The 284,836-nt window shown below is 47.3% G+C and overlaps 1 long non-coding RNA gene and 1 pseudogene across 1 annotated transcript; both read right to left on the bottom strand.

Moving 5' to 3' along the window:
* Window positions 1-40,158: 40,158 nt before the first annotated feature.
* On the bottom strand, window positions 40,159-79,794 carry LOC141918793 (kinesin-like protein KIF20B; annotated as a pseudogene).
* Window positions 79,795-127,663: 47,869 nt separating this feature from the next.
* LOC141918068 (uncharacterized) lies at window positions 127,664-260,519 on the bottom strand. Its single transcript, XR_012621561.1, has 3 exons — window positions 260,430-260,519; window positions 128,029-128,148; window positions 127,664-127,828 (listed from the first exon to the last, which is right to left on the bottom strand). It is a non-coding gene; the product is annotated as an uncharacterized LOC141918068 (long non-coding RNA).
* Between the last annotated feature and the right edge of the window lie 24,317 nt (window positions 260,520-284,836).

Below are 284,836 nucleotides of genomic sequence, written 5' to 3'. Positions count from 1 at the left end.
AAATTGGTTCATGTTATAGACTATCTTGCCAAAATGATGCAAGTTAGGACTAATTAAATTTAAATTATTTATTTTAGCAAGCGGCAATAAGCAAAACAGCGCTGGGCGGCCGGGGAGTCCCTGCTCCACCAACAGCGCGCACCCACTTCCCGAGGGTCCGTCTTTTTTATATCCTCCGCCTTCCGTTATCGGGTCTCTCTGAGAGGTGTATCCTGCGTCTGCGCACTTTGCAGTTAGGGGGTCGCTCCATCCGGGTCTTCCTCACGTCACCAGCTCCTCGTATTTCCTACTTTCCTGAGAGTGGCTCACAAAGTCTTTGTTTATATCTTACAGAATATAGACACTACCCCCTTTTTTTTCTTCTTCTTCTTCCCTTTGTTTTTCTCCCCTTTGTCCTTCTTCCCTTTCTCCCTCTTTTCAGTCTTTTGCCTAGTAGGAGTCCTTGCTTCAGCATTTCAACTTAGATAAGCACTTACAGTCAGTTAGTCGTTACACAGTGTAATAGTTAAGATTAAGCTTAGGTCAACATAGTTTATGGAATAACATGTCACGAGCTCCCAGTATCTTCAATGGAATTTGATGAACAAACAGTTTACTGTCTATCACAATCCCCCCTTTTTCTTTTTATCATTTTGTTCATCAAATCGTTGCAATTCTTGTTGACTTAACAGGAGAGTTTTTTTCAATTTAAAGTCATCATTTAATTGATTGTTTTTGGCTTTAATGAGTATTGGACGGGTGACAGACATCAGATATGTTACCCGTTGCATCATTCTCCAAGTTATGACATATAATATTATTGACAAAGTCAAACTGATTAATATTAATATCAAGAGAACCACAATGGGGTGACACAACTTGTTCAAGATGCCTGTAGCAGTAGGTGACCATCCAAAAAGGGTGTCCCACCAGTTATGTTCTGCATTCTTTTTTGCTCTTTTCAAGACTCGGTGTATTTCTTCCACATTGTGATGAACAGTTATTAGAGTTTTCTGTCCGTTTTCTTTAACTTTCTCTAAAATTCTAGCTAAGTCTTTGTGTTGAAGTAACTGCTTAACCAAAGTGAGGTTCATTCCAATGGGTGTAGGTTGTAGATTATGTATTAATGTATAATTGGATTGCAGGAGTTGGTAAGACGTGACCGGGGTTAAATAGGAAAAGTCACATCCGATTACCTTTGTGAAGTTGCAAACACAGAGATTTGAATAATTTTTTGTCTCTATTATGATCTTGTCTACGGTTAAGAATTCACAAACCGTCCTCAAACATACACAACCTTCGCCAATATATATAAGTACTGTTTTAGGATTTTCATTGGGATGGATCTCAAAGTGACAAATATTTTGTTCGGTATCTAAACAAATATCTTGTGTCTCAATTGCATTGTCTTCACAAATGAATCCTTGTTGTTCCCGTACAATGCAGGACTCTAGATCGACAGTTTGCCATTTTTCGTTTACCTTTCGGGCCCATACTCTATGCTCAGAAGGATAGAGTATGGTTCCGTTGTGATTCAGCCCTAATGCAATGATAGGATAAATTTGGTATATGGTGGTATTGTAAATAGTGAGTATAAAGGTAGTAGCTGTGTTTGTGATGGGGTCATAGGTAAAGTTTACCAGGTTCCACCAGGATTGGAGTTTCTTTTCAAAATTAGTAGCACTGTCCCAAATTATTCGAATTTCAGTAGGAAGAATACCTGCTTCACCTTCTCTTATAATTGAGGCAGCTATCGACTGCATCCATATTTGAGCCTGGATGCAGCTGAGAGCTAAAGAGAGGTTATTTTGGAGCACACTGAGTGCATCTGTAATCAATTCATGATCCTTTATATTTACCTTTTCCCCTTTTGGTAATATATTCGACAACAGTCATTGGTTAGCCCCCAAAGCCAATAAGGAAGATCGCAAAGGTCTTTGTATATTAGTTAAATCACTAATTGAGGTAGCCAATTTGTTCATTATCACCTCCGAATCAATACTATTTAAAACTCCCAATCCTGTTCCCAAAGCACCGGTTAAGTCTCTCTGCGTTCTTTTTGCGTGAGGAATTTGTTTTTGCAGCCAGGTTGTCCATCCTTCGTAAGAAGTCTTTAGGAAAGGTGAACAGGCTGGTTGAATATTTAAACATTATTTTGCATCAGCAATTTAACTTGTTTGAGAGACCACGCCGGGTTAAACAGCATTTGTTGTTGACCTGTATTTCTAATTGCATATGGTCCAATTTCAAAAATTCTTGGGCTAAGCACGACTGTTGGTTGTGTTGGAACAGTATGAGTAGTCTGAGTAGTCTCTTTGGAAGTGTGGGTTGTGGTTGTTGTAATTTTCTCCTGTATATTCAATGGAAATCGGAAAGATATAGCTTGATCTCTTGACCTGGTCCCTCCCAAACAAACTATGGACACCGGTTGGGTTGCAGTAAATGCATACCAACAGGCCTCTGACTCACAATGGGTTTGAGCTATTTTAGATTCCGTTTTGTCTCTGATAACGATTTGAGTAAAAGGGGGCTGGCGGACGGTTTGAATTAAAGGGTGCCGACTTATTATCACATTTACATTGAATACTCTGCAGCCTATCTGTATCTCATCTCCTTTTTTAGCTGTCCAGGTATGGGATGAATTCTCCCATTTATATGTTTGGAGTGTTAGGTTATTGCTTAGTATGGCAGTTGCTAACTCTGTCCCATACAAATCTGCATCCATACTTCCTGTATGTCCATAATAAGCATCTGTCCAAGGCCATATAATTTGGTTAGTTAGGGTATATTCAAAAGATTGGTGGGATTGGTTAGTCGTTCTAGCCCATCCTGGTAGTGTATTCATTGTAGCTAATACACCTAGCCAAACTATCCAATAGCTCCAATAGAAGACTGGCGGGATTCTATAGATTAGCATATTTTTTCTTAGTCTCTTTTGTATCAGGGTGTCTGGCACTCTCGTCTGACCCTTTTCCCTCAGAGGCCTTTTTTTCTTCAGAGTAGGGCAGTAAGTTTTTCCCCACTTTGGTACATCTCTGCCTCCTCTGCCTACTCTGTTGCTTAGAGCAGCAGGTGTTCTATCTTCTCGGCAGCAGCCGTATTCTTCAGGGGTACGTTTGCCTCTACTCCGGGACACATAGGTTTCCCAAGTTTTATCTTTGACCTCGGGTTCACGACAGGGGACCCAGGAGATCTGCTTTCTACAGATCACCCTTAGGTTCTGAGGGTGTTATTCAGTAGGCCAATTAGGGTGAGTGCACTCTCTTTCAAGATTTATCCCTTTAGTAAATATTTTCCATCAAATTTTAGAATCTTCAATTATTTTCCTGTTTTTACTCCAATTTTTAGGGCCTGATTAGTTAATCTCTGTTCTTGTTAATAACACTAATTACAACTAGACCGGAGATTTATTCCATGTGCATTATGAATCCCCCAGCCTTCTTTACATACATTACACTTTATGCATATAAAAGAAAAACAAATACAAGTTTCAACTGGACAAAATATTAGGGTCTCACTCATCGAGTCCTTCGTAGGTTCTTTTCTCACAATGTGTAGAGAGTTCTTTCAGGTTTTCCGAAGGGTGACTCGTAGATCCCCAGGAGGGCTGGTCACTTTCCAGGCTGGATCCTGTATAGGTCCCTTTACTCGGCTTGCGTGTGTCCACCCCTTCTCAGCAGTCCGAACAGCAGTTTCTGTAGTGATAAGAGCAACATAGGGTCCTTCCCAACGGGGGGTCAAAGAAGATTCTTTCCATGATTTGATTAGTACTTTATCTCCTGGTTGGATTTGATGCATGGCCACATCCAATGGAGGCCTTTGTACTACCATCCCCCAGGCCTGCAGTTGTTTTCTCCTTGCCATTAGCTGTATCAGGTAGGATTTTATCTTTAATTCTTCAAGTTGGGGGTGATCCGGTGGCATTTCTAAATCATAGGGCATCCCATATAGCATTTCAAAGGGAGAAATGCCTACATCAGTTCGGGGCTGAGTTCTGATATTTAACAAGGCTAAAGGGAGACACTTTACCCATGACATTTTAGTTTCTAACATTAGTTTGGTAAGTTGTTTTTTTATTTCTCCGTTCATACGTTCAACTTTCCCTGAGCTCTGCGGGTGCCACGGAGTGTGGTACTGCCACTGTGTACCCAGCGCAGCCAAAGTCTCTTTGGCTACTCTGGATACAAAGTGTGGACCCCTATCTGAGTCTATTGCTTCTATTGCTCCATACCAAGGTATAATTTCTTCAAGTAATATCCTTGTTACTGTGTGAGCTGTGGCTCGTACTGTGGGAAAGGCTTCTACGAATTGGGTTAAATGATCTATAATTACTAATAAATATTTATACCTCCCCACCTTTGGTAATTCAGTAAAGTCTATTTGTATTCTTGCAAAAGGTCTATGAGCCAATTCTCGCCCCCCACATATTCGTTTTCTTATTTGATGTTTATTTACTTTTTGACAAACGAGACATTCTCCTATCACTCGTTTGGCTATATCATATATCCCAATGCACATGTATTTAGTTGCAAATTGATCCACTAATGCCTGAGTTCCCCAATGAGTGTTTTTATGGAATTGTTGCATTATTTTGGTAGCTATGGGTTTTGGGAGAACTTCTCGGCCGTCCGGGAGTTCCCATTTTCCATTAGCTTTCTGTTTAATCCCCATTTGATTTAATTTTGCTTGTTCTTGAACAGTAAAACTTAAAAGTTCATAGGATTTTCCATGAAAAAAGCACCACTTAAACCCTGGTCTTTCACATACACATTCTATGCCATCTACTCCGTATTCTTTCCAGCAACCATAACAGGGGAGGTAATTATCTCCACAATTAACACACTGCTTTCTGTCCTCTATCGGATCATCCAAGTGCAGTGCTAATAGCGCTGCTCTCTTTGCCTCTTGATCAGCAAGGTTATTCCCCCGTACTAAAGGATTTAGCCCCCTCTGGTGTCCTTTTAAGTGTACTACCGCAATTTCACTGGGTCCTCGTATAGCTTGCAAAATTTGTGATATTAATTCCTGATGTACTAGGCCTTTCCCCCGAGAATTGATTAAGCCTCTTTCTTCCCATATTTTCCCAAAGGTATGTACTACTCCGAAGGCATATCTAGAATCAGTGTATATAGTTCCCACTTTTCCATTTAGTAATTGTAAAGCCTTTAATACTGCATATAATTCACATGCCTGTGTGACCAGCTGGGATTCAAGGGTCCTGATTCTATTACCTTAAAAGTTTTTCCATCAATTATGGCATACCCTGATTTTCTTTTTCCTTCTACCACTCAAGAGGATCCATCTACAAAAAATTTTTCTCCTTTCCCTAATTCCTCCTCTTCCAAATCTGGTCTTATCTTAGTCTGCTCCTCGATGTTACGGAGGCAATCATGAAAAAGATCTTGACTAGGTTCTCCATACAAAAATTGGGCTGGATTTTGTAACGATGTTGTTTCAAGGGTCAGGTAGGGGGATGTAATGAGGATTGCCTCATATTTTACCAGTCTAGCATCGGTTATCCATCTTTCTGCTTTTTGCTGTAACACACCTCTAATATTATGGGGTGATAGTACCCTTAATTCACTACCAAAAGTTATTTTATGCGCTTCCTCAACTAACAAAGCAGCTGCCACCACAACTTGTAGGCATGTAGGCCATCCCCGACTTACGGGGTCCAGTAATTTTGAGATATATGCTACTGGTTTCTTTTTTCCTGCCCATTCCTGGGCTAATACTCCAAATGCAGTTCCTTCCTCTGTGTTGACAAATAAGAAAAATGGTCTTTTTAGGTCGGGCAAGCTCAGAACAGGAGCATTTACCAATTCAGTTTTTAATTCTTTTAACCGTTGATCATCTTCCTGAGTCCATTTTAATAATCCATTTTTAGTTATTTTGGTGTATAAAAACTTCACCTTTCCACTATACCCTTCGATCCACTGCTTACAGTATCCAAATAGCCCTAATAACTGTCGGACTTGTTTTTTAGTTTTTGGACTTGGTAGGGAAAGTATCCCTTTAACTCTTTCTGGATCTAATTTCTTAGTTCCTTGACTTAATCGATGCCCTAAGTATTTAACTTCCTTTTCAACAAATTGCAATTTGGATTTTGACACCTTCAATCCCTTTAAGCTCAGGAAATTTAACAATTTGATACTTTCTTCCCGAACCCTTTCCTCATCCTCCCCTGCTATTAAAAGATCATCTACATACTGGACTAGGGTAAGGGTATCTCCTATCTGGTAATCCTGTAAAATTTGTTCTAAGGCTTGCCCAAACAGGTTTGGGGATTCAGTGAAACCTTGGGGTAGGACTGTCCACCGGAGTTGAGTTTTCCTGTGGGTATCTGGGTCCTCCCACTCAAAAGCAAAATAGTTTCTGCATTCCTCTTTTAAGGGACAGGCCCAGAAAGCGTCCTTCAATCTATTACACTGTACCACCGGTCATTCGGGCCTAACTGACTTAAGAGAGTGTGTGGGTTAGCTACTACAGGGAATCTAGTTACAGTCCTTTTGTTAATTTCCCTTAGGTCATGGACTAATCTATACCCCCCATCTGCCTTCTTGACAGGTAAAATGGGAGTATTAAAAGGGGACATGCAGGGTTCCAATAATCCCTGCTTTATTAATCTCTGAATTTCTGGTTTTAATCCTTGCCTTCCCTCCAGAGGTATGGGATATTGCTTAATCCTCACCGGTACCTCAGGATCCCGGATGGTTACCATAAAAGGTTCAACATTCAGTTTTCCCACCGTATCTGGAGTGTACCATACTTCAGGGTTGATTTTAGCCTCATCTTCAACCCGTAAGGGGCATAGTTTGATTTCAAGTTTGTGTTCTGTTACTTCCAAACTAATTCCTAATTCAATCATTAGATCTCTCCCCAGTAGGTTATAATCTGCCTCAGGTACTAACAATAAGGATCCCACCCCCACTTTAGAATCTGTTTCAAGGAGTACATCTTTAATTACCGGTACTCCGAATGGTTCTCCTTTTGCCCCGACTACTTGTACTTTTTCTGATGAAATCTTACACCCTTGGGGCAATGATTGAACGGTAGATCTCTCCGCTCCTGAATCTACTAAAAATTCTACCTCCTGTTGCTGAGGACCTACTTTTAACTTTATCAAGGGCTCAGTTCGTTCTCGGGTCCCCAGCAAATAGAGCCCCTGACACCCCTAATCTTCTTTAAACATTCTCTCATCCATCATCCTCCTTCTGTAGCTCTTCTTTGTGTGACCTTTTCTTCCGCAATAAAAGCAGACAATACTCCCTTTTTCTCTCTCTCTCCCCGGTTCCTTTGATCTATAGCCTGTTCTTTGACCTTCTTGTTTTCTCCCAGCACCGTTCACTCTCTGTCCTTCCCTTATCGCAGCTACCATCATTCTGGTATGTTTCTTTTGAGTCTCGTCCTCCCTTCGGACATAGACTTTCTGTGCTTCCCTCAGTAATTCATCCAGCCCCCGATCCTGCCAATCTTCTATTTTTTCTATCTTCTTTCTAATATCTATCCATGCTTTTGCCACAAATTGTGTCTTTAACAATGCCTGTCCCACTGGGGTATTAGGGTCCAGTCCTGAGTAAAGCTGAAGATTTTTCCTCAGTCTCTCTAACCACTCGGTAGGGGTTTCATCTTTTTTCTGATGTTCACTAAAAGCTTTGTTTATATTTTGTCCTCTAGGGACTGATTCTCTTATACCCTGGATTACAATCGTCCTCAGGTCTTGCATATGACCTCTATCGATTTAATTTTGATTATTCCAATTAGGTCGATTTAGAGGCCATTTTACATCTGCTGCCGGACCTTGCTGATGCTGTTGATCCCAAATTCTCATTCCTGCTCTCCTGATCATATCCCTTTCTTCAACAGTGAATAGTATAGCCATTATGGCTTGTATTTCATCCCAGGTATAGATGTTTGGTCCTAAAAATTGATCCACCCACTCTGCCACACCTAAAGGATCCTCCAATAGATTCCCCATCTCTTTTTTAAATTCTCTGACGTCCCCTGAATTAAGAGGGACAGTCACATATCCCATGCCAGGCTCGGGTCCTCCCATCGCAACCTCCCTTAGGGGGTACAAGCTACTGTCACCCCCCCCCATTCTAGTTTGACTACGGGTTATTCGTCTTGGTTCTTTCGGGGATTCAGGTGGGGAGTCTGAATTCTCTGGGTCCTCCGGCGCAGTCGGAGGAGGTGAAGGCGCCGGAGGTGGGGGTGGAGGTATGTAAGGAGGAGGAGAGGTGGGAGGTTCGTCCTCATCACGTACCTTCTTTTTCTTAACTTTTTCTTTTAGAGGATATAGATTTATTCGGGTATCTGATGCTATCCATACCTGTGCATATTCACTCTCCTCTAAATTAAAGGGTTCCCTTGAGTTGACATAAATGTTTAGGGCTTGGCAGACCCATTCTTCAAAGGACCCAAAAACAGGCCAATAGAGATGGTCGCCTCTGATTTGTTTCCCTCCCCAAACTTCCATACAATAATAAATCATTTTTGCTTTGTCCTTACCCCGCCTAGAGGGGTAATCTTCCCAGTGGCTTAACATCAAGCCTAAAGGGCTATCTGGTGGTATTTGGGGGTACCTCACCTCGGGTCCCAAATCACCCATGGGATCAGAAAGCTTGCTCTTCTTCTGTCCCATCTTCCGGAGCGCCTTCACACACTCACACAATTCGCTTCCCCCTTTTCGTGACCCAGTCCCTCGCGGGATATGGGAACTGCACTACTGAGGGGTCCGCACTCGCTTCGCCCTGCTGGGCGTCTCACACACCACGCTCCGGGAAACCCAACCCCAACCGAACGGTAACCGGCCTATACTCACGCAACCCTGCGTCTTCGTCCGGGGCTTCGTGCACAAAGATTACGGGGTTACCGGTATTCTTTTGCTTGTTGCCGAGTTTTGGAGTTCGTCAGTAGAGGGCGTGATGTGATAGCACTCAGCCGGGGCCGCTGAACTCAGCGGGGCGCGCCTCCCCGTATGGGGGCTTCCCACCAGATTGCCTCTATCCGAGTCACGGCACCAATTTTGTTATAGACTATCTTGCCAAAATGATGCAAGTTAGGACTAATTAAATTTAAATTGTTTATTTAGTAAGCGGCAATAAGCAAAACAGCGCTGGGCGGCCGGGGAGTCCCTGCTCCACCAACGGCACGCAATCACTCCCCGAGGGTCCGTCTTTTTTATATCCTCCGCCTTCCGGTATCGGGTCTCTCTGAGAGGTGTATCCTGCATCTGCGCACTTTGCAGCCAGGGGGTCGCTCCATCCGGGTCTTCCTCACGTCACCAGCTCCTCGTATTTCCTGCTTTCCTGAGAGTGGCTCACAAAGCTTTTGTTTATATCTTACAGAATATAGACACTACCCCCTCTTTTTTTTTTTTTTTTTTTTTCTTTTTTTTTTTTTTCTTCTTCTTCCCTTTGTCTTTCTCCCCTTTGTCCTTCTTCCCTTTCTCCCTCTTTTCAGTCTTTTGCCTAGTAGGAGTCCTCGCTTCAGCATTTCAACTTAGATAAGCACTTACAGTCTGTTAGTCGTTACACAGTGTAATAGTTAAGATTAAGCTTAGGCCTACATAGTTTATGGAATAACATGTCACGAGCTCCCAGTATCTTCTATGGAATTTGATGAACAAACAGTTTACTGTCTATCACATTTACTATAAAAAACATACATAAAAACTTTGTTTACTCTTGTTTTGCTCCCAGTATGCAGTATATATTAACCTGTCCAATTTCACATAGTAACCAATTGTGACTACTACAATCCATATAATTTATCAGATTTTTAAAAAAAATTAAATCCAAGCAACACCTTTCCATATGGCCAATTAGTGAAGTCATAAAATGCAGCAAATATATGATGCTGTATTGAACATCTGTGCTGGTTATCCTATGGGAATTTTTAATAAAGGAACAAACAGCATATTGATGTTAATTCTATGTTACCGGGACTTTAAATAAAAAACTAAAATAAATAGCATCCATTAAACTGATCATACTGTTGTAACTCAAATTGTGTTTATTATGCTAATGGAACATGAAATTAAGAAAAAGACCTTTATGCCAGTGGAATTAATTAATGAGCTTTATGAAGGCATTGGGATGTAATTTATTTCTAGATAAGTAAGTCTAATTTGCAGTTCCATGGGTCTCTGCAATGCTGATTGTAATAGTTATTCCTGCAGATGTGCTGCTCACAGCATGTCTTTCCATTAGAACTGAACACCTCATTATATAAACTGTACCTAATTAAACATAATACAGTGGTGACTTGTTAAACTAGCCTTTTTAAGTCAGCAGCTGCCTAAGCTAATAATGCCGTACACAAGATTTATATCATCCACCATATAATACTGATATTAAAATATACTGCCCAAGGGATTGACAACTAATTTACCAGTATGTAACAGGTACGCTTCAGATTCTGCAATGGAGATTAAAGACTACTAGTCTATAAAAATCAAATGAATTAAAAGTCTATTTGGAGTTCTAAACAATTATGGAAGTTTTTTAATAACTTTGTTCTTTTAACAGGTTATTTTAAAAACCATAATTAGAGAATAACACTTTTCCTATGTTCTTTCTTCATATCTGATGGGGTGTTTTTCTTATGTGGTCTGAACTATTACAATATTTGAACACAATTAGGTATGTGCAGACTCACTGTTTCAGGCAAAACAAAATGAGAAACCTCCAAGACAGATACAGCTATTTCTTTAACTTTGCAAGTTTCATTCTGTGACTATTCTGTGCATGTCCTTCTTTCCACCAAAATGTAGATATTTCTCATATTCAAATAAGACAGTCTGTCCCCATGAAGTCTGACTATTTTGGTCGGAAAATGAGAAGGTCAGAAAATACACCGAGAACAGACTGATTCTCTCATGAGATAAGACAGGAATATTTGAAAACTACACAAGAATATTTTGGATGAACAATGTTTGATCATGAAAACTTCACATTCTGTATACACCCTGCAGTTTAAGACTTGTTTTCTGTTTCTCTCTTCTTCAGAGGCTGAATCAACTGTCGCTTTATGTTCTAATGTAGAGTGGCATTACCTTTGTTCTTCCCATATTGCCAGTCTCTGTATGAAATAGGTATATTTTGCTCGCAGGTATATGAGTGGAGTGATATAGCTCCCTTTTCCCCTCAGAAGCCTGTGATTCTTCCTTTCCTCCGTGCTCAAGTATGCAAAACTGGCTCATCTTCCACTAGCTCTTGCTCTATCCCACAACTGAATCATCCGAAGACACATGAGCAGCCCTGCATATTGCTGCCACCTCTCCTCTGAATGAAGAAAATGAGGCTCAAATTCTAAACATCTTTTCACATATGCCATTCCAAGCAATAAATTTAAAAACATGCATAAATTTAGTCAAATACTTTTGTCCATTGAAGTCCAGTATCAAGACTCAATTTCGAAGTTCAGAAATGTCAGCGTGTTTACTCAGTAAGGACTTAAAGTTCCCGACAATATTCACTCTCTTGCACAACCTTTTCTTGCACAAAGAAGTTAGAAAACACACAAAAAAAGGCAATGTGGTCACATTACTTGAAGCCCATCACTTTGTTTGGATTCTCTTCAACTTTTGGAGGAAAAGATTCAGAATCAGATCAGACTTGCTCTGAGCCACTTTCCCTGTCTTACTGAACACATAACAAAAAGACAGTGTTCTTAAATCAACCATTGCTTTATCTTTGTTTTCAGTAAGCTGTGACAATCGAACCGCAATCCTCTTCTAAAGACTGCTGCTCTGATAGCAACCTCTGTCACTCTCATAAACCTTAATATCTGCAGCGTCATACTTTACTTTTAAGGTTTCTTAGTAAAGACAGTTTGACAGTCGTTCTCCTCTTCTTGCCACAATCCCTATATCATTCTGGACTGTAGTGTGAAATACATAAATCACTGCAAATTAAGGTAAAATTACAGTTTGTGCTAGAGTTACAGATTCAGAGAAAAGAGCTCTGTCCTGTCTTAAAGGATGCGCATCAAGTAACAAAAATATGTGCAATTTATCTTTATTGGCAGAAAATGAAGAGCGGGCTTCCAGACTGAAACAGCGTGTACACAACTAGCTTATCCTACTGAAAGAAAGGGGGCTCTTGGGGTAGAGCTGACAGCATGTTCAGAAGGAGCACAGCATTCCAGGATAAAGAATAAAATGGATATTTGCATGGGAACCTGTGATTAGAAGCAAAGCCTGTATGGGAAATAATTTCATATGTAGAAATTGTTCCATAATCACTCTGTCTTTACCAAGACGGCATTTTAATTTCCTGGATGTCACCATGTACTTCATGCTTTCAAAAGAGAGTTCTCTAACTATCTTCCAAAGTATTTAATTCTTGCTTGGGATCCTTATTGTGAAATCTTTTATTATAAAATCCCTGTACTAAAACAACTACCTTTAAAATAAAGGATACTGTTTCAATTCAAAAACAGAGCTCTTTTTTTTCATAGAAGTCCCATTTAAATTGCTTCCCTATCTCTCAGTAATCAAATATGAAATGTAACAGAACAGCAACATAATTTACTGTGAGAGTAAAATTTAGCAGAATCAATCAACAATAAGAAAATAGGAGCTCATGAGCACCATGGGTCCATTATAATTATTATTTTTAATTAACATATTCCAGACATTAATTTTCTTTGCTCACTATTTTTATTGTTTGACTTGCCTTGAAATGGGAACTATGAGCACTTTGAAAACTGGGTTGAAAAACTCCTGGTTCAAAACACATTGAGTAGTTACTTCTCCATCCTCTGCCAAAATGCATTTTAGTAGCGTATCACAGTTAACCTCCTCCATGACTCACCACAGTATCCTCTGCCTCTTAAAGCAACAGAAAACTAGGAAAATATTTTCTCTATACCTCCACTAATGAAAGCACAGAAATCTCACCAAAGGTTTAAAGAGATCTAAAGAACTGGCCATGTACTGGATCTTGAATTTGAAAAGCATTTCCAAAAGTAAGGTTATTTTAAAACCAACAATCTTTATCATTGTCTCCAAAAAGAAGAGAAAAATCCTGCCATTGTGCTCCCCAACTACATACTAAATTAAAAATTACTAATATTAAAAAAGTCTGATAAAATAAAATACAGACTTTTTAATGAGATCAATAGAAGGTATATGCACTTAATTCAAATTTCAACTATTGTATAGAAGCATTTTACAGTTTCTTACTCTGCCTGGGTCTGGTGAAAAAAAAAATTCTAAATACAACAAGAAGTAGGCTTCACAAGCTGACTGGTGTGACCAAGTTTTCCAAGGTCATTTACAGTTTCAGGAAATCAATGAAACTGAAAGAAATCTCTAGATAATTTGATGCTTTCATGAGCTGAGCTTCTAAAATCTTTCTGAGAAAGTGACTCACAACTGGCCTGATCTCATAGGTGCCTGAGAAGACTGCCTTGAAAGTTATACTGCCTATTTAACTTCTTTTTTTTTTACAGTTAAGTAGTACTATACACACAAGCAATTATTCTGGACGCATAAAAAAGATCTTAGACCATTACTTACAGCTGATCTTCTACCTCCTTGAGAGATGAAGGAGGGCAAACAACTGGGATCAACCAAAGTCTCTCAGGAACATTCCTCCCTAGAGGAAACTAAAAATATGCAATAATATGATGAGCAGGGAATAAAATATTCTGTACTAAAGACCTCACAAAAAGTTATTATTTCAGCCAATTGACACTACCATAGAGTCAAAAGACGATGTTGGATGAAAGAAAATGTTACAAAATTACCCATATTCTTCCTCTCAAACCAAATGCTTATTGTCCACTGCATTGCCAAAGACTTTATTCATAAATTCTCTAAGACTTTAACCCTCTTCCTGGAACTCTTCAATATATAAAGAAAGAACTTTAAAAAATCGTTAACATACCGTCAACTGAAAAATTGGTATCACATGGTGAATTGGGACAATTGCAGGAGACATGAACAGTACCTTCTTCCAAATAATTCTACAAAACCTGTGTCTGGGTGAAGCAAAACCTCCTAATCCACACTTGACACAATAGATAAACAGGAAAAAAGCTCCATTCACTAATGCCTCACACAATCATTTCTTCTTCAACAGGACAATAATTTTCTAAAACCCTGAAAAACAATGAAGTTTTATCTTTTCTAATGACTTGGAAGGCAAAGAGAAAGTATTTGCATGTTACTTTGAATTTATTGTGTTGCCAGAACTTGGATATTGTGACACTGGGAGGTTACACAGACACCTTGACAGAACAGAACTGACAGTTTTTTTAATTGTCAACAAAGTTTCAGCACTAATATCTTTTCAATTATAACAATATTTCCATGATTTGAGGGGTCAGTCTCCATTCCCCATGTGCATATTGTAAAGAACACTTATGAAATGTTGTGCACAGAATTCAGACAGTTGCTTCTGCTCCCATCAAGGACAGAAATCTCCACTGACTTCAATGTAAACCGAATCAGGCCCTTCATGTGGGTAATAAATAAAGCAGACCCTTCTGTCTCAATCTTTTCTGAATACATGCTTTTGATGCCACAAAGGAGATAAGACGATCTGATAAAAGTAACAGATGAAAGTATATTATTATCTATACTATCTCCATTATAAGATATAAAAAACTCTGTAGTGTCTGTATGTATTACCATTAGCTACTGTGAAAGTTGACCTGGTTTCTGAAGGACAGTTTTTTAAGTATGATGCTGCAGCAATTTTTGATTACATACTTTTCTACAACATTTCTCATGCCATTGAAGATTAGGTATGTCTACAAAATACAATATAAATACAGCACCACATTTTTATCTTGTCCCTTGGCCACTAGCTATGAAGTAAATGTTTCAATAATGTTTTCTATATAAATATGAATCAGTAAGACTTTTCCTCAGATTTTTTTTAAAAGATATACATTATTATTATTACTGTCACTGTCACTAACAACAATAGTTACTACTTTTTAATTGCACGTTCTCTTTCCTCCCTGTCAGAAGGCTCCAACACAGAATCCCTCTATGATATATTTTAAAAGCACTGGCATTTTTAGCTAGATTTCTCTAGCTTCAGAAGCAAATTCTCATAGCACCAGAGTGAAAAACAGTAAAAATCCACAGAAGGAAGCACAATCTCCCCAGTGAAGGAGTAGCCCTTTTCAGTAGGTCACAAATCTGCAGAGAGTGACAGAAGGTTGGGTTTTGCACACCCAGCAGGCCTTCGTGGAGAAGAGACGCAGGCTGTTCTCATTCAGATGGCGCCCCAGGAGACACACAGGGTAAGCACAATCAGGTGACATTGTTTTCAAGGCCCAGAACGCACTCTACTGGATGACAATTTAACACATTAGGACCTGCACTGGAGTAGTACTATAAGGCCTCACCTAGGCATGTGTGATATCCTCTGGAGAGTTTAAACTCCATAGGCATGGGCTCACATGACATGAGAAGGAAAGGAATGTTATTGATTCTACAAACAGGGAATCAAGTCAAAAAGGATTTTGGCAGAAAGCTACTGGATGATTACCCTGTGTGAAGGAATCCCGGGCCAACTGGATCCCAAAATAACACTTCTTGCCAAACACCTCCTAGTCTCCGACCTGCATCAATTACTGGAACACACACCGTAATACTCAACAGCGCTGGTGTCAGCAAAGTTATTTTTCCTGAAACTGAGACCATCACAAATTCCACACATAACTTAAGGGAAAGACAGTGAGAAAAGGTAAGAGAAAAAAAAATGCAAAGATGCCTTTGATTCCTCCTCTCTTTGCATAATGTACAACTGGTGTGTTTAACAGCAGAGCTAAGAACAAACCTGTAGACCCAGCCTTAGTACTTTGCAGATGCATACAAGCACATAATGTAGTTAAAGGTCATAGAGCTGCCCATATTTCTACCCTTTGCCCAACCATACCACTGCTTCATCTGCCCATGAGCTGAAGATTTGCTCCGGTCACCAAGTTAGTTGTCAGGCTCAATAACTGGAGTCTTTGTGCAAAAGCTCAGTTAAATCTAGAAGCGCACACACAAATTCTGACTGCTGGTGAGAAAAAAGAATGCATATTTGTGCCCCTTTTAGCTTTTACTGGTTTCCCACCAAATCTCTTAATACTTCTTCTGACTTACTCCAAATTTTCAACCTCTGAATAACTACATTTGCAGCTTTTCTAATTTTGCTGCTCTGGGAACACAGCAAAATCTGGCTGCCACAACTGTGGTTCTTTTGTGTTCAAAACTGCATCACTTATGTATTTAAAAATACATATGATATTTATAAAGCCTACTCAAAACATTACCAAATTGTCCCATTTTCAAGTTTTCATGAAAATTTATATGTTTTCCATATGGGCAAGTGCTGACAATATGATACAATTTTAACGGAACAAATTGCGGTTTCTCTTTATTGTCTTGGCATCAGAAATCTACAGTTGCATGAAAATAACTCTCTCCACTACTTTCCAGGGATGATTTTTCATTAATGCAGTATTAAGTGCTGCTCTCTCTCTCATTTTACTTAAAAATGCACCAGAAATTTTCACTGCTCACCTCACCACTGTATCTGAGAGCATTACATATCTATTGAAAAAAGCAGCTGATATTCAGAGAGTGCAGAATTATTCAGATGAGTTTTCTATAACCTACCGTGAGCTCCACAGAAGACTCAGGTTTGGCAGGGGAGGGGAAAGGTGCCTCACTCTTTCTATCCACAGGCAGACAGAATTCATCCCTTCTACACTGTCCTTCTACTCCTGTTTTCTCCCTCCAGCTTTCCAGAAGCAGGAAGAGTTAATGCCTTCAAGCATTAGGAGAAGAGACTGCGTGCTAAAAGACTAAGGCTGAAAAAGCTGACAGTAAATGATTTCCTTAAAAGTTCTCAAAGACTCCACAATGTGGCACTGAAAAGAGCTATTATTCCCATACTCCAACAGTATATGTACTTCAGCCATCTCCCATCTCCATCCAGTCTCTGCTGCCTCCCTCTCCCTACCTTACTGCAGAACTGTCCTTTCCTTCTACTTTTCTTCTCCTCCAATTACTGCAGTCCTAATGTAGAGAAAGCTTTCCCTGACCTCCTCGGTAGGCAGTCAGATGAGCTAGCTTTCTCTTCATTTAATCTAGCTCCTACACATGCTTCACAACATGACAGACATGTCAAATGAGCCATCCGCCAGGCCACTGACAGCAGCTTCTGGGGCATAAGAGAGGCAGCTGATGGAGAAGAGATTGTTGGAGGGAATCAGGAAGACAGGAAGCCATAGGTAATATCATGAGTGCCCTGCTGAAAACTGACAGCTTAATGGGTATGATACTGCTGGTTATTTTACATACCTCAAGTCTTGGTCTTGAATAATATAGTTACTACTGAGAAGTTAAAATGGAAAATAGATTTTGCCAGAGTTAATAACAAAGGCTAATGCTATGAAAGTTGTGGGTAGTAAGCACCACCTCAGTCAGAGTCTAAAACGTTTTACTTCCTAAGAGCTGAATGTTGATGAAAGTTACTGTGCTGATGGAAAAAACCAAGCTAATTCATCCACAGAAAAAGCAGCTGGTATCATACACAAACCTTCTCCTGGACAGCCTCTCTCTAGGATAGGCATCGGGCAATCTGTTTAAGAAGCAGGCTTAAAAGATAGCTGAGACAGACATTCTCTGAACAAGCTTCCTATTAACTAACTAGAGATATTCAGCCACCAATTGGCACTTCCTCCTACGAGGAGAAGAAAATGGCTCTTCCACCAACTGTTCTCTTTTGAGGTGACTCACCTCAGTGACACTACTGTCCCTAGACATGCATACACTTTCATTTGTAACTCCCACGTCTGATGGGAAAAAATCTGCAGTGAGCACTAGAAAAGTACATGGATTGTCACTTCCTTTTTTAGAAAGACTTATTTTTTATCAGTTATGTGGGAAATGCACTTCAGGACAGTCTTATTGCTTTCTGTACACCACATCATTGCATGCTCACAGCAAACTGACACTTCCATGAATGTAAATAGGAGTGCAGCTTCAGCAGAACTTTCCATTGTTGGCATTCTGCAACTTACTGTATTCTGCTTCTTCTGACTGATGTTTTCTTCACCCATTATCTTAATTTTCCTCATTTCATTACATTTCCTTTAAAAGAGCTTGTCGCTGATAGTTCAAGTAATAATTATTTTCATCTTTTTCTTTCGTAGGTTTTTTTAAGGGTAGCTCTCTCAACGGCATTTGTAAGATGAGCATTAACAGCAAACAAAGTGAGCTTCAGAGGAACAGAACCTAATAATGACTTCTCTTGTTTTACTTCTGGATTGTTTTCATATTAGGTACAGTATACATATATAGTTTAATTAGGACAAATTCTCTGCTTGCTTATGATCTCATCCTTTGTGAAACTACCACTCTAGTAGTGTTGAATAGGCTATAAATCAATCTGATGTTCATGCACAGTGTTGAATCCTTCTCACCAATTAAGCAGAGTTTTGGAAAAGCTCTGGATCCAAAAGTTCACGTGATGAAAATTTTGGCACAGAGCTGCATATTCTCTATTAAGATGCGCTACACAGAGTAGTAAGTTATATTCTGCAGTGGTTCATTTATCACCTAAGCATAGCCTTGATTAAACACCTGTCTGTTCCCCTTATGTGTCAATAGCTTGTATTTCAAGCAACTGATTGCTCAGTAAGAGGGAGAAAGTTTGCAGACAGGAAACTGCTGAGTCTATTCTGTGAAATATAATAGAATTACTGAAATTAGGTAAACTTCCTGGAAGCTGTACAGTGGAATTCACTGCAATCATCACCTATAGCCTTAAGTCTTAAAACTTAACAAAATTGCTCTTTTGTGCAAACAGCAAGTTATCATTGGGCTATGGATGATTCTTCCTTTTTCATGGAGCATCAAAATCTACATAGTTTGATTTTGAGTTTTCACTTTAGTTCTTCATGATCAAAGTGATTTAATAGTCACCAAAATCATAAATCAAATAATAATTTAAAAAACTGTGTTGCAATAAGATGAAATGGTACAGAATACTGACCATTGAGCAAACAATCTCCTAAGGAATTTTGGTCCCTGGATGGACAAACAGGATTTTTTCTTTATAAGGAAATTAACAAGTAGAAGAAATCTGTTCACAGGGAAAATGAAAATAGATATTTTTGCTATTTCTTCAGGCTGAATTATTAGTGCTAACACTCCCAGGGTAACCTGACCTATGAATTACAGTGAATGGAATTCCTCGCTTTTCACAAACCATTTGAAAATGAGTTTTTCCACATTATTAATCATACATTTAATCAATTTCAGTTGCATCATAAGCTTCAAATGTTCTTTTTCTTCTGGCACTTCTCTGCATTTCACCCTTAAAACTTGCATCCATGCCAAAAAGTACTGATATATATGGTCACCAACGTTGTGTGCCGTTTGCTAAACATTTTATAAAACAGAACCACAGCACATGTATTAAAAAACAGACAATATACATATTTTCAGGAATGATAATAGATTGCAGTCACATCACTTTAATGCTCACCAGAAATTCAATGGTTTTCTCTGCTGGACTGAAGGGCTTGGCCAGCCCTGTTAATGGAAAATAAGCCAGAAGAAAATGTCAGGTTTTAAAAATTCCCTACAGAAAGACTCCATGAGTCAAAGGACACACTATGTTTACTACATGATTTGTAATTTAAAACATTCCCTTCTGACTATTTTCTTTCAACAGATGTATTTGAGGTGTACAAACATGGAAAGTCTAGACACCTTTTTACATAAATTTGATTTTTCTACCTTAATTATTGTTTATATTGTACATCATTTAGGTGTGATTATGTTATATTTAAGTATTCCTAAATTAATTCACATTAATCTAGTTACCTAAATTACAGTTGAAAAATTATTTTAATGTGACATCCTGTTGATTTGTTCCTTTGGTACTTCAGCTCTGCATCCCTGGGGCAATACAATCTAACACAAGAGTTTCAAAACCTCCAATATAGTATACAAACTTAGGATCGAATTGCCATACGTGATCAGAGTCACAGGCCATTTAGTCTAACATCCTATCTCCCACAGGGAAGATGCTCCAGGGAAAAGTGGAAGAAACCCAGCAGTAGGCAATAACAGAATGTAACTTGTAATGCAGTCATTTGACACAAACAATGAACAGTGATTTTAAGGACAGCTACCATAAGAAGAGAGATGAATAAACAACAATAAGTGACCATTTTAAAGAACACCAGGATGTTTCTTTTATGTAAGTTTTCACTCCAGTGACTCTTGATAAACCTCTGATATTCCAGCAATGGGCTACAATTACTTTTCAGGACACAGCTATAGGCAAGGGAGAAAAATGAACATTTATTATATATAGTGCTGTTTAAAAAGTGCTCTCCAAGTGGCCCACAAATTTTTATTCAGGGGAAATACCTGCTTTTGCTTATGCTAGCTTAAATCAGTAGTAAATCTAATTGTAGTGCCTTTGGTTTAGAAGTGCATAATAGAAAGCAGAATTCAGACATTATGCACCTTAGGACATACCTACAGTAGCCATACAGAGGCTCATGATCTTTATCAACAACAGAATTACAGCAATCCCAGGGCCTGTGTACAGAGAAAGGCCTGACAAAATCACAGCTGCAGAAGTGCCACTTCTCTTACCCTATCTTATGTAGAGTATTCCACTAGGGCTGAAAGGCCTGATTCTTTTTCCCCTCTCTAGACAAGGCTTCAATCCACACAAAAACTGAGAAAAGAGACTTTGGTTCCCCTTCACCAAAACTTTCATAATAGCCCTCTTCCACATCTTCCATGAGAAGACCCTGCATAAAGGAAGCTACTTACTGAAGGTTTGAAATGAGCTTCCACAAAAAGCACAGATCTTTTGCAATAAAACCTCCATCAAATTTTACAGCAAAGGGGAAGATCTCCTTGAAGCACATGAAACCAAGCCTTCTAGCAGTGATAAGACAGTAACTCCACATAATGGAACTTTGCTTTTTAGTATTTTTTCTTTACATAGTAAAAGACATTCAACTTTGAGATTTTTCAGAAAACTATATTAGGAATGTCACATGACTCAGCCCAGAAACTCAGAATCCTTTTAGCTCTACACCTTTTGTGTATACTTGAAGTGCTAAGGCTTGGACAACAGGCCCAAGCCTGAGCTGACCTATAGATGAATCCTGTATATTTTATAACTGATAACCATTGTGCTAGTAGGTATTGTACTAAGTTATAACAACCCACTTATGCTGGTGTAAAAAGTGCTAAAGTATTGAAATACTGCAGCCTGAACAACAGGCCCCAAGCTGAAGCTGCTAACTTAGCATGTAGTCATTAGTAAAATATGTAAACTCACTAGTGAAAGACAAAATATAATCAGTAGAGAGGAGAGAATGTATCCGACTTTCCTTTCGCAGCCTTCTTCAAGGCTGAGAACCTAAGTATTTGGCCTTGTTAGAAACTCCCTTGGTCTCCCCCCCGAGCCCTGGCCAAGCTTTGGGTGGAATCCAACAGGAGAATGAAACCAGAAACTTTCCGCTCAAAACAAAGGTGCCAGCTATTCTGGCTTGTCGATCTCTGGTATATAAGGCTGGGCCCGTTCACAGCGACTTTGGAAGCCTCACCTATGGGTGGACGCACCGCGTAGGATTTCCCACTTGCCGGGACAGGCTCTCCAAATCCTCGCTGTAACCGGGGCTCCCCAGCGTCTGCGGATCTGGATGATGATGATTATATATGCAAGTGGTGATGTATTTCTCTTAATTACTATTCTGTCTCTTTCTCGTGTAGTAATGATTTGATGCATTACTCTGTTTGTTGCTTTAAGTGCACTATTCTGCTTATTCTTACTGCATGTTCTCTGTATTACGCTGTTACATTACTTGGTTATCACTAGTAAAGTACGCCTACTCTTTTCACTCTGGTGTCCGAGTTTAATTGGTATCCTTAATCAGCAAAACAATACTTTACAGTACAGTCTAATTACATAATCACTTACTTGTCAAGAGCATATTTTTTCTCCTACAAACTCAGAGACAGATGTAATATCATATAATATTTTTCATTGCCATAATGGCCCAGTATGTCTTTACTGACAGACTTTTATGTGATTAAATTCTCATCTCTCTTCAGTAAATATTTTATTATTTTAGTCAGCAGTCATATACTATAGACTTTTTTTAACCAGCAGCAATGCTGCCTTAAGTTCAATTTCGAGATGAGATTTTACTTTGAAGCTAACTTAGCCACATGCACAGGTATCTTGACAGATGCAAGTCACATCTCACAATGTTCTTAAGCTTGTCGATGTATCTGACAAGTAGCGAAACTATGCAACAACAGTGGCCAACCCATGATCAACAAATAACAGTGGCTTTTAGCTGAAAAAAAAATATTTCCAGAAAGTTTTCTCAATTCTTGGAAAACAAAAAATACGTCAAGAATAGAGCTTTGTTCTGTCCTAGAAAGTTAATGAAATATAAGTACCCAGCTCATCAGCCAGGCTTGAAATATGATCATACCTGCAATGTTGAATAAACCTGTGAAGTAAAGCAGCTGTGACTGACAGAATTATTCACTAGATAGCACTCAGATGTTGGTGGATCAGCAAATCCATGCTTTGTCTCTGACCACGAGAACAGAACACAGACCAGTGGTTAGAGATGGCAGTAGTCATGAATGCAGATTTGGGTCATGCACATTGAAAAGCTGAGACAGGTAATTGATTTGCCAGACTCTCGGGCATATACAAAGTATTCAGCAGCACCAAATGTAACATTATCTGAAGTGATATGATAATTGTACTTCAGAAATAGTAGCTGACAATGTAGTCAAGAGTTGCCTCTTAAAGGGATTTTGTAAGTGTGACATACGCCACATCTTACCTTTTGAATACTTAACCTTACTCTTGCTACATGCTTTTACCATCAGGACTGTGCAGAAAAAAATGAGGTAGAAAAGAGCAGCACTGAAAACAATACTGTCTAGTAAGAAATTAATTAAAGCTGTACAATATTGATCGTAAGAAATGTATTATTCTGCAATCTCCAGAAAATAAATTCAGAATATATAATAATAAATATAATATTCTCAGAGCAATATTTATAGTGTAGGTGGGTAAAGACTAACAAACCAGAGCTCTTCCATATTGGTAAAGGATAATTTAAGGAAGGTGATCTTTTTCTCCCCCTTACATCTTTCTTGTAGGAACAAACAACTGACTTCCCTTATGGGACAGTTTTCAGTTCTGCAGACCCCTTGTCAGAACTGTGCCACACCCCACTGAGAATCTGTTCTCAGGGGACAGTCATCCCAGCAAAGGCTCATTCGCTGTGTGCATAAAGTCTTTCCAAATGTCTGCACGAGGAAGACCAGGCTAAGAGGAACGCTTCTCAGGAGCTCAGTGTCACAGGCGAGGTGCACAATACATCACCCGGGGGTGATTTTACAAAGCAGTCTGCACGTTCACAGCGCAGCCCCTACTCACTTGATGTCAAGCTGACAGCGTGTGTCCCTTCTGCAACGTCTCGGGCTGAGTGGCCAGAGAGGAACAGGACCAGGGGAGAATGAACTAGAGGCTCTAAAGTACATCCAGAGGGACACCACGGCAAAGGCGCTGACAGAAGCCTTTCCACATCCCCTTCAACTGCCTTAGCTTTCAGGCTGCCCCTTCTTCTTCCTGCCCCTTACTAGACCTAAGATTAAAGCAAGTCTAGGGACAAACTTGCTTTCTGATACAGCTGATTCATTCTCAAAACACAGGCACGGGAGAAGTGTACTGATACAAGGAAATGATCACCTGCTTTGCACCTTATTTACTTATAGCAACATATAGCAACTTATAATGATTTCTGAATATTGCTTAATAATCCTGCTTGCCCTGTCTGTTCTGTGGAAATTTAGCAAGAACTACAATGTTGAGCAAAAATAAGAGACATGTCCTTGGAAAGCAGATGGGTTCTAACAAGTTTAGTCTTTCTAGTGGATAGATAGCCATGTATGGATGGTAGAAACTAATAGAATGGTGCTTTTAGATAAGATAGAGGTGGTAAACCAGCAGGAACCACTCTTGTAGCCCCCTCCCAAAAGACACATCCAAAGACACCCGGGCTAAAGGATTGTTCCTTCAAGTACAAGAGGTAATACAGTAAACCCTCTTGTTTTCTCCTGGATTTGGTCACCAGAGAGCTGCCCACCAGCCCCTGGACAGAAGAGCACACATCCTAATTAAAGGCAACATGTAAAAGCCCAAAGCAACAAAAGTAGAGATTCATTGGTGGCATCTGGCGAGTGACAAAGATAACAGCAGCTTTTGATAACAATTCTTTGAAGGGAAAGCCAGAGTTGATAGGCATCACCGCTGGAAGGCTCTTACAGAGGAGAGTGTTAAATAGCGTCAACTGGCAGGTTTAAGCATTGTCTGGGAAATATCAAACACTGTCAAGATACCACAAAGCTCTCTGCAGCCAAGACCCAGCGAGGGACTCCTGTGGGCTCATCTCTGAGAACACAGACTGATGGGCCACCAGACCTGCCGACAGAAAACACCTTATTAGCAGCTGGTGCAGAGAGTACAGCGCCCTCAAAACAACCAAACCAGCCAGGTCAGCCCACCCAGACATCCAGCATCTCCCCGCAGTACCTGCAGCCACAGCTGCAGCCCAGCCCTGCTGTCAGGAGTCCTCTCGGACTGGTCGGGTCAGCGCTCCCAGCCTTCCAAACCCCGCCCTTCTGGGAGCTGCACTCAGCCCAGTCCAGGGAAAAAAGATGAAGACACCCCTTAACTCGATTTGGAGACTTCCAGGAATTCTCCCACCTCAGGGAAAAGGAAATGGAACGAAAATTTTTGTTCAGTTTTTCCAAAGCAAAATAAAACCCAACCACTGCAGCAGCGAGACAGCTGTCACAGGAGTACAGATCTTCAAAGCTCTGAAATAAATAGTCTTGCCTCTGGCTTCCAGCTGCATGGGATTGCTTTATAGCACCTTACACAAAACCCACAATAAAATACCTCCTACAGGTTATCAAAGCAACAGCATTAAGGTTGTCCACGGGATTAGGCACTGGCTTCTAAACCCCCCATTCTTTGGTACCTTCAGCAAACCACCAGCTCTGATTCAGCCCTCGGTTGGTTTTCTGAAAGGGTGACAAAAGCAGCTTCAGCAAGATCAGAGTCAGACCACAAAATCTGCTTCCTTTAGAGATCAGGCCCTGCTGTCTCTGAGCAGCTCAGATCCCCCTACAGCCGCTGGGCCTGCAGGAACTGAACAACTCGGGTCTGACCAGGGGACGAGGCAAAGCCTGGGGAAGAAGGCCAGCTGTGAAACAGTTTGACAGAGAAGAGGGGAGAGAGAAAATGTGGGACAATGGAGCTTCCAAAGGAGATCAAAAGAATCAGGGCTTCATGAACCCAACCCATGAACTAGAGGTTCTGTATCTGTACAGATGTTACTGTACTTGGAGCGGCAGAACACTAAAATCCATTGCCCAGGGAGAGCAGAGAAGCTTTGGAGATGAGCACAGCGCACAGCACTGCCAACTCTTTAACAGCCAGCAGAGCACACCTCCTCCCAGGGGTGGCCAGCTCTAACTGCCACACTGCTGCTCAGTGAGGACAGGGAAGGAGAGTCAGGACAGCTGCAAAAAGTTCATGAGACTTCTCAAAGGGGAAAAAAAGGAAAGAGAAAATAACCAAGATCTTTTTACCAGGCTGTCTGTGACAAGAGCCATCAAAGCATGAGAGTCGGTGATAGACAGCCGGGGAGAACAGTCAAGATTTGACAAAACAGTTCAGGCTGCATGAAATCAGAATGAAAATGAACATTCATAAAAAAAAATCACATAGTATTTTGCTTTGCCCGAGAGGTACCTCTGTGTCACAAGGTAAATATCCCATTCCGCTGCCCAGATGCAGATTTATTCCAACAGAGAATTATTCCACTAACCAAGGGCTTTTCTACACAATAACCTCTGCAGCCTGGGGCAATGCAGCCGTGCATTCGAGTACATGCACACCCAGTGTGTGCAGGCTGGCAGCTGAAACCTTCCCATACTTCTCTCTTCATTGCTGCTGAAACATTTTGACTCCCCAACCCTACACTCTGGTTCTGCAATAATTCCCCACACAGTCAAACTACAGTTTCAGGCACATCCCATCGCCTGCCCAGGATGGAATCCCCAAAGTGCAACTGTTCCCAATTCCATTTTTCCCGTAGGAAACAATGGGATAGAGAGGAATGTGTGCAGGCGCCTCAGCAATGCACACAGCTGAACCACACAGGAACAGCTGGTGTGATGTGGAAGATGGTGAGACAGAAGCGAGACCTCTGGGGTTGTCAGCTGCCAATTCAACACCTGGTAATGACAGAAGTAATAGAGGAGATTCTAACTGCTTTTAGTATTCCAAGAAACAACTGCTACTTGCCTGAGCTTTAGAGTGGAAAATCCCTTTATAACACAAAATTAAACTTCATGATGTCCTGGTGACCCCGTGTGACCCATCTTCAAACAAATCACCATTCTGAAACCTCTCAGCTGCTTCTCCTGTGACATTGAACACCTGACAACTCTTTCACTGCCAGTGGTCCTGCTGCCTCTCCTGCTCCATCACATTTTCATCACCACCTTCAGATGCCTGCTACTCAGCAAGGTCAGTGAAGGATGAAGGAAAACAGGACCATGACAACAGTAACCAGAGCAGGGTATTAAACAACTGACAGCAGAACTCTGAAACAGAAGGGTCAGACAGCAAGGCATTACTGTGCACAAGCTTTCACAGTGCAGACGCAGTATAGACAGGGTAAGAATCTGCTCCCCAGCTCTGGAAAACCCAATCCCCTCAGCAGCAGCACTACTGACACCTGCAAGCTTCCTTCCTTAAGTTCTAAGGACAGAGGAGCATCACCTGGATCCAGATGCAGCCCACCTCTGACTACTGCCATTCTGAGGTGTTGCATTTTTCATACCGATCAGCAAGAACTTAGAAAGCAAGATTTCAGTTAACTGTCCTAAAACCTAAATCCCCAACAGGAATTGCCTCAAAAGGTCGATCAGAGACGAGCCGGCTCCATCTGCTGCATGGCCTCCCCTGACCACCACACACAAAGCTCAAGACCTCCCCAGCCTGTCCCAGCCAGCGCCCCAGAAAGGTGCTGTCAGACCTCTCCGCTCCCCTGACAGCCCCCCGGCCAGCTCCCCGGCACAGAGCACACGCCGGCTGCAGGCTGCCAGCCAGCCTTAGGGACAGGGAGTCACTCCAGGAAAACTCACGTTTTCCCCAAAGACCAGGTTCTGCTCCCAGCCCGAGCTACCGCCGCGAGCCCACAGCACCCTGCCTCTCCGCAGCACCCGAGGGGTGCAAACCCCGACCCGGAGCAGACACCAGCCCTGTCCCACCTGCTTCGCACGGCATCCCTGCAGCCACAGGCACCTCCTGAAAGGGGGGAACCTGCGAGAGCAGTTTTTAAATGTGTTTCCACGAAGACCAGGCAATTACAGAAAACAGATTTCACAGGGAGAAAACCAGAGAAAAGGAAGAGGAGGAAGTCGGTCTGCCTGGCTACATGAAATCGGGGTGAGAACAAGCAGAGATGCAGGGCAGAGCAGAACTGAACAGGAGCTTGAAAGCGACGGGAAGAAAAAACAGGCAAGATGAACTACACAGGTGTTCTGGACAGGAGCCTGGTTTTGTTTAAATCCTGATTAGTTCTTCCTTATCAGTTATTCTGATGATTAATTCTATTTCCACATGGGCATTTTGTCAACATTTAAGAAGATGCACAGGAGACCCCAGGAGGAGCCCCAACACTCACCTAGGAACGAGGTGACGATCTGCAAGACCGACAGCACATCAGGCGGGACAAGCTTGCAAAGAAACACGGTGGCAACCAGTTACATCACGTTTACAGCAATCCACAGCTATATGCAGTGAAAAGCGACTATTTTATGCAGAGCTGGTGCAGAGCAGAGAGCTGGAGATGAAGGAGCGGCTGACAGGGGAGGCTGAAGCAGTGCCACCCACGGCAGGAGCTCTGCCGGCTGTTTGCAGCCTGAGAGCAAGTGGTGCTGCCGGATTTCGCAACCAGAAGCACTCCCAGGATCCCAGCACACAGAAACTTGTCCTTTAATTACTTTTCAATTACTTCTTGTACCTTCATTGTGTGAGACTTCTGCTCTGCCTGCAGATGTCAAGAGATTCTTTTCTGAAAGCAGAGCAGGGTCGTTCCAACTTGAAACAAAACAGGATTTGTCTTTTGGGAAAGGTGCTGTGTAGAAACTGAAGTTTGTCCAGAAAGCCAGAGGAGCAGCAGGGCTCTGCAAAGGGGCTGGGCTCCAGCACACCCCCCTGCTCACACCCCACCCCACCCCCCCCCATCTCTCCCAGCACCTCCGAGCTGGGAAAAACTGTCCCACAGCCAGAAGGCAAGAGCCCGCCTGGGTCAGCTCTCGCCCTTGGGCTTAATGCCGGTTTCTGATCAGCACCTCTTGGCTCTGGTGACTTGCACCCTCTGAAGCACCACTCTGAGGTGTTTCATCAGATTGAACCCACCCAACCCAAATCACCACAGACAGCAGAAAATATTAAATGTGTCACTTCTTTCACACTTGAAGTAAAAATAAAGAGCTAAAATTCACTTTCCCTGGGGTAACCTGACAGATAAACCCCGCAGACACAACAGACCCTCACAGACAGCAAAGACCCACCAAGTTCAAGGTAAAAGGACAAGCACAGTCACACATCAGAACGTCTGAACAGCCCGAACTGTGACAACAAACCTTTTTTTAAAAAAAAAAATCAGAACCATGAAAAAGTTTGGGTTTTTAGAACAAAGCTTCCCCTTCCCCGGCGATCCCACCACCCCCTCCAGGGAAATCGGCCCCAGCCCCTGCACTCACCCACTGCTAGGCCGGAGCCACCACCACTGGTGCTGGTGCTGGTGCTGGTGCTGCTGGTGCTGCTGGTGCTGGTGCTGCTGGTGCTGGTGCTGGTGCCACCTTTGCAGGAGAAAAATTCATTCAGCCATCCAGAACAAAGCGAGTGTTTTAAAAGGAGGAATTCCCACTTGCTGGGTGAACCAAACTCTCTTCCTGGAACATCCCTCAGTGCAGACCACAGAGAGCTGGAGGACCTCCTGCCTAGGCCGCCTCACTGCAGACCATAGGCCCTCGCAGACTGTCAGCAGGAAGTAGGCCCTGTGGGGGCCAGGGGGACCCCCGGGGGGGCTGCAGCATGTTGTCCCCCCCCCAGCACCTGCCCACACTCCTGCCTGTGCTGTGAGTGGGGGATTTGGGACCCGGGGGATTCTTGGGGGGGTGTTATTGGGGTTCTGTGGGAGTTGTGGGAGTTATTGGTGTCCTGAGGGGGTTATTTGGGTCCTAGAGGGAGTGTAATGGAGTCGGGGGGTGGGGGGTGTCCTGGAGGGGTTTGGGAGGGTTCTTGGGGTCCTCGGGGGGGGTCTTGAGGGAGATATTGGTGTCCGAGGTGGGGGGATTGGGGACATCCTGGAGGGGGTTCTGGGGGAGGTACTGGGGTCCTGGGGGTGTTTTGAGGGAGGTATTGGTGGAGGGTCTTGGTGCTTGGGGGGTGTTATTGGGGTCATGGGGGAGTTCAAGGGGTTATTAGTGTCGGGGGGGGGGGCAGTGTCTAATGGCCTCCTGGGGGTGGTTTCTGGGGGAGATATTGGGGTCCTGGGGGACAGTAATGGGGTGCAAGAAGGGTCCAGTGGGGGCTGCTGGGGTACTGGGAGGGATCTTGTGGGGGATAAACACCCCCATAACATTTCAAAACACCTCTTATATCCCCCATATCCCCCCAAACCACCCCATATCCCACCAAATCACCCCCAAACCCCCCATATCTCCCCAAATCACCCCAAAACACCCCATATCCCCTAAATCAACCCCCAAACCTCCCCATAACCCCCCAAACCCCCATATCTCACCAAATCCACCCAGATCACCTCAAAAGTTTCCCATAGCACCCCAAAACCCCACATATCCTTCCAAAATAACCCTTATATCCCCCATATCCCCCAAACACCCCCATATCCCCCAGGTCTCCCCCATATATCCCATCCAAACCCCCCATATACCACCAAATCACCCCCAAAACCCCCCATATGCCCCCAAATCACCCCCATATACCCCCAACCCCACCATATACCCCCATATCACCACAACCCCTCCATATATCCCCAAATCACCCCTAAAATTCCCCATACACCCCCATATCCCCCATATCCCCCAAAACCCCCATAAACCCCAAATCACCCCCATATCCCCTCAACCACCCCCATAACACCCACAAACTTACTATACCCGCTAAACCTCCTCTATATCCCCAAATCAACCCACAACCCACCCATATCCCCTAAATCACCCCCCAAACCTACCCATATGCCCCCAAACCCCCCCATATCTCACCAAATCCCCCCTAAATGCCCCATATCTCCCCAAATACACCCAAATCACCTCAAAACCTTCCCATATCACCCCAAACCGTCCCATATCCTTCCAAAATACCACTTCTATCCCCCATATACCCCCAAACACCCCCATATCACCCCCAAATCACCACTCAATATCCCCCCAAACCTCCCCATATGCCACCAAATCACCTCCAAAACCACCCATATCCCCCCAAATCACCCGCCATATCCCGCAACCCCTCCCATATCCCCCATATCCCCCCAAACTCCCCATATATCCCAAATCAACCCCAAAACCTCCCCATATGGCCCCAAACCCACCCATATCCCTCCAACTCACCCCAAAAACCCCTTATATACCCTAAATCAACCCCAAAACCTCCCCATATGACCCCAAACCCACCCATATCCCCCAAATCACCCCAAAAACTTCCCATATCTCCCCAAATCACACCACAATATCCCCCCAACATCCCATATCCCCCCAAATCACCCCAAAACACCCCATATCCCCCCAAACCCCCCCAAAACTTCCCCATATCCCCCATTTTACCCCCAAACATCCTGTCTATCCCCAGATCACGCCAATACCTCCCCACATCCCCTAAATCACCACCAAAACTTCTCCATAAGCCCCCAAACCCCCCATATCCACCCAATCCCCCCCAAAACCCCCCATATCTCCCCATATCCCCACAAATCATCTCAAAACCTGCCATTACACCCAAAACCCCCATATCCTTCTAAAGTCCCCCCTATATCCCCCATATCCCCCCAAACCCCCAAATATCCCAGCAAATCACCCCCAAAAAACCCCATATCCCCCCAAACCACCCCCACATCCCCCAAAACCCCCATAACCCCCCAAATAAACCTAAAACAACCCCATATTCCCCCATATCCCCATATGACCCCAAAACCACCCGTATCTCAACAAATCACCCCAAAATTCCCCATATCCCCTAAATCACCCCCAAAACCTTCCCATACCCCCCAACCCCCCCAAATCCCCCATATCTCCCCATATCCCCACAAATCACCTCAAAACCTGCCCATATCCCTCCAAACCCCCATATATACCCCAAATCACCCCCCCATCCCCTCAAACCACCATACCCCCCAAATCACTCCCCAAACCCTCATATCCCCTCAAAACACCATATCCCCCAAAACCACCCCAAAAACCCCCATATACCCTAAATCACCCCCAAAACCTCCCCATATGCCCCCAAGCCCCCCATATCATCCCAAATCAGCCCATGTACCCCAAATCACCCCAAAACTTCCCCAAACACCCCCGTGGCCAACCTCCACTCCAGTGACCCCCCACACACCAGGGTACCCCCCGGACACCTGGGTTCCCTCAGAGTGGGGCTGGGGACTCCCCAGGTGCCTGGTTCCTCCCAAGACACCCCTCTCTGTCACTGTGTCTGTGTCTGTGTCTGTGTCTGTGTGTGTGTGTGCGTGCGTGCGTGCGTGCGTGCGTGCGTGTGTGTGTGTGTGTGTGTGTGTTTCCCAGGCACCATTATATTATTATTATAATTATTATAATATTATTGTATTATTATATTGGATGAGAAAAGGGGCTTCTGTGTTCATGGAGGTGCTGGGAATGCCGCAGCACGTCCTGGAAACATGAAGGAACGAAGGTCATTGGAACTAGGCGTCAGCATGGAGTCAGCAGGAGAAACCCTGCTGGCCCCACCTAATAACCTTCTGTGGTGAAATGACTGGCTGGGGAGACGAGAGGAGTGCGGTGGCCACTGTCCACCCAGACGTGAGGAAGGCTTTCCGCAGCGTCTGCCAGAATAGCCCCGTGGAGACGCTGAAGCAGCGTGAGCTGGCTGAGGAGAGGGGGAGGTGGGTAGAAAGTGGCTGACCAGCCAAGGCCAGAGGGTGGTGAGCAGCGGCACCAAGTGCAGCTGGAGCCCGGGAGCCAGCGGGGAAGCCCAAGGCAAGAGGCATTGCCAGCAGGTGGAGGGAGGAGGGGTCCTTCCCTCTGCTCCGTCCTGCGCTGGGCTCCCCAGGGCAAGAGAGGCGGGGCCATGCTAGAGAGGCGGGGCCATGCTGGAGAGAACGCCCAGCCTGTGGCCCCGCCCACTGTCCGTTGGGATCGGGCTGTCAATCAGTTGGAGCCAACAGCCCCCAGCGCCGGCAGCACGGAGCTGTGCTGGCACAGAGCGGCACTGGGAGGAGGCAGGGTCTGGCCGAGCAGCGCTGACCAGGCTCCGGCAACCCGCTTCCCATCCTCACTGTCACCGGCTGGGCCGCATCCTTGGTGCACAGCGAGGGTCCTCCTGTCCCGGGCAGGATGGGCCAGGCCAACGGCTGCTGCGGCTCCAGGTGGGCTCCCCCTGTGGCTCGGGGACAGGGGGGCACGGCCGGGCCCCGCAGCAGCGGCCTTTCTGATGCCTGCCGTGCTCTGCTCCGCAGGGACGCTCTCGCCGATGCAGAGCCGGTGCTGAGCACAGACGTGCAGCTGACCCAGGGCTGCAAGAGGAGCGAGAGGCGCCTTCTCCTCCTCCAGGAGGAACTGGTGGTCACCAAGCTGCGGTAAGACCCTCCGACCGAGCTGCCCTTGCCCCATCCCTGGCCCCGGCTCAAGGGCTGGGACACCCCGGCCCCCGGCCCCAGGACCTGTGTGCTGGATGCACCAATGCCCATCCCAAGGGCAGGAGGGGAGCAGGGCTCTGCCCGGGGGGGCACCCCAAGGAGGCCACCTCCAGCTCACTGCCTGCCTCTGCTCTCTGCAGAGGTGGCACCACCATGCGCCCACAGCTCCGCCTGGCCCTGGACCAGCTGTGGGTGCTGAGTGACGGGAAGGAGGCGGCGTGGGAGGAAGAGGTGGAGGGTGTCGGCAGCCGCGAGGAGAGGAGCTCCCTCATCTTCCTCTGGCCCAGGGGCTCCTGCACTGCCACTTTCGGGTGAGTCGTGGTGCCACGTCCCACGGCCGGGCAGGAGAGGTTCCTGTGAAGGGCCTCTGCCCTCCGTGCAGAGCCTGGGCAGGGAGCGGGCAGCACGCCGGCAGGGAGGGATGGGGGGCATTTCTGCGTCCTGCATCCCCTGGTCACCTTTTGATCCCCAGAAGGGAAGGGCCAAAGCAGGTGCTGTGGCAGGACAGAGGGAGCCAGGGCTTGGGCAGCAGCTCTGTCCCGCCCCATGGCGCTTCGTCCTGCCCCTGTGTCCTTCCCCAGGGGGCAGGGCTGTGCAGGCATCCGCCTCTGCCCACGGGCTGGGGGGCAGCGGGGCCTGACGCTGTTTCTCCTCTTGCTGCAGCTCCCAGGCGCTGAAGGAGCTGTGGGTGCATACATTGCTGGGGTAAGCTGGGGGGTGCTGCAGCCACAGCCAGATGGGGGAACACAGCTCCCCAGCTGGGGAGAGGTGCCCCCGCGGCTGTGGGCAGCTCTCGGGGAGAGCTGCCTGATGAGAGAGAAGAGGCGGCTTGGGGCTCACCCAGCTCTGTCCCTTCCCGGTGCACAGGATACCTGACGGAGCCAAGAAGCCCCAAGTGACCCTTGTCCCGTCACTCAAGCTCCTGGAGAAGCTGAGCCGCCGCCATGCCGTGAGTGTCTGTCTGGCCTGGGCGCTGTCCCCAGCACTGCTCCTCCAGCTGAGCAGCACAGGTATCACTGCTCACCTTCTGCCGCTGCTTCTCTCTTGCCAGTGGAGGCCGTTCAGCACCAGGAGCCTGGAGAGGCTGGTGGAGCACCAGTCAGAGGTGAGAACGGCTGCCTTTCCCCTCTGGCTGTGCTGGGGTGCAGGGATGGGCGTGCAGTGGGGTGAGCTTGCGAGGGAGGGAGGGAGAGAGGGTCCCCTGGTGCAATTCAGGGAGTGGGGAGGGTTGAGGAGCCACCAGGAATGCTGGCATATCCTTCCTGGTGGCACTGGGAGGAAACCTGCCACACGGGTCAGAGAGCCCAGGAGGGCAGAGGGTCCCCACTCCGCGGTGCTCAGGCTGCTGGTGCCGGGTTCTTGCAGGCTGATCTCAAGCAAGGGCCTCCAACAGTCCTGTCTAGCAGTGAAGGGGGAGTTTGCCGCTCACCAGGTGAGTTTGGGAAAGAAAGGACCCTCCTGCAAGCAGCTGGGCTGTGCTCACTTGTCCCTTGAGTGTCCCCATCCAGGTTGGGCAGCCCAAGGGAGGACGTCAGCCAGAGAAGGAAGGACAGCACTGGGCAGCGGCCGATGGACGTGGCTCTGCAGGGACACGCAGCCTCTGGTGCTGCCCACAGCCTGGAGGAGGACAGGGCCAGGACTGGGCCAGGCTGTCCCAGGCTCTCAGGAACCCCCGAGCCGGAGCTGTTGAGCTGGAGCCGTGGTTCCAGCTGCCGGCTCCCTGCCTGTCCTGCCTCACTGCTCAGCACTGTGCTGCAGGCAGGGCAGGGCAGGCTCCGGGAGCGCTGGCCTGGCGGCATCCACTGATGGGCTCTTGCTCTCTTTTCCTTTGCAGCAGGAGGGATCAACAGCAGAAGCAGCAGCAGCAGCAGCAGCAGGAGGTGGAGGGGGCTGCCCTGGCCCTTCGCTCTGCGGCGAAGCCCGGCCTCTGTCCCGGCGCCAGGGCAGGCGGGCTCCAGCTGCAGCAGGGCGCTCTTTGGGCAGCCCCTGGCAACCCTCTGCGAGGATGGCACACTGCCCCGGCCCATCCAGGTCAGCCAGCCTGTCCAGGGGGTCCCCAGCGCTCCCTCCGCAGGCTCCGGAGGGGCAGCAGGTGTCCCCAGGAGCTCTGAGGATGGGGCACTGGGCTCTTCACCCCCAGCACGGAGCCAGCTCTGGGGCAGTTCTCTGGCCACCGCCGCTGGAAGGCGGCTCCTCAGCGACGCAACTGTCCTCCTGCCTCTCCTGCAGGAGCTGCTGGCTGTGCTGAAGCAGGAAGGACCAGCGACCGAGGGGATATTCCGGAGAGCCGCCGGTGGGACAGAGCTTCGGGAGCTGCGGGAGGCCTTGGACTGCGGCGCAGACGTCGACCTGGGAAGCCAGCCCGCGCTGCTGCTGGCCGCCATCCTGAAGGTGAGCGCTTCTGCCCTGCGGCTGGAGGAGCTCCTGGCTGGCCCCGAGTGCTCAAATGCTCACTTGGAGCCCTGGGCCTTGCAGGACTTCCTCCGGAGCATCCCCTGCAAGCTCCTGGTGACTGACCTCTATGAGGACTGGATGGCGGCGATGCAGAAGGCCAGCAGGGAGGAGAAGATCAGGGAGCTGAGAGCGTAAGTGTGGGCAGCAGCCTGCCTGTTGAGCAGGAGCCCTGACCGCTGGCCCAGAGCACCTGAAAAGCTGTGCTGGCTCCCACCAGCCTCGGGCGAGTCTGGGGAACGCTGTGGGCAACATCTGCTTTATTAGCGCCGTGTTCCTGTTCCCCCAGGGTGGCCGAGAAGTTGCCTGCAGCCAACCTCCTCCTCCTGAAGCGGCTGCTGTCCCTCCTCCAGCACATCGGCCACCACGCAGCCACCAGCAGGATGGGCTGCAGCAACCTGGCTGTCTGCGTTGGGCCAAACCTGCTGAGCCCAGCCCACGCAGACCTGCTCCCACTGGAGGCCATGCTGGAGGTGACCCACAAGGTACACGTCCCCACCCGCCGGGGCAGCCTTCCCGGCCCACCAGCGCTTGGCTGCGCAGAGGGCTCTGCAGGCCTCCTCCCACCAGCAAATGCTGTCGGGGTGGCTGCCTGGAGGAGCAGCCCCACAGCCACAGCCTCTGGGCAGGAGCAGGGGGCAGGGGTGGGAAAGGCTGCTTGGTCCCTTGTCAGGCAGGGGGATTGAGACCCACGGTTTGATGTGTGCAGGTGAACGTGCTGGTGGAGTTTCTGGTGGAGAACTGCAGGGATCTCTTTGAGGAGGAAGCGGGCAGCCTTTCCAGCCCAGCAGACGAGGAGCTGCCAGTCCCCCTGGAGAGCTTCAGAGGTGAGAGGGGGGACTGAGGGTTGGCACCGGCTGGGCCTTGGGACACCAGAAACCTCCGTGTTGCTTCTGACAGGGCTGGGCATCGAGTGTTGTCCTCTCAGCCCCGCTTGTCCTGTGGCCTCTCTTGCCACTGCTCTCCAAACATGAACGTCTTCCTCTGCAGGATGAGCTGAAGCATGCAGACAGGGCATCGGAGGGCTGACCACAGAAGTGTAGGGCTTCGGGTGGGGGTTGCTTTAGCTCTGTTTGCTTCCAAGAAGTCACCATGTTGCACATGCTTTTGCTTTCTAGACCTGAGTTTGGAAGAGAAAAGTGTCCCTGCAGGCAAAGTGGACACCGAGCACCGAGCAGAAGCTTTGCCGCATGCACCCCCCTCTCTGCTCGGTGTCCTCACGGAAGATGGGGGAGATACGGCGGTGGAGTCTGAAGTGGGAGAGGTACGTCAGCTCCCCAAACACGGTGACAGCGTGTCTGGGGTAGGAGGGGAGTCGCTGCTGTGCCTCTGCCTGGCAGTAGAGCTGGTGTGGGTTTGGGTTATTCCTCCACCCCTTGGGATGATACATAGCAAGGGAAATTGGCAAGGTTGTGTCTCAAATGCACTCGGCAGGTGCTTAATCAAACCAAAGGCCCACAAAATGCCTACAAAGAGGCAGAGGGGAGCAGCTGTCAACTTCAGGGGGGTTTTGCTCAGGCCCTACTTCATCAGAGCTTCCTCAGGTCTATTTGGGGGTCAGCAGGGGGACTGTGTGAACTGTGGCTGATGCAAACCAGCCCAAGGCATCTCCTCTGGAGATCTCAGGTACCAATTTAGCAAAGAGTCGCTTACCACTCCAGGTCACCCCTTGCCACATGCCAACCGTGACATTTCTGGTTTAGGCACCGCCAGCTTTGCCTCGAGCCACCCCTGAGAGCATGGCAGACTCCCTGGGGCGCCCAGAACAACTGGCCAGGTTTCCAGAGGAAAGAAGGTAAAATGAGCTCGCTTTGGTTAAAATCAGAACTGACTCCAGTGGGTCGTGGCTTTCCCTATCTAATCCCACTGTGGGATGGAAAGATTTGCAGGCTCTGCCCACGACGAGGAGAAGAAGAGGAGCCGGAAGAGAAGAGAAGCCTGGGGAGAAGAGAGCGAAAGCTGCGTGGAAAAGAAGAGGAGGAAGAGAGAAGGTGCTTCTGGCGACGGACCAGCGAAAAGACGCAGGAAGGCGCAGCAGGTCGGGCAGCCCAGGTGCGTGCCGGGCTCTCTGCCCAACTTTCACACCTCTCCACACTCCTCTGCGTCAGCCCAACGCGCTGGCGAGGGACAGCGAGGGACGGTGCTGCGCGGGGTCTGGAAATAACTCCCTGGCAGGGCCCAGGGGCTCCCGGCCGAGCCCTGCGGCGTGGCACAGGGGCACTGCGCGTCTCTGCGCGCGCTCGGGGCTCGAAGGGCATTGCCCGGGGGACGAGGCGCCAGAGCCACCCCGTAGCCAGCGCCAGCAACAGCTCTCTGCTCTGGGCCGTCAGCAATTCCTCACACACGGTGTTCCCCAGAGAGGGCAGCACAACCCTGCCTCTTCCTGCCGCCAGGGACTCACCAGAGCTTTCTGACTCTCTCCTTGCAGGTGCCGATTCATTGTCACCGCCTGATCCGCTGACTTTGGGGCCCCCAGCGTTGCTGTTTGCAATAAAAAGTTGTTTTCTCTCTTGTGACCGAGTCTGCCACAAGACATTCTGGAGTGGGGGCTGTTGTTCTGTGATGGATCCTGGGGGAGGAGTTTGGGCTGGTCCCTTGTCCCAGCACCCTTCCCAGTGGGCGTCAGGGCTGAGTCGAGGTGCTGTAGGAGGGAAACCCAAGCCCAGAGTCACGCGGGAGGGTGGAGGTTGGACGGAGCCTGTCCAGGTCGTCTGGTCCAAGCTGGGCTCAAGCAGGCTCAGCTCGAGCAGGCTGCCCAGCACCATGTCCTGGGGAGTTTGGGGTTTCTCCCAGGAGCAGCGCTGTGAGCTCAGGGTGAGGGCGAGACGTAGGCAGGGCACAGTGGCCAGGAAGGGCTGAAGGTCCTCATGGGGCCACCGTCCCCGGCAGCTCGCTGTCCCCTGGGGCCCTCATCCCTGCACACGGATTGTCGGGCAGTTTCCTCAGAGCCCCCGAACTCATGGCAATGGTACAAACCAAACGTCCCCTCTGGGCAGTAGAAACCCTCCCCTCAAACGCTGCACCCACTCCTGGGTTGGAGTCCTGCAGCTGCGCCTGGGGGGTTTCCTCCAACACAATTTTCCTCTGCACAGGGAAATACTAAACGCTCCCAAAGTAAGGAGCCGGTCGGGGGTTTCTGGTGGGTGAAGGGGGCAGCCGTAGCGCTGGGTCTCCCCGCCAGCCCCAGGGGGTACAAATACCTTTTAGATGGCCCGCAGGCACGGTACTGAGCAAGACCTCAGCTTGCCTTTGATTTTTTAAATCAATAAACAAGTAAATAAACAAATAAAAAATGCTGTAAATAGCCTAAAACAAAGCTTCAGATGGAGAAGACAGCCGTGCTGGGGCACGCCGGGGCAGCCTGGTTTGCTGACAAGGCAGCTGGAGGCTCACAGCCCCCCCAGCCCCACTCCCCGATCCCCTGAAGGCTCACAGCCCCCCCCAAATATTTCTGTAGGACCTACACGCCCCCCCCCCATTGACACTGACTCCACCCCACACCTTCACTGCAAGGTTCTTTATTCCCTTAGGACACCCCCGCCCCCCCCCCGACAGAAAACCCCCCAAAATACACCAAAAATAAAAGGGGGGTGGGACTTCCACAAGCCACGCCCCCCCACACTCCTCCCCCCCGCCCGGCAGGTTTAAGGCACTTGTGGGGTGGGGGGAGAGCAACCCACTGGGCTTGGGGGGGGACGGGGAAGTGAGGGGCTGGCGGGGGTGACCGGCAGAGATGGGGGGGTCGCTGGGGGGGGGGGTGGTCACTTTGGGGGCCAGGGCGGGAGCAGTACACCACCACACACAGACGCTGCCCAAACTGCGTCAGGGCGGCTGCGGGAGAAGAGGAGGCAGAAAGGGGGGGGGCTGTGACCCCAAAGTGCACTACAGCTGCCCCCAAACCGTGCCCCCACAGTGCTCCCCACAGACCTTAGCACCCCCAAATCACCCCAGACAACCCCCATATCACCACAACCCCCCATATCCCCTCAAATCACCCCAAAATTTCCCTATAGCCCCCCATATCCCCATATTACCCCAAAACCTCCCATATCCCACCATATCACCCCAAAACATCCCATAACCCCCCAAATCACCCCAAAACACCCCCATATCCCCTCAAACCCCCCATATCACCCCCAAACCAACTATACCCCCAAACCTCCTCTATATCCTCCAAATCATCCCTAAACCCCCCATATCCCCTAAATCACTCCCCAAACCTCCCCATATCCCCCCAAACACCCCATATGCCCCCAAACCCTCCCAAACCCTTACATATCTCCCCAAATCCCCACAAATCACCTCAAAACCTCCCCATATCACCCCCAAAACCCCATATCCTTCCAAAATACCCCTTATATCCTCCATATCCCCCAAACACCCATATCCCACCAAATTACCCCAAACCCGTCATATTCCCCCAAATCTCCCCAAAACTTCCTCATATACGCCCATATCCCCCCAAATCCCCCCAACCCCCATATCTCCCCAAATCCCCACAAATCACCTCAAAACCTCCCCATATCACCCCCAAACTCCCATATCCTTCAAAAATACCCTTATACCCCCCATATCCCCCCAAAACCCCCCTGATCCCCCCAAATCACCCCCACATTTCCCCCCCAAACACCCCCATATTCCAGCAAATCACATTAAACCCCCCCATAGACCCCCAAATCACACCCCCATATCCCACAAAACCCCCCCATATCAGAGAGACCACAGAGAGCTGGAGCAATACCCAGATAACATGGAATAAGCCTTATTTATCCTGTACAAACCTTTAGAGCAAATAATAACAGGAGAACTTTGGAAAAAATCTCCAGTTTTTCGTAGTGTTCCATCTTTCTTTTTAGCTGACTTCTTACTTGAAGTAGATTCTTGCTTTCTTAAGGGGTATACGTTTCTAAACAACTTTGTAGAAGACATCTGTACAGAAATACAAGATCATTGTTTAAGTTGAAAAACTGACTTATCTTCAAGTTTAATTCCATTTTATTTGTCTTCAATGTTATTTTCAAGCTGACATTTTGAGCTTTGCTACTGATACCTCTGTTCATTATACTAATGATACTGCCACAGCAAGCAATGTAGACAACCTTATTTTATACCCAAAAGAAAAAAAAATTATCAGAGTTTCACAGAATACATTTAAGGGCATGAGTAAGATAGGAAACAAATAGTTTCTTTCACAAAAAAGTAGATTCAAAGTTTTAGAGTATTTCATTAGACCAGCTGTTCTAGTTATAAAACAGAAGGAAACTGATGGTGAAAATAAGTCCTCTGTCCACCCTTTGAGCCTGCCCAGGTTACTACTAAGGCCTAAAATCATATTTTTATAATTGTCATGCATACAGATGACACAAACCTTAGTTTTACCTCAAAAGGAATTGCCTATAACATGACATATGCTAAGAGTATGTTCAGACTAGTCTTCGTAGCTACTCAGCATGCAACATCCTTCCCTGTGAATCCCTGTACGCTGCAGCTAGTACACGTTCTTGGCAAATACAGACTGACTCTCTTTGGTTAGCTTAGAAAGTTTAGTAGGAAGACAACGTAAGTGTTTAAGAATCCTATCAAAATACATAGATAAGGATAAGATACTGCTGCATAAGAATGTTTGCTCCTTTCACGAGTCCACCTATACAGAAAAGGTGGACTCGTGAAAGGAGAACTAACTTCAAAATTGAACATAACCAAACTATTGTCTTGTTGCTTGTAGAAGGTGAATTAGTCATAGCAGGTTTTGCATTTTTCTTGTTCTCACTTTTCACAAAATCCTAAGAAAATAAATATGACAAATTTTAACTAGGATTCTTCTGGAAAGAACAATTATCTGTATTAGAGAAGCAGCCACTGTTTAAATGCTATGACTAACAGTAGGGAGGCATTGACTAATACTGGATAGAGGTAACTATTCAAATGTGAATGAAACGCTAAACAAACTTGTGGAAGGGAACTAGAAATGCCTGCAGTCAAACCATTCTGACATTTACTATTTTCTTCTCTCCATTATTTCCTATACTTTTGTCTTTAAGAGATTTGACAAGCCAACACACAAATTGAAATTAATAACTCTAAGTGTCAATTCAGATTTATGGTGACAAGTATGAAAGCCAGGTTGGTAGCACAGTGCCTGGTTAAGCTGTCTTGTAATGACATCTTCTATCTCGTGAAGTGGTGCCAAGAGAGTTCAGATAACCGACAGCCATACCAGCTGGTAACAGCATCAGAAAATGGAAAGAGGGTTTTGTTCTTTAATTAGAAGGGAGTCTCTGGAAAAGATTTGGTTTTGTTTGTTTCTAAAAAACCAAGGGGGTTTTGTTTTATTTTTTTAAAAAATTTGACACGAGCAGTATGTGGTTATTTTAGCACTACAGGTTTCCCCTCAGTCCTTAGTTTTAGTTTTAACAGTGTTTTTCAGTTTTAGGAAATTTAAAAACCAAATTGTGTCTTCAGTAGACTTGTAACAGTTAAAGTTACTGAATCACTTTATAATCTATCTCTGTTTGGCATATGTAACATGAAGATAAATATTTAAGAGTAACATTCAGGTGAATAAAACAGCAATAAGATACTTTTAAAATTAGTTCCACGTTATTGAAAAATTACTTAGCTAAATGTTATCCCATCGGGGTATGAACATCTACACTATGAGAGGATTTATAAACGGATCAGTAAAACAGTCTTCTCAAAACATGGGTGACTACGTTAGATGAAATATATCCATCTGTAGATAAGTGCAGTACTTTTTCAGTGCCTTCAGAAGGATGATTATTTTTACACTTACTTTTCCAGCAGCCTAAGAGAATACTACTCTCAAAGAAAATTGGTTCAAGACATAGGAAGTTTAAATCAACTCTGCACATTATTCCAGAATGAAGTGTTCAATTCCAGATGAATTAACTTACACAGCTTTTAACAGTTACTTTTGCAATCCAAATTTAACAAAGTGAGTTTATCGAAGTACTGTTGAACACTAATCACTGAAGTGGCCATTTCCCTTAACTATTTTACTAAGAGATTAAAAAAACACCACTTGAGAACGCTTGAAGGAGAATGCTAGAAAAGCATCAGACACTTCACTCCCCAGCTGAGACAAACTCACTCAAAGCGTCACTTACCACTTATGCAAATGATCCACAGGTCACCTCCCTTATACCCCCCTGTCAGCTGCAGAAGTCCTTACAAGTGCAGAGATTCATAAGCCCCACAAGTAAGATTACAGGTATGTAAGTACCACCACAATGAGGTGTCAGGGTTTCAGAGCCTCTGTAAGTGTTGTAGAGATAGCTGTGTTTGTGCTAGTGCTGATAAAAGGCAGAGGAAAGAAATGTGCAGTTCGAGTAGGAGCGGAGAAGATTTTTACCAGCCTGAACTGCTGTGAAGCCTTAGTCTCGCATGTAGACACCACAGCACTCTAGGAAGGCTGGTGCATGTAACCTAGCACAGCTGAAGGAATTAAAGAGGAATTAAGTTCTACAGAAAAGAGGGAGGTTCAGGTGCTCATGCAATTAGTTCTGTATATTCCCTCTAAGTACAAAAAGATCAAAGAAAACACAGACTGGACAAAAAGTCAAAGGAAGTGGTCTTGAAACTCTGAAATGCATTGATTAAGCCCAGGGGCTTAACTTGTAACTGCCTATTAGAAGAGATTATAATTGATACCAGTGGTTGCTTAAACCAAAAGAAGCAGTTCTATTGAACTGGTCTGTAATCCTGCAGATCACAGCTAGAGACAGAAGCAAACAGTAAGAGCAAGGAGAGAGAAATTAAAAGGTAAAGAGGAAGTACCGATCAGGGACAAGTGTCCAGAGTCTGGATAAATTGAAATCTATGACTTTATTCAACATAGGCCAGAGATCCACCACTTGGCAGGGGGCGGGGCATGGGGGGGAAGAGGTTTAAATATTCTCTCTATGTATCCTTAGGATCTCAGTGAGAATCAAAAGGATAGGATTTTAACAAATGATCGGAGTAATAAATTGAAAAACTGCACAACATATTTTGTCAGTTGGTCTAAGTCATACCTCATCCATCTCTTCACTCTTCCTTTTCTTTCTTGGCTTGAGCATTTTAACTGTAAGTGGTAAGGTGCTGCCCTGGTTCTTCACCTCCATCTTACTGGGTTGCAGAGCTGTGAACTGGATTTCCACCTCTGGTTTTGGGAACTGACTAGTATTTCCATTTTCTGTGGACACTTCTGAAGAGTGAAGGACAATTTCTGAATGGTCCTGCAAATACATGGAAATTTTAAGAACACAAGTTTTGAAATAACTGAGCTAAAAAACCCATAATACATATCTTTCCCCAATGGATTGCAAAGTAAGCATTCCATTTTCCAGCTGTTCACTTTCAGAACACTTCTAATTGAAGGAATCTACTTCAAGCATAGCAGAGTTTAACCCTTACTTTCTAAATCTTTGTTACATTTTAAAAAGTTAATGTTTCTATCCACAACCACAGAACTTGAACTCAGCCTGATACTTTGTTTCCAAGTCATTTTGCTCAAGGGCAGAGACAGTCACAGTTTTCACAAGTAGCAGGAGTAGAATTGATATGACTTTCACCCTAACTCTGCCGCTCCTGAGGAGCTAGGCAGTAACGGGAGCTTTTGAGAGAAAAGCATAACCTTTCTCTAGCCTATCTTTAAGGAACTCTCCCTTCCCCTTCTACACCAGGGAAGCTGTGCAAGTAACGAGGTCCAACCAGCAAGCTACAAGCCAAATTCAACCTATGAGAGACTTCTACATCACCACCTGTTCTCTGGAGGAAGAGCAGGCACTAAGGCAGCCCGCTGCCCACAAGCTGAAAACCTTGTCTTGTACCTGCTCACAGCCAAACCGCACGGACTGCACAGGGAGGGTGGGACGGAAAAGTCAGTTTGCACAATTTTTCTTCCTCATCAGCACTTACCTTCCACCATCCACCCAACCTGTTTTTCTTAGCAAAACCAGCAAATTAGAGCTGTGGTCTTCCCAGCTCCTGCATCTCTGTGGCAGCAGTTTAGCTGGGACTCTGAGTGGGAATACGAGCACCACTGCATTCCCAAAAATGCAGTTGGCTAATAAAAACATTTTTCTTTGTAACTGCTACTTCATGAGAGTTAGCAATCAAAAAGTTACGTAGGAATGGCTAGCGTCGTTAGCTAACAAAGTTACACACAAGAATCCTGCAGTGGAAGAAAGCAAATCCAATTTGCCCTGCTATTTCTCATCCATTTAAAAGGGTTTATTTATCTTTTTTTCAAGTGACTTATCTAATAATCAGCCACTTCATAAGCATTGGTGAGAGGCAGGATTTCAAGAGCATGCAGTTGAAGTCAGATATAGCTATTCACGTGATTATGTTACACATCTTTCATTTCTACCAAAAGCCACTAAATCAGGTGATCTGATCACCAAGAAAGGTATTTGCAGAAGAAAACTTTAGAATTGTTCAGACAGCAGGATACATTTTCTTCCCTATTCTGCATTTAGCAAAACCCATACAACTGCATAAAATTTTTAAATTTCAGTTTTGTACCTACCTCACTTAATGAAGAGGCACTGCTAAGACATTGAGATAATGAATAATTCCTTTTAACTTCATCATATCTAACTGGAATACTTTGTCCAAGTAAAGGATTAGTTCTGCTTTATTTTTCCATGAAGTGTAAATATTTAGAATGAGAAAAGATTATGCTAAACTGTAAACCTCAAAATATTTTGATTTTTCTAAAGCTACAATACAAAAGCTCAAGTGCAGACAGCTAATGAACACCTGGGCTGAAAGACAACACAAGTCGAAGGCAGTAACCTCGACTCACGATGCCATCATAAGACGTGCCCTGGTGGGTCTCACCAACAGTCTGTCTAGTTCAATATTCTGCCCCAAGAGTGGCAAAGGGAGATGCTATTTAAGGATAACGTGTGTGATCCTGGTCACCTTGTCATCTGTTCTCTCCATACTCTCCCAGCATTCTCAGCTGTTGCATTAGAATTGTCAGAGTCTACACCACTGCCTAACCCTCAGAGTATCCATGTAAAAATATATTTATGGATTTCTACTACAAAATTTTTCTAATCCCTGCTGACAGTACCTGTTGCCACCACCTCCAGAAGATTACTAGCTGCTTCATACAGGAATATGTTATTTTAACTGTCTTAAAATTATCTCCTATTAGTTTCATGAAGCGCTGCCCAGTTCTTGCAGGATTTTACCAAGGACAGTTGTGCCTTCTGTCTACCCATCGCAGCCATGATTTTGTAAACCTCAGCCCCACAACCCTCTGGTGGCCTTAACCTCTCCTAATCGGAGTGCCAGCTTCTTAGCCTCTCCTCACAAGGCAGGAGACACACATCGTCCTGATCACCTTAGATTTTCTTCTTTATCTCCACTATATCTTTCCTGAGAATTATTTGACTTCCCCCAAAAACTCTACCCCATTCACTTCACCACCATAACAGTTTCTCACATGATAATCCTGTCAGTAGCCTCTCCTTATTCATAACATCAAGTACTGCTGCTACTGGCTTGAGGTAAATACTTCAGCACCAACTGTTCACAACAATTCTTCTCTAGAACTAATTTTATAGCAAAAATAACTAATTTTATGGTGCTCTCTTAGCTGCCATTACAAAGCTATATAAAGCAATAACCATTCTGACAGCTACTCTCTACTCCCTCATACATCACAAGCTTTATCTATTCGGCACTAGCTGAACTGATGAAGTAGCAAGAAACTGGCCAGTCTTATTTGGCAGTAGACAGGAAAGAGATGAAGAGATGCATTTTATCATTCAGTCCAGTTCTGCCACAAGAGGAGAATCACATCTTCTAGCAGCCAGGGGAGGGTCTGCTAGGAAATCCATGTTCAGCTCTCTTCATTACTAGTTAGCAATGAAGTCACATAGCATTAATTCAGTTTAACAGGAAAACTACCTCACTGAATACTGCTCATGTAGCACACAGGGATTTGGTCAGAATCAGAAGGCTCAGTACAGGTGCAAGCCTTTTAATTTTTGTTCAGGAAATATGCAAAGTCGATCTTTTCTTTGTGTAAACTTCAAATATTGTTTTGTTTTTAAGTAAGATGAAAGATACTGTTCTGTTCTTGTGAACCCCATATGGACTGGCAGCTCTAATTACAGAACCATCTCTATTACCACACTATAGGTGATATCAGGAAAGTTGTTTGAGCTGAAATCCCCTTACCACTGACATAACCAAACAGAGGTGACATCACAAATATTATGTCTTCAGATCTCTAGAACCTGGATTAGTCAACTAGTTTTTCCCTCAGGTACAGAAGTTTTATAGTGTATAGAGAGGTGATGTTCTATTAACTAAAGTACTTCTTATTTCTGAGAGGGGACTTGAAAGAGGGAGAGGGAAGAATGAACAAGAACTCAGAACTAATGATACAGCTAAAGTACGAAGAACTACAGGAAGTAACTTTTGGGAGATTCCCCACATTGCTGAAATATATAGTGAGCAAACAACAAAACAACGAAGTTATTAACAACATATCATTAGTATATACTTTCTACAAATATAACAAACATACCTCTTTGTTTACAGACTGATCTATTTTATCTTGTCCTTCAGGTAAAGGTACTTCTGCCAAAGACTGAAGACTTTTATGGTTAACGCGTTGTTTCAATTCCTTTATAAAGTCATCTTTCTCAGCCACCTGTTTTCTTAGTTCTTCTGTATCAGTTTCCTTATCCTAATAAACATAGCAAAAATTGCCACAAATTGCAGGATTGGCAAAAGAAATTAACATGTGCATGAGCATCATTACAATTACTCAGCAGCATCAGTTTTAGAATTGCAGGCTCAAACAGCCAGCTGTCCAACAAAAAGCCAACAACTTCATGTATGAGTGGCCTCTATTTAAAGTCAAGAAAGGTCATATAACAGCCTGGGAAGATGTAACGCAAAATTTTTATTTTACTCTACTTATGTAGGGTTATAAAAGTTCACCTCCCATTTGCTCATGAAGTTCTTGGTTCTGTGAAAAAGGCAGCAGATGTGATAGTTGTTTCAGATTTCCAGTCCAATCAAATCGCAATCAAATGATCAAATGGACTTGAGTGTTTATTTGAACTAATAAGTTTTTTGAAACTTCAGTTACTGTTACAAATTCAGTTTCAGAAAAGCATGAAGCTTTTTTTATATTAGCTGCAAACAATTTCAATATGTTTGAAATAGAGCCAAAACTTCTACAAACCATCTGAACTGTTCTGACAGTTTAGTTTGGCATAGTTAGTACTATCTTATGGCCTTAGTAGACTTGAGATGTAGATCTTAAAAAGCTCACACAGAACTAGTTTCACTACAAATATACAAAAGCAAACCATGCTTCAAATTAGAAAAAAATGTGTCTATACTTATACTCTTTGTGAAGAGAATTTTTGTCAAGAACCACCACTCCTGCTTGCCCACTTTTTGATTTTATTACTGGAAAGTCTCAGGCAAGCAAAGTCACAGACAAAGTGAAAGTAGTCCTAAGCTCCTAACATCCTCCTGTACTGATTGCAGGTCCAGAAGGTCATTGCTAACTACTTCTAGATGCAAGTATAGCTTTAGATTGTACAGATTCGTATAATAATTTCATATGCTCAGGAAATTACAACCTTGATACAGTCCAGTGACCAGGCAAGGTATCCGCCTTGTTATTAACTATCAGTCACTCTACTTTGAAAGCGATATGGAAGCAAAACCACTAGCATTTTGACCAAGTATTTTTACTGGAAAGAAGCTTTTTTTGTCAACTACTGCCTGCTTCTTCTCTTCCTGCTAAAGCCTCATAGGTTTCTTCCTCCCCCCCCTCCCCCCCCGCCTCTTTTTTTCAGAAAAGCCAAGCAAGAAATCTTGTTTTTCAAGGTATGTTTTCTCAGCTTCATTAAGTAGCAATTCATTTAAGCATAGGTTACTTATTGGTGTTTTACACACAAGATGAAGTTTGAAGAATTCACAGCAAGGTGGTGGTGGTGATAGGACAGAAAGGAACAGGCACTTGCACTTCCATTAGGTATTATGCTTTTTCATTTTGTGACACTCCTGTTCTTCCCTTTTCACACGGAGAAGATCTCATGTAGGCTTTGCCATGTGATAAAGTGAGGGGACTTTGACAAAGGCCAGCTCCCCTCAAGCGCCCACACTGTTAACACTTGACACGAGATCTGCTCTGTACTAAAGACTTACGCTAGAGGACTCTGCTGAGACCTCCAGTCACTTACAATTTCTGCTTGTTGCTCTACCAACATTTTCCACAAATTTTCTCATTTCTCTGTTGCAATAGCTCTCAGCTTCTTTCACTTGACTTATGAGTCTCATTTTCTCCTCCGGCCAGTTCTTTCTATCAGTTTGATACTTTGCCTCATTCTCCTATTTTAGTGGAACCAGAAATAAAGCCATAGGCAGAGATTAAGCGACACAAAAAGAAGTCTTAAAATCCAAATTACCGTTAAACACATTAGTTTCAAAAAGATAACAGAAATACTAGCACAGTTTTACTCCAGCATATTCCCAAGTGCAAGTATTACATTCCCGTTTGTTTTTTTCCATTTAAAACAATTGTTTAGCAGTTTTCAGAATTTATTATTCAGACTGGCATGTCTTCAGGGAACAGACTATTTTTCCTCTAAAAATGCTCTGGGTAAGTCACAAACACTATTGAAGTTACACCAAAGGTAATGGCAAAAAGACTCTTTTTACTTACAAATTCCCAATCTTTTATACTGCCTTGCAGGTCATGTTAGGAAACCTACTTCAAGACTGAAAAGCAAAAAATGCAGCACAATTTGAATGGGAAACAGAGATAGTATGTAACCAGGAATGTCACTTCAATCCACAGCAACTTTGCCTCCTTCTCCACCACAATCAAACCTCTTGTCAGACATTCTCCCACACAAGAGAGAAGGCACCTGAAAAGCCGCCTGGGAAAAAAGGCTACTTTCTAATCTAAGGAGAATTAAGAGGTAAACCCTCAGCCTAACGGGAAGGGCTTACAGATCACACAGCAAGCACAAGATCTTTAAAGCGTCCAATTTATTTGCCCAAGCAACTGATGGGAAAAAGGTTTGAAACAATCCAGCTCCTGACATCTGTTCAGGACAGCTGTAAGAGGAGCCCAGCTAGAGAAGCACCGTCCATGGCAGCACACCACAGTGAAGGGTGCACTCCACTGTGGGGCATCAGTGATGCTGTGTATTACAAAGACACTCCATCCAGACTTTGCTGCACTGACGCACTGCAGTTTTTAGAGGAGGTTTCCTTCACCAGTGTAAGAACTTGCCACATCATGCCCTAGCTCTTGAAGATAGTGACACAAAAAAAATTTAGACTCCTAAATGAAAGTTATGGTTTTAAACCTAAGTATGAATTACATCACCATGTTTTACCTTCAGTTCTTTTTGCAGCTTTATTAATTCCTCATTTTCATCTATGCTTTTTTCCATGGTGTTGCTCGTCTTTTGCCGCCAGTCACTATTGCTCTGGTTATTCAGCTCTCTATATTTCTGCTTCCATGCTTCCAGTTCTAGTCAGTACACAAAATGAGGTTATATAACACACAGTTTTAAATGCATATTTGACCACATTCACATCCTTCTACTGAAGTTACTTGGATTTATCAGCTATGACCACAAAGGGACAACAGAAGCCTTTAACTGTTAGAAGTTTGTTATGTACTATATAAAATTAATGCCTAAATAACACTCAACAAATCAAAACAGAGATTTAAAGCAGCTATCACAATACATCCAAAACAATTTTGCCTCCTTGCTGCCGTTTTCAGGTTTTGGGTGAGGTTGGGTGCTGCTGGGGGCGGGGGGCGGTCGCTGCGCTCGGTAAGCCACTGCTGCATTTTACCCGCTTTTTGGACTCACTACTGTTACTGTTGTTTTCTTGTAATGTTTAGTAAATTCTTTCTTTTTATTCAACCTACGAATTTTCTTCTTTAAGTCCCTCCCCTATTTCACTGGGGAGGGGAGGGGGGAGGTGAACGGCTGCCACGTGGCGACTGGCTGCCGGCTGAGCTCAAACCTCAACACACACAGATCTGAAAATAAATTTACAAATGAGCCCCCATCCTAGTTCCCACCATTCTCTCCCAAAGTGCCTTCATCACAAGCAATTTCCCCCATTTCCTGAGATCTAAAGCTCTATTAGAAAGAAATAGAGTATCTCTACAGAACTTTCCAAATCCAGAATTCTGAAGTGATTCTCATCCACTTGATTTAGGTGAGCATTTCAGTGTTAACGTCAGGCTAAGGGTTGTATTATATGAAAAACTAACTATTGTTCAACTGCTGAGTGTTTATCAAACCTGCAGAAACTGTTATTGTGCTAGTTCATGTTTCAGTGTTTGATGTTGTTAACATGGCCAACTAAAGTGGCAAATAAATACCAATATCGAGTAAGTTAACACTGATATAGCAAATCCAGTCTTTCTTCAGGGCTTATGTTTCTTATTCTGAGGCTGTTTCTTTGCTTTCAAATATTCCTGCTAAAAATGATTCAATAAAAATTAGTTCCTGACTGTAACATTTTAATGCCCAGGTTGGATTTTCTCAGTATTTTAAAATATAAATATGCAAGACTCTCCAAATTAGATAACATCACAACTCATTATGTTGCCATTCCACACCCAAAAAATGGCACAGTAAGGGCTTTTTCTGACCTTTACACACTTTCTCATACTGTTTGGAGATTTCTTCCAGCTTCTCATTATTCGGCTGCTTCTAAATATCACATTGAAAGCGAATTAAAGAAAACATGTCAAAAACATATTGAAAGAAACAAATATACATGCTACATATTAGTAGCTTTTCATTCTGAGCCTCAGTAAGTATTAAATGAAGTATTTAAAGACAAACAGTCGAGAATAAGTAAGTTTTTCATGTAGTGAAAGGAGCATTCAAGCTGACTAAAAAAGTGTTTAGAAGACATTACTACTAACATATCTAAGCGTCACTAATCAGAATCAGGGTATCTGCAGGTATTAAGTATGTATTTACTAGGCAGATTACTCGATTTAAAACAATTTGCCAAGGTCCTGCAGTGAGAAGTTCTTTAAACATCTTTCATTCATCCATTAAGACTAATTTCATCTGGATACTCTTGTTTTTACCCCTATTTCTGTAAGCTTTCTCCTGTTGGTTGGAAAATTTGCCTCATTACTGGATTACTTAAAAAAATTAAAAGCAAGTAAAATTTAAAAAAATAGAATACCTTTTTAAATTGCAGGATTGTGCGCTGTTTGATCTCTAATTCTTTACTAAACTGGTTTTTAATTTTCTGAAGTTCATTAACTTTGTTCCTCAGGGATTTCTCCTCAGATTGCATTCTACACACCTGTAACAATGCATAAAGACAGCAAGCAAAGCTAACATTTAGCTATAAGCCTTTTACAATCTCTGCAGGTTATCTAAGTAAAAAAATACTTTCATCAAGAATCAAATTTTCGCAAGCATCTTTGCTAAATTTCAGGGGCTAGAAGTGCACTATGCTGTACATCCTGCCTAGGGAACAATTTTCACCATAGAATGGAGTATTAAGTTTGGCAGGAAAAAAACGAAAAACAACAAACCACACCACCAAAACCAAACCACCAGGAAATAGCCTAATCGAACTACAAATTCAGTTGTCCTTTAAAAAAAAAGTGTTTCCTGACATGCGATCCCATCCACTCCTTGCTACTTCCCAAAGGATTATACACTGCATGTTGAGTAGGGAAAAAGTCCTGAAATGTTACGCTGCTGGGGAAGACATTAATACTTTTTTTAAAGCTTAACTTTCAAGCCCAAACTCTTGCAATAGTCTTCTGGATTCTAAGTTCTTGCGATATCCCATGAGGTTCTAAGAAATTCTACTGCTTAATAACTAAATACTAACAATCAACATTAGTAAAAGTTATTCCATTTTTTCATTTATTTTCCCCGAAATAACAGAAAACATCTCAGATTTTAAAAAGTCTCTAGAATTTTGTGCTTTCCTTTTCCAATTAATCCATCTTTTCCTCCCAGAGATGAGCATTTTCCAAAAGTCTGAATTCTGAGGCTTTGAAGTCAGCACAAATAACAACAGAAGGCTACTGTTGTTATGATGATTACAAAGTCCTCCTCCATAACCAGGTTAACCTACTTTTGACAAGCCTTTTTCAAGTGTATTAATAAAATTTACTTCCCCCCTTCAATATCAGTACTAATCCATGTTTTGACACCTTATCTTTAGCTCACAGCTCAATGGCAATGTAACTTTAGAGTCACTCTTACTCTAAATGGATGGCTGAACACAGCCTTGTTATGAATCACTTTTAACAGCTGTAGCTTGGGACTTGTGAAAACAGGTTTTACTAACAGAACCCCAAACAAACTTGCAGAAGAAACATTTGCCCTAGGGTTACAAACCTGGTTTTGTACTTGCTGAATTTGTTTCTTGGCATCAGAAAGTTTCTCTTTCAAATCTGCATATTCTTCCTCTTTCCTCTGCAAATCCTTTTTCAAGCTCTGTACAAGGGCAGAGCTCTCAGAAAGATCTTTACGTAGCCTTGTGTTAGAAATTAAGAGACATAAATAACATTAGTGTTACACATCTCAAAGAAACAGCTTTTACACATTAACTCAGGCTCTTCGATGGCTGGTTTTATTCATGAATAGAATCCCAGATCTATCAGCTAAATGACAAGCATTACAATTTTGGATTTCAGCTACATATTATATGATCCTGAAGTAACAAACCGCTCAGATTCACTCTTGAACAGTGCAATTTTTTAAAATTCTTTTTTCTAAGCACAGTAGACTAACCATTTCTACCACTAGGTGTCCTTACACAGTAACAAAAGGGACAAGGTTAATATCGATTAAGTATAAACTTGATATTTACATCCCAGACCTTGTAAGGATCAAAATAAATAAAAATCAAAAGAAAGTAGAAAAAACAACAATATTGTAACAAGTCCTGTTGTTATTAAGTGCTATAAAGTCATTAAGAAGTTTAATGGGTTTATTTTTAAATGGTCATATTTATTTTAAAAAGCTTACAGTAAGTTACCTTGGATTTTTACTTCGCAATTACCTAATAGAAGATTTCTTAAATTCTATAATTAACAATGCAAAATAAGGTCTCACAAAAGGAAAACCTTTCAAAGTTCCCCAGACCTTCATGCTAAATTGTATTTCAGAGTACATGCACGTGCCCACAGATATCAGAACTAAAGAAACCCTAGTCAGAAGGGCTACACAGCATCTTAAAGCTATTTTTACATGATTGCAATTTCCTTGCCACATAGCAAATATAATCTCTCAGATACATTTAATCTCTTATTTCTTAAAGATTTAAAAACTAGAGGGGGCTGGGGAAGTTCTACTCTCCTACACCCATTATTCCTTCAAGTTCTTATAGTATACTGTGTTCACCTAGAATAGCTATTACCAAAACCGGCTGTTTACTGTTTAATTACCAGGCCTTTTTTTCCTTTCTTCTTTTCCTTTTTACCATTCAGTCCTTTCTAAAGAAAACATTGCCTGCTTTTATACGAGTTACAGCATATAACATTAAACTACGTCATTTCCTCCAAAAAGGGTATGTAACATAATACTGTTAGAAATCCCCAAATAATTCATCATTTCCTGTTTGCCCCTACAATAGTTCTGCATGATTTAGATCTATATTTCTGAAAGAATACAGAAACAGGTGAGGAAAACATAGCTAGCAAAATATGCAAATATAGAAATCAAGTAGTGCATTAAAAGTTCTTAAGCAGTTTGGTTAATAAAGTTGACAAACATGAAGATGTGTTATGTCAAAATAAATTGATGTTCACAGAGGGTAGTTTTAACTTGAGTCCATTCTCAAAGGGCTAGGAATTATCTCATTATTTACTTACAAGTCTATAGATTGTATTTGCTCATCCTCATTTTTCTCTTTTTCTTAAAGAGTGTGTTTCATGTTCTGCAAGCTGTTCATCAACTGCACAACTTCCTCCTTTAGATTTGCTTCCTGATCATTTAATTCTTTCAGTTTTTTGTCTGAATTGGCACATTCCTCTTGCAGAGCTACTGTATTACTTTCCAGATTTAAAATAATAGATTCTTTTTCTTTAAGTACTTCTTCTAACTTTGCTATGCTGTCATCTTTAGCTCTAAAAGCCTCCAAGAAGCATTCAAGCTCTCTTATTTTTCCCTTGGAGCTGGTAACTTCCTCTTCAAACTCTGCAATTACTCTGTGATCTTCTGCAGCCTGTTTTTCAAAATCCTGGGTTTTCTTCTGGATGTGCTCTTGTAACTGACTCATAAGATCTTTTTCCTTTGTGGACTGATGATCTTGATTTGCAGTCTCATTTAACTTTATTTTTAGTTGTTTATTGCAATTCTCAGCATCATCAAGTCCCTTCTTTAAGTCTTCACCTTGTCGAAGTAGTTCTTGAATCTGCTGACTTTTTTGTGAAGAAGCCTTAATAATGTTTTTGCATTCTTCCCAAATGCTTTCAACACTGCAATGAAAGGAGCTCTCCTGTCCCAGAGCTGCTGTAGAAGCAGTTTGGGACTCCATGCACACAGGACTCATTTGAGCTCTCTCCAGTTCATCTTTCTGAGAGTCTAAGGAATCCTTTAGATCAACTGAATCAATATCCATAGTGTAAGACTCTAACTGACATTTATACAACTCATCTACTTTGGACTGCATTGTTTTAATTAGTGGCACTTTATAAATTATATTTTGTTTAGCACCTTCTACTTCGTTATTTAGCTGAATAATCTTTTCTTCTTGTTCCCTATTGATAGTTTTCTGTTTGTCCAATTCAGAAACAATCTCCTGATGGTCAGCTCGACACTGCTGAAGTTCTTCACCTAAGCCAGAAGCCCTTTCTTCAGAAGCAGAGAGCTTGAGATTCAAGTTTTTTATTTGCCCACTGAACTCTTCTTTTTTGTTTTTTTTCTATTCTGCATTGTTCTTCAAGTGCAGCTAGCTGACCTTCCAAGGTTTCAGTTCTTTCCTTCAGTGCTAGTATTTCTGCATAGTTCTCAGTATTATTTGCTTTCACATATTCAGTTCTCTTTTGATCCAGAGAGTCATCTTCCCAACTCTCCTTCATACCTCCTAAAAAAAAAAAAAAAAAAACAAAAAAACAAACCAAACCCAAAACAACAGTTCAGGATGATTAAAATCAGTAGTACACGTCACTAGCACTGCCAAATAGCAATTACTATGTGGAAAATGGTCACCATCTGAAAGCCACACCCTTATATCACATGGCTTTTTGAAGTCTTGAAGTAAAGCCCCTCTGAACAGTTTAAAATGCAGTAGGTGCCTCTTAGGCTTATAGACGTGGTTTGCAGCAAGAGGTGTTCAGGAGCCTTAAAGAACATTTTGCCATGGCTCTGTTCCAGCCTTCTACTCTGCACCACTATAGAAAAATCTAGCTAGTTTTACTAATATGTAGTAATATCTATGAGCCAGATAATGGTCACAGTTATGTCTAGTTTCCACTTCCACTGGTTCAACAATCCTTTTAATACAGCCAATCACCCATTTTACACTTAGAAAAGCAATGGTATTGTATACTTTCCTGAGAATTTTCATTCATACTCAATATGCCCTTACTTTAAAAATTAAGCTAAAAATCCAGCACAAGTTTTTTGCTTAGTGTTTGGGACTTTCTTCTCTTTTTTCATTTTTTTCAGGAGAACTTATGCCCACACCTAATGTGTTGCATGTAAGGTTCTCCCAGAAAGATCTACAACATTCCATCACGATCCCAAATTTCCATAAACATTTTATTAGCTTAAGACTGTTTTTTCCCTGAAGTAAAATCATATGCATTTCACCACCTTCAAAATTGACTCCAGCTGTATTTTCCACTGTTTTAGAATCCAGCTGTGTCCATTTAGTAACATGCATGTATGTTTTAGTATTAAAATCAAGCCTGACTATCACTAAAGGTTTAGGTCATCACAGCTATGTACTCCAAAGTGATACTATAGATTTCTGTGAGTACTGCAACTACAGTAAGGTGGAGTTTGGCAGTCATCTCGCTTTGGGAGCATTAAGCACACGGGTACATGTGTACTGCATGGAAACATCCTCTGAACAGATCCAACAAGTTTTATAGAGTCACTAACAAAAAGTCATACCGAAGCATTAGCAATAGTGGTTTCCACCTCAATTCAGGTTTTGGTTTTTGATTATTTTTAGAGGGATCAAATTCGACAGGACACTTTTTTCCTCCTGCTTTTCTGTACCCTTTCTTTTCTGTTCTAATTAGATGTATCAAGTGTTCCTGCTAGGTCAGAGGAAACAGCAGCTTTACTTTGGCTTGTAAAGCCATGCTTCTAAATACTACAAGATGAAAAAATTGGAATTGGGAGATGGTTTTCTCTGAAAGCCTAGTTGTGTGGTCTCAAGAAAACATATCAGACAAAATACTACAAACTCCTCACACTGGACATGAATTTAACATACTTCACTAAAACGGAGAGGTGCTGAGATGTCTTAAGACATATTTTGCGATCTAAGGTGCCAAGATACAAAAAGTAGCAGAGTTTTGCCCAACAGCTATAGTGAGAAGAGTATGATCATTCATAAGAGGATTTAGAGGTGATCGAGATGCTTTGTACTGACAACCACAATCACGTAGCAAAGCAGGATAAATACTAGTGCAAGAAGATGCATGATATTCAGTGCAGAAGCTTCTTATGTAGGAAGTACTAAGAAAGGAAGAAATCCCATCCCAAAACATGGGAGGCAAGTCCTAGAGAAGACTACAAAAACCTGAACCTCAAGACAAGATAACCTATCTTCTCACAAAATAAGCTTTGGTCATAGGCCACTAGCATGTCTAAATTCTACAACAAAGCCATCACAATGTACCTGCGCTCATTTTTCTATTGTACCAAGTATGTTTAACAAGAACGGTTAAATGTAAGTATATATAAGTTTCATCATTACAGAGCATCTAGTAACTCAGTTTTTAAATTAGATGCCTTATATTCTCAACAGCCACATATCAAACATATTTAACATGACTGAAGAGCCTGCTCTTCCCAATAAAAAGAAAATCTCAGTGCTGTCATTAATTGGCACTGTTAACTAACTTCTTGTTTGAGAAGAGCTATCACTTCTCTGTTTTTTGCTTGTTTAAACAAGTTTCAGTCATGAGATAAGAAACCTACTACTATATAATATATCAAAGAGTCTACATCAGCTTCAGTTCTCACCCCCTTCCTGTAACATTTATATAGCTGGCACTATCAAATGGTCATGCTAGGATCCAGTATTCATCCCAGCCAAAAAAGGTAGAGACAAATCAGAAATGCATCTGGTACAGACAGAAGCTTTTCTTAAGACAGACTTCAAATGACACGTTTTTGAACAAGCTGCACAGACATCAGAAGTGCCCTACTGGATGACACACCATCAGTTGACCTAGCCTAATATTTTGCCTCCTTTTGCTGCTGTTGGCAGGCCCAGCCACTTTCCACAAACCTTTTCTGACATAGAACACCTGGGAATGTTGGAGGAACATGAGACAGTAAATCCCTGCTTAACCCTGTCAGTATCTATGTATGAACCTGTTGGTCGTTAGCTTGTCTAACCACTCCTGGAATCTGAGAATTATCTGTCTCTCTCACCTCCTAGGGCAACAAATACTAGAAGTTCACTACCCATGGCATGAAGTGCTGTGTTCCATAAACTTAAACTGATCTTCTAGATTGAGCATTCCCTTGTTCTTTCACTGCAGTGATGAATGACAGTCCAGCATTCAGTTTATTCACCATCTGTATCCTCAGTTTTCTGTGATCATGTGAACTTGACAAGTCTCCTTGTAACATATTTTATCCCTCTTTATGGAGATAGATATTTTCTGATCCCCATTTTTAACCTTATTCTCTTTTTCTATCCTATCCTCACCCAAACAATTGCCTGGAAGATCTTCTTACTTGCACCTATTCTGCAGGAAGAAGGCAAGAAAGTGAGGGATACAAAGGGAAGATCTTTCATTCTCCTCTGGCATATGCTTTCCATAGTTCTACGAGAAACTGGAGCCCAGCTCTGTCCTGAAGATCTTACAAATACCATTTTGCACAAGTCAGTCCCATAAAGCTCAATCTCACCAATTAATAGACTTTAATGAAATGGATAACGTAAGTAGTGGTGTCCTTTTAAGTTTCACCTTCATGCTTGAAGGTCTTCAACTGTAGCTGGTTTATTCACCTCATTCTAAAAAGACTGGTAAGCTCACAGATAAAGCAAGGAAAGCAAAACAGATTGGAAGTGCAAACGTGAGAGCTGCACAAAATATGTATCTGTGGACTTAAAATAATTTTACTTCCATTCAAGTGAAAAGCTTTTCTCCTTTGCCAGCACTGTCACCTTCAGCAAAGCTGGTGTGTTCACAGCACGCATACAGCATGAAACATCAAGTTTCACAGTCCGTGCTGTATGACTGAACAATCAGTAACTCGCTGACACCGTTGACGCTTGCGTAGGCAATTTTAAAAAAACTTGAGCAGGGGATGCTACTCTCCCAGAAGTCCAGCAGCAGCAAGTTTAGTCCAAAAACAATTGTTAAGAAATTAAGAACTACAGCTGAGTCTGCAAGTACATTAACAGATGAGAAAAAGCAGCAGAAAGGAGAGTCTAAAAACTAACGTTTATTTTAAGCATTTAGGAGTGAGCAGTATAGGACCTTCTGCAAAAGTGATATTTACATAACAGTTACTTTGATTTACAGTTTAACATAGTAGATTTTCTCCTCACAACATAACGTTTACACTTCACAATTTTTCGCTTCTGTTCTGGAATAGTAATCAAGTTTTTTTGGAAGGCCCCCTGTGAGTGATGGTAGAAATTTTACCTTTCTCTGCAGGTGGCTCTTTTTCCACAATAGGCTTACTTTCAGAGCAACGTTTTCTTCCCACTTCCAATACAGTCTCCTCACAATCCTTGAATTGGCTGCTTTCAATCACTTCCTTAGAGTTTTTTTCTGCGAGTTTTCTTTTTATGGTAGTTACAGTGTTGTCCTGTGTTAAAATAAGATCAATTACTTTGAAGTTTTACCAAGTGAGCACTTAAAAGCCTTAGTAATCCTTTAGATGCAAATATTTTTACAAATCTATCTGGGTAACCTGTATAGGGGTTGTCAGAAGAACAAGTCAGTTACAGATCAGTTACTCAAGCAAAAAGCAGGTACAGCTTCAGGCAGTAATAAGCACAATGTTTTGCACTGTACAGAAAGTAGAGCAAGAGACTAGGAAACTACAAAATGCAAAACGAGTTTACCACCTGAAGTATCCAGTGTCGAAAGAGCTGAGGAAATTCATGATTTGCTCAAAGGGCCAATGGTCAGCTCTACAAGTTCACCACTTTCTTGTCATGGTTGGTAGAGCTGGGAGTTTTAACCTCCTTCAGCAAAGCCACAGATCATTTTTATCATGACAGATCTGATGCAATTTGAAAGCCTAGTCAGTTCTGTCATATATACTTTAGACTATATATTTGACTAAGAATGAAGTTTCTTTACTCACAAGATGACACAAGTGGCAAGCCATGCTGGTTGCCAAGGACCAATCACTCATCTCAGTAATTCATTAAAAACAAATAATCTGTAGAACAGACTTGAGGTTTGTGGTCACGTTTTAAGTTTCATGCCACAGAGTCTCATAGAAACGCTGGACAGAGCTGGAGCCTTTCTCTTGGAAGGAGCAGTGATAGGAAGCAGTCATCACAACTGCCATCACCCTGAGCATTCCTGCTACTGAAAAGCTAAGGTGCTCGGAGGCAGAGAGGGAACAGAAGATTAAGTATGGTCAAAGCCTTAAGTTCACAGTGGAAGAGAAAAAGGGATCAGAGTGCTGCCTAAGTTTAATTTAAAATGTTCTCAGAACTACGTTTCAGGTTACTGGGCATCAGGCTCAAAAAACCACCTAACTGCATGTTTTGATTTTTTTCTAACCTGTATACATGTAGCCAAGCCAGTCTTTTGGCATTCAGCAGCTAGCAGCAGACTAGCCAGCTGCAAGTTTTATTGATCGCATCAAAAGCAGAGATACCCTGGCCATCCACTCTTAGTTCAAACTCTACTCAACACGTTCATATTATTGCTCTGCCTTAAAAAGTTCGTGTGCATGGTGGTAGTAGGGGGAACACACTGATTTTTGTTGGCAATTTACACAATCACTGTCCTTCTCACATTAACTTCTAACTTCAATTAAATCTGACCTTTTGCTGCAGCAAAACCTCCTTTCCTTCCTCTTCCATTCAGGCAAAAATAAAAAGACAGTGACATAATCCCTCTCCTCCCACTGCTAAAGTCCTCCCAGTTTGAGTGTTGGGGTTTTTTTTCTCTTTAGAGTGGCTCTTCATAGTCTCATCGACAGTCCTCCAATAATAACTCCAGATCACTGCTTCCAAAAGTCCTATTTTCCACACACACCTCCACACACATTCTGCTGTAACTTCAGTTTCAATGCCAACTTCACCTGCTGCCGTTTCAAGAAAGAAGCCATTACTTACAGAAAATTTCAATTTTCCAAAATAGTCAAGTCCATTATAAGCACAGATTTAGATTTTTTTTGTAAACAGAAAATTAAGATGTCTCAGACTTACATAGTCTTTCATGGTTTTTTCTAAACGGGATATCAAATCTTGCAGTCTCATGGGAACATCATCTTTTTGCTCCACAATGTCTATTAGTTCTTGAATCCTTTTATTCTGCGTATTCATTTTCTTAGAAAAGAAAGTAGTTCAGTCAATGTTAAATTCTTGAACTATACGATGCATTTAGAAGCAAGATCAGTTAAGCTAAACTTGATATAAAAAAAGCTAGAAACGTACTACAACAGCATTTTAAGCTACTGAAATTTTGTATTAAAGCAAGTAATTCTGCACAAGTTTTTTTTGAGAAAGTTACCTCAGTTGGTTCTTTAAGCTGCTCAGCAGACTCATCCGATTTAATCATCTGCATTTCAGAGTCTGTAACAGGAAAAGAACCCTTCATCAAATAACCAGCCATTACATATTTTACTCAGTAATCCATTTTTCCAGATCTCCTGGTCCTTTAGTAGCTTTTGAATAGACTCATTTTTTTTTGTGTTGGCTTCTACTTGCAGGACACATTTCAAAAGTTTAGGGTTTTTTGAATAGAATTGGGCCCTGCAACCCATATAAAATATAGATCACGTCAAGAGACTTCTGCTGAAATCATACTATGAGGTATTGCTACTTTTATCTATCAGTGTTCCACAGAATACCTGAAAACACTGCATCAGCAAAATGTAAAGTGCTGGGATCATAATATAACCATGAAATCACGAATAAATAATGTTGACGTGTTACCCCACAATTCAGAAGTCTTCAACTGACAGTTTTAAGTTTTGTCTTAAAAATGAAATAATCAAGGCCTGTGCAATTGTTCAACCTGAACATACACAAAACAATTATTATCACCTCTATACATATGATTTGGTTCCAAAATCCTGCTCAACTGGATTTTACAATGCTCAACTACTATTTTACAGTAGTCATTTCTTTTTTCTTTCACATCACACACACACAGAGCTCACCTTTGGTTTTCTGTGTCAACTCTTCTTCAATTTTGATTAGTTCATTGGTTTTCTTTGTCAGCTTTCCTTTGGTCTGAGTTAGTTCAGTGGTAGTTTTGCCCAGCTGTTTTGCAAGCCAACCTATAGCTTCCTGTGGGCCCTCCAGAGACACCACGTGTCTGTGTTTCTTCTGCCTGCTTTTTGATATCAATGACATCGTTCTGCAGAGAATCAGCAATGCCCTCAAGATCAGTGTAGGTGCCTGGCCCGATGCCATATTCTTCATTCTGAAAGATAATTTATATCCTTTTAGAAATAGAAATAATTACACAATATCCACTATTTCTACTGAAAATTTGGAAGACCATTATGTCCTCAAACATCTAAGTACAGTTAATTCTGACTTCAAAGCCATCTTGTGGGTTCATAGGCAATTGGATTGCCAGTTTCTGTCTACCTTCACACAGAAGTCTCCAGCATCAAGGAACAGATACTTCATTTTTAAAGCACTTAATGGCCCATCATCACATTCCCTTTTATATCACCACAAAAGCATCCCCTCCAAATTTAATATAAAAGCTAGCATTTTTACCCAATGAGAACACTGAATGAACACAGCAAGCAAACAGTTTTAAAATGAATACATCCGAAATTTTCAAATATCAGTAAAAGTTTGTGAGGTCAAATAAGTTTGTGGTAACTTATCAAATTAAGTTGTACTTAAAACATTGACTTTATATCTTTCCTCCTTGTTTTTTAAAAACAAAGGGTTCCAAACTCACAAGAACCAGCCTCAACTTAAGGGTTTAGTTATGCTTAAGTGTATATACAATTGTCATTGCTTCAGTTGTAGCTACAATAACCTAAAGAGGAAAAAAGTCTCTGGGACCACTCCAGTACAGTCCATATATGGGGCCTAAGAATTCAGCTTCAAATACCTTAAATATGCACTTAATGCAACAGTTTATAGCACAATTGCAGCTTTTCCCCCAGCTTCTTTGTACACAGTAATTTTCACTTTGTGTTGCAGAAATGCAGAAAACCCCAAAGATTCCTAAATGCATATCCGAGGCACAGCAACTACTCCTATTTAACATGATAAATATATCTTGCTGAGGATACAGTTACACAGCATGCAATTCCTTGAAACCATTCTTCTAATTCTTGAGACGTACCATCACCATAACAGGTAGTTAGTGAAAGGGATGTTATCAGGGGGATAAAAACACCAGAGGTCCAGCTTGTTCACTGCAAGGCTGATCCTTTAGTTTATTTTCTTCATCCATGTCTTCAAGATAACCATCTACAAGTTCCTTGAAGATTTCCAGGCGTGTGTCAGCATCTTCTTCAAGCTGTTCTCATTCGTAAGAAAGGCACTCACTATAGTAGGAAAAATAAGTCAGATAAAAGCTAGCTAGCATGAGCTGCTAAGAAGTTATTAGTACAGCTGCCTATAAACAAAGATGTTTTTTTCTTTATTTTGGCACAATAGAACAATACACAAAATGGTGTTCCTGCACCAAAACAGAAGTCTATTTCCTGCACACACACTCCCGAAGAATGAGGGGGAGACATATATACACAGATTATGGCTGACACCTAACTACAAGCATTGTTTCTAAGCTTCTTGAGCCAGAATACCCATTTGAAGTACCACTAAGACTGCAGTAACCAAAGAATGTGCAAGTGTCACTCTTTCTACAGACATCCTATCAAAGCTCTTCTGTTAGGGAAAGCTCTGCAGGAACACTGCTGACAGATTACACACACACCCCCTCCATCCCCCCCAGAATCAAAGCCTTTCCTACACAGTATTTTTCCTGAACTCATAGTCCAAACAGAAACTGATCTATTAACAGAGGCAGTAAGTCTAGCAGAAGAGTGTGGTCTCTTATAGCCAAGAGACAGATTTAAGAAATAAGTGAATTTAATTTCATTTTTTTTTTAATCATTAATTTAAAAAACCACTTAAAGCTAACTTACTTGAAATATATTTCCTGCTCAGCAAAATATCGGGCAAATTCCTGTGTCACCTCTTCACGAATTTGTAATTACAGCAGTAACTTATTCTTCTTTTCAGCAAGAAGTTTGTTCAACTCTTCTATGAGACTCAGCAGCATCTAGAATTACCATTGTTATTAAGTTTTTCATAAAGAAATGGTTTCCCAGAAGTGAGATTTTTCTCATTCCTCAAACACTACAACACCACTTTACTCTTGCACCTGAAAAAAGCTCTTCCAGTTCTTTTATTAGCTTATTCATAAACAGGAAGATTTATGAGTAGATCAAAATATCTCTTTGGTACTAACACAGCAATTTTTAAGTTTGCACAGAGCAGACATTTGTAAAGAACATCCATTTTATTACAAGAATTGTTGAAGTTGTCTTAAACAGGCTTAAGCTCCACAGAAACTGGATCTTGTTTTCCAGATGCTCATTTTTGGGGCAATATTAACGAAACCTCCATAAAATAGTTTCTAGTCCTCTGTTCCCTCCTCATCTTCCCTAGAAGTGACTAAATTTGCTTAAGGAACAGTTTTCAGCGTTTTCTTGTGCATAGAATACAGAGGAACAGTCTTGTATTGCTAAAAGCAGGTAATATTTGCTGTGCATTGACAGGAGGAGGAGAGAAAGCCAAATCTGCAATTCTTACTGCTTAGTCTATATTCAGACATATTATACAGTTTTCCCACAACAGGCACCACAGGATGAGTAATCCCACTTTTAGTTCTTAATGCTGGATTTAGATAGAATAAGGGTGATCAGAAAAAAAAAAAAAAAAAAAAAAAAAGGTGAGAGATTGGGAAAACCAGAATAATACCTTGCTTCAAGACTCCATGCTACGCTAATTCTTAACATAGCCCTGGCACATACCATACCCTCTGTTTTTCCCAATAAGAACTGTATTTTCTACAGATTTCTGCACTGCTTCTTCTCTTGACATATGCTGTTCCTCCCTGTCATTGTCATCTTTGATCACATCTTCGAAGCTCCTGTCCCATGGGGCAGTAACTCTTTTCCTTGAGATTGGCATTTTAGTGTGACTGAGTAGTGATGATGTTGCTGATTTCTGGCCAAACGACTGATCTTGGACAAGAACAGATGTGTCCACTAAAACCTACTCAGAAAACAAAGAATAAAGTCTTCAGTATTTTTTAATCCTCTACTGGCACTTCCAAAATACACCTGTTGCACTTCCCTATAGGTCTCCTGAGCACAGTACTCCCCCAGCCTATCCTCTGCTCAGAGTCACTGCTCAGACCAGTTTCCAGCTAGAGTACAAAGGAGGCACTTTAGAGTCTAACCCTTCTTTGGATTGCAGGAACACCAAGTTTCACTAGCTTGACAACCTACAAGAGGGCTGCCACCTCACGCACCAACAGATTTCTGTATTTCCTATACTTTGAGTTTCTAGTTGCATTACACGAATGCCATCCCACAAATTCTGTTTCTTGAGCAGTTCTATCACCCTTACAGTCTGCTCCTTTCAGTGTTGTACTTAACCTGCTTAGATGAGCCCACATTCTAAAGGCCTGGATCTCTTGTCCTTTGAACATATCTAACTCTCAACAGAAGTTTTCCATGGCTTCCATTAAGGCTGCAGCACTGATCCCCAATACTTTTGTCTTCCAACTCTGCCAGGGTTATATCACTGCACTTACTCCTACTCATTCTGCTTAACCTCCACCTTCCCACTGAAGCTCCTAAGGACATAAAGATGACTTTCAAATTCTGTTTGGTGCTCAACCTATATACTTCAGGTGAGCAATATTCCAAATTAAGATAGCAGTAGTATATGGGGCAGCTAGACTTGCTCCTAGGTGAGAGCATGTTATGACTACAGAAGAAAAATTCACCCAGATCTCAGGGAATTTCTTACAAATATAACAAGTGTCTTGTCAGGCTGGATATTTTATGGGAATTATGGATTTTTAATAGGACATGTTCCCACTCCCACAAAAAAAGAAATGTATGTCCCAACAAAGCCTTTTTAAAAGCTTTACAAGGAAATAAAGCCTGACTAGGAGCAATCAGAAAATATGATTGCAACATGAGACAGAAAAGTCCAGTAACTAAATTCATATTCTTAGAAGTGAGGGAACCTGCTCTTTAAAGGCGAATCAGAGGTATCAGAAATCAGATCAAGATAAACTGCAACACACTTACTTTTTGTGCAGTGGCCAAGACCTTTAACACATTGAGTGTGATATCATATGCTGAAGCACACTGGCTTATGTTTACCATCATGTATACCTTCCTCTTTCCACTGAAGAATCCTTGAAGGAAAAGAGTTAACTTCCTTCCCCAAAAGGGTATGTGCTGCTGCAACCTTTAAAGACAAAAGAACAGATGACCAGATGCTTAATAATGTCCAGCCAGTGTAAGAGCTATCCAGCATGAAGACTTAAAAATATTTATTAAAGCAGTAGTCGTTAAATCAATTAAAATTGTTTTGGACTAGATGCAGCTGCTTGTAGAGAGACTGTGTGCTGTTGGGACTGTGGCTTTAGCCATCATCTCAGGCAGGCTACAGCAATACAATCAGGGGGAGCACCTAAACTAAGGGAGTGTTCGACCTTTAGCCTTGGGCAGGTCACACAGCCTCCTGCTACACCAAACCATACCCCAACCTCTCTCTTCCTTTCACCATTAACGAAGAGAACATGTCTAGTTCTAGGCATGCAGTATCCAACATCATCAGAGATCTCTCTCACTCAGTATCCAGCCTCTGAGAACAGACAATAGCAAGTGCCTAGGCAAGAAAATGAGCATACACCAAACACATGGAGATACTTTTCAGAACTTTCTTCCTAATCTCCCAGCAGTTTGGCACTTGAATTTAACAGCTGGGGATGTAGTTTTTGATGCTTATAGGAAATTTTATGAGAATTCCTAAAACATGACTGAACGCACACTTGCCACCGAATAAGTTGGCTGCATTTTGGACACATAACAGCTATTCAGTTATATGAACAGTGCTACAGAACTCAGGAAGACAGTGACACTCCTACCAGAGTACATAGACAGCTCATAAGTAGCTTTGCTGCAGGACTGACAGTCCAAAATAATTTTAAGAAATGTACTGCTTCCTATTCAACTTGCAAGGGGTAGGTATTAACACTTTAAGAGATCATGCTTCAGAACATTTCTTCTACATTGTTAAAATCCCAAGTTATTAGGATCAGAAAAAGACATTCTGAATACATTAACAGCCCTCTAGGCAGCTGCTAGTTTTAATGCATCCTTCCTATCTGGAAAGAACAGGAAAATAAGACAGACTGTAACATCACAAAACATAATCAGGAACACACACTAGCAAAGCTCTTTCAGCTTAAGGTGTTACAGACTTTGAACAGGCTGTCAGGAACAGTGTGACAGGGTAAGTGAATTTGGCAAAGCACATCAATCAGTAGACTGAGTTTATTTAACTTCTGGGACAGAAATAGATCTGCAAATGAGAACATGTGGAGAAAGCAGTTCCTAGACAGTTATATCCAGCTGTGACTAGATATCGTACTGGTTTTTAGACAACTAACTTCTTGTATTATTGCACTCTTATTTAGATCCCCAAGCTAGGGCATAAATAGTAGGAAGGCTTTCTTTTGTCTGCATATGGTTAGCTGGATCAGGAGGAGAGTGTTAAAAGTTACGTCAGTATTTATTAAAGCCAGACAATTTTTGTCAAATGGTGCACAGTTATGATAGCACAGCAATGTTCTGCTGATGAAAAAATGTTACACTAGAAGTACGTAGACAGCTGAGTTAGTTCATAAGGAGTAATAAAAGGCTAAAAATTTGACTCTTACTATGACACTAGTGAAAAGGGGATTTTAAACTTATTCCAAAGTTTGTTTCTTTGATAAACCAAGCTCAGAGGAGTAAAGTTAAATTGCTAAAATATATGATAGCATGCTTAAAGGAGATTAGACCTGATGATTTAAAGAGCAAAACAAGGCAAGTTTAAGATAACTTTGGTAGATCGACAATTCTATACATTGTTTCTGCCAAAATCTTAGTGTTAGCATTGCATATTTTAAACAATAGCTTTTAAACATTGGAGGCAGTACCTAAAAGCCACAACCAGTTTGCAATTCGTAAAAGAACTTACTTTGACTGTTGACAATTCTTGAGTGTGTTAACACACTTGCCCAGCATCAGAAGAGAGGTGTTTACATTTCCACTCTCTTTCAATCTATGACCTTCATTGTGGGTCTTAGCATATCCTTCTGAACCAGCAAGATCACACAGTGACAGTCTGAAAGCAGATAAGGAAAATTCCCTTTATTTACCTTAGAACATGCACAAATTATTCACTTTTAAAAATGATCACTTTTTTTAGAGGAAGAATTTCTTGATCTTCATCTGCACAAACACTTCCATCCTCTTCAATGTTGTTTTCTCAATCAAATTTTACATTACTTCCTGACAAACCTTTTCCCAACACACCTCCTATTTCCCCTCCCTCCCGCCATCTCTTCCTTCTGAGGACTCAGAGGAGTTCAGGTGTACAGCAGGCTAACAGAACCTTGTGCTGCACAGAGGGGACAAGGCACAGAACAGCCCTGCAGCCTGATGGCTGGAGGTAGAGGGCCAAGAACTGTGTGATGGTAGGAAGTGGGGAAACCACCACACACGCATGAGTTTCTATCAGGAAGCACTGGGTGTATAGTGCAGTACCAGTACACCAACACAGACCATAACTGACAGTTCCCAGTACCAGTACACCAACACAGACCATAACTGACAGTTCCCAGTACCAGTACACCAACACAGACCATAACTGACAGTTCCCAGTACCAGCACACCAACACAGACCATAACTGACAGTTCCCAGTACCAGCACACCAACACAGATGATAACTGACAATTTCATCACAAAGAAGAGAGGGTCTCTGCTCTGAACTTACTCATTGACTCAGGTCACTCGCGGTGCTCCCGAATCTTCAGTTTTCAGTATCTTAACTGTGAATATGCTGTGACTAAAAGGAAAAGTTTAAATCAGCAGAGAAGTGATAGACAAATACATTCAAAATATTTTTAACCTCCACAACATCTGTTCAAAACTGTTGAATCTGTCAACTTCTCTAAGCATATACTCTATCAGATACAAACTTTTAAAGAGATGCTTATGTAGCCTTTATTTTGCTTTTTCCTCAGACATTTAGATGGAATAAAGCTAAGTGCTTTTGCTTGAAGGAGAGTATTTGATAAAACTGTTAGCTTTTGAACATGTTCATCTTACTGAAGGATTGAATCCTTTTGACTAAAAGCACTGGGTCACATAGTGCTAAAGGATGTCAAACCTAGATATCTAGACCCTGTTAAAGCCTCTTCCCCTCCTACAAGCCACAATCCATATTTTAGCTCCCCCCTCCTCCCAGAGACCATCCTATGCCCAATGTTATTCAAAAAGTTTCTCACCTTCTGCTGGAGCAAGTATTTAGTTTCTTGCTCACGATACTCTGGTGTTTCAACCCCAGTTTTAGAAGTCTAAAAGCTTCTTTAGAATCAGAAATCTGAACCCACTGCTGATCTTTAGGAAGAACAAACATGGTAATCTTGTAAATATCATTATCAAAAAGAAAGAAGGGATTAAGGGATAACATACGCACACCAAGAACGTTTACTTGAGACATAAAAACATTTTACTAAGCATGCTTCAGACAGAAATTATATGACGACAAAATCAAGATTCTTCCTTCCATGGGAAAGGAAGGGCAAATATATCTCATCATTTCATCCTATTAGCACACAGAAATATGCTCCATCCAAATTAAGTGAGCAACCTTAGCCCGCGCTCTGAAAAGCCAAAGCACAGGGTCTAATATGAGCATGAACGCCCTATGTTCATACTCATCAAGGCAGAATTCTACCTGGACAGCTTCTCTGGTTTAGCCTATGATCTTGAGGGCAGGGGGGGAAATCACCTAGACATCTTTCAGGGCCATCAAGTTAAAAAAAAAAATCAGTGAAGAATTCTGTCTGCAGTATGATGACTGTATGTCATCTTGGTATGGGCTCGAGTAAATACCTACAACTCTACTAATGGAACTTATAATATGAACATTATGGCCTCTGTTAAACTAGAAGTCACCAAAATTGTACTAGCAAAAATACCAGCTGTGACCAAGAAAAATAAGAAAATCAGTAGCTGGTTTTCCTCAGTAACATCAGGAACAGCCTTATACTTCCAAATGTTATAAAAAGAGATTATGCTGAAGCATAGCTCAGAGCAGACTATTTCCTACTTCACACATCTTCTAGTCTTTGAAGAAATGAAGGAGTTGGGTTTATCATCTGATTCAGCTTTCTGAATCTATAGTTTGGCATATGAAAGATAAAAGTAGCAGGCCAAATACCTACAAAAAAGCCTTTAATCTAGAATTGGGGTCTTGATTGTTCAAAGAACCTATAACAAATGAAACAGGATTTGAAAGCTGTTTTTCCCATGGCCAGAAACAAACACTGAACTGTTAGAGTTCTGCTAACTCCCTGCCTTGCCCAACCCACAACAAATTACATCACACACTTGATTAGAGTACTGTAAAATGTAATTTGCAGTCAGACTGAACTTTCTCACATATTCTCTGAAGTGTATCTCTACAGAAAATACTAAAAAATAGAACTGTTGAGCCAATTATAACTATAGGTAAGAATTTGGAGTCTTTTAAGAAAATGGAAAAAAACAAAACACTAAAAAATTTGTCAATTGTTCTCAATATTTCTCCCATTTCAGAGAAATATCAAGGCAGTGGAGTGCACGCAGGCTTTTAAGAGTTACAGTTAAGAATAGAGAGAAAACACTATTAAAGGCACAGATACTTCTGTGTATGCAGGTTGTTGCCTTTCATGCTCAAGGCAGACATTTCTAGTGCCACAGTGAATACAGTTAGGAGTTTTCTAACCTAGAAAGAAACATTATTACAGGAAGACTGACTTTTCAAATTACACCTTTGGCAGTTTGCAATGTATTCTAATCACCTTTTACATAAGAACATCCCTTGATGTCTTGAGCAAGGCGTAGTGTTTTTCTTTTCTTGTCATTTGATACAGGAATCAATAGATCATAAAAACATTCATTGTAAATCTCACAAAATGAAACCCAAAGAGAAAACGTCATGTGATTTTTCGCAGTTGTGCTAGATTGTTCTGAGCCTTTTAAGATTTCTTCCAAATCTGCCAAGTACAAAATATTACAAGTCATTATAGACCTTGTAAAATGAACTTCATTCAAAAAATTAATAAGAAAAAACTGGTATTACAGCAGCCTTCTAAAAAGCACTTACCCCAGACAAAAATCCCTTGGAATTTTTCTCCCCTTTCTTAAATATCTGGAAGTCACATGCGTACCCTATATATTTGCCAGACACCTAATCTACCACTTCCTTTCCCACTTACAAATTCTATCAAAAACATGCAGCTTTGTTAGAATTATTCAAGTCTCTTCAATGTCTTCAGAAGGTAGAGAATCAAACCGACAAGTACATGACATTCCAACATTTTAAAGCAAACCTAGTATTTAGGTAGTTTTTAAATGCCAGAATTAGGTTTATCTGATTACATAGAGGGTCAGGATACCACTAGAGACCATAGCATAAGTAGTACTACTTTTCCTTGCCATAGCCTCGTCTCATTTAACCCCTGTTCAGGTATACTTCTAACCATTTCATCCTTGTGTTTTCTGGCCAGATAACTTACTCACTATCCAATTCACTGGCATATAAAAATGTCAAGTAGCCATTTTATTATTAACATAGGCCAGAAGTCAGTTGTTGAACTTAAGAAAGCTTCTTTGCCTGCTTTAATTGCAATTCTTTAATATAAAACATACCCTTATAACCAACTGGTGCTCTGCTGTTAGTGCTCTCTCGATGGTCTACCTGCAAAAGAGAACAGAGACTTTAAGACACATCTCTGGCAGGACATCACCAGTTACTTGTGTAACAGCTCCACTGGACAGTAACACAGTGTCGTTGCAATATGCCAGTACAAAGATCCTGACTACACATCATGTCTAGTTCAATGCACCTGCACATTCCTATTGAAAGGATTGTTCTTACCTTAACACTTGTTCCTGACACCCCCCTCACCTCAGGCCCTATCACAGTAGAGAGCATTTCAGCTCGCTGAGCCAGAGGAAAACTCACCACGGAAAAATAGAGGGGTGGGACCCCGCAGAGAAGCAGGGTGATTTAACAGGATGATTTGCAGAAGTCCGGTTGTAGTTTACACATTATTCTTAACCTGGTGAATCTAGACAGTCTGGAAATTTTTATTATTGGTATTTTGCTAATTCAGAATTCCATATCTTACAGCTTCCTAGGTCAGCTCTCAGAAACAGAGGTAAACATAGAACACTTGTTCACTTAAGAAATTAAGTGAGCAACTTACAGCCTGTACCATGTAGTAGTATCACAGTTGAAATAAAGCCTAGGTTTTAGAAAGAGAAGGAAAGCTTCCTTCTGCTGAATCTTTAAAAAAAAAAAAAAAAAAAAAAAAGAAAGGTAAAACAAATCCCTACAGATAGAGGTTAATACACATACACTCCATTCCCACTCTTAGTTTTGGTTGTTTGGTTTTTTTAGGCAGAGAACTGCAAAGAAGTGCGACTTGTCTACCAAAACCAGTATGCTTAAGAGAAGAAACATGGATTAAAAAACAGGTGTGATTTGGGTTGGGTTTTTTTAATGTTTTGTCAAGAGCATACGTCATATAAAGCTGGGATTCCATAAAGCGATTCCTGAAATAGTTAAATACGTATGTAATCAAAACTTTCAGGTTTAAGCTTTACACACATAAAACACCCACCCAAACCTCTCTCTGTTGAAGTAGGTGTAAACTTTGAAAACTGTTGTTACAAGAACAATACTTCAGCTTATAAATTTAGTGGCAAAACTACAGGGGACACATACATGATCGTTTTTTCTGAAGCCCTTAAAGACTGCTAGACCTGGATAGAACATATGCCTGTGCTTTTGAAGTGAACTCTTGAAGAATTCTGCTGCCTCCTGCCTTCCACACTGGAGAATTCTAGTTAACTAACTCGGATAAAAATCAAGGTAACAGATATATTCCATCCCACAACAGTCACAACACTGTATTATAACCTAGCATACCACTAGGGAGATGCTTAATTCTTTTCACTAAATAAATGCACTGCAATCCCTTTCTAGTTCCAATTCCCAGCATATGCTCAGTTTTCTTACATTCTTGCATTCATTTCAGAATTAAAGACACCAGGAAGAAGGTACGCTTATACAAAATACAATCCCCGTAACTCTAATTGGACTAAACAGCTTTAGAATTCCAGGCACTGAAGTGTATTTCTGGACTACTCAACAGTGATCTGTTTAAGAATAAAGTCCAGCAGAAACCTGTTTGAATTCAAATCTTTAGAAGTCCAACAGCTTTATAGCTCTGCTGTTCCAAAAAAACTCTTCCTTCCTTTGAGGTTATTTGCACAGACTGGAAGAGGGGAACAACCCCAAAATCATTCATTTCTGTCAAGTATCCTGAAAGAGAGTAAATTGTTTAAAGGAGCAGACCTACTAGCATCCCCACAGATGGCGAGACTATTTGCATTCCGTCTTTATTAAGCACCAGTAACCCCAGAGGATAAATTATCAGATGCCCAAGCTATAGAAAAAAGCTCAGTGTTTACATTCTATCAAGTATTCAGCCACAAGGCAGAAATCCACAGAACAGGGTTCATCAGCAATATTGCTCACTTTGCTGCTAATCTGAAGAGCTACCTGACAGCAAAGACACATCCATACTTAAATAGAGAGTTGCTTCCCACTGAAAAATGAAGAGCACTGAGCTCTCTAAAGATGCATGTACTCATCAGTACAGAAAGAAGTGCTCCTCTACCTCTTTTGTTTGGCAAAGTATTGAATTTTTAATAGCGGTTTCTTCTCTCACTTGGTCTCTAGTCAGCCTTATATAATCTCTACACCGATGGGGTTTGAAGTCCATTGCTGTGTATAGCTTCCCTTGAATACTTTTAAACAACAGATCCAGAGTCCTTGGCAGAATATCGACGTCATCCTCTGTCCCTGAAAGCAACATACCAAAGAAAGACCTTAATTATTACTGTGAACAAGGTATACAAATAAACAAAGACAGAAAGATAAAAAATTCTAATCTCAAGGCATACATGAGGAATTTGGAGGCCACTTACAGCACGAAGCAGTGGGTTTCTGTATTCTCCAGGTAACAGAAATGTCATTAGAGTGTTTCGAAAGGTATTTGGCTTTCAGCAACAGCTCATGCTCTACCCCTTAGACAGTGAGGAGCAGAAACAGGTGGGGTGTTCTGCATAAACATAGCCTTAATGAAAAAAACAAATCCAAACCAACCACAACCAACACACGTTCAACAGAGATTTGCAGTTTTCCAGTTGCATTTCTTAGGCTGCCTTCACTCTCTCTCTCAAGGAAGTAATTTGGAAATACAACTGATGACTCCCCTCTCAGCTGCAGTCCTGGACTAATTCCACAGACCCTACCAAAAAAGTTCTAGAAGCCTTGTGAAGACTCACTCCTTTCCCTGTCCCAGACCCTTTCCTACCAAAGCATCCTACTTTTGCACCTGAAAGGCAAAAAGGAGTCAAATAAAAGCCTCAGTGCACACTTGATCTTTCTGAATCCAAATGCAAGTTTAAAAAGGGTTCACTTAACTTTGATTTCTAAACCAGAGAGGAGAGGGAATAGGGCAGAATGGAAGAGAAACAACGATCCTGTCTCAGACTGACAGCATTATCTTCCAGCCTCTGATAACTCCTACTGCTCCTGAGACAGACGGGCTTTCAGCAGTTACAGCGCTAGCTGCGCTGCCCAAGTCAGAACCTCTGTAAAACGTAGTTGCACTCAAACACTGAGCTAGGGACCGAATAACATATTAAGTTAAAGTACTGCTGGATTACATTTGTTTCTCCTCATCTACTCATAATTTTTTGTTTATTGTAATGCCACTTGTAATTCAACCTCACATGAACAAAGTAACAGTCACTGGCAAACAATGAACAGCCCTAAAAAACTGTTGCATCCTCCACTGAAGTCCCTTGCCATTGACTGAACACAGACTGCCATGTAATGCCAGAAAGGAAAGGCTGTATTGGCAATACTGGGAATAACAGAAGAGGAGATCACGGCACCCCGTAGGCAACAGTCTGCCCTGACAGTTCTTATCACAAGTCAATAGTTAAGTCCTAGAAAAATAGAATACCATGAAAAAGTCTCCAGAGTCTGAAAAGACACGAATGAAAAATTCTTGAAAACCCACACAATATAGCCCGAACTAGTCAAGCGTGGGGGACTCTACTTTAGGAATTTTGGGTTTTGTTACTTACCTATTCTTTATTAGGCCAGAGCATGCCATTATTGCCCCAGATTAATGATAACTGAAAATACTGGCAGTAGTCTTTAGTTATAATCTACCTAACAGAAGATCACTTAGAAGACAATGTCACTTCAATAAAGATCAACTTCGTATGGCACAAGACTCATTGTCCCTCTACTACTTCTGTGTATAAAATAAGCATTATAGCCTCTAGAACTGCCATTCCATTATAGGAGAAATTGTTTCCACGTATATCAAACCACCTTATTTGTTAAAATGCTTTGAAAAATAATTAAAGTGACATCTTCTGACCAGAAAGGATATTGAGCTTTAACAGTACAGACCAGTACATCAGGAGACAAGGTCTCCTAGGATATTATTGATAAACTCAGAAACTTGAGACAAGGCAGAAGTACTTGAAAGTACTCAAATATGTTTCGAATTATTTATGCTCTGCCTGTAATAACTGAAACAGACACAAATACTATTCCTTATCTGAAGACAATGCATATAAGATGTGTATGACCTTTACAATAATGATAAAAAAATAACAAAATATTAGTCTGAACTTACACACTTTTCACATTCTGATATACAGAACACATTTTCTTAACTCCCCCCTCCTCCCTCTAGGTACTTGGAGGAAAAAAAGAAGTCACACACACCTGGTTGAAATTATTACAGCCTTATAAAGCAATACACTGTATGTTTATGTAAACTCTGGCAGTGACTGTCAGTTGGCAGTTTAGTGATACTTGTTATGGAAGGAGACTTTCAAAGGTTATTTATTATTATTCAAGAGAAGCCAATGTATAGGGCCTACAATTTAAATAAAGGAAAGAGTTACAATATTTCTGCTAGAAGTAACCCTCTCAAAAAAAAAAAAAAACCAAAACAAAAAAAGGAACTTCATTCAAGGAGAACGCATTTCTACTTATACCTTGGGATGTGTAGGTTTTCCCAGCATTTCTAACGCCATACGTAAAAATAAGATGATTATATCCATCCAGCAAATCTTGCACTGGTTGCTTCATGGTACTTTCAAAGAATTCTTCTTGAGTTGTTTCAGGTCCAAACACCTGAGCATTACCAAGCAACATCTTTATTTTGTTTCAGCAATCACCAGAGACTTTTAAAGAATCCTTCAAATTCTGTATGTTTATAATCTTAAAGACTATCGACAGTTTAAAAATCTAGTTTGCTTGCTATTAAATAATGTAAGTTAAACAATTTTTCCAGGAAAAAATTAAAAACTTCTAAAGGCAATTCATTTACTTGTGAAAAAGAGAACTTACTCGTGAAAAAGTGAACTTCTGCATCATCTTTTCAGCAGTTTTTTCACTTAGCTGGCTCGAAGAATTTTTGGGAAGCTTCAGTACGATGCTTATTGAATCCTCAAGTGAAACACAGTTCTATTAAAAGGAAGCAGAAACAATGCAGGCATGAAAAGAGTATGAAAAGCTCAGTGGAAAAAAAACCCAAAACCCAACAAAAACCCCAAGCATACGTTTAAGGTATTTTTAAACTCTATAAATGTCACACCTGCAATTCATTTTCTCTTTCCGATGATGTAAATGGCCTAATACGCAGGCAAATTGTATGTGTTCCTTAGGCTCCAAACTGCTCCCCTTAAATTAAAAAAAAAAAGAAAATAAGGAAGTTAGAAATTTGACTAGATTCTTTACTGGATAGCTAGCATGTTAAGGCAGTTTTATTTTCACCAGGCTATTCTGAACAGATTTATTTGATGACGAGGGAAGCAAAAGTAATTCACTACATCAGTTTTCACAAGTGCTTAGGCCCCTGCAGACGTTCGCTGTGATAACTTAAGAGTTCATAATATGTATATAATATGTATATAGCATGTAATATAGCATGTGTATATATATACACACACACACACATATATACAACATTAAGGCAATTAGAGATCAAGAATGAAACCCACAAAAACATTCTATGATTAAGCTGCTCCAAGCTGGCAATTAGCCTCATTCACAGAAGACTGATGCACCCAGTGAAGTATCAATGCAGTGCCACACAACTTAGTCTAATCCTACGTATCTCCTCCAGATTAAAAACACACTAAAGACGCTTTTCATCTTCTCTGTAAAATTCTGATTATTCTTACTGATAAAAAGACTAAGCTTATTAAAAAATATCCAAACAATGCAAACATTAAAGCTTTCTTACCTGGCTTGTGTTTGAGCTTGAAGAAACCAAAGAGAGATCTGTTTTAAAATCTTCTACGCTTCCTGGTGCGGGTCTTTGAAACGGCTCAACACCAGCAATATAGGATGGTCCGAAAAAGTCCTCCTTACCCAAATTCTGTTCCATCCTGTGAGATAAAATAAAACCCTTTTTTTGCTTTCTGATCACATAACATAAAGCTTCTGAAGTCTCTTATATAAGACAAGTCAATCTGAAACTGATAGCTGCAGTTTCTTTAAGGAGAAAGCTTTCTTTATCCTGTTCAAAATTTACATAGCAAGTTTCTGATAGCTGGGGAGGGGGTCTGCAGTGGGGTTCAGATCATGATGAAACAAGACCAGCCATTCTTCTTCCAATGCAAAGCAACTGTTTACCAGGGAAAAGGCCTTATACATATACCACAACCTTGCTAAAACCCATGTCTGACAAGGAAGATATAATTAAAAAAAAAAACCAACCACAACCACCAAACAATCATATTGTTCAGCATCCATTTCTCCATCATCCCATTGTAGTGGCCATTTAGAATAAAAGTTCATTGCAAGAGTAACCCAAACTTCATGGTTATCTCTGCAGGACCTGATAAATAATTGGTATTATAAATATAACACAATGTAGCTTAATACATGACAGAGTTCAGAAAGATGAGCAGATAGTTTTAGCTATTAAGGGGACACTAGAAAATTAGAAGACCTCATGTCAGACTGCAAGTTAAAGAACTGCTTTTTAGTAATTTTTTCAGTCGTTTTACAGACCAGCAATTCATTTATTAATCCAAAATTTAATGATTTTTGTGCATCTCAGAATCTGGGCAGTGAAAATTTGCTATAGAAAATGAAAGTAAATTGATCCAGTGTTGATAGTAGACAGGTAGATTTCAAAATAATCTTTAAAAAGTGCATTTTATTTCAAAATATTAGTATATTTTGTCTGCACTTCACTCTCCAACTGTTCTTTCCTGTGATGTTACAGATGTGGCTTGGCAGCTTTTGTTCTGTATTAAGTTTAACTCCGTGGGCTCACAGACTATGACAGCAACTCCCTGGGCTCGTAGACTCACAGACTGTGGCAGCAAGCATTCCAGCAATTAGACACCTACCACGTGGCTCCTACAGTTTTGAAGCTTTGGACATGATGAGTCAATGTCTTCTAACACTACATTCCCATGTCTGTGCTACATCCATGCATATACGTTTTGTCTCTAAATACTAATGGAGAACACACAGTGTTCATTAAAACAGCAGACAGACCAGGGCTGGTTCAAAGACCTTTTGCTCAGAAAAAGTGTTGCCTATTAAGCAGGCGTAATATTTTTGTTCCCCCCAGCAAAAAACCTGAAAGATGCCAGCACTTTGGTGTCAGAACAGTTAACAGCTCAGCCCTCCTATCTACCTTGTAAAAGGCGGATACAGGACTTCATGAAGCCAGACAAACTTCACCAAGATGCAAATGAGGTAAAGCGATACATAAACTAAGCAGCAACGTTTAGTTTAATCTACAGTTCTTATTTTTGTCAGACAACTATATGAAAACCAGGAAAAACTTGGCCTGAAATACTGACAAAGCTTGAACAAACACTGAGCTGGGAATAAGCTACTACTGGAAAGAAACATACCTGTGCTGTCCCGATCCAGAAGTCTTATTCATCAGCTACACAAGTCACAGGGCAAAACTCTTGCCAGACCTTGACAGGAAACATATTTGTTAGGTAGCTGACAGCTTACATTTTGTTTTAAATACAAGCTTATTTTAAAGTGTGATTTGTCAAGATTATGCTCTCACTCGGTGCTTTTTTACCCAAGGGGCCAAAGGCAAACATGAAGCTCTGCGAGCCAAGCTGGAATTCAAAGCATTCCTGTGAGCCCAGCACTCAGAGAAGTCAGGTCCCACCACTAACAGCAGGTCAAAGACAAGATCGACTGTCCATCTGTCTGCACACTGTGTCAGTCACACAGCACTGTCATTACCTGAGATGTGCTGCGGGAAACGGGCACACTGCCTGGCTGGGGCCTCCAACGTACTTGTGTGCGGGGAGATGTCACTGTAGTTCTGCTTATGGTGTCAGCAGAGTTTGGAGCTGCAGACACCTCCCGAGGGGGATCCAGAATGGCACACAAAGCCAAACGTGCTCACAGCACACACACAGCCTGCAGCGCTGTCAGGCAGCACAAGGCCTGGAAAGGCTCCAAACCTCACAGCTGGCAGCTTATAAAACCATAACGCATCAGTACTTACACTTAAAGAGATTTAAACGAAGACTGTTCCCTCTGCAGATGCCCGTCTCTCAGCAAAAGGCTCCGCAGGTTTCCCGCTCTCACGGACACTGCCGCACGGCCTTGCCATGGCCCCGGCCGCTCCCCGCCACTTGCAGCCCCACAGCAGCCCCTAAAAGTTTTCACCCCCTCCGCCCCTCCACAGCCTTTCCCCCAACGTAACACCAGGAGTAACCGCGGCCGCAGTGGGGAGAGGCGGGGGGAAGAGGCCTGTCCTGGTTCTGGACCCCGGTGCCGCGCTACCCGCCCCAGCACCGGTCCCCGACGGACCTGCCCGCACCGGCACGGAACCCCGGTGGCGCGCTCCCCGCCCCGGAACCGGCCCCCGGTGTCTCCCAGCCGGCCCCGGGACCGGCCTCCGGTACCGCGCTGCCCGCCCCGGGACCGGACCCGGACGGCGCTGCCCGCCCCGGCACGGAAACCCGGTGCCGCGGTGCCCGCTCCGCGACCGGATCCCGACGGCGCTGCCCGCCCCGGGACCGCCCCCGGTGCCTCCCAGCCCTCCCCGGGACCGCCCCCGGTGCCTCCCAGCCCGTCCCAGGACCGACCCCCGTGCCTCCCAGCCCGCCGCGGGACCGGCCTCCGGTACCTCGCTGCCCGCCCCGGCACCGGACCCGGACGGCGCTGCCGGCCCCGGCACGGATCCCCGGTGCCGCGGTGCCCGCTCCGCGACCGGATCCCGACGGCGCTGCCCGCCCCGGGACCGCCCCCGGTGCCTCCCAGCCCTCCCCGGGACCGCCCCAGGACCGACCCCGGTATCTCCCACACCGCCGCGGGACCGGCCACCGGTACCTCGCTGCCCGCCCCAAGACCGGACCCGGACGGCGCTGCCGGCCCCGGCACGGAACCCCGGTTCCGCCGTGCCCGCTTCGAGACCGGATCCCAACGGCGCTGCCCGCCCCGGGACCGCCCCCGGTGCCTCCCAGCCCTCCCCGGGACCGCCCCCGGTGCCTCCCAGCCCGCCCCGGGACCGCCCCCGGTGCCTCCCAGACCGCCCCAGGACCGACCCCCGGTATCTCCCAGACCGCCTCGGGACCGGCCGCCGGTACCTCGCTGCCCGCCCCGGGACCGGCCGCCGGTGCCTCCCAGCCCGTCCCAGGACCGACCCCCGTGCCTCCCAGCCCGCCGCGGGACCGTCCGCCGGTACCTCGCTGCCCGCCCCAGGATCGACCCCCGGTATCTCCCAGACCCCCTCGGGACCGGCCGCCGGTACCTCGCTGCCTGCCCCGGGACCGGCCGCCGGTGCCTCCCAGCCCGCCCCGGGACCGCCCCCGGTGCCTCCCAGCCCGCCCCAGGACCGACCCCCGTGCCTCCCAGCCCGCCCCGGGACCGGCCGCCGGTACCTCGCTGCCCGCCCCGGCACCGGACCCGGACGGCGCTGCCCGCCCCGGCACGGAAACCCGGTGCCGCGCTGGCCGCTCCGGGACCGGATCCCGACGGCGCTGCCCGCACCGGGACCGCCCCCGGTGCCTCCCAGCCCTCCCCGGGACCGCCCCCGGTGCCTCCCAGCCCTTCCCGGGACCGCCCCCGGTGCCTCCCAGCCCGCCCCGGGACCGATCCCCGGTATCTCCCACACCGCCGCGGGACCGGCCGCCGGTACCTCATTGCCCGCCCCGGGACCGGACCCGGACGGCGCTGCCGGCCCCGGCACGGAACCCCGGTGCCGCGGTGCCCGCTCCGCGACCGGATCCCGACGGAGCTGCCCGCCTCGGGACCGCCTCCGGTGCCTCCCAGCCCGTCCCAGGACCGACCCCCGGTATCTCCCAGACCGCCGCGGGACCGGCCGCCGGTACCTCGCTGCCCGCTCCGGGACCGCCCCTGGTGCCTCCCAGCCCTCCCCGGGACCGCCCCCGGTGCCTCCCAGCCCGTCCCAGGACCGACCCCCGTGCCTCCCAGCCCGCCGCGGGACCGGCCGCCGGTACCTCGCTGCCCGCCCTGGGACCGGACCCGGACGGCGCTGCCGGCCCCGGCACGGATCCCCGGTGCCGCGCTGCCCGCGCCGGGACCGGCCTCCGATGCCGCGCTGCAGGGTCCGAACCTCGGCGGCGCTGCCCTCTCCGGGACCGCCCCCGGTGCCTCCCAGCCCTCCCCGGGACCGCCCCCGGTGCCTCCCAGACCGCCCCAGGACCGACCCCCGGTATCTCCCAGACCGCTTCGGGACCGGCCACCGGTACCTCGCTGCCCGCCCCAAGACCGACCCCCGGTATCTCCCACACTGCCGCGGGACCGGCCACAGGTACCTCGCTGCCCGCTCCGAGACCGGATCCCGACGGCGCTGCCCGCCCCGGGACCGCCCCCGGTGCCTCCCAGCCCGCCCCAGGACCGATCCCCGGTATCTCCCAGACCGCCTCGGGACCGGCCGCCGGTACCTCGCTGCCCGCCCCGGGACCGGCCGCCGGTGCCTCGCTGCCCGCCCCGGGACCGGACCCGGTGCCTCCCAGCCCTCCCCGGGACCGCCCCCGGTGCCTCCCAGCCCGTCCCAGGACCGACCCCCGTGCCTCCCAGCCCGCCGCGGGACCGTCCGCCGGTACCTCGCTGCCCGCCCCAGGACCGACCCCCGGTATCTCCCAGACCGCTTCGGGACCGGCCACCGGTACCTAGCTGCCCGCCCCGGGACCGCCCCCGGTGCCTCCCAGCCCGCCCCAGGACCGATCCCCGGTATCTCCCAGACCGCCTCGGGACGGGCCGCCGGTACCTCGCTGCCCGCCCCGGGACCGGACCCGGACGGCGCTGCCGGCCCCGGCACGGATCCCCGGTGCCGCGGTGCCCGCCCCGGGACCGGCCTCCGGTGCCGCGCTGCAGGGTCCGAACCTCGGCGGCGCTGCCCGTTCCGGGACCGCCCCCGGTGCCTCCCAGCCCTCCCCGGGACCGCCCCTGGTGCCTCCCAGCCCTCCCCGGGACCGCCCCCGGTGCCTCCCAGCCCGCCCCAGGACCGACCCCCGGTATCTCCCAGCCCGCCGCGGGACCGGCCGCCGGTACCTCGCTGCCCGCCCCGGGCCCGGACCCGGACGGCGCTGCCGGCCCCGGCACGGAACCCCGGTGCCGCGGTGCCCGATCCGGGACCGGATCCCGACGGCGCTGCCCGCCCCGGGACCGCCCCCGGTGCCTCCCAGCCCGCCCCAGGACCGACCCCGGTATCTCCCAGACCGCCGCGGGACCGGCCGCCGGTACCTCGCTGCCCGCTCCGGGACCGCCCCTGGTGCCTCCCAGCCCTCCCCGGGACCGCCCCTGGTGCCTCCCAGCCCTCTCCGGGACCGCCACCGGTGCCTCCCAGCCCGCCCCAGGACCGATCCCCGGTATCTCCCAGACCGCCGCGGGACCGGCCGCCGGTACCTCGCTGCCCGCCCCGGGACCGGACCCGGACGGCGCTGCCCGCCCCGGCACGGAACCCCGGTGCCGCGGTGCCCGCTCCGGGACCGGATCCCGACGGCGCTGCCCGCTCCGGGACCGCCCCTGGTGCCTCCCAGCCCTCCCCGGGACCGCCCCCGGTGCCTCCCAGCCCGCCCCAGGACCGACCCCCGTGCCTCCCAGACCGCCGCGGGACCGGCCGCCGGTACCTCGCTGCCCGCCCCGGGCCCGGACCCGGACGGCGCTGCCGGCCCCGGCACGGAAACCCGGTGCCGCGCTGCCCGCCCCGGGACCGGCCTCCGGTCCCGCGCTGCAGGTCCGAACCTCGGCGGCGCTGCCCGCTCCGGGACCGCCCCCGGTGCCTCCCAGCCCTCCCCGGGACCACCCCCGGTGCCTCCCAGCCCGCCCCAGGACCGACCCCGATATCTCCCAGCCCGCCGCGGGACCGGCCGCCGGTACCTCGCTGCCCGTCCCGGGACGGCCCCAGTGTCCGGTACGACTTGAAGGACTCAGACAGAACGGCCTGTACTGCTCTGTTGTTAGAGGGTGATGTACTGGAACTTGTAGGCTACAAACCTTGGGAGGCCTGATAAAGGGAAGAGAAAAACACTGGGAAAAGTGCTGATATGGTGAAGAATTGCTAACCTGTGAGTCATGCTTGATAAAGGGCCGAAGACGGTGCAGACAGCTGGGAATTTAGAGTTTTTTATAGGAGCGGCTTAGCTGCTATTAGTCCAATTGCTAAAGGTTAACTAGCTACCAATTAGCACGCGCTGGTAAGAATTCTGAAGCATAGCAACCAATCAGTTTAACCCACACATCTTCTGATTCTCTATAAAAATGAGTGTTACATGTAATAAAGTGGAGAACTTTGCTTGCATCAAGCCTGCCTCCCGTCTCTCAATCGCGGCAAATTGGTGACCCCGACGTGATCCGATTCCGGGACGCGGTGGGTCCAGGGACCGCCTATCTGCGCGGCAGGCTGCGAGTCCCACGGAACGTTGAATGAGCTGCTGAAAGGAAGCAGGAGCGGACCGGCCTGAAATCCCTCCGGAGTAGAGAGGTGAGCTGTGGGAAACATGGGGAATCAAGCGTCTTCCCCGGAGAGAGACGTATATGAGCTTATGAAAGCTCTTCTTCAAAAGCATGGGAAAGTTATCTCTGGGCACGACCTTAAAGCCATGCTTAAATGGGTACAAATGAAGATACCCGCTGTAACTGCTTCTAGTATTTTTACGCGGGAACTTCGGGATGATGTGGGGGTGAAGTTGTGGGATTCTGCCACATCGGGGAGTGTAGAAGCACAGCATATGCTCCCGTGGTGGAGGATCATTTTTGAAGCTTTAAAAGCTCAAGAGGAGAGTAACAATGGCGACGTAAAGACTAAAGGGAATACCCCCGCCGCCCCGACCGTTACCCCCACGGTCCCTTCTCCGCCTTCGGAAAGTCAAAGTTGCCGAGGACCCCCAGAGGTCGGCGCTGCAAATTATCCTCCGGGGGAGGACTCCTTTGATTCGGGGCCGGTAGATCCCGAGAAGGAGCCGGACTTATGTCCCCCTGACCCACGCGACGCATGGGCTAATATAAAACGCCAAGCCTTAAAGGAAGGGGACCTCGAGATTGCAAAAATGATAGTTGCTCCTGTGATTTATCAGGGCCGGGGGGCACAATGGGAAGCCTTAACTTTCTCTGTAATTAAGGAGTTGCGCCGTACCGTCACTGAGCACGGGCTTTCCTCTCCTTATTTCGCAAGCCTGTTAGCTTCGGTTTTTGATACCTATGTCATGACTCCTCATGATTTAAAATCCTTAGCACAATTACTGTTAACTCCGACTCAGTTTTCGTTGTGGGAGTCGCAGTGGAGGGGAGGGCTCCAAGTTCTTCTCCGTGCATTTGCGGGTCATGCTAATCAAGCTGTGGCTGCTTTAACTATAGAGCATCTTACCGGCACGGGTCAGCACACTGATCCGGTAGCCCAGGCTCGGGATATCCCTCAGGAGGCTCTAGAAGCGATCTGTGAGGAAGCAAAAAAGGCCTTTTTTAAGGTCCCAGACACACAGAAGCCACAGAAAGCTTTTACAACTATTACTCAAGAACCTCGAGAGCCCTATATGCAATTTATTGATAGATTAAAGCAGGCTCTGGAGCATCAGATAGATAATGTGGAAGCGCGGGACATTCTGTTGCTGAAACTGGCTGTTGAAAATGCTAATGTGGATTGTAAAAAGCTCCTGAAATCCCTTCCTAACCCGAATTAACTGGTTGAAATGGTGGAGGCTTGTAATAGAATTGGCACTGTGGATCATAAATTTGAGGCCATGACTGCTGCCCTTGCAGCCATGCGCGGTCCGTCAAGCTTGGGAAATTGCTATGGCTGTGGTAAATCGGGGCATTTTAAAAAGAATTGCCTGACTATGAATGTGGGGGCTAGGCACCAAGCCCCTGGGGTTTGCCCTAGATGCCGAAAAGGGCGTCATTATGCTAATCAATGTCGGTCTAAGTATGATTTTCAGGGCCAACTGATACAGGGAAACCGGTCATGGAGCGCGGGGCAGCGACGCGCGCAGACACAAATGCCGCAGCCGACATTCCAGCCCTCACAGAGGGAAGCAGCAGCGCCTCAAGTCTTCGTCCAGCAACAGCCGGGAGCGCAGGATTGGACCTGGCAACCGCCCACACAGTAACATTACTTGATTGCTCAGTTCACTTGCTGTCGACAGATATCTCGGGACCCTTACCCCCTAAAACACAGGCGCTGTTGTTAGGAAGATCATCTACTACATTGTCAGGGCTTTTTGTATTACCAGGGGTCATTGACTCTGACAGTACTGACAAAATTAAGATTACGGCATGGACTCCGTTTCCTCCCTGCACGATACCTAAGGGTAGTCGTGTAGCGCAATTAATATTGATTCCTGCGGGGACGAACTCCCCCGCTCCTGGTCAATCTTATCAAAGGCGGGGAGGATTTGGGTCTACAGGGAACCCACAAATTCTATGGGTGCAATCTATTTCTCAGAAGCGACCTGTATGTCAATGTACCCTTATTCGTGGAGAGCAGCAAGTAGTACTAAATGGAATTATTGATACTGGAGCTGATGTCACGATAATATCTCTGGCTAAGTGGCCTCCACAATGGCCTCTGGCTAATGTTTCCCACACGTTAGCTGGAATTGGAGGAACTGGTAACAGCCGTCAAAGTGTGGAATTAATTCAGATTCAAGGTCCAGAGGGGCATATAGCCTCTGTTAAACCTTTTGTGTTACCTGTCCCTCTGATCCTGTGGGGGCGTGATGTGCTGTCCCAGTGGGGAATGTCCATTCGGACCCATTTTTAGAGGGGGCCATTGAAGCGCGCGACACCCTTAAATTGACATGGAAGACCGATACCGCTATTTGGGTAGATCAATGGCCCCTACCACTGGAAAAGCTTCGCGCCCTCCAAGAATTAGTTACAGAGCAATTAACAAAAGGGCATATTGTGCCTTCTACCAGTCCTTGGAACTCGCCTATTTTTGTCATTAAAAAACAAATTGGCAGGTGGCGCTTGCTCCACGACCTCAGAAAAATTAACGACGCTATGGAAGACATGGGGGCCCTCCAACCAGGACTCCTGTCCCCTACTATGATTCCTCGAAATTGGTATTTGACTGTCATTGATCTTAAAGATTGCTTTTTCAATATCCCACTGCACCTTGATGATGCTCCTAAATTTGCCTTTTCAGTTCCAAGCGTCAACATGCCAGCCCCGTTGCAAAGGTACCAGTGGGTTGTGCTGCCACAAGGAATGAAGAATAGTCCTACAATTTCTCAGTGGTATGTAGCTAAAGTACTTAGTCCTGTTAGGGCCATGATGCCTAATGTTTTGTTATATCATTATATGGATGACATCTTGGTGGCCACACAACATCACGAGGTCATGGAGGAAGCCCTTGTCACGGCTGCTGTCAACTCGGCAGGCCTCTGTATTGCGCCGGAAAAAATTCAAAAAATATCACCATGGAAGTACTTAGGTTGGCGCATCAGGGCTCAGACTATAGTTCCTCAACCCTTACAGATACAGACAGACATTAGAAACTTGCATGAGGTACAGAAATTGCTGGGAACAATCAATTGGGTCCGACCGCTGTTGGGAATTTCTAATGCAGACTTAAGTCCTTTATTTGAACTGCTTAAAGGGGATACTGACTTGTGTTCCCCCCACAGTCTCAGCTCTGAGGCTGTTGCCTCTTTGCAAAAGGTTGCCACAGCGGTCGCCAACAGGCAAGTTCACCAGTGGGCTCCTGAATTATCTTTTCATCTCATTATTTTAAATCCTGCTCGACAGCCTCATGCACTGATTTTTCAATGGGACTCTCAGAAGCCAGACCCATTGTTAATTATTGAATGGATTTTTTTGCCAAATCAATCTACAAAAACTATTTCGACACAGCATGAGATGTTTGCTTCTTTAATAATTAAAGCCAGACAACACTTACTTACATTATCAGGGGTAGACTTTACTTGTATCTGCCTACCTGTGACAAGCATGTATCTACAATGGCTTTATCAGCAATCAGACGTTTTTAGTATGGCACTGGCAGACTATATGGGTCAACTCACATCCCACCCACCTTCGCACAAACTGCTTAATGCCAATATTCACTTGATATCCAGGCCGAAAAGAAGTGACCAGCCATTACAAGCCCTTACTGTATTTATGGATGGGTCTGGGAAATCGCACAAATCAGTCATCTTATGGTGGGACGACCAGCACGGACGATGGGACTCAGACATAGAGACCGTTCCTGGTTCTCCCCAGATCGTGGAACTGGCTGCAATTGTTCGAGTGTTTCGGAGGTGGTCTACACCACTTAACCTTATTACTGATTCAGCTTATGTTGCAGGGATTGCTGAGCGAGCTGAAGCATCTGTATTACGTGATATCTCACATTCTGAGCTGTTTGTTTTATTACAAGAGCTTATCTTTCTTTTGGATTCTCGCCCTCATCCCTATTTTGTTATGCATGTCAGATCGCATACTTCTTTACCTGGTTTTATTGCAGAAGGGAACTGACGAGCAGATATGCTGACATTACCAGTACAGGTATTGCCGGATCGCATAGCACAAGCTAAACTCAGCCATTCCTTTTTTCACCAGAATGCTGGAGGTCTCAAACGACAGTTTGGGCTTACCTCCCAACAAGCATCTAATATTATCGCTGTGTGTCCTGACTGCCAAAGGCATTCTTTCCCATCGATAGCAGGAGGGGTTAATCCTAGAGGTCTACAAAGTTTACAACTATGGCAAACAGACGTTACGCATTATCCAGAATTTGGTAAATTGAAATATGTTCATTCTTCCATTGACACCTTTTCAGGCGCTTTGTTTTCTTCTTGCCACACAGGAGAGAAGGCGCGTGACGTTCGTAAACATTTAATGCGTGCTTTTGCCACCTTGGGCATACCTTCTCAGATAAAAATGGACAATGGTCCTGCATATGTCTCAACTGCAACAAAAACCTTTCTTGACTCCTGGGGTGTAATTCACACTACTGGTATCCCTCATTCCCCTACAGGTCAATCTCTAATTGAACGCTCTCGCCAGTCTTTAAAGCGCTTACTACAACAACAAAAAGGGGGAGTAGGGGCTGCCACCCCTGAGGAACGACTACAGAAAGCTTTGTACGTTTTTAATTTTTTGAATTGTTCTTTGCTAGATAACAATCCTCCGATAGTTCGACATTTCAACGCGAATACTTCATTCGAGACACGAGTTAAAGCCCCAGTGTTGGTTCGCAACCTGGAAACAGGTAAAATAATGGGACCATATCCTCTTCACGTGGGGAAGCATCTCCCTTTGCCACTCTTGGGGCAGAATATTGAACTAGACAGACTGTTGGTGAGACCCACCAGGGCACGTCTTATGATGGCATCGTGAGTCGAGGTTACTGCCTTCGACTTGTGTTGTCTTTCAGCCCAGGTGTTCATTAGCTGTCTGCACTTGAGCTTTTGTATTGTAGCTTTAGAAAAATCAAAATATTTTGAGGTTTACAGTTTAGCATAATCTTTTCTCATTCTAAATATTTACACTTCATGGAAAAATAAAGCAGAACTAATCCTTTACTTGGACAAAGTATTCCAGTTAGATATGATGAAGTTAAAAGGAATTATTCATTATCTCAATGTCTTAGCAGTGCCTCTTCATTAAGTGAGGTAGGTACAAAACTGAAATTTAAAAATTTTATGCAGTTGTATGGGTTTTGCTAAATGCAGAATAGGGAAGAAAATGTATCCTGCTGTCTGAACAATTCTAAAGTTTTCTTCTGCAAATACCTTTCTTGGTGATCAGATCACCTGATTTAGTGGCTTTTGGTAGAAATGAAAGATGTGTAACATAATCACGTGAATAGCTATATCTGACTTCAACTGCATGCTCTTGAAATCCTGCCTCTCACCAATGCTTATGAAGTGGCTGATTATTAGATAAGTCACTTGAAAAAAAGATAAATAAACCCTTTTAAATGGATGAGAAACAGCAGGGCAAATTGGATTTGCTTTCTTCCACTGCAGGATTCTTGTGTGTAACTTTGTTAGCTAACGACGCTAGCCATTCCTACGTAACTTTTTGATTGCTAACTCTCATGAAGTAGCAGTTACAAAGAAAAATGTTTTTATTAGCCAACTGCATTTTTGGGAATGCAGTGGTGCTCGTATTCCCACTCGGAGTCCCAGCTAAACTGCTGCCACAGAGATGCAGGAGCTGGGAAGACCACAGCTCTAATTTGCTGGTTTTGCTAAGAAAAACAGGTTGGGTGGATGGTGGAAGGTAAGTGCTGATGAGGAAGAAAAATTGTGCAAACTGACTTTTCCGTCCCACCCTCCCTGTGCAGTCCGTGCGGTTTGGCTGTGAGCAGGTACAAGACAAGGTTTTCAGCTTGTGGGCAGCGGGCTGCCTTAGTGCCTGCTCTTCCTCCAGAGAACAGGTGGTGATGTAGAAGTCTCTCATAGGTTGAATTTGGCTTGTAGCTTGCTGGTTGGACCTCGTTACTTGCACAACTTCTCTGGTGTAGAAGGGGAAGGGAGAGTTCCTTAAAGATAGGCTAGAGAAAGGTTATACTTTTCTCTCAAAAGCTCCCGTTACTGCCTAGCTCCTAAGGAGCGGCAGAGTTAAGATGAAAGTCATATCAATTCTACTCCTGCTACTTGTGAAAACTGTGACTGTCTCTGCCCTTGAGCAAAATGACTTGGAAACAAAGTATCAGGCTGAGTTCAAGTTCTGTGGTTGTGGATAGAAACATTAACTTTTTAAAATGTAACAAAGATTTAGAAAGTAAGGGTTAAACTCTGCTATGCTTGAAGTAGATTCCTTCAATTAGAAGTGTTCTGAAAGTGAACATCTGGAAAATGGAATGCTTACTTTGCAATCCATTGGGGAAAGATATGTATTATGGGTTTTTTAGCTCAGTTATTTCAAAACTTGTGTTCTTAAAATTTCCATGTATTTGCAGGACCATTCAGAAATTGTCCTTCACTCTTCAGAAGTGTCCACAGAAAATGGAAATACTAGTCAGTTCCCAAAACCAGAGGTGGAAATCCAGTTCACAGCTCTGCAACCCAGTAAGATGGAGGTGAAGCACCAGGGCAGCACCTTACCACTTACAGTTAAAATGCTCAAGCCAAGAAAGAAAAGGAAGAGTGAAGAGGTGGATGAGGTATGACTTAGACCAACTGACAAAATATGTTGTGCAGTTTTTCAATTTATTACTCCGATCATTTGTTAAAATCCTATCCTTTTGATTCTCACTGAGATCCTAAGGATACATAGAGAGAATATTTAAACCTCTTCCCCCCCATGCCCCGCCCCCTGCCAAGTGGTGGATCTCTGGCCTATGTTGAATAAAGTCATAGATTTCAATTTATCCAGACTCTGGACACTTGTCCCTGATCGGTACTTCCTCTTTACCTTTTAATTTCTCTCTCCTTGCTCTTACTGTTTGCTTCTGTCTCTAGCTGTGATCTGCAGGATTACAGACCAGTTCAATAGAACTGCTTCTTTTGGTTTAAGCAACCACTGGTATCAATTATAATCTCTTCTAATAGGCAGTTACAAGTTAAGCCCCTGGGCTTAATCAATGCATTTCAGAGTTTCAAGACCACTTCCTTTGACTTTTTGTCCAGTCTGTGTTTTCTTTGATCTTTTTGTACTTAGAGGGAATATACAGAACTAATTGCATGAGCACCTGAACCTCCCTGTTTTCTGTAGAACTTAATTCCTCTTTAATTCCTTCAGCTGTGCTAGGTTACATGCACCAGCCTTCCTAGAGTGCTGTGGTGTCTACATGCGAGACTAAGGCTTCACAGCAGTTCAGGCTGGTAAAAATCTTCTCCGCTCCTACTCGAACTGCACATTTCTTTCCTCTGCCTTTTATCAGCACTAGCACAAACACAGCTATCTCTACAACACTTACAGAGGCTCTGAAACCCTGACACCTCATTGTGGTGGTACTTACATACCTGTAATCTTACTTGTGGGGCTTATGAATCTCTGCACTTGTAAGGACTTCTGCAGCTGACAGGGGGGTATAAGGGAGGTGACCTGTGGATCATTTGCATAAGTGGTAAGTGACGCTTTGAGTGAGTTTGTCTCAGCTGGGGAGTGAAGTGTCTGATGCTTTTCTAGCATTCTCCTTCAAGCGTTCTCAAGTGGTGTTTTTTTAATCTCTTAGTAAAATAGTTAAGGGAAATGGCCACTTCAGTGATTAGTGTTCAACAGTACTTCGATAAACTCACTTTGTTAAATTTGGATTGCAAAAGTAACTGTTAAAAGCTGTGTAAGTTAATTCATCTGGAATTGAACACTTCATTCTGGAATAATGTGCAGAGTTGATTTAAACTTCCTATGTCTTGAACCAATTTTCTTTGAGAGTAGTATTCTCTTAGGCTGCTGGAAAAGTAAGTGTAAAAATAATCATCCTTCTGAAGGCACTGAAAAAGTACTGCACTTATCTACAGATGGATATATTTCATCTAACGTAGTCACCCACGTTTTGAGAAGACTGTTTTACTGATCCGTTTATAAATCCTCTCATAGTGTAGATGTTCATACCCCGATGGGATAACATTTAGCTAAGTAATTTTTCAATAACGTGGAACTAATTTTAAAAGTATCTTATTGCTGTTTTATTCACCTGAATGTTACTCTTAAATATTTATCTTCATGTTACATATGCCAAACAGAGATAGATTATAAAGTGATTCAGTAACTTTAACTGTTACAAGTCTACTGAAGACACAATTTGGTTTTTAAATTTCCTAAAACTGAAAAACACTGTTAAAACTAAAACTAAGGACTGAGGGGAAACCTGTAGTGCTAAAATAACCACATACTGCTCGTGTCAAATTTTTTAAAAAAATAAAACAAAACCCCCTTGGTTTTTTAGAAACAAACAAAACCAAATCTTTTCCAGAGACTCCCTTCTAATTAAAGAACAAAACCCTCTTTCCATTTTCTGATGCTGTTACCAGCTGGTATGGCTGTCGGTTATCTGAACTCTCTTGGCACCACTTCACGAGATAGAAGATGTCATTACAAGACAGCTTAACCAGGCACTGTGCTACCAACCTGGCTTTCATACTTGTCACCATAAATCTGAATTGACACTTAGAGTTATTAATTTCAATTTGTGTGTTGGCTTGTCAAATCTCTTAAAGACAAAAGTATAGGAAATAATGGAGAGAAGAAAATAGTAAATGTCAGAATGGTTTGACTGCAGGCATTTCTAGTTCCCTTCCACAAGTTTGTTTAGCGTTTCATTCACATTTGAATAGTTACCTCTATCCAGTATTAGTCAATGCCTCCCTACTGTTAGTCATAGCATTTAAACAGTGGCTGCTTCTCTAATACAGATAATTGTTCTTTCCAGAAGAATCCTAGTTAAAATTTGTCATATTTATTTTCTTAGGATTTTGTGAAAAGTGAGAACAAGAAAAATGCAAAACCTGCTATGACTAATTCACCTTCTACAAGCAACAAGACAATAGTTTGGTTATGTTCAATTTTGAAGTTAGTTCTCCTTTCACGAGTCCACCTTTTCTGTATAGGTGGACTCGTGAAAGGAGCAAACATTCTTATGCAGCAGTATCTTATCCTTATCTATGTATTTTGATAGGATTCTTAAACACTTACGTTGTCTTCCTGCTAAACTTTCTAAGCTAACCAAAGAGAGTCAGTCTGTATTTGCCAAGAACGTGTACTAGCTGCAGCGTACAGGGATTCACAGGGAAGGATGTTGCATGCTGAGTAGTTACGAAGACTAGTCTGAACATACTCTTAGCATATGTCATGTTATAGGCAATTCCTTTTGAGGTAAAACTAAGGTTTGTGTCATCTGTATGCATGACAATTATAAAAATATGATTTTAGGCCTTAGTAGTAACCTGGGCAGGCTCAAAGGGTGGACAGAAGACTTATTTTCACCATCAGTTTCCTTCTGTTTTATAACTAGAACAGCTGGTCTAATGAAATACTCTAAAACTTTGAATCTACTTTTTTGTGAAAGAAACTATTTGTTTCCTATCTTACTCATGCCCTTAAATGTATCCTGTGAAACTCTGATAATTTTTTTTCTTTTGGGTATAAAATAAGGTTGTCTACATTGCTTGCTGTGGCAGTATCATTAGTATAATGAACAGAGGTATCAGTAGCAAAGCTCAAAATGTCAGCTTGAAAATAACATTGAAGACAAATAAAATGGAATTAAACTTGAAGATAAGTCAGTTTTTCAACTTAAACAATGATCTTGTATTTCTGTACAGATGTCTTCTACAAAGTTGTTTAGAAACGTATACCCCTTAAGAAAGCAAGAATCTACTTCAAGTAAGAAGTCAGCTAAAAAGAAAGATGGAACACTACGAAAAACTGGAGATTTTTTCCAAAGTTCTCCTGTTATTATTCGCTCTAAAGGTTTGTACAGGATAAATAAGGCTTATTCCATGTTATCTGGGTATTGCTCCAGCTCTCTGTGGTCTCTCTGATATGGGGGGGGGGGTTGTGGGATATGGGGGTGTGATTTGAGGGTCTATGGGGGGGTTTAATGTGATTTGCTGGAATATGGGGGTGTTTGGGGGGGAAATGTAGGGGTGATTTGGGGGGATCAGGGGGGTTTGGGGGGGATATGGGGGGTATAAGGGTATTTTTGAAGGATATGGGGGTTTGGGGGTGATATGGGGAGGTTTTGAGGTGATTTGTGGGGATTTGGGGAGATATGGGGGGTTGGGAGGATTTGGGGGGATATGGGCGTATATGAGGAAGTTTTGGGGAGATTTGGGGGAATATGACGGGTTTGGGGTAATTTGGTGGGATATGGGTGTTTGGGGGATATGGAGGATATAAGGGGTATTTTGGAAGGATATGGGGTTTTGGGGGTGATATGGGAAGGTTTTGAGGTGATTTGTGGGGATTTGGGGAGATATGTAAGGGTTTGGGAGGGTTTGGGGGCATATGGGGTGTTTGGGGGGATATGGGGAGGTTTGGGGAGTGATTTAGGGAATATGGGGGGTTTAGGGATGATTTGGAGGATATAGAGGAGGTTTGGGGGTATAGTTGGTTTGGGGGTGATATGGGGGGTTTGAGGGGATATGGGGGTGTTTTGGGGTGATTTGGGGGGTTATGGGCTGTTTTGGGGTGATATGGTGGGATATGGGAGGTTTTGGGGTAATATGGGGATATGGGGGGCTATAGGGAAATTTTGGGGTGATTTGAGGGGATATGGGGGGGTTGTGGTGATATGGGGGTTGTCTGGGGTGATTTGGGGGTGCTAAGGTCTGTGGGGAGCACTGTGGGGGCACGGTTTGGGGGCAGCTGTAGTGAACTTTGGGGTCACAGCCCCCCCCCTTTCTGCCTCCTCTTCTCCCGCAGCCGCCCTGACGCACTTTGGGCAGCGTCTGTGTGTGGTGGTGTACCGCTCCCGCCCTGGCCCCCAAAGTGACCACCCCCCCCCCCAGCGACCCCCCCATCTCTGCCGGTCACCCCCGCCAGCCCCTCACTTCCCCGTCCCCCCCCAAGCCCAGTGGGTTGCTCTCCCCCCACCCCACAAGTGCCTTAAACCTGCCGGGCGGGGGGGAGGAGTGTGGGGGGGCGTGGCTTGTGGAAGTCCCACCTGCCTTTTATTTTTGGTGTATTTTGGGGGGTTTTCTGTCGGGGGGGGGCGGGGGTGTCCTAAGGGAATAAAGAACCTTGCAGTGAAGGTGTGGGGTGGAGTCAGTGTCAATGGGGGGGGGGGTGGTGTAGGTCCTACAGAAATATTTGGGGGGGGCTGTGAGCCTTCAGGGGATCGGGGAGTGGGGCTGGGGGGGCTGTGAGCCTCCAGCTGCCTTGTCAGCAAACCAGGCTGCCCCGGCGTGCCCCAGCACGGCTGTCTTCTCCATCTGAAGCTTTGTTTTAGGCTATTTACAGCATTTTTTATTTGTTTATTTACTTGTTTATTGATTTAAAAAATCAAAGGCAAGCTGAGGTCTTGCTCAGTACCGTGCCTGCGGGCCATCTAAAAGGTATTTGTACCCCCTGGGGCTGGCGGGGAGACCCAGCGCTACGGCTGCCCCCTTCACCCACCAGAAACCCCCGACCGGCTCCTTACTTTGGGAGCGTTTAGTATTTCCCTGTGCAGAGGAAAATTGTGTTGGAGGAAACCCCCCAGGCGCAGCTGCAGGACTCCAACCCAGGAGTGGGTGCAGCGTTTGAGGGGAGGGTTTCTACCGCCCAGAGGGGACGTTTGGTTTGTACCATTGCCATGAGTTCGGGGGCTCTGAGGAAACTGCCCGACAATCCGTGTGCAGGGATGAGGGCCCCAGGGGACAGCGAGCTGCCGGGGACGGTGGCCCCATGAGGACCTTCAGCCCTTCCTGGCCACCGTGCCCTGCCTACGTCTTGCCCTCACCCTGAGCTCACGGCGCTGCTCCTGGGAGAAACCCAAAACTCCCCAGGACGTGCTGCTGGGCAGCCTGCTCGAGCTGAGCCTGCTTGAGCCCAGCTTGGACCAGACGACCTGGACAGGCTCCGTCCAACCTCCACCCTCCCGCGTGACTCTGGGCTTGGGTTTCCCTCCTACAGCACCTCGACTCAGCCCTGACGCCCACTGGGAAGGGTGCTGGGACAAGGGACCAGCCCAAACTCCTCCCCCAGGATCCATCACAGAACAACAGCCCCCACTCCAGAATGTCTTGTGGCAGACTCGGTCACAAGAGAGAAAACAACTTTTTATTGCAAACAGCAACGCTGGGGGCCCCAAAGTCAGCGGATCAGGCGGTGACAATGAATCGGCACCTGCAAGGAGAGAGTCAGAAAGCTCTGGTGAGTCCCTGGCGGCAGGAAGAGGCAGGGTTGTGCTGCCCTCTCTGGGGAACACCGTGTGTGAGGAATTGCTGACGGCCCAGAGCAGAGAGCTGTTGCTGGCGCTGGCTACGGGGTGGCTCTGGCGCCTCGTCCCCCGGGCAATGACCTTCGAGCCCCGAGCGCGCGCAGAGACGCGCAGTGCCCCTGTGCCACGCCGCAGGGCTCGGCCGGGAGCCCCTGGGCCCTGCCAGGGAGTTATTTCCAGACCCCGCGCAGCACCGTCCCTCGCTGTCCCTCGCCAGCGCGTTGGGCTGACGCAGAGGAGTGTGGAGAGGTGTGAAAGTTGGGCAGAGAGCCCGGCACGCACCTGGGCTGCCCGACCTGCTGCGCCTTCCTGCGTCTTTTCGCTGGTCCGTCGCCAGAAGCACCTTCTCTCTTCCTCCTCTTCTTTTCCACGCAGCTTTCGCTCTCTTCTCCCCAGGCTTCTCTTCTCTTCCGGCTCCTCTTCTTCTCCTCGTCGTGGGCAGAGCCTGCAAATCTTTCCATCCCACAGTGGGATTAGATAGGGAAAGCCACGACCCACTGGAGTCAGTTCTGATTTTAACCAAAGCGAGCTCATTTTACCTTCTTTCCTCTGGAAACCTGGCCAGTTGTTCTGGGCGCCCCAGGGAGTCTGCCATGCTCTCGGGGGTGGCTCGAGGCAAAGCTGGCGGTGCCTAAACCAGAAATGTCACGGTTGGCATGTGGCAAGGGGTGACCTGGAGTGGTAAGCGACTCTTTGCTAAATTGGTACCTGAGATCTCCAGAGGAGATGCCTTGGGCTGGTTTGCATCAGCCACAGTTCACACAGTCCCCCTGCTGACCCCCAAATAGACCAGAGGAAGCTCTGATGAAGTAGGGCCTGAGCAAAACCCCCCTGAAGTTGACAGCTGCTCCCCTCTGCCTCTTTGTAGGCATTTTGTGGGCCTTTGGTTTGATTAAGCACCTGCCGAGTGCATTTGAGACACAACCTTGCCAATTTCCCTTGCTATGTATCATCCCAAGGGGTGGAGGAATAACCCAAACCCACACCAGCTCTACTGCCAGGCAGAGGCACAGCAGCGACTCCCCTCCTACCCCAGACACGCTGTCACCGTGTTTGGGGAGCTGACGTACCTCTCCCACTTCAGACTCCACCGCCGTATCTCCCCCATCTTCCGTGAGGACACCGAGCAGAGAGGGGGGTGCATGCGGCAAAGCTTCTGCTCGGTGCTCGGTGTCCACTTTGCCTGCAGGGACACTTTTCTCTTCCAAACTCAGGTCTAGAAAGCAAAAGCATGTGCAACATGGTGACTTCTTGGAAGCAAACAGAGCTAAAGCAACCCCCACCCGAAGCCCTACACTTCTGTGGTCAGCCCTCCGATGCCCTGTCTGCATGCTTCAGCTCATCCTGCAGAGGAAGACGTTCATGTTTGGAGAGCAGTGGCAAGAGAGGCCACAGGACAAGCGGGGCTGAGAGGACAACACTCGATGCCCAGCCCTGTCAGAAGCAACACGGAGGTTTCTGGTGTCCCAAGGCCCAGCCGGTGCCAACCCTCAGTCCCCCCTCTCACCTCTGAATCTCTCCAGGGGGACTGGCAGCTCCTCGTCTGCTGGGCTGGAAAGGCTGCCCGCTTCCTCCTCAAAGAGATCCCTGCAGTTCTCCACCAGAAACTCCACCAGCACGTTCACCTGCACACATCAAACCGTGGGTCTCAATCCCCCTGCCTGACAAGGGACCAAGCAGCCTTTCCCACCCTTGCCCCCTGCTCCTGCCCAGAGGCTGTGGCTGTGGGGCTGCTCCTCCAGGCAGCCACCCCGACAGCATTTGCTGGTGGGAGGAGGCCTGCAGAGCCCTCTGCGCAGCCAAGCGCTGGTGGGCCGGGAAGGCTGCCCCGGCGGGTGGGGACGTGTACCTTGTGGGTCACCTCCAGCATGGCCTCCAGTGGGAGCAGGTCTGCGTGGGCTGGGCTCAGCAGGTTTGGCCCAACGCAGACAGCCAGGTTGCTGCAGCCCATCCTGCTGGTGGCTGCGTGGTGGCCGATGTGCTGGAGGAGGGACAGCAGCCGCTTCAGGAGGAGGAGGTTGGCTGCAGGCAACTTCTCGGCCACCCTGGGGGAACAGGAACACGGCGCTAATAAAGCAGATGTTGCCCACAGCGTTCCCCAGACTCGCCCGAGGCTGGTGGGAGCCAGCACAGCTTTTCAGGTGCTCTGGGCCAGCGGTCAGGGCTCCTGCTCAACAGGCAGGCTGTTGCCCACACTTACGCTCTCAGCTCCCTGATCTTCTCCTCCCTGCTGGCCTTCTGCATCGCCGCCATCCAGTCCTCATAGAGGTCAGTCACCAGGAGCTTGCAGGGGATGCTCCGGAGGAAGTCCTGCAAGGCCCAGGGCTCCAAGTGAGCATTTGAACACTCAGGGCCAGCCGGGAGCTCCTCCAGCCGCAGGGCAGAAGCGCTCACCTTCAGGATGGCGGCCAGCAGCAGCGCAGGCTGGCTTCCCAGGTCGACGTCTGCGCCGCAGTCCAAGGCCTCCCGCAGCTCCCGAAGCTCTGTCCCACCGGCGGCTCTCCGGAATATCCCCTCCGTCGACGGTCCTTCCTGCTTCAGCACAGCCAGCAGCTCCTGCAGGAGAGGCAGGAGGACAGTTGCGTGGCTGAGGAGCCGCCTTCCAGCAGCGGTGGCCAGAGCACTGCCCCAGAGCTGGCTCCGTGCTGGGGGTGAAGAGCCCAGTGCCCCATCCTCAGAGCTCCTGGGGACACCCGCTGCCCCTCCGGAGACTGCGGAGGGAGCGCTGGGGACCCCCTGGACAGGCTGGCTGACCTGGATGGGCCGGGGCAGTGTGCCATCCTCGCAGAGGGCTGCCAGGGGCTGCCCAAAGAGTGCCCTGCTGCAGCCGGAGCCCGCCTGCCCTGGCGCCGGGACAGAGGCCGGGCTCCGCCGCAGAGCGAAGGGCCAGGGCAGCCCCCTCCACCTCCTGCTGCTGCTGCTGCTGCTGCTTCTGCTGTTGATCCCTCCTGCTGCAAAGGAAAAGAGAGCAAGAGCCCATCAGTGGATGCCGCCAGGCCAGCGCTCCCGGAGCCTGCCCTGCCCTGCCTGCAGCACAGTGCTGAGCAGTGAGGCAGGACAGGCAGGGAGCCGGCAGCTGGAACCACGGCTCCAGCTCAACAGCTCTGGCTCGGGGGTTCCTGAGAGCCTGGGACAGCCTGGCCCAGTCCTGGCCCTGTCCTCCTCCAGGCTGTGGGCAGCACCAGAGGCTGCGTGTCCCTGCAGAGCCACATCCATCGGCCGCTGCCCAGCGCTGTCCTTCCTTCTCTGGCTGACGTCCTCCCTTGGGCTGCCCAACCTGCACAGGGACACTCAAGGGACAAGTGAGCACAGCCCAGCTGCTTGCAGGAGGGTCCTTTCTTTCCCAAACTCACCTGGTGAGCGGCAAACTCCCCCTTCACTGCTAGACAGGACTGTTGGAGGCCCTTGCTTGAGATCAGCCTGCAAGAACCCGGCACCAGCAGCCTGAGCACCGCGGAGTGGGGACCCTCTGCCCTCCTGGGCTCTCTGACCCGTGTGGCAGGTTTTCTCCCAGTGCCACCAGCAAGGATATGCCAGCATTCCTGGTGGCTCCTCAACCCTCCCCACTCCCTGAATTGCACCAGGGGACCCTCCCTCCCTCCCTCCCTCCCTCGCAAGCTCACCCCACTGCACGCCCATCCCTGCACCCCAGCACAGCCAGAGGGGAAAGGCAGCCGTTCTCACCTCTGACTGGTGCTCCACCAGCCTCTCCAGGCTCCTGGTGCTGAACGGCCTCCACTGGCAAGAGAGAAGCAGCGGCAGAAGGTGAGCAGTGATGCCTGTGCTGCTCGGCTGGAGGAGCAGTGCTGGGGACAGCGCCCAGGCCAGACAGACACTCACGGCATGGCGGCGGCTCAGCTTCTCCAGGAGCTTGAGTGACGGGACAAGGGTCACTCGGGGCTTCTTGGCTGCGTCGGGTATCCTGTGCACCGGGAAGGGACAGAGCTGGGTGTGCCCCAAGCTGCCTCTTCTCTCTCATCAGGAAGCTCTCCCCGAGAGCTGCCCACAGCCGCGGGGGCACCTCTCCCCAGCTGGGGAGCTGTGTTCCCCCATCTGGCTGTGCCTGCAGCACCCCCCAGCTTACCCCAGCAATGTCTGCACCCACAGCTCCTTCAGCGCCTGGGAGCTGCAGCAAGAGGAGAAACAGCGTCAGGCCCCGCTGCCCCCCAGCCCGTGGGCAGAGGCGGATGCCTGCACAGCCCTGCCCCCTGGGGAAGGACACAGGGGCAGGACGAAGCGCCATGGGGCGGGACAGAGCTGCTGCCCAAGCCCTGGCTCCCTCTGTCCTGCCACAGCACCTGCTTTGGCCCTTCCCTTCTGGGGATCAAAAGGTGACCAGGGGATGCAGGACGCAGAAATGCCCCCCATCCCTCCCTGCCGGCGTGCTGCCCGCTCCCTGCCCAGGCTCTGCACGGAGGGCAGAGGCCCTTCACAGGAACCTCTCCTGCCCGGCCGTGGGACGTGGCACCACGACTCACCCGAAAGTGGCAGTGCAGGAGCCCCTGGGCCAGAGGAAGATGAGGGAGCTCCTCTCCTCGCGGCTGCCGACACCCTCCACCTCTTCCTCCCACGCCGCCTCCTTCCCGTCACTCAGCACCCACAGCTGGTCCAGGGCCAGGCGGAGCTGTGGGCGCAGGGTGGTGCCACCTCTGCAGAGAGCAGAGGCAGGCAGTGAGCTGGAGGTGGCCTCCTTGGGGTGCCCCCCCGGGCAGAGCCCTGCTCCCCTCCTGCCCTTGGGATGGGCATTGGTGCATCCAGCACACAGGTCCTGGGGCCGGGGGCCAGGGTGTCCCAGCCCTTGAGCCGGGGCCAGGGATGGGGCAAGGGCAGCTCGGTCGGAGGGTCTTACCGCAGCTTGGTGACCACCAGTTCCTCCTGGAGGAGGAGAAGGCGCCTCTCGCTCCTCTTGCAGCCCCGGGTCAGCTGCACGTCTGCGCTCAGCACCGGCTCTGCATCGGCGAGAGCGTCCCTGCGGAGCAGAGCACGGCAGGCATCAGAAAGGCCGCTGCTGCGGGGCCCGGCCGTGCCCCCCTGTCCCCGAGCCACAGGGGGAGCCCACCTGGAGCCACAGCAGCTGTTGGCCTGGCCCATCCTGCCCGGGACAGGAGGACCCTCGCTGTGCACCAAGGATGCGGCCCAGCCGGTGACAGCGAGGATGGGAAGCGGGTTGCCGGAGCCTGGTCAGCGCTGCTCGGCCAGACCCTGCCTCCTCCCAGTGCCGCTCTGTGCCAGCACAGCTCCGTGCTGCCGGCGCTGGGGGCTGTTGGCTCCAACTGATTGACAGCCCGATCCCAACGGACAGTGGGCGGGGCCACAGGCTGGGCGTTCTCTCCAGCATGGCCCCGCCTCTCTAGCATGGCCCCGCCTCTCTTGCCCTGGGGAGCCCAGCGCAGGACGGAGCAGAGGGAAGGACCCCTCCTCCCTCCACCTGCTGGCAATGCCTCTTGCCTTGGGCTTCCCCGCTGGCTCCCAGGCTCCAGCTGCACTTGGTGCCGCTGCTCACCAACCTCTGGCCTTGGCTGGTCAGCCACTTTCTACCCACCTCCCCCTCTCCTCAGCCAGCCCACGCTGCTTCAGCGTCTCCACGGGGCTATTCTGGCAGACGCTGCGGAAAGCCTTCCTCACGTCTGGGTGGACAGTGGCCACCGCACTCCTCTCGTCTCCCCAGCCAGTCATTTCACCACAGAAGGTTATTAGGTGGGGCCAGCAGGGTTTCTCCTGCTGACTCCATGCTGACGCCTAGTTCCAATGACCTTCGTTCCTTCATGTTTCCAGGACGTGCTGCGGCATTCCCAGCACCTCCATGAACACAGAAGCCCCTTTTCTCATCCAATATAATAATACAATAATATTATAATAACTATAATAATAATATAATGGTGCCTGGGACACACACACACACACACACACACACACACACACACACACCCCACACACACACAGTGACAGAGAGGGGTGTCTTGGGAGGAACCAGGCACCTGGGGAGTCCCCAGCCCCACTCTGAGGGAACCCAGGTGTCCGGGGGGTACCCTGGTGTGTGTGGGGGTCACTGGAGTGGAGGTTGGCCACGGGGGTGTTTGGGGAAGTTCTGGGGTGATTTGGGGTACATGGGCTGATTTGGGATGATATGGGGGGCTTGGGGGCATATGGGGAGGTTTTGGGGGTGATTTAGGGTATATGGGGGTTTTTGGGGTGGTTTGGGGGGATATGGTGTTTTGAGGGGATATGAGGGTTTGGGGAGTGATTTAGGGGGTATGGTGGTTTGAGGGGATGGGGGGGTGATTTGGGGTATATATGGGGGTTTGGAGGGATATGGGCAGGTTTTGAGGTGATTTGTGGAGATATGGGGAGATATGGGGGATTTAGGAGGGATTTGGGGGGGTTGGGGGGTATGGGAAGGTTTTGGGGGTGATTTAGGGGATATGGGGAATTTTGGGGTGATTTGTTGAGATACGGGTGGTTTTGGGGTCATATGGGGGATATGGAGGACTATGGGGGTGTTTTAGGTTTATTTGGGGGGTTATGGGTGTTTTGGGGGATGTGGGGGTGGTTTGGGGGGATATGGGGTTTTTTGGGGGTGATTTGCTGGGATATTTGGGGATTTGGGGGGATATGGGGGATATAAGAGGTGTTTTGAAATGTTATGGGGGGGGTTTATCCCCCACAAGATCCCTCCCAGTACCCCAGCAGCCCCCACTGGACCCTTCTTGCACCCCATTACTGTCCCCCAGGACCCCAATATCTCCCCCAGAAACCACCCCCAGGAGAGGGTCATTAGACACTCCCCCCCCCCTCCCCACTCCCAGACACTAATAACCCCCTGAACTCCCCCATGACCCCAATAACACCCCCCAAGCACCAAGACCCTCCACCAATACCTCCCTCAAAACACCCCCAGGACCCCAGTACCTCCCCCAGAACCCCCTCCAGGATGTCCCCAATCCCCCCACCTCAGACACCAATATCTCCCTCAAGACCGCCCCCGAGGACCCCAATAACCCTCCCAAACCCCTCCAGGACACCCCCCACCCCCGACTCCATTACACTCCCTCTAGGACCCAAATAACCCCCTCAGGACACCAATAACTCCCACAACTCCCACAGAACCCCAATAACACCCCCCCAAGAATCCCCCCAGCTCCCAAATCCCCCACTCACGGCACAGGCAGGAGTGTGGGCAGGTGCTGGGGGGGGACAACGTGCTGGAGCCCCCCCGGGGGTCCCCTGGCCCCCACAGGGCCTACTTCCTGCTGACAGTCTGCGAGGGCCTATGGTCTGCAGTGAGGCGGCCTAGGCAGGAGGTCCTCCAGCTCTCTGTGGTCTGCACTGAGGGATGTTCCAGGAAGAGAGTTTGGTTCACCCAGCAAGTGGGAATTCCTCCTTTTAAAACACTCGCTTTGTTCTGGACGGCTGAATGAATAGTCTTCCTGCAAAGGTGGCACCAGCACCAGCACCAGCACCAGCACCAGCACCAGTGGTGGTGGCTCCGGCCTAGCAGTGGGTGAGTGCAGGGGCTGGGGCCGATTTCCCTGGAGGGGGTGGTGGGATCCCCGGGGAAGGGGAAGCTTTGGTCTAAAAATCCAAACTTTTTCATGGTTCTGATTTTTTTTAAAAAAAGTTTTGTTGTCACAGTTTGGGCTGTTCAGACGTTCTGATGTGTGACTGTGCTTGTCCTTTTACCTTGAACTTGGTGGGTCTTTGCTGTCTGTAAGGGTCTGTTGTGTCTGCGGGGTTTATCTGTCAGGTTACCCCAGGGAAAGTGAATTTTAGCTCTTTATTTTTACTTCAAGTGTGAGGAGGTGACGCATTTAATATTTTCTGCTGTCTGTGGTGATTTGGGTTGGGTGGGTTCAATCTGATGAACACCTCAGAGTGGTGCTTCAGAGGGTGCCAGTCACCAGAGCCAAGAGGTGCTGATCAGAAACCGGCATTAAGCCCGAGGGCGAGAGCTGGCCCAGGCGGGCTCTTGCCTTCTGGCTGTGGGACAGTTTTTCCCAGCTCGGGGGTGCTGGGAGCGATGTGGGGGGGTGAGCATGGGGGTGTGCTGGAGCCCAGCCCCTTTGCAGAGCCCTGCTGCTCCTCTGGCTTTCTGGACAAAGTTCCGTTTCTGTGCTGAGCTTCTAATTTGCACCTTTTCCAAAAGACAAATCCTGTTTGTTTCAAGTTGGAACGACCCTGCTCTGCTTTCAGAAAAGAATCTCTTGACATCTGCAGGCAGAGCAGAAGTCTCACACAATGAAGGTACAAGAAGTAATTGAAAAGTAATTAAAGGACAAGTTTCTGTGTGCTGGGATCCTGGAAGTGCTTCTGGTTGTGAAATCCGGCAGCACCACTTGCTCTGAGACTGCAAACAGCCGGCAGAGCTCCTGCCGTGGGTGGCACTGCTTCAGCCTCCCCTGTCAGCCGCTCCTTCATCTCCAGCTCTCTGCTCTGCACCAGCTCTGCATAAAATAGTCGCTTTTCACTGCATGTAGCTGTGGATTGCTGTAAACGTGATGTAACTGGTTGCCACCGTGTTTCTTTGCAAGCTTGTCCCGCCTGATGTGCTGTCGGTCTGCAGATTGTCACCTCGTTCCTAGGTGAGCGTTGGGGCTTCTCCTGGGGTCTCCTGTGCATCTTCTTAAATGTTGACAAAATGCCCATGTGGAAATAGAATTAATCATCAGAATAACTGATAAGGAAGAATTAATCAAGATTTAAACAAAACCAGGCTCCTGTCCAGAACACCTGTATAGTTCATCTTGCCTGTTTTTCCTTCCCGTCGCTTTCAAGCTCCTGTTCAGTTCTGCTCTGCCCTGCATCTCTGCTTGTTCTCACCCCGATTTCATGTAGCCAGGCAGACCGACTTCCTCCTCTTCCTTTTCTCTGGTTTTCTCCCTGTGAAATCTGTTTTCTGTAATTGCCTGGTCTTCGTGGAAACACATTTAAAAACTGCTCTCGCAGGTTCCCCCCTTTCAGGAGGTGCCTGTGGCTGCAGGGATGCCGTGCGAAGCAGGTGGGACAGGGCTGGTGTCTGCTCCGGGTCGGGGTTTGCACCCCTCGGGTGCTGCGGAGAGGCAGGGTGCTGTGGGCTCGCGGCGGTAGCTCGGGCTCGGAGCAGAACCTGGTCTTTGGGGAAAACGTGAGTTTTCCTGGAGTGACTCCCTGTTCCTAAGGCAGACTGGCAGCCTGCAGCCGGCGTGTGCCCTGTGCCGGGGAGCTGGCCGGGGGGCTGTCAGGGGAGCGGAGAGGTCTGACAGCACCTTCCTGGGGCGCTGGCTGGGACAGGCTGGGGAGGTCTTGAGCTTTGTGTGTGGTGGTCAGGGGAGACCATGCAGCAGGCGGAGCCGGCTCGTCTCTGATCGACCTTTTGAGGCAATTCCTGTTGGGGATTTAGGTTTTAGGACAGTTAACTGAAATCTTGCTTTCTAAGTTCTTGCTGATCGATATGAAAAATGCAACACCTCAGAATGGCAGTAGTCAGAGGTGGGCTGCATCTGGATCCAGGTGATGCTCCTCTGTCCTTAGAACTTAAGGAAGGAAGCTTGCAGGTGTCAGTAGTGCTGCTGCTGAGGGGATTGGGTTTTCCAGAGCTGGGGAGCAGATTCTTACCCTGTCTATACTGCGTCTGCACTGTGAAAGCTTGTGCACAGTAATGCCTTGCTGTCTGACCCTTGTGTTTCAGAGCTCTGCCGTCAGTTGTTTAATACCCTGCTCTGGTTACTGTTGTCATGGTCCTGTTTTCCTTCATCCTTCACTGACCGTGGTGAGCAGCAGGGATCTGAAGGTGGTGATGAAAATGTGATGGATCAGGAGAGGCAGCAGGACAACTGGCAGTGAAAGAGTTGTCAGGTGTTCAATGTCACAGGAGAAGCAGCTGAGAGGTTTCAGAATGGTGATTTGTTTGAAGATGGGTCACACGGGGTCACCAGGACATCATGAAGTTTAATTTTGTGTTATAAAGGGATTTTCCACTCTAAAGCTCAGGCAAGTAGCAGTTATTTCTTGGTATATTAAAAGCAGTTAGAATTTCCTCTACTACTTCTGTCATTACCAGGTGTTGAACTGGCAGCTGACAACCCCAGAGGTCTCGCTTCTGTCTCACCGTCTTCCACATCACACCAGCTGTTCCTGTGTGGTTCAGCTGTGTGCATTGCTGAGGCGCCTGCACACATTCCTCTCTATCCCATTGTTTCCTACGGGAAAAATGGAATTGGGAACAGTCGCACTCTGGGGATTCCATCCTGGGCAGGCGATGGGATGTGCCTGAAACTGTAGTTTGACTGTATGGGGGATTATTGCAGAACCAGAGTGTAGGGTTGGGGAGTCAAAACGTTTCAGCAGCAATGAAGAGAGAAGTATGGGAAGGTTTCAGCTGCCAGCCTGCACACACTGGGTGTGCATGTACTCGAATGCACGGCTGCATTGCCCCAGGCTGCAGAGGTTATTGTGTAGAAAAGCCCTTGTTTAGTGGAATAATTGTCTGTTGTTGAGGATTTCTGGAAAGTAAATGGCAGATGCGTTATGCTTCTGTCTGACTTGTTTATTCCATCACTACAGCCAGGATCTATCTGACTCTGTTTTAGTGTGTCCCTTTCTAGCCTTGGCCTTTTGTCTGAAGTTGGTCTGCTCAATTTTTGTGATCCTTAAGGATAAAGTAGTTCATGGCGAAAACTGAGTGTTCATCTGAGTTCATGCTGATAACACAGTTCATGATTATTCTGGGTCAGGGATTGTCTCTTTTATGCTACTACAGTGCTTGTGGCTGAGTCTGATACTTGGTCAGGGCAACCACAGCTCTGGAAATTGGTGACACCCTCTGCTGCTGACCCATCCGTGAGCCCCAGTGGGACATCCCGTACCCTAAACCTGACACCAGGTGTGTGTCTCCCCCCGCCCCCCCCGCCTTGTTTCTGTGTTTTTTACCAGTGTCTGTGGCAATTACTGCTCTGCCATCGCAGCGTTCGGGCTTTTGTTTGGGAAAATGTGCGTTCTGTAAAAGAGTCTCTTGTACCTTCGGTTTATTTACAGAACTCGTGGGGAAATGCACAGGTTCACGCATTCCTATTGTGATGAAGAGGGATAAATTGTTGGAATGCTTCTAGGATTTGATGGCTTTGTCAGTCTCCTTTGATGGGAATGTTTAAGGCTGTCGGCTTTATGCTTTGGCTTAATTCCCACATTGCTTTTGAGAGGTTTGAGTGCACTGACTAGAACCTTTTTGTAGGGATCAGTTGTATTATTCTGATATTTTGATTTTACAGATAAAGTTGCTGTTCAGTATGAGATGAAAACAAACATTTTGCCTTTAAAACTCCAGGCCTTATTTTCCTTGAAACTGGATTTTCAGATGTGGTGTTAGAAGGCATTGCAGAATTCTAATTGTTATTTCTGCATCTTGTTGCTGTTTAATGTTTGGTGGCCTGAAGAACAGTACTGTGTAAGATCTATAAGCAAAGTGGTTTTGTATTTTAGGAATACCTGCCAGCTGAATAGTTTATACCTTGGACTTAAACGCTAGAGGGTGATCTATGCAGGACAGCCATGTCATAGAGTAGCTGGTGCATGATTTCTACTTGTAGTCAGCTTCCTAATTTGTAGGCTTAATTTTGCACGGGTTGTGTGTTGAACTTTGCAGCAGTTTGTTTGCGTTACCATTTGCTTGAGGCCTGGGCAAAGATTTAAAGAGTTTGCAGACTTAAGGATAAGTATTTATTACTTTGTCATGCTGTGTTATTATTTGAAACCTCTTTTGAGTATTGGTGGTATTCAAGAAATTGCCAAGATTTAGAGGGTGACTCTATACCTTTATGTACTGAGCAGAAAAGTACAATGGATCTTTCTAGTTGCCGGGCAGCTTTCTTTGCTTCCTTTGGTCAATCTATCAAGATTATGCTGCAGTGTGGCTAATTTAGTTGGTAGTTGCAACAACTGTTGTCTTAATGGAGAGACTTAGGTCAGTTCTGTAATCAAAACTGGGCTCGCTGTCCCCGCTTCTGTGTTCGTACTCACTTTCTCTAACGCTGCCTCAGTGAGATTCCACTTGAGGGCCGAAGAATCACAAAGCTGGACCAGATTTTGCTAAATGGAAATAACGTAGCAGTGGTAAGTCATTGTTGTTAAAAGGCTGCAGGCATATATTTTCTGTACCTGTAAGCTGATCAGTAACTGAGTTCAGCTAGTTCAAGCTGCGCTTTCCAGACACTTCCATTACATGAGGTACTTTCAAGTAGCTTCCAGGGCATATGTGTGTATGAATGATGCTGGAAAAGTGATGTGGCTGCCTTACTTGGTACGTGTTACAGTTTAAAGAAAAATAAAACGAGAAGTGCGTGGCCTTAATTTTATTTTGGTGAGTGTTTTTCTGGTTTTCAGGTGTGCAAGGGAATCACTGCCTTTGTTACCCACTCTGTAGGCCAGCTCATACAGTGGCTTTTAAGTCATGAGTGCTTGCGTGCATAAGTATAGAGGTGGAATGCATCTACATTTCATCCATTACTGTACATATAAATGTGTTTGCAGCAGTTTGGATGCTTAGAAGCTCATCGAGTCATTTGGTGGTTGTGGTACCGAGCAATGCCCGGAGAGCTGTACCTTTACATGCTCAGGAGAGAAATCTGGAGGTCTGTTGGATTATACCAAATCAGAAGCACCGTGACTTTTAGTATAGTGTGTGCTGATGTCTGTAGATCAGTATGAAACAGTCATGAAATACTGTGATTAAGCATCCCTAAGCTGCCTTCTGCAACTTCCTGAATACCACAAAAGCAGACCCACGGTAGTTCTTTGCTTGTCTGCATGGATGGCTGCAAAGTCTGGCCTTCCTGCAGAAGGGTATTCCTAATTTTGTGGGAAGAGAGGAGGAGGACTGACTTGAGTCAAAGTTGGCTCTGTGTGAATGGGGAGTAATTTCCATTTTGCTGTCTTAGCTACCTTGCACCTCCTCGCTGTGTGTCTGAGCACGTGCCATCTTGACTTAACCAAAGCAGAAAAAGGGCTTAGAAATGACTGTGCTGCATCCTGAAAGGATAGTGCATGTTCTGACTTCTTGTATGGGGTGAAATTGCTACCGTCCAGTGAAGCTGCTGGTGTGTTCTCTTGAAGCAGGAGCTGGTGATTCTTAGCGTGCAAATTTCCAGCAAGACGTAGAGATGTTTCTGTATTCGAACTTGTGTCTCTTTTGGGGACACATCTTCCCACATCAGGAGGACTGTGCTTTAGACTTTTCCTCACTTTGGTGCCAAAAGCAGCAAAGCTCTTTGTCTTTAGAAGTGCTCAGCTAATTATTAAGAATATATCAGTAAAAGGAATGGTTATTCTCTTTTCCCTTATTGATGTTTTTCCTTTTGCATTCCCTTTTCTGTTGTTCAGTTCTTTACTTTCTTCACAGGAAAATGCTATGCTGACTTATTCCCTGCTGCCTGTAGAAGGGCTCAGGCTCGCTCGTAGTTTTTGGGCTCTGCTTAGCAATAGAAGTTGGAAAGAGGAGACCAACTTCCCAGTGTAGCGACAGTCTGGGGAAGAATTGGCAATTGGAGAAATTCTTCATGGAAGGGAGCATGTTCTTTGTCTTTCTAAAAACGAGCTGTAGTGTTTCTAGACAGACTCATCTCCTTGAAGTGAATAACAAAGACAAAAACCAGGATGTGTGTTATCTAGGCACCCCTTCATGTTTTGTTAAACATTCTTTGCGTTTTGGAGATTTTGGCTTTGGCCTGCACTTCTCTGGCGGTAACTGACTTCCTCTGTTGGGAGAGGAAGTTACTACTGAATCTAAAAATCACTTTTGTGATCTACCACAAAGTCTCCATCTGCTAAAAACTGTTGTAAAGCAAGACCTGTCAGGTGTGGGTTTGTGAGACTCAAATCTATGGCACTAACACCAGCTGGTTCCTGGAGGAGAGGGACCTGAAGTATAAATTGATGCAGCTGTCATCTATGAAGACATGTCGTATCTATATATCTATAACCTAAAGAGAGCTCTTGGGGTGTGGGTTGTTTGTTTATTTGTTTTGTTGACACACTCTTGCAGTTGGCAGTTGAAAAAGACAAGGATTTCCTCTTCAGGAAAGGTGCATTGCTAATGATAACGCTGACTTTGTTAAGTTGAAGTCGTTGAAATCACTTTCTTGTGAAGACACACTGATCTGTTCTGAACAGAAGGCCTTCTTTTTGTTAGTTCCTGTGTTCCGTTATGTCAGTGCACAAGCTAGATTTCTAACTGGTTGATGGGAAAGTAATAGTTCTGTTTCAGTTGCTGTCAGTCTTCAGTTTTTCTCCATCTGTTGCATTTGTTTATGGCCCAAGTCTATGTAAAATACAGGTCGTGAGGCAAGAGATTGCTGTTCTTCAGAGCAGGGGCAGGTGCTAAGCTGGATCATTTGTTTAAACACTGCTTCAGGCTGTGTCACCAGAAACCAGGGGGTAGAGTGCTGGAGAATTCGTAAAGCTCTTCAAAGTGGATGCAGCTGTTGGATGCTCGGCAGCCTTTGGTTCAGCTCCCTTTTGCTTGGTAGATAGACTTTCCTAGTTCATGTTCAAGGGATAAAACCAAAGCAAAGCAAAGCAAACCCTAAAGAAAGGCTGGTGTTAAAACTTCTCATTGGTGTCCGCGGTGACTCTGCTTTCACCACCAAGTGCTGCTGTGTACACTCAATGAAACTGGGAGCTGCCCGTGCCTGCTTGCGTAGATCTGAGTCCTCGTTTTAGGGTCAATGTTCTTTTGACTGCATCTGTTCTCGCGTGATATAAAAACGTGACAGATATTGGGAGCGACTCTTTAGGAGAATTACTATAAAGGAAGGAATTGCTGGTTTTATTTTGTCATGATGGACAAAAAAATAACTGATTCTAAGTCATGTCCGCTGCAGCTTATGCTTCCGCAATACACTGCTCAGCTGATTTCTGTGTGTAAATGGCTTTGGAGGGGAATCCCAAAGGAGGTGCGTGCTGTTGCTCTAGGGAGAAGCAGGCTGCAGCATGGGCTCAGAGGGCCAGGACGTGCTTTGCCTTCATGTCACCAGAAGAAGAACGAGGAGTTGAAGAAGGGGGCTCGGGAGCAAGAAACTGCAAGGAAGTTGCTGTACGAGATCCTTTTGCCTTGCTCTGTCTGACAGAAAAGCTGCCTTCTGCTCGCTGGGCCTTAGCCCGAAACACTGTGAGCACTCCTTGCTCGAGCCTGTGAGAGGGGAGAGGGTCCTTCCTCTGCCAGGGAGTGTGCTACTGTGGGCTGGCTTGTTCTGAATAGATGATTGGCAGTTGTCGTGTTGAGATTGCATGGTGACAATCTGTACTGTTGACCCCCTGAATGGTTTTTCATTTCTGTCCCCGTTTCCTTCTCCAGCTCTTTTTAATACATCGTTTAAAACCAAAAAGTTTTAAACCTACATTTGACTGGAACATCATCTGTCGGTTTTGGCTGTAAACATTTTATTTCCTAAAAATAAGTCGCCTTTTCATCAGAACACTTAAAAGATTTCTGGACAGTGTAGTACTACTGTATTGGGGTTTTTTGAATAAGTTTCTCTCCATGTTTCAGTGTGTGCACTTAATTTCTACTTCACTTAGTATTTTGAAAACAGTCTTAATCTGAACAGGGGTTTCATGCTTGGGAGAGAAGAAGAGCAGATCTTGACTCAAGAGCAGCTTTTCAAAGGGAAAGGTGAACTATTTTGTTTCATTTTGGATTTTTATTCTGATGGCACAAATATCTTGTTTTCTCAGGATTTTGTTACCTCGGGAAAAGAACTTGGTATTGCTTCGCTTCCTCCTTCTCTGGTTGGCTTGTTTGTTGTTGGTTTGTTGTTTGTGGGTTTTTTTTTCCCCATTCCCTCCAGAGGAAGTGCTCAGACTGTTACCTTTTAGGAAGACGTTTTAATTCGTGGCTCAGAGGTCTGCAGACGTCACTCTAAAAGCAGTTTCTGTGCATAATAGGAAAGGAAAGATTTTTAACCTTCAGCAGAGAATACAAAGTATTCCAGACGGGTCTGGTTTGCTTTGCCTTCGGTATTCCTGTCGCCTGTTGCTTTGGAAGTGCAGGTAATAAGCTTTTCAGTTGAGTAAACGAGTGCTGGTGTTTTTTTGTTTTTCTTCCCCTAGAAATCTAGTGCTTAATCATGCTGCGCTGTGCTGTTAGAAGTTGTGGACGCTGTGCTGTTCTCCAGAATGCCCCTTAGGCTGCCACTACAAGTAGGTCATTGAGAATAATTACCTTAGGCTTTAAAAATATGGAAAAGTTAACGCTGCATAAAGTTTAGAGCAGGGTAGCCGTCAGGTTAAAATCATGTCATGCTTATGACATGCACAGTGATGGTTCCCTTCAGGTTTTTGGGTTGGTTTGGGTTTTTTTTCCTTCTTTAAGATGGCACTGGTTGCAGAGATCTTAGTTTACTACGTGCCTAACTGTCTTAGTGTGGACGTGGATCCTTCCTGCCTGCTATTTCAGTTTACTGGCAGACATAGTTAAGAGAGCTGTTTGGCGTTGTGGAGTGTATGTATGTATGTGTATAACGATGTATGTAAATGTGTATGAAAATAAAAAGACCTACAGTGCCCTCCCCACATCCTTAGTTTTTCCTGACCTGTACTTCAGCGTTAGCAAGATTTTAAACTGACCCAAGTGTTGCTATTGCAAATGTTTCCATGTTTGTCTAACTATTTTGAAGAAATAAATTTAAAAAGTAATCAAAGCATTAAAGGTTTTGTGGCTTGCCCTAGAATTATAGAGGCTTTCCCTGTCTATTATCTATTCCTTTTTCCAGGATTCACTGTATTTTTTTACCATATGAAATAGAAAGAGATTTCTGTCTTACTGTTGGCTTTTGATAGGTATTTTTTCCTTGGGGAATTGCCCAGCAATTAAGCCCCAGGCTTTGGAATTCAGTTAATGGACAGTTTGCACGTCTGTGTCCAAATATAGATGCTAACAAGCCATCATACAGTTCATGTTCATAACTTTATGAAAAGCCTCCCTTTTTACCCGAGGAGCTGTCCTCTTCCTCCTCCTCCTCCTCAGATGATCCTATTCCAGAGGAGCTCTTATGTTTCATTTGCAAAGAAATCATGACCAGCGCAGTTGTTACTCCCTGCTGTGGAAACAGTTACTGTGACGAATGCAAGTGTTACTCCCGTGTTTGTTAATTCCAAACATCACACCTGATCTTCTGACAGCAGAAAGATCATAACATTCCTTTGTTACCAGCTCTGTTTAATACTTCAGTATACCCCGAATAGGAAAGGACTCTTCTTGTAGAAAGGAAAAAACAAAGGCAGAAGGCTTTTTTCCCTTTTTATGCATCTAGTTAAATCCTCTTTCCATGCGGAAGGATGAGTACGAGAAGAGTGCGTAATGCTGCAGCTGATTACAGTATTAGTTATCAAATGCATTGAGCTTGTGCACAGTCCTTTCTCTCATACAAAACTATAGAGCCAACGCTGGTGACTTACTGTGGTCTGCAGCAAATGGCTCGTTAGGCATTTAATCCACATTCTTCTCCACGGGAGAGTTAAAACCGTCAGAACTTGAACCTGCTAATGGTTTCTGGAGATGTGTCTTATTCATGAACCTTGAGGTTGGGGACTTCTCACTGTGCTAGACAGTGGAGAACTGACTAGTCAAAACATCAGGACACGGCCTACTCTGCATCTTCAAATGTTACAATAGTGAAATAACAAAACTGGGCAGCTCTTTCCTGCATACTAGAAATTTTTTGCACTGCTGAACATTTATAGCTTCATGCTCTCAGTTCAGGACCATATTCACCCATTAACCATCTACAGGATTTTATAACTGATTAGAACCCCAACAATGTCCTTAGTTTAGCTAAAACCTGTTTCGATGATTCTGATTATACCCAGGTATTAGAACAGTATTACTGGAACGTGAGGAACATACATGCCCAGCGTGTCATCAGGCAGGTGTTTCTCCTGATACTTTAGTTGCCAACAAGTGCCTACGCCAGGTAATGCAGTGACTTTTAGATAAACTGTTTGTAAGAAAAGTCTAGTCAGTCAATTAGCTGAAAGGGAAGAAAATATTAATTTACACCTCCTTAAACAAGGCTAAATGGAATAAGGCTAAATTTACTTTGCAAATATATTCCCTGTTGTTACAGAAGCTGGCAACCCTTGAGAGACAATCTGGCAAATTCAGGTCACACTTGTGTTTAACAGGATTGCCTCAGTTTCAAATTCAGTATTAACACTGGAGTGCTTTACATACAGATAGTCTGAGTTACCAGTCATTAACACCAGTGTTTAATGGGATGCGTTCATGTATCACAGAAGGGTTTGGCTTGGAAGGGAACGTAAAGCCCATCCAGTCCCACCCCCCTGCCCCGGGCAGGGACACCTTCCACTAGCCCAGGTTGCCCAAAGGCCCATCCAACCTGGCCTTGAACCCTTCCAGGGAGGGGGCAGCCACAGCTTCTCTGGGCAACCTGTGCCAGGGCCTCACCACCCTCACAGGGAAGAATTTCTTCCTTACATCTAAACTGAATATATCCGTATGTTGGTTTATTTTAGGATGGATAGTATATACGGGAATACACAAGTAATTTTACTCTGTGGAGGCTTTTGTTCCTAGAGCTACTGAAGGTTCATGTTACCTCTTTGTAAATGTTTTTCTGCCTCTAGGCTGTGAACAACTTCAAAAATGGAACTGGTTATGCACAGAGGATCCATATGCACAGGCAGCAGCAGCAGCAGCCACCAGCACCTCCACCAACACTCGTGGCTCTGAACCCTCCTGCTGCGCTGGTGGCTGCCACAGGACGTCCCCAATCTTCCCCCCTGTCAATCCGCGGTTTGTGGGAAGAGAAGGTAGGTTTTCTTCCACCATATGCAGTGATTCTCGTATTTTAGTAGAGCTTATTTTCCAACTGTTTGCACTGATTCACAAGGGCTATCAGGTTCCTGCACTAGACAGCCAGCATTGCCGAGTCTTCTGGGCTACCAAGGACAATCCATACCCACAACTGGTAAGTAACCGTAACTTACAAATTTCTCTTAAAAAATTCTCTTCAGGTAAACTGAAAGGGATTTTTTTTCTCTCCCCATGCCAAAAGGTCATCCAATGAGAGCTGGCAAAATTCGCTCGGCGAGTGGCAGACCAGACTGGGAAGTGTAAGTATGCTACAGAAATTCAATATATTGCTGCTTGTAACCTTGTTAACCATGTTAAACACATAACGGACACAACAGCTGATTTATAAGGGAATAAGTATGCACAGATCGTTGTGGAGAATACATGTGGTAATTAATTGTTAAATGGCTTAATTTGGATTGGCCTTCACAAAGGGGATCTGTGCTCTCAGGAAGATTATTTAAAATAAAACTCCAGTACATGATTGAAAAGAGGACTCTGAAGAATGAAGTCTTTGTGAGGAAATCATAATTACGTGTAAAAATGAAACATAATTAAAGGATCAGATGGAAAGGCACCCTCTTGGTTACTGGCTAAATAGGGCTGAAGAAATTGATTTCCCAATAGAAATCAGCCTCCAATATTCTTTTTTTAACAACTTAACTAATACTGATTGAGCAAACTACTGGAAAAGGCAACGCTGTTATTTTACTACTTAGTCATCTCAAATAGCCAAGCTGCTTTCTCTCGGTTGGAGAGAGAGGAGTCTCTTTTGGTTTATTGCAGCGTCAGGTTAGTCCTTCCTTCTGGTATCTGTGTGTTATAGAGAGATTGTAAGGGTGCACTGTGTGTATAAAATCTTAAAAATAAGTCAGAACAAAAACCAGGATCCATCCCACAGATTGTCTAAAACCTCAAGTTCAGTAAGCAAAAAATAAAAATTCAGGGCCAAGAACAGGCCAAAGATGTCACCATGAGGCAACAACCTAGGAAGCGTGTGCGGAAAATGTTAAAAGAAGTTTGAGAGAAGATGAGTTAATGTCTGTGCAGTGCTTTGAAGATCAGAACTGTGAAGTATTAAGGGTGTCAAGGTGTGTCAGAGGAGCGCTTGGCACGTGTCTCTTTTAGCACGGGCAGCCTCCAGCCACAGTTGCCAAACTGACTATAAGAAGGGGAGACTGAGGGATTTGCTGGGAGTGACGATGTGGAAGGCAAGTCTGAGGACCAAGAAATGAGCGTAGTCTCAAATGAACAAAAAGCGGGGAGAAAAATGCTTCAGTTGAGAACAAGAAGTGCTCGCCACCACGCTCCTCCTCCATTCACTTTCCACTTTAAAATCAGGGCAGAGTGTAACAAACAGTGACTCGTGTTTTGGGGTTTCTTTAGAAGCTCAAATCGAGGACATCCGCACAGTGAACATACCGAGAGGACTCAGGCCCCAACACTACCAGCATCAACACCGCTCTCTGTGCCTGTGCCTCCACCTCCCTTGTATCCTCCACCACCCCGCGCATGTCCTCTTCCCCCGGGGGTACCACCACAACCGTTTCCTCCTCAGTTTCCACCTGGGCAGCCTCCGTCTGCTGGGTGCACTCTCCCTTCTCCAGGATATCCCCCAGCTCCTGCAGACACGTCACCAGCTTGAGGATCAGCAGCAGTTCCAATGGCTCATTCACATGCCATCCCAATGACACAATCACCTCCCTTAGAGAGTCATAGAATCACTGAGGTTGGAAAAAACCTCTAAGATCATCGAGTCCAACCGTTAACCCAACACTGCCAAGTCCACCACTAAACCATGTCCCTAAGTGCCACATCTACCCGCGGATGGTGACTCAACCACCTCCTTGGGCAGCCTGTTCCAAAGCTGACAACCCTTTCAGTGGAGAGATGTTCCCCAATAGCTGATCTAAACCTCCCCTGGTGCAACTTGAGGCCGTTGCTTCTCCTCCTATCGCTTGTTACTTGGGAAAAGAGACCAACACCCGCCTTGCTACAACGTCCTTTCGGGTAGTTGTAGAGAGTGATGAGGTCTCCCCGCAGCCTCCTTCTCTCCAGGCTAAACACCCCCAGTTCCCTCAGCCGCTCCTCACAGGACTTGTTCTCTAGACCCTTCACCACCTTCGTTGCTCTTCTCTGGACGCGCTCCAGCCCCTCAGTGTCTGTCTTGTAGTGAGGGGCCCAAAACTGGACACGGTATTCGAGGAGCGGCCTCACCAGAGCCGCGGACAGGGGGACCGTCGCTCCCCTGGTCCTGCTGCGATTTCTGACACAAGCAGGATGCCTTTGGCCTCCCTTGTCTAGGGAGGAGTTTGACAGAGAACAACGAGACTTAAAGAAGAGTGGGGGCTTGACTCAATGAAGTTGGGCTGTTTTTCACGTTTGTGTTTCGATGGCCTGTCGGACGGCAGTTACACTCGAGTGCATCTGACATCAGCAAAAATGACAGAGTGTTTTCTCCAATAGACTTTCTGGGTGCAGATGGTAATCATGCAAAACTAAAACAAGACAAATGTCATCCTAAAACTGTCCCTAAGAAAGTTTTTGCTTAAATAGCACATCCACCTTTGCATCTGCAAGCAGTACATTTTCTCATACTGGCCATGTTTTGTTTCTTGGTGTCTTTTTGTGATAAAGGTCAAGCTGTAATTGTAATAAAGGTCAAACTTCTTTTAACAGGGAGAAGAAGAGGTCCAGACTTGATGAGTTACAGATGGTTCAGGAATAGATGGAATCTAAAAAGACTCCAAAGGAGCGCAGGCATTCGTTTTCCAGGTAACTGCTTTACATGTCTGTAACGGAGAAGAAGGCTGTCTAGAGTGAAGGCAAGTTGCTACAAGTATACTTGAAATTGCTAATGTACATGGACCTGTAAAGTAGAACATTTAGCTTTAATGTTAAGCATCACTTGTGTTTTACTAGCTTTTATTTTTCCCATATTTTACTGCAATGTATATAATTTCATTTATACTGTTTTCCTAACTACCCTCATTACCCACTTGTAAGATGTTTTGAAACCTTTAACTCCTTGCCTAGTGGAGATAAGTATTTTGCTGATTAAGGATATCAATTAAACTCAGACACCAGAGTGAAAAGAGCAGGCGTATTTACTAGAAATAACTAAATAATGTAACAGAATAATACAGAAAACATACAGTAAGAAAAGACAGAACAGTGCACTTAAACAAATAGGAAAATACAGGGTAATGCATCAAATCATTACTACCTGAGAGAGAGAATAGTGATTAAGAAAAATACATCACCACTTGCATACGTTACCATCATCCAGATCCGCAGTCGCTGGGCAGCCCCGGTTACAGCGAGGATTTGGAGAGCCTGTCCCGGCAAGTGGGAAATCCTACGCGGTGCGTCCACCCGTAGGTGAGGCTTCCAAAGTCGCTGTGAGCGGGTCCAGCCTTATATACCTAAAAATCAGTAAGCCAGAATAGCTGGCACCTTTGTTTTGAGCGGAAACATCTGGTTTTCATCTCACGTTAGGTTCCCCCCAGAGCCTGGCCAAGGCTTAAGGGAGAAGCTAAGGGAGTTTCCCTGCTGGTCTAATTAATTTATGAGCAAGGTCACAAGGCCAGACAACTGTTTCTGTGGCCTTGTTATCTTGCTCACACATAAAGAAATATAAGGATACATTCAACATAGACATGTTTTATGATGTTTAGCTATATCTTCTATGCATATTTCACTAATGACTACACACGGAGTTAGCAGTTTCAGTTCAGGGCCTGTTGCTCAGGCTTCAGTATTCCCACCCTTTACATCAGAATAGTTGGTTTGCTATAACTTAGTATAATACCTATTAGCACAATGGTTATCAGTTATAAAATGCACAGGATTCATCTATAGGTCAACTCTGGCTTGGGCTTATTGTCCAAGCCTTAGCACTTCAATAAGACAGACCTTGGACACTCTGAAAAACTCCCTGGGTACATCCCTGATAACAGGAACCTAAAAACAAGTGTCTAAGAAGACACCAGTGTTAAGTGACTGGAAGCTGATCTAAACTAACCTCCTTGGAACAAACAGGAGCCGAAGGACAGATGAGGTCACTCCGTGACGATGTATGGACACGGGAAACCTGAAGTTCAACTAGTGGACAGTGTGAGGAAGACGATGTGGACCACTAAGGCGGGGAGAAGACCCTCACTCTATTTTTACTACACACGCTCAGACTATGCAGCTCATCCTGAGTACCATCACACAACACATGCGGGACAACCAGATGATCAGGCCCAGTCAGCATGGGTTTATGAAAGGCAGGTCCTGCTTGACAAACCCGATCTCCTTCTACGACAGGGCGACCTGCTTATTGGATGAGGGAAAGGCTGTGGATGCTGTTTACCTTGACCTCAGAAAGGCCTTTGACACCATTTCCCACAGCATTCTCCTGGCAAAACTGGCTGCTTGCGGCTTGGATGGGCACACGCTTTGCTGGGTAAAAAACTGTCTGGATGGCCGGGCCCAAAGAGTTGTGGTGAACGGAGTTAAATCCAGTTGGCGGCCGGTCACGAGTGGTGTCCCCCAGGGATTGGTTTTGGGGCCACTCCTGTTTAACATCTTTATTGATGATCTAGACGAGGGGATCGAGTGCACCCTCAGTAAGTTTGCAGATGACACCAAGTTGGGTGGGAGTGTTGATCTGCTCGAGGGTAGGGAGGCTCTGCAGAGAGACCTGGACAGGCTGGAGCGATGGGCTAAGGCCAACTGGAGGAGTTTCAATAAGGCCAAATGCCGGGTGCTGCACTTGGGCCACAACAACCCCCAGCAGTGCTACAGGCTTGGGGAGCAGTGGCTGGAGAGCTGCCAGTCAGAGAGGGACCTGGGGGTGTTGATTGACAGCTGGCTGAACATGAGCCAGCAGTGTGCCCAGGTGGCCAAGAAGGCCAATGCCATCCTGGCTTGTATCAGCAATAGCATGGCCAGCAGGGACAGGGAAGTCATCTTGCCCCTGTACTCGGCACTGGTGAGGCCGCACCTTGATGACTGTGTTCAGTTTTGGGCCCCTCACTACAAAAAGGACATTGAATTACTCGAGCGTGTCCAGAGAAGGGCAACGAAGCTGGTGAAGGGTCTGGAACACAGGTCGTACGAGGAGCAGCTGAGGGAACTGGGGTTGTTTAGTCTGGAGAAGAGGAGGCTGAGGGGAGACCTCATTGCCCTCTACAGCTACCTGAAAGGAGGGTGCAGAGAGCTGGGGATTAGCCTCTTTAACCAAGTAACAAGCGATAGAACAAGAGGGAATGGCCTCAAGTTGTGCCAGGGAAGGTTTAGACTGGATATCAGGAAGCATTTCTTTACAGAACGGGTTGTTAGGCGTTGGAATGGGCTGCCCAGGGAGGTGGTGGCGTCCCCATCCCTGGAGGTGTTCAAGAGGCAGGTTGACATAGCGCTGAGGGATATGGTGTAGTTGGGATCTGTCAGTGCTAGGTTATCGGTTGGACTGGATGATCTTCAAGGTCCTTTCCAACCTAGATGATTCTGTGATTCTGTGATTCTATGTAAATGGATTCTGAGAACCCATTAGCATAAGACTGCCTTTTCTAAGAAATCTGATGCATATGTATGTTTTGGTGTATGTTAGTCAAGAATTTTGTTAGTAAGTGCGGCACTTGTGGTGGAGCGATCCCCAGTGCTGCCCAGCGCTGCGAATAAAGAATCCCTGCTGAACAGTTATACTGACTGTGGAGTGAAGCTCTTTGTTTCAAGAGGAATCAGGAGGATCTGCACTGCCCCTCTCCAGATGGATGGGGTGATTCCGGGGGTTAGCAGGGAGAGGAGTTCCGTATGTAGGTTACTAGCTCAGCTACGGCAGAGATTACAGTTGGCTGAGAGTTACAATTTGGCAGCAGTTGCTGAGGAGCAGGTGTCTCTCTCACTAAGGCTTCTCTGCAGTGACACCCTTCACCTCGGGATGCAGCGAGTAGATTCTCTCTCCATGTTTTAAGGTTTCTCAGTCCTTGAAATGAGACCTGAGAGGCCTCTGTGGGTTTTCTCCTCCTCCAGCTCCAAAGTGAGCTCTTTATCACTTTATCATGCTGTCGCTGCCACACAGCTTTGAACAATGAAGGATTAGGGGGAAACAGTGAATGAGGGTGCTTTTATTTTTGGGTGGGGGGGTGGGGGGTGGAGGGTTGGTGCTGAAGAGGAGAGCTTCTTTTTTCTTCTCTAGCAGTCTTGACCCCTTGGAACCACCAACACCCCCCCCCCCCCGAGCCCCCCAAAATTGCTGAGGACCCCCAGAAACCCCTTGAGGCCCCCCAAAATAGTGGGGATGCCCTCAAGCTCCCCCTAGGACCCCCAAAACCCCCTGAGGTGCCCCAAAATCAGGGGGTCCCCCCAACCTGGGACCCCTAGCCCCTCTGGGACCACCAAAACCTCCCCAGGACCCCCCAAAATTGGGAGGACCCCCCTTAACTCTCCCGAGACCCTCAGTTTCCCATTTGGAACCAACCCCCCATTCCTACTGTCTCCTGCAGGGGTCTGGGGAAGGTCCCAGGGATGTCAACCCCCTTGTGCATCCCCAGTTCCCCCACTGGGACCCCCAAACCCCTCCTCCACATCCCTACTGTCCCCTGCAGGAGCTCTGGGGGGTCCCAGCACTGTCACCCCCCCACACCCCCCAGTTACCCCACACACTGTGTCCTGCTGTCCCCACCACCCCCTGCAGGATTTTTGGGGGGGTCCCACCGATGCCACACCCCTATCCCTGCACCCCCAAACTCTTGAGGACACCCGGGAAGGGGGGGCTTCCCAATGCCCCCCACAACCACTTCCCTCAGATTGGGGAGCCTGTTGTCACCCGTGTGTGTCCCCCACCCCCCAGGAAGGGGACCACACCAGGTTGACGAGGAAAGTCACCAACAGCCTCCACTTGTACATCCACGGCATTGACCAGGATGGGGGACACAGGGGCACGCCGGAGGGGCCATGGGGACACCCCACACACACCACTCAGGGTCTCCTGGAGGTCCCCAAATTGTCACCCTGGGCATGGGAGGGGACATGGGGACATTCCCAAGGTGTCCCCCACGTTGATACCTTGAGGGACCCCAAGGTGACTCTTAGTGATGCTCCCGTCCTCGGGGTGTCCCCCACGTTGACACCCCATGACTTTGAGGGGACACAGGAGGCCCCAAGCTGGCTCTTGGGGACATCCCTCTCCCTGGGGTGCACCCCACTTTGATGGCCCACAACTGGGAGGGGACCAGGATGTCCCCAGGGTGTCTGTGGTGACGTCTCCAACCCTGGAGTGTCCCCAACATTGACAGCTGTCACATTAAAGGGTAATTTGAAAGAAAATAAACCCCCTTGTGTCCCAGTTCATCCTCAGGTGTCAGGGGGGCTGGGGGCAGCTACGTTTAGATTCTGAGTGATACCAACTTGTCACTGTTCTTGTCACTTGCTCCGTCCAACCTCCACCCTCCCGCGTGACTCTGGGCTTGGGTTTCCCTCCTACAGCACCTCGACTCAGCCCTGACGCCCACTGGGAAGGGTGCTGGGACAAGGGACCATCCCAAACTCCTCCCCCAGGATCCATCACAGAACAACAGACCCCACTCCAGAATGTCTTGTGGCAGACTCGGTCACAAGAGAGAAAACAACTTTTTATTGCAAACAGCAACGCTGGGGGCCCCAAAGTCAGCGGATCAGGCGGTGACAATGAATCGGCACCTGCAAGGAGAGAGTCAGAAAGCTCTGGTGAGTCCCTGGCGGCAGGAAGAGGCAGGGTTGTGCTGCCCTCTCTGGGGAACACCGTGTGTGAGGAATTGCTGACGGCCCAGAGCAGAGAGCTGTTGCTGGCGCTGGCTACGGGGTGGCTCTGGCGCCTCGTCCCCCGGGCAATGCCCTTCGAGCCCCGAGCGCGCGCAGAGACGCGCAGTGCCCCTGTGCCACGCCGCAGGGCTCGGCCGGGAGCCCCTGGGCCCTGCCAGGGAGTTATTTCCAGACCCCGCGCAGCACCGTCCCTCGCTGTCCCTCGCCAGCGCGTTGGGCTGACGCAGAGGAGTGTGGAGAGGTGTGAAAGTTGGGCAGAGAGCCCGGCACGCACCTGGGCTGCCCGACCTGCTGCGCCTTCCTGCGTCTTTTCGCTGGTCCGTCGCCAGAAGCACCTTCTCTCTTCCTCCTCTTCTTTTCCACGCAGCTTTCGCTCTCTTCTCCCCAGGCTTCTCTTCTCTTCCGGCTCCTCTTCTTCTCCTCGTCGTGGGCAGAGCCTGCAAATCTTTCCATCCCACAGCGGGATTAGATAGGGAAAGCCACGACCCACTGGAGTCAGTTCTGATTTTAACCAAAGCGAGCTCATTTTACCTTCTTTCCTCTGGAAACCTGGCCAGTTGTTCTGGGCGCCCCAGGGAGTCTGCCATGCTCTCAGGGGTGGCTCGAGGCAAAGCTGGCGGTGCCTAAACCAGAAATGTCACGGTTGGCATGTGGCAAGGGGTGACCTGGAGTGGTAAGCGACTCTTTGCTAAATTGGTACCTGAGATCTCCAGAGGAGATGCCTTGGGCTGGTTTGCATCAGCCACAGTTCACACAGTTCCCCTGCTGACCCCCAAATAGACCTGAGGAAGCTCTGATGAAGTAGGGCCTGAGCAAAACCCCCCTGAAGTTGACAGCTGCTCCCCTCTGCCTCTTTGTAGGCATTTTGTGGGCCTTTGGTTTGATTAAGCACCTGCCGAGTGCATTTGAGACACAACCTTGCCAATTTCCCTTGCTATGTATCATCCCAAGGGGTGGAGGAATAACCCAAACCCACACCAGCTCTACTGCCAGGCAGAGGCACAGCAGCGACTCCCCTCCTACCCCAGACACGCTGTCACCGTGTTTGGGGAGCTGACGTACCTCTCCCACTTCAGACTCCACCGCCGTATCTCCCCCATCTTCCGTGAGGACACCGAGCAGAGAGGGGGGTGCATGCGGCAAAGCTTCTGCTCGGTGCTCGGTGTCCACTTTGCCTGCAGGGACACTTTTCTCTTCCAAACTCAGGTCTAGAAAGCAAAAGCATGTGCAACATGGTGACTTCTTGGAAGCAAACAGAGCTAAAGCAACCCCCACCCGAAGCCCTACACTTCTGTGGTCAGCCCTCCGATGCCCTGTCTGCATGCTTCAGCTCATCCTGCAGAGGAAGACGTTCATGTTTGGAGAGCAGTGGCAAGAGAGGCCACAGGACAAGCGGGGCTGAGAGGACAACACTCGATGCCCAGCCCTGTCAGAAGCAACACGGAGGTTTCTGGTGTCCCAAGGCCCAGCCGGTGCCAACCCTCAGTCCCCCCTCTCACCTCTGAATCTCTCCAGGGGGACTGGCAGCTCCTCGTCTGCTGGGCTGGAAAGGCTGCCCGCTTCCTCCTCAAAGAGATCCCTGCAGTTCTCCACCAGAAACTCCACCAGCACGTTCACCTGCACACATCAAACCGTGGGTCTCAATCCCTCTGCCTGACAAGGGACCAAGCAGCCTTTCCCACCCTTGCCCCCTGCTCCTGCCCAGAGGCTGTGGCTGTGGGGCTGCTCCTCCAGGCAGCCACCCCGACAGCATTTGCTGGTGGGAGGAGGCCTGCAGAGCCCTCTGCGCAGCCAAGCGCTGGTGGGCCGGGAAGGCTGCCCCGGCGGGTGGGGACGTGTACCTTGTGGGTCACCTCCAGCATGGCCTCCAGTGGGAGCAGGTCTGCGTGGGCTGGGCTCAGCAGGTTTGGCCCAACGCAGACAGCCAGGTTGCTGCAGCCCATCCTGCTGGTGGCTGCGTGGTGGCCGATGTGCTGGAGGAGGGACAGCAGCCGCTTCAGGAGGAGGAGGTTGGCTGCAGGCAACTTCTCGGCCACCCTGGGGGAACAGGAACACGGCGCTAATAAAGCAGATGTTGCCCACAGCGTTCCCCAGACTCGCCCGAGGCTGGTGGGAGCCAGCACAGCTTTTCAGGTGCTCTGGGCCAGCGGTCAGGGCTCCTGCTCAACAGGCAGGCTGTTGCCCACACTTACGCTCTCAGCTCCCTGATCTTCTCCTCCCTGCTGGCCTTCTGCATCGCCGCCATCCAGTCCTCATAGAGGTCAGTCACCAGGAGCTTGCAGGGGATGCTCCGGAGGAAGTCCTGCAAGGCCCAGGGCTCCAAGTGAGCATTTGAACACTCAGGGCCAGCCGGGAGCTCCTCCAGCCGCAGGGCAGAAGCGCTCACCTTCAGGATGGCGGCCAGCAGCAGCGCGGGCTGGCTTCCCAGGTCGACGTCTGCGCCGCAGTCCAAGGCCTCCCGCAGCTCCCGAAGCTCTGTCCCACCGGCGGCTCTCCGGAATATCCCCTCGGTCGCTGGTCCTTCCTGCTTCAGCACAGCCAGCAGCTCCTGCAGGAGAGGCAGGAGGACAGTTGCGTGGCTGAGGAGCCGCCTTCCAGCAGCGGTGGCCAGAGCACTGCCCCAGAGCTGGCTCCGTGCTGGGGGTGAAGAGCCCAGTGCCCCATCCTCAGAGCTCCTGGGGACACCCGCTGCCCCTCCGGAGACTGCGGAGGGAGCGCTGGGGACCCCCTGGACAGGCTGGCTGACCTGGATGGGCCGGGGCAGTGTGCCATCCTCGCAGAGGGCTGCCAGGGGCTGCCCAAAGAGCGCCCTGCTGCAGCCGGAGCCCGCCTGCCCTGGCGCCGGGACAGAGGCCGGGCTCCGCCGCAGAGCGAAGGGCCAGGGCAGCCCCCTCCACCTCCTGCTGCTGCTGCTGCTGCTGCTTCTGCTGTTGATCCCTCCTGCTGCAAAGGAAAAGAGAGCAAGAGCCCATCAGTGGATGCCGCCAGGCCAGCGCTCCCGGAGCCTGCCCTGCCCTGCCTGCAGCACAGTGCTGAGCAGTGAGGCAGGACAGGCAGGGAGCCGGCAGCTGGAACCACGGCTCCAGCTCAACAGCTCCGGCTCGGGGGTTCCTGAGAGCCTGGGACAGCCTGGCCCAGTCCTGGCCCTGTCCTCCTCCAGGCTGTGGGCAGCACCAGAGGCTGCGTGTCCCTGCAGAGCCACGTCCATCGGCTGCTGCCCAGCGCTGTCCTTCCTTCTCTGGCTGACGTCCTCCCTTGGGCTGCCCAACCTGCACAGGGACACTCAAGGGACAAGTGAGCACAGCCCAGCTGCTTGCAGGAGGGTCCTTTCTTTCCCAAACTCACCTGGTGAGCGGCAAACTCCCCCTTCACTGCTAGACAGGACTGTTGGAGGCCCTTGCTTGAGATCAGCCTGCAAGAACCCGGCACCAGCAGCCTGAGCACCGCGGAGTGGGGACCCTCTGCCCTCCTGGGCTCTCTGACCCGTGTGGCAGGTTTCCTCCCAGTGCCACCAGCAAGGATATGCCAGCATTCCTGGTGGCTCCTCAACCCTCCCCACTCCCTGAATTGCACCAGGGGACCCTCCCTCCCTCCCTCCCTCCCTCCCTCGCAAGCTCACCCCACTGCATGCCCATCCCTGCACCCCAGCACAGCCAGAGGGGAAAGGCAGCCGTTCTCACCTCTGACTGGTGCTCCACCAGCCTCTCCAGGCTCCTGGTGCTGAACGGCCTCCACTGGCAAGAGAGAAGCAGCGGCAGAAGGTGAGCAGTGATGCCTGTGCTGCTCGGCTGGAGGAGCAGTGCTGGGGACAGCGCCCAGGCCAGACAGACACTCACGGCATGGCGGCGGCTCAGCTTCTCCAGGAGCTTGAGTGACGGGACAAGGGTCACTCGGGGCTTCTTGGCTGCGTCGGGTATCCTGTGCACCGGGAAGGGACAGAGCTGGGTGAGCCCCAAGCCGCCTCTTCTCTCTCATCAGGCAGCTCTCCCCGAGAGCTGCCCACAGCCGCGGGGGCACCTCTCCCCAGCTGGGGAGCTGTGTTCCCCCATCTGGCTGTGGCTGCAGCACCCCCCAGCTTACCCCAGCAATGTCTGCACCCACAGCTCCTTCAGCGCCTGGGAGCTGCAGCAAGAGGAGAAACAGCGTCAGGCCCCGCTGCCCCCCAGCCCGTGGGCAGAGGCGGATGCCTGCACAGCCCTGCCCCCTGGGGAAGGACACAGGGGCAGGACGAAGCGCCATGGGGCGGGACAGAGCTGCTGCCCAAGCCCTGGCTCCCTCTGTCCTGCCACAGCACCTGCTTTGGCCCTTCCCTTCTGGGGATCAAAAGGTGACCAGGGGATGCAGGACGCAGAAATGCCCCCCATCCCTCCCTGCCGGCGTGCTGCCCGCTCCCTGCCCAGGCTCTGCACGGAGGGCAGAGGCCCTTCACAGGAACCTCTCCTGCCCGGCCGTGGGATGTGGCACCACGACTCACCCGAAAGTGGCAGTGCAGGAGCCCCTGGGCCAGAGGAAGATGAGGGAGCTCCTCTCCTCGCGGCTGCCGACACCCTCCACCTCTTCCTCCCACGCCGCCTCCTTCCCGTCACTCAGCACCCACAGCTGGTCCAGGGCCAGGCGGAGCTGTGGGCGCAGGGTGGTGCCACCTCTGCAGAGAGCAGAGGCAGGCAGTGAGCTGGAGGTGGCCTCCTTGGGGTGCCCCCCCGGGCAGAGCCCTGCTCCCCTCCTGCCCTTGGGATGGGCATTGGTGCATCCAGCACACAGGTCCTGGGGCCGGGGGCCAGGGTGTCCCAGCCGTTGAGCCGGGGCCAGGGATGGGGCAAGGGCAGCTCGGTCGGAGGGTCTTACCGCAGCTTGGTGACCACCAGTTCCTCCTGGAGGAGGAGAAGGCGCCTCTCGCTCCTCTTGCAGCCCCGGGTCAGCTGCACGTCTGCGCTCAGCACCGGCTCTGCATCGGCGAGAGCGTCCCTGCGGAGCAGAGCACGGCAGGCATCAGAAAGGCCGCTGCTGCGGGGCCCGGCCGTGCCCCCCTGTCCCCAAGCCACGGGGGGAGCCCACCTGGAGCCACAGCAGCCGTTGGCCTGGCCCATCCTGCCCGGGACAGGAGGACCCTCGCTGTGCACCAAGGATGCGGCCCAGCCGGTGACAGCGAGGATGGGAAGCGGGTTGCCGGAGCCTGGTCAGCGCTGCTCGGCCAGACCCTGCCTCCTCCCAGTGCCGCTCTGTGCCAGCACAGCTCCGTGCTGCCGGCGCTGGGGGCTGTTGGCTCCAACTGATTGACAGCCCAGCCCCAACGGACAGTGGGAGGGGCCACGGGCTGGGCGTTCTCTCCAGCATGGCCCCGCCTCTCTAGCATGGCCCCGCCTCTCTTGCCCTGGGGAGCCCAGCGCAGGACGGAGCAGAGGGAAGGACCCCTCCTCCTTCCACCTGCTGGCAATGCCTCTTGCCTTGGGCTTCCCCGCTGGCTCCCGGGCTCCAGCTGCACTTGGTGCCGCTGCTCACCACCCTCTGGCCTTGGCTGGTCAGCCACTTTCTACCCACCTCCCCCTCTCCTCAGCCAGCCCACGCTGCTTCAGCGTCTCCACGGGGCTATTCTGGCAGACGCTGCGGAAAGCCTTCCTCACGTCTGGGTGGACAGTGGCCACCGCACTCCTCTCGTCTCCCCAGCCAGTCATTTCACCACAGAAGGTTATTAGGTGGGGCCAGCAGGGTTTCTCCTGCTGACTCCATGCTGACGCCTAGTTCCAATGACCTTCGTTCCTTCATGTTTCCAGGACGTGCTGCGGCATTCCCAGCACCTCCATGAACACAGAAGCCCCTTTTCTCATCCAATATAATAATACAATAATATTATAATAATTATAATAATAATATAATGGTGCCTGGGACACACACACACACACACACAGAGTGACAGAGAGGGGTGTCTTGGGAGGAACCAGGCACCTGGGGAGTCCCCAGCTCCACTCTGAGGGAACCCAGGTGTCCGGGGGGTACCCTGGTGTGTGGGGGGTCACTGGAGTGGAGGTTGGCCACGGGGGTGTTTGGGGAAGTTTTGGGGTGATTTGGGGTACATGGGCTGATTTGGGATGATATGGGGGGCTTGGGGGCATATGGGGAGGTTTTGGGGGTGATTTAGGGTATATGGGGGTTTTTGGGGTGGTTTTGGGGGATATGGTGTTTTGAGGGGATATGAGGGTTTGGGGAGTGATTTGGGGGGTATAGTGGTTTGAGGGGATGGGGGGGTGATTTGGGGTATATATGGGGGTTTGGAGGGATATGGGCAGGTTTTGAGGTGATTTGTGGGGATATGGGGAGATATGGGGGATTTAGGGGGGATTTGGGGGGGTTGGGGGGTATGGGAAGGTTTTGGGGGTGATTTAGGGGATATGGGGAATTTTGGGGTGATTTGTTGAGATACGGGTGGTTTTGGGGTCATATGGGGATATGGGGGAATATGGGGTTGTTTTAGGTTTATTTGGGGGGTTATGGGGGTTTTGGGGGATGTGGGGGTGGTTTGGGGGGATATGGGGTTTTTTGGGGGTGATTTGCTGGGATATTTGGGGGTTTGGGGGGATATGGGGGATATAAGGGGGACTTTAGAAGGATATGGGGGTTTTGGGTGTAATGGCAGGTTTTGAGATGATTTTTGGGGATATAGGGGAGATATGGGGGGTTTTGGGGGGGTTGGGTGGATATGGGGGGTTTGGGGGCTTATGGGGAGGTTTTGGTGGTGATTTAGGGGATGTGGGGAGGTATTGGCGTGATCTGGGGATATACAGGATGTTTGGGGGTAAAATGGGGGATATGGGGAAGTTTTGGGGGGGTTTGGGGGGATATGGGGGGTTTTGGGGTGATTTGGGGGGATATGGGATGTTGGGGGGATATTGTGGTGTGATTTGGGGAGATATGGGTAGTTTTTGGGGTGATTTGGGGGATATGGGTGGGTTTGGGGTCATATGGGGAGGTTTTGGGGTTGATTTGGGATATATGAGGAGTTTGGGGGGATATGGGGGATATGGGAGGGGTTGGCGGGATATGGGTGGTGATTTGGGGGGATATGGGTGGTTTTGGAGGTGATTTGGTAGCATATGGGGAGGTTTGGGGGGATATTGAGTGGTGATTTGTGGGTGATATGGGGGTGTTTGGGGGTATATGGGGGATAGAAGTGGTATTTTGGAAGGATATGGGATGGTTTGGGGTGATATGTGAAGGTTTTGAGGTGATTTGGGTGTATTTGGGGAGATATGGGGCATTTAGGGGGGATTTGGTGAGATATGGGGGGGGTTGGGGGCATATGGGTAGGTTTGGGGGATGATTTAGGGGATATGGGTGGGTTGTGGGTTGATTTGGGGATATAGAGGAGGTTTAGCGGGTATAGTAAGTTTGTGGGTGTTATGGGGGTGGTTGAGGGGATATGGGGTTGATTTGGGGTTTATGGGGGTTTTGGAGGATATGGGGGATATGGGGGTGTATGGGGAATTTTAGGGGTGATTTGGGGATATATGGAGGGGTTGTGGTGATATGGGGGTATATGGTGGGGTTGGGGGTATATGGGGGTGATTTGGGGGATATGGGGGATTTTGGGGGTGATTTGGTGGTATATGGGGGGTTTGGATGGAATATGTGGGGGAGACCTGGGGGATATGGGGGTGTTTGGGGGATATGGGTGATATAAGGGTTATTTTGGAAGGATATGTGGGGTTTTGGGGTGCTATGGGAAACTTTTGAGGTGATCTGGGTGGATTTGGAGAGATATGGGGGTTTGGGGGGTTATGGGGAGGTTTTGGGGTTGATTTAGGGGATATGGGGTGTTTTGGGGTGATTTGGGGAAATATGGGGGGTTTGGGGGTGATTTGGTGGGATATGGGGTGGTTTGGGGGGATATGGGGGATATAAGAGGTGTTTTGAAATGTTATGGGGGTGTTTATCCCCCACAAGATCCCTCCCAGTACCCCAGCAGCCCCCACTGGACCCTTCTTGCACCCCATTACTGTCCCCCAGGACCCCAATATCTCCCCCAGAAACCACCCCCAGGAGAGGGTCATTAGACACTCCCCCCCCCCTCCCCACCCCCAGACACTAATAACCCCCTGAACTCCCCCATGACCCCAATAACACCCCCCAAGCACCAAGACCCTCCACCAATACCTCCCTCAAAACACCCCCAGGACCCCAGTACCTCCCCCAGAACCCCCTCCAGGATGTCCCCAATCCCCCCACCTCAGACACCAATATCTCCCTCAAGACCCCCCCCGAGGACCCCAATAACCCTCCCAAACCCCTCCAGGACACCCCCCACCCCCGACTCCATTACACTCCCTCTAGGACCCAAATAACCCCCTCAGGACACCAATAACTCCCACAACTCCCACAGAACCCCAATAACACCCCCCCAAGAATCCCCCCAGCTCCCAAATCCCCCACTCACGGCACAGGCAGGAGTGTGGGCAGGTGCTGGGGGGGGACAACGTGCTGGAGCCCCCCCGGGGGTCCCCTGGCCCCCACAGGGCCTACTTCCTGCTGACAGTCTGCGAGGGCCTATGGTCTGCAGTGAGGCGGCCTAGGCAGGAGGTCCTCCAGCTCTCTGTGGTCTGCACTGAGGGATGTTCCAGGAAGAGAGTTTGGTTCACCCAGCAAGTGGGAATTCCTCCTTTTAAAACACTCGCTTTGTTCTGGACGGCTGAATGAATAGTCTTCCTGCAAAGGTGGCACCAGCACCAGCACCAGCACCAGCACCAGCACCAGCACCAGTGGTGGTGGCTCCGGCCTAGCAGTGGGTGAGTGCAGGGGCTGGGGCCGATTTCCCTGGAGGGGGTGGTGGGATCCCCGGGGAAGGGGAAGCTTTGTTCTAAAAACCCAAACTTTTTCATGGTTCTGATTTTTTTAAAAAAAAGTTTTGTTGTCACAGTTCGGGCTGTTCAGACTTCTGTCATTACCAGGTGTTGAATTGGCAGCTGACAACCCCAGAGGTCTCGCTTCTGTCTCACCATCTTCCACATCACACCAGCTGTTCCTGTGTGGTTCAGCTGTGTGCATTGCTGAGGCGCCTGCACACATTCCTCTCTATCCCATTGTTTCCTACGGGAAAAATGGAATTGGGAACAGTTGCACTTTGGGGATTCCATCCTGGGCAGGCGATGGGATGTGCCTGAAACTGTAGTTTGACTGTGTGGGGAATTATTGCAGAACCAGAGTGTAGGGTTGGGGAGTCAAAATGTTTCAGCAGCAATGAAGAGAGAAGTATGGGAAGGTTTCAGCTGCCAGCCTGCACACACTGGGTGTGCATGTACTCGAATGCACGGCTGCATTGCCCCAGGCTGCAGAGGTTATTGTGTAGAAAAGCCCTTGGTTAGTGGAATAATTCTCTGTTGGAATAAATCTGCATCTGGGCAGCGGAATGGGATATTTACCTTGTGACACAGAGGTACCTCTCGGGCAAAGCAAAATACTATGTGATTTTTTTTTATGAATGTTCATTTTCATTCTGATTTCATGCAGCCTGAACTGTTTTGTCAAATCTTGACTGTTCTCCCCAGCTGTCTATCACCGACTCTCATGCTTTGATGGCTCTTGTCACAGACAGCCTGGTAAAAAGATCTTGGTTATTTTCTCTTTCCTTTTTTTCCCCTTTGAGAAGTCTCATGAACTTTTTGCAGCTGTCCTGACTCTCCTTCCCTGTCCTCACTGAGCAGCAGTGTGGCAGTTAGAGCTGGCCACCCCTGGGAGGAGGTGTGCTCTGCTGGCTGTTAAAGAGTTGGCAGTGCTGTGCGCTGTGCTCATCTCCAAAGCTTCTCTGCTCTCCCTGGGCAATGGATTTTAGTGTTCTGCCGCTCCAAGTACAGTAACATCTGTACAGATACAGAACCTCTAGTTCATGGATTGGGTTCATGAAGCCCTGATTCTTTTGATCTCCTTTGGAAGCTCCATTGTCCCACATTTTCTCTCTCCCCTCTTCTCTGTCAAACTGTTTCACAGCTGGCCTTCTTCCCCAGGCTTTGCCTCATCCCCTAGTCAGACCCGAGTTGTTCAGTTCCTGCAGGCCCAGCGGCTGTAGGGGGATCTGAGCTGCTCAGAGACAGCAGGGCCTGATCTCTAAAGGAAGCAGATTTTGTGGTCTGACTCTGATCTTGCTGAAGCTGCTTTTGTCACCCTTTCAGAAAACCAACCGAGGGCTGAATCAGAGCTGGTGGTTTGCTGAAGGTACCGAAGAATGGGGGGTTTAGAAGCCAATGCCTAATCCCGTGGACAACCTTAATGCTGTTGCTTTGACAACCTGTAGGAGGTATTTTATTGTGGGTTTTGTGTAAGGTGCTATAAAGCAATCCTATGCAGCTGGAAGCCAGAGGCAAGACTATTTATTTCAGAGCTTTGAAGATCTGTACTCCTGTGACAGCTGTCTCGCTGCTGCAGTGGTTGGGTTTTATTTTGCTTTGGAAAAACTGAACAAAAATTTTCGTTCCATTTCCTTTTCCCTGAGGTGGGAGAATTCCTGGAAGTCTCCAAATCGAGTTAAGGGGTGTCTTCATCTTTTTTCCCTGGACTGGGCTGAGTGCAGCTCCCAGAAGGGCGGGGTTTGGAAGGCTGGGAGCGCTGACCCGACCAGTCCGAGAGGACTCCTGACAGCAGGGCTGGGCTGCAGCTGTGGCTGCAGGTACTGCGGGGAGATGCTGGATGTCTGGGTGGGCTGACCTGGCTGGTTTGGTTGTTTTGAGGGCGCTGTACTCTCTGCACCAGCTGCTAATAAGGTGTTTTCTGTCGGCAGGTCTGGTGGCCCATCAGTCTGTGTTCTCAGAGATGAGCCCACAGGAGTCCCTCGCTGGGTCTTGGCTGCAGAGAGCTTTGTGGTATCTTGACAGTGTTTGATATTTCCCAGACAATGCTTAAACCTGCCAGTTGACGCTATTTAACACTCTCCTCTGTAAGAGCCTTCCAGCGGTGATGCCTATCAACTCTGGCTTTCCCTTCAAGGAATTGTTATCAAAAGCTGCTGTTATCTTTGTCACTCACCAGATGCCACCAATGAATCTCTACTTTTGTTGCTTTGGGCTTTTACATGTTGCCTTTAATTAGGATGTGTGCTCTTCTGTCCAGGGGCTGGTGGGCAGCTCTCTGGTGACCAAATCCAGGAGAAAACAAGAGGGTTTACTGTATTACCTCTTGTACTTGAAGGAACAATCCTTTAGCCCGGGTGTCTTTGGACATGTCTTTTGGGAGGGGGCTACCAGGCCTCCAAATCCAGCAGTTTGTCAGTTTATTCTTTGTCCTGTTTGTGTTTTGCTTCTGGCCCTTAATCTGCAGCAGCAGATTGGGGCTGCGTGATGCACAGAGGTTCAGGGCAGGGTTACCTGTTCCTCCAGGACAGGATCTGCTGATTCAGCTCAGTATTTTAAGCAAGATGGAGCCGAATGAATCCTCCTCGTAGCAAGAGCTGGTAGCCAGGATGGATGAGCAGTTCATTCGCAGTTGCTTAAACACTGAAGGAAATTCTATTTGTAATTTAAAAATTGCTTTCTTAACCAATGTTTAGCATCTTGGGGTCTCAAGGGTTAAAATACCTCTGGCAACTTGGATCAGTGTATGGGGATTTAAAAGTGCTCTGGATTAAGCAGGCAACTGAGTTAAACTGCATTTAGCTGATTCCCTGGCTGTGAATAATCCAGCCAACCCTGTGCTGAAGACATCTGGGGCTCGTCTGCTGTTCGCAGTGGAGGTTTCGGACCCTTTCTCAAAGATGTCACCGCTCTGTAAGTTACGGCTGTACTGACCAGAAGTTAGGAGTCACTTTGGGAGTGGCCCCTTGTGATGGAGACTGGAGACCTCTGCTCCTCTGTCCTGGACGTCAGGCAGTGGCTTTCACAGTGGTCCCATCTCTCAGCTCAGCTCTGCTTTCTGTCATTAGGATACAGCTTTGATTTGCCAGGGGTGAGTGAATTGGCACATCCCCTACTGCAGATCTGCACGAGACATACCCCTCTAGCAAGGTACAGGACACCCTTACAAATACAGAAAGCTAAACCTCCCACTAATTACTCAATGGGAATGCAGCAGGCAGAGCTTTTGGTCTAGATTGCATCCGTGCTGCTGTTAGCTTCAGGAAGCCAGTGCTTCCAGCACTGCATCTTCCTCCGCGTTCTCCCCCATGCCCTGGGCAGATCTCTGTTTCAGGGTTGGCCCTGCTGTTCCATGAGCTGTGCCCTCTAGGTGTGGTTATCAAGTGTTAGCACAGACCTTGGATTCTGCGCTGTGTTATTGCAGTGGTTGTGTCAGTCAGATGTGGACAAGTTCTGAGTGCAGGTGTGTGGTGACTAGTCCCCGTTATTCGGCCTTGACTGCAGGAAGAACTGAACCCCTTCAGCCTTCTCAATCTGGGTGGCGATGAGTGATGGAAAGCAGTTGCATACTTTCAAGGGATCAGTGAAAGGAGGATCCTTTGCTCTGCTCCCTCAACTAAAATGCTCTGCTGGCAAGCAGCAGCTCTGGGTTTGCCTTGATTATTGCAGTGACTGCTTGTTGTGTTTAGTCTGCTGCGCTGTTATAAGCAGTCTCTCTGCGAGCAAGAAACTTGTGAGTGGCTGAGCTGAGATTTCCAGGTTCCTGATGAGAGGAAAGGCTGTCCCAGCCAAACTGGAGTTGGGTTCCTGATTGCACCCAGATAGAAAAGATTATTCATCCAGTGGGAAAAAAAAAACCAATCCAGAACTGCTGTTTTATTGAGTGTTTGGCATAGCTTAGCTGAGCAGATCTTGGCGCTCAGTACGAGTTACAGCTCTGCTTCTCTGAGCCCATGAGCTGGGCTCACTTACAGCTGGCCTGACTCTCAGGAATGCTACCTGCTTTCTGACTTTTCCTGCCTTGTGGGCCTTGGGGGCTCGAGAAACCCTTTTCCTCCTTTCCCTTCCATCAGCCCATTTACCACATGCTCTACTATCAGGTTTTTTGGGACTCTGGCCTCTCCTCAGTATTTTCTGGCTGAAAGAGTTTGGTTTGTACAAGCAACTGTCTGTCTGGATGTCCATCTCTGACTTGCTCTGTCTGTACTCAGCTGACAGACCAGGAAGTGGAACGGGCATCGCTGCTTCCCAGTTAACCCCCTCCTACCACTGCAGGGAGCTCCGGGTGGCCTTGGGGGACCAGACCTTACCGTTCCTATAACGTAGTGGACCCTGACTGAGACTGGGACCTGCCCTTTCTGTGTCACTGCACCAACCATCACCTTTAGTTTTTCCAGGAAAGAGAAACACAAAGAGATGTAGCCCAACATACCAAAAAGTCAAATTCTTCCTCCCGACTTTGTGGCGAGAGCCAGTTCAGCCAGAATCACTGACATGCTGCCCTCTTCTCTTCTGGCTGGCACAAGTCTGGCAGCCTGTGTCTCCAAGGGCTTCTTACTGAAAAGGCCCCAGGGCAGACGTTAGCACTTTAAAGTACTTGGAGCAGACGTAAGTCTGCACCAATTTGTTGCAATCACCCATATTTAAAGGCAAGTGGTACCTTTTATTTCCATGGGATTATTGGTCCATGGCACATCTGGCACTCCTGTGCACAAGGTCGATGACCTCCCTGCCTTTCTGCTGTACGCTGGGTTTGGCTTTTATCTTTGGTAGGAAGCAACTGGCATTTTGGTCTCAGCAGATGGCTGCTTAAAAATAAAAAAACCCACCCAAACTAGGAGACTTTCTCTTCTTTTCCAGGAGCCAAGGACTTTGAAGGCACGTGCTGAGGTTCACTTCCAGAACAAGGGTCACAACACACAGTATCTCTTGGAGCCTGTGCTGTAGCTGAGGACAAACGTCTGGTAACTTTAAAGGCAGGTAAAAGTTTATTGTGATCCAGAGAGGTGGGGAATCTCCATCCTGGGAGACATTTAGCGCTGCTGGACGCATCCTGCACAATCTGTTTTAACTTTGAAATTGTCCGTTTTGCGCAGAGGGGTTGGACCAGAGACATCCAAAGTCTCTTCCTCCTAAATTTTTCCGTGTTTCTCTACCTGATCGTGCTGATGACCCATGCAGTCTGCTTTATGAGTGAAAGGAAGAGAAAAATCATTGTAAAACATGGAGAATTGTATCAATATTGCTGTCTGCTGCAAGCTCTGCCACGGAGCAGATGCTAGCTGCCTTTTCTCTTCTAGATGAATTTATTTGACTGGAAAGGCAGCTGCTGTTATTGTGAAGTGTCCGGATGAACCTGTACATAGACCTGGGGCAAGTGGGAATGACAAGGGGGGAATTTGGGAAGGCAGGGAGCCCATGCTGGCAGCAGCCCCTGCCCTGCTCAGGGACCAAGCAGGCCTCTGGGAGCGATGTGCTGGGGAGGAGCTCCTTGTATTGCTTCTTTCCTCAAGAGCAGCTGTTTCAGGCTTACCTGGATTACGACCATAATGAGAGAGGGTTTCTTGTTGGGCGTACATCCCCAGGAGGGGTTGCACTTGATGTCTGACCTTTGTTTTCATTTCATACCAGGTGTTTCTAGGCCTTGAAATTTTTCTGTGGGCTCAAGGGGACAGTTAAGTCAAAGAGGACGAGAGTAGGGAGACAGGATGTGTGCAAGGATTGTGCTTTTGTGTTGTAGCTTTTGTGGGAGACAGACAAGCTTTGTGGGTCAAGAACAGCAGGACTAATGATGGGCATTTCTGGAGGGTTGTGTGCCTTCAGAGCTCTCGGCAAATGTCAGCCAGTTTGTCTGCTGCCCTGCAAATGCCGCTCACTTCGAAGGAGAAATCCGACTGTCCCAAGTGAATCCTTCTCCTCAGCTGCTTTTCAGCTCACTTTGCCAGAGAGACTAAAAAAAGGGCTTCCCTTATGTGCAGGGACTGTGGATTGCATAGAGATACAGCCCAGCAAGCTTGAAAGCATGGAGGGGCCAGTCCAACCTCCCCAGGGCCCTCTCCCAAGTTCAGGGCAGGGAGGGACCAGTGTGTCCAACGAGACAGAAAAGCTCTCTGAGCTGTGGAGAGGAAGGAAGCTAAGCCCAGGGATCGAAGCTGCCATTATAGACTCAGATGTCCTGTCTGAAGGGAGGTTGGCTACCTCATCTGCTGCCTCTGCCTGGGGAGGGAGGGCTTGCAAAGTGGTGGAGGAGGGAGCTGTGTTCTGCCAGCAGCTGGAGCCTCCCAGAGTCAGCCTGCAAAGCTGTCACTGCTCTTGCTCGTGGAGAAGAAGTGTTACTGACAAGCTGGCTTCCTGACCAGTCTCCTTGCTGGGCTGGTTACCCAGATCTGCTCCGTAAGGAGGTTCATCAGTTCCCCTGCAGCCCAGCTATTCCTTGGGAGGGTTTGATGTAGCTGGCTTGGTTAATACCAGATGTATTTTTAATGAGATATCATTTGTAAAAGGGGTTGCCAGTGCTGGTGAGACCAGATCGGGAAAAAAAAAGTTTCCAAACAGGTTTGGAAACCTCTGTCTTCTAGTCATAGGAAAATTAAACAGAAGCCATCTTTCTGCGTTCAGCCCAGCGACGTACTGTGAACCTGTCTGGGAGAAATCAGCATCCAGTTCCTGATTATAAAGGTGGGAGCAACAGCCAGGGAGGGTTAAAAGAAGATATGTGCCTTGAGGCTCTGCTAAAGGGAAACCCTAGATATTTGTTTCTCAGTCAGAGGTTCAGCTGATGGATGCCTCTAGAAGGTCCTGGTGCCTGGGCATAATTTTACTTGCCCTGCTCTGTTTTTCTTTAGAGATGGAGGATGCTGAGGGCTGAAGGCACCAGCTGGGTGCTTGGTGCCCTTCTGTTTCCCTCCTCAAGGTTTTTAGGTGGGTGGCCAAGGCAGGAGGCAGGAAGTTGTTGATTTGTGGAAACAGACTTTACAACTCAGAGAGAGTTATACAGCAGGTATGTTTACTCCGGCACCGGGGTGCAAGGGAATTTCTCCACAAAGCTTGCACCCCAACAGCACATTTTACCGGAAACTTCTAGAGTGTGGATATACATATTCATTGGATTACATAACACAAATATCCATATGCATAAGTGAGGCTGCGTTAGCTCTAGAGGCTGGTGTCAGCAGTTTATGTTCTCTTTGCACCTGCGCATTGCCTCCTGGTGGGCATCTCTGGGGGTCTGTTGGAGGAAGGCTCACAGTCCTCCTCACCTTGTACTTTTCCTCGGAGCATGTGCAGATTCTCTTAGCCAATTTCTTGAATAACAAGAGTGGTTCCCACTGTTTTACCACCTCTATCTTATCTAAAAGCACCAGTCTATTAATTTCTACCGCCCATATATGGCTATCTATCCATTACAAAGACTAAACTTGCTAGAACACATCTGCTTTCCAAGGACAAGTCTCTTTCCAAGGACATGTCTCTTAATTTTGCCAAACATAGTAATTCTTGGTAAGTTTCCACAGAAAACTGCTTTGTTTTGATGAACACAGTAGCAGTAGCCCTTGGTAAGCTTTCACAGAACAGTCAGGGCAAGCAGGATTATCAAGCAATATTCAGAAGTCATTATAAGTTGCCATAAATTGCTATAAGTAAATAAGTTGCAAAGCAAGTGACCATTTCCTCGTATTAATTCCCCCCTTTTCTTTTTCCTAAGCAAATTCCTTTGCTGTATCAAAGCAGGTATTTGAGTACATATCTAACAATTGATCTTACCTAGAATTAGGGAGATATTATGTGTTAATGTATAGTCCCATGTACATACGATCCCTCCCCATAGTTTGATCATGCTGATAATTAATGTCCATCCTTTTTTTGGATTCGGAGCCTCAGGGGTCCAGTCGATTTTGATTTGCGTTGCTGTTTCAGGGCTCCTTTAACTTGAGTGTGATGTATCCACGATGATCGTTCTTTAATCTTGATAGCTTATGCTCTTGTTTACAGGACATCACCTGGGTCTGCTGAGGCTTCCTAGAATGCTTGAATACCTGAACTAGAGGCTGTGAGATAGGAGTGTGATTCCCGCAGGCCCTGCCGGGGATCCCAGCTCAGGTACCGGGACTTTGCTGCTGGGTTTGCTGGTGCCTGGAGGCAGAGATGTGCTGGAGAGGCTTGAGACATGGTGGCTGTTCCAGCCAGCACACCGCTCCTCACTGTTTGCAGGGACAGGATGGTCCCGGACGTGGCACAGTCCTCACATGTTGTCTTTCCTGATTGCAGATGAATTTCTTCCTGACAAAGGATCTCTTATTTACCAAGATTTCATCTGCTCCTGCTGTTTATTGCCCACCTGAAATCCTCCTTGTCTCCTGCTGGCCTTGTTGTTGTCCTTCCATGATCAGCCAGTTGTGACTTTGCCGCAGTGGGACGAGGGATGGAGTCGGATGGGTTCAGTGGTTGGCAGCTGACAGCTGCTTTTGGTTTCCATCTGTTCCCTTCTTCTCTTTTAATGAGATCGGGTGCCAGGATGCACTAGGAAGACTTTTCAGTGTGAGAGGAAGTCACAAGTGGGGTACTCAGATCCCTGTTTTCATCCTTGGCAGAGAGAGGCTGCTCAAACCAAACCTGCACCCTCTTGAGCTGCTCCTATAACAGACCTGGTAATGGGAAGCAAAAGCTCTGCCGTGAGGCTGACAGCTCCGGGTTGGGTGGGTCTGTCCTGCAACGCTGAGCCTTGAAGCTCAGAGATGCTTATGCTAGTGGTCACTGAGATGCAAACATGGCTGTTTCTGGACCCACTGGAGTGCCTATCTTTTAATTTTTTTATCCTCTTTTTTTTTTTTTTTTTTTTTTTTAATGTGGCTACTGTCTTGTCTTCTAAAATCCCAGCTGTTTTCAATGATATCAGTGGCTTGGCAGATTCATTCTTTCAGGCCTTTGGTGCTCCCTGCACAGACCGATCAGCATTTCTGATGAACCAGTCTGATTTCACGAGTGGCTCCACTCCTGCTTTGTGTTTTGAAGGGTTTTCCCCTCTGCTTTTGAGGCCGTGTGCTTATTACAGAGCTGTTTTTTCACGAGTGGGAAGGTTTCTCTCAAGGAGAATCTGCAGATGTTTGGGGCTGGTTTTGTTGCTGGCTCTTTGATTCATGGTAGTTCTTGGGATGTGTGAAGGGTGGGAAGAGGTTCAAAGGGAGAACCCGAGGAGCTCGTTTAACAGTTCAGCTTGGACGATCTCTATGTGGAAAACGAAAACTTGCCTTTCTGCTCCCACTGCCAGGATGTGATGTGCTGGGAGTCAGCATGGAGACCTCGATCACGTCAAAGCTGTGGAGTCTGACAGTACTTCCATGGCAGAGAGCAGAGGCTCTTTTGTGGGGTGCACTAGGTGCCCTGTTTAAAAATCATAAAACCCTGGCTCAGGTTCCAGCCCAGGATTGCCTCTGTGTGGCTGTTCTTTAACAAAACGCCCATTTTTTTTGGCAAAAGACTTTTGGATACAAATGCAGTCAAATATTTGACAAATCCAGCAATTGCTTTGGGATTTTGCTTGAGTTCAAACTCAGCAATTGTGGCTGTTGTGTGGTTGTATTAAGCCTATGAAGGCAACTGCTCAGAGCAGGTAAAACCACATTCCACTTTGCCTTTTTTCTTGATGCCTGCTCACATTGTAACTTCCTTGCCCAGCAGAGCTGGTGCCTTCAGGCTGCCCCAGCACCTCTTGGCACAGCCCGTGTGCTGCAGGGAGCTGCAGCCGCTGGCCTGGCAGTGGCAAGGAGACCGGCTTGTCCCTTCAGTGCTTCACAAGGCATAAAGAAAGCAAGTTGCTCCTTTCCCAGCACTGCTTCTGAACACGCTGTGGTGCTTTGTAGCTGCCGTGACTGTACCTGGGGCTCTTGTGGGCTGAGACTGAAATGCATGTCATGGGCTGGGTTTGTCCCTTCCAGTGTCCCACTTACAGCTCTTGTTTTTTCTAATCTTCCTCTCCTTTGCTTCAAATCACAGAACCAGATGTTGGTGTTTGAAAGCGCCCTGCAGGAGAGGTACTGGACCTGCTGGGGCTTTGGATGACCGATTTGCTGTGAAACCAGGAGCCAAGGAGACCTCTCCCACTGCAAATGGAGCTGCCAAGTGATGCCAGAAGCTGCAAATGCCAACCAAGCTGTGGTGGACCAGGTAAAGCACATTGTTTTTTTTTCTTGTCCTGGAGAAGTTGGAGGGAAGGACCACTTGTGGTATTTAGCGTGGTCCTTGGAGCTGACCATGGGAGGATCTTGCTGGGCTGTGGGTGCTCAGGTATTGCCATGGTTTTAAATGCATGAGGTGTCCAGTGGTAGAGAGTTGCCATGTGCTTGGGCTCTGAAGGAGGCTCTGTGCCCTCCTTGGGTGGAGGAGAGGAGGGCCTGGTGCTCCCCAGCCTGTGGTGCCCCATGGGATGGGGTGGGATGGAGAATGCCCTGGCAGGACCCTGCCAGCTGAGGAGAAGAGCTGGGTGTGGAGGAGGAGAGACTGACCCCTGCTCTGCCTCTGTGACTGTGAAAGGCCACTAAGCCCTGCCCCTACAGTGCACTGGTACTGCAGCATGTTTCTGCCCTCAATATGATGGGGACTTAGGTGTCTTTTAGCTGCCAGAGGAAACACAAGGCCAGGAGAGTTGGGATTAAGGTAGAGTGAGCCCCAGAACAACTATCGAAGCATCCTGTACCTGTGTAGGTGATCAGTGCCCTTGACAACTGTCCACTTTCTTGTTTAGGCTGAGATGCCTAAGGGCAGTACCCTGCTGAGTCAGGCCTGAACCTCAAGCCAGAATCGACCCATCTTCCTGTGGCGTTGTCTCCTGGCAGTCACAGCCTCACAGTTACTGCCTTGCTGACCTCCATGTCAGAGATTCCCCTTGAGCTGTGATTAACTTGTTGAGGCTTGTAAATTTTCTTCTGCATTTACACAAAGACAGCTGGCTGGATTAAACGGTTTCATAGTATTACAGAAGAAGAAAACCTAGGAGGCATTACATTTGTTGGGGCCAAGGACTTTGATTTGTTTCAAAAAGTAGTGGGGAAAAATGAGTTTACTCTTTTTGGATTTCATGGTTGCACTGCTAATGTCAGGGTGTGCAAAATGTAGACATTTGAGATACTGTCTTGATTTAGAAAAGGAGTAGAGAACCAGCTCAGGGTTTGGAAGTGAGATGTAAAATAAACAGAAAGTGAGGAAAAAAATTGATTCCGAACATGGGAATAAAAAGGGAGAAAGCAAACCCAGGGCTGTGTGTTGAGGTGTGTGCTACCAAAAAAATCAATGTTCTCCCCTGCAATGTGGGATTGCATTGCTCAGGGGAAGGCAGGAGAAACATGTCTGAAAGGAGCCAACTTTATTTCCCTTCTTTCTCAGAAGAAAACAAGTACAAACCCTGCTTGGATTAGAGAGGATTATGGGCTGCCCATTTGGGAATTCATGTTTGGGACTTCGTGACGATGCAGCTGGGTAAGTGATCTCACTGCAGTTATTTGGTAGGAAACCTTTTGATAGCATCTAAAACAGTTTGAGTGTTGCAGTCAGTCCCTTCGTTGAGCGCTGGAGTTCTTCCTTCATGGGTTAAAACGGGGGAAGGGAATGCTCCCATGGATGGTGTGAGCTGTCTGTGCCAGCACTGCCCTCCTCTCCCTTGGTCCTCACTGCAGCCCTTGTCTTTGTCTTTGCTGCAGCTCCATGTGCTCTGCAAGACACCAGCTGTGCCCAGTTACTCTGTGGGTTCGATCTGGTGAGTGCAGCACTGATGCCAGGAAAGACGTTTCTGATGTGCCTGTGTCACCCCCCAGGGGCTGTGGTCCTGGTGTCCAGAAGCTGGGCAGTGCCTGTGCTGGGGCTTTGTCTCAGAGTCTGCAGCAGGGCTGTGGGGGGACGCAGGCTGATGGTGCCCTGTGTCCTTCTGGCACTGCAGCAAGAGAGAGGTTAGTAATGCCACACGCTTGCTGCTGGCCTTGGCTGTATGCTCATGTGTTTCTGCAGGAGGATGAGAGCTGTCAGTAGCATTTCCCAGGGGATGGGGGAAGGATTTTCAGCCCTGTAGAGCGGCTCCCTGCATGAACCAACAGTTCCCTGTGCCTCTGAAGAGAGCAGGGCCAGCAGCCTGCTTTGGTCAGACCCTGCTAGGATGGAGGAGGGTGGCTTGTCTGAAGTGCTGAGGGGGCTGGCTTGCTTCTGTGCTGGGCTGTGTGCCAGTGTGATCCCCGCTCCATGCCCTGGGCTGCTCCACATGTGTCCTCTTGGAGTCAGAAATGCAGGCAGCCAGCTGAGAGCCAAGTGTGAGCTGGGAATGATGGCTCCAAGCTGAGCTTACTGGTAACAGTTGGATATTGTGCAGGAAAGCAGAGGGGAGCTCATGGGGCAGAGGGAGTGTTGGCAAGGGAAGAGGGGCTTGTTGGTCCCTGAGGGAGCAGAGGTGGGTATGTCCAACCCCAGGAATGGAGAGGGGGCAGTGATATAAACCCCGTACCTCCTCTGACTCCATGGTCCTGAGCATCCACGGTGGTGAAATTTCAGCTTCTGGGCTCTCTTTTTGAAAGCGTGGGTCTCCCCTGGGGGCGATGGCTGATGCTTCCTTTTGTGTCTGACTTGCAAGCCTTGTTGGAAGCGATAAGCCCGGGCATTCGGAAGAAGCCCGCAAGAGACTTGGTCCTCCCTCGACTTCCCTGTCTCAGCTGCACCCGTGTACCTGGGCAGGGAGCTCTGTAAGAGGGGGGGGTCGTCTGAGGAGTTTTCCATCTCCAGGCATGGTGAGGCCCAGGACTGGGTCAGAGAGCGGAGCAGGGTCAGCAAGGGACTGTCCGTAGCCACTGCCCCGTGCCGGGGTAACACACCCAGGGCTGCGGCTGTGCTGGAGCCGGGCGGGTGTGTTGGAGGCGGTTTCAGGGCCTGCTTGCTGTGCTCACTGGGTGCTTTGGGCACTGAGCATCCCTGTCCCCTCTGTCCCCATGTCCCAGAGCTGCCCGCCCCCCCCCCACCCCCCCCCCCCGCCCCGCCACATCACCGCTGTTCCCATGGCAGTGTTGGGGCCAGCCAGGATGCCCAGTTGCCCTGGCAACGGGGGCAACAGCCTGTCTGGCACTGGGGATCCTCCTGTGAGTGTGTCCCCATGGCCCTCACGGAGTGAGAGAGGTGAGGGATGCTGAGGGGGTGGTGGCTGCGTCCCCTCCCCGACAGAAAGCCGAAGGGCGGCTCTGGGTGCCGGTGCTGCCGGGAGGCTCACCCCCGGGCAGGGGGGTCTTGGCAGCAAGGCTGAGCAGGGACCGGGGCTGTGGGGGAGCTCAGGGGGGGGTGGTGACACCCCCTGCCCCATGCTGCAGGGCTAGGGGCATCCCTTGTGCGAGAGGGGGGTGCCTAGGGCAGGGTGGTGCCCGGGGCAGGGGGCCCTCGGTCCTGCATTTGAAATCCATAGGGATTTTCTGAGCAGCAGTTCTTGAGTACATCCAGGGAAAGGAGTGATGGGCTTGGCAGTGCTAGGTCTACAGCTGCACTCGATGATCTGAAAGGTCTTTTCCAGCCTAAACGATTCTATGAAATGTGGTCCAGATGCCAGAAAAAGAGTAAATAAAAAAGGAGATGCAAAGTTGCCAAGCCAGGATAGCAGAGATCGGATGCTGGGAAGGGGAAAATGGTACTGTAAAGACTTAAGGCAGGAGCCGCAGCAGTAAATGATAGTATGTGGAGCTGGGGACTCTCCAGCAGACCCTTGGAAGGGACCCTTGGTGCATCTCACTGTTCAGCTGACAGATAAAGTTCATGAAAAGATATAGTTGTGGCTCGTGGGACTGCACCCACAGCAAAAGGCTTTTTTGTCTCAGGGAATATTTTTATGGAGTTTTACTTCTATGAATCTTAACTCTGCCACTTAAATATGGTCTAATCACGAAACAGTGTGGGACGGCCTTATGTTCTCCACTTAGGAAGGATTCCACAGCCTGGAGACACAGGTGTATCCTTTGGGTCTGCTGTGAATGGGATTCTGGATTTTCAAAGTCTCATTGTTACTCCTTCCAGGTTTGCCTAGTCATGGCCACTGGCAAGATTCATCGGTCCATGGGATCCTCCAAAACGGCTGATGGACTCCAGAGTAAGGTGGCAGTACGTTGTTATCCGAAGCTGGTCAGAGAGGCAGAGCAGCGTGTGACTGTAAGTACCTGCTGGGGGCCAGGTAGGAGCTGGGTTAAGGCTGAAAGCTGCCCCTGTCCCTCCTCTGCCTTCCCCTCCGGTTGTCAGGGTGCTGTGGAGCCAGGCACCACCTCCCCACCTGTTTGCTGCCATGCTTCTGTTGGAGGGGGCTGTCATGGTGCAGTGGGGGGTGGACTGTGTTGCTTCAGGATAAAGTCCAGGGTCTTGCCTGAACGTGCCAGTGAAGCCGAGATAAAGGAATGTACTGGGCATTGCACGGGAACAGCTGAAGCACAAACATCTGCTTCCTTCCGTCCTCTTTGCTGTGTGGGCAGTAACATCTTCTGTCACGTGGGCATACCTGCCAGTGCTGCCCTGGCCACACCGCTGGGCCGCTGGGCATGTGGTAGGCTGCTCAAACCGCCTGGAGTCTTGACAGGACACGGCTGGTTCCAGATAGAATAGCTTCCAAAAGAGTTGTTTCATGGTATCTCGTGTCCTGTGTGGAGCACAGATGCAGCCCTGCAAACAGCAGTGGATCCAGGGCGATTCCTCCTTCCCATCCACAACTGTCCCCTTTGCTGGCTGGAGCTCCCTTCACTGGAGGTGACCCAGTGCTGAGGCTCTGTCAAGGAGATATCTCTGTATCCTTCTGTGGAGGGGTCTGTGAGGCCAGAACAGAGAGAAAACAAGTGCTAATGGAAAAGAAATAATGAAAACTTGGACCCATTCCTCTCCACCTCAGTCTTGGCACAACGCTGCTTTTCTGCTTTCCTCTGACTCATCCAGCAGTGCCATCTCCACCTGCGTGTTGGTTGTGAGCACTGTGCAAGGGTGAAGTTAGGGGATTTCTGATATCTCCTCCCCGCTCTCTCCAGAGGTCTCTGGCTCAATCCAGCAAAACTCAAGAGAGTACAAATACCCGAAGAGCAGAAATCCCCAAACATGTCACATCATCTCATGAAGGAGAAGCTAATGGGACAGAGCCACTTGCTTAGAGCGTGTGTGTTCTGCTCTATATCGTTAGTTTACTGATGTTAAATATTTCAGCAGGTAATTTACGGGACTTCCAGGACTATCCTAGTGGCTGTGATCACAAATTACTCATCAGTGGCACTTGAACGAGAAAAGTCTTTCTGCAGAAAGGCATTTCTGTAGCTCTTGCTGGTGTTTTGCGTTTCAGCTGACTCCCTCTGCCTTCCTGAAGGAGATGTCTCTTACCACCAAGCAGAGGCTGGCCAGCACCCGGGAGATGAGGCGGCCCCGGATTACCCAGCTTCTAGACATGGGTGAAACCTCCCATCACAAGGTAGCCTTTTCCTGTCCTTTTCCTTGCTGTTTGATGTGACATTTGAAGAGGGTGTGTGTTTGTGACAGGAGTGCCTCCGGCTCATCTGAATACCTCAGTGACTAGGGCCTGTTGTCTTTTCAAACTGCTGGTGGTGGTGGAGTTCCTTCTGCTGGGGAAAGGTAGAACGTTTTTCCCTGGTGAGAGGTTGGAAGTCCTGATCTGCTGAAGTTGGTGGGTTTTGCTGGAGTTTAGCTGATACTGGGGAAAGGCTGGGGCAGGCCACAAGGGCCTGAGCTTGCCATTTTCCATCCTCCTGGTGAAATAGCCACCTCGTGCTTTGGTGTAGTCACTGTCAAATGCTTGGGGTCATGGGACTCCCTCAACGGTGGCAGCATTGGCCTTTGAAGGCTGAGGGCCTATAGTAATTACTTAAGATTTAACAAAACCAAGTGCATTAATGTTTTGGGTTGGAACAATGTGTGGGACCTTTACAGGGTGTTAGATTTTGCAGGCTGCCAGATATACAGGGGAATCGCCCTGGGCAGAGGGGAGTGGAAGTGCGTTCTCTGGATCACTTAGATGTATGTTTAAGCTGCTTTTCTCACAGGACTGCTCACTGTAGCACACAGTCCAAACGAGTGGATCGCTGAGGTAGGCTGTTGAGTGGAAAACTGCCAGCAAGAGACCTGTAACCATTTGGTTAAGGATTGCCCTAGGCAGCACAGGACCTTGGGAAGGCATCAGATGAGCGCACACATAACTGTCAGCGTGCTGCGGGCACGAGCTGCTGTGTGAGCGTGGCTCCTGTGGAGCAGCAGGAGGCCTGCCTGGGTCTTTTGAGTGGGAACAGTGCATCTGGGAGAGGGGAGACAAAGCAGGGAGGAATTTTCTCAAGTATTGCCTCTGCTCTGTGAACATTTGCGGTTTGTGTATATTTTCAGACGTGCTTCTGCGGTGGTATTAAATGAAATGGCAATAATGGAATACAATAAAGCATCTATTTATCTATGGATAAAGGAGATACCAAGTCCAGTCTCACTCAAGTTGCCCAGTAATGCTGAGAAAAGAGCTAAACCTTACCACTATTCAGCATTCACCTCCTTTGTCTTTTTCCCAACTACTGTGTTACTTTCTTTTTAGCCTTACCTCCCCTGGTAGTGTGGTCTTCTAAGTGGTTTCTAGGCTCTCTATCAAAAAAGGTATTTAGGGATGTGTGGGACTCAGTCTCTCTGTCTCAGAGCAAAGATCATCCCAAAATTGTTTCCCATGGAGTCTCATGTAAATTCTTGGGTTTCGCTTGCTCCGTGAGTGCTCGTGGCTCTTCCAGGAAGTGCTCTGGAGCTGTGTGACCAGTTAGCACAGGGCTCTGCTGGCAGTAAGCGCTGCCTTGCATTCTGGAGAAGGAAACCTGGAGGAACACCCGCCAAAAGAGCTTCTTAGCTTGAGCCTGCTCAGTGTGGTCCAGAAACTTTTGATCAGCTCAGAACACAGGTGGGGGCTGTTTCCCTAGCGTGAGCCACGTGGACGTACTCACCAAGAGACTGTACTCCACTGGAGATCGGTAGGATTCTTTCATGAATCTTTCTCCCAGCAGCTGACCCTCCTCTCACCGCTCTGTCTTGCCTCTCCAGTTCTCAGCAGTTGACCTGGAGCAGAGCTTGTTTCAGCCTTTTCCTTCAGAGGTGGTATTTCAGAACTACGTCCCCGTCGAGGTCTACGAAGTGCCACTGATTCTGAGGAACACTGACAAGGTAAGTGCTGGGATGCGGAGCTTTAACACTGTGCTGGAAGAGGAGAGCAGTGTAATTCCTGTGGTTTAGAGCATAACAAGTTACCTGCTGCAGCACAGCACATCCAGAATAAAATGTCTCACCAGCTTTATTTTGCAAGACAGTGGAAATCTTCCCATGCTGGGAATCCTCCCCCTGATTTTGGCCATACATTGGTGGTATCTAACTCAAAGGAGCTTTTCTAGTCAGCATCCTTCCCCTTGAAAGCCCTGGATTGATGGGAATGCTGAGGGTTGTACAGTTCTTTCTGCTCTCCTGCTTTACCTCGAGTGTGCACCATGTGCTGGTGGCTCCCTGGTTAATCTCCGTTTCTGGCAGGACACCTCTGCCTCTCACAGCCTGTTTAGCTGCCTCTGTGCAGCTCACTGTCAAAGCCCAGGGCTTGAGCCTTCTCCATGCTGGAGGAAGTTATGGTTAGTGGCATTAGCACTCCAGGAAGGGTGTTTTGAAGCAGCAGGGGAAACGGACTGATTTAGCAGAAGCAGTGGGAGGCCTTTAGGTGCCACTTTAGGCTCCTGCTAAGCTTAATGCAGTTCTGCTCAGGTTTTTCTAAGCAACGTGGCTCTCTGCTTTCGCTTTGGAGAACCACAGCACATCCAGAGTAATGTTCTCTTGAAGGTCTCCACCTCTACTTGAAAAAATTGTGATCGTTTTGAGATTTCCCAGGAAAGTTGAGAAGGGAGAAGTTGAAAAATGCCAGCAATGTTGTTGCACTGTAAGGAGAAAAATTGAGACCTTTTGAATTTCGGCAGGGGAAACGTTTGCTTGAATGAGGCATGTGCCAAGAGCAGCTGGTGGGAAAAGACAGGAGGGAGGAAAGGAGCTGAGTGGGAAGGTGCTCTGGGAGAGAACATGGTACACGCAAGGGTTTCTCTTGACACGTAAGAGTAAGTGTGCTGGAAGCAGAGAATGTTCAGAAAAAGAAAGGTGTAATTAAAGATACTGTTCTGTAATAAAGAGTAAGATGTGTACGTGAGAGGAGGACAGGATGGGCAGATGGAAGTGTACATGAGAGCACATGAATTAACCCCCCCTCCAAATCTACCAGTCTTGTTGGAAAACAAACAAGTGGGCAAAAAAAGCTGTCAGGGCATGTTGCAGGTGGGGGAACAGCAAGAGAAGTCAAAGTATTTTCTGAGATAACAGGTTTTGACAGGGACATGGTTGGAAATGGAAGACCCTTTGGCAAAGACAGTTGCAGGGTGGTCCCTCAGTTGTTCCTGGAGAGTCCTGCGCCATTCCTGGCCTGGCGTTTAGCTTGGGAATACTGGAAAGAGCAGCGTGGGTGCCCCTGTCCAAGGGATACCATTCATGGGGTCCACGCTGATTCTGGGCACTCTTTGCTGTAGTATCCTCTGTCCTGATTAAAATGTGCCTCAGCTTCTCTTTTTTCCTATAGCTCTGCTTTGTTCCCATTAAGGCTTTTGGCTTCAGCTGCTCTGTTATCCAGACAGCACTTCAAAGTATTTGATGTTGCCAAGTACCAGCAACAGGCAAACAGTCAATTTGCTCTATTCATGCTTCCTCCAGTGGAAAAGAACATCTGCATCAACATGTCTGCTATTCCCAGTAAAAAATAATAAACTTGTACAGCTGCACCTTGTGATTTTTATGCCCTGTAAAGGGGAGGCAATGTGTGAGCTGTTGATTTTTTCCAAAAGGAGTTAGTTTTGAAGCTAGTAAGACCTCAGCCATTGGACAGCTCTGGTGTAAAAGTAAGATCAGCTTTAAGGAAAATCCTTGGCATATTTAAGTATACAAACATAGAGATGATAATCCCAAGAGAGGTGGTTATATTCTAATTTTGTTGGCTTTTGGTGATGTCCAGCAACATTGTACTCTGTCTCAAAGTTTTCTCACCAGTTTCACAGATTCCTCCAAATCACACTGACCTATACTGCATGGTAGCCTGAGGTTGTCTGATCCATAAAAATCCAGCTGACAGCAAAGTATATATTCCAGATAGAGGCTCTGTAATCATTCAAATACAGAAGTGCTTTGCTGTATAGTTACTGCTCTTCCCTGTGTGTTGTAAAATTGCTTTTCTGTCTTCAGGCTGCTCCTCACCACCCTCAGCGATGTTCTGGGTGGCTTTTGCTGAAGGTCTTAGCTCATCTCCCAAGGGACTCGGTGACCAAAATGTTTGTCTGCAGTGTGAAATTGGCTCCTGGAACTCGCTGTCCCAGGGCACTGCTGGGAGCAAAGGGCGTTTGGAGACTTCAGGACTGCCTTGGCCATGGGTTATCAGGCTCGAGTGGGTGGTGAAGAATGAACCTCCATTTTTCCCAAGCCTCACGTGCGTTTGTTGTTTGTCAGCGAAGCTGCCTGTCAGTCAAAATTGCCTGTTTTAGGCTTTCTGAGATGAGATTTGATGCTCAGGGGTTGATATCAGTGTGCTAGAAAACACCTATTTGCTGTGTCTGTGCTTGTGGTATCCCAGAGGGCAGAAACTTGCAGCAAGGTGCCTGCCTGGACTCCTGGGTGTGGGGAGGAATGCCCAGAAATCTGCCTTGCCCGCACTGGCAGCTGCCTGGCTACAGGCACCAGGCAGCAAGAGCCTCCAGAGAGCCGAGAGTGGCTTTTAATAATGAAACCACACTGTGAGTCAGTGCTGGTCATGTATCTCAAGGCAGAAAATGCCTCTGAAGCCCATAATTGATAGGCCCAGCCTGGGGGGTTGTCTGGCTTTCCATCATTTTGGCAAGTTGACCGCTCTCATCTTCTGCATCAGCCTTTCCTTGTAGTGTATTGATCTTCTCCCTTGCTTCTTTACAGGCCCCTTTAAATTCCCTTAGCCATCTCCTTGTTTCTTGTCTCCTTGTCTTTCTATGTTCCTCCTTTTGCTCTTCAGGTTTCCTTTTATTCCCAGTAAGGCCACAGTGTCTGTGGTCTCCTCCTCTTGCTGGTCTGCCTGCATGACTGTAGCACTGCAGCTTGACTGCCCCACTCAAACCCAGTATGTCAGTAGTGAATTTCTTCCTCCCCCCAGTATAACAGGTACTGTTTTGCCTTCAGGTCTTTCATCCCCCTCCAGAGGCATGACTGCTTGGGTGTGTGCAGGCAGAAGCCCGCAGGTTCTTTGGGCTGGTTGATATGTGGACTTGATTCAGGTATTATCGCTCGGTGCTGCTGGTGTCTCACCTGCTCGGTGATTCCTTCACAGCAGGGCGTTGCCCTACTGCCTCTGGCCTAGACCTGTTTTGCCCTGGCAGGATGGATTCCATCCTGGTGTATTAGGTGAATGTACCTCTGTAAGGAACTGAAGGAATTGATGCCTCAAACATTCATCGACACAGAAAACCTCCAGGACAAGCTGTGGCCTTTGTGATTAGTCTAAGGAATGTCACCCGAGGGAGTGGGAGTGTATGGAAGGCCACACCCCACACTCCCTTGCAGTTGTATTGACAAACTACTTATGTGGGCCTCAGAGTGGGGAAACTGAGTGAAACCAAAAGTTTCCCCTCAAGCACAAAGACCTCTAATCAGTGGCTGCGCTGTGTAAGCCCGGTACTGTGTGGCTCTATTGTGTAAGCCAGACACCATGCTTGCCTTGCTAACGACTTTGTGCCTTCAACAATGAAGAGGCGACAAGGCCTGACGAGAGGTGAGCATTTCTGCCCCAGAAGCAGAAGTGTGTTAATCAGCTGATAAGATGAAACTGAAACTTTGCTGTGTGTGCACCCACCACCCAAGATGGTCGGACCTGAGACAACTCTGGATCCAGGGGTGCTGATCCAGATTTCTTTGACTCTCTTTCTCACCTTTCTATTTCTTTCCTTTCTTTAATTTCTTATAGATTTATAAGAGATCATATTGCGTATTATCCTTTTCCAAATTTAAATTGATTTCTACTGCAAGTAAAACATTTTATCTCTGGCTAGCAGGACAGCAAGGTGGGCTCTTTATCCCTGGCTAACAGCACGTGATGGTGGGCTCCTTATGACTGACTAACATCGCAGGAAGGTGGGCTCTGTATCCCTGGCTACCATCCCAGCAAGTTGGGCTACTTTGCTAACACACTAGCAAGGTGGGCTCTTTATCCCTTGCTACCAGCGCAGGAAGGTGGGCTTTTTATCCCTGGCTAGCAGCGTAGCAAGGTGGACTCATATCCCTGGCGAATAGTGCGGGAAGGTGGGCTATTTATCCCTTGCTAACAGCGCAGAAACGTGGGCTCGTCATCCCTGGCTAACAGCTCAGGAATCTGGGCTCTGTATCCCTGGCTACCAGCGCAGGAAGGTGGGCTCTTTATCCCTGGCTACCAGTGCAGGAAGGTGGGCTGTTTATCCCAGCTTACCAGTGCAGGAAGTTGGGCTCTTTATCCCTACCTACCAGCTGAGCAAGTTCGGCTCTTTATCCCTGGCTACCAGCGCAGGAAGGTGGGCTCTTCATCCCTGGCTGACAGTGCAGGAAGGTGGGCTGTTTATCCCTGCTTACCAGAGCAGGAAGGTGGGCTCTTTATCCCTAGCTAACAGCACAGGATGGTGGGCTCCTTTTCCCTGGCTAACATCACAGGAATGTGGGCTCTTTATCCCCGGCTACCAGTGCAGGAGAGTGGTCTCTTTATCCCTGGCTAACAATGCAGGAAGTTGGGCTCTTTATCTCTGGCTACCAGTGCAGGAAGGTGGGCTCTTTATCCTTAGCTAACAGCGCAGGAAGATGGGCTCTGTATCCCTTGCTGCCAGAGCAGGAAAGTGGGCTCTTTATGCCTGGCTACCAGCGCAGGAAGGTGGGCTCTTTATCCCTGGCTACCAGCGCAGTAATGTGGGCTCTTTATCCCTGGCTAACAGCACGGGATGGTGGGCTCCTTATGCCTGACTAACATCGCAGGAAGGTGGGCTCTTAATCTCTTGCTACCAGCGCAGGAAGGTGGGCTCTTTATCCCTTGCTGCCAGAGCAGGAATGTGGGCTCTTTATCCCTTCCTACCAGCTCATCAATTTTGTCTCTTTATCCCTGGCTACCATCCCAGCAATTTGGGCTACTTTGCTAACAGCGTAGCAAGCTGAGCTGTTTATCCCTTTCTGTCAGCGCAGGAAGGTGGGCTCTTTAACCCTTGCTGCCAGCGCAGGTATGTGGGCTCTTTATCGTTGGGTACCAGTGCAGGAATGTGGGCTCTTTATCCCTGCCTACCAGCTGAGCAAGTTTGGCTCTTAATCCCTGGCTACCAACCCAGCAAGTTGGGCTACTTTACTAACAGCGTAGCAAGGTGAGCTCTTTATCCCTTGCTACCAGCGCAGGAAGGTGGGCTCTTTATCCTTAGCTAACAGCGCAGGAAGGTGGGCTCTGTATCCCTTGCTGCCAGAGCAGGAAAGTGGGCTCTTTATGCCTGGCTACCAGCGAAGGAAGGTAGGCTACTTTGCTAACAGCGTAGCAAGGTGAGCTGTTTATCCCTTGCTGCCAGTGCAGGAATGTGGGCTCTTTATCCCTGCCTACCAGCTGAGCAAGTTCGGCTCTTAATCCCTGGCTACCATCCCAGCAATTTGGGCTACTTTGCTAACAGCGTAGCAGTGTGAGCTGTTTATCCCTGGCTAACAGCACTGGATGGTGGGCACTTTATCCCTGGCTACCACCACAGGATGGTGGGCTCCTTATCCCTTGCTAACATCGTAGGAAGATGGGCTCTTTATCCCTGGCTACCAGCGCAGGAAGGTGGGCTCTTTATCCCTGGCTAACAGCGCAGGAATGTGGGCTCTTTATCGTTGGGTACCAGTGCAGGAAGGTGGGCTCTTTATCCCTGGCTATCAGCGCAGGAAGGTGGACTCTTTATCCTTAGCTAACAGCGCAGGAAGGTGGGCTCTGTATCCCTTGCTACCAGCTCAGGAATCTGGGCTCTTTATCGCTGACTACCAGTGCAGGAAGGTGGGCTGTTTATCCCAGCTTACCAGCGCAGGAAGATGGGCTCTTAATCTCTTGCTGCCAGTGCAGGAAGTTGGGCGCTTTATCCCTGCCTACCAGCTGAGCAAGTTCGGCTCTTTATCCCTGGCTACCAGCGCAGGAAGGTGGGCTCTTTATCCCTGGCTACCAGCGCAGGAAGGTGGACTGTTTATCCTTAGCTAACAGCGCAGGAAGTTGGGCTCTGTATCCCTTGCTGCCAGAGCAGGAAGGTGGGCTCTTTATCCCCGGCTAACAGTGCAGGAGAGTGGTCTCTTTATCCCTGGCTAACAATGCAGGAAGGTGGGCTCTTTATCCCTGGCTACCAGCGCAGGAATGTGGGCTCTTTATCCCTTCCTACCAGCTCATCAATTTCGTCTCTTTATCCCTGGCTACCATCCCAGCAATTTGGGCTACTTTGCTAACAGCGTAGCAAGCTGAGCTGTTTATCCCTTTCTGTCAGCGCAGGAAGGTGGGCTCTTTAACCCTTGCTGCCAGCGCAGGTATGTGGGCTCTTTATCGTTGGGTACCAGTGCAGGAATGTGGGCTCTTTATCCCTGCCTACCAGCTGAGCAAGTTCGGCTCTTAATCCCTGGCTACCAACCCAGCAAGTTGGGCTACTTTACTAACAGCGTAGCAAGGTGAGCTCTTTATCCCTTGCTACCAGCGCAGGAAGGTGGGCTCTTTATCCCTGGCTACCAGTGCAGGAAGATGGGCTCTTTACCCCTGGCTACCAGCGCAGGATGGTGGACATTTTATCCCTGGCTACCAGTGCAAGAATTTGGGCTCTTTATCCCTTGCTACCAGCGCAGGAAGGTGGGCTTTTTATCCCTGGCTAGCAGTGTAGCAAGGTGGACTCATATCCCTGGCAAATAGTGCGGGAAGGTGGGCTATTTATCCATTGCTAACAGCGCAGAAACTTGGGCTCTTCATCCCTGGCTAATAGCTAAGCAATCTGGGCTCTGTATCCCTGGCTACCAGCGCAGGAAAGTGGGCTCTTAATCTCTTGCTACCAGCGCAGGAATGTGGGCACTTTATCCCTGCCTACCAGCTGAGCAAGTTCGGTTCTTAATCCCTGGCTACCATCCCAGCAAGTTGGGCTACTTTGCTAAGACCGTAGCAAGGTGAGCTGTTTATCCCTTGCTGCCAGTGCAGGAAGGTGGGCTCTTTATCCTTGGCTAACAGCACAGGAATGTGGGCTCTCTATCGTTGGCTACCAGCGCAGGAAGGTGGGCTCATTATCCCTGGCTAAGAGCGTAGCAAGGTGGACTCATATCCCTGGTGAATAGTGCGGATAGATGGGCTCTTTATCCGTTGCTAACAGCACAGAAACGTGGGCTCTTTATCCCTGGCTACCAGCGCAGGAAGGTGGGCACTTTATTGTTGGCTACCAGCGCAGGAAGTTCGGCTCTTAATCTCTTGCTACCAGCACAGGAAGGTGGGCACTTTATTCCTGGCTACCAGCGTAGGAAGGTGGGCACTTTATTCCTGGCTACCAGCGCAGGAAGGTGGGCTCTTTATCCCTTGCTACCAGTGCAGGAAGGTGGGCTCTTTATACTTGGCACCAGCGCAGGAAGGTGGGCTCTTTATCCCTGGCTACCAGCACAGTAATGTGGGCTCTTTATCCCTGACTAACAGCATGGGATGGTGGGCTCCTTATGCCTGACTAACATCGCAGGAAGGTGGGCTCTTAATCTCTTGCTACCAGCGCAGGAATGTGGGCTCTTTATCCCTGCCTACCAGCTGAGCAAGTTCGGCTCTTAATCCCTGGCTACCATCCAAGCAAGTTGGGCTACTTTGCTAAGAGCGTAGCAGTGTGAGCTGTTTATCCCTGGCTACCAGCGCAGGAAGGTGGGCTGTTTATCCCAGCTTACCAGTGCAGGAAGGTGGGCTCTTAATCTCTTGCTGCCAGTGCAGGAAGTTGGGCTCTTTATCCCTACCTAAAAGCTGAGCAAGTTCGGCTCTTTATCCCTGGCTACCAGCGCAGGAAGGTGGGCTCTTCATCCCTGGCTGACAGTGCAGGAACGTGGGCTGTTTATCCCTGCTTACCAGAGCAGGAAGGTGGGCTCTTTATCCCTAGCTAACAGCACAGGATGGTGGGCTCCTTTTCCCTGGCTAACATCACAGGAATGTGGGCTCTTTATCCCCGGCTACCAGTGCAGGAGAGTGGTCTCTTTATCCCTGGCTAACAATGCAGGAAGTTGGGCTCTTTATCTCTGGCTACCAGTGCAGGAAGGTGGGCTCTTTATCCCTGGCTAACAGCGTAGGAAGATGGACTCTTTGTCCCTGGCAAACAGCGCAGGAAATTGGGCTCTTTATCCCTGGCTAACAGCACTGGATGGTGGGCACTTTATCCCTGGCTACCACCACAGGATGGTGGGCTCCTTATCCCTTGCTAACATCGTAGGAAGATGGGCTCTTTATCCCTGGCTACCAGTGCAGGAAGGTGGGCTCTTTATCCCTGGCTACCAGCGCACGAAGGTGGGCTCTTTATCCCTTGCTGCCAGCGCAGGAATGTGGGCTCTTTATCGTTGGGTACCAGTGCAGGAAGGTGGGCTCTTTATCCCTGGCTACCAGCGCAGGAAGGTGGACTCTTTATCCTTAGCTAACAGCGCAGGAAGTTGGGCTCTGTATCCCTTGCTGCCAGAGCAGGAAGATGGGCTCTTTATTCCCGGCTAACAGCACAGGCAGGTGGGCTCTTTATCCCTGGCTAACAGCGCAGGAAGATGGGTTCTTTCTCCCTGCTTAACAACACAGGAAGGTGGGCTCTTTATCCCTGCTTACCTGCGCAGGAAGGTGGGCTCTTTATCCCTGGCTAACAGAGCAGGAAGGTGGGCTCTTAATCTCTTGCTATCAGCCAGGAAGGTGGGCTCTGTATCCCTTGCTACCAGTGCAGGAATGTGGGCTCTTTATCCCTTCCTACCAGCTCATCAATTTCGTCTCTTTATCCCTGGCTACCATCCCAGCAATTTGGGCTACTTTGCTGACAGCGTAGCAAGCTGAGCTGTTTATCCCTTTCTGTCAGCGCAGGAAGGTGGGCTCTTTAACCCTTGCTGCCAGCGCAGGTATGTGGGCTCTTTATCGTTGGGTACCAGTGCAGGAATGTGGGCTCTTTATCCCTGCCTACCAGCTGAGCAAGTTCGGCTCTTAATCCCTGGCTACCAACCCAGGAAGTTGGGCTACTTTACTAACAGCGTAGCAAGGTGAGCTCTTTATCCCTTGCTACCAGCGCAGGAAGGTGGGCTCTTTATCCCTGGCTACCAGCGCAGGAAGATGGGCTCTTTACCCCTGGCTACCAGCGCAGGATGGTGGACATTTTATCCCTGGCTACCAGAGCAAGAATTTGGGCTCTTTATCCCTTGCTACCAGCGCAGGAAGGTGCGCTTTTTATCCCTGGCTAGCAGCGTAGCAAGGTGGACTCATATCCCTGGCAAATAGTGCGGGAAGGTGGGCTATTTATCCATTGCTAACAGCGCAGAAACTTGTGCTCTTCATCCCTGGCTAATAGCTAAGCAATCTGGGCTCTGTATCCCTGGCTACCAGCGCAGGAAAGTGGGCTCTTAATCTCTTGCTACCAGCGCAGGAATGTGGGCTCTTTATCCCTGCCTACCAGCTGAGCAAGTTCGGCTCTTAATCCCTGGCTACCATCCCAGCAAGTTGGGCTACTTTGCTAAGACCGTGGCAAGGTGAGCTGTTTATCCCTTGCTGCCAGTGCAGGAAGGTGGGCTCTTTATCCTTGGCTAACAGCACAGGAATGTGGGCTCTCTATCATTGGCTACCAGCGCAGGAAGGTGGGCTCTTTATCCCTGGCTAAGAGCGTAGCAAGGTGGACTCATATCCCTGGTGAATAGTGCGGATAGGTGGGCTCTTTATCCGTTGCTAACAGCACAGAAACGTGGGCTCTTTATCCCTTGCTACCAGCTCAGGAATCTGGGCTCTTTATCGCTGACTACCAGTACGGGAAGGTGGGCTCTTTATCCCTGGCTACCAGTGCAGGAAGGTGGGCTGTTTATCCCAGCTTACCAGCGCAGGAAGGTGGGCTCTTAATCTCTTGCTGCCAGTGCAGGAAGTTGGGCTCTTTATCCCTGCCTACCAGCTGACCAAGTTCGGCTCTTCATCCCTGGCTACCATCCCAGCAAGTTGGGCTACTTTGCTAACAGCGTAGCAAGGTGAGCTCTTTATCCCTTGCTGCCAGCGCAGGAAGGTGGGCTCTGTATCCCTGGCTAACAGCGCAGGAATGTGGGCTCTTCATACCTGGCTACCAGCGCAGGAATGTGGGCACTGTATCCCTGGTTACCAGCGCAGGAAGGTGGGCAGTTTATCCCTGGCTACCATCGCAGGAACGTGGGCTCTTTATCCCTGGCTAACAGCGCAGGAAGGTGGGCACTTTATCGTTGGCTACCAGTGCAGGAAGTTCGGCTCTTTATACTTGGCACCAGCGCAGGAAGGTGGGCTCTTTATCCCTGGCTACCAGCGCAGGAAGTTGGGCTCTGTATCCCTTGCTGCCAGAGCAGGAAGGTGGGCTCTTTATCCCCGGCTAACAGTGCAGGAGAATGGTCTCTTTATCCCTGGCTAACAATGCAGGAAGGTGGGCTCTTTATCCCTGGCTACCAGCGCAGGAAGGTGGGCTCTTTATCCCTGGCTAACAGCGCAGGAATGTGGGCTCTTTATCGTTGGGTACCAGTGCAGGAAGGTGGACTCTTTATCCCTGGCTATCAGCGCAGGAAGGTGGACTCTTTATCCTTAGCTAACAGCGCAGGAAGGTGGGCTCTGTATCCCTTGCTGCCAGAGCAGGAAGATGGGCTCTTTATCCCCGGCTAACAGCACAGGAAGGTGGGCTCTTTATGCCTGGCTACCAGCGCAGTAAGGTGGGCACATTATTCCTCGCTACCAGCGCAGGAAGGTGGTCTCTTTATTCCTCGCTACCAGTGCAGGAAGGTGGGCTCTTTATACTTGGCACCAGTGCAGGAAGCTGGTCGATTTATCCCTGGCTACCAGCGCAGGAAGGTGGGCTCTTTATCCCTGGCTACCAGCGCAGTAATGTGGGCTCTTTATCCCTGGCTAACAGCACGGGATGGTGGGCTCCTTATGCCTGACTAACATCGCAGGAAGGTGGGCTCTTAATCTCTTGCTACCAGCGCAGGAATGTGGGCTCTTTATCCCTGCCTACTAGCTGTGCAAGTTTGGCTCTTAATCCCTGGCTACCATCCCAGCAAGTTGGGCTACTTTGCTAACAGCGTAGCAGGGTGAGCTGTTTATCCCTTGCTACCAGCGCAGGAACGTGGGCTCTTTATCCCTGGCTAACAGCGCAGGAAGGTGGGCACTTTATCGTTGGCTACCAGTGCAGGAAGTTCGGCTCTTTATACTTGGCACCAGCGCAGGAAGGTGGGCTCTTTATCCCTGGCTACCAGCGCAGGTAGGTGGCCTCTTAATCTCTTGCTACCAGCGCAGGAATGTGGGCTCTTTATCCCTGCCTACCAGCTGAGCAAGTTCGGCTCTTAATCCCTGGCTACCATCCCAGCAAGTTGGGCTACTTTGCTAACAGCGTAGCAGTGTGAGCTGTTTATCCCTGGCTACCAGCGCAGGAAGGTGGGCTCTTTATCCCTGGCTAACAGCGCAGGAATGTGGGCTCTCTATCGTTGGCTACCAGCGCAGGAAGGTGGGCTCATTATCCCTGGCTAAGAGCGTAGCAAGGTGGACTCATATCCCTGGCGAATAGTGCGGACAGGTGGGCTCTTTATCCGTTGCTAACAGCACAGAAACGTGGGCTCTTTATCCCTTGCTACCAGCTCAGGAATCTGGGCTCTTTATCGCTGACTACCAGTACGGGAAGGTGGGCTCTTTATCCCTGGCTACCAGTGCAGGAAGGTGGGCTGTTTATCCCAGCTTACCAGCGCAGGAAGGTGGGCTCTTAATCTCTTGCTGCCAGTGCAGGAAGTTGGGCTCTTTATCCCTGCCTACCAGCTGACCAAGTTCGGCTCTTCATCCCTGGCTACCATCCCAGCAAGTTTGGCTACTTTGCTAACAGCGTAGCAAGGTGAGCTCTTTATCCCTTGCTGTCAGCGCAGGAAGGTGGGCTCTGTATCCCTGGCTACCAGCGCAGGTAGGTGGCCTCTTAATCTCTTGCTACCAGCGCAGGAATGTGGGCTCTTTATCCCTGCCTACCAGCTGAGCAAGTTCGGCTCTTAATCCCTGGCTACCATCCAAGCAAGTTGGGCTACTTTGCTAACAGCGTAGCAGTGTGAGCTGTTTATCCCTGGCTACCAGCGCAGGAAGGTGGGCTGTTTATCCCAGCTTACCAGTGCAGGAAGGTGGGCTCTTAATCTCTTGCTGCCAGTGCAGGAATGTGGGCTCTTTATCCGTTGCTAACAGCGCAGGAAAGTGGGCTCTTAATCTCTTGCTGCCAGTGCAGGAATGTGGGCTCTTTATCCCTACCTACCAGCTGATCAAGTTCGGCTCTTTATCCCTGGCTACCAGCGCAGGAAGGTGGGCTCTTCATCCCTGGCTGACAGTGCAGGAAGGTGGGCTGTTTATCCCTGCTTACCAGAGCAGGAAGTTGGGCTCTTTATCCCTAGCTAACAGCACAGGATGGTGGGCTCCTTTTCCCTGGCTAACATCACAGGAATGTCGGCTCCTTATCCCCGGCTACCAGTGCAGGAGAGTGGTCTCTTTATCCCTGGCTAACAATGCAGGAAGGTGGGCTCTTTATCTCTGGCTACCAGTGCAGGAAGGTGGGCTCTTTATCCCTGGCTAACAGCGTAGGAAGATGGACTCTTTGTCCCTGGCAAACAGCGCAGGAAATTGGGCTCTTTATCCCTGGCTAACAGCACTGGATGGTGGGCACTTTATCCCTGGCTACCACCACAGGATGGTGGGCTCCTTATCCCTTGCTAACATCGTAGGAAGATGGGCTCTTTATCCCTGGCTACCAGCACAGGAAGGTGGGCTCTTTATCCTTGGCTAACAGCGCAGGAAGGTGGGCTCTTTATCCCTTGCTGCCAGAGCAGGAATGTGGGCTCTTTATCCCTGCCTACCAGCTCATCAATTTCGTCTCTTTATCCCTGGCTACCAACCCAGCAAATTGGGCTACTTTACTAACAGCGTAGCAAGGTGAGCTCTTTATCCCTTGCTACCAGCGCAGGAAGGTGGGCTCTTTATCCCTGGCTACCAGCGCAGGAAGGTGGGCTCTTTATCCCTGGCTACCAGCGCAGGAAGGTGGGCTCTTTCTCCCTGGCTACCAGTGCAGGAATGTGGGCTCTTTATCCCTGCCTACCAGCTGACCAAGTTCGGCTCTTGATCCCTGGCTACCAACCCAGCAAGTTGGGCTACTTTGCTAACAGCGTAGCAGTGTGAGCTGTTTATCCCTTGCTGCCAGCGCAGGAAGGTGGGCTCTGTATCCCTGGCTACCAGCGCAGGAATGTGGGCTCTTTATCCCTGGCTAACAGCGCAGGAATGTGGGCACTTTATCACTGGCTACCAGCGCAGGAAGTTGGGTTCTTAATCTCTTGCTACCAGCACAGGAAGGTGGGCACTTTATTCCTGGCTACCAGCGCTGGAAGGTGGGCACTTTATTCCTCGCTACCAGCGCAGGAAGGTGGTCTCTTTATCTCTGGCTACCAGTGCAGGAGGGTGGGCTCTTTATACTTGGCACCAGTGCAGGAAGCTGGGCTATTTATCCCTGGCTACCAGCACAGGAAGGTGGGCTCTTTATCCCTGGCTACCAGCGCAGTAATGTGGGCTCTTTATCCCTGCTAACAGCATGGGATGGTGGGCTCCTTATGCCTGACTAACATCGCAGGAAGGTGGGCTCTTAATCTGTTGCTACCAGCGCAGGAATGTGGGCTCTTTATCCCTGCCTACCAGCTGAGCAAGTTCGGCTCTTAATCCCTGGCTACCATCCCAGCAAGTTGGGCTACTTTGCTAACAGCGTAGCAGGGTGAGCTGTTTATCCCTGGCTACCAGCGCAGGAAGGTGGGCTCTTTATCCTTAGCTAACAGCGCAGGAAGATGGGCTCTGTATCCCTTGCTGCCAGAGCAGGAAAGTGGGCTCTTTATGCCTGGCTACCAGCGCAGGAAGGTGGGCTCTTTATCCCTGGCTACCAGCGCAGTAATGTGGGCTCTTTATCCCTGGCTAACAGCACGGGATGGTGGGCTCCTTATGCCTGACTAACATCGCAGGAAGGTGGGCTCTTAATCTCTTGCTACCAGCGCAGGAAGGTGGGCTCTTTATCCCTTGCTGCCAGAGCAGGAATGTGGGCTCTTTATCCCTTCCTACCAGCTCATCAATTTTGTCTCTTTATCCCTGGCTACCATCCCAGCAATTTGGGCTACTTTGCTAACAGCGTAGCAAGCTGAGCTGTTTATCCCTTTCTGTCAGCGCAGGAAGGTGGGCTCTTTAACCCTTGCTGCCAGCGCAGGTATGTGGGCTCTTTATCGTTGGGTACCAGTGCAGGAATGTGGGCTCTTTATCCCTGCCTACCAGCTGAGCAAGTTCGGCTCTTAATCCCTGGCTACCATCCCAGCAAGTTGGGCTACTTTGCTAAGACCGTGGCAAGGTGAGCTGTTTATCCCTTGCTGCCAGTGCAGGAAGGTGGGCTCTTTATCCTTGGCTAACAGCACAGGAATGTGGGCTCTCTATCATTGGCTACCAGCGCAGGAAGGTGGGCTCATTATCCCTGGCTAAGAGCGTAGCAAGGTGGACTCATATCCCTGGCGAATAGTGCGGACAGGTGGGCTCTTTATCCGTTGCTAACAGCACAGAAACGTGGGCTCTTTATCCCTTGCTACCAGCTCAGGAATCTGGGCTCTTTATCGCTGACTACCAGTACGGGAAGGTGGGCTCTTTATCCCTGGCTACCAGTGCAGGAAGGTGGGCTGTTTATCCCAGCTTACCAGCGCAGGAAGGTGGGCTCTTAATCTCTTGCTGCCAGTGCAGGAAGTTGGGCTCTTTATCCCTACCTACCAGCTGAGCAAGTTCGGCTCTTTATCCCTGGCTACCAGCGCAGGAAGGTGGGCTCTTCATCCCTGGCTGACAGTGCAGGAAGGTGGGCTGTTTATCCCTTGCTACCAGAGCAGGAAGGTGGGCTCTTTATCCCTGGCTACCAGCGCAGGAAGGTGGGCTCTTTATCCCTGGCTACCAGCGCAGGAAGGTGGACTGTTTATCCTTAGCTAACAGCGCAGGAAGTTGGGCTCTGTATCCCTTGCTGCCAGAGCAGGAAGGTGGGCTCTTTATCCCCGGCTAACAGTGCAGGAGAGTGGTCTCTTTATCCCTGGCTAACAATGCAGGAAGGTGGGCTCTTTATCCCTGGCTACCAGCGCAGGAATGTGGGCTCTTTATCCCTTCCTACCAGCTCATCAATTTCGTCTCTTTATCCCTGGCTACCATCCCAGCAATTTGGGCTACTTTGCTAACAGCGTAGCAAGCTGAGCTGTTTATCCCTTTCTGTCAGCGCAGGAAGGTGGGCTCTTTAACCCTTGCTGCCAGCGCAGGTATGTGGGCTCTTTATCGTTGGGTACCAGTGCAGGAATGTGGGCTCTTTATCCCTGCCTACCAGCTGAGCAAGTTCGGCTCTTAATCCCTGGCTACCAACCCAGCAAGTTGGGCTACTTTACTAACAGCGTAGCAAGGTGAGCTCTTTATCCCTTGCTACCAGCGCAGGAAGGTGGGCTCTTTATCCCTTGCTACCAGCGCAGGATGGTGGACATTTTATCCCTGGCTACCAGAGCAAGAATTTGGGCTCTTTATCCCTTGCTACCAGCGCAGGAAGGTGGGCTTTTTATCCCTGGCTAGCAGCGTAGCAAGGTGGACACATATCCCTGGCGAATAGTGCGGGAAGGTGGGCTATTTATCCATTGCTAACAGCGCAGAAACTTGGGCTCTTCATCCCTGGCTAATACCTAAGCAATCTGGGCTCTGTATCCCTGGCTACCAGCGCAGGAAAGTGGGCTCTTAATCTCTTGCTACCAGCGCAGGAATGTGGGCTCTTTATCCCTGCCTACCAGCTGAGCAAGTTCGGCTCTTAATCCCTGGCTACCATCCCAGCAAGTTGGGCTACTTTGCTAAGACCGTGGCAAGGTGAGCTGTTTATCCCTTGCTGCCAGTGCAGGAAGGTGGGCTCTTTATCCTTGGCTAACAGCACAGGAATGTGGGCTCTCTATCGTTGGCTACCAGCGCAGGAAGGTGGGCTCTTTATCCCTGGCTAAGAGCGTAGCAAGGTGGACTCATATCCCTGGTGAATAGTGCAGATAGGTGGGCTCTTTATCCGTTGCTAACAGCACAGAAACGTGGGCTCTTTATCCCTTGCTACCAGCTCAGGAATCTGGGCTCTTTATCGCTGACTACCAGTACGGGAAGGTGGGCTCTTTATCCCTGGCTACCAGTGCAGGAAGGTGGGCTGTTTATCCCAGCTTGCCAGCGCAGGAAGGTGGGCTCTTAATCTCTTGCTGCCAGTGCAGGAAGTTGGGCTCTTTATCCCTGCCTACCAGCTGACCAAGTTCGGCTCTTCATCCCTGGCTACCATCCCAGCAAGTTTGGCTACTTTGCTAACAGCGTAGCAAGGTGAGCTCTTTATCCCTTGCTGCCAGCGCAGGAAGGTGGGCTCTGTATCCCTGGCTAACAGCGCAGGAATGTGGGCTCTTCATCCCTGGCTACCAGCGCAGGAATGTGGGCACTGTATCCCTGGTTACCAGCGCAGGAAGGTGGGCAGTTTATCCCTGGCTACCAGCGGAGGAACGTGGGCTCTTTATCCCTGGCTAACAGCGCAGGAAGGTGGGCACTTTATCGTTGGCTACCAGTGCAGGAAGTTCGGCTCTTTATACTTGGCACCAGCGCAGGAAGGTGGGCTCTTTATCCCTGGCTACCAGCGCAGGTAGGTGGCCTCTTAATCTCTTGCTACCAGCGCAGGAATGTGGGCTCTTTATCCCTGCCTACCAGCTGAGCAAGTTCGGCTCTTAATCCCTGGCTACCATCCCAGCAAGTTGGGCTACTTTGCTAACAGCGTAGCAGTGTGAGCTGTTTATCCCTGGCTACCAGCGCAGGAAGGTGGGCTCTTTATCCCTGGCTAACAGCGCAGGAATGTGGGCTCTCTATCGTTGGCTACCAGCGCAGGAAGGTGGGCTCATTATCCCTGGCTAAGAGCGTAGCAAGGTGGACTCATATCCCTGGCGAATAGTGCGGATAGGTGGGCTCTTTATCCGTTGCTAACAGCGCAGAAACGTGGGCTCTTTATCCCTTGCTACCAGCTCAGGAATCTGGGCTCTTTATCGCTGACTACCAGTACGGGAAGGTGGGCTCTTTATCCCTGGCTACCAGCGCAGGAAGGTGGGCTCTTAATCTCTTGATGCCAGTGCAGGAATGTGGGCTCTTTATCCCTACCTACCAGCTGATCAAGTTCGGCTCTTTATCCCTGGCTACCAGCGCAGGAAGGTGGGCTCTTCATCCCTGGCTGACAGTGCAGGAAGGTGGGCTGTTTATCCCTAGCTAACAGCACAGGATGGTGGGCTCCTTTTCCCTGGCTAACATCACAGGAATGTGGGCTCCTTATCCCCGGCTACCAGTGCAGGAGAGTGGTCTCTTTATCCCTGGCTAACAATGCAGGAAGGTGGGCTCTTTATCTCTGGCTACCAGTGCAGGAAGGTGGGCTCTTTATCCCTGGCTAACAGCGTAGGAAGATGGACTCTTTGTCCCTGGCAAACAGCGCAGGAAATTGGGCTCTTTATCCCTGGCTAACAGCACTGGATGGTGGGCACTTTATCCCTGGCTACCACCACAGGATGGTGGGCTCCTTATCCCTTGCTAACATCGTAGGAAGATGGGCTCTTTATCCCTGGCTACCAGCACAGGAAGGTGGGCTCTTTATCCTTGGCTAACAGCGCAGGAAGGTGGGCTCTTTATCCCTTGCTGCCAGAGCAGGAATGTGGGCTCTTTATCCCTGCCTACCAGCTCATCAATTTCGTCTCTTTATCCCTGGCTACCAACCCAGCAAATTGGGCTACTTTACTAACAGCGTAGCAAGGTGAGCTCTTTATCCCTTGCTACCAGCGCAGGAAGGTGGGCTCTTTATCCCTGGCTACCAGCGCAGGAAGGTGGGCTCTTTCTCCCTGGCTACCAGTGCAGGAATGTGGGCTCTTTATCCCTGCCTACCAGCTGACCAAGTTCGGCTCTTCATCCCTGGCTACCATCCCAGCAAGTTGGGCTACTTTGCTAACAGCGTAGCAGTGTGAGCTGTTTATCCCTTGCTGCCAGCGCAGGAAGGTGGGCTCTGTATCCCTGGCTACCAGCGCAGGAATGTGGGCACTGTATCCCTGGTTACCAGCGCAGGAAGGTGGGCAGTTTATCCCTGGCTACCAGCGCAGGAACGTGGGCTCTTTATCCCTGGCTAACAGCGCAGGAAGGTGGGCACTTTATCACTGGCTACCAGCGCAGGAAGTTGGGTTCTTAATCTCTTGCTACCAGCACAGGAAGGTGGGCACTTTATTCCTGGCTACCAGCGCTGGAAGGTGGGCACTTTATTCCTCGCTACCAGCGCAGGAAGGTGGTCTCTTTATCTCTGGCTACCAGTGCAGGAAGGTGGGCTCTTTATACTTGGCACCAGTGCAGGAAGCTGGGCTATTTATCCCTGGCTACCAGCGCAGTAATGTGGGCTCTTTATCCCTGCTAACAGCATGGGATGGTGGGCTCCTTATGCCTGACTAACATCGCAGGAAGGTGGGCTCTTAATCTGTTGCTACCAGCGCAGGAATGTGGGCTCTTTATCCCTGCCTACCAGCTGAGCAAGTTCGGCTCTTAATCCCTGGCTACCATCCCAGCAAGTTGGGCTACTTTGCTAACAGCGTAGCAGGGTGAGCTGTTTATCCCTGGCTACCAGCGCAGGAAGGTGGGCTCTTTATCCTTAGCTAACAGCGCAGGAAGATGGGCTCTGTATCCCTTGCTGCCAGAGCAGGAAATTGGGCTCTTTATGCCTGGCTACCAGCGCAGGAAGGTGGGCTCTTTATCCCTGGCTACCAGCGCAGTAATGTGGGCTCTTTATCCCTGGCTAACAGCACGGGATGGTGGGCTCCTTATGCCTGACTAACATCGCAGGAAGGTGGGCTCTTAATCTCTTGCTACCAGCGCAGGAAGGTGGGCTCTTTATCCCTTGCTGCCAGAGCAGGAATGTGGGCTCTTTATCCCTTCCTACCAGCTCATCAATTTTGTCTCTTTATCCCTGGCTACCATCCCAGCAATTTGGGCTACTTTGCTAACAGCGTAGCAAGCTGAGCTGTTTATCCCTTTCTGTCAGCGCAGGAAGGTGGGCTCTTTAACCCTTGCTGCCAGCGCAGGTATGTGGGCTCTTTATCGTTGGGTACCAGTGCAGGAATGTGGGCTCTTTATCCCTGCCTACCAGCTGAGCAAGTTCGGCTCTTAATCCCTGGCTACCAACCCAGCAAGTTGGGCTACTTTACTAACAGCGTAGCAAGGTGAGCTCTTTATCCCTTGCTACCAGCGCAGGAAGGTGGGCTCTTTATCCTTAGCTAACAGCGCAGGAAGGTGGGCTCTGTATCCCTTGCTGCCAGAGCAGGAAAGTGGGCTCTTTATCCCTGGCTACCAGCGAAGGAAGGTAGGCTACTTTGCTAACAGCGTAGCAAGGTGAGCTGTTTATCCCTTGCTGCCAGTGCAGGAATGTGGGCTCTTTATCCCTGCCTACCAGCTGAGCAAGTTCGGCTCTTAATCCCTGGCTACCATCCCAGCAATTTGGGCTACTTTGCTAACAGCGTAGCAGTGTGAGCTGTTTATCCCTGGCTAACAGCACTGGATGGTGGGCACTTTATCCCTGGCTACCACCACAGGATGGTGGGCTCCTTATCCCTTGCTAACATCGTAGGAAGATGGGCTCTTTATCCCTGGCTACCAGCGCAGGAAGGTGGGCTCTTTATCCCTGGCTAACAGCGCAGGAATGTGGGCTCTTTATCGTTGGGTGCCAGTGCAGGAAGGTGGGCTCTTTATCCCTGGCTATCAGCGCAGGAAGGTGGACTCTTTATCCTTAGCTAACAGCGCAGGAAGGTGGGCTCTGTATCCCTTGCTACCAGCTCAGGAATCTGGGCTCTTTATCGCTGACTACCAGTGCAGGAAGGTGGGCTGTTTATCCCAGCTTACCAGCGCAGGAAGGTGGGCTCTTAATCTCTTGCTGCCAGTGCAGGAAGTTGGGCGCTTTATCCCTGCCTACCAGCTGAGCAAGTTCGGCTCTTTATCCCTGGCTACCAGCGCAGGAAGGTGGGCTCTTTATCCCTGGCTACCAGCGCAGGAAGGTGGACTGTTTATCCTTAGCTAACAGCGCAGGAAGTTGGGCTCTGTATCCCTTGCTGCCAGAGCAGGAAGGTGGGCTCTTTATCCCCGGCTAACAGTGCAGGAGAGTGGTCTCTTTATCCCTGGCTAACAATGCAGGAAGGTGGGCTCTTTATCCCTGGCTACCAGCGCAGGAATGTGGGCACTGTATCCCTGGTTACCAGCGCAGGAAGGTGGGCAGTTTATCCCTGGCTACCAGCGCAGGAACGTGGGCTCTTTATCCCTGGCTAACAGCGCAGGAAGGTGGGCACTTTATCGTTGGCTACCAGTGCAGGAAGTTCGGCTCTTTATACTTGGCACCAGCGCAGGAAGGTGGGCTCTTTATCCCTGGCTACCAGCGCAGGAAGGTGGACTGTTTATCCTTAGCTAACAGCGCAGGAAGTTGGGCTCTGTATCCCTTGCTGCCAGAGCAGGAAGGTGGGCTCTTTATCCCCGGCTAACAGTGCAGGAGAGTGGTCTCTTTATCCCTGGCTAACAATGCAGGAAGGTGGGCTCTTTATCCCTGGCTACCAGCGCAGGAATGTGGGCTCTTTATCCCTTCCTACCAGCTCATCAATTTCGTCTCTTTATCCCTGGCTACCATCCCAGCAATTTGGGCTACTTTGCTAACAGCGTAGCAAGCTGAGCTGTTTATCCCTTTCTGTCAGCGCAGGAAGGTGGGCTCTTTAACCCTTGCTGCCAGCGCAGGTATGTGGGCTCTTTATCGTTGGGTACCAGTGCAGGAATGTGGGCTCTTTATCCCTGCCTACCAGCTGAGCAAGTTCGGCTCTTAATCCCTGGCTACCATCCCAGCAAGTTGGGCTACTTTGCTAACAGCGTAGCAGGGTGAGCTGTTTATCCCTGGCTACCAGCGCAGGAAGGTGGGCTCTTTATCCTTAGCTAACAGCGCAGGAAGATGGGCTCTGTATCCCTTGCTGCCAGAGCAGGAAAGTGGGCTCTTTATGCCTGGCTACCAGCGCAGGAAGGTGGGCTCTTTATCCCTGGCTACCAGCGCAGTAATGTGGGCTCTTTATCCCTGGCTACCAGCACGGGATGGTGGGCTCCTTATGCCTGACTAACATCGCAGGAAGGTGGGCTCTTAATCTCTTGCTACCAGCGCAGGAAGGTGGGCTCTTTATCCCTTGCTGCCAGAGCAGGAATGTGGGCTCTTTATCCCTTCCTACCAGCTCATCAATTTCGTCTCTTTATCCCTGGCTACCATCCCAGCAATTTGGGCTACTTTGCTAACAGCGTAGCAAGCTGAGCTGTTTATCCCTTTCTGTCAGCGCAGGAAGGTGGGCTCTTTAACCCTTGCTGCCAGCGCAGGTATGTGGACTCTTTATCGTTGGGTACCAGTGCAGGAATGTGGGCTCTTTATCCCTGCCTACCAGCTGAGCAAGTTCGGCTCTTAATCCCTGGCTACCAACCCAGCAAGTTGGGCTACTTTACTAACAGCGTAGCAAGGTGAGCTCTTTATCCCTTGCTACCAGCGCAGGAAGGTGGGCTCTTTATCCTTAGCTAACAGCGCAGGAAGGTGGGCTCTGTATCCCTTGCTACCAGCTCAGGAATCTGGGCTCTTTATCGCTGACTACCAGTGCAGGAAGGTGGGCTGTTTATCCCAGCTTACCAGCGCAGGAAGGTGGGCTCTTAATCTCTTGCTGCCAGTGCAGGAAGTTGGGCGCTTTATCCCTGCCTACCAGCTGAGCAAGTTCGGCTCTTTATCCCTGGCTACCAGCGCAGGAAGGTGGGCTCTTTATCCCTGGCTACCAGCGCAGGAAGGTGGACTGTTTATCCTTAGCTAACAGCGCAGGAAGTTGGGCTCTGTATCCCTTGCTGCCAGAGCAGGAAGGTGGGCTCTTTATCCCCGGCTAACAGTGCAGGAGAGTGGTCTCTTTATCCCTGGCTAACAATGCAGGAAGGTGGGCTCTTTATCCCTGGCTACCAGCGCAGGAATGTGGGCACTGTATCCCTGGTTACCAGCGCAGGAAGGTGGGCAGTTTATCCCTGGCTACCAGCGCAGGAACGTGGGCTCTTTATCCCTGGCTAACAGCGCAGGAAGGTGGGCACTTTATCGTTGGCTACCAGTGCAGGAAGTTCGGCTCTTTATACTTGGCACCAGCGCAGGAAGGTGGGCTCTTTATCCCTGGCTACCAGCGCAGGAAGGTGGACTGTTTATCCTTAGCTAACAGCGCAGGAAGTTGGGCTCTGTATCCCTTGCTGCCAGAGCAGGAAGGTGGGCTCTTTATCCCCGGCTAACAGTGCAGGAGAGTGGTCTCTTTATCCCTGGCTAACAATGCAGGAAGGTGGGCTCTTTATCCCTGGCTACCAGCGCAGGAATGTGGGCTCTTTATCCCTTCCTACCAGCTCATCAATTTCGTCTCTTTATCCCTGGCTACCATCCCAGCAATTTGGGCTACTTTGCTAACAGCGTAGCAAGCTGAGCGGTTTATCCCTTTCTGTCAGCGCAGGAAGGTGGGCTCTTTAACCCTTGCTGCCAGCGCAGGTATGTGGGCTCTTTATCGTTGGGTACCAGTGCAGGAATGTGGGCTCTTTATCCCTGCCTACCAGCTGAGCAAGTTCGGCTCTTAATCCCTGGCTACCATCCCAGCAAGTTGGGCTACTTTGCTAACAGCGTAGCAGGGTGAGCTGTTTATCCCTGGCTACCAGCGCAGGAAGGTGGGCTCTTTATCCTTAGCTAACAGCGCAGGAAGATGGGCTCTGTATCCCTTGCTGCCAGAGCAGGAAAGTGGGCTCTTTATGCCTGGCTACCAGCGCAGGAAGGTGGGCTCTTTATCCCTGGCTACCAGCGCAGTAATGTGGGCTCTTTATCCCTGGCTACCAGCACGGGATGGTGGGCTCCTTATGCCTGACTAACATCGCAGGAAGGTGGGCTCTTAATCTCTTGCTACCAGCGCAGGAAGGTGGGCTCTTTATCCCTTGCTGCCAGAGCAGGAATGTGGGCTCTTTATCCCTTCCTACCAGCTCATCAATTTCGTCTCTTTATCCCTGGCTACCATCCCAGCAATTTGGGCTACTTTGCTAACAGCGTAGCAAGCTGAGCTGTTTATCCCTTTCTGTCAGCGCAGGAAGGTGGGCTCTTTAACCCTTGCTGCCAGCGCAGGTATGTGGACTCTTTATCGTTGGGTACCAGTGCAGGAATGTGGGCTCTTTATCCCTGCCTACCAGCTGAGCAAGTTCGGCTCTTAATCCCTGGCTACCAACCCAGCAAGTTGGGCTACTTTACTAACAGCGTAGCAAGGTGAGCTCTTTATCCCTTGCTACCAGCGCAGGAAGGTGGGCTCTTTATCCTTAGCTAACAGCGCAGGAAGGTGGGCTCTGTATCCCTTGCTACCAGCTCAGGAATCTGGGCTCTTTATCGCTGACTACCAGTGCAGGAAGGTGGGCTGTTTATCCCAGCTTACCAGCGCAGGAAGGTGGGCTCTTAATCTCTTGCTGCCAGTGCAGGAAGTTGGGCGCTTTATCCCTGCCTACCAGCTGAGCAAGTTCGGCTCTTTATCCCTGGCTACCAGCGCAGGAAGGTGGGCTCTTTATCCCTGGCTACCAGCGCAGGAAGGTGGACTGTTTATCCTTAGCTAACAGCGCAGGAAGTTGGGCTCTGTATCCCTTGCTGCCAGAGCAGGAAGGTGGGCTCTTTATCCCCGGCTAACAGTGCAGGAGAGTGGTCTCTTTATCCCTGGCTAACAATGCAGGAAGGTGGGCTCTTTATCCCTGGCTACCAGCGCAGGAATGTGGGCTCTTTATCCCTTCCTACCAGCTCATCAATTTCGTCTCTTTATCCCTGGCTACCATCCCAGCAATTTGGGCTACTTTGCTAACAGCGTAGCAAGCTGAGCTGTTTATCCCTTTCTGTCAGCGCAGGAAGGTGGGCTCTTTAACCCTTGCTGCCAGCGCAGGTATGTGGGCTCTTTATCGTTGGGTACCAGTGCAGGAATGTGGGCTCTTTATCCCTGCCTACCAGCTGAGCAAGTTCGGCTCTTAATCCCTGGCTACCAACCCAGCAAGTTGGGCTACTTTACTAACAGCGTAGCAAGGTGAGCTCTTTATCCCTTGCTACCAGCGCAGGAAGGTGGGCTCTTTATCCCTTGCTACCAGCGCAGGATGGTGGACATTTTATCCCTGGCTACCAGAGCAAGAATTTGGGCTCTTTATCCCTTGCTACCAGCGCAGGAAGGTGGGCTTTTTATCCCTGGCTAGCGGCGTAGGAAGGTGGACACATATCCCTGGCGAATAGTGCGGGAAGGTGGGCTATTTATCCATTGCTAACAGCGCAGAAACTTGGGCTCTTCATCCCTGGCTAATAGCTAAGCAATCTGGGCTCTGTATCCCTGGCTACCAGCGCAGGAAAGTGGGCTCTTAATCTCTTGCTACCAGCGCAGGAATGTGGGCTCTTTATCCCTGCCTACCAGCTGAGCAAGTTCGGCTCTTAATCCCTGGCTACCATCCCAGCAAGTTGGGCTACTTTGCTAAGACCGTGGCAAGGTGAGCTGTTTATCCCTTGCTGCCAGTGCAGGAAGGTGGGCTCTTTATCCTTGGCTAACAGCACAGGAATGTGGGCTCTCTATCGTTGGCTACCAGCGCAGGAAGGTGGGCTCTTTATCCCTGGCTAAGAGCGTAGCAAGGTGGACTCATATCCCTGGTGAATAATGCGGATAGGTGGGCTCTTTATCCGTTGCTAACAGCACAGAAACGTGGGCTCTTTATCCCTTGCTACCAGCTCAGGAATCTGGGCTCTTTATCGCTGACTACCAGTACGGGAAGGTGGGCTCTTTATCCCTGGCTACCAGCGCAGGAAGGTGGGCTCTTAATCTCTTGCTGCCAGTGCAGGAATGTGGGCTCTTTATCCCTACCTACCAGCTGATCAAGTTCGGCTCTTTATCCCTGGCTACCAGCGCAGGAAGGTGGGCTCTTCATCCCTGGCTGACAGTGCAGGAAGGTGGGCTGTTTATCCCTGCTTACCAGAGCAGGAAGTTGGGCTCTTTATCCCTAGCTAACAGCACAGGATGGTGGGCTCCTTTTCCCTGGCTAACATCACAGGAATGTGGGCTCTTTATCCCCGGCTACCAGTGCAGGAGAGTGGTCTCTTTATCCCTGGCTAACAATGCAGGAAGGTGGGCTCTTTATCTCTGGCTACCAGTGCAGGAAGGTGGGCTCTTTATCCCTGGCTAACAGCGTAGGAAGATGGACTCTTTGTCCCTGGCAAACAGCGCAGGAAATTGGGCTCTTTATCCCTGGCTAACAGCACTGGATGGTGGGCACTTTATCCCTGGCTACCACCACAGGATGGTGGGCTCCTTATCCCTTGCTAACATCGTAGGAAGATGGGCTCTTTATCCCTGGCTACCAGCACAGGAAGGTGGGCTCTTTATCCTTGGCTAACAGCGCAGGAAGGTGGGCTCTTTATCCCTTGCTGCCAGAGCAGGAATGTGGGCTCTTTATCCCTGTCTACCAGCTCATCAATTTCGTCTCTTTATCCCTGGCTACCAACCCAGCAAATTGGGCTACTTTACTAACAGCGTAGCAAGGTGAGCTCTTTATCCCTTGCTACCAGCGCAGGAAGGTGGGCTCTTTATCCCTGGCTACCAGCGCAGGAAGGTGGGCTCTTTCTCCCTGGCTACCAGTGCAGGAATGTGGGCTCTTTATCCCTGCCTACCAGCTGACCAAGTTCGGCTCTTCATCCCTGGCTACCATCCCAGCAAGTTGGGCTACTTTTCTAACAGCGTAGCAGTGTGAGCTGTTTATCCCTTGCTGCCAGCGCAGGAAGGTGGGCTCTGTATCCCTGGCTACCAGCGCAGGAATGTGGGCACTGTATCCCTGGTTACCAGCGCAGGAAGGTGGGCAGTTTATCCCTGGCTACCAGCGCAGGAACGTGGGCTCTTTATCCCTGGCTAACAGCGCAGGAAGGTGGGCACTTTATCACTGGCTACCAGCGCAGGAAGTTGGGTTCTTAATCTCTTGCTACCAGCACAGGAAGGTGGGCACTTTATTCCTGGCTACCAGCGCTGGAAGGTGGGCACTTTATTCCTCGCTACCAGCGCAGGAAGGTGGTCTCTTTATCTCTGGCTACCAGTGCAGGAAGGTGGGCTCTTTATACTTGGCACCAGTGCAGGAAGCTGGGCTATTTATCCCTGGCTACCAGCACAGGAAGGTGGGCTCTTTATCCCTGGCTACCAGCGCAGTAATGTGGGCTCTTTATCCCTGCTAACAGCACGGGATGGTGGGCTCCTTATGCCTGACTAACATCGCAGGAAGGTGGGCTCTTAATCTGTTGCTACCAGCGCAGGAATGTGGGCTCTTTATCCCTGCCTACCAGCTGAGCAAGTTCGGCTCTTAATCCCTGGCTACCATCCCAGCAAGTTGGGCTACTTTGCTAACAGCGTAGCAGGGTGAGCTGTTTATCCCTGGCTACCAGCGCAGGAAGGTGGGCTCTTTATCCTTAGCTAACAGCGCAGGAAGATGGGCTCTTTATCCCTGGCTAAGAGCGTAGCAAGGTGGACTCATATCCCTGGCGAATAGTGCGGATAGGTGGGCTCTTTATCCGTTGCTAACAGCACAGAAACGTGGGCTCTTTATCCCTTGCTACCAGCTCAGGAATCTGGGCTCTTTATCGCTGACTACCAGTACGGGAAGGTGGGCTCTTTATCCCTGGCTACCAGTGCAGGAAGGTGGGCTGTTTATCCCAGCTTTCCAGCACAGGAAGGTGGGCTCTTAATCTCTTGCTGCCAGTGCAGGAAGTTGGGCGCTTTATCCCTGCCTACCAGCTGAGCAAGTTCGGCTCTTTATCCCTGGCTACCAGCGCAGGAAGGTGGGCTCTTCATCCCTGGCTGACAGTGCAGGAACGTGGGCTGTTTATCCCTGCTTACCAGAGCAGGAAGGTGGGCTCTTTATCCCTAGCTAACAGCACAGGATGGTGGGCTCCTTTTCCCTGGCTAACATCACAGGAATGTGGGCTCTTTATCCCCGGCTACCAGTGCAGGAGAGTGGTCTCTTTATCCCTGGATAACAATGCAGGAAGGTGGGCTCTTTATCTCTGGCTACCAGTGCAGGAAGCTGGGCTCTTTATCCCTGGCTAACAGCGTAGGAAGATGGACTCTTTGTCCCTGGCAAACAGCGCAGGAAATTGGGCTCTTTATCCCTGGCTAACAGCACTGGATGGTGGGCACTTTATCCCTGGCTACCACCACAGGATGGTGGGCTCCTTATCCCTTGCTAACATCGTAGGAAGATGGGCTCTTTATCCCTGGCTACCAGTGCAGGAAGGTGGGCTCTTTATCCCTGGCTACCAGCGCAGGAAGGTGGGCTCTTTATCCCTGGCTACCAGCGCAGGAATGTGGGCTCTTTATCGTTGGGTACCAGTGCAGGAAGGTGGGCTCTTTATCCCTGGCTACCAGCGCAGGAAGGTGGGCTCTTTATCCCTGGCTACCAGCGCAGGAATGTGGGCTCTTTATCGTTGGGTACCAGTGCAGGAAGGTGGGCTCTTTATCCCTGGCTACCAGCGCAGGAAGGTGGGCTCTTTATCCCTGGCTACCAGCGCAGGAAGGTGGACTCTTTATCCTTAGCTAACAGCGCAGGAAGTTGGGCTCTGTATCCCTTGCTGCCAGAGCAGGAAGGTGGGCTCTTTATCCCCGGCTAACAGTCAGGAAGGTGGCTTCTTTCTCCCTGCTTAACAACACAGGAAGGTGGGCTCTTTATCCCTGCTTACCTGCGCAGGAAGGTGGGCTCTTTATCCTTGGCTAACAGAGCAGGAAGGTGGGCTCTTAATGTCTTGCTACCAGCTCAGGAAGGTGGGCTCTGTATCCCTTGCTACCAGTGCAGGAATGTGGGCTCTTTATCCCTTCCTACCAGGTCATCAATTTCGTCTCTTTATCCCTGGCTACCATCCCAGCAATTTGGGCTACTTTGCTAACAGCGTAGCAAGCTGAGCTGTTTATCCCTTTCTGTCAGCGCAGGAAGGTGGGCTCTTTAACCCTTGCTGCCAGCGCAGGTATGTGGGCTCTTTATCGTTGGGTACCAGTGCAGGAATGTGGGCTCTTTATCCCTGCCTACCAGCGCAGGAAGGTGGGCTACTTTGCTAACAGCGTAGCAAGGTGAGCTGTTTATCCCTTGCTGCCAGTGCAGGAATGTGGGCTCTTTATCCTTGGCTACCAGTTGAGCAAGTTCGGCTCTTAATCCCTGGCTACCATCCCAGCAAATTGGGCTACTTTGCTAACAGCTTAGCAAGGTGAGCTCTTTATGCCTTGCTGCCAGCGCAGGAAGGTGGGCTCTTTATCCTTGGCTAACAGCGCAGGAAGGTGGGTTCTTTCTCCCTGGCTACCAGCGCAGGAATATGGGCTCTTTATTCCTGTCTACCAGCGCAGGAATGTGGACTCTTTATCCCTGGCTACCAGCGCAGGAAGGTGAGCTCTTAATTGTAATAGTAATAGTAATAGTTCTGTTTCAGTTGCTGTCAGTCTTCAGTTTTTCTCCATCTGTTGCATTTGTTTATGGCCCAAGTCTATGTAAAATACAGGTTGTGAGGCAAGAGATTGCTGTTCTTCAGAACAGGGGCAGGTGCTGAGCTGGATCATTTTTTTAAACACTGCTTCAGGCTGTGTCACCAGAAACCAGGGGTAGAGTGCTGGAGAATTCTGAAAGCTTCTGTTTGGTACTCAGCAGCCTTTGGTTCTGCTGGCCTCGAGGTTCAGCTCTCTTGGACTTCTTTTGCCTGGTCGATACGCTTTCTCACAGTAAAGGCACCATAATGGTATTTGGCAAACGAGGACAGGCAGACCAGACCTCATGTCCAGGGGGTAAAATGCCAAAAACCCAAACTAAAGAAAAGGCTGGTGTTAAACTTCTTCTTGGTGTCAGCAGTGACTCCGCTCGCTTTCACCACCAAGTGGTGCTGCGGGCACTGACATCATGCACTGCCCGTGCCTGCCTGCGGAGTGCAGCATTGTCCTTTTAGAGTCGACGCTCTTTTGGCTGCATCAGTTCTCTGTGATATAAAAACTTGAGAGATATTGGGAGAGACTGTTTGGGACAACTTCTGTAAAGGAAGGAATTGCTGGTTTTATTTTGTCATGATGGACAAAAAAATAACTGATTCTAAGTCATGTCCGCTGCAGCTTATGCTTCACAATACACCGCTCAGCTGATTTCTGTGTGTAAATGGCTTTGAAGAGGAATCCCAGGTGCCTGCTGTTCCCACAGGGACAGGCAGGGGACAGCACAGCTTCACAGGGACAGGACACACTTTGCCTTCCCGTCACCAGAAGAAGAAAGAAGAGTTGAAGAAGGGGGGTCAGGATTCACAAGGAGGTTGCTGTACTAGATGCTTTTTTTGCCTTGCTTTGTCTGACAGAAAAGCTGCCTTCTGCTAGCTGGGTCTTAGCTCAATACACTGTGAGGGCTTCTTGCTGTGACAGGGGAGAGGGACGCCCTCCCCTCTGTCAGGGAGTGTGTGACTTTTGACTCGCTTGTTCTGAATATATGATCTGCAGTTGTCATGTTTAGATTGTGTGGTGACAGTCTATCCATTGACTCCCGGAATGGGTTTCCATTTCTGTCCCTGTTTCCTTCTCCAGCTTTTTTTAATACATCAATTTAAAAAAAAAAAAAAAATTTTAAACTTACATTTGATTAGAACATAATTTATTGGTTTTGGCCACAAACACTTAATTGCTAGAAATAAGTCCCCTTTTCATCAGAACACTTAAAGGATTTCTAGCCAGTGTGGTACGATTGTGTTGGGGTTTTTTTGAATAAGATTCTGTACATGTTCCAGTGTGTGCACTTAATTTCTACTTCACTCAGTATTTTGAAAACAGTCTTAAATGGAAGAGATGTTTCACGCTTGGGAGAGAAAATGAGCAGATCTTGACTCCAAAGCAACTTCTCAAAGGGAAAGGTAAACTATTTTGTTTCCTTTTGGATTTTTATTCTGATAGCACAAACATCTTGTTCTCTCAGGATTGTGTTCTCTCTGGGAAAAAACCCTTGGTATTGTCTGACTTCCTCCTTCTCTGGTTGGCTTGTTTGTTGGTTTTGATTTTTTTTTTTTTTTTTTTTTTGCCCCACTCCTTCCGGAGGAAGAGCTAAGACTTATCTTTTAGGAATCTAATTTTTATCTTTTAATTCATGACTCGGAGCTCTGCAGTCATCACTCTAAAAACAGTTTCTCTGCATCCAAACACTGCTAATCCTTTATAATATGAAAGGAAAAATTTTTAACTTTCAGCTGTGGGCCAGGGCAGGCATCAATCCCCAAGGGTTTGGCAGAGCAGCAAACCCTCCTTCAAACCAGGTTTTGACAGGCACAGCCTCTCCTTCTTCATACTGAGTCTAAAATAATGAAGTACACTATGACTGGTTCAGTATGTCACGAGAGAATTATACTTACTGAATCATTTTACTGAAAAATGAAATGCATTTTTAAAGTATCTAGTAGTGCTTTGCATCTTCTCTGCTTTTCTGGACTTCTGAAGAAAAGAAGAAGCATTTTCAATAAAGTGTTGTTTCTTTGCACTGAGGCCAGTGTGTTTGGCTTGCACTCAATGTAGATTGCAGCTAAGTTTCAATTACTGACGTTATAAATAAGAGAAAGCATCACACATAAAGACTTATAGAAACATCACTCTTAATAAAAGCACCTAAAGTGATATAGCTGCTTAAATAAATGTTATAATGTGTGTGTAACATCATATGTAACAAATAAGTGTGCCTGGGCAGGCACAGGGGCTACCAGAGGTGTTGCAGGAGCTGAGCTGTTGCTCCTGGGAGCAGGGCAGAGCAAAGCCCCACGACAGCGGGACGGGGAAAGGTGCAGGGTTGATCTACTCCTTGCTGTGCTGTGCTGAGCATGTGATGGCTCGGGATAATCTACGTAAAGTTGTAGGGAAAAGACACATTTCTCTGAACGTTCTCAAATATGTATGGTGCACTTGAGCTTGTAAATTCATTTCAGCAAGGCCCTTGTTCTTGCCAGTGACATGGAAAATGAAGCCTTGAGTCCTAGAGCCTCAGCATGTGTGCTGCCTCCTCATGCAAAATTTAGCACAGGCTTTGTTTGAAAGTACTCCTCTGAACATAACTTGAACATGCTTATTTTTTTGGTTGGGATCCTAACCATCTGCAACCATCTGCTAGCAGGTGTTTCATTTTGTCATGGATTTTGTTTTATTACCTTTATCATCTTATCTTTGCTCTCTTTCTGTGCAATGTTGTACGGATCCTCACATCCCATCTGGTTTATGCAGTGGATGGAAAAATCTGCTGATCAGGACTGTTTCACATGGTCTAGTATTTTTATTTTTAATTACTTCGCCCTGACATCGTATCTGCCATTACACAGATAGGGCAGTCGTCATTTTCCGAGCATGCCCACTTGCTGAGCCTTTTTCTTCCTAGAGAAGATTAAAAAGAGTGTGTGATCAGTTGCTTTCACTATAATCCAAATTCTTTTATTAGAGGTTGATTTTTAGTGCTCTTTATGTTGAAAAATGAAATTTCTGAACCAGAAATTCTGGTCTTACAGCACAAAATCGGTTATTGTTGCAAGAGTATTTTTCAGAGAATAGGATGTGCGCGTCTGATGTAAAATTAGGTAGTAGTAAAATGTGACATCATAGCCTCTGGCAAACTGTCTTTGAAAAATGTGAACTGCTATCCCGTTGTGATACACCAGGATGGGGCAATCTGAAGGTCTGCTAAACTGTAAAATGAAATTAAACAGTGACTTACTGTGGTGACACAATCTCTGTTCCAGTGGTGACCTGCAGTTAAAAGATACAGGTTTGAGTTAGCAACAAGCAACTCTTCAAAAGTGTAAGCAGCGGATTGTCAGTCTTCAGCTAAATGAATGGTAGGCATGGGGTGGTGATTTTTTAACGGGGTAATGTGATCTCTACTCAGGGGCTATTTTCTCTGAATGGGTCAGAAACACACAAACCAGAGGGGTCTGGTTTTGTCCTGCCCTTCCCTGCAAGAGTGGGAAAGCAGCTACTGGAAAACAAGTAGCTGTTACACTTGTGTGTTGGATCACTTGAGGGAGTTTAATGATTTATGAGCTCACCAAAAGACAAATTGTGCCATCCTGGTTTATTATTAGAGCACCTCAGCAGAGTACAGATGTACAGCTGTAATCAAAATACAAGAGATGCTGAAGAAGGCAGAAGAGTACAGGAAAAAGTGATCAATATAAGCCCAACAGAGGCAGTGCTGGTGGTGGTAGTAATACCAACCCTTTGTGTGGATTTGTTACAAATTTTGCAAGCGCTTCTGTCCGTGGTGTGGCCATGGTCTAGTTGTGGCTTACTGGCAGCTGGGTAGGCGGTGAGGGAGTGGAGGTAAGGCACTAGTAAGGACAACAGATCAGCACTGGGCCAGGGAGGCTTTTAAGGCCGTGCTGCTACCTGTGGAAATGCTCATACAACTTAAGTCTCGTAGGCACAGTGTTGAGGACAGCCCAGTGCGGTGGAAGTTGGTATGTTGATGTGTTAGAAGAAAAAATAATACTGGAGTTGAACTATGTGTTGCGATCCCAGCACCTGACAGTGGAAATAACCAGTGCTGGGCCAGGATGCTCCATCAGTCAAAAAAATGTTCTGATGTGCAGTTACGTCAGTCATGGCTTGTACTGGCAAACAGAAGAACTGTTACAATTTTTCCTTATTTTCAGAGCCATGCACATTGGCTCCCTCTTTTTGGAGGCACAGGATTGCTCTCCCTTCACACGTGCTTGTTTCCCCTGTGTAGTCTGTGGGTTACTTGTTCAAAAAAACCAAAGAATCCTCAAAGTTTTATGATTCAGAAGCATTCAAAGTTAAACATGTACTGGAGTGATACAAGTAGAAGATTGTCTGCAAATCAAAGTGTTTGAAGTGCTTCTTTCTGATGGATTTGCGTTTCTGTTAGACTAGCCCAGGCAAAATAAACATTGTGGTTGTCAAGTGAATTCAATTTAGTTCATCAAGCTGCCACTTGAACATTAATTTTTAAGACAACAAAAATAGAACAAAAGCTTTGCATTTAAAATTCAGTCATAATTACAATGAAATTAATGAAAAAAGTTTCCAGGGCATGAGCTCTGTGTATGTGTGAATAATGGGCAGAATTAAATTTTATTTGTAATAAAAAACTGAATTGAAGGCAATAGGAGTCACATGCAAAGTTGCAAGTGATTGCTATTGCCCAGGTTTTCACAACCCTAAATAATTTATTATAATTCTATGTACTGGGGTGTTACATTAAACAACCACCCTTCTTTCCAGCTCCTTCTTTCCTTCTGAAAACTAGAGGGGAGCTTGTTCCAGTGGATTGTTTGCTTCTGTAAAATTCAGCAACTGGTTGCAAAATGGAGCCTCATTTGAAATGAGAATTTGTGTTACTGTGAGGATGCTGTTACCTTATTTTCAAGAAATCTGAATTTATAAAGCAGATGCACATTTTGTGTCCGAAAGTCAAATCTAATATCATACTTTCAATTGTATCCAAATGTCTAGTATTTCTTTAGTGTCTTGATATGAGTTGGTTGATATAATCAGACACTCAGAAATCTAATTTTTTTTAAATTAACTACATATACATACTGTTAATGACACTGCAGCCCAGGCTGCATTGCCCAGAAGTTTGGACATACAGCTTTCCATGGGTGTAACTCTGGTACATCCATACTTGTTACTTTTTGCTAGAATGATGTAGGCTTATTTTCTTCAGCAATGAGATATACCATTAATTGCCCTCTAACTTTACAGACACGATATTTTGACAATATTACAGGGTGTTAAGGTAAATGGAATAGCTTCATGCAGAGATTATCAGGTGTGTTTGTATTTGGACTCCTGTGCATATAGAAGTTAGATGACACAAGCTTGCTCACGTCGTTGTGTGCATAACTTCCGAAATCAGATCTAGTTTGCCAGAGTAATACACACTCCAGGATTATTTTTGTTTTGTTTTGTTTCATAGAAATGTTTGCCATAAAATCTGCTCTGAATGTTTTGCATGCTTGAACAGCCAGAAAAGTGTAACTGCAGTTCTGTATGAAGTCATATGTCTTAGAAGAGCAAAGTCAACATAGTCTGTGAGTCTTCAGCAAAACACCCATGTATTTGCTTGGTGCTCATGTACTTGACTAAACTGAAGCATTAGCAGTTACCAATTACTTATGTACTGAGTGACTTAGGGTATGTGGCAGGATGGTCCCCTACAAAGACAAGTACAGCTAAAAACAAGGTGCAAATTTATTCAAATCTCAATGAAAGATTTGGGTGTGATACCACTGGGATCAGAGACTTTGCTAACAGAAGCTGTAGGGTTTGTATTTTAGGTTACCAGAAAGTGTTTTAACTCATTACTTCTGCAAGTTCATTTTGGACACCTCTACAAGGCATTTCTGTTAATAATTTGCAGGCATTAGAGTATGTCATTGAAGGATAAAGATAACAAAATCCTTTTTTTCCTAGTAAACTGACTGGCTTTTAAAGGCTTCAGATCAAAAGCACTGAAATACAGGAGGGAATTTTATGTGAAATACACATCTTGGTGATTAGCAACAGCATATACATCTATTTGCTGAACTCTGCTTTCTCCCAATGCATTGGGTGTTGATTATTTTTAAAACTGACTTTTTAATTGTAAGCCTCAAGGGCCACTTCATCAGCTCCCTGAGATGACCCTCTACTGAACAGTGAACTCAGTGATCTCATTTTGATTAATTAACCTGTTATTACATCCATGCACACAGCCACTGGGCCACCTTGGTTCATTCGTTTAACACGCACAGGCTGTAGTTTTTTGGAGGTTACAGACAGTGCTTCAGGGAGCTGATAATTTATGCCAGCTGAGTCATGTGCATTCACAATCCAGTGTCTGTTCAGTATATCAACTTCTCGAAAGTACGTTAAAAAAAAAATCTTTGACGTGTTTGGGGTTATTTAACTGCAATGCCAGAATTGTACAGAATTACAGTGATTTTAGTCTAATAAATTATGTTATTTATCAGTGGAGTTTCTTCTTATTCATCAGTACTGAAGCTGTGAGCATTGTTTAATTCATTAGCGTGTAAATTTTTGTTTTACTGCTGAAGACAGCACAATCTCTTTGGTCAGTTACATCCTTGGTAAAGAGCCTTTTTTCCCTACTTCAATCTGACCGGATACTCAGGTGATCCATGAATCATCTTGTTCCCTGGCTGATGAGCTCCACTTGCTCATCAACCTTCTGAACTAACCTGAATTTGTCTGGCTGATGAAACGAGGTTGCAATAAAGAGGCTGCATCAACAAAAATAACTAAGTGGATTGTGTTTCTGTTAGTGCTGTAATTCAGCAGAAACACTTCTGAGTTCTTTGAAACAATGTGTCAGATTTGATTGGTGTGGAAAAAATGAGTATTTCAAAACACTTCTAACCCTCTCCCAACTGCTGCTCAGATGCAAAATACAGTTGTCCCTCTCTGTCTCTGCACTCCCCTTACAGGAGCTGCATCCAGTAACTTCTGACTTCATGTTGCACCACACACATCTTCAGTGGGTCCTGGAAGTTACACACTGGGTATATGGAAGTTAGCATATTATCCTCAAGTTTTCATAATCTAATACATCTCTGAGATCAAAGACACGAGCTACTTTCAAATGGAAAGTTAGAAGAAGGTGATAATGGAAGCACCATTTAGAAACTGTTCCATTCTCTGCAAACAGACCCTGCCACTCATTTGTGAAAGCTGACCTATGCCTAGCTAAAGGTTTAACAGGATGAGGTACTGGAAGCAAAATTAACTACTTTTTTTTTTTTTTTTTTCCCCTCTTCATTTTGTTTTCTCCTTTCAGTGGGCGAGTTTGTGAGTGATGCCCTTCTGGTACCAGACAAGTGCAAGTTCCTTCACCAGGAAAGGATGGATGTGTGTGAAACTCACCTGCACTGGCATACTGTTGCTAAAGAGGTATATTCATCTGTCTTAAAATTTCCTGCCTCCCTTCTGTAGAGCTGTATCACTCTTCTGAGGATGAGTTTAAATATAACAGTGACATGGAAAACAAAAAGCAGTAGTTATGAATATTTGAGTGAATGGCTTTTTGTTCTGTTTTGTAAGGTAGGAAATAGGAGTCACTCTGTTGAGCACAATCAGAGTCCACCTTAGAACATTGACCCTGTTTCATAGCACTTTGGTTTTTTTCTTCACATTCACTTACACACCCACCATGTTTTCTGCCTCTTCCAGCTTCCTGTGTTAGTGCTGCTCTGGAACTAAAGACTGATCACTAATGCCTAGGCTTTGCTTTTATCATCATCCTCAATATGGATATTGGTATGCCAGGTGCTTCGCAACAATCAAACAGGCCTTAAAGAATGCAGTATATGAAGTCTGGCATAAAAGGTTAGGAGAGCTGATAGGACACAGGACTAGCCAAAGACATTTTGGAGTCAAGCACAGAGTTTTAATAATTTACCAGTGCTTTACTGAAAACAGAAATAAACCTAATATTATAATTGCTAATGCATTTTGGACATTTTTGTCCTTATGTAGAGAGGTCCTAGGAATAAAAACCGAGATGAGCTTCAAGAAGCTTTCTGGCTGCTATTTGTTTTGGAAGCTCTTAGCTTGTATGTTATCCCACCTTCTGGAGATCAAAATTGAAATGTGCTCAGCAGCTTTTCAAATTTTCAGTTCTTGCTTGAATCATACTGTTGCCCCTCAAATGAAGGCAGCAACCTTCATGCAGGCAAATTTTAGTCTATTTTAGTACTTGCAAGCTTGGAACGGCATAACCGAGAACAACATCGTCGCTGTGCACCAATGAACTATTTTCCTTTTTTCATCTGCCTACATCACTATATCTTTCTGTCCTACATCACTATATCTTCAAGGTATAATTATGCACAACTGACTGTTTTCTCAACAAGGCTAGAAGGTGCTGTACTGGCAGAGGTGTCAGACCAGATATAGTGTGTTTCCAGTATAACAGGTATTTTAAATGTTAATCTATCTTGCAATGAACTTTTCAATAGCATTAGTACATCAGGATCAGGATTAATGCATCACATTACTGTTCTGTCTTAAGGTTTTCTGCTTATGAGGCAGAGCCTGTGAGGATCTTAGACAAGAGGATATGGAGTTGTCACATATATGGGAGAGAGAAGTGTTTGTATGCTGGGAAAGATCAAGGGCAGGGGAAGGGAGAGCTTGCCACTTACAATGGTCATGGAGACACAGATAGGGAGCTGCCTACAATGCAAATACTGAATGCACACTTGACCACTCTAAATCATGTTTCAAAATTCAGAGATCATGCAGTTCACCAGCTTCAACCTCCTAAGGCAGTATGCAGCCCATTATGTTTTTTCAAGGTCTGTGATTTTTTTTTGTTTGTTTGTTTCCTCCATGGCAATATTGTTACTGCTTTCTTTCTATTTTCTGTAGTCCTGTAGTGAGAAGAGTATGAATTTGCATGACTATGGCATGCTGCTGCCCTGTGGAATCGACGAATTTCGTGGTGTGGAGTTTGTTTGCTGCCCGTTAGCGGAGGAAAATGACAATCTCGACTCAGCTGATGCCGAAGATGATGATTCAGATGTCTGGTGGGGAGTTGCAGATGCAGACTATGCAGATGGAAGTTAAGAGTGACTTTTTACCCTTCAACTTGTTATTATCATTTTAAAGATGCCAGAAATCTATCTAAAAGACGTCAGTGTGGAAGTCACTGCTCCTTATAAGTGAACTTGCACATACAGTGGTTGGAAACATGTTCTACTCACTTATTTTTAACTTTCAATAGAAAAGCTTATTGTTAGGACAGTTATTTTGCTTTTGATGCCTTCATCTTTTCTTCAATGAGGAGTATTGCCATATTTATTACAAAAATGCTTAAATACATACTTTTTGACAACTAAATTATAAATACTGTACTCAAGATGCTTAATGTTCAGTTTGGGGTACTGCAGCAGATACTCAGCCGACATAACCATTGGAGGTTTTGAAATGTCTTCATTCATAATAGGCATTAGCTGTATGCCATTATTACTGTAAGAATATTTTTCTGCTGACAATTACTTTCTAAATGTGATCTAAAAGAAAATCTGTTTTAATATCTAGCCTTTGACAGATTTGTTAATATGCTGCTGCTAAGATGGAGTACTGAGGTTTCATCTGCAAGACAGCAGTGGATGGGAAAATACCATGCTTGTCTTTACCCTTTAACATCCCCTGTGCATGTAGGCTAATTCTGAGCCAAATATGGGTTATGACTGTTGCAACTGAGAGGTCTGGTGCAGTCAAAGCCCTTTCATATCCCTCTCTTGAGCGTGCTAGCAGCCCTGAGAACAGAGTACAATGTTGCATCCTTGCAACTGAATTGAAACAACCCCCTAAGATGGCTTTCTGCATAAAACACTAAGATCTGTGTTCGAATTCTGTTGTGCTCCCTAGACTTCCATCACTTCATACTGTGCTAATGCAGTCTTTCTACTTCTTAGGTGATGATACGGCACCTTTTACAAATACTATACAAAATCCAATTGGGGCAGATTACAAGTGGTTTCAAGGAGAACCCTGAAAATAAATGGGGACCAAAGTGAATAATGCTGGAAGTTAATAGTTCTGAATTGCGTTATGTCTGGGCTTTTTAATAATCCAAATGGAAACAAGTTCAGGAACAGTTCCGAGATGAAGGACAGAGATTGAATTGCTGTAATGTGGTGCAAAGAGATGCATTAAGACAATGGAAAATTAGAAATCATGGTGGGCATCTAAATCTTTCCCAATAAAGCATCAGTAAGTGTTGAAGGGAGGAGTTATTTTGTGAATAATGGAATAAACTTAATTAAAATAAACACTTTCCCATTGTGGTTTCCAGTTTTCTCTCATAAATGGGAATTAATGGTCACGACTGTTTGATGCAGGAAACCTGCATCAAGCAACATTGCATCTTCCACCTTGATACCTTCAGGCTTTTATCTGACTTGTACTCCCAACAGCTGTCGAAGTGTCACAACTTATAACCCTTTCGGTGGGATTTGTAAACCAGTCTTTGGACTGTTGCTGTGTTCACTTCTGTATATTTCTTTTAGGTTTGATTGGAATATGTGCTCTTAGAATAAGAAATTAGTGTAGACCTTGTTCCAATTGAGACAAATTTGCTTTTTTTCATCATATATATACATACACTCACAAGATATACATAGATCTATCTTTCATACCTATTACCTGTCTTATCTATATATCTTACATTTATTATATATATGAAATACATAGATATAAAACTTTTCTTTCATATATCTGATCAGAGATTCCTAAAATATTTTAAATAAAAGAGTTCACAGGGGTGTACACAGTTCTGTTTGTAAATCAGATATCCCATTTATTTCTGTCTTTTTCATGTTTGTCACTGAACATTTAATTTTCTAGTCTGTTTTGTTCCTCATAAAGCAGTTTACTATCTGAAGAGATGAGTTCAAGAATAACTTCATAAATTTTGTATCCTCTAGGAATAGGAGCTGTAACTGCATTTCTGAAGTTCCAAGCAAGTACTGATAGGTTTTTTCCTCCCCTCCCATAGAAGTGCATAGAAAAGGACAATGAAAGGATCCTTTTATGGGGCACTTGCACTTCAGCTGCAGATGAAGAGACAAGCAATTTGTTGTTCTTTTACACTGACTCACTCATTTCTTGCTGCTTCTTCATCTTCCCGAGTGCGTTTAAACCATGTGTACTGGAGCCAGAAATACTCTTGAAATTTAGTCATATTAAAAAAAAAATACATTACTTGGTTCATATACAGCAGTAGGTGGTAGTTCAAATTTTGTGTGTGTGTATTCATACATAAATCAACATATGTTTGTATGTATATAAATATATATATCTTAGTCCTAAGCTGATTGTGAGGGAGGAAGGAGGAGAAGGGAAGTGAAATATAGGGGGACACTTTTCTAATGCTAAATTCCCAATATTCTCTGCTGTTAAAGCATCTCTGAAGTGCTTACTAAAGTCTATGTTTTTCACCTTACATGAGTGATCTCACACTGGCAATGTTTGCTTAATCTTGAAGCCTTCCAAAGAGTTTAACATCCCCCTGTGTGTAAGTCCATCTTCGGTGTGACACTGTGTGAAAGGAACAGAAGGTGCTGGTAGCTCGTGCAACAGCTACCACCAACCCTACTGCTCAGCAGCGCTGAAGCAAAGCCCTGTGTCAGAGGAGTTTTAGGTTCATGGAGCCCCTCTCTGGGCAGGGAGGGAGTATGGTGTTGGGAAAAGTGTCCATCAAAGTATTTTGATCTGGAATCATGATAGCTTTTACTTGGGTCAGGTCAACTGAGTGCAAGTTGTTGGTGTCTTCCAGTTGATGGCTTTTAATGCACACAGGGTGCACTCCAGATCATGAGACACATGCTGTTCTTTTCAAGGGGGGGCACTTGCTCGTTCTGGAGAATTCCTGTGTTTGGTTTGCCAGTTGTTTTTGAGCCCACTGCAGCTTGGGCTGCGGTGCTGTCACAGATGGACGTTCTTCCTACCCAGCATCTGACCACCACCTGGGTCTGGGCATAAAAGGATGCGGCTTGCCTCGTGCTGTGGCTTGTTGGCTGTACTTGGGAAAAGGAGGAAGGCTGTATTTTGGTGACGGGTGTGATATACCCTCTTTTGTTCATGAGGTCAAGAGGCAGGATCCGCCTATGCTTTTGAAAGTGCGTCATGTCATGCTCTTCTTGAAATAGCATATAACTCTTATTAAGAGTTCACAGGCATTTTTTCAGCAGTGGCGCTCCTTGCTGTTATCCACATCTTTAATTAAAGTTTACCTTGAAGACTGCCTGAGGGACAGCCAGATGCAGGTGCTGGCTTTCAGTATAGCTGCAGAGCTCTCCCTGCATAGCTAGAACTCAGCCAAGTGACCTGCAGGCTCTGGCTGCCCTTGAGACTCGGCACAGCCTTGTGGCCTTCCTGCCTGTACCTGGGCTTTTGCTCGAAGCTTTGCTGTCCTTGATGTCCAACGTTGAACATCTTTAGGAGTGATGGCCAAGATGGAAACTTCCAGGTTTTCTCTGTCTACATCTATCTCAAATGTGCCTCTCCTCATCTTCCTGTCACTGTGTGTGAGACTTCCCAGGCTCTACTTCCCACCAGGGAAACTGGCTCCTGTCATTTTCCTTCTTTTGCAGTAGGGAAACTGAGGCACAATAAGTCTCACTGTTGAGGGTTATACAGAAAGCTTTTGTTTAAGTCATCCTGTGGCTCAGGAGCAGAAGACGGTGCCTTAACTTCAGCCAGGTCTCATTTTTCTAGACAATCTGAATATAATTTCAAGGTGCAAAATAGGAGACTTAATTTCTCATTGTTTTTCCCTCAGCAGGTTAGGGCAAATTAATTTTGTTCATTGGGTTTATAAAACATATGTTCAGGCTGATGTAATGATTAGGTAGTGTTGTAAATGTCACATTGGAGGGAGTAGTGTATTTTATAAGGATTTGGTTTACAGTTTCTCATAAAATTCTGCCAAGCGAAGTTTTATGGTTTGTTTTTACTTGCCATTAGGATAGTTAATACGGTAGGGTTTTTTACTACAATAAATAATCCAAAAGGGTGCAGTCCACTTTGTGCTGATAATTAGGCATCTGTGAAACTAAAATAAATGTGCTATATAGCATGGTAATCAAGTTGTTCTCTGGTTTTGCAACCCTGTACCAGACTGAGCTTAGGGATGAGGGCTCATCTCCCAGATGCTGAAAAAAAAAAAAAAAAAAAAAAAAAAGTGCTGTATCCTTTTGGACTCCAGAAAGAGCTTTTTTTGTCAATGGTATTTGGAAAACTGACTTTTTTCTTAATTGCCTCCTCCAAGTCTAATCCAAGAAATCCTGAAAGGCTTTTAAAACTTGCCAATTTTTTCTAATGGTGAAAGCGGCATTGTATATGTGCCTGTTATGCTGAATTGTTGCCGGGTGAGACCTTATGCTTTTAATTATCAGTCTTGGTCAAGCATTTGGGGAAGAGGAGTCACAGGGGCCTGACAGAATTGTTCTGAGTAATTTGTTAGAGATCCTCACTTGACATGGAGGAAGCATACATTTAATTTCTTTAGCTTTCTACCTCTTCTTATGTCTTTATGACTTAAGTGGTACAAAGATGTCGACACACAATTTACTTAGTGTCTTCCCTTCAGAAATGTCTGCGAGTTAACCTCAACATCAAATTAGTTACAATCAAAATTCCCCAGAGTGCTGTCATTAAATCAGGCTGTCACAAGGTGTGTTTAAATTGGCCGCGGTCATATAATGCCCTGACCTGATGTAACAACTCACTGAGTTCTTGTGGTATGTTGCACTGCTGCCTTGGCACAAAGTAGGCAGACAGGCAATTGAGATGTCTGCCTGTGGCACATGTTTATGAAGAATGCCTAAGTAAGTCAAATTTAATGGGGTTTAGTAATTTCTGTACTTAGGAAATTCTCTTTCCTTTTGCAAGTGTAGCTTTGATTAGCTACTGTATAATTCCCTTTGTCTGGGTCTCTGCCAGAGCAGTGGGAGAGTTAATGCAGGCAAGAGTTGGGAAGCTGTTGATGTTTAATTGTGAATGCAGGTGAAAGCAGGGAAATGCTACAAACAGTGTGACAGTTTTTTAGTGTTCTCTATGCTCACAGTGTCTTGTCCACAAGGACATTCCAAAACATGAAATCCTCTTGCCCCATTTCTCCCCATTACATCTCCCTGTGTTCCTCTCACCCTTGTTTTTCTCCTGCTCATCTCTTCAGAGGTATTTGGAAAGATAGCATTGAAAGAAGAGCCTTTAGGGGACTGTTTGACCCGGGCATATATCTGGCCATTGCATATTAATTGACCAGGGAGATTTAGAAAAAGTAACCAAAATGCTCTAATCTTCCTTATCTGTTACTCTGATGGGTACTTTAGGCTCTTTGGCATTCGAACTACATTCAACATGGAGGAAAAAATTGGCAAAACTAGGAGGATTAAGGTGGTGATGTTGAATGCATTGCCTTCTCCCATTTCAAAGAGAGGTTTCTGTGTTGCATCCCCAGAGAGCCTTAATGGGACAGGCTTTCAACCCTATGTCGTCAGCAGCTGGCTGTCCTTGTTTTAAGTACACTGCAGGGAGGGTGGCTTCTGACACCTGGAGTAAACCCCTGTTGCAGCCACATGGGCCCTGGGGTGTCAGGCCCCATGCAGTGGGGAAGTGCTGCATGTCTGAGGAAGAGTCAGGGCCTGAGCGGTGTCTGGATATAGAGCATTCTTGATGCAGAAATCGGGGGGAGGGGTGCAGATCTTTCCGAGATTCTTGCTGCTACTTAAATCCTTCAATTTCTTCATACTTGTGTCTAGTATGTAGAGACATTCTGTTTCTTGACCATTCTTCTCTCCTCCTTCTCTCCCATTGTTCTTACTGTTAATGTCTTCTTGCAGCATTGAGGCAAAAATCTGAGGTTTAATTGGAAGTCCAGCTCTGACCCCAAAAGATTTGTCTGAAGGATGTAGAAATGGGATATCTAGAGTCCTTTTGAAGTTTTCGCTATTCTAAAGCTAAAAAAGTGTTATTGCTCAAGAAAAGGGAGAGTGCTCGGGCTAAATTCTTCATTGGAAACATGCTCACTGGAGGAAAAAAAAATTAATTTTGTCTCATGAGTATTCAACTGTTTTCAAGCCATCTTGTCACTCATGTTAAAAGAAACAACAAGTTCTCATTGATGTAAGCTTTTTTTCATTAAAGCGGAAAGTCAATTTCTAAAATTTCAGTGAGGAATGCTCCAGTGGAAATCTCCTAAATGATTCTTTAAAAAAGCAAAACATTAAAAACAAAAATCCACCCCCTACTCCCCAAGCACTTGAGCCCGTACAGCTGAACCAGGCATGAAGCTGGACCAAGGGTCTGCACTGCAGGCTCTGACGTAGAAGCAAGAAGTGACTTGCATTTGGATGGATAACAAGATTTCCCTTTTTCTGTACTGTGCAGACTGAGCTGTAGGCTGTTCATACCCCTGAAAATTTAAGGAAATTTAAGGAAAACTGAACTTTGTGCCAGCAATGGTATGCCTACTGCTGTGGTTCAGGGTCTGCTTGGTGGGGAGCTCAGTCATCTGTGACACAGGAGCAGGGAGGGGTGTGGCGAGAGGTGGTGTTCTTATCAGCTGTCCTAATACAAATTGTTCCTAACTGGGAGTCAGTGCCCTGAAATAAACAACAGGAATTACAAACTTGCTTAGCTTTTCTTGCTTTTTTTCCTCCCTCTTCTGAAGTTTGTCATCAGTGTAGGTTAACACCAATTATTGAAATAGGTAAAGTTTGCACTATGTGAATTGTCCATCTCTAAATTCATATTTTAGAGAAACTGAATTCATTTGGGGAGACAGTGTGGAAGGTGTTCTGATTTTCGCAATATAATATTTCAGCTAATTGGTCAGAAGCTCCTATCTTGTTGATTTTTGTAGTAGAACTGTTAGAAACTGAAAAAGTGCTTCATACCTGTTCTAAAACATTATTAATAGTACAGTTTCTCCTAAGAACTTCTGTGTTTTCGTAAGTATTTTAATGATAAAACCTAATTGCTTTTCTTTATAAATTTAGCTAAGGCATCACGAAATTGTAGGCATAATGTTACTGCTTATGTTGGATAATTCCTGAAGTGTTTTGTCCTATTCACATATTTTATATGCTATTAGCATATTGTGTCTCACATTGTTACATTAATTGGGTTTGTTTCTCATGTTGGCTGTTAGTCAATATTTGGGTAGTTCATGATATATTTTTAATAACTTTTTTCCTTTTTAACATGGAGGTTGTTAAAATTCAGAAAGCGTAGAAACACCAGAGCATTCATGACTAGAAAGACTGGTAAGTGTTGGATTTCTTCTTAGGACAAGTAAAGTTAGCATGGAACTGATGAAACAGCGCATTGCTTTGAGAGGTAATTACAGTGATGCTGAGCTGGCAAATCCAATCACCATTTAAGTATAAAGCATTAACTGAAGTGATGGATGAGGCTATGGGTGGAGAGAATTAATCTAATTGAGGAAGTGATAAGTAGAAGATAGCCAGGTTTTCATTTGGTAGAAGGTTGACTTGCAGAGAAGGGTTACATTTCTTTGACCTCACGAAACAGAGCCATTGGCTGCCCTGTTTACCTTAATAGGCAAAAATTATATGAGCAAAAATTTTAAGTTGTCACTTGTAATGACTTGTAATGACTGAAATGTGGGGGAGGGAGAAAGCTTCCCTATGTGTGTTCATGTAGTAATCAACTCAAGAAACCCTTCTGATATGTCTGCAACATGTTCTGAGAAGTTCTTGTGACATCGGGATATATACCACCCCATTTCAAGTGCTGTACTATTTATAATGCATGTAAAAATGGAAAGTGAGAAATTTACCGCTGGGTTTTTCAACATGTTGCACCAGCATGACTGCGTGCCGGTGGATGTGTAGCTGGATATCCCTCTATAAGTTACCCAGCAGTTCCTGCTCTATTTTACCTTTCAGTGAACCTGTAACAGTTTTTGTGGTCTGTACTAGAAATAAGACCTCAGCATTGGGGTGGCTTGTAGAAATTTAAGAATTCCACCTCTTGTGAGGCCATGCTATTAACAGCACAGTATAGTAAAGCATTTTCTGTATTTTTTTTTCTTTTGCCTTCTAACAAAGGCTACACACTTCGAATGCATGGATGAAAGAGCAAAAAAATCTAGTTGTTTTTTTTTTTTTTTTTCCTGACAGAAAAGTTTTCTAGTCTTGAACACAAGTGTTTTGACTTTGGTTACATGATGACAAGCAGTTTCTTCACATAGGATCTGTATTTTGATCAGTGCTGAGGAAAAAATAACACTCAAATTGTGACTTGAGTGAAGAAGAAAAGGTTAAAACAGTAAAATGTTGACCTGGAGAACTAGATCTATGCTTGCTTCTGCCATGAAGGTGGTCTGCTAGGCCACCATAAAAAGCTTGATACAAAAGGTGCTCCTTTTTCCTCTGGCTGCATGAATGGAGGTAATTTGCTCTGCAGAAGTCCTGGCCTCTTGCAGCTGCTCCTGGTGGCAGGTGTATTTAAACAGTTTAAGATGTCACATTCTCTGAAAAATCTTATTCAGTATCTTAAATTGAACACACAGAGTTATTGCATGCTTCTGGTATTTTTTGTTTTGCTTTCCCAATTGTAAAACAGTTGTTGTTTGTGAACAGAGAAGGACTGGTGGATGATGTGGCGGTTGGAGGCCGACTAGGGCACAGCAATCATGAATAGAGTTCTCTATTCTTAGGGAGGCCAGGAGAGGGGGAAGCAGAACTGACATCCTGGACTTCCAAAAGGCTGACTTTGTCTTCTTTAGGCACCTGCTTGACAGGATCCCTGGGGAGATGGTCCTGAAGGGTATAGGGATCTAGGAAGGCTGGACACTCTTTAAGAAGGAAGTCTTAATGGCACAGGAGCAGGGTGTCCCCAGGTGCTGTAAGAGAAGCCAGTGACAGAGAAGACCACCCTGGCTGAACAGGGAGCTTTGGCTGCAACTCAGGGAGAAAAGGAGAGTTTACAGCCTTTGGAAGAAGGGGCTAGCCACTCACAGTGATTACAAAGATGCTGTGAGGCTGTGCAGGGTGGAAATCAGGAGGTCTAAAGCCCAGCTAGAAATTAATCTGGCTTCAGCAATCAAGGATAACAAGAAGTGTTTCTGTAAGTATGTGAGCAGCAAAAGAAAGACCAGGGAGAGCCTCCATCCCCTGCTAGATGCAGGAGGAAACATGGTAACAAGTGATGAGGAAAAGGCTGAGGTGCTTAATGCCTTCTTTGCCTCGATCTTTAATAGCAAGACTAGTTGTACTGAGGGAATCCAGCCTCCTCAGCCAGAAGACAGAGACTGGGAGAACAACCCCCCAGCATTCCAGGAGGAGACAGTCAGTGACCTACTGCATCGCATAGACACACACAAGTCTATGGGACCGGATGGGATACACCCGAGGGTGCTGAAGGAGCTGGCTGGGGTGCTCGCCAAGCCGCTTTCCATCATTTACCAGCAGTCCTGGCTGACCAGGGAGGTCCCCACAGATTGGAAACTAGCCAATGTGATGCCCACCTATAAGAAGGGTCGGGAGGATGATCCAGGAAATTACAGGCCTGTCAGCTTGATGTCGGTGCCCAGGAAGCTGATGGAGCAGCTCATCCTGAGGACCATCATACAACACATGCACGACAACCAGATGATCAGGCCCAGTCAGCATGGGTTTATGAAAGGCAGGTCCTGCTTGACAAACCTGATCTCCTTCTATGACAGGGTGACCTGCTTATTGGATGAGGGAAAGGCTGTGGATGCTGTTTACCTTGACCTCAGAAAGGCCTTTGACACCGTTTCCCACAGCATTCTCCTGGCAAAACTGGCTGCTTGCGGCTTGGATGGGCACATGCTTTGCTGGGTAAAAAACTGTCTGGATGGCCGGGCCCAAAGAGTTGTGGTGAACGGAGTTAAATCCAGTTGGCGGCCGATCACGAGTGGTGTCCCCCAGGGCTCGGTTTTGGGGCCACTCCTGTTTAACATCTTTATTGATGATCTAGATGAGGGGATCGAGTGCACCCTCAGTAAGTTTGCAGATGACACCAAGTTGGGTGGGAGTGTTGATCTGCTCGAGGGTAGGGAGGCTCTGCAGAGAGACCTGGACAGGCTGGAGCGATGGGCTGAGGCCAGCTGTAGGAGGTTCAATAAGGCCAAATGCCGGGTGCTGCACTTTGGCCACAACAACCCCCAGCAGTGCTACAGGCTTGGGGAGCAGTGGCTGGAGAGCTGCCAGTCAGAGAGGGACCTGGGGGTGTTGATTGACAGCCGGCTGAACATGAGCCAGCAGTGTGCCCAGGTGGCCAAGAAGGCCAATGCCATCCTGGCTTGTATCAGCAATAGCATGGCCAGCAGGGACAGGGAAGTGATCTTACCCCTGGACTCGGCACTGGTGAGGCCGCACCTCGAATACTGTGTTCAGTTTTGGGCCCCTCACTACAAAAAGGACATTGAATTACTCGAGCATGTCCAGAGAAGGGCAACGAAGCTGGTGAAGGGTCTGGAGCACAGGTCGCACGAGGAGCGGCTGAGGGAACTGGGGTTGTTTAGTCTGGAGAAGAGGAGGCTGAGGGGAGACCTCATCGCCCTCTACAGCTACCTGAAAAGAGGTTGCAGAGAGCTGGGGATGAGTCTCTTTAACCAAGTAACAATCAATACGACAAGAGGTAATGGCCTCAAGTTGCACCAGGGAAGGTTTAGACTGGATATCAGGAAGCATTTCTTTCCAGAAGGGGTTGTTAGGTGTTGGAATGGGCTGCCCAGGGAGGTGGTGGTGTCCCCATCCCTGGAGGTGTTCAAGAGGTGGGTTGACATAGCGCTGAGGGATATGGTGTAGTTGGGATCTGTCAGTGCTAGGTTATCGGTTGGACTGGATGATCTTCAAGGTCCTTTCCAACCTAGATGATTCTGTGATTCTGTGATTCTGTAATTGAATTCATTTTGGTGATTAAATTTTATTAGAGGTGAAGTCAAACAATGTAGACTAAAAAGTTAACTTTTTGTTTTAAACAGGAAAGGACTAAAGCTGGAGCATTATTCCTGAAGTCCCTGGAAATTTCTGTTTACTCGCTTTGAATTTAACAGCTGCCAGCTTAGTCTAACAGCTCTCAGACTAAACTGGCATCTCCCAGCAGGAGCCTGTTCCCCTCAAGCAGCAACATTCCCTAGCAGAGACTTGGCAGCTACCAGGAGCTGTGAAGCAGTGTCACTCTGCCTCGCCACGACTCCATATCTGCAGATTGAGCAGCGACATCACGCTCAACAGGGCTACTTTTCACAGTTGTCCAAGCAGAGCTCCAACAGAAATGTTCAACAAAGCTGGAGCTAACAACATTGTTGATTCCTATTCCCTTATAGCACAAAACTTGTTTTGCTGCCAATGATGGCCAGTAAGTGGCTACTGGGCTTTTGCCAATCTGACCTGTGATTCAAAATAAGGATTCGATTAACTCAGAAAGCGTGCAAAAGCAAAGGAAGATTTGGATGTTTATTAAAGTCAAGAACAGAAGAAAGAGAACAGTCTAAAACTTGATATCTATTCTACAAGAAACAGTATGCTTGAAAGAGTCAAGGGAAAGAAGTATTTCAAGGACTGAGTGGAGGCAGATGAGTTAAACAATGGCTGCTTTGACTGCTGCCTCATACCGACTTAGAAATCTTAAATCAACAGTGCATTAGTGTCCACAACCTTCTTTCTGCGAAAAAGTACAAACAGCTCAGGTTATGCTCTGAAGTTTATACCGCTTCCCATTTAATGAACACTTTAACAACCCCATTTTTAAGTTCATCTATAATTCTGAAAATCTGCTAGTTTTAATAATTCGTGTCATATGTATGTTATAAACCAGTTACGGAGAAAAGTTCCTACTTTATTTTATGGTCTGCTTTAATCCACTATTTTGAGTCTGACAACATGGCAGAAGCATCTCTCTGAGCACTACCTAGAGAGGTATTTTCACCCAGATAAAGTACAGAAGCTCATCAGAGCAGAAGTCATCAGAAGACAAGCCTGTATGTGAAACAACAATGAAAAGCATTTATTAGGCTTAGGTGCCTTGCTAACCAGCTGTTACGCTGCTGGGGGAAGGATTTGCAGAGTAAGAGATGAAAATGACTATTAACATGCCAAACTGCCTCTACCAGAAAACAGGGGAACTCCCAAGAACACATTTTTCCCTTGCACTTAAAAATGTGCTTTCTCATTAGGTGATTTTTTTACCTCTGTTCTAATTAACACCACTTGGTGACAAACAAATCATCTATGCAGCTGTCACTGAAAGCACTGCCTCAAAACATCCTGACTGAGCTACTATTTCCAGATTTTCAGCTCCCACCAGAATAGGTTCCAATGATCTCATCTCCAGCTGCTGCATCATCATTCCTTGAATTAGTGAGTTCAGCAGGCTAAACAGTTCATGTGCGTTATTATCATACAGTGCTGTGCTCCAAAAGAGCACCTATATTGCTTTGAAAGGATGAGTCGATAAAATCTAACATACTTTCAATCATTAATCTGATTATACAGACCGCCCGATGCCTGAATGTCTTATTGGCCCTGCTTGCCACTTCAGCGTGTGACTGGGAAAGCAAAAGCAATGCTGGAGACAAGGTGGTAATGAACCAAACTGAGCCTGGGGACACGACCCAAGCTGACAGCACATCCCGGAGAGGTCCCAACCCGCTGGTGACACAGTCAAAGCAGCCGACTCCCAGACAGGCAGTGCATGAGCTCCACCGTAACATCACGTTTTGTGAACTCACCAGGGAAACAGGGAACTCCATCCCCTTTCTGAAAGCTCCACACAACAATGCTGCACGGCAGCCCAAGAATTCATTGCACTCCGAGGTGTAACCAAAGTAACTCCCCCACACTAGCACTGCAACACAAAACGGCACAGGGAAGGGCAAGGTTTAAAAGTTGTTTAAATGTTTTCTCTAAAAGCCTAAGTTTGCAGAGTGCTGAAGACATTCCAGTAGACAGACAGACATCAGCTGTGAGGCCAAATGATGTCACTCAGAGTTAGCATGAGTCTGTTTTGAAGACATCACACCGTGGCATTACTAAAACTGTCAAGTGCATGCTGCAACACTGAACTCAGGAAAGTTCTGAGTTCAAGAGACAGTCTTAAAGAGCACTACTCTTCCTTAAAACTATTCATCTGAGACCAGTTCAGAGTCCCATTTTTGGTTTTCTATTTTTTTTTGTATTTTGCCTGATAAGCAGAATAGCACATTCTCCAAGTGTTTTGAGTCAGAACGTTACAGGGCAGGAAAGAGTACTCCAGAAACCGGAGCTCTGGAGTTTGCAGTTCTTCCACAATATTGTGAGAACATCTATTATAAGAGACAGGTCAAGAAATTGAGATCAAATTACAAGGAGGCAAGTTTAAATGCATCATTCCTGGGTGTTGGCTTTTTGAAGGGAATTCTGCCTTTAGAGAACATGCCTCTGTAGTAAGCGTGGAAGATGACACACACACTTTCCCTCCCCCTTTTTAAAGTAGGTCCCAAACAGCCATTTTGCCTTCCCAGCATTTGGAAGAGTCCATCCTATAATTTTTCTCCACTGATATGTAAATTCCTGTTTACTTTTAGCTTATATTAGCATTGCTTCTATTGCTAGATTTCCATTAAGAAAAGTAACAGCCACTGAGCTGTAAAAAGAGTACTCAGAAAAATCTGAACAAGTAGGCCACCCTCACTCAAGGTTCACTTTGCTCTTTCCAAGATCATTGCAACATGTAGTCAGGACTCCTGCACTGACAAAGGTATAAAACCCCAATACTTTATGTTCACATGTAAGAATTCCAAACATCCCATTTAGGTGGGATATCCTGGTTTGGTTTTCTCCTTTGCTTTCTGAAGGTGAGTTTAAGCATTTACATCTGATTAATAGAAACTGAAATTCACTGTTATGCCTATAAAACAAAAATTTGGCATACACATATATTACACCAAAATGTATTCCCTAGCTTTGCTCTGAAAACCACGGGGGGATTTTTGCATTTTCACATGGAAAATACCCTTACAAGAGCTTCAATAAGCATCAGTGACACTAATATACAAAGTTCAAAATTTTATACTCATTTTACAAAGGCCAAAGTGCAACACAACCTACCTAGAGGAGGATCTTGTCACCATTAAACAAGAGTGATGCTCTTTAAAGTATGAAAGATATTCCTTCTGTAAGTTCACCTTTGGGCAACACCACATTTAACAGAACCTAGTGAAGCAGATGCTTTTTCTTCACTGGATTCTGATTACGTATGAAATCAAAGCAACACACTTTGTGAAACTGGTGTTATGTCTATTAGAGTAACACTTTATGGGGTAACAAGTTTATGAGCATAAAGTCTTCTTCTAAAACTTTGCTTTCTGTTCCTCAGGTACTATAACAGAATCCATGTGCTTGGCCTATTTCAAAACATTTTTTCTTCTGGTGATACTAATCAGGCTCCATTACAGTTTATTACTATCCAGTGTTCTGTTTTTAAGGCTCTGTTTTACACAGAACCAACTATTACAGGAGTGACGTCAGCCAGTTGGCCACTCAGCCTGCTAGCATTTGTGAAGCTGAAAGTACATTAGCAACTGAAAACAAAATGTAGAGAGAGCCTTCTGCAGCAAAGCCCTTAAAGCTAATTAAACAATTTTTCAAAAGCTCTTGGCAAATTTATTCAATACTACTAGAAAAATTCAAGACTTCTGAAATGCATCTCTACCTACACACGTCACAGAATCCAATGGCATTCCTAAGACACCTAACGTTGTGCTGTTAAGTGTCTTCACAGACATTCTCCTGGAAATAATTTAAATATCTGTAGATAAACAGTGAGCTTTAGGTCCAACCCCTTTAAAGGCTAGGGCTGAAGTTACAGTTACTGCAGCGAACATATTATTCTGTTTAAGTGTGACAGGATGGACTCCACGGGCCCAGGAGGTGGCAGGAGAGTGGGCAGTGACAGGCCTGGGGGGTGACAGGAGGGACACCACAGAGCTGGGGGTGTGACGGGACACTGGGCAGGGACAGGCCCAGGCGGTGACAGGGCCTTTTGTCAAAACGTGCTGGGGCACGTGAGGCACAGGGGGTGGGTGCAGTGGACGGGAGAGTCTCCAGAAGCCCTTACATAAAACCCATTCTAACAGGCCACCACGCTGTAGATTTGTTCCTGAATGGAGTTTATCAGGCCCTGAAGACTCCAACATTATGTGGATATTTGCAGACAGATTAACTGGGTATTCTGCAGGAAGCCATAATCAAACTAAAGGTAATGATACAATTTTAATTCCCACTACAGACCTCGAGGATCCTGATTGCTCTGGGTCATCTACCCTGGGTCTGAACCTTACTGGTTTACCTGAACAAGCAAACCCCGCACACGCTAACCCTTTTACAGGAAATAATTGACATGATTCAGATTTCTATGAAGGTTATAGTACTCATTGACACAACCAGGGCAATATTGGATGGGTGGAGAAATGGCATTCAAGGATTTACCCTCAACCTGAGCTGAAAAGTGCATTCTAAGTGCATTAATACCATCCGCACAGGTTAGAACCAGGATTTCTTCTGCCTCTGTGGCTCCTAACTACTGATATCTGGGGAAAAGTGTTACAGCCCTCTGAACGTGGCACTAAGCTCCACCTGTCTGTAACAGCTTTTATCCCACAGTTAGGGGTTGCAAAACTAGAAAGAGCTATTGCAAATATGCCAAGAGAATTAGAAAAAGCCATTCATGAAAGCACAGATAGTATTACAGCCCTACAGGAAGAAATCAAATTATTATCACAAATGGTGATACAGAATCGATCAGCTCTAGACCACCTTTCAGAAGTACAGGACAGAGTATGTGCAGTACTGAATAACAGCTGGTGGGTTTTTATGTAAATCAAGACCAGAAAAATGAAACTGATTGATAGAAACAAAGACTCATTTACAAATATTACATGAAGTAAGGCAGGGATGTCCCCTAAATCTATTTGGGTGGTTAGCCTCTTGGCTCCCGGACTTAGGTGAACTAAAAGGATTTGGGTTGTTGTATTCATGCTCTTGTTTTGCTTTGCAGTTGTATATGTGTGTTTACAGAGTTGTATTACCTTACGCGCTCGACTTACAACTAAAATAATGGATAGTGTAGTGTGACCCTGACAGTGAAAAGAAAAGGAGGGACTGTTAGGAAAATCTTATTTCTTAACTAACGTACCAATTAGTCTTCAGAGTATGAAACTGTATGAACTTTCTGAAGATATATATAGTTTACACTGTATACTGCATAGCCATGGTTCAGTCAGCATGACTAAAGGACCCTGGCTCATTGCAAGGAGAGGGACAGCCCCCACCCTGAAGAAGAAAGGATACCCCTGGGTACCCAGATCATGGCAGCATCCCAGCCCCTCTGACACCTTGGTGAAACCCTCCCCTCATCTGGCATCAGAGATAAGGAACTGCAGCAAGACCAACTCCAGGGACCTCTACATCAGGAAAGAAGCAGATGGATGATGATGCCATAGAATTAGAGTTGCTTTGTAAAACAGCAGTGTATGTGTGTGTGTCCTGCTTTTGGCTGGGATAGAGTTAATTTTCTTCCTAGTAGCTGCTACAGTGCTGTGCTTTGGATTTAGTGTGAGAATAATGTTAATAACACGGTGATGTTTTAGTTGTTGCTAAGTAGTGCTTATCCTAAATTAAGGATTTTTCTGTTTCCCTTGTTCTGTCAGCAAGCAGATGCACAAGAAGGTGGGAGGGAGCTGTGACAGACGACTTGTAAAAAACAGGTCCTGAAAGAAACAGGCCTGTGAGAAACAAGGACTGAGAAAAACAGCCTGGGAAAGAGATAAAAGTTAGCAAGGGGAGCGGAGGCCCTCCGAGCTAAGGAATGTCTCAAACACTTGCAAGTAACGAAACTACAGTCCCGGGGTGGATGGTGTGGAGGTCAAAGCTGATAAGGCTGCCCCAGTAACACAGGATGCAGCTGAGGGGGGAGCCCTGTGGAGACAGGACGGTTCTGCTCTGGGGCACCTGGTCAACTTTCAAGGGCCATCTGTCCGGTGAATGACCTTTGCTTCATTATCCACGAAATGCATATTAAAGTTAACACCCCTCAATATGCTAACGAGGGCTAACATGATCATGATAATTACATCATCCCATGAAACACCTTACCCCTCCCCATCCATGGGATGCATAGGTATGTGGGTCGACCTAGGGGACGGACCCAAGGAAAGTGGGTATAAATCGAGGGGGAGGAAGGGGCGGGGGGGGGGGGGGGAGGGGTGCAGGCATGGACAGTGCAGTGAAGTGAAGAAGACGGCTGCCTCCTGGAACCCTCGCTGGTGGGATCGATGCAGGAACCCAGACCAGTGATCTCTGTTCCTCCATTCCCTCCATCTCCCTCCTTTCCTTTTTCCCCTTTTCCTTCACTACCATTAAGCAATGCAAGGCATACTTATTGCTTGCCACAACTCGTTACATACTTAGCCAATTAGCACATTGTGGGAAGTTAATAAATGTTTGGACTTTGAGACTTGTCTCACCATTGTCTGCTCCGTTGGGGATTTACAAATCTGAGTCACTTGTCTCCCTCATCTGAGCAGGATGTGACAGGAGCGTGGCCAGGAGAGCTCACTTGAACTACCCCAAGGGCTATTCCATACCATAGGAGGATGTCATGCTCAGTATATAAACAAGGAGGGGGGGGGGGGTGGCAGTCAGGAGGAGTGGATCACTCCTCAGGCATCGGTCAGCGGGTGGTGAGCAACTGCATTGTGCATCACTTGTCTTTTCTTGGGTTTTATTTCTCTCTTTGTTATATTCCTTTTCATGTTTTAAAAAATTATTATTATATTTTATTTTAGTTATTAAACTCTTCTTCTCTCTACCCACGAGTTTTACTTTTTTTTTTGATTCTCCTCCCCATCCCAGTGGCAAGGGAGAGGAGTGAGCGAGTGGCTGCATGGTGCTTAGTTGCTGGCTGGGGTTAAACCATGACAGCGTGTTAAGTAATGATTGGACAAATCATGTTGTACCTGAATGCCAGAAAGGTGTAAGAACTGTGTGTAAAACTGCATTTGGGGTGCCCCAATTTCTCTGGGACACCTCATGCACATGAATAGAGAATTACTCTTGTAATTCTATACTCTGTGTCCTAGCCTCTCTTCTCGGACGGCATGGGCCAGTTGCAAAATTTTCGTGACAATACCTCTCTCCCCATTCTGAAAGTCATTCTCAAAGGCTGAGAATCACCCCTAGAGGTGGCCCAGAAGCCTACCATTCAGCACGGGACACTTCACCTCCATCATCGTGCTGTCCTCTCAGGAAACGATAGTTCCGGAAGGACTCCCACTGAAACTGTAACTCAAATCGGACTGCCTCAAGAATGTGAGAGCAATGTGCCATCATCCCCTGTGCAAGATGCTCCCCCTTTTGACCCCAGTAATACTTGAGGAGTATGGTTTACAGACAGAAATGAAAAATGGTGTTTGGTTTGGTAAATCCACAGCCATTTCTGCAGATGGAAAAGCAGAGTTAACTGAGGAAATACAAGGTTCTGCCCAATGAGCTGAGTCCCTGACTCTCACCCAAGCCTTTGAAGCTGCAGCCAGCACAGTTTATACTGACTCTGATGCTGTAATGGGCTGGAGCCACCCAGTGCCTTGGGAACGGGCAAGAGCTACTGCACTCCCTTCAGATAAGCTGCAGGACGGAGACGTCTCCGCTTGTGTTTTGCCTGGGAGAAAGACGACAACAGCAGCGGCCTCGAGCCTATCCTGGTATTTGGGCCCCGCACTGCTGCCATCCCAGTACTTACGAAAGGCAATTAACAATTGCACTTGTGATGGATACCCCGTGCTCCTGATCCCTGACAATATGGTCAGCACAACCAATGCCATTTTCTGAGGCAAATGGCCATGCTCTGTGACGAAGCTGGTCATGTGTCAGTCCCCTTCCCCCTCCTCATCAGGTCCTGTGCACCAGGCAGATTTCTTCTCACCTTCCTTATCAGCCTCAAGGCTCCTGGGCACCAGGATGACATCTTCCCTCTTTATGGGCCAGGCTGTGATGACCCTGCCACAGAACAGGGAAACGCAGCAGCACACACAGCACCATCTATATAATCAAACAGCACGTTTTCCCTCTCCTCTTCCAAGGGCTAATTTGTGGAGAAAATGACAAATGGCACCTTTCCCTTCTGTGGGGCAGAGTTCTTCTGCCTTGATACAACACAAAATTGTACAGGAATGGTGTGAACCTCAGAGTTGCTTGGGTCTTCCACCTGCCCTACAGACCCAAAGCTAACAGCACTTAAATAATGATGCTTTAACAGTGGGCAGGTACCCACTGGATGCCCAGTGAAATGAGCTCATTCTCCTGCTCTCTCCAACCCACAGACCCTTTAAAAGCCCCACTGTCAGCCTGTCATTTTTCTCACATTGACATGAGAAAAGGGCATATGGAAACCCACTTCTAAATGGGGAATCCCTTCATCTATCACTGAGTCCCAGACCCCAACCAACCAGGTTGTGATGACCCTGTCACAGAGAATTAACAAGACAAACGGGAGGGGGGTAAAAAGAAGGAAGACAAACAGGATGAACTGGTGGATGGCAGGAGGAGGAGGAGAGGGATGAAGAGGATGAGCAACACAGAAACAGAATGAGGACGAGGAAGAAGAGAAAGACAAGAAGAAAGAGGAGGAGCAAGAGGAGGAGAAAGAAGCAGTGGAGGAGGAACACAAGGAACAGTCAGAAGAGGAAAAGCTGGCCCAAGATGAGAAGCAGGAGGAAGAATAGGGAGAGAAGAAGGGTGAGCAGGAGGAGGAACAGAAGATAGAAGAACAAGATACAGAACAGGAGGAAGAGGACAAACATGAAAAAGAAGAGGAAGAAAGAGGAGGAAGAGGAGTAGGATGAGAAGGAGGAGGAGGTAGAAAGAGAAGGAGGAAGGAAAAGGAGACTGAAGAAGAGTGGGAATATGAGTAGGAAGAAGACAAGAAAGAGGAGGGTGGCATACAGAACAAAGAGGAGGCAGGGGAGAAAGAGGAGAAGAAGGAGAAAAAGCAAGAAGAGGATGAGCAAGAGGATGAACAGGAGAATAAGGATGACTAATGGGAGAAAGGGGATTAGGATGAAGTTGTGGAGGAGGAGTGGAAAGGGAGTGGAAGAGGAGGAGGATGAGGACCACTACAGCAACAACAAGCATAACGACAGAAGGAGGAGGAGAAGGGTAAAAGAATGAAAATGAAGAGGAGTAGGAACAGCAGGTAGAGGAAGATGATCAAGAGGAGAAGAAGGGGGAGGAGAGAAGGAAGTATTGCGAGCTAAATTTTTCAAGGCACACCTACAGCAATGTACAATGAGAAATTTCAAATAAACACACTTGATAACAAGTCCCCGTGGTCACCTTTTTATATTTTTCTCTTCCAGGTGACACTGGTCAAGCCCCAGGCATGTGCAGCCATTCCCTGTACACAACTCCCCTGATGCTGGGTACCTGATACACCTTTAATAAAACAACACATCCCCAGAGATTTTGTCTGTTCACCTTGAGCTGGGGAGAAGGTGTGTATGTGGGTGAGAGAGATTTGCTTTATCCCTTTAATTTTTACACCTCAGCAAAAAACCTGAAAGATTTGAACTAGAGGAGAGCACTGAAATCAAAGCGTAAGTGACCACGAAGGCTCCAACCGCACATTTCCACCTGATTGCCTTAAAAAAAAAAAAAAAAAAAAAAAGAATATGGATCCTGATTGCTCACTTAAGCCTGGAATAGTCCCATTCCTTGTCCAAAAGCTACTGTGTGCATGTGAGAGACGAGAAACCAGGCCTGTGAGAAACTAAGAAAAACAGCCTGAGAAAGCAAAAGTTGAGGCTGATCGAAGAAATGCCTCAAACACTCGCAAGACAAAACTATGAGTCACAGGGTGCATTCTGTGGAGGTCGAAGCTGATAAGGCTGCCCGAATAACACAAGATGGGACTGGAGGAGGGAGCCCTGTGAAGACAGGACGGCTCTGCTCTGGTGCACCTGGCCAAAACTTCAAGGGCCATCTGTCCGGTGAATGACCTTTGCTTCATTATCCACGAAATGCATATTAAAGTTAACACCCCTCAATATGCTAACGAGGGCTAACATGATCATGCTAATTACATCATCCCATGAAACACCTCACCCCTCCCCGTACATGGGATACGTAGGTATGTGGGTCGACCTAGGGGATGGACCCAAGGAAAGCGGGTATAAATCAAGAAGGGGGGGTGGGGGGGGTGGCGCGGCCCCGAGGAGAGAAAGTGCAGTGAAGCGAAGAAGACGGATGCCAGCGAAAAAGACGGATGTCTCCCGTGCCTCCCGGAACCCTCGTCGGCAGGAGCTGCGCAGAAACCCAGACCGGTGATCTGTATTTCCCCATTCCCTCTATCTCCCTCTTTTCCCTTTCCTATTAAGAAATGCAAGGCATATTATATTGCTTGCCACAATTTGCTATATACTTAGCCAACTATCGTGTGTTCAATTAGTACATTGTGAGTAGTTAATAAATGTTTAGACTTGGAGACTTGTTGTCCGCTCCATTGGGGATTTGCGAATCTGAGTCACTTGTCCCCCTCGTCTGAGCGGGACGTGACATTAAAATTGGCGTAGTCGGCAGGATCCCCTTCGGTGTCGGAAAGTCTTATGAGATACTGGTTCTCTATCCGACCAACTCGGACAGGGAGAACTGGGAATTGGCCCCTCAGCTATACGCTGGGAAAGGGTCGGAGGGATACCGATTCTCTATCCGATAAGGACAGGGAGAATCGGGAAGTGACCTCTCAGCTCTAAGCCAGGAGAGGTTCGAGCAGTGGCAAGCCATGACTGGCCAGGAAATGTCGGTGCTTGACTGCTCCCCTATTTTTGAGAAACTGAAGGAGTATAAGGCTTGTCCTCCTCCTTTAGTAGAGGTTTGGGCCCACGATAATTGGCATAATCCAGAAGCAGTGGCAAGCTATATTAATGTACTTGCGGGGCTGCAAGGGTCGCGACCAGGCAAAGGAAAAGCTGTAGTGTGCGCTGTATTAGGGGCAGCACTGACTGCAGCCCAAAAAGATAAACATGTTAAGAAACAATTAGAAGGGGAAATGATCAAATCCTTACAAGATCTGGTAAAAGCTCTCCAGGATCAATTGGTTGAGGAACGTAAAATTACTGAACAAAAAGCTAAACTCTGGCAAGAGCAAACTGAAGTTCTGAAAAGCCAATTAGCTGATGAGCGTAACACCTCTCAGCGATTTCACATGGCTCTGTTAGATGCCTTGGACCGAGAAAAAATCTCACGGTCTGAAAAAGAGAGGAATGAACAAGAAACCTGCAACCGGACAGATCTCGGCTCTGTTCCGGATAGTGAACAGGGAGTTACGAGTCTGGCAAAAGCAGCAGCCAGACCCTTGTATCCAACAAAGGATTTAGAGATAAGCCGAGAAATTTTTTACCCCGAAAATGAGGGGGCAAATTTAAGACCATTAATTAAAACGGAGACCACCGAGGGTCAGGGTGGAAGAGCTCCGCAGGTCACCATTCGAACTACACCATATCCAGCAACTGAGCTTGTGAAAATTCAGGAGAAATATACCAGACAAGCTCAGGAAACTGAGACTGAATACGTGTGGAGGGTATCTTTGACTGGTGGCGACCGAATTTTGTTATCAGAAGATGAGGCCCAGGGATACTGGGGGCCAGGGGTTTTCTTAGTTACTGATGACCAGAGAGAGCCGTGGTCGTTAACTCAACGAGCTGCTTATTGGGCTGGGGGTCTGGACCCCTTGGAAAGGGGGGATCCAGTATGTATTGAGACCCCAACCGTAAATCATTTGACTGAAAGTCTGCAGAAGGCTGCTTGTCTCCAATTAATGCATGACAGGCGTTTGGTTCCGCAGCAGCCTTCCCCGATGCTATTAATTGCTAACCCTGATCAAATGACTCCCCTGATTCGGGGTTTGCCGGACTCTTTGAAATCACATGCAGTACAATTACAAGATCGTTTGCGGAATGCATTAGCCCCGTGAGGGGGAAGAAGGGCGGGGGGAGAAGCCATGACCTGGGGAGAGATAGCTCAGGACTTAATAAATTATGGCCGGAGAATGGGCCTTACCAGGGGAACGGGTAAACCTGAGCCCTTGGTACGCAGAGTGGAACAGCAGGAAAATCCGCCTCCTTCCCCTCCGCAAGTTTTAAGAGCAAAGAGAAACCTCTTGTGGGCTGAGGGAATTGGACAGGGGATTCCCCGAGAGTTAATGAATGGTATGCCTACTACAGTTTTAGAAAAGCTCATTCGAGCCTGGAAAGATAAAAGAAAGCTGCCCCCCTCAACCGAGCAGACCTTTCGAGCAAAGGGAGGGACAGAGCTGGAAACTAACGAGATGGTGGTAATTGCTTCTCAAACACCAACTGCCCCTGAAGAAGACTTGATTGATTTAGGGTCGGGAAACTGGATGCGCCATCCCCAGTAAGTGAGCCGGGGGATGGTGGGTGGGTCCACTTAAGGAGGCTCACAGAGAATACTAAAGGAGACTTGTTGATTACCTTTCCGCTCGGTCCCTTTAAAACTCCAGTTACATTTCTAGTAGATACGGGTGCTCAGATTTCAGCACTCCAAACTGAGGTTGCCAAGCGGAATGGCATAATTGCTGACAAAAAGCAGATCTGGGTTACAGATGTTTTCGGGGACTCTAAGCCACAGCCGACTGCTCGGGTGAAATGCTGGTTACCTGGGAATGAAACTGCAACAGAGGCTATGATGATCCCGGGAAATTTCCCCACAAATATCCTGGGACTTGACCTATTGAAGGGACAAGCTTGGGTGGATTCAAAAGGAAGGGAATGGAAATTTGTGTCCCCAACTGCCTCTATAAGACTTCTACAGCAAGCGCCTGCGCTTCCTCCTTCTAAAACTGTTAATGTGAAACCTTACGCCTTACCGTTAGGTGCAAGGGAGGGGATCACTCCGGTAATAGCAGAGCTGCAGGAGCAAGGGATAATCGTTCCAACTCACTCACCCTATAATTCCCCAGTGTGGCCAGTCCATAAACCTAACGGAAAGTGGCGTCTGACAATTGACTATCGGCGATTAAATGCCAATACAGATCCTCTAACAGCTGCAGTGCCTAACATAGCTGAACTGATTGCAACCATACAGGAACAAGCCCACCAGATCTTAGCAACTATTGATGTGAAAGATATGTTCTTTATGGTCCCAGAAAATACGGTGAAGGGGTTAAAACGTTGGTTTAGCTACTTGCCTAAGCCCAAATCGATCCAATCAGACAACGGTAATCACTTTACTGCTGGGGTGGTTCAGGAGTGGGCTCAAGATGAAGGAATTCAGTGGATTTTCCATACTCCATACTATCCCCAAGCAAATGGAATTGTGGAACGCACCAATGGACTGTTAAAGCAGGCCCTAAAACCCCTCGAACCAGGATGGCCACAACGGGTGTCAGACGCAGTAATGAAGATAAACAGCCGGTGGGGAATTAATGGGTGCCCACGACTTACCGCGTTCTGTCCTAAGCCTCTGTCCATACTCGCCAGGAAAAAAGAGACTAAAGACCCTGCAAACCCGCTCCATTATCCTGGACAACCTGTTCTAGTAGACTTGCCCACCGTGGGGCAAGTACCCCTAACCCTAAAAACTCCCATCAATATTTGTTCATGGGTGGCTACTGATGCCCATGGGAAAGAATACCGCATCAATACCAGGTGGATTGTCCCTTCTTTCTAACCATCATTGTTTTGTCATGTATATATGTGTTTTACAGAGCATTGATCCTGGACAACGGGAGACCTATGTTACTTTTAGCACTTTCAATGGTTGTAGGCATTATTGGCTAGTTATTATTTGTAATCTGCTTACATTATTATATAATTTGTGGAATCATACCTGCTGAGTGTGGAATAAATCATTGCCAATCAATTACAATCAACAATCCAGGAAATTTTACAGGTACATTTAATGAGTTCACTTATTAGAAGGTTAACCTGGAGTTGTGCCTTGAGTTACCTTATTGGGAATCACCTCCAAAATAAAGGAAGCCTGTGAGCCACCTGTGACTGCAAACTGGTGCTTGCAAATACCAAACAGATTACAGTGCTAGCTCATATAACTGTATGTGGTCCTTACAACACCACATCCATCAACAGCAAGATGCAGTCATCAAAGACTAGTTGAAGGGGTTTGATCCCACAAATTAAGCATTAATGAATTGTTCCTGAATATTAAATTGTATTCCCATTTAAATCCCTATAGACCTGATAATGTCATTGTGTAACCTCAAATAGTTTTAGAAAATTTAACTTAGCAATTATATGTACTAACAAGATATGCCTTTAAGGAATTAAAGGTGCAGACCCAACAAGCATCTAAGATGACGTTGCAGAATCTGGCTAGCATTGCTGAAGGAACATGGACTGTGCAGTGTGCTGAATCTAACTGAGGGAGAATGCTATATCATCATCCACAATGCCACCACCTCTATAGAGGAGACCGTGCCATGATGAAGATGATCAACAACGGGAAGTGAGAACCTTTTTATTGACTGATGGACTAGTTTGATGGATGGAACCCTGGGTCATGGGTCACATCACTGGGATCCTCAGGACTCACGGGGTGGGGAGGATGGCTTGTAAATATTAGTATTGTGATATTATGCAAATTTTTGCTTTTAATAGTATGCCTTGCAGCAATTAGCTATATGCTCTCTCACCTTCTGTCTTCCTTTTCCCTATACTTTTTTGGGATCACAATGGTCAAAGAAGAACTTGGAGTGTTTGAGTCACGGGGTGGGATGTGAGAGACGAGAAACCAGGCCTGTGAGAAACTAAGAAAAACAGCCTGAGAAAGCAAAAGTTGAGGCTGATCGAAGAAATGCCTCAAACACTCGCAAGACAAAACTATGAGTCACAGGGTGCATTCTGTGGAGGTCGAAGCTGATAAGGCTGCCCGAATAACACAAGATGGGACTGGAGGAGGGAGCCCTGTGAAGACAGGACGGCTCTGCTCTGGTGCACCTGGCCAAAACTTCAAGGGCCATCTGTCCGGTGAATGACCTTTGCTTCATTATCCACGAAATGCATATTAAAGTTAACACCCCTCAATATGCTAACGAGGGCTAACATGATCATGCTAATTACATCATCCCATGAAACACCTCACCCCTCCCCGTACATGGGATACGTAGGTATGTGGGTCGACCTAGGGGATGGACCCAAGGAAAGCGGGTATAAATCAAGAAGGGGGGGTGGGGGGGGTGGCGCGGCCCCGAGGAGAGAAAGTGCAGTGAAGCGAAGAAGACGGATGCCAGCGAAAAAGACGGATGTCTCCCGTGCCTCCCGGAACCCTCGTCGGCAGGAGCTGCGCAGAAACCCAGACCGGTGATCTGTATTTCCCCATTCCCTCTATCTCCCTCTTTTCCCTTTCCTATTAAGCAATGCAAGGCATATTATATTGCTCGCCACAACTTGCTATATACTTAGCCAACTATCGTGTGTTCAATTAGTACATTGTGAGTAGTTAATAAATGTTTAGACTTGGAGACTTGTTGTCCGCTCCATTGGGGATTTGCGAATCTGAGTCACTTGCCCCCCTCGTCTGAGCGGGACGTGACAGTGCATGGCTGAGGACAGACACAATCCACACAGAGAGCAATCCAAGCTCAATCCTGCACTTCCCTTGAGCACATTTCCTTACAATACTTCTTTGCTGGCTTGTTTGAAAACCTGCAACAGCCAGGAAGGATGGAACTTCCCAGCTGTGGTAAAACCATCTGCCCTCAGTACCCCCATTTCCCAAAAGCTGGCAGCACAGCCTGGGTGGGGGAAGGCACAAATCAGGGACCAAAAGAGGGGAACAAGCATCTGCCAAGGGAGCTGCATCCAACCAGGATCACTCCCCACTTGCTTCTCTGACAGCAAAGCCCTGGTGCGTGCACCCACCAGGCAGGAGAAACAACTTTCACTTCTCCAAATCCCTGTTTAGGAAAGGCTGTCAACAGAGATGAGGCTGTCCATGAGCACCAGACCCACATGAGGGCCTGGGGACAGCAAAGGCACCTGGTCTGTGCCCACCAGAGCACGCCTGCTCCAACGCTTGCAGCCTCCTGTGGGAGAGGAGGCAACTCCACCTTCCCCTGCCCTGCTGGCATCCAACACCGGTCTGTGGATGTCAGGGCTCGGGCTGGTGACGCTTGGGGCAGCAGCAGGAACGCTTTGGCGTACGGGCAAAGTCTTCCCAGAGCTTTCTGCTGGCATTTGCACAGCTCACAGTCCAGGACAGAAGTGTCTGTGACCATCACGTGCTTTTCAGTTTGCCTTCCCAGACCAAGCCAGGCTGGGATACAAGAGCTTTGGTCCTCCCCGTCTCCCACAGAAAGCTATAAATGGCATTATCACCATCGAGCTCCTGGGGGATATAAAGAAAACTTGCCAGGCAGCAGTTGTGTCCTGTTGTGTAGGCTTTGAAATAGTCCTGGTGAAAAAGCTGACCAGCAGAGTGTGGCACATAAGAAACAGCTCCTATATAAAGACGGCTTTGAAGACATGTGCAAGACAACTTGGCCGACTGTGACATCGCCTGTACAAGTGGGTCTATTGTTAGAAGAAACCAGACAGAAACCGCTGAAAGTGGCAAAGATGCAACAAAACAGTGCAAACTGAGCTAACGTGCATTAAGCGTGCTTGCACGGGGGTTGTGTGGACAAATACTCAAAAGCGAATGGTAACAAGCAGTCTCATGGCTGAGGCCAATAGTTTTTTTAGACTCTAAAAATGAGTACGTGAGTAGCCTTAAGACTGCATATAAGGAATCAAGAATTGTAACACAGGGTCCTTCTTGGGCTCCCAGCCGAGAGGCACCTTTATTGCTGGCAACACAAAGGGGTTTTAGGTTGTGTGTATATCTGCTGCCTTCTTCTCTGTACCTACAGACAAACTAGAAGAGAAGTGCAAGCAAATCCATTTTGGTGAAAGCTCAGGTCAACATTTAAACAGCCAACACTCTGAATAGTTACGCTGGACCTTACTTAGATATTTATTTTATCTTCCTTTGATATGTAACTAGGCACATTCCCTCCTACCCATAGTCTTTCCTCCCAGCCTCACAACTCTCCTACATAAGAAACATAAGCTACGTAAGCTACAAAAGAAAAAAAGCCTCCTTTAGTGAACACCAAAACACCCATGACTTTCTCAGACTCTCAATCCAAGAGTCAAGGGACGGGATCTCCTAAAGGCTCTTTCACAGGCACTGCCCTGAAACCCCTGCACCGCTTCTCTACTTAGTGCACAAAGAGATTAGGAAGCTTTGTTTTTATGTAGATGGTTTCTGAAATTTGACAAGTAATTTCTAATGAGGAGAAGCCCTTTGCCTTGCATCTGGCAACCAACAGGGATGTGGACCCAGCAGCACAGACCAGTACCACACACAAACCACCACCCTACGTGCAGGGAAAGCACAACACGTCAGACACGGTACCCAGTAACGACAGAAAACGTCTCTGCACATCAGTTCTCTGTATGAGCAGGTGAGTTCTTTTAGTCAGACACAGAAATCAGAAGTGATTTCTTCTTCTTTCACTGAAGTAGACTTTTAAATAAATCCTGCCAAAGAATGCAAAAACAACCAAAAAAGCACATTTAAGCACATACTTCCATCCTCACTAGATGCACATCATTGAAGTGTTTCTCACATTCTCTCCTCTACTCTAAAGGGTCCCCACTTAAGATGCATTTGAGTTACACTGACCATTAAACAGACACCACTACGAGATACTTCTCTAGACTGAAGGCTGACAGCAGTGCACAAGGACAGTCTTTTCTGGACGTCTCACTCCTGGGTAGAAATCCTAGAGACTTCCTGGAATGAGAGGAGTCCAAAGAGTTACAATAAGCTTTTTAAATCAAGCACTGCAAATAAAAAGTGAACGGGCAAACAAACAAAAAGTGACAGGTAAACCTCTGGGGCACTAATGAGGAACAAAAGGTCTCCTGTGAAGTCCCTCACAAAAGAGACAAGTGGCTTAAAGAGACGCCTGCAAAGAAACTGCGGAAGGAAGTTAACCCTGATAACTCCAGCACCAATGTGGAAATGGCAGCACTGACCCTTCTCCTGCTCCTCCTAAAAGCTCTTTGCCAGCTACTTGAAGAGGCAAAACCAAGGATGATCAAAACAGATCTGACAGGAAATTGTCCCATCCAAATCAAAATGATGAGGAAATCCATTTGAGATACAGATTCACATCCACTGTCATGGATGGTGAGCTCACCCTAAGCACATGTTGTGCCTTGAGACAGGAGCTAAGGGCTGCATGATCTCACCGCCACGAGCAGATGCTCAAACCTGAAGCATCCAGAAGACGCAGACAAACCTCCACCATTTTTTCAGCAATGTTTCAAGCCACGCAGTACTCAGTCCAGGACGTTACGAAATGTCACTAACCTTAACGATAGCAGCCTCTTTGCAGGTTTCTTACTGTTTTGCTGATTAAGGATACCAATTAAACTCGGACACCAGAGTGAAAAGAGTAGGCGTACTTTACTAGTGATAACCAAGTAATGTAACAGCGTAATACAGAGAACATGCAGTAAGAATAAGCAGAATAGTGCACTTAAAGCAACAAACAGAGTAATGCATCAAATCATTACTACATGAGAAAGAGACAGAATAGTAATTAAGAGAAATACATCACCACTTGCATATATAATCATCATCATCCAGATCCGCAGACGCTGGGGAGCCCCGGTTACAGCGAGGATTTGGAGAGCCTGTCCCGGCAAGTGGGAAATCCTACGCGGTGCGTCCACCCATAGGTGAGGCAGCCAAAGTCGCTGTGAACGGGCCCAGCCTTATATACCAGAGATCGACAAGCCAGAATAGCTGGCACCTTTGTTTTGAGCGGAAAGTTTCTGGTTTCATTCTCCTGTTGGATTCCACCCAAAGCTTGGCCAGGGCTCGGGGGGGAGACCAAGGGAGTTTCTAACAAGGCCAAATACTTAGGTTCTCAGCCTTGAAGAAGGCTGCGAAAGGAAAGTCGGATACATTCTCTCCTCTCTACTGATTATATTTTGTCTTTCACTAGTGAGTTTACATATTTTACTAATGACTACATGCTAAGTTAGCAGCTTCAGCTTGGGGCCTGTTGTTCAGGCTGCAGTATTTCAATACTTTAGCACTTTTTACACCAGCATAAGTGGGTTGTTATAACTTAGTACAATACCTACTAGCACAATGGTTATCAGTTATAAAATATACAGGATTCATCTATAGGTCAACTCAGGCTTGGGCCTGTTGTCCAAGCCTTAGCACTTCACTTACTCAAAAGCAAAAATGAAAAAGCCATGTACCCTTGGGGAAACCCTCGCCCTTCCGTGTGGCTGGTGTCTTCCCATGGCTCTTCCTCAAGGCAGGAGAAATGACCGTGAATCTGGAAGTTCACATAAACTGAGAAGTACACGTAGTCCTCTGGCAGTTGTTACCCAGGGGCCACAAGTCCTCTCAGCCCTTCCCAGAATTGCCCATTAGTCATCCGGCAGTCACTCTCCATGAACCGCAAGTTCTCCACACCCACCCACCTACCAACTCACCAGAAATGAGTGGGACTGCACCAGAAGGGACACTGACTGACCTGCTGTAGACTTATTAGGCCAGAGATGATGGTTTCAAGACAGAAAGCAATAAAATCCACCAAAACAGTAAAAAATCAACCAGAAGAAACATCATACACAAATCAAAGGTCCCTATCCAATCCCTAAAAAGGCAAGCTAAAAAAGGACTCTCCACAAAAAAAGACCACACAGAACACAAGATAAGGTAAAAATAACCTGTTGGGGTTACCATTAGCTGGGGTCCTTATTTCTCCATGCGGGAACAGGAACGACACAACACCAATGTGATGATCAGATCGTCCATCTTTATTTTTCCAGTCCTAGTTACATTTATATCCTACTAAGTTCCATACATGCACTCATCTATCTTCTAATAGGCTACAGGTTATCTGCACGCGCTGTTCATGCTCCTCTACAAGCATTCGCATTGGTTAATTGCAATTAGCACATAAAGCCCAAAACTTGCCAAAAACTCCCCTGTCTCATACCCTGTTTTGCTCAGACTTGTGTGCTTTTGCTGACCACAGACGTTTCTCACTTATCTATCTTGTGTGTTTTTGCCAGCCTTATTTTGCTGGCCTTGTCTTCATCCTTGCATTCTTCTGCCTGCACTAACTTTCCCTCAGCGCGGCCCAGACTCCTACAATAACCTAAGCCCAGGAACCCAGGGCCAACAAACCCAGATCTGGTCATAACGATAACACGCTTTAATCCTAACTCGCTTAACCTCTGGCATACCATAACCCTGCCACCCCATAACCTATGCAAACTCTAACCCTAGCATCCCATAACCCTAGCACACTGTAGCCCCAAGATATCATAAAACTGAACTCAAACACCCTGGAAATCCCTGCCAGAGCCTCAGGTGGCCCAGGATTTCAGGCATCACAACTCTGAAGTGGGAGTGGGACAGAGCCACCAGGATGTCACCAACATCCATCATCCGTCACACCCTAAAAAAGGCCACATGTTAAACACTCCCAGGGGGAAAGGCTGAGGCACTCAGAGACTCTGAACTGGCCAGCCATGGCCACGGGGCTTCAGCTCATCATTTCTGTGCCAGAGTCACCAGGCAGATGACCCCGTCCTCCTGAGACACCCCTCTGGGCAGCCGAACTCAGCTCTGAGGGGCTGGATACGGCCTTTGCTCTACGGGGATGTGCTGCCCAGCAGCAGCATCTCTTACAGGGGCACTGGGAAGCCTCCTCAGGCCTGGATGCCTGAGAAACACCTCGGCGCTGCTCCATATCTCACCAAAACCAGGGGCGGCGGAAGGCAATTTTGCTGGCCTCCAAGAGAACCAGCTCGCCTGGGCTGCTCTGTAGCCAGCGGGCACCTTTGCTGTCAGGCGGGTCTCAGCGTTGCTCTGCACTTGGCTGTCACCTCCCTGCAGGATGCTTTCCAGCGCACCGGACGGCTCCGTTTGGTCGCCCTGTGGACAGAGATGGAAAGGAGGGATGGGTTGCTTTGTCCCCATTCCCAGGGTGCCACAAGAGAGACCTGCCACCCCAAATGAGCTGTGTGACATGGACACCACATACCATCTGCAGACGTGGGCCAGGATGGCTCTGCGGTGTGGACAAGCCATTCTGCGGTGCCCCCGGCACTGGAGACAACGGGGGGAGACCCGGGGCAGCTGGCAGTTGGCGGTGGGGCCCGGCAGGGTGCAGGGCCCGCAGAAATGCCTGGGTCTGTCAGCCTCGGCGCCAGGACTGCAGCACGGGGCTGGCACCAGTTGGGGTTTTGCTGCAAAAAAAACAGGCAGGGGTGACCCTGGAATCCCACACACGTACCCGGTCCTGGGACATGGCAACCTGCCCCTCTGCCCATCACCATCACGGGATCCAGAAAGCAGCACCGCCAGCCCTGGCGTGGACCTGAGCTGTCTCTTGACAGCTGAGTCTCTAACCAGCAGGCCTAGAAAGTGGACAAATTTCCCAGAATTAAGCTGTGCTCAAGTTTTTGCAGGCAGTACGTTTTTTTGAGCTGCCTGGTGGTGCTGTTCCCAGGGAACACTCAAGACACAGGGAGACTGCCTGTACCTGCAGGCAGGGGGTGGAATGTGCACAGCGAGAGCAAGCATGGTTTGTGCAGCTGTTGGATGTGTTCAGCTTTTAAATGTGTCCAGCCTGGTACGCCTGGTTCCTTTTTCCTTTGCAGGTTGTATTTAGAGCTTAAATAGTACTTTTTTACAAGCAAAACCAACAAGCAAACAAACAAAAAAAAAGCTGGGCAATTTTTCTTCCCCCCAGCTGGGCTTTTTTTCCCAAGTCCTGGCCACTTTGCAGCGTGATGATCTGCACCAATATTAGTGTGCAGGACTGGGCCCAGGGCAGGGCTTTTGCAGGCTGCACATTTCTTGAGGCTCCCAGTAATGCAGTTCCTGGAGAGCACTCAAGAAATGGGGCCTTGCCCATAATTGCTCTTTTTGGTCTCTCCCCATTGCTCTCTGTCCAGATCCCTGCCCCCATTTTTTAGTTCCTCCCTCTCTGTCTTTAGCCCATTGCTATTTTGTCTTTTTCTTTCTCTGACTCTCTGTCTGTAGTTTCTCATTCCTCTCTGTCTGTCCTATAGCCTGTTGCTATTTTTTTCTTTCTCCACATCTCCCTCTCCCTCTCCCTGTCCTTCTCTTCTTTCTGTTGCCATGTCCTGCTTCCTGGCCTTATTTTTCCTCTCTCTCCTGCAGCCTGTCCCCTCTCTCCCACCTGTCTCCCCTGCTCAGCTGGCTGGGCCTTCTCTCTGGGCCTCTGTCCTGCTCCCTATCCGCTCTTGCTCTTCCTCCGTCTCCATCCTGGAGCCCATCGCTGTTCTGACCTTCTCCGCCTCCTTGTCCTGATCCACACCCTCTGTTTCTCAGTCTTTAGGGACTGTTTCCCGTCCTTCTCTTGCTCTGTGTCCTGCTCTCTGTCCCTGCCTCTCCCTTTCTCTTTCCCTTCCCTCTTCCCTCTCACCCTTTCCCCTCCGTCCCTCTCTCCTGCTCCCTGTCCCATGTCTCTGTCACTCCTCTCCTGGTGCCTTTGCTGTCTCTCACCCCCCGTCCCGTTCACTCGCCCTGCCTGTGTCTGTCCGTCCCTCTGTCCTCCTTCCTGCCCTTCTCCTCTCTCTGTCCCTCTGTCCTGATGCTTACCACTCTCTTTCTTCCTGCACCCACTGTCCCCTTCCCCTCCACCCTCTTCTTGCTCTGCCCCTCTGCCCCTCTGCCCGGCTCCTCACCAGTATTTTTCCTTCCCCCACTCCCTGCCCAGCTCCCCCCATTCTCCTCGTCCCACTGCCGGTTTCCCATCCCTCTGTCCACCTCCCGTCCCTCTCCAGCCAGTCCAACGCCCTGTCCCACCTCTCTCTGCTGCTCGCTCGCCCTGTCTGTCTGTCCGTGTCTGTCAGTCGGTCCCTCCACCAGCCACTGGCCCAGAGCAGCGGCCATGGGGCTGCGGGGGCGGGGCCAGGCCAGGGGACGGTGTCCCCAGAGGGTCAGACTGCAGGAACTGGTGCCCCGGGGCATGCTGGGAGCTGTAGTCCTGGGGCCAGGGGCTGCAGGTGGCCATGTTGGTTCCCAGGGCATGCTGGGAGCTGCAGTCCTGGGGCAGGGGGCTGCTGGCAGACATGTTGTTCCCAGGGCATGCTGGGAGCTGTAGTCCTGGGGCAGGGCACTGACAGGTGGCCATGTTGGTCTCAGGAGGTGCAGCCTCTGCTCCAGCTGCGGCCCGGCTGAGGTGAGTACTGGGGTCACCCGTGAGCAGTGAGGCCCTTGGGCAGGTGTTGGGGTTTCTCCTGCCTGCTGGATGCCTGGTGGTGGCGGGGGGGCGGCTCCTGGTCAGCTGGAGCCGGGCCCGGCCAGGGCAGGCCCGGGAGTGAGAGCTGGGGAGGGAAGGGGGAAGGAGACAGACCCCCCTGGGCACAGGCCCCCCTGGGCACAGGCACCGGGCACCCCTACTCCCAGAGCCCCCATGAGCCACCCCAGCATAACATAGCATTACTGCAGTAACGGGAGTTGTGTTTTTCTCTTAACTCTTACAGGGCTTTTGTTCTCCTTCAAACAGGGTTCATTACCCTGTGTGCAAAAAAGCCACTCTTACACACAGGGCTGAGAGAGCAGTTTAATCCGCATTTGCGCAAAGATTGGGTTTAGGTGGTAATTCCACAAAGCTAGCATGCTACACAAAGGAACTACAGCCTATTTATCTTGTTACATGATTAGTAAAAACCTATCTAAGATTACACTCATGGGTCCGTAATTACCATTCCATCTGCTATTGGTTAGTTATATTTAAATTACCCTTGCTTGCTGTGTAAATTAGCATGCATGCTCCTTACAGGTGTGGGGGGCCAAGTGTTTTTGGTCTTGAATTGAATCAGTGGCCATGGTCTCCACGTGTGCCCCCCCCCCCCCCCCATGCCTTTACCTTTCCCCCCAGTTATTGCTGATTCTCCCTGAATTCATGCTTCTCAGACAATCATCCAAGCATCTGGCACCTTCTGGGACAGGATGTTCTGCTCTTATCACTCTCTCAGCTGCTCTTCAAAGGTATAGTTGTTAGTGAAGGCACACATTGTTTGCGCGAAGTTGGAGTAACTCACTCCCTTATCTCCTGGTTCCTTCTTTTCACTGCAACAGCCTTAAATCAGAAACTGCCCCTGTTATTCTATTTACAAGTTCAGAATGAGCAGAGAAGAAAATTTCCTAGAGACATCAGGGAGGCATGGCTGTGAGCTCTGCTGCTCCCCGGCTGCACCCTGGCTTTCAGCCTCAGGCTCCAGACCAACCAGCTCACAGCCTGTCGGGCATCTCCTCGCCCAGGGGGTGGCAGATGGGGATGTCTAAAACCAGCCCAGACAAACACCGCCGTGGCTGCAGAGCTGGGCTGTGCCCCAGTTTATGACCGCCAGACTTACTGTGCTCCTGGGGCAGGGCTGAAGCAGAAATGGGGCTGTGAGAAGGGCCCAGGACCAGGGCTCTGGCCATCTAACCCCCAGAAAGGGATGGCAACCCCAAGCCCAGGACATAATCTGCCAGCCTGGTGCCACAAGAGGATCCCGTGGGAAGGAACAGAGGTTCTCCCAAAGGGGACTGGTTCAAGGCTGAATTTCCAGCCAGCCCATGAGAGAGATCCCTGTGGGAGCTGGAGCTGGAGATGTAGGTGCCCAGCTCCCAGGACACAGGACCCCTTTTCATCCCAGACCCAGAACCCCAAGGGATACCAGCTCCCAGGGGAAGCTGGCCCTGGATGGCCCCCTCATGAGGGGAACAGGCTATGCCCACAGGAGCCTCAGGGCTCAGGGCAGCCCCAGCACCACAACCCGGGGGTCCTGGTTGCCACATTGTCCCCTGAGCCCGGTGGGACTCTCAGGCAGGGCTCTCGCAGCAGCCCCCAGCCCTGTTCAGCCACCCCCACAGCCCAGCAGCTGCAGCTTTTGACAGTGGATGGCCCCACTGTGTCACCGAAATCGGGAATAAACCTCTCAACACCAATGTAGCACTAAGAAGCAGGCATTTCTTTATTCAGTGCTGGGTGCATGGGGGATCATGCACACACTAAAACAAAAGTTCAGTTTTTATATACCTTAAAGACATGAATATTCATACATTTCTCGAGAAGTTTCCGCCTTTCCACCTGTCTGTTGCATTTACATAATGCTGGTGTTGCAAAACTACACTACACATGCACAGGGGTCTTGGGTGGTCGTTTGGGTAGTTAGCCCCCTACTCCTTTTTCCCTTTTATAGTCACGAGTCTTTTGAGGACAATTTCTTCTCCTTGGATGTTTCCCAGCTCTGTTGTCCAGCCAAGCTGTTCTTTCTTATCCGCCTTGTTTGAGCAATTCTGCCAGGATGTGTCTATTCTCAAGGTTAGGATATCTTCTCTATACACTTTAATCACTCAGGCCTTGTTCCATGCAATGTTAAACACTGTTTGGTAAAACAGTTTCTCAACAACTGCAACCCTTCGGGAAAGAGCTCCTGAAAACCCTACCCATGCTGGAGAGCTGCAGGAGCGTGGGGAACAAACTGCACAACTCAAAGCTGACAGCGGCAGTGCAGCATCCCTCCATCACGCTTGCCGCCTCTTGCCCTCAGCTCAAAAAAAAAGATGCTCTTCACCAAGTGTCTCCTCTCCAACATGCCCCTGCCCCAGGGCTGTGGCTGTGGGGAAGAAGCTGCACTGTGAGTTCACAGAGCCCTGCGGTGCCACGCCGGGGTGTGCAGTGCTGTGCCCAGGCACCACATCAGATGTGCTGGCAGCAGTGGCGGCGGCGGCGGCAGCAGCAGCAGCAGCAGCAGCAGCAGCAGCAGCAGCAGAGGCGTTGTGCAGGTGCAGGTGCAGGTGACCATGGCCCCCACCCTCATCCTCATCCTGCTTCTGGTGGCCCTGCGAGCCCAGGGTGCTGGGGCTGCTCTGTGGCAAGCATGGGGATTAGGTAGGTGGGCAGGTGAGGGCCAGCGCCCAGCCCTGGCAGCATGGGGCAGCACCCACTGCACCTCGGGCTAACAGCGGGGCTGGGGTCATGGTGAGGCAGGGCCAGGAGAGCAGCGGGGCTGGGCTGGGGTGGGTGAGCTGTGTCCACTCTGCGGGCAGCGGGAGGCACATGCCCTGACCGGAGGCGCAGGGGGCTGCGTCCGCTGCGGGGGCATTTTCCAGGTGGACGGTGCAACTGGGAGCAGCAGTGAGAAACTGTCCCTGGAGCCGGCCCTGTGCTTCCTGCCCTGGGGCAGTCTTGCCCCGGTCTGTATGTCAGGGCCCGGCAGCATGGCAGGAGCTGGGCAGTAGCCCGCAGGAGCACTTCTTCCCCGGGCCAGGCACAGCCACATCTGGGTTTGTGGCTCTGCCGCTCCCCGGCTGGACCCCAGCTTTCAGCCTCGGGGACGTCCATCCTTGGGAGATGTCCACTCGGGAAAACAGGAGCATTCCTGCTCCAGCGCTGCAACGCTCTCCCCGGGTGAACCCAGGTCGCCATGGGACACACAGCCCCAGCCCACAGCCCGGGGAACAGACGGGGCAGCGCTGGGGCAGCCTCTCCCTGGCCAGTGGGCTCTTCTCCAACAGATACGTGAACAATAATGTTTTCACGGGGCTCCTTTTCTGCCCAGAAAATGTGTCCCAGGAAGAAATCCCCAGGGGCATACGTTTGTCCATCCGGTCCTTGAGGGCTGTTGCACAGGGCCTGGAAACAGTATTTTGAAAGCCTCCAGGTGCAGCTAACAGGTCACCCCGGCCCCTCTGCACCTTTGGAAATCTCCACCCATGTCTGGGTCCCATGGCATTACCTGAACCCCTCCAGTCACTGCAGGTCACTGGAAAAGGAGGTCACAACCTCTAATGGGAACGTGCTTGATTACAGCTGTGCCCGAAGCCAACGGCCACCTGACTGCTCAGCCGGATCTTCTCTGGGAGGATCAGGGCGATCCCACAGGTATGTCCGTTGAATGAGTGAGCACTTAGGTTTTAATATTCCATTCATGTGAAATTTCACTTAACGCTCTCTTGGCCCATGCTCAGCCATGCAGAAGAGGAGCAGAGAGGGAATGGGTGCTGTGAGCACTCTGCCTTGCGATGGTGTCCGTGCCAGCCTCTCCGGCCCTGCTCTGCTTCTAGTGCCTGCTGCAAGGCCAGCGGTGGGCTTGTTGGGGTTGAGTTTAGAGCTGGTGCGAGCTCCAGGGAGTCCTTTCTCCCAACACTTCTGTGCATGTCTTGTTTTAGATCCGCCTGGTCCAGGCACCCAGTACCTGTCTGCACAACGCTCCTGATGGAGCGGGGAGACGAGTGTCATGGAGAACTCACATGTTGGAACTGTCTTCACAGCCATTCAGACCTGCAGAGGTGTATTGAAATAGTTCATGGGAGCTTCTCTTTTCTGTCTGTTCACAGATGTGGCTGGAGGCGATGGCTATGCAGCTTCCCAGCTCGGTTCCAGGGCGGATGCTCAGGGAGATCGCATGAGTACGTCACGGCTTTTGACTTCCTTTGAGAGCCGCTGGCTCAAAGCCCAGATGTGAGCGAGGCGTCTCTCGCAGCTGTGAGAACATCGACCTGCACTGTGTGTGCAGTGTCATTGCGTGATCCGCTTGTATGTTCTGCTGCTCAGTCATGGTGGTGTGTATCACAGTGCGTGATGGAAATTCTCGTGGGTGTTTGGTTGCAGATGTGGGTACAGGGAGGACTTTTCCAGATTCTCAGCTGGATCCTGCACTGGAGCTTCCCTGGCATCGCAGGGGTGAGTAGTCAGTCTTGACTGATTTCACAGACAAAGCACTCGTTTTCAGTATTCTATTTGTGAGAAATTTAACTTTGGACATTCCGTTCAGGTCCTCAAAGAGCAAAATATAACACCGATCAGGAAAACCCTCCCAGCAGTCCTCAGAAGTCCTCCAGGGAATCCTGAGGGAACTGGACCAGACCATGTCAGCCCACAGTGGGTGTCTGTCCCCGTTAAGCAGAAGCCTTGGGAAGCTGAGGTTTTAGATGCATGGATGGACAAGCCGTAGCCTGCACAGTAGGAAGGGGCGGCTCAGAGCCTCACTGCGGCGACGCTCAGTTTCACGCCTTGTGGGCGCTGGCGAGCTGCAGAGATGGTCGAGTCTCTGCTGGCAGTTAGGGTTCCAGCTGAGCCCCAGGAACAGCTGCTGCCCCAGTTACAGCCTTACTGGGGCCAGAGCTGTTCTGGGCAGACGGTGGTGTCCAGCTGGCAGGAGCTGGTGGGACTCACGCCTTGAGTGCGTGATGGACTTGCCAAGGAGCTGATTGCTGCTCAGTGCTGAGAGGGCAGCACCCTGCCAGTCGCTGGAGGGAAGAGCGCAGAGGTTGCGCAGGCAGCTGCAGGGCGCTGAGACCAGCAGACACTGCTGGAGCTGCAGGCCTGCCCTGGCCAGGATCAGAGCAGCCCCAGCTTCACAACCTGGTCCATCCCCCTTGTGTTCCTTGATGTCTGAGACCTCTTGGTGACACCTTGGTGTCAGGGACAGGTGAAAGCTGGACACCTAGCGTGAGGCCGGACACCTGACTTGAAGGCAGCGAAAAGGAAGGGCTGTGAATTCAGTCTCGGGTGGTTTAGCTCTCTGTTTCTAGTTGTGCTTTAGAAAACTGGCTGGTGGTTTTCCTCTTGTTTTGGGGGACTGTGGGAAGTGCTACTCAGAAAAGCTCTTTCCCCAGCTCAACTGGGTACCTCTTCCTGTCCTCTCTGAAGGACGTAATCTGGCATCACCTTGCAGTTTGCCAAAAATGCACTAAGTGGAATGTGAACAAGACCACGTGTGGTCTCCTAGTCTCTGGGCAGGCGTTTTGCTGATCAGGGATATCAGTTAAACTCAGACACCAGAGTGAAAAGAGCAGGCATATTTTACTAGAAATAACAATATAACAGAATAATACAGAAAACATACAGTAAGAAAAGACAGAACAGTGCACTTAAACAAATAGGAAAATACAGGGCAATGCATCAAATCATTACTACCTGAGAGAGACAATAGTGATTAAGAGAGATCCATCACCACTTGCATACGTTACCATCATCCAGATCCGCAGTCGCTGGGCAGCCCCGGTTACAGCGAGGATTTGGAGAACCTTTCCCTGCAAGTGGGAAATCCTACGCGGTGCGTCCACCCGTAGGTGAGGCTTCCAAAGTCGCTGTGAGCGGGTCCAGCCTTATATGCTAAAAATCAGCAAGCCAGAATAGCTGGCACCTTTGTTTTAAGCGGAAATATCTGGTTTAAATTTCACATTAGGTTCCCCCCAGAGCCTGGCCAGGGCTCAAGGAAGAAACTAAGGGAATTTCTCTGCTTATCTGATCGGATCATGCGCAAGGTCTCACATCAGGCCTTGAGGACAGGCACCTGTCTCCATGACTGTTACTCTATTCATATACAAAGGAAGGGAAAGATACATTCATCACATCAGGTCTTGGAGACAGACACCTGCCTGCATGACTCTGTTACTCTATTCATATACAAAGGAAGGGAAAGATACATTCATCACATCAGGTCTTGGAGACAGACACCTGCCTCCATGACTCTGTTACTCTATTCATATACAAAGGAAGGGAAAGATACATTCAAGATAGCTACATCCTCCATGCATTTTTCATTAGGGATTACATACTGAGTTAACAGTTTCGGTTCAGGGCCTGTTGCTCAGGCTTCAACACTTCCACCTTTTACATCAGACTAGGTAGTTTGTTATAACAGTATAATACCCATTAGCACAATGGTTATCAGTTATAAAATATACAGGATTCATCTATAGGTCAACTCTGGCTTGGGCCTGTTGTCCAAGCCTTAGCACTTCAGCAGGTCAGGATTTGCTGTCTACTGGTAAACTGGAGAGTGTCTAGTGCTGAAAGTTTTCTCGATGAATGACACCTTCTTTGGACTAGTGACTAGGTGCACCCCCAAATGTCCAGGCCTTGTTTCTTAGCATTGTGAATGTATTTTGAGAAGTACTGCCCTCTGAAGGCATCATTATCCTGATAAGGAACAGTTATTTCGACTTAATCTGACCTCCTTTCTTTCTAAAGGGATGGACCGTGAGTCTGTGGAGAAGGAGGCTTTTTGGGAAGGAGGCAGTCAGGTGGTGCCAACCTCTTATGAAAGAACAGGGGCAATTCAATCAATGGGCGTGCCAGGTAATTGCTGTCCTTCGGTCAGCCGGTGTCATACATCAAAACCTCTCCCTGTCTGCAGGCTCTTCCCCCAGTGCCCACTACTGCACACCCTGTCAGCAGCACAACCCAGAACTGTTAGCACAGAGCAAGTGTTTTAAAAGAAGCCAGGAACGGCTCTCTGAGGAGGACTGTCACCTCTGGGGTGTGGAGTTTTTTTGTTTCAGAAAGACGCTCACCTCCCAGCACACCCCATCACAGGAATTTCAGAACTTTGCCAGTTGGTGAACAAGACCATCTCAGCCACGCTCAGCAGACAGTGGGAAATGTGACTCTTAGTCGAATGGGCCTCCCACAACACCTGCATCCCAGAGCTTGCTGTGGGTGCCTGGAGGCCCCAGGACGATCGGGCACAGGCTTAGAGGGAATCTGCACCATCCTTCCGCACCCTCTGTGCCTGAGCCATGACCTTTCTCTGAGGCATTACCTTTCTCTGACTCTTGGCAGTGCTGAAAACTGGAGGCACGCGAGCAGTGCCCACGCTGGGGGAAAGGTGAAGAGGGAGAGCAAGGTTCAGGCATCTCCTGAGAGGGCCCGAGTCTGTCCCCTCGGGGTGTGGGTGCTGGGCTGGGGAGGGAGAGCTGGGGGGGGCACTCCCTGATGCAGGGATGTTTTCTGTCCCTCTCGCTCAAAGGGGCGATTGCTCTGCTCTGCTCCCCCATGTGCTCTCCATCTGGCCTGATGACTTCGGAAACATTGCAGCCCCAGGACAGTCACTGGCTCAGAGTTGCTGACAAAGTGAGAAGGAACTGGCCCTGGCCATGTCAGACCTCCTGTGAGATTACCAGTAGTGTGCAGGACACACTAACGTACAGAATTGTTCCTCCAGGAATGGATGGCAAGAGAAGAGCAAATGCTGCGGATCCTACAGATTTCCGGAAGTACTGCATGGAAGGGGCCGCAGCAATTCTGGGCTCCATGCTGCTTGGGATGGTCTTCTTCTGTGTGATCCATGTGTGGAGGAAGATAAAATGGTGAGTGTTGCCAAACTTCTGTATCAGATGGTGTTCTATTAGCCGTGAAACATTTAGAGGTAGGGTATTCTGGAGTGCCGAGTTAGTTGCTGGCCAAACTCTACTGAGATTTCTGCTGCAAGAACTGCGCTCTCAATTCATGGGCACTCTTTTCTGAAACCCCTTCTTTCTGTTGCAAGTGTTACTTAAAAGCGACCCTGCCCCACCAAGAGCAGACCCAGTGACAGAGGTAGGCAGGGCAAGGTCAGGAAGAAGAACAGAGAGGAAGGGCACTGCCATGGAAAGGGAGCAGCGCAATAGTGACATCTCCCTCCCAGTGAACCTCCCGGCAGAAATCACCCTGTTAGGCAAAGCTGTAAACCCCACGTGTTCCCCTCGGCCAAGGTGTCCTGGCAACCCAAACTGTGATGATGAACCTTCCCAGCTCTCAGCCTGGCTTTGGAGCAGGAGAGTCAGTCTGTCCCATCTGCACCCAAATGCTGCTAGCATGTGTGTTCTCAGCACAGGCGGGGGTTTTGTCTGTGCAGAGGTCTGCATCTCTTTGGATAAGTGTTCTGAAGAGAGGATGGGGGGCCCCTCCCCTCCCCAAGAGCCGAGGCTGTCCCCTTGTCTGGGCAGGGATGGGCAGGGGAGCCGAGTGCTGGTCTCTGGCAGCACCAGGAGCCAGGAGAACAGGAGGCTCTCCTGACCCCGCAAGGCTGTGCCCAGCTCTGGCCCCTTTGGTCTGCTGGGGTCAGGTCTCTTTCCCAGCACGTGAAGAGCAGGCAGGTTGGGATGGTGATGAGGGCTGAGAGGGGACGAGCCCCAGCTGAGGGGTGAGGGGCACCCCATTTTCTGCGCAGAGCTCTCTGTGCCCACGGCTCCCACATGCAGCCGGGCACCCACACTCCATGGGGTGCCCAGCGCTGCCCCACACCCTCGCACCCACCCTCAGAGGGGCCTCAGCAGTGTCCTCTCTCTGCAGGTGCCTCGCCGAAGCTTTGAGATCCTAGCCTGATACCAGCAGCTGTCCCTCGCACCTGGACAGCTGGACCGTCCACCCCGGCACCCCTGAGAGCTGGGCCCAACACCAGCAGCCACCGTCACCTGTGCTGGAAACCTGTCCCCCTGCCACAGAGCCCCAGGGGTCTGGCCCTTGCCAGCCCGGACAAACGCCCGGCCTGCCCGCCTCCAGCCCGGCCTCCACGTCCGGCCAGCACAGCCAGCCAGCTGCTGTGGGACCAGCCCAGCACCCTCCAGCCCCTGGAATAACGGAATCCACAGCCCCGTCCCTGAGCCCATTGCCCCGGCCCTCCTGCAAGGGCTGGAGGCAGCCCCCCAGGGCACGGGTTTGGAGAGACGACAGACTCCTGACTGACAGCTCCAGGGGCCGACTGTTTCTTTAAAATAACCTCATAACAATAAATACAGACCAGGAGCACAGTTGTCCACGTCTTAACAGCAGCAAACCCAGAAATTCACCAATTCTGGGCCAAACTTCACCACGGGGCACAAGGGTCAGCGAGGGTCCCCCCAGTGCAGCCCCACAGCCCCCCGACTCCGCTCCTGGCCGTGGAGCAGCTCCGAAGGGCAGCACTGGGGAGCCCCTGAGCAGCGCCCAGCAGTGCTCAGGCCTTGCTGGGAAGTGCTGGCACCGCCGTGGCCTGGGAAACAGTAACCCCCTTCCCCTCTGCTGCGGTACCAGCATCTAGTGCAGGGAGGAAGAAAGAGAAGCGTGGGATCTTATGGACAGAGAGGAGGCAGAGAAGTCCCGCAGGCTTAGCTCCAGCCACCTGGGATGGGATCTGCTGGTGATGAAGGTGTCAAGACACCTCAAGGTGTCTGTGAGCCAGGAGAGACCCCTTGTGCCCAAGCCCTGAGCAGGTCCCAGGGGTGGCTGCTCAGCTTGGATCTGTATCAAGTGCAGCCAAGACCTTGGGTGTCCCGTGCAGGTGTCCTGCCTCGGGGCAAGGTGTCTTGGGGCAGGACTGTGCCAGGGAAGGACACACTCACAGGTTTGGAAAGGGGAGAGCCAGCCATCAGAGGGATCCCTCTGTCTGCAGCCAGGACTTTTACATCCCACATGGAAAGCCTGTTCTGGGTGCCCAGGCAGTCCCCCTTGGGTGTCAGGTTGTCCAGCCCAAAGCCAGCCTCCAGACCCTGCTTCTGTCTCATGAGGGGTGTCAGAGAAATCCCCTCTTTCCCCCAGGGCTGCCCTCAGTGGAGGGATGGGCCTTCTAGCCAGGGGAAGTGCAGCCCTTTTTAGAGACTGTTACCAGGGAAGCTGCCACTGCTGCTCTTGATGCCGCCTGTTGTTCTCAGAGATGTGGTTGAATATATTCCTCCATGTGTGATACGGCTCCAGCCTTCTGAGGACCTGGACCGCTTGTGGGGACAGGTGGCTGCAACAACAGGGAACAACACCCCTCAGCCTCTGCCGGAGACCCCCCCTGCCTCTCCCCTCGTCCAGCCCCTGCACCCCCCAGTCCCGCACGTACCCACCCTTTCACCCTGTGGTGAGTTTCGGGTCTTGGCTGGGGGTGTAACCCAGGTCACGGCCATGTTAGGAGACATCAGAGGGTCTCCTATGGAACCCCAGGACGCAGGGACAGGGGACCTGGCTGTCTCTGTGGGGTCACGGCTGCTCGACTGCCCCAGGCTGTGTCCAGAGCTGGTGCACTCTTACTCAGGCTGGAGTCTTCCCAGCTGGGCTGCTGCTGCCATCTGCTCTGCTGAGAGAGGGTTTTCAGTCTTTCTCCATCTCTTGTTCACCTCCTTTCTCCTGGGCTGGGCTGGAGGGTGAGGAGTCCAAGTGCCTCCAGTGCTGAGTGCCTGCCAAGGAGGAGACAGTCTCAGCAAACCAGATGGGAAACAGACGAGCTGCTTCCCAGGGGACCTCCTGAAAGGAGCCTGCAGCAGGACCTGGAGCCAGGAGACTCAGCATCCTGTGCCTGCCATCATGGCTGACGGTTGCTTCTGCATCTTGGATCCTGCCGCCAATCTCTCCCCCACGGGGGTGAGCAGGCAAAGCCCTGTCCTGCAGCTGTGTGCTAGTCCTGCTCCCGTCCCCTGGAGACCTGCTGCCCTGGGTGCCCCGACAAGAGAGAGTCGCTGCTGCTCTCAGCAGTGCCCATCACTGCCCGTACCCGGGGTGGCTGTTGGTCCTCCCCTGCAGAACAGGCTTCCCACGCTTCCCGTTCTGCCTGTGCTTGCTCTCGCCGCTCTCGCCACTGGATCTGTACTTGCTCCCACTCTGCAGGCAGCTGCCAGACCTCCTGGACGGGACAGAAATGCAGCAGCAGGCAGGATTAGTCTCAGCTCCTGGAGGGGCTTCCCTCGGGTCTGACCGGCGTTACTGCCCCTTGCCTCAGCCAGCTTTGCCCTTAACAGATCAGGGGCCCTGGAGCCATGCCAGGCTCCTCAGCTCATGGCAAACACAGCTGAGTGGCCAAAGACATCCGCTGGCATCACCCCAGACAGGACTTGCACATTTTCCATAGCCCCTGGCCTGAAGAAAGTGTTTCATGACAACCTAGGAGGCAATAACAGGCAGGGAGGGTGTGCAGCATTCCTTTTTGTGAAGAAGATCTGAAGGAGGTGACAGACAGGTTACAGTGAATGCAAGGGATCCTTTCAGGAGGGCTCTCTGCACAAAGAGGCTTTTGCCGAGTCTCAAACAGCACGGTAGTAATGGCAAGGCACGTACCTGCAGCGCTCTCTTGCAGCCTTCAGATGACGGGAGCACAGCAGTGGGCCTGGCTGGAGAAGCTGTCCCCTGCCTGCCTGTCTCCTTTGTCCTGGGGGAGCTGCCTGGGCATGGGGGGAGCACACTGCAAAGAGACACTGGGAGGAGTCGGCACAAGCATGGGGCAGGTTGGTCTCCCATTTTCACTGGGCATCAAAGCTCCCCAGGCTGGCAGAAGCAGCGGGGGAGGTGTGGCCATTTCCCACGGCAAGGGAGAGCCTTTTCTGAGCCCCACTGGGCTCGGGATGGGAGAGAGGTGACCCTCAGCTCTGTTGTAAGGACGAGGGAGGTAGGGTGCACAAACATCCTCTGCTTTCCCCACTAAGGGGCCTGTGATGGGGCAAACAAGCTCTGAATAAACGTGGGGCACGTGCCAGGGACCTTCCGGAGTCCCTACAGCCAGAGCGTCCCAAGGGGATGTCTCTCCTATGTGAGTGCAGGGATCCCTTTCATCCCTAACCCAAGTGTCTCAGCTGGCAGAAGGCTTCTTCCCTGTGGCTTGCTGCCTGGTGCCTGGCCCCTGCATTGGCAGCACAGGCAGGGAAAGCTTCACTCATCTCTGCAGCAGCTTGCCAGGACACCCGTCTGCACATGGGAGGAAGCTCTCTGGAGCAGCCCCATGGGGAGGGCATTTTAACCGGGCTGTGGTCACCCCTGGACAGCACGGACCCGTTCCTGTACTTCTTCTGGGCCTGGGCTTTTCTGCAGCCTTCTTGTGCCAGGTGGAGAAATCCTTGGCCACTGCTCTGCTGATAACAATGAACTGAAACCTGGAAAGCAAATGATGACACAGGCCTGAAGAAGGGTGACCCCCACCCTCTGCAGCTCCCCAGCACTAATCCTCCTGACTGTCGTGCCAGGCATGGCATCCCTTTCCCTTTGTGGGCACGCACAAGTTCTGTTGGCAACCTCCCCCCAGCACCAGAAAGTGTAGCTTTAACCCTGTGCAGTTGTTTCTGTCTGATGTGAACGATGTCAGACTGGGCATGACAAACACTCGCCGTGCCCGATCACTCCAGGAGAACACAGGCCTCGCCCCAGCTCAACGTTAGCTAACCAGAAACAGTCACTGCAGGGCTGATCCCTGACTTGGTGCTGCGTGCCAAGCCCTGACAACTCCGGAGCGGGAGCTGGGAAGCTGCCGGCTCAGTCTGCCAAGGGCTGCAGAGGAAACGCACTCAGCTCGGGAGCGCGTGGGCAGGAGCAGCCTGCATCCCCCGAGCAGCGGTTGCTCCCCTGGAGAGAGCTGCGCCCGGCACCCACAGCCTCTGCAAAGCGGCACGGAGCTGTTAGAAGGTTTCCGAGGCAGTTTTCTCTTGGCTCCCAGAGAAAGCAGAGCTGTCTCCCACTCCAGAAGAGAGCCACTTCTCCAAACCTTTCTCCCAGATCCTCCCCCATGAACTTTAGCCCTTGCTCTGCTCTGGAGGAGCTGCACAGCAAACACTGAGACTGTGTTGTATATAATAACACTGCAGGGCTTTTTGTCGGGCAAGGACACAGAAACTCGGGGGAGACTTTCTTTGCTCGTGGAGAGGACAGTGGGGCTGAGCACAGGGAAAGGCATTTGACTGGCCTGCCACATCCAGGCTGGCGAATGGTAACTGGGTGTCTCACCCTTCACCAGACTTCCCAGAGATGCTGAAGCAGCCCTCAAAACCTGAGCAACTTACAGTGTGAAGCAGTGCGATCAGGCTGACCTTGCTCTCCAGTCCCGTGACGCAGTCGTAATAAAACCGCACACACAGGATGTCATCTCTGCAGGACAGAACGCCGATGTCCTTGACGAAGGCGAGGCGCTGCCTGTTCGTCTGTTGGAAAGAGTAGAAGGATATGGTCTCTTGCACACAATCTTCCACCTTGGAGGAGGAGGATGAGGGCAACTATAGCAATGACAAACAGGAGGACAGACAGAATGAGGAGAAGAAAGGTAAAGGAAAATGACAGGGAGTAGCAACAGGAGGTGGTAGAAGATGATCAGGAAGAGAAAGAGCGGAAGGAGGAAGTATTGTGAGCTAAATGTTCCAAGGCACACCTACAGCACTATCCAATGAGAAATTTAAAAAAAACCACACGTGGGAACCAGTCCCCATGGTCACCTTTTTTCCTTCTCCCCTTCCAGGTGACACTGGTCAAGCACATGGCACCTGCACACAATCCCTGTACACAACTCCCCTGATGCTGGGTACCTCACACACCCTTAATAAACAACACACCCCCAGAGATTTTGTCTGTTCACCTTGAGCTGCGGAGAAGGTGTGTATATGGGTGAGAAAAATCTGCTTTATCCCTTCAGTTTTTACACCTCAGCAAAACCAGTGCAAGATTCGGACTAAGGGACAGCGAGAAAAGGACAGCTGAGAAAAGACTCAAAATGTTTTATATAACATATAATTAATCTATGTCTAGCTTCTCCATTACCTAGCCTTTCTAAGTTACTTAAACACTCAGCCACACGCTCCGGCCGGCCCAGCCCCGGGGACTGTCCCCAGCTCCTCCCAGGGCACGAAGGAAGCCCTCCCCGACACCTTGGCTGGGCACAAAGGCCTCGCACACCTCCGCCCACCCCACCCCAAGGAGCTGCAAGATGCATCTCCCACTCTGCCGGCCAGCACCAGAGGCGCTGACGCTGCAGACCGCCACGCCGGCGGGACAAAAAGGAGCTGCCCCGTGGCCCTGCACCCATGGCCACCGTGCGGCCAATGGCCACCATGCGGCCAACGGCCACCTGGGGCGCCACGAGCCTCTCGAAGGAGGACCATGACCAAATCCAGGGCAAGCCAGGAAGGGGGAAAAAGCCCAGAGCGGAAAGAAAGGGGCGCAGGCCAAAAAGGGTGTCCCCGGGCGCTCTCTCATCCCGGTGGTAACCGGGGGCGCCCCTGCGGTCTCCCATCCAGCTAGTGACCGGGGCCGCTCCTGCTTAGCTTCCCTGACACGCCCCTGCAGGGGAGGGTGGCTACACCCTGGCCCCCGCCAGCACCAGCCCCGGCGCGGCACTTAACTCCAGCGGCCCTTCCGCTCCAGCACCTCCACAGCTGCTTTCTACAACCTGCCACGCCTGACACTCTGCCCCCACAAACCCAGCCTAAACAAAAGCCTCTCACGCTGCCGCCACCCTCCTGGCACCCCAGGACACCACCTTCGCAGCCTCCCGCCTCCACACACACCACTGACGCCCACGGCGCACTTCACCTGACACCTTGATGGCCACACGCACCCCAGCCTCGCTCCTCACGTTCCCTCGGCACACTGAGCGGCAACAGACGGCCAAGGGCCTTCTTCTGCTGCAGGCCCTTGCTGCTGCGTGCCTTGATCAGCGTCGATCCTACCAGGGGCTGTGCGTGGGGCGATCGCCGTCAATCGTGGGGGCATCCTCTCCCTCCCAAACACTGACAGTTCATTACACCCACACGCCTCCCGTCAAACACCTTAAGCCCCTGCTGCCAATCACGGCTCACCTCTCACGATGGCCAGAAGAAACCTTTCCCACCAGCAAAGCTGCTACTGCGCACGGGCTCAGGACGCTCTTGCCACAAATCAGGCCCACGTACACAACGCCCGAAACCAGAGGAGCCGGCAAGGACTCTCCTTCTGCAGCACCAATACTAAGCAACATTCATCCAAGTGGAAGAACACAGCCACAGCTACAGCCTCCACGCCATCCGCCGTCCGCAGGACAGACGGAAAGAAGGAATAAATAAAAGGTGATAAAAACACTACAATGAAATGGCCAAAAACATGCAGTCTGGGAGGTTTGAAGTGGCCTGAAATCTTAGGGAGAGCGCTTTGGGGTATTCCAAGGAACCCTCGCCAACCTCTAGGCTTCTCACCAGCACAAATAGCGTTTGGCAGGCACTTAGCTCTACCTGGGACCTTCGTCCCCGCTGGCGCCAGCCTCCTCGACGGAGATGAACGGTTCACCCCATACGTCCTGCATCTACAGGGGAAGCTTCAGCAGAACGGGAAATACGCTCCAGGCTATCAGCCCGCACCCCCTGAAATACAGCTCCGTGACACACAGCCGGCACAGGACCTTCCCGTTCAAGTCTCTTCAGGGAAATCACAAGGAGAACCCAAACGGGAAGGGCCACATACGGTGCTAAAGGCTTTCACCACACTGTGGGTACCTCTAGGCTGCCTTTATTAACAACTCAGAGTTGGGCCATCACCTCGGTGAGTGGCAACAGCCAACAAAAAGCGCCCTCTCTACACATGAACTAACATACAATACAAACAGTCTTTGGGGATTTTCCAGGAACTTTCAGCTCTCAATGCATCATCAGTTTCAAAAAGTCCATTGTATTCCACAGTTTCAGCTAGTTCTTCTCGTTCTCTTCTAACTCCCCTTCGGACACCGCTGTTCACTGATGCAGCCTTCGGTCATCGTGGTTACTTCTCTCCTGAACAATCTTCATCATAATTCACTTTTAGGCTTCTGAGAAAAGACTCAAAATGTTTTATGTTAAATATACTTAATCTATGTCTAGCTTCTCCATTACCTAGCCTTTCTAAGTTACTTAAACTCTCAGCGTTGTTCCTAGAGCATCGGTGCATACTGCATTGAACTGTCAGTGTTGTTCCTGGAGCACCTGTGCTCTATTAAACCTGCAAAACAGTATCTATTTATCGGTTATTCCTCCTATGAGTAATATCCCAAGAGAAAAGAGTTCTCTAAAGCTTGTGCCTTTTACATACGGTTTCACTACGTTCTTACTTGTACTGTTAAAGATTCAGGAAGAGAAAACTGGATGCCCCATTCTCCTCCCCACCGGCACCCACAGTGCTGGGGCTCTGCCATCAGCGCCCTGCCTGCCTGCCTGCCTGCCCGCTGCCTCCTCCTGCCCGCGCCTCCCACCGCCTCCCGCGACGCCACACGCTCCGGCCGGCCCAGCCCCGGGGACTGTCCCCAGCTCCTCCCAGGGCACGAAGGAAGCCCTCCCCAACACCTTGGCTGGGCACAAAGGCCTCGCACACCTCCGCCCACCCCACCCCAAGGAGCTGCAAGATGCATCTCCCACTCTGCCGGCCAGCACCAGAGGCGCTGACGCTGCAGACCGCCACGCCGGCGGGACAAAAAGGAGCTGCCCCGTGGCCCTGCACCCATGGCCACCGTGCGGCCAATGGCCACCATGCGGCCAACGGCCACCTGGGGCGCCACGAGCCTCTCGAAGGAGGACCATGACCAAATCCAGGGCAAGCCAGGAAGGGGGAAAAAGCCCAGAGCGGAAAGAAAGGGGCGCAGGCCAAAAAGGGTGTCCCCGGGCGCTCTCTCATCCCGGTGGTAACCGGGGGCGCCCCTGCGGTCTCCCATCCAGCTAGTGACCGGGGCCGCTCCTGCTTAGCTTCCCTGACACGCCCCTGCAGGGGAGGGTGGCTACACCCTGGCCCCCGCCAGCACCAGCCCCGGCGCGGCACTTAACTCCAGCGGCCCTTCCGCTCCAGCACCTCCACAGCTGCTTTCTACAACCTGCCACGCCTGACACTCTGCCCCCACAAACCCAGCCTAAACAAAAGCCTCTCACGCTGCCGCCACCCTCCTGGCACCCCAGGAAAAAGCCCAGAGCGGAAAGGGCTGAGACAAACCCAGCTCTTGCAGCCTCTTCCCATGCCTCTTCCTCTCCTGTCCCTACTATTCCAGTACCTGTAGTCACTCCCATCTTTCAATAGCTTTCTGGTACTGAAATGCCTGAACGTAGAAGTGTTGATACAAATACGGCCTCACAAGTGCTGGAGAGGTGTGTAAAGACTTCATTCTATCCTGCCGGCTACGCACTTCATAGCATCGCCCGGGATGTTGTTAGTGTTGCCTCGTGAAGAGCAACATAGAAAACATCTGAGAGGTTCTCAGTCCAGGCTTGAGAAAATCCTGTGATCGAACTTATTGGATAATTTCAGTCACTTTTCCACTTGAGACATGTCATAGTGCTTTCACCCAACATGGCTTTACAAATCTGACAGCATCTTCCATTCTGAAAACACAGCTTCTCGACTGCTCCAAAAAGCACAGCTGTAGCTGTCATGTCATGGCCAAGTGACTCACTATCAGACAGTGTGAAAAGATAGTAGTAAGGAGGAGCAACTGTTTATATTTTTCAGAATAGGTAATGCACATGGGAAAGAAAACCTCATTCCATCTGTGCCCCATCTGTCTCACTCTATGGACCATCTTGAGTCTTTGGCCATCTCTGGCTCTGCCTGCCTGCAGGCTGTGGGCAGGCAAGGTGTTGAAAGCCCAGGGGGTGCCTGTCATCTCACAGCTCTACTCTGTTACTAGAAAAGTTCCAAAGTCCAGTTCTACTGAGATTTTTCTTGTGCTCCTCTGGAATACTTAGTCATGGGTTATTCTTTTACACAGCAGTGGAAGAAAACCCTTACTCATTGTACCTTTTCTCTTGAGAAATCTTTATATTTGTAATACTACTGGAGGATGTTTAAAAATAAAGCAAGTTTCTAAAGAGTTTTTGATGCAAAGCAACTTTTTTAACCTGTAAGTAAATTTGCTCATTGTACACTCATCTTCTCTCCTGTTTTCCCTTTCACACTGCCTTTTTTCTGCCTCTAGAATAAAGAACTATAGCATGGCAAAAGTCAGCCAAAAAACCTTGGCTACTGTAGCCAAGAGTGATCAGTACTGTAATAGTATTGCATTTTTTGTGCTGCATTACCATTTATCATGTATTTATAGAAACTATTAAAAACACTGTGTCTTATGATTAAAACAAATTAGGAGATGTGGACTCCCTTTTGAAATTCAGAAGCGTAAATTTCACACAGAAGTTTGCTTAGCTTCTTCCTGCATCTTGCAATGCAAGTGAGAAAACATAAAGTATTAAGAACAGAAGTGTAAGTTTTACAAGAGCACTTCATTTTATGTGGGAACAAGAGACACCATCTTAAAGAAACAAAGTTCATGGACATGGCATTTCATCAGTGACAAAGATATGCTCACAATACACAAACTACACTATACACACACACACACCCCTCTGTGTGTGTGTTCCTAATCACTTCTGTATCCAGAGGCTTTTGAGCAATGTCATCATGCTTCCTGTGTTAAAGAGCACAGTTTAAGGCAATGAGAACCACCTCCCGGTAATTCTGGCACACGTCGCCTACCAAAGATTGACAGAAATCTGTACAACACAGAACAATTCTGTCACTCCAACCAAAGTCAAATCAGGTCCGAGAAGCAACCACCAGTGCTCTCAAACATAAAGCCCAGATTTTTCTAGCATTACTGCCCCACGGAATGCACTGAAACAACCCCTGAGAACAGGTTACCTCAGGGCAGGCTTTCTCTCCTCCACTGATGCTTCTACTCCCTGTCCCTGTAAGTGGCAGCCTGCGAGTCTACAGAGCAGGGAGGAGGAAGGCAGCCTGCTGCAGCAGACACGATGTCGTTGCATTCCTGGAACAAGACACAGAAGACAGAGCCAGCAGTGCCTTTCAGTGTGTGCAGTGCACACGAGGTGCCACCAGGAAGGACCTGCAATTTCACACCTGAAGCATAACAGTGATTTCTGGTGAGTCACGTGAACTTCTTTCACTGGAACCATGACTGCCTGTCCACTCTAAAATTATTAGCTCATACTTATTACTTAATAGTTCCTCAAAGTCTAATAACAATCTCCTGTTTTAAGCAGTTATGGATGTATCAAAGGAAGGTTATCAAGCAAACCAACCAAAAAATAATACCAAAGCAAAACAGCCAAGCCTATGGAAGATTTCTTCCTAGGTTCTTCCATTCCGGTGCTTCTGATGGTCTCAGTCAATGGCACAAACATCTGAACAAGTTACTGAAGGCTACTGAGAGATCACATTTCACGTAGTACTTGATAACCATGTATGTTCTGCACACTTTACTTATGGAACTATCTTGCATTTCTCACAGCTGAGGAGTTTACAAGCACCCATATTAACAGTGGACCAGATGACTTTTGTCCCTGATAACTAGACTGCCCCATCCACACCTTGGTATCCCACAGAATTTTGGTTTCTTTGTCGAGGCCCTGGGGTTATGTTCACCATGGATATTTATTTACTTTTGTAACTACATGTAAGGGAAAGAATGCTGTTTTCGCATAATAAGCCAGATGGGAAGGGCAGGAGCAATTCACCAAAGCAATCAACGAGAGCAATTCACAACCATTGAAATCCCTGGCCTAGGGCTAGAAGACAAGTGGTCTTTTTGTCAACTGTGACAACCCAGTACTTGGAACTGGCTTTAGATGGATGCAGATACCGAAAGACTTGGGGAACCTGAACTTCAAACTTTTCCGTCTTAGTACGCTTGCGTGATGAGCTCATGCATATTAACTTCTCTGCCCTGGAGAAAGCCAAGGTTCATTTCCATGAACATGCGATGTATGAACACATACATGAAGGGGCGTATCAGTAGGCGGTTCGGGAAGTCTGTACACCCTGTAGTACTCAGCCAATGAGGAATCAGGGGAGGGAACTCGCGGTTGGGAAAAGGGATATAAACCATTGCACGATGGCTGTTAGGCGCGTCCACCTGATGGGGTGCCCGGTCTTGCAAGAACGTAATAAAGAGTGCTTCACACCGCATCCTGTCTGAGCCGTTGATAATTGGCAGCTGAGCGTTTCTCACACTACAGAACATCTCATCATCCGTACACATAGATGACCATTGTGGTGTACTGTAGCAATGAGTTCCATACCATAGCCATACTATACCATAGAGATTTGGTCTCTAAAGCCCATGGCAGAAGTCTATTTCTTCCAACACACCAAGCTCCATAGCACTGTAAAGTGTAAAGCGACAACTGGGAATCTAAAACTCCTGCACATTCACACACGCACACTGCTCTGGTAGGTACCTTAACCTCTGAATATGCTTGCAGCTGCCTCATGAGACATGACCAGGACATTCATTATTGATTCGCTTTTAATTAATTTCAAACACTGTCCCAGGAAGAGTATCCTCCACCTGTTTCCTGCTTCCCCCAACAGCTTCTTCCAAGGGGAATAAGGATGCTCCTTTCTCATTCCATGCCACTCCCCCCAATACATATTTTTAATCCAAGGAGGTCACAACAATGTCCCATTCAAGTATTAGATCTGCTGTCAACCAAGCATGGCCCCAGCCACTGTAATTTAAAGTCAATTACACTTTTCCTAATTTGACTGCTCAAGATGACTTTCACGTTTCCACAAATACAGTTCTTGAACACATCCAGCACTTTCTGCTATGTAACTGCTTGCACCAATTCTGTAAACAATTCCTTTTTGCAGCAAGGAGATTTCAAACAAAATTGCTACCTAGTACAATTTTCAAAAGATTGCTCAAAGAATAGACAACTATTCATCTATGCGGGTTTTTGATGAAGACTTGAAGATCATCCTCTTCTGCAGGAGACAAACACTGAGCTTTTTGCTGTTAGGAAGATAAGTGTAAGCCACTGGATGTTTGACAGGCAGTAAAATTTTTTATTTCCAAAAAAATCATGGCCCCAGATGACAGGCTTTTCTCCAGATATGCACCCATTTCCCTGTATGCATATGGAACCAAGACCACACACGTAAGAAAGCAAGCAAATGAGAAACTATGCTGGCTCCTGTGATGCTCTGCAGGAACTCAGCCTACTGAGCCATGAGGGAAGAATCCAAAAAAAATCCCACTACCTGTACTGGTTTGGGGAACCACAGAGGCAGAGGTTTCAGTAAATGAAGAGCAATCTAAAGTTACTGGGATGATGGTGCCAAGAAAATGCCATTTTACAGGTTATGTACACATCAGCAGTTTCTTTAATCTGAAGGCAGGTATGTATGCATTTTCTGAGCAAGGAAGTTTGCTTGAAAAATGCCTAAATGTCAAAATACTCAGGGGTATAGAATTAGTTACTGCAATGAAGGATAAAGCTACAAGATACATGAAGCCAAGAAAAAGACACTCTGTGATCACTTTAACTTGACAGAAGTAAGACTGACAGTGCAAATGTGGTGACATTTAGCAAGGAGCCTAGAGAGCTGCTCCACGGACACCAGCGGGTGTCCGGACTTGCCTTCCCATGTGATGGACCCACGGCCACCACTGACAACAGCATGAAAACACCCTGTAGCCGAGAGAGAGACTCTCTTAGAAGGCCAGGTCCTTGGAGCTGTGAGCGTCAGTGCCGAGGACTGTGGGGACCTGCGGGTCCCCTCTGCAGCTGCGCTCAGATGTCCGGATTCTCAATGGTTTTGAGGTCTGAGAACAGGCTGAGACCAAAACTCGCTGCAGTGCGAGCGGTTGTGTCCGGAGCCCCTGAGCACACCACAGCGGGGTCACCACTGCTGGGCCTGTCCGAGCTGCGGAGGGGACAGGCGGCCGTTTCCAAAGGGACAGGTTGCTCCGTTTGACATTCCTGATGTGCTCAGCGAGGTGAGCAGAGACTTATGTCACGTCTCACACAAAACATTCTGTTCATGTCAAAGAATGAGCCCAATAACTCAGTTCACCACAAGATGCTCATGGTTGAAAATTAATCCTTCACTCTAAGAAGGGTCATCTCCCGGAATAACAGATAATAATATCAATTACATTCAAAATGCAAGAGTGTCCAGCTGGTAGCTCTGGATAGGTGATCTTTGTAGGATGAGCTGTTGCCTTGGAAGTAAAACAGCAGCAGACAATCTTTTAATAGAGAGTATTTGTTCTGCTACACCCAGAGTTATTGGACTGATAAGTAACACACCAACAATATCAAAATTTTGAAGCGTTGCATACAGTAAGCTGAGTGTATATATAAAGCTGCATATTTACAGAGCTGCATGTGGTTTTCTTTTAGTATTCAATTAAATATATTAAATACTTGTGCGTAGACTTTTCTGAAGTAGGAAGAATAGACAATGAAATCATTCCAGAGTGATGCCACAGAAATATTTAAGCTACTGAGATGTGCTGCAGGATCTAACAGAGAGGAAAAAAATCCCCATAAAAATCAAACGTCACAAAATTTCATTACAATGCAAAACAATGCACATTTTCAGTCTAAATTTCTATAATATTTATTTGCTATGAACTCTTTGTACACAACAATCCTGAAACAGGCTGCCATTCTCTGGTCCACCCGCAATTACGCCAGTTGTTTCTATACAGCGTGACCCTCTTAGAAATTAAAACTTTCCAGAAAAGCAGAGGGTCTAACAAGCAACTAGTGTCACCAAAACAGGATAGTAGAACTTATCGACACCAATGTGATGTAGATAAGCAGATACTCCTTTACTAACGGACGGGTGCGCAGGGGAGTCGTCTCGCCAACAACGCACACCTAACTGGTGTAGCATGCTGATTATACTGGATTCAGTCATACATATTAATCAAGCTCTCATGCATAAACATGCTAATTCCCGTAACTCATTTTCAGATTCCCACCTCTTCCCGGTCATGTGCACCTGAGTCCTGAAACGAGTTGGGGGGCTGCTTTCGCAACCACCACGGACTCGAAAGACCCCCCAATGTCCTTGACTCAAGGGCTTTGGCTCACATTGCAATTTTAACATGCTTTGAGGCCCTTTCACAATACAACTCTCAAAACACCTGGTCTACAGGGCAATAAATCATCCCCACCAGACAGTCTAACAATGGTACCTCGTCTAGCAGCGTAACTGGTTGTATGGTTACTTTAAACTAAATATGACATCTCTATGACTACTTAAAACATTACACCACTATCTTTTATAAAAACCAATATTTCTGTGAGACTCCATTTAATTGATTAGTCCTAATCATCACCAAAAATCATCAACTCAAATTAATAACAAATCAATAACAATCAGTAACACTACTTGCTTTAATGAACACTGAATCTCAGCATTACCTCCTTTAACAACAGAGCAAAGGAATACCCCCGCTATTATTCATTACGAGATGGTAGTGATATAAATGTTAACTTTCCCTTTTGGATTGTTTTTTTAAATCATACCAAGAACTTGTTTACTCCAGGAAATAAGAGATATCATTATACTCCTGTAATTTCGTAAAACAACTCTCAGTAATGTGTAAGCTTACTCCATACCAGAAGGGTGGTGGTGGCTTCTTCCATTTTAATTTATTTTGCTTCGAAGACAATTCACTGCAGAAAAATCAGCCACTGCTTTAGAATTATTAATCCCTCCAAAGGTAAAGTCCCTTCCATTTGTTTCTGTAACTCAGGATTATTTTTACAAATTAACCTATTATCTAACAACAGATTACAGGCAGATATACCTGCTCAGATTCATGTGCAACTGCTGGTCCAGTTAAATGCTGAACTCAAAAATCAAGCCAAATCAAATGGTTTGACCCTAGTTATCACTTTGCCAAATCCAGTTTCCTACCAACAGGCATTTCATCTGCACGCAGCCAAAAAAACCAAAAAAACCCCCCAAAAAAACAAAAACCAAAAACCAAACCAAAAACAACCCCAGAAAAATCTAGTACCTTTGCACCAGCCGGCGCTGGGGAGAGGCCGCAGAGCAGCGTGGGCCATCTCCTGCCTGACCCTGTGGCTCCCGCATCCCCAAAATGCCGTGAGGGGGGCATGATGGCTACCCTGGTGGGTGGGGGCATGGACCTGGCACAGGGCCACTGCAGGAGACAAGACACGAGCGACCTGGGCTCTGCTCCAGCGTCACCTCTGCGTGTTTCCCCCGCAGGCAGGAGGCACAGACCCCTTCTGAGCAGGGGACGGGATGTCTGCGCCCGGTCGTTTCATTTGGGGGGGGAGGTTGGCTCATATGCACCTGCAGAACTAGTTCTGTCAGTGCTAATGGAAAAATACGTTAGGAATATTTTGTTAATCAAACCTTTTTGATCTTTAGAAGTATGTCATGGGAAAAGCACTACCGTGGAAGAGCCAAGGATCTACATCAGCTATAGAAGGCCCCCAAAAAACCCACATATGCTGCTGGTAGATTCGCTTTCAGTCTTTTGCATTTTCTTTTACCTTTCCCCCTGTCCCTCACTTTTGAAGGAGCATAGGCACTTTGGAGTTGCTGCTTTATTTCCTTCACCACCACCACCACAGTCCAGTTGCAATACTTTCTTCCAGTTCAAGCAGAGATCACACCTGCACTGGGCAGCACAGACTGGCCAAGGGCACAGACACATCAAACCAGTGATACCAACCTGCCTTTGCAGCATCCTCCACCAGAAAGCCACAAACAGGAACAGGAGCAACAGCTGTAGTGTCACTGCAGTCAGACACGAGATCTGTATCAATTTGTCTGTGTTTATAACATAGCAAACTGAACTACATCAGTAGAGAGAGCAATCTCACGTTTATAAAGATTAGAGGTCTTTTCCAAACAAGAAAAGGCATGGTTGGAATATCTTCTTCCTGAGAGTCTTCAGTAGAAAAATTAACATTCACCAGTTTAATTATTTCTACACATAACAGAGCACGGTAGAAATACAAATTCTAATGCAATTGTTGTTGGAAAGAGAAGAAATATCCCTAGACACTTGCCAAACATCTTTGATAGAAGAGATAGAAAGTACATGCTGCAAAGCATAGGGCCAACGCTAAGTGGTCTAGTTAAGAAAAAAGCTTCACATCTGCACAACTGCTTGGTAACTGTCCTCAGAGGGGTTTTGTCCCCTTCTCAGAAATGCAAACTTCTAGTCACTCTCAAATACAAAGTACTGACCTGAGCGAACCACAGTAATTCCCAAATTATTTCTCCAGGGCAAATTATATCTAGTAAGGAAGGTAATTTCCACAAATTACCAAGAAAGTGCCACCCTCCCTTTTGCTCATCACACCCAGCCACCTTGCAAGGGAGGAGCGGCTTCTCTGGGGCAGAGGAGCAAGACTGTGCTTTTCTTTATTTTCTAACATGAAAAAAACCTGCTTAAGATGTAGAGCTCCAAAGCTTGTTGCAGAGACAAATCCCTGCTGATGAGTAAAGCCTCAGCTTCTCACGGAGGCAGATCACTTGTAGCAGTCTTGCCATACAGACCACTGTCAGCACAGGCCTCTGAACAGCTCTTCAAACACCCCAGCAGAATTCCTACTTCTCATTTCCGACACACCCATCCACAAATCCCCACCTCTGACTCCACTCATCCATACACCATAAATTCTCCCATACAGTTTGGGTCCAAAGAAGGGACTGCAGAAGCCTGGACCTTAAGCACTGTGAGAAGAGTCTGAGTAGGGCATAAATACACATCACCTTTTCCACCTTCTGCTTCAAGTTTATAAGTCCACAGGAGTCTTTCCTTCCTCCTCCATCCAAGTTACAACAGTCATCTCCTCCACTGCTCAGATGGTGCAAGTCTCCACTCCTGCGTCCCTAGAGTAAAGGTCCAACTCAGCTTAGGTAAAACAATGCTTTGCTTAAAATAAATGCAACAGTAAAGACTCATATTGGCTTAGAATCTCCCTGAGTCAAATGCACTCTTGTGAGAGAAGATGGGAACATACATAAAAGAGCGGTTTTAAAGAAATTTCTAGGTAATTATTTGATAGAGAATGAAAGAAGTTTGTTTCCAAGATTACAATATGGCTATATAAGGAGTCTAACAGCATTGGATACTGCCAATTACATGTTTCACACACCACCTTTACAGAAGTTAAATGAAGTCAGCAGAGAGTGCCAGCTTTCCCATCAGCAGAAATATGCGGTATGAGCCTTGCAGTGGACGTAGTCATGTCAGTGAAAGAGTTCTGTACACTTTAGAGCTTGTGCTCACTTCTTCCTGGCTTAAGGCAGCTTTATATCAATATGACTACTAGAGAATGAGAGCATGACTTGAGAAAAAAAAGGCCAATTAATTAAAATGGCACAATATTTGTATCACCTAGGAGCACTGCAGCTGCGATGCTTCCTCCTTGCTAACTCCAGAGCAGGGGTAACAGGCTCCAGCGGAGTCTTCCAGCCCCAAACTAGAACAGAGAGACTCACCAGATGCAGCTGCAGGGAAAAACAGACATTCATGCCACAAGGCAGTTCTCTGTCAAGTCAGCAGCTGCCTGACCAAAGCCATGCTGACCTAGGAACCTGCATGCAAAAACACATTTCAGTTGGGTTTCTTGGCTGCCCTTGTGTGGTCTGTAACTGGCTGCTGTGTCCTGACCAGCCTCTGTCCCAGACGACACTCTTGCTGGGAGCAGGACATTTCATAGGTCAGACGAAGCTTGTCGTGAGGTCAGTGACAGGCGCAGTTTATCCAGGTATGAGGAAAACCCCACAGCCAGGCAACAGAGCCCTGAAGGGGAACTATTTAACACAGAGGCAGCAGCAGCAGAGAATCAGCCTCTTTTGCAAATACACCAGCCAGAATCCACAGAGATATCTGAGCTGTGGTTACGAGCATCAATACAATCCTCAGAAATATCCTGGTTTGTCTGGTTTTGTATCTGCATGACTGTAAAGTATACTGAAGTCAAATATTTTGAGCCATGATCAATCAGTACTTCAGAAACAGACACAAACGACTTTCAAAAGTATTAATTTTCCCCCCGTATCCTCCTAAGAGTATCAGAGCAGTATCAACAAACAGCAAGACAGCAATTCTGAAGTAAATAACCAATCTCATGGTGTCCTGGTTTAGCTAGGATAGGGTTAAGTTTCCCCAGCAGTGGGGGGAAGCTCTAGCCGGGTTATTCAATACCATGTTGATGTCACCTCCTGGCGCCCAAGCGCAGGAGCGTGGGAGAATTGGTGAACGCGTGTGTTGTGTGATCTCTCTCTCTCACTGTTGTATTGGCACATATCTTGCTCTGTTCGTTGTTACTACTGTTACTGTTATTGTTATTGTTGTTGTGTTGCTGTTGACTGTTGTATTAAACCTCTCCTTACCTCAGCCCAGGGGCTTTGTATTTCACTCCCTTTGTGGGGGAGGGGCAGCGGCCGCGTGGTCTCGGACCCCGGCAGGACCTAAACCACCACACATGGGTATTTCTCTTCAGTCGTATCTGTGTTGTTGTGTACTCAGATGTTATCTCCAAGATGTAGCTTTTCACATTCAAGTGTAATGCTCTCAGTTTCTCCTAATGTATCTGTGAGCACAGTTTCCTTTTTATATGTTTCCGTAACTACAGAACCGACACATCTGTGAACTGTTCAGAAAAACTCATGTTATTAACAAGGGAGTAGCAGATAGGCCACAGGCAAATTCGTTAAATAATGTAAAAGCAAATTCTATTTCTCCTTCGAAGTATTACATCCTTACGTGCAGTCACTATCCAGAAGTGTATTCAGCTTAGTACCTCCTGAGAAGGAGATTATTTTCTAAAGTGCCCAATAGAAGTAACAGCACGCACACATGCAATTTGAGGAGGTAACTCAGCCGGTCAGTTTAACCACTCCTCTGTTTCATCCTCTTAAATGCTTTACAAAACATCCCCGTAAGACTGAGATCTCTTCTGACTTTAGGCATGTAAAAGTTGACATGTCTTTTTAACTTCTGTAGGAAGCAACAGGCACTCCTCAGAAGCAATTTATCCCACTTGCTCTCATACTCATCTCAGGACATCCTGTGGCTGGGCAAAAATTCACTTTTCTAAACCTGTTTATGTACACAGCAAATGGGAAATTTAACTGGACACATTTACCTGCCTCATTTCAGAGAGACCAAAAGTAATTTAACAACCCTTCAAAGAAGGATCAATTACATATGTTATTCATATAAGGTACAGCTGTTCTCCACTGCATCCAGCACACCACTTCTGCTGCTGTTTTCAGTCTTTCCTACAAGGTGTTGGGGACAAGAGCTGGACATGTTAACTTCCTCCACAATCACTACTGCTTTTACACTCACCCGAGACCTCTTGCACCAGCACACCTCCCTCTGATTCCAGGGTATGTTAGTGTTACACTCACATCTGTGCCAGCACCATAACTACTCTCCAAAAGCACCACATGCCACTCCCGTGCTGTTTAGCTCCTATGCCAGAGTTTGGAATGCACACCAGCAGCAAAGAAATACAACTAATAGAAACCTATTCAACTTTAAAAGGCTTTTGGGTTAAGAAAACCTTCACCCCACAACAGCGAGTACCCTACTACCAAAGCTCCAATACACCCCGTCCCCTTCAGTCACTTTCCCAGCCTTCTGCTGGTATAGATTGAATTTCTTTCCACCTGAGGATCCCTGTACGGCCCCTCCAACTAATCTGGGCAGACAACTTCATTAGCCTTTACACAGCAGCCTGCTCAGTAACTGTCAGGTTGGGACACTGTTGGACTTTGGAAAAGTCAGCATCTGCTCCAAGGTCCCGAACAACCTGGATCATCTCTCGGAAAGGGAGGAGGGAATTTTCCGCACCATCCTGATGTATCGCCGTTGAATGTTAATTTACTTTGTGACCTGTAAGGCATCTGGAAGCAGAATATGATTACTGAGATGGAAGATCCTAATGCAATATACCCATCACTATTTGCTGCTGTGGTTACAATTATCAAAGGCCATAAGACGCATTCTACCAGATCAGGGGGAAACAAGAAACTAGTGACTGCCATATCAATGTCCTGTCTTCTTCCACTGGTTGAAACTGGTGTTATTAGACCTCACTTGGAAGTCAAGAGGCATTTTATCACTCAGCATTGTTACCAGTGATAGAGCAGAGAGAGAGTACAGCAAAGCTCAATGGAGAGGAGAAAAAAAAAATTCTTAAGAAAAAGAGCAGAGGCACTTTCATTCAATTTAAAACTATGCATAGCCTAGCACATACACACTGGCCATAATTGACCTCGCATATTTTAATGCATAAAACAGCACTGAAGGCTGCCCTGCAATCAGACAACTACAGCTGGTGACTTGAACCATGACGTTAAACACCAGCGAGCCAGGCTGGGTAGATGGTCTCAGAGCTCTCTTCTCCCACCTCTGCCAAACTAGTGCCACAGCAGGCAGACCCCCTTGGCCGGCTGAGGGCCCTGCTGAGTGCCTGCACCCACCACCTCTCTCCAGGGACCAGAAAGAGTCTAGAGATTCAACAGATGCCCCCAACCTCAGGGCAGCACAAGGGAGAAGTCAAATGTGCAAAGTCCTGCTCAATGTGCAGCCCTGACCAGGTCTGCAAGGGCTAGGAAAGAATTTACCGAGGAACTCTGGAATCATCTCATATTTGATAGGGAAGCAACATCAGTGACTCAGAAGTCCTGTTGTCAAGCAACAAGAGGAAGAATGTGGTTGACTGAAGAAAAACCTCTGGTGTTTTGTGTTCCCTAAACCAATTTTTTTTTTCCCCAGGTCACATTCAATCCTTCTAAAAAAAAAAAAAAATAGTATGTTGGTCTCATACAGCAAGGGTCTTCTACAATTTATGTTTATTTCCATGTGCCAAGATAAGACAGAATGAATGACAGGCTCATTCACTGTCAGCTTTTCATGTGTTATTTCACAGTTAACATATACATCAAGCTTCTGTACACCTAGCTGCTTGACATAAATGCCCCAGAGGTTTATTTTTCAGCCTGCCTAATACTCTTTCTGATCTTTTGGATTAGTGATATAGAGCACAGAATTCAGTATTTAAGGTTTTAAGTCCTCATGAAACTGTGTTACTAAGTTGACATCTGCCAAGAAAGGCAGCTCAGGTAACATTTTGAACAATTAATCTTAGAATCATGTATATAATATAATAGCAACAGCAGCAACAACAGGAAAGCATGCAAGATTGGAGGGAAAAAGTGAGCCTTGAATAAAGGATACTGCCAAGATTTAGCAATGACCTTGAAGATTCAATGCAGTAGGAGAAAATAACCAGAGCATGTAATGCCCTGCCACACCCTCTCCTTCTGCCAGACACTAAAGGAAGGAAAAGTAATCTCAGCAGAGCCTGCTAATGGCTCTCCAGCCTTTTACACAGTCAATGCAATACAACAATCTAGAAAATAGGGGGTACCCTGCATAATTATTTATTCATAGGCATTCTGTTTTTTCTGCTCTGCTGCTAACCTTGGTGTCAATCTCAAAATGCTTTCTGGAGTATATATCTATAAGGATGAATACCTGTTTGCAATATCCCCAGTATAAACAACTGAGCTATTCATGACTCAGCTCCAGTCAAAGCTTGACCCAGCTGATCAGGAGCCTTCCGTGCTCACCATGTCTGCAGATCATCCTCTGATGTGGCTGTAACAGAAGACTGCCTCTCCTCCCAGATGGAGCAAGAAATCACCAGGAAAAGAAAAGCCACAGGAGGTGGCAGGAGGAGGAGTGCTCAAACACTTACACAGCAGCCAGAGCGCATCTGCTTGGGCAAGTGCCCTACCTCAGGGCAGGTACAGGCACATCCATGTGCAGAACCCCCTGCTGAGGCAAGCTCTCTCTTGCAAGCCGCTCCTGGCATCAGGATGCTGTGGAGGAATTTGAGTCATTCACACCTCCCAGAGCCTCTGCCTTAAGCAGCTGCCCCAAACTGAAGCAGACCCACACTACGGGGGTGTCACCCATACTCTGTTTTCCGGACTTATTTATAACTGTGCAGTCTACAGCTTTCAGTTTCCGTTAAAAAAGGAAAAGGAGACTCTGATTCTCAAGTCTCTTGATAGGAAACGGTTTCCAGGTTTAAAAAGGGCTCGAGTGTTTATAGTAGGATTTGCCGTCAAAAATCTTAACTCTGCATTGCTGACACACTCTGGTGAGCTGCCACAGCAGTGAGAAATGGGGCGCCTTGTAACACAGCTGGCTAACGCCCTGCTGCTCTCCATCTGTGAAGCCCATTGTCACAGTGCAGAATAACCACAGGCTCACCTGGCTCTTTCTGAAAGGACTTCCAAAGCCACCTTGGTCCAGAAACCAGGAACTTTTCTCCGTCACATCCCCCTCCCTGTGACCTGAGAGCTATTTGTGGGCACGCTCACTGGTGTGGGCACCACATACATGGAGACCAAGTTTGACTCTGGTCCTGAGCTGAGCAAAGGGACCACTACATGGAGATAAAGGAAAGAAAAGGCCACAGCTTGGGTGCAAGGTCAAGGAAAGAGGGGAGAGGTGCTCCTTCAGGAACCCCAAAGGATAAGGGAAGTCTTGTTTTGTTGAAATTATGTTTTGTTTCTACTGGCAGAAGCTGTTATTTATCTACAAGGTTCTAGGGAAGTGATATTAAGAAATCCCCATCAAGAGGTTTCCACCATGCAAAGAAAACGAGGGATTTTATAACAAAAATAAAAATCATACACTTTGTTTCTTTCTTCTAGGACACCTCTATAACAGAGGCTGGCAGCACCCTGTGTGCTGTGCTCACCCAGCAGTGCTAACCTGTCCTTTCCTGGAAAACTCTGTTCATATCCTGGCTGCGAACAGTCCTGGGGGCAACAAGAGCAATGCAATTCACCATCATTTGCTGCTCAGTGAAACAAAAGAAGCTGCTGAAGTAAAAAAAACAAAATTACATGCATGTTTCTTCCACAATGCTACTGATTGTTTCCGCATGTCAAGTCTAAGCAGCTCTGATTTTGTTGTTAGGAGATGTATTTGGACAGCTGAAAAAGTTACTCCAACCTTTTAGATGCTGCCCCCACAGATAGAGTGCAAGAACATTTTATCCATGTAAATATTATTTGCATACGCAAAGGATGTTCATGTTGCTTCAGACAATATTTGTCCTTCTCCAGATCATCCCATGATGGGGGTTTCTGTTGGTTTGCAATACAGCACTTACTACACTTGGAGAGCAGATGTGTCAGGCTAAACACTTTAGACCCTTGCCCAAACCAGAACCTAGCAAGGTGGGGAGGTTGGTGGACATTGCAGGAGTACAACATAATCCTCTGGTAGTCCTGCCAGAATCATTGATTACTAATACTTTCAAGAAAACCACAAACAACTGTGTATTTCAAGCCCTTAGAGATGGTAACTCACTGCTTCTGTTATTTCTGTGGTAACAAGATTTGTGGTAACCATTTTTCATGAACAACTTTTCAGTCAGCAATAAGCTGCAGGCAAAAAAGCATATGTGAGCATTTAGAGGAATCACTTGGGGTTTTTTTTGTTTTAAAGTGCCAAGCTTAACATCCAGCAGGACGTTTCCTGCTCCGCTCTAACAAGAAATGGGGAAGCTGAGTCCAGACTGCTGTATCACAACAGCTGACTCAGCTCTACTGCACACAGAGCCTGACTCTGTCACTCACATTGATCAGAGTTGCAAAAGTGCAGGAGCCAGAAACTCAAGTAAATAAAATCACCATTCCACCCCAGGACCCACATTTAAATATACAGATGCCCAGAAAGCTCCTACACTATATACAGTGAAGACTGTGGTCCACATACTGAAACGGTTTAGATGGAGTGCTGATGGCACCCTTCTATTGTAACATCTTTCCAAATTGATGTCATAATACAGCTGCGGAGATACAGTTATAATCTACACCAAGATATAAGCTATTGCTTCTCTTTCCCTCTTTATTTTTGTTTGAAACAAACGGAAACTGGTTTTAACGTGGACTTAGCCTTTCAGAACACAAACACTTGCCAACTCCTGTGGATGGTGTTTTCCACTTCCTTTGGACCTCAGCTGTCTAGAATTGGAAGTTATGCTTTCCTTGTTAAAAGAACACTTTGTAAATAATTGATAAAATTGCTAATGTCTAAATTGTTTTCCCTTGGCTCCTTACAGCCAAGACAATCATACACAATTAATACATCTGTAGGCTTAATGACAAGTCTTCAGTCAGAACACAGCAAATTCCCTCCCCTCCCCAAATCCATATGTGTGCTGACAAACATGAAAGAAAACATTTTTAGAAAACCCTACACAGCCCAAGCGATGCGCACTAGGTTAGTATGCCACTAAATTCACTTGTTTGGTACACAAACGCTACCGAGCTTGCTGGGGAGACTCAGTGTTCTCAGAGCAGACTATCTTGCTTTACCTTCACTGGAAGCTTAATAAGTGCCTATTTTTTAGGGTCTGAAGTGAAAGTTGGCCCTCAGTCTGTGACCTTGGCAATAGATGCTCATCTAACACTCTGGAGACATCAGGCTCAAAACACTGACCCCACTGAACTGACGAGGGAAATTCCTGCCGGTTTCAGCGCAGCCTGAACCTCGCCCCAAGACAAGTCCTGCAGCTCAGGGCTGGCACATGGGCTCTGCCAGAGGAGCAGCACTGAGCCTCCAGCTCTTCCCTTTTGCTGGAGATCAACACCAGGACCAAAGGGGCAACAAGAGCAACTGTGCAGCGTTTCTTCAGCTCCCCCCAGTTCACAGCGCTGACATGCTGGAGCGTACCAGCCAGCTTCACGCTGCGGGAGCTGAGGAGCCAGCAGCTGCTGGCTGCTGTTGCTGTGATGACAACCTCCAGAGATGGGAGATGAGCTACAGGCAGTAACACCTTCCACCACGGCTGCTGAATCCAACAGACTCCTCAGAGCAACAGAGCAGGTCCCCGCCAGGTGGAAGAGAAGGCGGCAGCCACTGAGACACGAAAACACAAAGACAAAAGCTCGAAGGCTGTATATGCTTGGATCTGCCAAAACCAAAAGGGCCAGGACCAGAGAGAAGAAAGAAGCTGTAAGATCAATTTATTTTTCTTCAGGAACCTCCAGTCTGCACAAAACACCACCTTCCTGGCTGTGCTCAGCCCTACCAAAATAAAAGCAAGCTTACGCACTTCAGTGAAGCTCCAGTGCCCTTCTGTGCCTTCTGGAAAAAAAAAAAAAATTGCTAAATCATGGTTGACACACTTTACTTTTGTTTGAAAGTCTACAAACAACTGGACACAGACATCATAAAACTACCACAGAATCTGACACAACTGGCAGATGTCACACAAAGCAGTCTCAGAAGACGAAGGGGCAGGGATCATCAGGGAAATTGGTTTTGCATGGAAATGAGTTACCTCCTGATACACACAAACTTTTTCTAGAGAGACTGGAGCTAAGACCATGGGTGCTAGTTGATCTCTAACTATTTCTTCTGGGAATACTGAGAAGGTGGAAAAATTGTTTTCTTCTTGGAAAGCCGGTTATAACCATCAAAAATTTTCCATGCAACTATAACTTTTTTTCCCAGTTCCTTCAAGGCATTTTGTTCTGAAGTTTTTGACAACAACTTTAAAACCATACTTCAAATAGAGTCAATAAAACGAGATTAAATCAGAAGATTTTAGTCTGTTGTGGTGACAGACTCCATACCTGTACATCAGGATCGAAGAACTCCCACTAGCACTAATATAGAAAACCAAAGCAGTGCCACACATCCGATTTACCTCTCATCTTGCACTAGCATTGCTTACATTTTCAGAAGTCTGTCTTCAACTCCATTTCCCTACACCAAAGCAGGATGCTAACTTATAGACAGTTTTACTCTGAACACAAATAAGGAAGCAGTTAAGAAGGGTGAGTGCAGAAGCCCACAGTACGTGTATGAGGAACAAGAGACTGCTGGGCTCTGCAGATGATAGTTTTGTACCATCCAGAATTTGCACATGAAAGAAAACCTGTCAGTCCGGGAAAAAACTGTCTTCAGCTGGGGACACAGAATCAAAGGAGTTTTAAGGCTCCAAGCAAGTAAATTTCCCCCCTGCTCACAGAGGCAACGGGAGGCACATTCTCATCCACGTTCTGGGATAATCGTACAAAATTCTGCTATTACAAGGAACTCCTCTGTCACAGAGCCACAGCCTGTCAAACAGCACAACAGCGGTCAGCCTTCAAGGCTACATCTACAGGGCTGAACAGAACAGGGCCACAGATGGGTTTGTGGCCCTGAGGCTGCCCTGCCTGAACTCCCATGGGGCCCAGTAGCCCCCAGGCACACCCATGAAGGGATCCAAGCCTTGGCCAGTGCATGACCACCGGTGAGAACAGCCCCTTGAGTGCCACCACCCAGCCCCATCCAGACACTCGCGCAGGCCAGCAGCACACCAGGGACCAGCTCAGAAGAACGGCTGAGCAGCGTCCAAGCTCATTCCTTTAGCAGCACAGGTACAGTCTGAGTGGACCTGGGGACTCTGCATGAGAAAGTGTAAAACCCTGAATGATGAATTAGATACCACACACTGATGCTACTCTGGCTGTAGAGGTCACATGGCAAAAAAACCACCCTTCAGATGGGACAAATCCCTCGGCCCATGCAAAACATGCATCTGCGAGAGCTTTGCTTCTCCTCAATGTATTTTCAACAGCCCAAAAGGGATATCAGAAACCAAAATCTGGAGGATTATATGCAGGGCACAGGAGAACAACATATGCTGAAGCATGCAGTTGTATGTAGGAATCAGGAAAAGCCTAGGAGGGAAGCAAACTGAAGGAGGATTCAGCTTTATGTTGCATTAGCAACAATATAAGTTGTCTGTTGCAGCTCTATGCATTCATGCTTACAGTTAATAATAACTAGCAAGTTCCCTTCAAGACCCACTGCAATAAGATGAGCGCTTAATAATACCCCGGAACAATAATCTTTAATCATGCCTCGTGTTGTAAAAATCCTAGTGTCAGACTTTCATATAATTACACCCTTGATAAGCAAATGTGAGTCACAAGTGCTAACAGCAACTACACAAAAGCAGGTTCCTCTCTGGGGTAGCAAGGGTGAGCAGAGCAGAAAGACCTCAGTAATTTAGAGGCAGAAACACAAATCATGAGAAGATGCAGACAGGGAAGTATGCCTTCCTTGTACAGTTCTACAAATTCCACCTGAACACTTTAAGGAAACCTGTGAATCCAATGCAGAAAGAAAACCTTCACCCCCGACCTGTCACCCCCTAACACTCACTCCCAACAGGCAAGTCTCATGCAGGTACAGGCGACGGCGCTGGTGCACAGTCTGAGGGCAGCCAGTCTCGTCGCCTTCCCCCTCCCCAGCAGCCAAAAGAGAGATTCCCCTGAGCTCCTGGAAAGGGGCACAACAGAAGAACCACTGCAGTAAGTCAGCCCCAAGGTCCCTTCAGCTCAGCACACCGCCTGCAGCAGTGGAAAAGCCTCCCAAAACGGGTAACACCAGCAGAGGGGCACAGCTGCCATTTTCTCAGAAGAGCTTCCCAACATCCAACGTGCTCTTCTTGCCTGCCAGAAACTAACCTGAAAACAGATCACAGAACTGAAAGAAAATAGAATGGGCCTTATTTACTCAGGAAGGAGACTTTTGCTTACAAAAGTGCAGAGGTGCAAACATTCCTTTTATATTTCCACTAAACACACACAGGCTATGGACCTGCCGGCGCTCCAAAACCTCAGACAGAATAAAACTAAAATTTCCTGTCACAGGAACTCAGTGTACATTAGTTTGGAGCTGCTGGAACCTGGATAGCTTTACACCATGCATCCAACCAGCCAGGTCTTTTTGTGATCCTCAGGCCTTGAGAAGAAGCATTTTGAATATCAACAACCTGTGAATGGAACTGCTGCCCAGATAAGGAGGGAAGTGCTATTTGCATATTTACTAGAGTGAAATACTCTTGTGTTTGTTGTTTTGGATTGCCAACTGGAAAAAAAATATATACAACTGTCACAGTTACATTGGCAGGGATTTTGTTATTCCTTTCCTGTCGTTTTTCAAATTCCAGAAATAAATTCAAACATTTAATTAGACTTTGAAGCCTCCAATCTTTGCCGATGGAGAGCTGGGTGAGCCTTGTGGTGTTTGTGGCTTTTTAGAATGCACCAAGCAGTTAAATAGAGATCCCAGGAAAAAGGTAAATAAATCACAAAATACATAATTAAAGCACCTGCCACCTTTACAGCTCGACCTTAATTCCACACCATCATACACGGACAATAGTCACGGGGAGTGTTCTGGGTGCCTTCTGCAAGCTTGAACTCACCACCAAGAAAAAACGTTGTCTTTTATTTTACAAATAAGGCATTGGAATTACTGCTCACGAGCAATCCACAGACATCCCCCACTGTCTACTTCTGCTATTCCTTCTATTAGCAAGAACCTCAAGAGCATTTCCAGTGCAGGCCAGGGGCACCAAGTCATCTATACCCAGATCTGCCGTAATCTCCCAGATCCCATAAAGGGCCACATCCCCTGGTAGATGGAGCACCTGAATAAAACAAGGGAGAACTGATTTATGTGCCCCTCTGCCACAAACCTTGGCCAAGCTGCTTCAGTCCTGAGCCCAGCACACACGTATCTGCTGCTGCCCAGCTGCAGATGGCAGCTCCTTCAGGCCCAGCACCTCACACCCTTTCAGCTGGGTGCTCTGCTTTGATCTCCTCCTCCATCAAACAGGCATCATGACTCTTGCTTTTCTTGGAAAGTCTTCCAAGAGCTAGTTAGTGTTAAAATTAGGATCTGTGCTTTTATATGGACTACAGAAAAAGGCATTTCCTTCCTTAAAACGCTACTCTGGGACCAAAGCGAGGCCCAGCTGCAGCACAGGACTGCCTGACAGGCTGCTCAGCCTGCTGGGCCAGGTCGCACAGTGTGGCCTATGGCAACGCCAGCGCTCCTTGCCCCCACCCCAGCCTGCCCTCTCGGCAAGCAGTTTCCAAAAACTGTATCCCGAGAATTGGAGACAAGGAGAAAGGTGCCCTGAAACACGGAAGGAGCATCCTGAACGGCTGCTGGGCCTTGGGAACACTCTCCTCTGGACTATCTGGCCATCCCCAGGGAGGACACGTCTATGCCGTGTGGCCCGAGCCAGGCAGCCCCTGTGGTGTGAGACCGCGCACTGTGCTGGCTCTGCCAGCCTGCACCCCAACGGGTGCACCTCTATTTGGGCAACACACCTCCCAGGGTAATCAGTCCAGCCTAAGATAATTAGCCAGGCACACTTGGTCCTGGAGTTCCTACTGCACACAGAGCCAGCTTAAGCCTCTCAAGGCTCGGACGGCAGACTTCCCTTCAGCAGTATTCATCCCCAGGCTCCAACCTATCCGAGGAAGGTGATGACATCTAGAGTCACAGGATTTCTATTGGAAAGTGGCACTATTGTCTCCAGACAAAAAATCCGGAATGAATCACATCAGGAGGAGGATGGACAAGATGACCTTCTGGGGTCCTCTTCAGGCATATTTTTGTAAGTCTACATTCCGTGACAGAAAACGCACCTGGATCAGAGCTGCCTGGGCTTACACATTCACGTGAGGAGATTTTGGCATAAGCCTCTGGCAGGAGAAGCAGCCCAGGCAGTTTTTCTATTGGGCTCTGTCTGCCATTAGTGATGGGATTCAATCACAAAATGGCTTCTTCCCCACACACAAATATCTAACCTCATGCAAGAGCAGGCATGGGAAGCTGCTCTCAGTATCCCGGCCAAGTCCATCTGACAGCAGAGCAGTTTACTTTCCCAGCCATCCAAGTCTAACTGCGGAATCCATTTAAAGCAGTTTGTAGTTAAATGTACTTGCTGAAAATACCTCACAGGCTCAGTAATTTAAAATGAGAGAGTCAAAATGTAATTAAAATGGCCAAATGAGGCTGGGTCACTCCTCCACCAGAAGAGTGCTGAGGAATGTTGCCTTTCCAGCCCCAAATCGCTGCTTCTCCTCCCGCCCCCCCCCCCCCTTTCTGCTTTTCCCGGGAATTCAGCACCAAGATACACCAGCTGGTGTCCGAGGGGCTGGGGGGGGGAGCACTTTTCTTTTTATTTTTCTCCTTTCAATTACAGAAATCCTGCCGTTTCGGGGTCCCGCTGTACTCACCCAGAGCGGCTGCTCCCTCGCAGGGGCCGGGCGAGGCTCCCTCCTCCCGGGGGTCCCCACGGGGGGGGCCGGAGGCGGCGGGGGCTGGGGGGGCAGGCCGGAGCGGCGCTTCTCTCCCTCGGAGGGCACCGGGCGCGGGGGGGGGGCCGTTTTCCTGCTCCCCCCTCCCGGGGCCGGGGCTGTGGGGTCCGCAGGGGGGGGGTGTCTCGGCCCGGGGCCGGGACGCAGCTTCTGCCCGGCAAAAGCGGCCGGTTCGCCGCCGCCGGCACCGAGAGCCGCTCCGCTCCGCTCCGCCCCGCCCCGCCCCGTCGGGGCCCGGGGCTCAGCGTCCCGTCCCCCCCCGCCCGCCCCGGGGCACCCCCCGCCCATCCCGCCGCCCTCCCGGCCCCGCCGCACCCGCAGCCCCGCCGCCGCTGCCTGCCGAGTCCCCCCCCCCGCCGCCAGCGCCGGCCCCGGCGGGCACCGCCGCGGCTGCTGCCGCCGCCTCCGCCGCTTCGGATCGGCAGCCGGACGGGGCCGCCCGGGCGCGCGCCCCCCCCCCCCCCCCCGCGGGCTCTCCGGGCCGTACCTGGGAGGCGGCAGCGCCGCCGCAGCGCGCACCTGCCCATCCCGCCCGTCCGCGGCCGCGGAGCGCAGCATCCACAGCGGGGAGCCCCGCGCTGAGGGACCGCCGGCGCCCAGCGGCAGCGCGGGCAGCCCCGCCCAGGAACACACGTGCGAGCGGCGGGCAGGGCTCGGCTGGGCTGGGCTGGGCTCGGCTCGGCTCAACGGGGCTCGGCTCGGCACGCGTGTCCCTCCGGGTGGCAGCCAGGGCGGGGGCTGCCGGCGGGGACCCCAGGCGGGGTCTCTCCCTGCCCTGCTCCCGGGGCACCCAAACATTTGCAAAGGCAGAGAAAGGCGGGTTCATGCTCACGCTCCTGGGGTTTCAGGTCGTTTTCACTGCAAAAGGGGGTTCGTGGGGGCAGCTTTTGGGGAGCAGCTTTTTAAGCTGCCCAACTCTTCCCCAGGTGGGCACAACGTGAGGTGGGAGAGACGGTTTGTCAGGGTTGGGGCTGGTGCCCAAAAAGCGGGTTCATCACGCGCTGTGCAACAGGTCAGTAAACCCACACTCGGGAAAGACAGTTATTTTAGGGTTGCTCAAGCCCTGGGGCTCAGTGGTTTCCCACAAATCAAGCACACCAATGGGACATTTCCCGATATATTTATACACAGAACTGGCAGAGTTAGTAATTTTCCAAGTCCATCCTCTCTATGAGGATTGGTTAGTAATTTACATACAATTATAACAGTGCTGACACAAGACTTCTACTACTATACATGCTCAGGGGAAGGGTCTTCACCTGGCCAAGGGTCTGCTTGACCTACAGGCCGGATTTTTAGTATTATTATGAGGGTAGTTCACTGAAGGATACACGGACCTTGAGTTTGCTTGGCCAGTTGACAATGTACCCTCTTCGAGATCTAATAGCTCCGGGATGTCCTGGGTCAAAGACAGCTGTTGACTTGTTCTGCTGATGAGGGAGGCCTTTGGCTCGAACAGAAAGAACGCTTTCTTGACCTAAGCTACATTCTAAACGTTTAACCTTCAACATCACTGCTTTAAAAACAGGAAAAATAGATCACATCTCAATTATAAAATAGTTTACTGAGAACAGGACAGAATCTGGGCAGTGATACTGCTCTGTTGATGCTCAAGTATCTGCCGTACATCTCTGCGTGCACAGGGGACTGTCGCCAGGTTCTATAAGACTTCTTCATACAAAAAGTTGGTTCAATGATTAAAAGGGAAATTCCCATAATACATTTCTTTTGTCATTCTAAGACATTTGAACATTTCAAAGAGGAGATGTCTCCTTCCTCTAAAAGGGAAAAGATCCATAATGCTACTAGTTGACTCCAATGGATAAAATAACTTGCTAGCCTACAGTTTCAATTCATTGCAACTCCGTCACTTTCTCCATCTTAAAAGGCAAAGCCTCTAACAGGCAAGGACTGGGATTGCCATCTCAATCCCCAGGGGAAGGACACTGGCAATTTACACTTCAGTATTAACTCAGAACAGATAAGGAAGGCTTAATGCCTGCAGGCCACTGACCCTCCTGCCATTTTCTGGGAAACCAAAAGGTAAAGGGGAGAGTTGCAAGAAAGCCCAGAACAGACAGACAGACAGGCAAAGACCAAGGCTCTGAACAGCTCCTGACAGAGCCTCTTGGAACTTTCTCATCTATAAGTTCAGACTCACAGGCAGGATAAACAGACTGTTGAAAATTTGAAAATTTGCTGGACCACCAGGCTCAAAAACCAACCGACAGCAGGACACCCGGCTAGCAGCTGGAACAAGCTGAGCACCCCGAGGACAGGTACTGGGGCCCACATGGCTCAGTATTTTCACTAGTTGCTGGCGTGTTGACACACAGCACATCCGGAGCAAACTGACAGGTGACACTCCACTACTTAAACTGGCTCATACAAGAAACTGAAGGACCTTAACACAGACCTCTGTGACCTGGAGGGTGAGGCAGAATCCAGTTCATGAAGCCCAACAAGGAGATGTGCCACATTCTGCAGCAAGGATAAAACAAACCCATGCACTGGTACTGGGAATAACAGCTGTACTGGGATGCATCTAATAGTTATAGGGGACAGCACACTGAGTAAGAGACAGTGCAAGCTGTAAGCAGTTTAGGGTAGAGCCAATACTGCTAAAAAGTGAGTATCAGTTGTCTACAGTTTTTAAAATGTATTTTTCCAAGTATTTCTACAGTTGTTAGAAGATTAAGTCTCTTATGCAGTGGTCATTAATATGCGAGCCAGTGCAGTAACACTCTCAGAACTTGCAAATAAGGAGGAAATAAGTAATTAGCAAGCTGAAAAAAGAAGTGTTGGGGGGTGGGGGTGATGCTATGTCTTTTAAAAACTGAAAACGCAAGTTACGACTTAATCACCATGACAGAATATCTTAAGTGAGAAGTGTGGGGACTTGAACTGAACTTGAGCTCTACAAAGGAAACTGAAATTGCATTTTCTTACAGCAGGCTGAGTTATCTTAATGCTAGCTAACTGTCACGTCCCGCTCAGACAAGGGAGACGAGTGAGTCAGATTTGTAAATCCGCAACGGACTGGACAACAGTGAGACAAGTCTCAAAGTCCAGACATTTATTAACTTCCCACGATGTACTACTAATTGGATACACAATAATTGGCTAAGTATATAACGAGTTGTGGCAAGCAGCACAGTATGCCTTGCATTGCTTAATGGTAGTGAAGGAAAAGGGGAAAAAGGAAAGGAGGGACATAGAATCAGCAAGGGTTCAAGGAAGCATCTGTCTTCTTTGCTTCACTTTACCCTCTGGAACTGAAGATCTGTAAAAAGATGAATGGCATAGAAAATAGTAATTGCTTTTTATATGCCTTTAAGACAACACAGGCATTAGCAGACAATTAAATTATCCAGCAGATGTCTTAAAGCAAACAAAAGAAACTACTGTGGAACTCAATGCCAAGGACATCAAATGTTCAAAAAGGAACTACAAAATAATAGCTAAATGTAAACCAAGGTCTAATAAAAATGTACAAGTGCAATCACTCTCAGGAAATCTTTACGATGCTGCCTGCTGGAGTGGGACAGCAACTGAAGTGAACACTTGTCCTTTACTTACAATGTTTGTCTTAAGACAAATTACCAGTCACACTCAGAAACAGAGTCTTAGGCTACATGAAGTTTTTGGTGTCATCCTATACGTGTTTTTCCATACATTATACTATCAGTTTCTGTGAACTAACTGTGCAGAAGACTTGAAGAATTTTGCATTATTGTTGTTTTGTCAGAATAATTCCTTTTTAGTCATTAACCAGAGGTGGTATATATCTGATGGTGACTTCAGACAGTACATAAGAATCATGTCTCACACTAACCTAACAGAGAAGGTATTTTTGATAGGAGTACAGACACTTTAAATGACTTAGGAAGCAGAAGAACAGTTGCGTTGCTCTCTTCCCACACCATCACAATCTGATCCATCAATAAAGCAGTCAGGTCACAACAAAGCAAACTTCAGTTCCTTTCACTTTGGTTCTTATGCCACTTCCACCACTGAGAAGAGGCTGTGTGAGGCAATCAAGGAATTCAAAGATACTATCCTGATTTCAGATAAGAGGTTTAAAGAAAAAAAAAAAAAAAAAGAAAAATCTTTGAAGAACAACTCTGAACCTGGAAAATTCATGTCCTGTAGAGTCCTATAATTTTCAAACTGTATTTCCAACTCTAGTCAAAGTGGTCTTCTTAATGCTTGGCATTTGAGCAAAAACAAGAAAGCCAAGAAGCGAGAAGGACTTCTGACAACTAAACCAGTGCATCTTAGAGGGGAAAAAAAAAAAAAAAAAAAAAAGAAAAATAGTGATTCTGAAGCCTGTTTTAAACCTGTAGAAGCTATCTGTTGTGAAATCAGCTAAGACTTCAGTTCTGCAAATTCTGTTACACGTTGTCCAAAACTAACACAAGGTACAACTGAACTAAACCAACAGGAAGCAATAAAGAGGAGGAAAAGTGTTACTGCACGTGAGAGAGATGGGATATATCAGTGGTTTCTGGACAACCATACAGCATGAAGAAAGGAGAAGGGGTTAACCAAGGCACAATTATTGCTACATACGTTATGGACAACAGCACACTCAGCCCCTCTAGCCAAATCAGCTGGAGAGTAGGAAGTTCAAGATGGGAAAGACCCTTGCCAAATGAACTCTCACTTAACTCCTAGTTCACGGTATTTGACAGTGCTTCATTTTTAAAAAGAGTATTTGTGCTCTGAAGGATTCAATTTGCATCACCTACTACTGGCAGAACATCAGAGAATTGGATCAACTCAAGGCTTCCACTGGGCATCTTAAATCTTGGTTAAAAAGACGCTAATACAATGACAAATAGGAACCACAGAAAGGGAAATGGGAAAGAAAATTGCAAAAGTTTTAATGCATTTGCGCACTGTAGTGTCTACATAAGCCATACAATGCAAAAGGCAGGTCAGAAAGTTTTCACATTTCCAGTATCTTTATTTGAGGGAAGGCATCATACAGATTTGAGGACACTTTCATAGTACTCGGGTTGCTGAGGACACACAAGTTTAAATTAGGAAAGGAAAAGGATGGAAACAGTACTTGCCAAAGTTCGCAAAAGCCCTTTAAAACATTTCATAGAAAAACCAGAGATCACCAAAACAAAAATAGTTTACCGTTGCCAGTTCTCATATTACAGGAAATCATTACCTAGGCTAACTAGGGCTGGGATAATCCAATTTTAACAAAAATTACCACATGTATATTTTTTATAGGGGATGTGGAAGGATATTAACTGTATAAAGGAATTCCCAAATAATATAGGAATTAAAAAAAAACCAAAAACCAAACAACACACCAACAATATCAACCAAGATTTTACAGCTTCAGTGATCAAACCAACAGCTTAATTCTAGCCCGGTAACCTGTAAGCTAATACAACAGTTTAGTGACCTTCTCTACCTTTCAAAAGGACCTCCTCTCATATTTCAAATCTCGGAGTACTGAGAAAGCCTTGCCAAGTTCTCAACAGTGTAGATACCCACATTGTCCTGCTTTTGTTAATCTGAGAAAAACAGTTTATCAGCAGTAGAGAGCAGCATTTCTCCATTTCCATTCTAAAGCGTTTCTCTGCTTGCTCACAGCAACATTTAAAGATAAGGATGTGAAACACAAGAATCTATAGTGAATTATATTCCTTTTTTATATTCATTTTTCCAAAGTCTTTATTTTATAGAAATACACTTCACAGCCTACAAAGACAAACCAAAAAATCCACTATGATATCCAAGCATCACAACTGAAGCAAAGACAAAACCAGAGAAAATACAAGGTGATTCTGATAAAGTTTTTTCATTTCCTTCATTATAGTTACAAACTGCTACCGAAGTTGTTCCAGCATGTTGGTTATAAATTGCAGTGCACTGAACTGATGCACAAAAGCTCTTTTTGATTTTATTTTCTGAATGACTACATGAAGAAACAATTAATGGGAGAAAAAGTAAAGGTTTTTAGATTGACAGTGAGTACTTAGGAAGTTGAAACAATCCTATTCGGAAATTAACTTACCCGTTTAACATTATCAGACACATACTTTTACAATCTTTTTGACAGGAGAGTTACATTAGAATAAGCTACAAACAGTGCTTACATGATTTTAGATGGCTAACAATCCTCATTTTTGGATCCAACCCAGTCTGATGCTTTTCCTTCAAAATCATGCAATATGAGAGAGATTCTTCTGCTAGATCTCTCAAACAACCTAAACCCTTAATAAAAAACTTACTATCATCTTGAAAATCATCCAGCTACATCACAATGAACTTGTGTTATCTACATCATTGTTATAAAAGGCTTTTATTGAACCAACTACTTTAGCAGCAAGGAAGCTTTTGATTTCCAGCTTTAATTTATTTTGGCTTAACTTTTATTGTTCCCATCTTCTTGTTTGAAAAGTCATTGCCATCTTTCCATTTTGGAAGCATATTCCCCACCCTGTCAAGACAAGCTCTTCCAGCTTTTTTTTCCCCTCTCCTCACCAGACAGGTCTTCCCTCACTGCTCTAATAGTACTTCCAGCTGTGCGTGTGCAATTTGGAGTGGCATTTATATAACACCGTATGAAACAGTGTTAACATTGTGTGGTGGTTTGACCTTGGCTAAATGCCAGGTTCCCACCAAGTCGCCCTATCACTTCCCCCCCCTTCCCCTTTTTTTTCTCAACAGGGCAAAGAGGGGAAAGAAAATAAGATAGGAAAAAAACCCCAACCCTTGTGGGTAAAACAAAAGCAGTTTTAATATAAGCAAAGCGAAGCAAAGGTCCGCACATGGAAGCAAAAAAAGAAAACAGATTTATTCTCTACTTCCCATGAACAGGCGATGTCGGGCCTTCTCAGGAAGCAGGGCTCCAATACGCGTAGTGGTTGCCTTGGAGGACCAAGGGTGACCCCACCCCCTTCCTCCTTTTTCCCAGCTTTATACTGAGCAGACGTCATATGGTCTGGAATATCCCTTTGGTCAGTTCGGGTCAGCTGTCCTGGTTGTGTCCCCTCCCAAGATCTTGCCCACCCCATCCCACTGTGGGGGGGGAATGTGGGAAAGAGCCTTGGTGCTGTGTAAGCACTACTCAGCAGTAGCCACAACACCAGTGTGCTATCAACACCCTGCCAGCTCCCAACATCAAACACAGCACCATGAGGGCTGCTACAGGGGAAAACCAATTCCAGCTCAGCCAGACCCAGTACACGTTGTCACAATCAATCAAAGTAAGATCAGGAATGGGGTTATAAAGACCATGCTGCTTCTAGCCTGACCCCAGACTTCTCTCCAGTCACCGGAATTCTGGTTACTTGTATAAAACCAGCTGTGGACATCTGATCCTGTAAACAACCTATTAGGAAGCGAAGAAATAGAAAAATTGATGCATTTCTCACCATACAAGAGGTGACGCTTATTTCCAGGAAATTTTCTACAAACGGCTTTTAAGATGCATTTATTAGTAGTTGGTCACTAAGTTAACCACTCCTCCTCATCTTAACTGGAATTTTTACAGCATATAGAGTCAAACTTCAACAAAAAAGCCCCCAATAGCTAAAGTATTCCCTAGCTGTTTTCTTAGACTGAAGGAAGATGAAAGCAGCAGGTAAAAAAGTTTCATGTAATAAGATAATCCTACCTTTGCCTTCTTGAGTTACAGTTATTACCAAACTTAAAATACAAATAGCAGCAGAAAGGTGGTTTGGTTTTGTAGAGGGGTTTTTTTGTTTGTTTATTTTTTGTTTGGTTTGGGGTTCTTTTTTTAATAAATTACACAGCACCATCACTCTAGATTGCAGGATTGTAACAGATATTTCTTCTTCTTTTAGGTTTTTTTTTGGAGGGGTAGGGGTTTTTTTTAGGAAAACTGTGCCCAATTTTAATTACTTTTCTAAACTAAAGCTAAAGCAATTGAAGTAGACTTTCAGACTCAGTCATGTAGTAAATAGTTGCATTTTACCATATGTGAATGAAATCTTTATTTTTTTACAATAGAAAAGTAGCAAATTGAAGAATAAGAAGTCTCTTTCTGGCTAAAACATTTACAAAAAGATACAGGAATATACTATGAGTCCAACATGCATAATTTTGAATTACTATATGATTTGCCTTAAGTTAGTCTATTTTCTCATGCTCTCTTAGTACAGCTTTTCAGATTTTGCATATCAGGTCCCTTTATCACTTCCACCACTGTCACACCTTGCCAGCTTCAGCTTCTTCATCACTCTTGGTGTCCTCATTCATCACCTTCAAACCTTTTCATCTTCAAAACTCAGACAAGCCACCTTCAGTTCCACCCACAGAATCAAAATAGAGTATTTCCTAAGTTCTTTAGCTACAAACTCTGGATTTAACCAACCTCATGCTATCTTGTATTGCATTGAGCTTATTTGCCATGTAGGGGTTAGGAGCGTGACCCCCTGCCGAAGTCCATTCTGTGTATTAAAACTTCAAGCTATTTAAAGGCTTGTTCACAACCACAAATACACACAGTTGGGACATCACTTCTCCTAGCATGGCCACAAGATCAGTATTCTCTGCTTGTATTCCACATTGTTTATGTCAAATACCCTTTAAACCCACCTATGGCATACACTACTCACACACTTGGTTTCCTATTCCAAATGGAAGTTAGGCAATCCTTTACTCTGCAGACAACCATCCTTGATTTTGACACTTATCAACTATCTAGGAGGCAGCTGTTTCTTTGGCATTGCATTATACTTCAAGATTACATGTAGCAATTTGTGGGGAACGAGACAAAAGATGATGTAAAAATGGCTTTAAAAGAAGGCTAATGTAAGTACAGAACTTTTCAAACTCAGAGGAGATTTAAAATAATTTGATTTTCTTTCTCCTCTGACACTGTAAAAAAACGCAGTTGTGCTACAATTACTATTTTCAGTTTCTCCTTTGGCCTGTCTTACACATGAGAGGTCCAAAGAAAAGTTAAACAGGCTAGCTATAGCTAAATAAAAAACCCAAAAAACCATCCTAAATCCATGTAGCAAATTAATTAACAAAAATAAAAACAAGTTTCATGTTTCATTATAGGGTTTTTCAGTATGCAAAAAAATGCAACCTGACAAGTTGAAATGTCTCTCTAAATTCTAACAAATAATTTTTTACCTTGACATGCCTCTCTGTAAGAGGACAGGTGAGAAATAATTGTATACATCTACCAGCATTTACAAATATGCAAAACCAAGCAAAAAAAGAAGCAAAAAGAGATGGGATGGAGTTGTTCCTTTCAAATTTCTCTTACAATAACAAATAATAGCAGATTCTTTAAAAATCATTTCGGTAGATACTACCCATAAAAATAGAGTTACATACAAATGTAACAAATGGAGCATAAAAATAGAGTACACCACTTCTCAAAAGAGAAGGCACGTCCCATGTCCCGGCCTGTCACTGACAGAAGCATTTCAGGAGTCTGAGGGACACCCTTGACAAACGAGAGTAAAACTTTCAAGATATGCTTTTCCTCATCCTGACATCAATACATATAATGGAAATTAGGTTAAAGAGCTTTAGGCCAAACTTGAAAGAAAAAATATGGTTTCTTCGTCCTATTAGCCAGCAAAAGACAGGAGAGAGAGTGGTAGATTAGTAAATGGAAATGAACTGAATTTGGGGTAATGAATAATAGTAATAAACTTTTTAACAGCCATGAAATTATAAACACAAGTTTGTCAATATATTATAGCCATAGAACAAAAAAAGAAGTGAAATTACAAAAAAGAAGAAATTAGAGGTTTCTCAAGTATGTAAGTTCTGTAACACTTCATAACTGACATCTTTCCAAACTTCTAGCTTAAAAAAATCAATCCTTTTTTCTAATGAATATTGGTAATAGTTGAAGAAAACAGTTTAAACTTTCAAGAGAAATACTGACCAAAGTCAACAAGAACAGGAACACAGTCCTTGGTGGTAACAGAAAAGATCATCGCAAAAATCTAATAGCACTGCTTGCAAGAGGCAGAGAATGAAAATCACAGCTGAATCACAGCAGAATAAAAAACACAATCCACCGGAGAAGTAACTTTGCTCACGTCTTCAGAGACACAGCAACTTTAATCCAAATAAAAAGAGAAGCAGTAAAAATGAAAAATATACGTGCCTTTGTGGCATATCTACTGAAATAGGTATCCGGAAGAGCAGGGAGAAAGAATGCAAAAGCTGAAGCAATATGGTCATCTGAAACACAAAGGACACCATGATTCCACAAGTAAATTAAAGATGCTACAACAGAGCAATACACTAGAAGTTGGTGCTTAACAAGCAACAGCTGTAGTACCATCCCTACAGGAAGATGCCTCTTCTAGCATATGAATCAGAAGACCTGACATTAATAAAGCAAAATTATGTTCAAGGGGAAGAATCTGAAAGAAAAAGACCCCAAAAACCCTGGAGGATAAATTAGTAAGCCAAATATTTTCCTGTGAATTTAAAAAGACAAATCTCAAAAGGAAAGTTTATCAATTTTTTTAAGAACACGTACAGTGTGTATTTAACACCTACAAATAATACTTCTCGTTTTCCAACAAAACAAAGCAAAGGATGGAAAAAGTGTCAGGAAAACAATAATTTGGAGGAAGAAGAAGAGGCCAATTGCGAAGAATTCATTAGCTTCTCCAGAGAAAGGAAAATGAGTTGGAAGAAGAAAGCAAAGTGTCTGAGTAAGATTCACGAAAGACAATCTGGTGTTGGGCAGAAGATCATCAAGAAACACATTCTGGGCTGTGCCCACCTCAGCCTGTGACTCAGTAAAGCCTCAATCTGTACGACCAACAAGAGGACCACCATCTCTTGATACTTAGTTCTGGTTTAGTTTTTCTTTTCAGTAGCTCAACTAAGCAAAACATTAATCAGTGTCACTGTAGAGTACGGACTACAGCTTAAACATGAGCAATTATTAAAAGGTGCAAAGTGTTAGTGTACATACATGCACATACAAACACAGCTCGCAGTCTGACTCAACTGAGTCCAAGGGATCCACTGAAATGATAGAAACAAACAGACAAGTAGATAATAACCAGAGCAAATGAATCAGGAGCTTCAATTGTAAACATGAAAATAAATCTAAGGTTGTACTTACCGTTACTGTACACTGAGAGCTTCCAATTACAAAGGATAAGATAAAACAGAGAAAAGAATAAAACCTACAGTGAAAATGCCAGAATATAATTAAGTTCAGAACTGCTGCAAAGCTCCAAAGATGGCCACCATGGTAATCGGACTCGAACAGCAATAAACAGTTACTTGGGTGAAGCTGCAAACGTCTGGGAGGGGGAGAGGGAGCAGAAGAGGTGGATAAACCTATCAGGCCAAACACATCTCACATAAGGAGGAAAGGAACTAGAGCTACCAGAAAGGGAAGGGAACATCATCAGGGGAGGGAGAAGACCTGTCTCTTACCAGCCGTTTAGTGCTGCCAGGAGCAGCAGCTGGCACGTGGGCATGGCTGGTCAACACCTCAAATGGATCTGCAGCCTTGAATGGTAACACGCCCTGCAAATAAAGTCCTGGTCCTGCCTTCTCTACATTGCACTAGCCACTAATGCAGAGGCACCCGAAGCAGCTTCAAGCATGGAGAAAGAGTCTTTTGGTGTCATGAAGGAAACTGCAACCACTCACAGCACCATCACCAGGCACTACTAGACGTACAAGTGTAATTTGGTCTGGATATAAGCAAAACTTAACATTCCAATAAATGAAGAACTATTCCAACAGTATTTTATGAAAAAATTAATTGTAATTGCAATTCCAAACACTGTCTTTGGACAAGAGTTATTATTCACATGTATACTGAGATAACCGGTATGTTGTCTCTTTAAAACTGAGATAACCACTATATTGTCTCTTTAAAAGGGATGAATAAAGCCACTCCAGGAGACCCTCTCTCTCATTTCGAGATATCACTGTGTGTGTATAAATATAGATCTAATTTTTTTCAGAGGGATACACACACACACATGCCTCTATATATGAAGAGCAGCTAAACTGAGTCGCTGAAGGCACGTGCTTTTGAAAGCCTGGGTAAGAATGCGTCTGTCGTTTACCTCATCTCACACAGGTATGCATTCCTATCAACTGTCTAGACCACAACGACAAGGATACCATGATTCACAGCTCTACATTAAATGGCCAAAATCCCAGTGCACTTTGACCAGGTCTGAAGAGAATGAGCACTACAGCAGGAATACCCTTCCCTTCCCCTGCCTGGGCAGCTCGGAGGAATGCTTCCCCTCCCAAGGCCACAGGACAGTGCCTCCTTGTCCCACCCTGTCAACAGCCTGGAAAAGAGCAATACAGCAAACAGTGTGCAATGCACTTCACGTGTTCCCCTTCCACAAAACCATACCACCCCGAGAAAAGGACACCACAGAGAAAGAGACGTTATCCCGACCTTCCTGACTCTTTCCATACAAGAACCAGGGGACATCAAATAGAACTAGCCGTACTCTGGTTCAAAACATATTTTCTTTCTTTCTTTCTTCCCCCCTCCTTAAAAAAGGTGGTTCTTTACACAGTAAATGCACATTTGCTGGGGGATGCTGGGGAGGCCACAGGTTTACAAGGATTTAATCAAAGGCAAGAAAGATCCTCAGGAGACAACCCCACTGAGGTTTCCCAAGCGGCTGAGCCCACATCCAGCGGAGGCAGTCCCAAGACCAAGAGTGCTGAAAGCCTGGGAGACAGTAAGTGGCATTTCAGTGATGACTGTCTCTTTTACCGTCCCCAGCTATCTACTTAGGGACATCAATCTGAACCAGTATGGCCTAGATTCTATTTCTTGTTCCTTCTAGAGTCTCTCTACCTCCAGACAGAGACAGAAAAGAATTATTTGGCTTGATACCTACCAGATCATCTTGCTAATGCTTTTTGCACTGACAAGTGAAAACAAGAAGTTCTATTTTCACCTTTCCCCAGACTGTTAATCCAGTCCCACAATATTGTCAGTGGAACAAACTCTACATATTACCTTATTTATTTAGACCACAAGATGGTATGACTTAGAGATGCAGAATCAAGCCACAGACAAAAAGCAGGCATTATGAGATGCTAATCTCCTTCAGCAAACAGCAAATTCAAAAAAAACCTGCACAGTTCACAGCTGATTTTTGCCTTTCATGATTTTAGTAGATCCTCTTTCTTCAATTACACATAGCAGACACTCTGTTTCACAAAGTGTCACAAACACCAGACATTTTCAAGAACTGTTTCACCTGTAAATAAATTCTCTGCTGTATACATTATCAGCAACGGCTGCTGAAGAGCAATGTAGCACCTTGATGCTGACACATTGCTGCTGATGAGCAGAAACTGCACTTTGCACTGAACTGTGTTGTTAGAAGTGTGGAAGACTAGAAGGAATTTTTCACTCTATATTTATCCATATTTAAAACATCTAAATATGGCCTGAAATGACCTTTTTTTCCCCCCACCCCAAATGTGAGTTGCATTCTAACAAAACTACTGTAATGAAATTTTCTCATCTCCAATATAGCACTGCTCTAACAGAACAGGGACATAAAACCACACGGCTTGTTAATTTGTGACACAAAATAAAAGGCCAACTGAGTGGCAAGCCAAAACTATCATTGAAAATTAGGGCATATGACAACCCTTATGTTATTTGAAATTCAGATTTATATTAGGCCTCATTAAGCAGTTTAGAGAAATTCATACATCTTTTTATTGGGTCCTGGTTTTGGTTTTTTTTTTTACATAATTACCTTTACAGAATTATGTACTTAAATACATAAACAAAAACACAGTATTTCTGAATCATAAAATATTTTATTATTACATTTTTTGAAGTCCTATCATCTGTCAGCTATGAAAGTGGAAAAAGACAAGAGCCTTCACGGTTCATTAAAAAAACCCAAACAACAAAACAATGATAAAAAAATCTGGCATATGTATTGGATGTTGCTTCCAAAATAATTTCAAAGTAAGCAGTATCAAATAACCAGAGAATTAAGAAGCAAGTTGCCAGTTGCCTTTTAGGTAAGGGTTCTATTTATCATAAGACTGAAGCCAACTTACTTTTACAAATTGTAGTTTAAAGAGAGATTTGCTTTTTTTATGGAGGTTCTGTTTATTGTTTCAGGTCCTTGCCTCTTACAATACCTGTCAGCTTCTCAGAAAGTGAAAATCCTCCAGGAGCTATTGCAATTTGATGTAACATTTTTAAATATTTGGAAATGGCACAGGACATTGTGTTTTGTTTGTCGAGATTTGTTCACATCAGCACAACAGGCAGTGTGAATCAATGCACAGACACCTCCTTGTTGCAGGGTGAGCATACTGAGTACTAGAGAGTTTTGTCCTGCTATCAGAGCTAAAGAGAAATTCTCCTGTTGCAAGGCTAAAGTGGCATCTGCTGTGCGACTGTCTGTGGCTTCCACGGTAGCAGATAGATTTTTAAGACTTCTTTCTAGTTTGTTTAGAACAAGCCTGGGAATTAATGTTCTGATTAAATGTCTCCACCCAGAATCATGGGGGGTTCCTCACACAGTGGGTGAAGAGGTGAAGGGTCAGATCCACACCTGGGTCAGGGGCTGCATTAACCCCCCACCTCCCGCTGCAGGAATGACCCCAGGCAGAGGCACTGTGAAACAAACATCGAAGCTTTAATAAATTAAGAAAGAAATAGTGACATGCGAGAGGCTTGCGTCTGGAGTGTGCGGGTGCAGGTCACATGTTGCAGGGATCTGTCAAAATATATCAGCTCGACACAAATAGAAGACCTTGGACCCAAATGCAAAACTATGGTAATACTTACATGTAGTGTATAAACTGAAAATGTTAGAATTATTGTGGAATTAATAATTTGAATTAATGGAATTAAGATGGAATTAACAGAGCACCAGAGTACTAATAATATTCATTTTTAAGCCCATTTTACAGAAAATGGTTAGTCATTAGGCAGCATACTCTGATGCAAAATCAACTGCCCAGCACAAAAACATAATATTGCCTTGTGCCTTGTGCTTTCTTCACAAGCAGGGATAAGACAGGAGATTGGCTTATGGACTCATTTACTCTAAAAGCAATTGATGCCTTTGGGCAGATTTTCAACACAGGAACATCCCCTTTGTTGGAGTCAAGGATGTCCATGGTGGGATCACCTCATTCGGAAGGTCCTGTGAGCCCCCTGGGAACGCTGCGAGATTACAAATGAGCTTTAAACGACTAGAGAGGGAGTCTGTATTGAGTACTAGCTGGTATTTCAGAGGTGATGTGGGATTCACCCGATGCACTCACTGGTCCTTCAGTTGACGTCGTACTGAATTCACCTATCAGACTCAGAGAGTCTTTCCTGCCATTGCAGCTGAAAGTAAGAAACAATGTCTGTGTGTTTTCTACAGACAAATATACGTCAGGATCCCATAATGCACCAACTTCGAGATGAAGAAATCCACATGTAAAACTGTTCTTTCAGTTTAAAACCACCATTCGGGTAACTGTTTGATCCAATTCCATCTTTTTAGTAAGGTTTTAGAGGAAAAATACTTGAATGGAACGTTTTGTAACACAGGTGAATTATATTAGGATGAAATTATATTTTCTTCTGTTGCTTCTAGAATTGTTGAATGTGTACTTCTGAAAATGTTTCTGAAAGAGCATGTTGTTTTATTCTAATGAGTTACACACAAAATGTTCTGTCTCTCTATTTTGACAGCAGAGCCAAGAAGACATGCAGGTCAATAAAAAAGGAGAACGCTAATGTACACAGGAGAAAGAGATGAAGCGAGTACTTCAATTTACAAGAAAAATCTAAATTGAAACTGTTGGTCTTGGTCCAGCCGGGATCGGAGCGACACGCAGAAGAAAGACAAACTCACACCAGTTTGTTGAAGGGGGGGCACTGCCAAGGGCAAATGCCGCCACACTGTGTGCCAGCTCCCAATTTATTACCACTTGTTTATGTAGGTTTCTTTTTACTTCTACATCCTACTGACCTTCAGGTTTTATCTGTTTATTGCTCACACGCTCACCATGCATTCTACAGGCGGTGTTCTGGCCTGCTGTTCCTGACGCTTGCAACATGGTGTTCCGAATGTTGCCTCAGTTTCCCACAATCATTCTTCTAACCTCAAGGTCAGTTTACATTTTGCTAACCACCAGCAGTTCTTAATTCCCACATCTGCCCCTTCTTTGTTTTATTGCTTCATTTCCATGGTGATCATTGCAACCAGTCACAGTTCGGCCTTCCGCACTGTGGACAGAAGGTGTCATACGTGTCGCAGGATGGCAAATCCTGTAAAAAAAATCAAACATCCCAGGCCTGCTAAAGCCCACATCCATAGGTTCAGACCTACAAATCAATGCCAAGGGTTGAGCCATGATAAACTTTTGCTTAACTCTCTCATGATGTCATCATGCATTAATTTCAAGGATGCCAATTAAACTCAGACATCTGAGTGAAAAGAATAGGCTGATTTCACTATCAATAATTAAAGGATATAACTAAGTACTACAAAAATAAGCAGTAAGAAAAATACAGAATAGTACGCTTATTACTACATGAAATTAAACAAGGCAAGTGCACCTAATCGTTACTACACAATGGGGTACTAATATCCAGATCCGCAATTGCTGGGGAGCCCCGGTTGCAGCAAGGATTAGGAGTACCTTTCCCTGCAAATTATTATCAAGGCTAAGGCTATAAAGTGAATTGAAATTATTACTAACATATTATCCATTATTTTTCCGCGGTTCTGGCAATATACCACTGAGTGTTGGTGGCCCTGGCAGTCCATGCAGTCTGTTGCCCTGGTCTGCCGAAGTTGGGGTCAGCATACGCAGCAGGAAAATCGCTTTCCACGCCCCTTTATCCTAAAGCGCATGTGTCATCTGGGCCTAGAAACTTCTATCCCAGATTTAAACAAAGGTAAATGAGCAATAACACTACAAATAACAAATAAAACAATATTAACACTGACAATGGTCAACAACATCCTAACCAAACGTATAATAAAGGTAACAGTAACAATAACAATGTCAATTAACAATATTTTAACCAAACATATTTAACTAAAATGTGTCCCACGCTGGGCCTAATGGATGTACTCCCGGTCGTTGGGGACTGGGGGGAGAAGGTGGTTGTCTGCATGAACAAGTACAATTACAGGATGTTTTACATGGACACTTATAAGACCAACACATACATATCACAAGGGAAAATATTCGGGTTGTTGCTGTCCATTGTGGAGCTGAAGATGGTCTGGCTCGCTGGAGTTGGGGTCTGCCTTTGCAGCAGGAAAATGGATTTCCATGCCCCCAGCCCAGAGTGCATGTGTGGTTTAGGCCTTGGTACCTCCACCTCGCCTTCATGGGCCCAGTAATGACCTTTTAAAGCCCAGGCCCCATTAGCAAAGGGACCTTGCCCTGGTTTGGTGTCTGTTGTTTGTTCATAATACTGGCAACAGAATGACTTAAACCCACAAATTCGTTTTCCTCCCATTCTTGGTTAACACTTAGGAAGCCGGAGCTTCCCACAGAACCAAGGGAGAGGGGAACAGTTACACAAAGCAATTTTTGCAATGATAGACAATACATCCTAGAAATATTAATAAGACAATGAACATCAACACTGTACAAAAATTTAAATCTACATAAGGATCCCCCGTCGTGACTCAGGATATCTTTCTCCAAGGGTTTTCCCTGCAAGAAAAAGGAAAGAAAAGCTTCTCGGTTCATTTTGAGAACTAGAAGTGGGTTATAATTAGAAAGATGGGATAATCCGCCTCGTATTAATTTTGTGCTCCTTTCCATGAGCATCTTTGGCTTTCCAGGTACACTTGTTTATTTGGGTATCCAATACCAATGGTACTGCTCCCACTGTGGGGAGTTCGACTAAGACAGGTTGTCCTGGAAAATAAGATGGATTTCTGGGGTGGTCAGGGCCACGTGGGGCTGGCTTGATGCCCACAATGCCACTGAATTCCCAGAAACTTCACTGTCTCAGACGGTCCTTGGATTTTTGCAGAGTTAATTTCCCAACCCTTCTGTTTCATATGATCTACTACTAATTCAAGAACTTGTTGTATTTCCACCTCATCATTTCCTTGAATCAAAATATCATCTATATAGTGGCTTAATTGTGTGTGAGGAGGCAGCTGTATTTCATCTAAGTGTTCAGCTACAATTCTATAACAGATAGTGGGGCTATGCAACCATCCTTGTGAAAGCAAATGCTTTTCTGCAATTGGGATAGTAAAAAATGCACTAGTTAAATCTATTACAGTGCACCAAGTTCCTGGATGTTTCTGAACTTCTTCTATTAAAGTGACAGTGTCTGGCACAGCTGCTGCAAGCGGTGCAGTATGTTTGTTTAGTTCTCTAAAATCCACTGTCATTCTCTAGGATCCATCACTTTTCTTGACAGGCCACATCGGACTGCCACCTCAAAACTTCTACATCTAATAAATTTCTAATTGCCTGTGATATCTCTTCATGTCCTCCCAGAATTCTATATTGCCTCATCGTAACTAACTTAGTTGCAGCCAGGATCTGCTCAGGAGGCATTTTTACTTTGCTGACTGTAACAGGTCTGGTACTAATACAGGGTTTAACTCCAAATTGATACTGACTATCAGAAAGATTTAAAGTTAGTCTTTTTAGAATGTCTATATTAATTTAATATTCAGGAATGGGGACAATCATGACTGAATATAATAATTTTGGGAGGTTTCCTGTTTTCATTTCCATTTGTGTTTGTACAGTTTTAATTTATTTTCCTCCCAAACCTGTAATAATTACAGGTTGTCTTTTAGATTTCCTGGGATTCCCATATATTAAGGAGGCCTCTGCTCCAGTCTCAATTAGGGCATTTACAGTTTGTGGGGACTGGTTGTTCTAAATAAAAACAAACAAATAACAACAACAGAAGAAAAAAAAAAAAAAACAACCCAAAAAACTTTAAGCTCTACATGGGGTCATCAGTCCTTCTGCACCCACTGCCCTGGAACTTGGCCATTAATTCATATGTGCTGATTATAATATTGATTCACCTCACTTGCGTCCTGAAAAGGGTACAAGTCAGAAAACGCTGCCCAATCCTGTTTCACCCCCGGAACCGGTGACCTATTCACGGGGGGCCCTCCGTGGGCAGATGGAGGGTCCTGATGAGGTTCGAGAAGGGCTGCCATAGGCTGATTTGTCCCTGGATTCTTAGTTTTAGCACTCTGCACTCTCTTGCTAGGTTTATTCAGCTCTCTCTGTGCATATATTCGCCACAGCTCGTTAGTTGGAACACCATAAATTTTTTCATGAGACATGCTGTCTTTTAACAAAGCCGTAAACATTTCCTTATGAGAAATCCTGTTTTCACTGCTCTTGGGGCTGCCTCGAATGTCCCGATTCCCTGCACTCCCTCGGGGGCCCCATTCTCCGAGGTCACGTAACTGTTGCACTTTTTCTATTACTTCATTGAGGGGATCCCCCATTTCGTTAATGAAGAGGGGCATAATTACATTTTTATATGCCAGTGGAACGGTTTTAATCACTCTGTTTCTCATAGTGACCGACAAAAGATGCCACATCATAAAGTCAGCGTCTCCTACAAAAATAGCTGCTTTCATCCCTTCCTCTTTCATTCGCTGTATACAATCTCGCAAAGCACACCACTGACGGTCAGATGCCAGCCAATCATTCTCTGTAGGATATTTGGTATTACATCCCAGAGCAGCCAGTGCTAACAAATTAATATCCTCAGTGTTGTTTTGAAATGCATCCTGCACAAAAGAATCTGAACTTAAAATCAAAAACCTTTTAGAATCTCCTGCGTCTAGGGTTACCCCTGCCACTCCCTGATCCTGCAAACGTACCATCCAAGAGAGCAAGGATTCCCCTGGTCTCTGCTCAAATCTTTCAATTATATCATTTACTTCATACTGTGTATAATCCTCTATCATATCCTTCCTCACAGCTTGCCCACTATTAGGATCTCTACCAGGATCCCACTGCACACCCGCTTCTGCAATCACCGCATGCACTTTCTTACACTTTCTACTTTTCCTATACTTATATTGTGCTACTCGCACCGCAGCTTTCTCCATCACTGTCTGATAAGTACCCAGCTTATCAGCAAACTTCTTCTGGCATTGCAACATCACTATTTGACTCTGCAAATCACATATCTGTCGCTCCATCTGGGAGCGCTCTAACAACAGCCTCTCCTTACTCTGGTGTTGTTTTCTAAATGCAGTTAATGAAATCCACCCTCATTTACTTGAATTTGTAGTTTCTTTTCCTTTTTCAATAGGAACCTTTTCATACAATTTAAAACATCCAATAGTTACTTTAAATAATGGCATTTTTGTCGAATCCCACTTCTGACACCAATTTATGTTTTGCTGATCATGGATATCAATTAAACTCAGACACCAGAGTGAAAAGAGCAGGTGTATTTTACTAGAAATAACTAAATAATGTAACAGAATAATACAGAAAACATACAGTAAGAAAAGACAGAACAGTGCACTTAAATAGGAAAATACAGGGTAATGCATCAAATCATTACTACCTGAGAGAGAGAGTAATGATTAAGAAAGATCCATCACCACTTGCATACGTTACCATCATCCAGATCCGCAGTCGCTGGGCAGCCCCGGTTACAGCGAGGATTTGGAGAACCTTTCCCTGCAAGTGGGAAATCCTACGCGGTGCGTCCTCCCGTAGGTGAGGCTTCCAAAGTCGCTGTGAGCGGGTCCTGCCTTATATACCTAAAAATCAGTAAGCCAGAATAGCTGGCACCTTTGTTTTAAGCGGAAATATCTGGTTTTCATCTCACGTTAGGTTCCCCCCAGAGCCTGGCCAGGGCTTAAGGGAGAAGCTAAGGGAGTTTCCCTGCTTATCTAGTTGGATTATGAGCAAGGTCACAAGGCCAGACAACTGTTTCTGTGGCCTTGTTATCTTACCCACACATAAAGAAATATAAGGATACATTCAACATAGACATGTTTTATGATGTTTAAGCTACATCTTCTATGCATATTTCACTAATGACTACACACGGAGTTAGCAGTTTCAGTTCAGGGCCTGTTGCTCAGGCTTCAGTATTCCCACCTTTTACATCAGAATAGTTGGTTTGCTATAACTTAGTATAATTCCTATTAGCACAATGGTTATCAGTTATAAAATGTACAGGATTCATCTATAGGTCAACTCTGGCTTGGGCTTATTGTCCAAGCCTTAGCACTTCACACTGTTACGGTAAACCACAAGATTAGATTGAATGATTTTTAACAATATTTAATCATCAAACGGTTATCAGAGTGATTTAACAAAATTTGTTATAATCATCACTACGAAGTTTCCTAAATCGAATGTGCAAACACAAACACACACACACACAGATACAGAATTTAACCTATGATAGTAAATTATTGGTACCAAAGATCTTTGAAACTTTGGAGAAATCTGATTGTAGTGAATTACTTGCTATTCTCCATCATCAGCATTTGTCAGCAGATGATCACTGAACCCTTTATCTTCACTGGCATCTATCAGCAGATGATCTTGGAAATCTTCCTTTGAAATCCTCAAGAAATCTATTATTTGAAATCCTCGTGATATCTACCCTGAGAGGCATCTCAACTCAGAGATACTGGGTCACAGCCTGCTGTGATCCCGGAGAGCTCAAAAGGTCTTACTCAGGATTGCTATTTATAGGATCACAAGATGATTGACTTTGGTCAGTATTTTTTTTTCATTTTGGCCATATTGTTGTTTAAACCCGGCCGGCAGCCAAACACCACACAGCCGCTCACTCACCTTCTCTGCACAGGGGATGGTGGAGGGAACTGGAGGGGTAAAGGTAAGGAGACTTGTAGGTTGAGATAAAACCAATCTAATAATTTAAATGAGATTAAAATACTTATAATAATTATAGCAATAATAGAATATACAAACAAGTGATGCACAGCGTGACTGCTCACCACCCACCGACCGATGCTCAGCCCTTCCTGGTTAGCGATCTCAGAGGAGAGAAAATCCAGGAGCTGCAACCGTGGAAGAGAGGGAGAGAAAACTTCCTGGCCAGACCTCCTCTATACACCGAGCATGACGTCGTATGATACAGAATATTTCAGCGGCCAATTTGGGTCCATCGCTCTTGCTGTGCTCCCTCCCAGCTTTTTGTGCACCTGCACACGGGCAGGACATGGGAAGTGGGAAAGTCCTTGATTCCTTAGCAGCAACTGAAAGCATCGCTGCATTATCAACTTTATTCTCATACCAAATCCCATACTGGATCTGAAACACAGCCCTGTTCTAGCTGCTGAGAAGAAAAATTAGCTCTATCCCAGCTGAAACTGGGACAGTATCCACCCCTTATTCCATAACATTTACATTATGCTCAGGTTCCATGTTTGCCATTACATTCTAATTAATCATATCTCTTTTCCTTTTTTTTTAATGTACACACATAGATATCATTCCCTTAGGCTAGTGTCGGGGAAAGCAGCTGGTTTGCCGATAACCTGGTTGAAGAAGAGTTTGACCTTGACAAGATTCCGCTGTGCCCTTCAGATAAGGAAGCTATGCTTAAAGCAGAAAACTTTCAAGGAGCTGATGACTACATAGCAGGATGAAGCAAACAGGGAGGAAACTGATCAAGGTTATCCAGTGAGAATGTTAAAAACAACTTTTTGAACAGTTACACTATAACACTCTGGCACCTGAAACATATAAAAATGCATGCTTTTAGTAATAAAAATACTAGCCGTTTCTTCACCCATGTGAGTCCGTGTGTGTTGCTTTGTCTGTCTATAAAGCGACACTGTTAGCCAGAGAAAAAGAGCCCACCTTCCTGTGCTGTTAGCCAGGGATAAAAGGCCCAAATTTCTGCACTGGTAGGCAGGGATAAAGAGCCCACCTTCCTGCGATGGTATCAAGGGATAAAGAGCTCACCTTCCTGCGCTGTTAGCAAAGGATCAGTAGCCCACCTTGATGGGATGGTAGCCAGGGATTAAGAGTCCAACTTGCTGCACAGTTAGGAACGGATTAAGAGCCGAACTTGCTGCGCTATTAGCCAGGGATAAAGAATCCACCTTCCTGCACTGGTAACCAGGTATACAGAGCCCACCTTCCTGTGCTGTTAGTAAGGGATTAAGAGCCCAGCTTCCTGCGCTGGTAGCCAGGGATTAAGAGCCCACCTTCCTGCGCTGGTAGCCAGGGATAAAGAGCCCACCTTCCTGCGCTGGTAGCCACGGATAAAGAGACGATCTTCCTGCACTGTTATCCTGAGATTAATAGTCCAACTTGCTACACTGTTTGCCACGGATAAAGAGCCTAACTTGCTGCACTCTTAGCCATGGATAAATAGACCACCATCCTGCGCTGTTAGCCAGGGACAAAGAGCCCACCTTCCTGCGCAGTTAACCAGGGACAAAGAGCCTACATTGCTGTGCTGCTAGCCAGAGCTAAATATCCTAACCTACTGCGCTGTTAACATGGGATGTCCCAATTCACTCAGCCCTGGCAAATCAAAGCTGTATCCTAATGACAGAAAGCAGAGCTGAGCTGAGAGATGGGACCACTGTGAAAGCCACTGCCTGACGTCCAGAACAGAGGAGCAGAGGTCTCCAGTCTCCATCACAAGGGGCCACTCCCAAAGTGACTCCTAACTTCTGGTCAGTACAGCCATAACTTACAGAGCGGTGACATCTTTGAGAAAGGGTCCGAAACCTCCACTGCGAACAGCAGACGAGCCCCAGATGTCTTCAGCACAGGGTTGGCTGGATTATTCACAGCCAGGGAATCAGCTAAATGCAGTTTAACTCAGTTGCCTGCTTAATCCAGAGCACTTTTAAATCCCCATACACTGATCCAAGTTGCCAGAGGTATTTTAACCCCTGAGACCCCAAGATGCTAAACATTGGTTAAGAAAGCAATTTTAAACACACAAATCGAATATCCTTCAGTGTTTCAGTAACTGTGAATGAACTCCTCATCCATCCTGGCTACCAGCTCTGGCTACGAGGAGGATTCATTCGGCTCCATCTTGCTTAAAATACTGAGCTGAATCAGCAGATCCTGTCCTGGAGGAACAGGTAACCCTGCCCTGAACCTCTGTGCATCACGCAGCCCCAATCTGCCACTGCAGATTAAGGGCCAGAAACAAAACAGAAACAGGACAAAGAATAAACTGACAAACTGCTGGATTTGGAGGCCTGGTAGCCGCCTCCCAAAAGACATGTCCAAAGACACCCAGGCTAAAGGATTGTTCCTTCAAGAACAAGAGGTAATACAGTAAACCCTCTTGTTTTCTCCTGGATTTGGTCACCAGAGAGCTGCCCACC

The sequence above is a fragment of the Strix aluco genome, chromosome Z (genome assembly GCF_031877795.1).
Source record: "Strix aluco isolate bStrAlu1 chromosome Z, bStrAlu1.hap1, whole genome shotgun sequence".
Lineage (NCBI taxonomy): Eukaryota > Metazoa > Chordata > Aves > Strigiformes > Strigidae > Strix > Strix aluco.
This window is presented reverse-complemented; position numbering and strand designations above follow the sequence as displayed.